This window comes from Hibiscus syriacus, unplaced genomic scaffold, assembly GCF_006381635.1.
Source record: "Hibiscus syriacus cultivar Baekdansim isolate YM2019G1 unplaced genomic scaffold, ASM638163v2 tig00110819_pilon, whole genome shotgun sequence".
NCBI classification, from domain to species: Eukaryota; Viridiplantae; Streptophyta; class Magnoliopsida; order Malvales; family Malvaceae; genus Hibiscus; species Hibiscus syriacus.
The window spans coordinates 550395-756224 of record NW_024062875.1 but is presented as its reverse complement, the minus strand read 5'-3'; the positions used below and the strand labels follow the sequence as shown (position 1 = coordinate 756224).

The 205830-nt window shown below is 34.0% G+C and overlaps 12 protein-coding genes, 2 long non-coding RNA genes and 6 pseudogenes across 23 annotated transcripts; 9 read left to right on the top strand and 11 right to left on the bottom strand.

Moving 5' to 3' along the window:
* The first annotated feature begins 17416 nt into the window (after window positions 1-17416).
* LOC120142057 (BEL1-like homeodomain protein 1) lies at window positions 17417-20626 on the top strand. The gene is made up of 4 exons (XM_039156816.1): window positions 17417-18392; window positions 18491-18867; window positions 18959-19019; window positions 19678-20626. Exons 1-4 carry the CDS (start codon window positions 17526-17528, stop codon window positions 20350-20352), a joined length of 1980 nt encoding a protein of 659 aa, XP_039012747.1. The 5' UTR covers window positions 17417-17525; the 3' UTR covers window positions 20353-20626.
* A 3390-nt stretch (window positions 20627-24016) lies between these two features.
* On the bottom strand, window positions 24017-24564 carry LOC120142062 (pathogenesis-related protein 1-like). The gene has a single exon (XM_039156819.1). The coding sequence runs from the start codon at window positions 24540-24542 to the stop codon at window positions 24060-24062; it is 483 nt and encodes a 160-aa protein (XP_039012750.1). The 5' UTR covers window positions 24543-24564; the 3' UTR covers window positions 24017-24059.
* A 3257-nt stretch (window positions 24565-27821) lies between these two features.
* Window positions 27822-28192, top strand: LOC120142063. Its single transcript, XR_005517817.1, has 2 exons — window positions 27822-27962; window positions 28077-28192. It is a non-coding gene; the product is annotated as an uncharacterized LOC120142063 (long non-coding RNA).
* Window positions 28193-29813: 1621 nt separating this feature from the next.
* On the bottom strand, window positions 29814-37198 carry LOC120142061 (annotated as a pseudogene).
* On the top strand, window positions 33378-43140 carry LOC120142058 (E3 ubiquitin-protein ligase PUB24-like). The gene is made up of 3 exons (XM_039156817.1): window positions 33378-33388; window positions 37021-37024; window positions 41901-43140. The coding sequence occupies exon 3, from the start codon at window positions 41911-41913 to the stop codon at window positions 43132-43134; it is 1224 nt and encodes a 407-aa protein (XP_039012748.1). The 5' UTR covers window positions 33378-33388; window positions 37021-37024; window positions 41901-41910; the 3' UTR covers window positions 43135-43140.
* Window positions 43141-47638: 4498 nt separating this feature from the next.
* LOC120142059 (E3 ubiquitin-protein ligase PUB22-like) lies at window positions 47639-48902 on the bottom strand. The gene has a single exon (XM_039156818.1). The coding sequence runs from the start codon at window positions 48891-48893 to the stop codon at window positions 47646-47648; it is 1248 nt and encodes a 415-aa protein (XP_039012749.1). The 5' UTR covers window positions 48894-48902; the 3' UTR covers window positions 47639-47645.
* Window positions 48903-63391: 14489 nt separating this feature from the next.
* On the top strand, window positions 63392-65282 carry LOC120142035 (protein FAF-like, chloroplastic). The gene is made up of 3 exons (XM_039156796.1): window positions 63392-63512; window positions 63646-65096; window positions 65127-65282. Exon 2 carries the CDS (start codon window positions 63677-63679, stop codon window positions 65090-65092), a length of 1416 nt encoding a protein of 471 aa, XP_039012727.1. The 5' UTR covers window positions 63392-63512; window positions 63646-63676; the 3' UTR covers window positions 65093-65096; window positions 65127-65282.
* A 1918-nt stretch (window positions 65283-67200) lies between these two features.
* LOC120142036 lies at window positions 67201-68214 on the top strand. Its single transcript, XR_005517814.1, has 4 exons — window positions 67201-67348; window positions 67589-67906; window positions 68013-68092; window positions 68200-68214. It is a non-coding gene; the product is annotated as an uncharacterized LOC120142036 (long non-coding RNA).
* Window positions 68215-74778: 6564 nt separating this feature from the next.
* Window positions 74779-84964, bottom strand: LOC120142034 (serine/threonine-protein phosphatase BSL3). 3 transcript variants are annotated; one of them, XR_005517813.1, is made up of 22 exons: window positions 84042-84929; window positions 82696-82756; window positions 82536-82614; window positions 82340-82419; window positions 82164-82258; window positions 81933-82032; window positions 81417-81486; window positions 80872-80973; window positions 80698-80779; window positions 79765-79944; window positions 78983-79256; window positions 78648-78888; window positions 78374-78544; window positions 77212-77450; window positions 76968-77052; window positions 76764-76862; window positions 76485-76684; window positions 76317-76392; window positions 75803-75938; window positions 75572-75711; window positions 75338-75475; window positions 74779-75221 (listed from the first exon to the last, which is right to left on the bottom strand). XR_005517813.1 is itself a non-coding variant. In XM_039156795.1 (21 exons), exons 1-21 carry the CDS (start codon window positions 84490-84492, stop codon window positions 75392-75394), a joined length of 3042 nt encoding a protein of 1013 aa, XP_039012726.1. In that variant the 5' UTR covers window positions 84493-84964; the 3' UTR covers window positions 74779-75391. The 3 variants fall into 3 exon arrangements, 2 of the variants coding, with proteins under 2 accessions (XP_039012726.1, XP_039012725.1); XM_039156795.1 differs by having other exon boundaries at window positions 74779-75475; window positions 78648-78885; window positions 84042-84964; XM_039156794.1 differs by having other exon boundaries at window positions 74779-75475; window positions 84042-84928.
* Window positions 84965-101124: 16160 nt separating this feature from the next.
* LOC120142242 (protein STRICTOSIDINE SYNTHASE-LIKE 3-like) lies at window positions 101125-130085 on the bottom strand. 2 transcript variants are annotated; one of them, XM_039156991.1, is made up of 7 exons: window positions 129682-130085; window positions 129116-129391; window positions 128390-128557; window positions 127627-128055; window positions 111271-111284; window positions 105671-105675; window positions 101125-101139 (listed from the first exon to the last, which is right to left on the bottom strand). In XM_039156991.1, exons 1-4 carry the CDS (start codon window positions 130008-130010, stop codon window positions 127653-127655), a joined length of 1176 nt encoding a protein of 391 aa, XP_039012922.1. In that variant the 5' UTR covers window positions 130011-130085; the 3' UTR covers window positions 101125-101139; window positions 105671-105675; window positions 111271-111284; window positions 127627-127652. The 2 variants fall into 2 exon arrangements, with proteins under 2 accessions (XP_039012922.1, XP_039012923.1); XM_039156992.1 differs by lacking the exons at window positions 101125-101139; window positions 105671-105675; window positions 111271-111284 and having other exon boundaries at window positions 127564-128055.
* On the bottom strand, window positions 104049-108416 carry LOC120142246 (annotated as a pseudogene).
* LOC120142247 (outer envelope protein 39, chloroplastic-like) lies at window positions 108806-112490 on the top strand. The gene is made up of 11 exons (XM_039156997.1): window positions 108806-108997; window positions 109129-109195; window positions 109284-109315; window positions 109631-109779; window positions 109952-110110; window positions 110211-110281; window positions 110356-110434; window positions 110530-110645; window positions 110814-110961; window positions 111420-111489; window positions 112144-112490. The coding sequence occupies exons 1-11, from the start codon at window positions 108964-108966 to the stop codon at window positions 112299-112301; spliced, it is 1083 nt and encodes a 360-aa protein (XP_039012928.1). The 5' UTR covers window positions 108806-108963; the 3' UTR covers window positions 112302-112490.
* LOC120142241 (protein IQ-DOMAIN 1-like) lies at window positions 112979-119795 on the bottom strand. 4 transcript variants are annotated; one of them, XM_039156988.1, is made up of 8 exons: window positions 119596-119795; window positions 119163-119285; window positions 118247-118367; window positions 117175-117417; window positions 116279-116506; window positions 115285-115398; window positions 113719-114199; window positions 112979-113347 (listed from the first exon to the last, which is right to left on the bottom strand). In XM_039156988.1, exons 3-8 carry the CDS (start codon window positions 118328-118330, stop codon window positions 113196-113198), a joined length of 1302 nt encoding a protein of 433 aa, XP_039012919.1. In that variant the 5' UTR covers window positions 118331-118367; window positions 119163-119285; window positions 119596-119795; the 3' UTR covers window positions 112979-113195. The 4 variants fall into 4 exon arrangements, with proteins under 4 accessions (XP_039012919.1, XP_039012917.1, XP_039012920.1 ...); XM_039156986.1 differs by having other exon boundaries at window positions 119163-119270; XM_039156989.1 differs by having other exon boundaries at window positions 119163-119260.
* On the top strand, window positions 123557-124637 carry LOC120142243 (annotated as a pseudogene).
* LOC120142102 lies at window positions 126318-126692 on the top strand. The gene has a single exon (XM_039156859.1). It carries the CDS (start codon window positions 126318-126320, stop codon window positions 126690-126692), a length of 375 nt encoding a protein of 124 aa, XP_039012790.1.
* Window positions 130086-132614: 2529 nt separating the features above from the next.
* LOC120142244 (putative axial regulator YABBY 2) lies at window positions 132615-163739 on the top strand. Of its 4 annotated transcripts, none has more exons than XM_039156994.1 (7): window positions 132615-132780; window positions 134365-134484; window positions 134785-134920; window positions 135532-135580; window positions 135674-135749; window positions 136092-136240; window positions 163695-163739. In XM_039156994.1, the coding sequence occupies exons 1-6, from the start codon at window positions 132712-132714 to the stop codon at window positions 136203-136205; spliced, it is 564 nt and encodes a 187-aa protein (XP_039012925.1). In that variant the 5' UTR covers window positions 132615-132711; the 3' UTR covers window positions 136206-136240; window positions 163695-163739. The 4 variants fall into 4 exon arrangements, with proteins under 4 accessions (XP_039012925.1, XP_039012924.1, XP_039012927.1 ...); XM_039156995.1 differs by lacking the exons at window positions 132615-132780; window positions 163695-163739 and adding exons at window positions 133943-133965; window positions 134074-134134 and having other exon boundaries at window positions 136092-136380; XM_039156993.1 differs by lacking the exon at window positions 163695-163739 and having other exon boundaries at window positions 136092-136380.
* LOC120142239 lies at window positions 148456-157862 on the bottom strand (annotated as a pseudogene).
* Window positions 158525-162428, bottom strand: LOC120142240 (annotated as a pseudogene).
* Window positions 163740-169898: 6159 nt separating the features above from the next.
* LOC120142101 (transcription factor DIVARICATA-like) lies at window positions 169899-179003 on the bottom strand. The gene is made up of 4 exons (XM_039156858.1): window positions 178612-179003; window positions 178240-178485; window positions 174199-174205; window positions 169899-170066 (listed from the first exon to the last, which is right to left on the bottom strand). Exons 1-4 carry the CDS (start codon window positions 178986-178988, stop codon window positions 169899-169901), a joined length of 798 nt encoding a protein of 265 aa, XP_039012789.1. The 5' UTR covers window positions 178989-179003.
* A 7065-nt stretch (window positions 179004-186068) lies between these two features.
* On the bottom strand, window positions 186069-191905 carry LOC120142190 (annotated as a pseudogene).
* Window positions 191906-205830: the final 13925 nt, after the last annotated feature.

The window sequence follows — 205830 nt, the reverse complement described above, 5'->3', positions numbered from 1 at the left end:
TCAAAACCTTCAGCTTCGAAAGCTGTTTGAATGATGTCCTCATTGTACATCCTTTTAAATTTACCGACTAAACAACTCGTTCTCCACTGTAATTCTTTCTTAGGAACCACGATACTCGCATTGGCAGCTTGACTATTCTGAAATAAGATTGGAGAGCAATCCCCCGAAATACTAGCATGAACAACAACACCTGAATCTAATGTCCTAATATGCTGATTCGCTCTGACCTTTTCTTGCGTCAATCCATCTTCTTCGTACCGGCTGCCCAAAACGTCCTTAAATGATCTGGAATCTCTAAAAGCAGGTCTCCACACCTTAATCACCGATTTTCCAGACTTTGTTCTCGAGCTTTTTGTTTCCGAAGCTTTATCATGAAAAACTCTTATTCTGAATATGTCCATCAACCTCCCATCTGCCCTCCGAACCGCTAAGTTGGCTTCATTCTTATTTCTGAACCTAACAAACGCGAACGTAGAACCATAAAAGAGTCTCCTTATACTTCTGAACACAATGAAAACATCCGTCACTGTACCATACTCCTGGAACGCTTCCTTAAGTGTTGACAGATGAATCATTTTACTCACATTGTTGACAAAAACTTTATGAACCATCGATGACTGAACAACTATCACCGCTTCGCCTCTCCTTCTAAACTCACACACCATTGTCAAAAACTTGACTAAAATTGGAATAACTTAGAAACCGTAGACTTGAACTAAGTGATAACTAAAAGACTGGTTAACTCAGGTTTTTTCACAAACAACTTGCATGCAGTAAAGACTACCACAGATTGCCTTCCAGAAACAACTAATTCATCAAGATAACCATCAGATGGGAGAAATGTATACTCCAAAATTTAAAACTAAGATCAAGATTCAACCAAAAATCAAGCACGAAACTCCAATCAAACAAAATCTAATTTTTTTTAATAGCACAGTAAGTAGAGGAATAAACGATCTCACCAAGCTAGAATAGAAACCGAATCAAACGAGCAGCAAAATTGGGGACGAAACGCCAACAAACATATCTTCTTCAAATTGCATCCCGTCGATATTTTATTTAAATTTTAAGGTTAAATGAGTAAGATATTTGAAATTTAATGATCAAGTTGTATCACGTCATCAAACTAACGAGAATTTACTTTTATACTTTACTAAAGGACAAAGATCAATCTCTATATTTGAGTAGAGTAGAGTGGCTAGAACTAAATTTTGACCTTTACAAAAAGGAATATGGACATAATTGAAAACGCAAGATAAACTAAGGGGGCGAATTATCATTTTCAACAAAAGATGGGAGTTTTTACAAAGTGTCGTGTCCACTACGTAAATTACGAGGTAGGAATAAGATGGAACCCCCAATCAGCGAAAACTTCACCGGTCGACACGTGTGAAAAAGAGACTGAGCCGACAAGGACCTCAGGCTATTTGACATAACTGACACCTTTTTTTTTTAATTTTCCGTTTCTGATACCGTTTGATTAATATTTTCAGAAGTAGCACCCTTTCTGTTGAGTTGGCAAAGGCGCGTCCCCGGAGACGCGCTTTACCCGTGTTTTCGCTGAGTTGGATGCCACGTGTGGAATGCGCATCCCCGGGGACGCGCCTTTGCCAACTCAGCAGACACGTGTGGAAAGCGCATCCCCGGGGACGCGCCTTCCATTAAATGTCATAAATGCCCCCATCCGTTTTTCCTAACTACCCCTCCTCCTCCCCTATATAAACCCCCTCAACCCTCCCTCATTCTTCACACCAAAATCATCTTCTCCTCTTTTATATAACTCAAATTCTCCAACTATTTGAGTTTTAAATTTGTTATTAGTTGTAAGAAATTTATTTTTATGTTAGTATTTTTTTAAATAGTTATTATTTTTTATATTATTATATTTATGTAAATATTATATTTTTATTAAAATAATATTTATATAATTATTATTTATTTAGAATTATTAATTTTTTTTGCTAATTATATTGTTTTGTCTACAGTTATAATGGAAAACGGAATGCTGTTGCGATTGGATATTGATCATATCTCCAGACATTTTAGCGATATGGTAATATTTTTTATAATTAATGTTAATATTTAAATTTATTTTTATTTTAAAGTTATTATGAATTTATATTAATTTTTATTTTTTATAATGTATATTATTTAGGATGTTGATCGTATTTTAGAGACTTTTATTAAAAATCCACGTATACCGACACCGGAACGTATTTTGCCATATTTGGCTTCTGCCGGGTTCGGGTATATTGCAACAATTATAGGCGGTTGCAAACTCGAACCTGTCCTAATTTCTGCACTGATTGAGAGATGGAGGACCGAGACACACACTTTTCACCTTCCATGTGGAGAGGCGACAATTACATTGGAGGATGTCTCTATGCATCTGGAGCTTCCCGTCGACGGAAATATGATGTGTGGTATGGCGGATGGTGATTGGCAATCAATGTGCATTGATTATCTTGGAGCTGCTCCGCCAGAGTTTAATGGAGGTAGAATAGTTTTATCTTGGTTGAAAGCTAATTTTGAGGTTTTAAATGAAAATGCTTCAGAGGATCAAGCAAAGGCATGTGCTCGGGCATATATTCTACGAATAATTGGAGGAATATGTATACCCGACAAATCTCGCAACCAGGTGCATTGTATGTGGTTGCGGCATCTGATCGATTTTGATGAAGCTGGAAGATATAGTTGGGGTGCTGCAGTTTTGGCATTTCTCTTTAGAGAAATGTGTCGGGCGACGAATTATAAGAAAACTGCTATCGGTGGATGTCTTCTGCTTCTACAATCATGGGCGTGGTTCCGCATGCCTTTCTTATGCCCGATCGTGAATGAACCATACGTATTCCCCTTATTGTTGAGGTAATTTTCGAACTAAATTTTGATTTAAATATCAATTAAATAGGGTGATATTTAGTTTATATTTCATAGGTGGTCGATGAAAAGAAATGACCATAAAAGTATACCTACTGGGTTAGAGGAAATTCGTTTACTTATTGATACGAAAGCTGGGTCTGAGGTATGTTTTTAAATTTGTTTAATTATTAATATTTTAATTTAAAATGTTATATATAATTAGAATATTTTATTTATTTGAATTGTATATTTATATTTCAGTTTCAGTGGATACCTTATGCGAGCGATGAAGTGAAAGCTTGCATCCCACCCCACCTTAGTGGGTCATTAGAGGTATGGATATCGGTTATACCTCTTATATGTTATGCTATTATTGAGTGGCATCCAGTTGATCGCGTGCTCCGTCAGTATGGTTGTACGCAATATATTCCTGGAGCTCCTAGGAATTTAGACGACGTGCATAACATAGATAGACGAGGGAAGAAAGATGTTAACTGGGTGGTGAGACACAGAGATTGGATTGCGCTTTGGGAGAACCGATATACACTGGTGGCCCATCGACAATATTACGCTGAAACTGGTCATATGGTTACGGATAACTATATGGACTGGTTTAATGAAAATGGGAAGCCGTTTCTACTTTCGGCGGAAGCACGAGGGGTTAACATTCCTAGGCGCCGAGAAAGACGTCAACCGTCTCAATATCATCGTCCCCCGACGCGTGGACGGAGAGAAGGCGCTACCGGTTCTGCATCAGTCCCACCACAACATCCTTATTCGTCGATGCCGCAGGGGTACATGCCCAGCCCTCCACTTCATATGCCAAGCCCACCAGTTTATATGCCATCTCCGCAGGGTTACATTCCGAGCCCGCAGGGTTACATTCTGAGCCTGCAGGGTTACATTCCTAGCCCGCCAGGTTACATGCCTAGCCCGCAGGGTTTTATACCATATGGAGGTGCATATACGACTATGTTTAATGATCCAGCATATGGTTCATATGCATCTTATTTGGCTGGTGGTGCTTCTCCGCAGACACCTCAATCTCCATCTGGATCACAGACATCGATGCCAATGTTTCCACAATTTTCACAGTTCCCGGAGAGCGGTGGGATTGTTACTAGCACTCCTCCAGGGTCGTTATTTTATACAGGCCCTTCAGCGTCATCTACACCAAATGAAGAAAATGTTGCTGATGATGATAGTGAAGATGATGAGACTGAAGAACAAGTTCCACGAAGAAATCCTCCACGAAATAAATAACCACCGCTATGTGGAACTCATTCGAGAAGACGACATCGGTGATCCAGTTATATTTAATGTTATTTAAATAATTATATTTCAGAATTTTATGTAATTTGGTTATGTTATTTAAATGTTTCATGGTTGTTACATACATATTTTTTAATGTTATTTTTTATTCACATTTAACATTAAATGTTTGATAAATGTTTTTAAAATACAAATTATATTATTCGAAATTTAAAATAAAAATAAAAATAATATTATTCAAATTTAAATTTAAAATATAAATTATAGTATTCGAAATTTAACATTAAATTTCAACTTAATATTCCAATTGTATTCGAAATTAAAAGTTATATTCCAATTATAGTTCACAATACTTAAATTGAAATTAAATTTATACATACATATGATTTTATCATTAACATATATATTAAAACGTATACATTAAAATCAACTTATGTTGAGTTCATCGATCGACGGAATCGGCCAAGAGGGGGGTGAATTGGCAATTTATTCAATGTCACATTTCAATGCTCATTCCATACAATTTCAATGTCACAATCAACTTATCACTTCACATTTATTCAATTTATCCATAACATTTTATCTAATTTATTCAAACTTCACATAACGTTTTAATTTAAGTTATTCTTAACTTGCTGAACTTTCAAAAGAAGTTAAATTTTGGTTATAATTTACCTGATTTACTGATATATCTAGTGTCCCCGAGGGACATAAGTGACATAATAGGGCAATGATAACATATTCTCTGACGAAATAATGGAAGGCGCGCCCCCGGGAATGCGCCTTCATGTGAATAGTGAAATAATAGGTACTGATATATCGGGTGTCCCTGAGGGACATGAGTGACATAATAGGGCAATGATAACATATTCTATGGCAAAATAATGGAAGGCGCGCCCCCGGGAACGCGCCTTCATGTCCCCTGAGAAATAATAGGTACTGATATATCTAGTGTCCCCGAGGGACATGAGTGACATAATAGGGCAATGATAACATATTCTCTGATGAAATAATGGAAGGCGCGCCCCCGGGAACGTGCCTTCATGTGAATAGTGAAATAATAGGTACTGATATATCGGGTGTCCCCGAGGGACATGAGTGACATAATAGGGCAATGATAACATATTCTATGGCAAAATAATGGAAGGCGTGCCCCTGGGAACGCGCCTTCATGTCCCTTGAGAAATAATAGGTACTGATATATCTAGTGTCCCCGAGGGACATGAGTGACATAATAGGGCAATGATAACATATTCTCTGATGAAATAATGGAAGGTGCGCCCCCGGGAACGCGCCTTCATGTGAATAGTGAAATAATAGGTATTGATATATATAGTGTCCCCGAGGGACATGAGTGACATAATAGGGCAATGATAACATATTCTCTGACGAAATAATGGAAGGCGCCCCCCGGGAACGCGCCTTCATGTGAATAATACTCCGATTATAGACACTATTATATGCAACGTATTATAAACTTTCAAAACAAACTTCAGTTCACAATCTTTCAAATTCTCAAATTCCCAAACTCTAAATTCTCAAATTCTCTGAAAATGAGTCGTCTTTCTGCTGTTGTTTTGTATGATGGAGAAATTAAGGAAGCTGAAGAGGGGGTTGTTTTTGAGTCAGATCATTATATCCCCTTAACCTTGAAGAGAAACATCACAATTGAGGAGTTAATCACAAAAATTTCGTTAAAGATTCGTGTAGCAGGCCAGAGAAGACTATCTTCACTTCAGTACAGATTTCCTACTGAACTTTTTCCGCTCACGTATACATCATTTCAGCTTTCAAACGATGATGATGTTTCTATGATGGTTGATGCTCATATGGGGAGTTCACAATCTCTTATTGAAATGTATGCCACTTTTATTGAGGTTCGTGCAACTCGTGGTCTCTCATATTCCTCTCACTTTGGCATTGCATATCAAAATGATCAAGTTGATAGCCCGACACAACTGATCTGTAATGATTTCACATCATTAATGGCGGATCCAACGCCATATACCATGCCATCAAGTTCAATAGAAATGCATTCATCTGCAACTGCTTATGATCTCAACCCACGTGGCTTCACCAATAATCCATATGGCAACATCTCTTCTACTTCAAGGGACAGACATTCATCTGCCAATGTTTTCGACTTACATATGGAAATGCCAACAAGACGACAGTCTATTCACATCCCACATGATACAATAGCCTCAAGTTCAAGGGGAGGACACGCAAGCGGGAACTTATTTGACCTCAACATTGGATTATCGGAGGAACCCTCATCTCCACCAGAAGAACCTCTTCGGGAGCCAGGTGCAGATGGTGCTGAAACGGGATTATTCGTTGAACCTGACTCACCACAGTTTAACGTACATTCTGATGATGACGAGGATGACGTTCCGATAAATACAACACCAGCTGAACTTCCTGCACATATGTATGAGGCTGATTATGATGCAATGTATGAGCCTGAATTTCCAGATCTTCCTGATGTTGGCAACTATGGACTTCAATCATCAGTCAATGACGGTAATTTACATATTGGAATGGAGTTCGCATCGAATGAGGAAGCAATGATGGCAATAAAGAGTTACAATATTCGTAACTCAGTTCAATCCCGAGTTGATCGATCTAACACGGAGAAATATGTCTGCTACTGCGTCCAACGTGACAACGGATGTCAATGGATGGTCCGTGTATCAAAGAGGAAGAGGAAGAACAACTTATGGGAACTAACCAGATACAACGGTCCTCATACATGTTGTGCAACAGGTATAAACCAGGATCATCCCAACTTAGACTCCAACATTATTTGTCAAGCAATCATGCCCATTGTGAAGCAAAGCTCTCATATAGCTGTTGCAGTGCTGATTTCTGCTATACAGTCACAATATGGGTACACTGTCTCATATAAAAAAGTGTGGTTGGCAAAACAGAATGTCATTTGCAAACTTCATGGCGAATGGGATTCCTCTTACAACGAGCTGCCCAGTTGGTTTCATGTTGTGCAAAGACTTAATCCCGGGACAATTGTTGAGTTCGAAACTCAACATCATTACGTGAATGATCGAATGGTTCACGATCGCTGTCAATTTTACCGAGTCTTTTGGACTTACCCTCAGTGTATTAATGCAGTCAAGTAATGCAGTCAAGTACTGTAAACCAATTGTCCAAATTGATGATACTTTCTTGTATGGGAAATACAAGCAAGTTTTATTATTGGCTGTGGTCCAAGATGGAAACCGCAATATTCTTCCTGTTGCGTTTGCCCTCGTTCAAGGAGAAGACACTGAGTCTTGGGCTTTTTTCCTTAAAAATTTACGTTTACATGTTGTCACCAGGGAACGAGTATGCATTATTTCAGACCGAGGAGCCGGGATAAAAGCAGCAATGGACTCTTTGGGTACAAGTATAGACCTCCACATGTTCAACATCGTTATTGTGTCCGTCATATTGCTGCAAACTATTACGGAAAATACAAGAAGAACGATGAACGTCAGTTAGTCGTGCGGATGGGTATGTTACTTTTTCCCAATTTTTCTATCAATTTCTTATTACTTATTTATACTTCATATTAACTATTACATATTCCTAATGGCTTAGGTTACGAACTCTTACCTCAAAGGTTTGAGTCGATGCTACAAGAGCTGTTTGGCAAAAATAAGAAGGGGTGCGAGTACATTATGGACATCAGCAAAGAAATGTGGACAAATGCATATGACGGGGGGTATCGCTATGGTCATATGACAACAAACTTGGCTGAAGCAATAAATTCAACCTTAAAGGGGGCGCGTCATTTACTAGTCACGGCGTTGGTTAAAATGACTTATTTTCGTTCGGGTCAACTCTTTGCAAAGCTCGGTGGACAAGCTCTTACTTGGATGCAAAACGGACATATTTATCACCCAAGACTAGTAGTTGATTTACAGAAAAAAGTGGCTGCATCAAATGGGATGTTAGTTACAAATTTTTCTCGCACCCGTTAATTGTTTCGTGTAACCGAAATGCCACGTCCCCTGCAAGGGATTGAAGCTAACTCTTTCAGAGTTAATCTGCAAGAGAGGTGGTGCGATTGTGGTTTATTTCAAGCACTCAAATATCCATGCTCTCATGTCATTGCTGCTTGCTCACATTCGCATTTGGACTACAAAAATTATGTTGATCCCGTATACCAACTTTCACAAGTATTCAAGGTATATGAATTTGAGTTTCCGCCCATAGGAAACGAAAGAGACCCAAATGAGATTCAAACTTGGCTTACAATTGTACCAGATCCATTGCTATTGAGGGACTCAGGTCGTCCAAAATCTACTAGAATACATTGTGATATGGATATTCGGGAGAAGTCAACAGAACAAAAACGATGTGGGCATTGTAGAAACATCGGGCACAATAGAAAAAAATGTTCAGCTCTGTTATCATCATATAACCGTTAACTCTATGTAATTAATATTGTATTTAAATGAATGTTTTTGTTTCTAATAATTTAATGCTATTGCATTTATATAATTTGTCAATGTATGTACACCTAAATAATTTTTTTAACTTTTAAATACATAAATATATTTAATATATTTATTTAATATAATAATTAATATTATTAGTTATAATTTTTTTTAAAATATAATAATAATTCCACCTTCTAAGTAGAGAAAAATATTAAATTAAACAAATTAAAAGTTATTAAAAAATTTATGTATACGATGACACATTTCATGTTCTGATTGGAGGATTAAATTTATTAAATTAAATTTTCAATAAGACTAATTTTATAAAATATGTAAGTCTTGAAGATTAAATATGTAATTATACTAATTTATTAACTTATACATCAATATTTTCGTTAAATATTGATATGAGATGACTAGATTGATAACATTTAAATAATTAACTGATAAAATTAATAGATCGATAATCAAAATCAAAAATAATAATATAACCATATGTGTAATATTATAATTTCATACATTTTTCCTATAATCGAAACATTTTATAATAATAATAAAATACGTGTCTGTTGATTCTTACATTTGATAATTATTATATTATAATCGAAACATTTTACATAATATATTATTAATTTATAATAATAATAAAAATAAACTATTTATTATTAAATAAAATACGTGTCTGCTGAGTTGGCAAAGGCGCGTCCCCGGGGATGCGCCTTCCACACGTGGCATCCAACTCAGCGAAAATACGGATAAAGCGCGTCCCCGAGGACGCGCCTTTACCAACTCAACAGAAAAAGTGCTACTTCTGAAAATATTAGTCAAACAATGTCAGAAAAAAAATTAAAAAAAAAAATATCAGTTATGTCAAATAACCTCATAATAATCCACAGTCCAAAGCCCCACAAGTTCCCGATTGGCTAATACATTGACCTTTCGAATTGTAGGGTCCGCTCATTGGAGGATGGAGGAGACCAGCTCTTTACCGTGGGCCCGCACTTACTCGAGCCTGATTTCTATCGGACGCGTGTTATGGACGACTTTTAAGCGTTATAAAAGGTTTGTCAGTCCCATCTATGCAGAAAATCCCACGGTGATGGGTTCCTTGTTTATTTTGGCTTTGATTTTATTACTTAATGCTTTTAATAGAGAGGGAAAATTATATTTTTTATCCCTCAACATTTTTGTCACTCTCATTTTGGTCAATAAAATTTTAATTTTTTATTTAATCATTTAACTGTGATATTACTTATGTTTTGATCACTTTACCATTAAAATATTTTGATATTATTTATTTTATTAATATTTCTGTCACATAAGCACAATTAAGAATTTATAATTGAAAGATAAAGAAAATTAAAATATATGAGATCACACCTCACCTTCACCACCAACAACCATTCAATTCTCTGTAAATAAATCTAAATTTCGATCACCGGATCGATCATTGTTCCGACCACCTCTGATCGCCATAGTCAACAGCCGGTTGCTATCAGACATGAATATATAAATAAAATAAAACAAAAAAAGGGGAAAAGCCATAAAATTTGTTTAACTATACTTTTGAAATAATTTCTAATTTCTTCAACAAAACATACAATCACAGAGGAAACAAATATTTTTCTTTCAAATTGATATTTTTGGAACTATACTTCTTTCTATAATCCCTGCTTATCCTTCAAGATTTACCAAAACTAGCAGCTGAACTAAATTTTTTTAGTCATTCTGCCAATTTGCACCCATCGACCATTGTTTATATTATTGCTAAATTTATTTTAAAAATTCCCCTTTGGTTTTGGGGCGTTGGTTTAACCTAAAAGAGAGAGTATACTGTGGAATAAATGAGAAACATAAAATGGGAAAATTAAGTCGTGCGAATTGTAGAAACCCTCACCTTGGGCTTAAGAAGCTTGGACAAATCTCCTCTTTTATCTTTAATTTTGGTGTATATTCGATGATCAAATTCTATATTCAAAGATTTTAACGGTGGGGAGGTCCTTCTTAGAGCAGAGAGTAATATATCTCGTTCGAGTTCCATCCAACAACAAACAATAAAGATTGATGAATAGGAAATCGACGTATTCAACACTAGATTCATATAGTTTGAGGTACTTTTTGGTTAAACGAAAACTAAATTCGTGTTCACAAGGATGAAATAATTTCAATGAAAAATTTTAATACTCATCGTTTGTTGTTGATAACATTCGGTATGATGAGAAGAAGAAAGGAAAATGAAGGGGAAAAAGAGAAAATGTGGAGTTTTATAGGCATACAAAACGATGATGTTTTAATGTGAATTTAGATTTTTCAAAATAAAGTCCTTTTAATGTCATTTGTCATATCATAATATAGTTAATTATTTAACAATTGAATTATTAAAATATAAGTAATTCAAGAATTAAATGATTGAATTTAAATTTTTTAAACTTCAATGACTAAAATAAAAATAAGAAAGAAAGTTGAATGATGAAAAGGTTTAATTTATCCTAACATTAAAAAGATATGGTTCAGGGGCAAACTCATAAATTTAAGGAGAGTCTACAAATATTATTTTTTTTAAAAACAATGAGTATGCAATTTTGATTTTGATTTTTTTTCTAACACATTAAATTAAATTAAACTATTTTTCTAAAATATTGAGAATGTACTTGCCCCGAGGAATAGGATACTCTAGGGGAAGAAAGTAAAATGTTCATCGTAGGTCTAAAACCCATAAACTAAAAGAACATGAGATAATAAAGATGAACAACTTGACTAACGAGTCAAATATACTTACTTAAATATATGATTAACATGTAGTTGTTAATTTTTATGATTTTGTTATGAATTTAATAAAATAATTTAATATATAAAACATTTAATTATAATTTTCGAAAAATATAGTATTTAAATATTTAAATTAAATATTACTTTCAATGGATATTATTGTTCCATTAATTTAAAAAAAATAAATAATATAAAATATAAAATTTAATATTATACTAAAAGGATGTTGCTAGCTTGCTACATAGAAAATATTCTATAATTGGAAAAGCAAAAACATAAATTGTAGTTAGAGAGGAGTAAAATTTGATTTAATTAAAAAAGATGAATTTTTTTACTTGATTTAATATTAAAAAAATTGACTTGATTTAACTTGTATTTCATAAATTTAACTCAAGTCGAAATTTTTTTAAATAAAATTTGAATTTTAAAATATGATTTGAATAACTTAAAATTTTCAGTAATTAGTGAAGTACTTCCTAAGTTTGAGATAATCTCAATTTTGGATGATATATATACATTACATATGAAGAAATACATATGTTTATCATATATATGCTTATAGAAAGTTGTTAAAATTAAAATCAATCATTATTATAACATTATAAATATCTAAAATTAAATTTGAGGATAAAGTACGCAAATGGTCCCCCGACTATTAATATTTTATTGAGTCTTCCGACTATTAAAAATTATAAAATAGTCCACTGACTATAGAACACTATTTTGTTAAGTCATTTACTATTTAAAGTCACATAATGGTCATTTAACTATTCAAATGTCTCAAACTCGTCCTTTTCGTTAAAAGTAAGTTGGATGTTAACATTGACTGAGATATGATAAAATATGATCAACAACCATTTAAATTGTATTTTGTTGATCAACTATCTTTTTATATTATGTCATCAAGTGCTTGAAATATTATGTCATTGAACCAATGTTTGAAACCAACGACAGTGACAATAGACATAAAATATAATTTGGTTTTATCATATTTTAGTCAGCGGATTAACGTCTAGCTCAGATGTCCGTTAGTTTTTTAACAGAAAATGACGAGTTTAGAACATATGAATAGTCAAATGATCAATTTATAATTTTAATAGTCGGAAAATTCAATAAAATAACATTCTATAGTCGGAAGATCATTTTGTAACTTTAAATAATCGGATGACTCAACAAAACAAAGCCCTATATCAAGGGACTATTTATATACTTTACCCTAAATTTAAACATAAACTCAATTAACTCGAATTAAAATAATTCCAAATAAAATTTAAATTATAAAATAATAACTTTAAATTCAATTATCTTGATTTTTTTAACTTTACTCTATCAAATAGTTATTCCTATCTACAGCAGCTGGTGCTACGCTTGCGTGTCGCCCGGGGCTTTCGGTGAGAAAATAACACGTACGAAGCCAGACCCTCAGACCCACATATCGTGCCTAATTGATGTTGCTTTGTTATTATGTATTCTTCGGTTCCATGGATTTATTTCATACAAGTATTACTGTATACAAAAAAATTAAATTTTACTAACATGATAAGTTTAGTAAGCCTGATATAGTTATTAAAAAGGTAAAGTACACAAATGATCTTTCGATTATAGAGTGATATTTTGTTAAGTTTATATATTATTAAAAATTATAAAAATAGTCCCTCGATTATAGGATGTTACTTTGTTGAATCATCCGACTATTCAAAGTTACAAAATGATCACTCGACTATTCATATATTTCAAGTTCGTCTTTTTCTGTTTAAAAATTGGTCATCGTCTGAGCTGCACATTAACTTGTTGATCGAGATATGATAAAACCTTATCCTAAAACCGTTTGAACTGTATTTTATGGATCAACTCTCCGTTTACATTATATTGTAGAGTCAGTGCTTGAAAGATTATGCCGTCGAGCCAGTGCTTAAAAACAACGACGATGCCAATAGGCATTACTAAAACATGATTTTATCATATTTTAGTTAACAAGTTAATGTCAAACTTAGATGACTGCTAATTTTTTAACGAAAAAGAATGAGTTTGAAATATATGAATAGTTAGGTAACCATTTTGTAACTTTTAATAGTAAGATGACTCAATAAAGCAACATCCTATAGTTGAAGGACCATTTTATAACTTTTAATAGTCGAGATACTCAACAAAGCATCACCCTATAGTCAGGAGATCATTTGTGTACTTTACCCTTTCTTTAAAAATATATTAGACTTCCAATAATGACATTGAAATGATTTGCTAAGCAAACATGAGAAAATCAATATTGGGGCAGTATTAAGATTTTACCAACAGACGAATAAAATTTGTTAGATGTTTATTCAGTAGTAACATTTTTTCTTGAAAAAGTTAATTAATTTAATAAGTTTATATATATTTAAACTTTTAAAATATATATTATTAAAACTCAGTTAATTTTTCATAATATATTAGTCTTATATTTTACATAATAATGAAATTTAAGAACACTTTCTTAAATGTATATTTTCAGAAAAGTTAGAATTTTGAAATGTGAACTATCTATATGATTTAAAGATTCAAAAGAATAAAAATGTTAGGATAGTGATATAAGAGAAATATAATCTTTCATTTAATAATTTTAAAAGATTATTTTTTCAATTAGGGTGGAATGAATTGTACATGAAAAGTTAATTGAATTTTTCAGTGATTTCAAGAAGTCGACCAGACTGTGAAGCGTCTTCTGCATTCTCCTTGTATGACTCTCGCGGCTCTACATAGTTTGAACATCCTGGCGTCATGTAAAAGATACCTTGCAGTTCGACCGGTTTCATGAAGTCACCAGATAGTCCAATTAACTTTCTCTTATACTGTTCAGTCCACCCTATTGAGAAAATAATCTTCCAAACACATTAAATTGGAAGGGTAAACTATACCTTATATCACTAAACTTTGATTTTCGTTTCGACTTTCTCTTATTCCGTTGAACTTTTAATTTTGTCGATTATAACACTAAATTTTGATTTTCGTTTTAATTATATTGTTGAGTCATTAAATCGTTAATAGTCAAACCAAAACGATATCGTTTTGGTGAGGTGTTTAAGTCAAAAGCCATTAGCCACATTGGCAACTATCATCCACGTCATCGTGCCTTTAATGATTTAAAGGTTTAATGGTATAATTGAAACGAAAATCAAAGTTCAATACTATAATTGGTAAAATTAAAACTTCAGTGATATAAACGATACAACACCTGAAGTTAGATAATATCTGATGTAGTTTACCTAAATTTAATATTGTTTTCACCATATGATTATCCTAGCACTTTTGTCGATATTATTTTTAATTTTAAAAATAATTAATTTAATTATTTAGTATAATGTTTTAATTACATTAAAAAGTAAAAAATAAAACTTTTTTTTTGAAAAAAAGGCTTTTCAATATTAGTGAGGGCTAGCTAAATTCGGTATTAAAATATTGGAGAATGATGGTAGGTTAGGTTAATTAATTTAAAGGACAAGGGTAAACATAAATTAAGAGGAATTTAATTGTGTGCCCATCTGAATTTGGTGTTCCATATTATGGCGGCAGTAGGGATAGATTCACTTTAATTAGTCAATTAAATAAGTCCATCTCTTCAACTATCATTACTTAATCCCTTTAATAATCATTATTAATTAATACCCAAACTTCACTTGTCTTATGTTTACAAGATTAACCCATTCAATTTAATTTTTTATAACTTTAAATCACTTTTTCTATTTCTATTTAGCGAGTAGAATTTTATGTTAGATGGATGAAATTTTTAAATTTTAAGAGAGAAAACATTTATAAAATTCAGTGGGCCGAAATAAATTTTTTAATAAAAAATTTAAAATATATAATAATTTTTAAAGGGAGTGCTTGTCCTTCCTGTATGTATTTTAATCTTTGTTTAACATTCTATTTTCTTTTCTCACTTTCCACATGTATTATTATTTATTTATTACTTTATTTTACCATCAATATTATTAAAAAAATATTACATGATATATACACTGCCACAGTAATGAAAAGAATAAAAACCATTATTACTTTTAAAAAATCCTTAAAAAATATAAAAAAATCCTTAAAAGTATAAAAAATCTCATATTTCCTTTTCAGAAACATATACTTTTTAGAATTTTTAATCTTTTTAATGATTTCATAAATTTTAAATTTTAAAATCAAATTAAACATAGTAATAATTTAAAAAATATATAAATTCAAAACATGAATTCTAGAAATAAAATATCTTTAAAGAATTCTTTTTATATTTATACTTTTATTTTGCATTTTTTGATTTTCTATTTTAGTTTTTTCTTTTAAATTTTTAATAACATGGTAGGTTCAAATTAAGACGAATAACTAAGGGGAGGCCATAATTCTTTAATTAATTTACTAAAATACCTTTAAGTGTTACAAATTGTCTAAATACTTTTGAGTGTTTATATAGTATACAAGATTATGAATCACTTTCAAAAAACGAAAAAGAAAATTATGAATACCTCACGATCTGAATGATATTTTTATAATTGCTTGATAATTTTTTTGAATTAATCACTGATTTAGATCTATTGACCGATTAATCCAAATCGGGTACTATAGAGACGAGGACTACCCTCCTAATCTAGTTTGTTCCATTCGCAAACGCAATATATGAACTCCTGACCTTGCTTAAGAGATCTAGTGCCTCATCTCTCTAGACTAATTGATAAAATTTATTAATAGCTATAAGCCCCTAAAAGTCTAATACTCACTTATGCTAATGCTCTAAGAAAGGATGTGTCATAATCAAGGATAATTTGTATAGTGACTGTATGAGTAAGCCTTGTCACTTGGGATTAATTCAGTGGTTAATATATGCCTACTAAATAAATCAAATCGAATAGTATAATATATTTTCAATGATGTTTCAAATGATTTTATATTTCATAAATTAAATTTTCTTAGATAATAATATACCATATGCAGCGAGTGTTCTCTTAAAATATTGCATCCTTAGCATTTTTTATTTCAAAAAACCTTAAATATTGATATATTTATTGAAAGCATATATATGATATGCTTGAAAAATTACCGGGTAATTCATGATTAGTAACATATTATCACTTTGTGTGACGTGAAATATGTAATGTCATCATTTTAATTTACGTAAAATTTGTCATATATCATTTTAAATAATATTTGACATGTTATGTCAGTATTTTAATGAAGTGACGTTTGTCACATCATAAATTAAATATATATAAAAATATTATATTAAAAATATGTGTGAATTATTAATTAACTAATAATTTAATAATGATTATTTTAACTAAAAATTAAAATATTTAGAGTTAAAATATTTTTTAAAAGTTTAAAAGATAAAATGACCAATTATGCAAAAACTAGACACTAATATATATTTTCATTATGCCATAGCCAAACAAGACCCAAAGCTTCATACATATATTCATTTCCTTGTTTTCCAGCTGCATGCCCCACTGCCATTTTTAACTTAACTTTGAAGATCTATTGCCCCTACCTGACACCATTGGTGAGATAGAATAATGAAAAAAACAAGAACTGTAAAATAAAGGCAAAACAATAGACTAAACAGTGAATTTTAATTATTTTCTTATTCAATTAGAATCTCCTCCAATAAAAAACCATTATTTTTGAAGGAAAACAACAACAACAAAATAAATAAAGAGAAAAGGAAGAAAAGAAAAGTGGGTATCATTTTCTTCTTTGCATTTCTCTCTTTTCCTTTTAGTTGTCATCAATTATTTATGAACTGTAAGGAAAGGAAAATAGCAAAGAAAATCTGGAGTCTGACAACATCTGTAAAAAACCACTACACTCAAACATAAAAAAGCCTAAAAAGGTATAATTTCTTTCCTTCCATCATAAACAGAACGTGTGCCGACTCTCTCACAGATATGCATCTTCTCTCGTGTGTTTGTAGCCATTATTGGATTGGAATATGGTACTTTGCCTGTCTCTGCAACGCCTTCCTTTCCTTCTTTAACAGAAATTGATCTCAGTTTTCACTTATGGGTGCTTTGGCTTTCACTTTGTTGTTTCCAGGTAATTATGAATTGATCATCAAATGGGCTGATTTGTTCACTTCAAGTCAGTTTATTGTCTTTCCAGTTAAAGTTCTGCAGTTCCGTACACAGGTACAAAAGGTGAGATTAATTTGGGAGTGTTTTGGTGATCGAGATGGCGACGTACTTTCATGGAAGCTCAGAATTCCAAGCTGCTGATGGGATGCAAACACTCTATCTCATGAACCCCAACTCCGTTCCCTACTCTGATACACACCAAGCAGCCGCCGCCACTAATATGTACTTCTTAAACCCCACATGCTTGCCCCATTCGCCACCGCCTAACAACTATCACCGCTTCCTCGGTCTTCCTCTCCAAACACAGCCATCGGCTTCCGTCAGACAGGTCGATGCCGATGATCCCCACCGTCCATCGCCTCTTCATGGTTTAGTCCCCGGTTTTCACTCTAACTTATGGGGCACTTCAAGTACTCTTGATCATCAGAATTCTCCGGGAAGTAGCCATCCTCAGGTTGTGTCGGCAGCAGCAGATAACTCGGGTGGGTCCCACGATGCACAGACGGGGTTTCTTCGGCCGGTGGTGTCGCCGAGGCAAGGCTTGTCCCTGAGTCTGTCATCCCAACAAGCAGCTTATAGGTCAGGCAACAATAACGTTGAGACAGACATACAAGGGCAACAACAACAACCTCAAGTTCCAACGATGTCACTGGCCGATGACGTGAGGATATCGGGGAACTCGTCGTCGTCGGTTTCCGTCGTTTCGAATGGGATTTCCGGTGCTCAGAGTGTGGTCTTTGGATCAAAGTACTTGAGAGCAGCACAGGAGCTTCTCGATGAAGTGGTTAATGTGAGAAAAGGGATAAAGACTGACGTGTTTGAGGGGACCAAAGAGAAGATAAAAGTGAACAAAGAATCGGTGGTCGCTGGTGAAAATGGAACTAAACGTGGAGCTGAGCTCACCACAGCACAGAGACAGGACCTGCAGATGAAGAAAGCAAAACTAATCACCATGCTTGATGAGGTTTAAGTTCATATTAACTTTATTGAATCCGACTCTTCTTCCCCGTTATCTATTAGTATTCCGCTAATACTATTGGCTCTTTGTTTATGAACTTGAAGGTGGAGCAAAGGTACAGACAGTACCGCCATCAAATGCAAATCGTGGTATCTTCGTTCGAGCAGGCGGAGGGATTCGGTGCAGCGAAATCCTACACCGCCCTTGCTTTGAAGACGATTTCGAAGCAATTTCGGTGTCTCAAAGACGCAATATCGGGACAAATCAAAGCCACGAGCAAGAGTTTGGGAGAAGAGGATTGGTTGGGTGCAAATGTGGTGGAGGGTTCGAGACTACTATACGTGGATCATCAGCTCCGACAACAGCGAGCGTTGCAGCAGCTGGGAATGGTCCAACACAATGCTTGGAGACCCCAAAGAGGATTGCCGGAGCGAGCTGTTTCCGTTCTTCGTGCTTGGCTTTTCGAGCATTTCCTTCACCCGTATGTAACTAGAAATTACAATTCCTCTAATTACATGATTATCATATACGTATTACCGCTCAATACGAAATCCATTCAACTTTGTCCCCAGATATCCTAAAGATTCTGACAAACATATGCTTGCCAAACAAACAGGGCTTACAAGAAGCCAGGTAAGTCTTATGTGCATGCTCTCACTTCAATCTCTATATATATTCTTCTTCTTTGATCATTGTTCTTTGGTCAAATTATGGTTTTGGTCCCTTTACTGTATTCAAATTTGAGTTTCACTCTTTATTTTGTATACACTATGTTTATAATATCATTAATTAATCTATATAGTTAACTAATTATTTTGATTAAGATATAATATATATAGTTATATAATAGTAAAAATATCAATGACAACGTTTTAATTGAAATAGTTAAATGACCAAGCTGATAACATTATAAATGTATATATTAAATTATGGTAAATCAAAATTTAGAGACTAAGCGTTTAATTATGCTTCAAATCCTTGCATTTTATCAAAATCGTTTTGATTGTATTGTATGAAGTTTTAGGTGTGGAGTTTGATACGTAGAAAGATATTGGGATATAGATGTCCTAGTAAGGGAAACTTTTTTTAGTTGGGAGTAGTTCTTGTATGGATTCCCTTGGGATTGTTTTTCATCCATTTTAAATGGATTTTATAATAAATAAAATTATGATGTGCGGAAAAAAAAAAGAGATTGAGACTGAATCTCAAATTTGATTATAATAATAGAGGGACCAAATCATAATTTGAGATTGTGTATTTTATTCGTCAAACAATTGAACTGGGTATGCAGGTGTCAAACTGGTTCATAAATGCTCGAGTTCGGCTATGGAAGCCAATGGTAGAAGAAATGTACATGGAGGAAGTCAAGGAGCAAGAAAAGAACGCAAACGAGACGGAGCAAAAGGAGTCAGGGTGTAGCTCCAATGCCCAGCAAGAGAGTGTCTCATTTATGATCGATCAAGTCAAAACACAATCCCAGACTGATCAGTTTTCCAACTCCACCATCTCCACATCTCCCATGGGAGCCTCCTTTCTGCCACGACCAGCCTTCAATCTCATCGGATCGACCGACCTCGATGGTGCAGCTCAAAGAAGCCCGAAAAAGCCAAGGGGTACTGTTAATGAGTTGCAGAGTTCCCCTAGTAGTATCCTTTCCATGGACATGGAGATGAAGCAAGGTGATGGATTTGCAACGTATGGTGCGATGGGAGATATGGGGAGGTTCGATCCGAACCAGATGACACCGATGTTTCATGGAAACAGTGTTTCGCTCACCCTCGGCCTTCCCCAGAACATTCAGGTAGGAAGAAGGTTAGAATTAGGGGCAGCCGAATCTGATTTCTGCGGGATCAACAACACCCAACAACCTTCTCATTCGACCACCTTCGACATGCAAGACAGGAAAAGATTTGCTGCGCAATTGTTGCAGGATTTTGACATGAAAGCGAAACCAAGCTTCACATGACATTCACTTGCAGTTCTATCGGCTGAGATCTACTTCTATTCTTCATAACACTTTGGGAAGTTAAACCATGACTCTGAGTGAATGAGCATGCACAGAAAAAAGCCCAAGAACAGGAAAATATATAATCTTTGTTTCTATTTATATATCATGTTTGCTCGTAAAGGAAAGATGAATGGTTTATATATAGTTGGTATACATTCTTACGCAGTTTAGGCTTGAACTAGTAAAGTTTGAGCATTATATATCATAATGATACAATTGAAGACTTTTGAAACATTTTTTTTGTATAAGTTGCAGTATATTATCCAAGAAAGCAGAAAGAATCTGCACAAAGTACATGAAAAGAAAAGGTTTCCTTTGCAAAAAATATGGAGATACCCCAAGTAATGCAAAGCCTTCTATTTACAAAGCTCATGGAACCTGTACAACGACCACTAGCTTTAATCCTTACCATTTCCCTTGTATCCTCCAAAATTACATAAGCCGAACAAGTGGTACCCAAAAATCCGACGGTTCCTTTCCCTCCACACACAATAGATATGAACTACCCAAACAATTCTAAAAACATAAGCTAGTATAGTCTTACCCGTCATCTGGGTGCAAGTCCAAGCCAATTCATGCTCCCAATCCGCAACTGCCCTGCCAATGTTGTACAACTGAAGAACCCTTTCCCAAATACAACAAGAAAAGGGACAAACAAAAAATAGATGTTCTCTAAACTCCACAGCAGAAGTACAGAACACACAGAAAGGATCAACAACAATATTCATGCCCAACAATCTATCTTTAGTATTGAGCCTACCAAGGATACCAAGGATAGTGTGTTTAGGAACATGCATAGGAAACCATATAAGTTTTTGCCAAGAAACATGAGGTATATAGCGCCTGATCTCGCCCCAAATCCAGATGACATTAATCTCTCTCCCATTGAAACCAGAAGAGAGGACTATGGCAGCTTTATCCCTCATTTTGAACATCTTTCGCAAGCACCACCTAGCATTGACCTTTCAATCCGAGAGCCAAAAATTGTTATGGGGTGTATACCATTGATATTTCAACTTAACTATGCTCTTATGGTTTTTCTCCTCATTTGAGAATTTGGATAGCTTAGGTTTCAAATCAGATACAAAAAGAAAATTATCTTCCTTTGTTAGTAAAAGTGCATAATCAAGTATGAGATCATGCATTTTAAATCTCCTCGCCCTTCCAAAATGATTTCTGCCAGTGACTTGAACCAAACTTCGAATATACAATAACAATACAATTACAACAATTAATTCATTCTTAAATTAATCAAACGATATAGGTAGTTAATGAATTGTTGTTATTCTTTAAGATATCGGGTTCGAACACCACGTATATACGGATGTATGAGCGTTTAATATCAAATTGTTGAGGGTCTTTAAACATATATTATGATTTAATTTGTAAGAAATATTTACCTCTAATATAATATTTATGACATATCATCCTTTTTAAAGGTGTATTTTCCATTAGTTTGTATAATTTTTCTTTAAGAAAATTCTATTATATTTCAAGTTAAAAAAATATTACATCTAGATTTTTTTAGAAAATCATATTTAAGTTTTTGTTATATAAAAAATAGTTAAACATTTTAACATGATTATTAAAATTATATTAATCTATACATGTATTCTTCGTACAATGTGCGAGAATGCAAACTCGTTTATGGAATAATGAAATGATGCCATCCGGTTGATTGAGCAAATTAAATATATTTTTTTGACATTTAAATTTTGTTTTAAGTTTTAATTTTTTAAATTTGATTTTTTATTTGGATTAATACATGAGTTTAAATCAAATTGAATAAACAATTATAAGAATCAATTTATACCGAAATGCCAAACTGATAAACCCATTTAAATCAAGATGCCAGTATCATATATATATATATATATAATCGAATAAAAAATTCAAGTAAATTTATCATTATTTTAGTATCCTATCTCAACTAACGAAAATCAACTTTATCCAAATCTAGTTGTTTTTTTTTATTTTTTTTAAATTATTATGTATTGTTATATTTTAACTCAAATTATAATTAATATTTAAGTTAGATTTTATTATAATTCTAGTGATTGAAAATTATTTGATAATTAAATTTATTTAATAAGTGAATACTTAATATAAACAAATATTTGACTATATAAATAGAGAAAATGTCTTAGCATTTAGAATTATGCGTGAGAGAATTATTTTGGAGAGATGTAATTTTTTTGGTATCTCTGTAAGTTTCGGGATTTATGTTGCAGAGATAATTTTGTGGGATATTATGAAAGTGATTTGGGATACTCCAGATTTTGATATAAATACCGAATTTTAGGATAAATGTGATCTCGTGTGTTTTTACTTTTCGTAATTTCTACATATGTAATGAGTTATTATTCTTTTCATCCGTGGAGGTTGACAAAGTTGAATCACATTAAATTTTATCTCTTGCGCATGCCTTATTTTATATTGATCTCACTTTATTTTTTTTAAAGTCCTAACATTTATTGTAAAAATTATTATGTATTGTAGGTGTATAACTCTATTTATAAATTAAATAAATTTAAGTTTTAATTTTCTATGGCCTATCATATTAAAAATATATAGAATTATATATTATTATTGCATCAAACATAAATCATTATTCAAAGATTTCAGTATCCTATTAATTACTATAAAAGTACAAAGCAAATCAAAATAACAAAACATCCATTCCTCCCTCATTCATTATCTGCCATGCAGCCGATTAGTACATGCATATAACTATATATATATATATAGCTTTTTTATTTTGAAGGTTTTTAATCAAAAGAAGCTTTTTTAGAACGGTTTTTCACCTATGTTGCACCATTGTTGCATGTCACCTTAGCACAACCGAGCCTAACCGAGTTGCGCCAAACCACTTGAGTGTAATGCCCACAAACCTGACCTACTGTTGGGGTTGTAAGGCTCAAATTTGTAATATTTATAAAATTCCATATTAATCTCTTTAATAAGAATTTTTGCATTCACCGCCTTAACTAAAATGAACGTATCTTGAATTTTCAACATAGGATTGACGCATTTCAAGCGCTCTTAGAAAATTAAGAGAACTGTTTTTTTCATTTTCAAGAAGACACGTCGATCAAATAATACCTTGATATCATTCAAAAAGTCTCCACAAGTCTACTTCTATTCTAGTCTTAATTGGATGATCCAATTGTGAATTTGTGGCCCACTTCCCTTTCGATGCATATGGAAATGTGTTGGGCTTTCTCCTTGTCAATCCATCACGATTATGAGTTTTGGTACATGTATCATCCACCCTTAAAATTTCTTTTAGATCCGTCGCCATTGGATGAAGTTAGACTACGTGGAGAAGGCTACGACTTATCGATAAGGTGTAGCTCGTGGCATGTTACGTGGGATGTATGTGATGTTGCTAATATGGATATGGGGAGGAGATGTGAAACTTGCATGCAATAAGTATCGTTTGTGGTGGTAAGGAAGACCCGACAATTGAAGTGTACATGAAACATAAATCTTAAAAAAAGAGAAGTTTATTTAAAGATTACTGTATCTTTTTCATTATGATAAAAGTACAAAGCAAATCAAAATGATCATAAAACATCCATTCCTTCCTTATATATATATATATATATATATATATATATATATAGCATTTTTATTTTGGAAGATTTTTAATGAAAATAAACTTTTTAGTACGGCTTTTCACCAATAACATTGCCTGCAGGATCGTAGTTGCAAGTAATGAAAGTTCCACCACTGTCGCATGTCACCTTAGCACAACCAAGACGAACCGAGTTGCGCCAAACTACTTGAGTGTAATGCCCACAAACCTTGCCTGAAGCACAACTGTTGGAGCCGTAATCGTAGTCGGCACCCTCATTAACCCACATTGTTACGGCGTCAGTGCCGGATAGGTCGCCGCTGCCCCAGGCAAGGTTCTCACCGTAAGGTCCACCAGAGTGCACAAGGTCACAATCACCAATGCGCTGATTAGCATAGCTCTGTGCATAGGCAGCCACGGTGTCGTCCCAAGTCATCGGTTCAACACCGACAGCCGTTCGAGCTGTGTTGTGAGCGTTAAGGTAGTCTTGAGGCGAGTTTTGGGCATGGGAGGGAAGGACCAAGGCTAAGGCCATGGCCATGAGACAAGTAAGAGCTAAGGAAAACTCCATTTGAGATTAGATTCAATTTAGGACATTGCAATGAGGAGAGTATGAAGTGTGAGATGAATTTTATGTGTTTTGATGGAGGTATTTATAGACAGTTATTATTTTGGCTGTTGAATGTTCAAATTAGGTTAGTCTTTCAAGATTTAATCTTTAATATTTAAGAACTTTCCATGAAATAAAAACCATTAGCGTTTCAAGCTGTTGTTGGCAATTTGGTTATATTATTTGCCTCTTCCTTTGCCGATTTGGTTATTTTAGAAAATAATGGGAAGATGGTTTATTTTTAATTGGAAATTGCATGTACATTAGGGTTCATGAAAGCCGCCTCGTTTGTAATACTCAAACACGTAATGTTATTTACTCTATGAAATAACAATCATACGTATGTGCTGCCTATATAATTATATTATTCTTTTGAACCACATTACAACTAGGTTGGACACTAGGCTTTTTCAAAATCGATATCATACACACTGGTGAAATGAATCACGTTTGAATTGAAATTAATTATAAAAGGGGTTGTAATTTGCTTTTCTTTTTCTTTGATGACTTTGTTAAAATTTATGTTTTCTTTTATTAAATCAAAAATATAATCCGAAATCATAAGTAAAAACAAAATTGTGAAAAAATCGTTTCATGTAAATAACAGAAGAAATCAGTAGGAATTTAAAGTGTAATTAGAAATTATAAGTTTAAACTAAAGCTAAATACAATGGTACATCAATAGCTTATTCAGAGTGGACATGTGTTCATATTGAAATCCGAATTTTTTTCGATTAGTTATGCATTTTACTGAAGGTATTCATCCTGAGATTTTATTTATGCCTACCCGTTTAAAAATTTTATGGTGTTAAAAATCAGTAGGAATTTAAAATATAATTAGAAAATTTTATGTTAATATACATGTGTCCACTCTAAAAAATACATCTAAATCTATCACCGCCTAACTATATATACTCATTTGAATCAAAATGTCAGAAATAGGTATGGTCCAAAAAAAATTAAACTATATTTACCATTCTTTTATTATTCTATTTCAACTATTAAAAATCAACTTTAGATGTATTTTTTAGAGTCATGTATATTAACATAAAAAAATTTAATAGTCTAGAGTGATTAAAAGATAGTATCTGTTTATATTTTTTTAATTATTAACAATGTACATATACTCTACAGACACATCAACTCGAACCTAAGATCTCAAGAAAGAACAACACTCTCTTTCACCATTAAGACCACTCAACGAGTTCACGAAGAAAATTTTTAAAATCATAAATATTGTTAAAAAGTCATAATTGTTGGAACATTATTATCATTATGATAGTTTTGATGATTTAGGGTTCTTTTTTATGAAGAAAATATTAGTTTGTGGAATTTGACACCAACCTTTGTTTAGAGTTAAGGATAGTTGTTGGTAGATCGGATTAATTTTTTTACTCACCCAAACCAAATCTTAAATTAAACCCCCTCCAATCATGTTTGACCCGACCCGAATTCAGGAAGATCTCACTTAATTCAAAATTGATCCGGTATTTTTAAGTTAAAACTTGAGCTGACATGTATATATGTAATTATTTTTTATTAGGTAAAATAATAACTTAAGTAAAAAAATACAAAGGGATTATTGTAATTATTTTTAAATATATAAGAGATAATTATAATTATATTTATAATATTATGTTAGTCGAGTAAGATTTTTGTCATCCTAAAACCGATCATAACCCGACCTTATCCTTAAAAAACCTGATTCAAACTCAAAATTTTAAAATAAAAAACTTACAGAATCGTGTCGAAACTCGTCATATTAAGGTGAAATAACCATCCCTGTAATTGGATCATTCAAAAAAAAAATTGCCACATAATTTTTAAAGACTTATAAAAAGTAAATGATAAGATCATTATCGACATTCAACACATCTTATGTTGTCATAACATCAATCGTTAACGTTGTTAATAAAAGTACTAAAACAATCGATAAAATTAAAGTTTAGATACAAATTTATTAGTAAAAGTTCTCTAAGTACCAACCAAAAGAAAGTTACAAGATTCAAGTTTCAAATGTATATTTAAATCTTAAAAATAATAAAAAAAGTTTACAAAGTTATTATGACTAATTACGAACATAACCAGTCCAATTACCACCTATTTGCCTCATAATTTAAGAATAATTGAGGCATTTAATTATAATTAATTAAAAACCCTTCAATAGTCTTAGTGGTTAAAGAGAGTGTTGTTTTCCTTAGAGGTCCTGTATTCGAACAGTTATGTTTGTTGGGTATGTACACATTGTCAATAATTAAAAAAAAATCTAAACAAATACTATATTATAATCACTCCATGCTATTAAAAAATATATTTAGTTAAGTGAGATCAATTAAATACAATGTTAATAGAAACATGTCATATTTGTGCAATCACTAAAAATTACATCTAAATTGAATTACTTGATATTTATTCACTACAGCAAAACATGTATATATCGGTGTTTGTAGTGGCGTTTTCAAAGAAAGCACCACTAAATTTGTACATATCGCGGCGTTTATATTCAAAACGCCACTAAATGGTAACATTAACGGTGTTTTACAACAAACACTGCTAAAACTCGTACTTTAGTGCGTTTATTTAACAAATACCGCAATAGGATACATATGTGGCATTTTTAGACAAACGCCGCTAAAACCTTGTACTTTAGTGGTGTTTTTGACAAACGCCGCTAAAACCTGGAACTTTAGTGACGTTTTAAGCAAAAACGCCGCAAATACTAGTAATTTAGCGGCGTTTTTATATAAACGCCGCTATAGACTCATACTTTAGTGGCGTTTTTAGACAAACGCCGTTAAATACTCGAACATTAGTGGCGTTTAAGTGATTCACTTGAAATAGAGTCTTGTGAGGCCATGTGTACTGGAAATGATGGCCCTTGCTTGTGTGATACTTGGGTTTTCTGTGGGAACAAGGAGGCTTATGGGTCGAGATTTGGAGAGGTGAGTTCTTCCTTAGCTTTCCCCTTTTTTTTATTGGGTTTCAAAGATTTCATTTTAGGTGAACCTGGAATGTTGAATTCTATTGGTAACTGTTTCATTTGATGTTTCTGGTAGTGGTTGTTTGAGTTGACCTGGTGAATAGATTACTCTTGGTTATGATTTGCTTTATCTTGTGTTTTTGGGTTGAAATTATAATGGAGAAATTCTCACAATTGCATGTAAAATGGGAGAGGAATCATATTGTATAAATTGCATCATTTCTCAAGTTATTGTTGCAATCCATTGGACCAGCCGTTGGACAACTGGGAAGACTTCCAAGGACAAAAATGTTTTGTGAAGTGGATCAGTATCCCATGGCCAGTAAAACTCCAGGATTATTGACACTTGGCATCAACTCTAGCTTACTTCGCTTTGCCAATGCCAATTTCCTCAAAGAAAGGTATGAATGCAACTGTAACTCACCGGTGAAAGAAACTATTAGTTTGCAAAATCAGTCCGAACCCTGTGTGGAAACCTTTCCCCTTCCACATAACATCGCATTTTGTTGTTTCAGAATAACAAGGTTAGTGACAGAAGATGAGAATGGAGCAGAAGAAACTGGAAAGGACAGACTTCAAATCTTAATCCTCGACATGACCAGTGAGTTTAAATAATCATCCTACAGTTTACAAAATAAAGGGGCAAAATGAGAGACAATTTTAGAGTATGTCTCTTTTGTGGCAGATGCGCTAAACATTGACACTTCTGGAATTCTGGCGCTCGAAGAACTGCACACCAATCTGGTTTCACGAGGCATAAAAGTAAGCTCAACGATCGAGATGGTAATCTTTATACCTATCCCTAGAACTACATAATTTTTAAGATATAATCTTTTTCCAAAGTTAGCAATTGTAAATTTGAGGTGGCAAGTGATCCACAAGCTAAAGCTATCGAAACTTGTGGAGAAAATTGGAGCCGATTGCATTTTCCTCACTGTTGCTGAAGCTGTGGACGCATGCTTGGCTTCTAAATTAGCAATCAACAACGCCAACTTCTTAATGGCTTCCTACCATCCAATACTAGTTCTTTTTTAATTGCTGTTTAATCAAGAACTTCAAGAAATTGAATACATGTTTGTCCACATACTCTTTAATATAGTCTCCTGTGCTCCTAATACAGTTACAGAACTCGAATATTTAGATTATTAACCATCGTATACTTTGAAGTGTTAATAAATATATTGTACACAATAACTTTGGATAATGTTAGATAAATCCTAACTTCAATTAACACATTCAAAGTTGGTTTATATACCTCGGATACTTGAATTTATATAATATCTACACGTAACCAATATAGAATAATACACATATACATATACACATCGTGTATCAAACAATCCAATTTCATTCACCTAATTAAAACTTTACAAAACACACCGTAAAATCGCGACGTTTGTAAAAAAAAGTCACTAAATACATAGTCAATACCGGCGTTTTTTGGAAAACACCACTATATACGTAGTCAATATCGGCGTTTTACATTCACAAATGCCACTATATGACATAACATTTAGCTGTGTTTTGGGAACAAACGCCACTATATGTCAGAACATTTAGCGGCGTTTTTGGGATAAAACACCATAAAAGAAAAGATAAATAGCGGCGTTTGTAAAAAACGCTGCTAAATATCATAACCTTTAATGGTGCTTGTAAATAAAACTCCGCTAAAAAACATATCCTTTAGCGGCGTTTTTCGTTCACAAACGGTGCTACCTTTTGTAGCGTTTGTTTCAGCGGCGCTTTTTGCAGCGTTTGTTTTTGCGCCACAAAGGTTTAACGACGCTTAAAAACGCCGCTATATAATTGAGAAAACACCGCTAAAAACCTGTTTTGCTGTAGTGATTGCACGGGAAGATATATGTGGTGGAGTAGGGAGTAATTACATACCTCTTATTTTTTTTTAAAAATTTATTAAATTTAGTTTAATGTAATAAAAAAGGGGGAAAAAGGAAATTTACATCTCATTCTTTTAAAAGAATTGAGTACAAAATTTTAGATTCTAATTTTTTATTTTTTTTATCCGTCCATGATTTATTAAACACAATCTTAATTTTTTATTTTGATTATGTTAAAGTGATTTACAAAATAATTTTACAAAATAATATCTATTCTAAATACTATATAATATTGTATAATGATATGGTTCACTAACATTATAAATACCCCTTTTATTTTTATGACTTTAAACATTTTCTATATTTTCTTAAAAAGTCTCTTGGGTGAGAGAAAAATAAAAATAAAAAAGCATATTCAAAATAGTTATATTTCATTATCTTTCATCATACTAAAATTATAATAGCAAATCGAAATACATTCATTCCTTATTATTATATGCCATGCATAGGCTAATCAGTACACACGTATACACAACATTTTTATTGTAGATAATTAAGTTGATTTTAAGCAAAAGGAGCATTTTAGTAAGGTCTTTGGCCGCGGATATTGCCTGGAGGAGCATAGTTGCAACCAATGAACGTTCCACCATTGTTGCACCTCACCTTAGCACATCCAAGACGAACCGAGTTACGCCAAACCACTTGTGTGTAATGCCCGCGAACCTTGCCTGATGCACAGCTGTTGGAATTGTAATCATAGTCGGCCCTCTCATTAACCTACAATCTCACGGCATCAGTGCCCGATAGATCACCGCTGTTGATAATGCTCAATCCCACATAGAGTTGGAAATACTAGTGGGAATGGTATTTAAGGTTCACATTCTCCATTCCCTTGTTGAGTGATAGAGAACAAGGCATGGTAATATGTGTCTTTGACACATCCTCGCGAATACTATCTTTTTTAAAAAAATTCATAAGGATTTTTTCTCCGAAAGATTAAATGAAAAATGTGAAAGATTCATCTGATATTTATAGGCTACTGAGACTGTTAAAGTTCGAATATTTCAGATGATAATAACTGATTATTAGTTGTCTGAAATTAAATAAATTAAATTGTTATTTTCCTAAATTAAATAAGAATTTAAGATGTATCTGGACTGATTTCAAGCTTTGTTCATGGGAGAGACAAACTGTTAATATCAGGAGTTACAGGAGTTATCTGATTTAATTTCAGGAGTTATAACTGTTTAATTTTTATGCAATGAACATGGACTCTTTTTTGAGCCAGATTCATCAAGAGGAGTTACAAAAGGGTATAAATTCATAATTAAAATCAAATTTAATTTGATTTTCTTGTTGGACGAATTTACCCTTACTTCTAGCCTATAAATAGAGAGCTGAATTGAGCTTCTCAACTTATACTCTCAACATTCACAATTCACTCTCAAAGTGTTTTCTGCAATAGTTAAAGTGTAATACCACCAGCAGTCCACTCCGGTTTCGGGTGTACGAAATTCGGAGCGACCGTGTTAACCTCGGGGGACGGTCCGCATACTGTAGCGATTACACACATCGGGGCGAATTCGTTTCTAAGACAGTGGTTCTACCACGAAACGGTTTACGAATCTATTCCTTTTACATTATTGTTTATCTTTCCTGTCAGTGCTAACAGTCTCGTTTTGCAGCAGTCTATTTTACCAACAATTTAGAAACGAATTCAAATATTGTTGCAAAACTCATTCGAGCAACTAATGAAGAAGTTGTTGAACTTGATTGAGAATACTGATGGTGTTCAGAAATATTCGTGAATTTCAAAATGGTTGAAAGCAAATGAGAAGTCTCATTGGCAGGCTGGAAAAATTCGTAAGTTACAAAGATGCTATTATTAAAGGTAATAATATTATATCCTTTAAAATTAAGTATTTGTTTCCTAGTTTCAATTTAATGTTATAATGTTCTTTAAAGCAATGGAAATAATTACTTACGTTTTTTGGTATTTGAATTGCAAATATGATTTAATAGGTTTCATGGGGCCATTAATTGGTGCAATGAAATAAATCTTTCTTATTAAATGGTTTTTTAAAGAAAGTTTTAAACCATTTTAAATGGTTAATTAAAGCCAGAATGTTTGGAATTACAATTTGGTGGTAAAGAATAAAAATTAGTATACGTTTATTGTTTCAATAAACGTTAAAATGGTGGTTATTATAATTATGAAATTATTTATTTTATAATTATTTATTTAGCTGTTATGATTTACGAGATTAGTGAAGAACCATGAATAATGAAACGTTTGATTAAAATCAAATGCATGAGGTTTGATTTTAAAAATAAATATAGTTGTAACTTATGGCATTAAATACATTTCATGGTTTCTTCGGTTGTTATGGTCTCAATGAAAATGCTTTGTAATGGTTGATGTGAAGAAACCGAAACCATATTTATTATTTTGGTGAAAGAAGCTATTTTATATTTTAATGCATAATAATGCATGAGATTAATGCATATTAATGGAATGAAAACAGTTGATATGGATTGTTTTGAAACTTATATGCTATAATCAAGGAGTGACATTATTATAATGTTATGAACATTGACATTTCGGTATGAGAGATAATGTATGTATGTTATTTGGTTCATGTGAAAATATGAAATCATTTATTCCCATGTGGGGGGTAATATTATACAGTTCCTGAAAACTGAGGTGAAATAATTGCAAATATTTGTTGCCATACTAATCATTTCCTTTGAGAAATATGTTAAGACATGGGACATGTGTAATTTTTGGAGAAGTATGGAGCTGGTGGAGCTGAAATGAGAAGATTCTCCAAAATCAAATAGTTGTTAAATTTGATTTGATTTCCACAATCTCTTGAAGATAAGATACCAAAATCCTAAAGATAAGGATCTTGTCACTAATAATAAATTATTTTAATTATTGTTAGTAAATTAATTTCGTGACTAACCATGTATATTCTTCATTTGACTTCAGAAGATACAAAAGAGATGTTGGTTCAGATGAAGTGATTGTCACGATGGATTTTGGGATCATGCTAATTAAAAATGATGATGCAAAGAATGAAGTTGTATGCATGGTGAACAAGTCTATTTGGAATTGTGATTCTACATGCGAGGTCAGATTATTTATACTTTTTGCATGTTAATTCATGCCTTTTAAATACATGAATTAGATTGTATGAGCCTTTAAGATAGTCTTTAAAACTCAGTGGATACTATGAAATGAGATAAAAACCACTATTAAGACTATGGTAGTACTATTAAGGCTAAGGTGGTAGTGTGAGCCCAAAAATATATATGCTTAATAAAATACTATTGTGAGTAAAAGTATCAAACATAATTCTTTAAAGAGATCTTATTTAAAGAAAGAGAAAATTCATAAATGATTTATTGGAAAGTAGTGTGATGAGTATGAAAGTGCATGTCTAGGATTGGTTCTATGAAGACTTGGTACTTAAGCGTGCCTAGTGCACCACCTCTCTTTCATAAAAACCTACCTGGTGCATTGTTCATTACTATGCTCACTATTCCAATACTATGACAAGATAAAAACTCTTAAACTTAGTGCATAAGTTAAAAGAGTGGAGATTAATTTGGTTGAGTGGAATACCAAATTTAGTCATAGTAAATAAAATATATGATGATCTCTTTAAGGCTAATACGTTGAATATCATGAATGAGAATATGCTAGACACTATTGCTACGAAAAGTGTGTTGTAGCTATTAAATCTCTTTAAGTGATTTTCCTAATTAGTGGAAAGAAAAGAGATTATCTATTTCATAATTTGTGCTAAAATCTCTTGTTTTAAACTTGAGATCATTTTTCCTGATGCTAGGAAAAAAATTGAAATTCATTTTGAATGAGGAAAAGTCATAAAGAATTTCATATTGGTTTATGCATTTTAATCTTAATGATTTGTAACTTCTCAAAACTTTGAGAATATATTTATGTGTAAACAAAACTTGAGTTTGTTAAAATATAGTTTTATGGCTAAAACTCATAACAAACTTTACTCTAGTATGATTGAGTATTTGTTTACACGTTTTACAAGACACTTATAGATATCCTAAAATGTTAGAAATGTGAGGGTGTCTTAAAATGTAGATTAAATGCATAAGCTTAAATAGAAAATATTCTATCAACTTCTTCTAGTATTCCTGCTAGGTCTTCTCAAGAAATTGATTTCGAGACTAGAAGAAGTAAAAGGCTATTTGGACCAAATTTTATCACTTCCTTTATTTCTGAGATAAATGATTTAGACTCTCTTTCTGATCATATAGCTTAAATATTATAAGAGGATCCTAAAAGGATATAAGATCTATCGATACTAGTTCTAGAAAAGCTCTATTAATGATGAACTAGAATCGATAATGTCTAATCATACTTGAGAATTAGTTTACTTGCCTAGAGGATTTAAACCAATCTGTAACAAATGAATCTTCCAGAAGAAAATAAGACCAGATGGTTTGATCCAATGGTATAAGGCAAGGCTAGTTGTCAAAGGGTTCACTCAAAAGTTTGTTTTAGACTACTTTGATCATTACTCTCCCGTTATGAACATCTCAATGATCCGTGCATTATTTGCACTTGTCTTCATTCATAAGTTGCGAGTACATCAAATAGATGTTAAGACTGCATTTTTGAAAGGAGATCTAGATGAGGAGATCTATATGAGAACAATGGTACAAGAAATTTCATAAAACTATACTTAGTTTTGGTTTTGTTGTGAATGGTTCGGATGCTTGCGTGTATTCGAGGATGTTTGATACTGATTACGTCATCGTAAGTTTTGTATGTTGATGACATGTTGATTTTCAGTTCTAACATTGATTCCATTAACAAAACATACGGTTTCTTGTCCACTAAATTTGAGATGATGGATCTAGGAGAAGTTGATGTAATCTTAGGAGTCAAAATTACTGGAAAGGGATTTTCTTTATGTCAAGCACACTATCTTGAGAAAGTGTTAAAGAAATTTGACAGTTTTGATGTCGTCCTTGTTCGAACTCTTATGACACTAGCATATATCTCTTTAAGAATAAAGGAAGTAGCGTTTCCCAAACAGAATATGCTAAATTAATCGGAATTTTAATGTTCTTAAAGAACTATACTCGGCCTGATATTGCTTATGCTGTGAGTAGACTAAGTAGATATACTCATAATCCGAGTGGTGAACATTGGATTGTTCTTAGACGCATACTGAAGTATCTTAAGTGTACTTTGGATTGGAAACTTGAGTTTGTTGGCTATCCTGCGGTACTAAAAGGATATTATGATGCCAACTGGGTTTCTGATAATGATGAGGTAAGCTCTACGAGTGGGTATGTTTTTACTTTAGATGGAGCATCAATCTTGTGAAAATCATCAAAGAAGACATGTATTGCTCGTTCTACCATGGAGTCAGAGTTTATAGCTCTTGACCTAGCTGAACAAGAAGCCGAGTGGCTTATAAGCTTGTTAGCAAATATTCCGTTGTAGGGAAGACCGACTCCTCCGATTTCATTATTGTGTGATTCACAAACTATGATATGTGTGGCTAAGAACCAAGCTTACAATGGTAAGAAAAGACACATTCGCATAAGACATGAATCAGTTAGACACTTAATAAAGAATGGAGTGCTCTCTTTAGAGTATGTGAAGTCGGAAATGAACCTAGCAGATCCTTGGTCCTAGATTCGTTGAGGGGGATGGGCCTAAAGCCCATTGGTTGAGGAATTCATGGTGGATACACAACATAGTTATCTAAGTTCCACGTGGTCAAACGAAATCATGGAAAGACTCATAGTGCACATTCCTACTGCCTATCCCTATGATGAATAATGTGCATGCCCAGGATGAGCTTAATTGCTCTTAATAAATTCATAGCCCATGCTTTGGGTGGTCTTAGTGAGAAAGACTTGATGAATTTACCGATTTTGGTTGAATATATATTCTTAATAAGTTCATAACCCAAAGTTGAGTGGGTAGTTCTAATCGCGAAGGACTAGATGAACTTACCGCTTGAGAGGATGAGTTTTATTAAACTCTTAATGAATTCAAACCCAAGAGTTTGGGAGTTCCTAGTGAGAATGACATATTGAATGGGAGTTCCTGGTGAGAAGGACATATTGAATTCACCAAACTATGAGGTTGAATATTTATTCTTAATGATTTCTTAGCCCAGAGTTTGGGTGGTTCATTAATAATGAACTTGAAGAAAGTCATCATACCCTTTGTGAGGTTGAGCTTTTATAAAAGCTCTTAATTATTTCATATCCCTATTAAGAGTGGTTTATATCGAGTTGATGAAATAACCTATGTAAGTGAGAAGGGTTAGTCGCCTTCTATGAAATATGTTGGGTCATTTTCTAGCACACTTACTAAAATCCTGAGGTAAGATAGCCAAATCTATACTTTTGTATATATATATCTTACACATCGATGACTCAGGTGGATGAAGGGGTCAGTTGTGTGTTATGAGTTTACCCCCATCTTAGAAAGTTCCAGACTAGTTTCACTTATCTAAGAGAAGGATTGCTCATCATCATTATATACTAGTTCCAGATACGTTCACTAGTGCTTAAGCAACTAATCTCGCTATTGCTCTTCTGGAAAGATTGTTTTCGAGTTTTAGAAGAATTCTTTCGCATTAGTGGGGGAATGTTGATAATGCTCAATCCCACATAGAGTTGGAAATACTAGTGGGAATGGTATTTAAGGTTCACATTCTCCATTCCCTTGTTGAGTGATAGAGAACAAGGCATGGTAATATGTGTCTTTGACACATCCTCGCGAATACTATCTTTTTAGAGAAAATTCATAAGGAATTTTTCTCCGAAAGATTAAATGAAAAATGTGAAAGATTCATCTGATATTTATAGGCTACTGAGACTGTTAAAGTTCGAATATTTCAGATGATAATAACTGATTATTAGTTGTCTGAAATTAAATAAATTAAACTGTTATTTTCCTAAATTAAATCAGAATTTAAGATGTATCTGGACTGATTTCAAGCTTTGTTCATGGGAGAGACAAACTGTTAATATCAGGAGTTACAGGAGTTATCTGATTTAATTTCAGGATTTATAACTGTTTAATTTTTATGCAATGAACATGGACTCTTTTTTGAGCCAGATTCATCAAGAGGAGTTATAAAAGGGTTTAAATTCATAATTAAAATCAAATTTAATTTGATTTTCTTGTTAGACGAATTTACCCTTACTTCTAGCCTATAAATAGAGAGCTGAATTGAGCTTCTCAACTTATACTCTCAACATTTACAATTCACTCTCAAAGTGTTTTATGCAATTGTTGAAGTGCAATACCACAAGCAGTCCACTCCGGTTTCGGGTGTACGAAATTCGGAGCGACCGTGTTAACCTCGGGGGACGGTCCGCCTACTGTAGCGATTACACACATCGGGGCGAATTCGTTTCTAAGGCAGTGGTTCTACCACGACACGGTTTACGAATCTGTTCCTTTTACATTATTGTTTATCTTTCCTGTCAGTGCTAACAGTCTCGTTTTGCAGTAGTCTATTTTACCAACCGCTGCTCCAGGCAAGGTTTTCACCTTAAGGTCCACCAGAGTGCACAAGGTTGCAGTCACGAATGCGTTGATTAGCATAGTTTCGTGCATAATTAGGCACGGTGTTGTCCCAAGTCATAGGGCCAATGCCGACGGCTGCTCGAGCTCTGTTGTGAGCGTTGAGGTAGTCTTGTGGTGAGTTTTGGGCGTGGGAAAAAGGAAGCACCAAGGCTAAGGCCACGAGACAAGTAAGAGCTAGAAATGGAAACTCCATTCGAGATTATTACAATGAAGATAAATTGAAGTGAATTTAATGTGTTTTGATGGATGTATTTATATAGACTGTATTTTGGCAGTTGAATGTTGAAACTAGCTTACATTTCAACAATTCTTCTTTTACGTTTTTAAGTTTTCCATGGAATAAAATCAATGACGTTTATAGTTGTTGGCTTCAAGTAATTCATTGTTTAAAGCAACTAATTAAATTATACTAAAATATACTCATCGGCTACACTTTACAAAACCAAATTAAATTATTAATTCATCCGACCTTATATGAAAGTGCTCCAGATCAAATTCAGAATCTTCTCAATCGGGACATTGAAGGACCTCCTTATCACAGGCTTAATCTTGTTTAACCTTTGGTTTTAAGTTCTCTTTACTTCTCAAAAAAAATTAATTCATCATATAGTATAGCATAATTAATATAATGATTCAATTATATTATATATATATATATCTTAATTTATTATTAATTCTCAATCCCTAACTAATTATACTCATATGAGGATAACATTATGTGTCTAAGTTGATTTATACTCATTCATAAATATTCTCAATTACTTAGCCTAGTTAAACTGTTATCATATGATGCCATCTTATTGATAGAACCAATTTTAATATTCTATTTTAACCTAACAAAAAATCAACTAATTTATCCAAACGTAATTGGTTTCTGAATTTAATTTTTAAATAAAATGAGATTATTATTATTATTTTCCTCCATCATTTTCACTGGAAAAACAACATTAATTTATTACCATTACGACCGGCCTTTTTTATAAAATATATGTAGCGTGAAACCTTATTTTCCAATAGTTGATAATGCAGATAAAATTAATTATATTTTATTATATATATATAACTAGCATAAATTATGAATTTATATCTTGATAATACAGGGTTTGATTTTATCTATTAAAAATCTAATTATCAAGCATTTATTTTAATCTTTATAAAAAAATTTGAAGGTAATTCTTGTGAATTTGTAGGGAAAAAAAACTAAAAGACATTGTCTCAGAGATGTCGCCATGCCAATTATAAAATTTTACTCTTTTCCGAACAAGAACACAACTTATTTTGCTAGAAAAAAAATTAATCGGTCCGGATGGAACTTGAATAATTATTTATTAGGTGTAATGTCAAAAATACTCTTAACGTTTAGTTGAATATCACTTTGATTTTTATATGCTAAAAACTTTGATCCAATGTTTTATTTTGAGGAGGTTAAGGAAGAACTTTTTGTGGGGTTTGTCTGAAGGGGGTAAAAAGGTTGGTAAGATGAAATGGAGGAGAATTTGCTTACCTAAAAAGAAAGGGGGCGCTGGAATTGTGAATCTAAAATTGGTGTAAGCGATATGCGTCAGAAAAAGATGCAGTATGGAGAAGGGTTATTCGAGCAAAATATAGAGATTGTATGCAAGAATGAAAATTAAAGCCTATGGAGTTGAAGGATGCCTCGCGATGGTTCTTTTAGATGGTGAGTGGGTAATGGATGTTCGGTTCTTTTTTGGGAAAACTCTTGGTGTGATTCGGCCCCTTTAAATGCGCTTCTATTCTAGGTTGTATCGAGTAGCAAATTTTAAAGGAAGGGTGCTAAATGAAGTAGCAATCAATAATAGTCTCAAAAGCGTTAATTGGCAGGATCTTTTCAGCGGGCCATTACTGGATAGGGAAAATGCGACCTTGAAGAAGTTAATTGTGAAAGATGCTGAAATGGGTTGAGGTAGGATGTGGAGGATCAAATTGTGTGGATCCACGACAAAGTAGGTGTGTTTTCTGTAAAGAAACTATCAAATTTGCTAGTCAATAGTACTATTGAGGAACCAGATTTTAAGTATATTATATATGAAAATTGAAAGTTCCACCTCTAGTTCAAAGCTTTCTTTGATTGCTGATTTTGAATCGTATACCGACAAAAGAATCTTTGTCAGCTATATGAATTGAAATGGAACCTACAACGTATAGTTGTCCATGATGTGGTGGGGGTCCGGGGAATTCAGACCATCTTTTTGTCGCTTGCAGGCGAGCACAATAAGTATGGTCTAAAGTTTTCCAGTGGCGGAGTGTAGTTTGCCGAATATAGCCATAGTCATGGAACTGTGGAAGTTTGCATAAATAATCTGTTATTGGGCTCGCAGAAATTTATGGTTCATTACAATAGCAACGGTGTTATGGATAATGTGGCTATCAAGAAATAAAACAATTTTTTTATGGAAAAACGTTATTCTAAGAAGATATGTTTCAGCTCGTTGAGTTACGATCAATGATTTTGAAGAAGAGGTAGAGTAGGAGAAACATTGGTGGCTTAACTCGAAGCAATGTCAACCGGCAACAAAATATTCAATGTAGTCGAAGGGTGAATGGTCACCACCAAAAGAAGTGTGGTTCGAGTTCAATGTTGACGTACTTTTAAAGAAAGTGTTGGCGGGTGTGGAGGAGTGTTGAGGGAACATAAGAGATTTGTGCTATGTTTTCCGGCCCGGTCATTGCAAATTGCTCAAATCATGCAAAGCTACTTGCAATAAAACTAGCAATGGAAATGGAGGTTGAATTGAAGAAAATCACTACTTTTAGAGTGGAGGTGGAGTTGGATTCGCAAGTTGTATTATCATGGGTGAATAATCCTAAGTTGAGGCCATGAATGTTCGGTAACTTTTTCAGAGATTTTGGCAATATAATAAATCGAATGGGAAAGGTTCAATTTAGTTTTGTGTGTCCTCGGTGCAACAATACAACGTATTTTCTAACAAAGGACGGAATAAGGAAAGTGACCATGCATTGAGCGTGACATTGATTTCTCGAGAGGTTTCATTAGTGGATGGTCATGTTCTATCGAGTTGGTTTTTTTGGAAAGGATTGAGTATGATCAGGCCGATGTTCGAACTCAGGTAAAATTCTGGAGAGACAATTGGATGAAAGAATTGGTATCTCCTTGAATTGTTTGGTATTTCTAGCTATCTTTGCACCATTTTTGCTTGAACCTTTAGACTGGGAAGTAACTGATGAAAAAAACTCAGCAAGCTAAATCCTATCCCCATTGAAACCTTGATTCTTCTTTTTCAAACTCTAGCAAAAACTGCAATTTTGCTTTTAGAGATGTCATCAATTTCTTTAGACAAGAACAAGGAAGCAAGATTCTTGACTTCAAGATTTGAACCGACAATGCAGTGTTCCAAATGTTGAAGAACAACTTGAGCAATGCGATCTCTATTTCCACCTGCATGTGGACCTCCCTTTCAGATGAATATTGCCCATCCGAAGGCTATACCACAACCGCTATTATCCCCATGGCCGGAATCCTTTTTCCAAAAGTTATTATTCTTCGCTATGAAATCTTCACTGAATCATGTATGTGTGATGCTTTCCCGTGAGATTATCTTGATAATCAACACCATTGTCACCCTTATTCATCCTTTCAAATTCAGCCTTTTTTACATGCCTTTTCTGAACTAATTGCTGAACCAAAACTTGCCAACTCCATGAAATCTAGCTGTCATTTTCTTCGCTCATTTTACATAATCTTTGAGAATATCAATTCAAAGTTTGACCTACAATAATTGAAAACACAAGAATAACATTACATGCCCAAGAAATTGGCAAGTATATTCACACTTGCTATTATTATATATGTGCGAGAAAAATCAACATCTCTTAATCTTTCATAATATTTACATATTCAATCAATAAAAAGAATATATACTTTGACCGGGAATCTTAATTATAAATTTTTATGTAAAACTTGAAAACCCAAATATTTTATTTTGAAATTTCAGGTTCAAATTTCAATAAATATAAATTTAACTTAGATTTATTTTAATAATTATTTTTTTATATATTACACTTTATTAAAAAAAATAAACATTAAAAATATCTAAATAACAGATCATCCAAAGTTCAAGTCATGATAAATCATAATTCTCAAATGACTTCCATAATCAATAAATTAATCATCATGTGAATGATAATTTTAGTACATTGAAGATTCAAGTACATAAACAAATAAATTAAATCAGATTAGGGTAAGAAAAGGTTTTACCCACAGCTAAACCTGTAGTAGGCAATTTACACGTTTGGGTAGACTATAACATTAAAGGGTGAAGGTGGCTCTGAAAAAAAGAGTTTGAATTCCACGCATCTTGCTTGCCAGTTGCCAGTATTATTATGGGTTCGGTTTGGTCTGCATTCTTTCCCCCAAATTCCATTCCAAGTCGGCAAGTCGTGCTCCCATTATCCTCTCTTTTGGCCAAATAATAAAATACCATCATCTAAGAAATTTTGCAATTTGCTAAAAAAAAAAGTTAACCCCAATCTCACAAAAGGAAGAAAATTACTTACCCACTCTTTTTAACCGAGTGGTTAAAGTAGTGAACCCTTTCGACCCACCATTGTCTTTGAACCACTAAATAACTTCCAAGTGGCGGTCCAATAGCAGTTGGAAGAAATCCCATACCACATGTGATTTGCATTGTTTCTCATGTGTTGACCATTCAAAAACCCTTATATAGAAACTACGACTGGTAAAAGTATAACAAGTAGTAGAAGAAGAAAAAGCATGGAAGACAACACTTTTTTGAATATACTTTGGAACTATTCCTTGTTATATATAAATATAAGCCACTTTCTCTTACCATTTTGGCTTTAAAACATTAGTTTTTTTTTTCAAGTCTCTTGCAAATTTAATCTTCGAATTTGAGCTTTATACCAATGGATGACATTGAAATTCCACAATATTTCATTTGCCCCATATCGCTACAAATCATGAAAGACCCTGTAACGGCAGTTACAGGCATTACCTACGACAGAGAGAGCATAGAGAAATGGCTGAAGACGTCCAAGGACATCACTTGCCCTGTAACAAAGCAGGTTTTGCCGTCCGGTTCCGATTTAACGCCAAACCACACGCTCCGGCGGTTGATTCAGGCTTGGTGTACGGCGAATGCGGGCGACGGTGGTGTCGATAAGGTTCTGACGCCGCCAAAATCTCCTCTCTGTAAGACTCATTTTCTTCAACTCGTTCGTGAATTCGAGGTTCCTGGGTTGTATGTAAATGCTTTGAACAAAATGGAAGTCTTGGCAAAGGACATTGAAAGGAACAACAAGTCTATGGAGGAAGCTGGAGTTGCCAAAGCTGTGATTCTGTTGTTGTTAAGATGCTACAAAGAGAGTAAAACCGTGGGTGTTGAACAAGCTCTGAGGATTTTTTGTCTTATTTGGACACCATCTAGTGAAATCAAGGATTTTTTGAATGAAAATCACCACTTCATCGACTGTTTAACATGGATTCTGGAGATTGAGATCGAGAATCACGTCGTTATCAAGACACTCGCAGTGCAGACATTGAAGCGGGTGATCGAGGCTGCCAACACGAGGTTGTTGGAAAAATTGAAGCCTGAATTCGTTAAACAAATGTTAAGGATACTAAAACTGCAAATCTCTCAACAAGCGACCAAATCCGCCTTGCAAATTTTGATCCAGATATGTATTTTGGGAAGAAACAAATCGAAGATTGTCGAGTCCAACACCATCTTCGAGGTCATCGAATTAGAACTCGATAAACCCGAAAAGAACATATCCGAACTGATCTTCAACCTTTTGGCACATCTATGTTCATGCGCCGAAGGTAGAGCCGAGTTTCTTCGACATGCAGGAAGCATAGCCATGGTGGCTAAAAGGATCCTAAGAGTTTCCCCGGCGACAGATGATCAAGCGGTTTGCATACTTTCATTCATCTCAAAAAATGCAGCAACCAAAGAAGTGCTTTTGGAGATGTTGAGGGTTGGGGCAGTGACAAAGCTTTGCATGGTAATTCAAGCAGATTGTCCTATATATCTGAAACAGAAAGCCAGAGGGGTACTTAGATTGCATTCTAATTTGTGGAGTGATTCTCCCTGTATCGCTGTTTATCTATTAACCAGGTACCAAAGGTAACCTTGGGGTCAAATGTATAAAAATTACTGCAGTTTATAGTAAAAAAAAATCAGTGATTGATGATTATAGTCATATCGATAAACATCAATATCAATTAACGACCCGTCTGAAAAGTTATCATGTAATTAGATTTTAATATGATTGAGTGTAATTATATAATTATAACATGTTTAGAGGTGAACAAAATCTGATTTGAAAAATTAACTTAATTCTACTCAAATTTTATACATTCAATCTGACTAAAAAAATTCAAATGAAGTTTGAACGATGAAATATGATTCGTCAATTCGACTAATTCGAACTTATTTATGTAGACTAACTTGAATATTCACTCCTAACTTCTCGTACCCCTAATTTTTCAGTCATTTTAAGTCCAAATTTCAGTCACGTCCTCTAATACTATAGAATATATATATATATATATATATATATATATATATATAACTTTAATTTCTATTTTTAACAATGAATGTATTATGTTTATAATTTAAGTATCTTAAGTTTGCATTTTAGTAAATTTATTTTTTACTATATATTTTTTTGAAAATTCTTTCTTTTCATCATTTTTCGATGCTTTCATACTTCCGTTGATACTTTCTCTCTCAAAATACATTCTTTAGAAAATAAAATTATAAATATATTTTATAATTTTAGACAACATTTGATTTATTGAATGGCATTGCAATATGGAAAAAATGAAGAAATGTATATATATGTATATCTTATATAGTTAGAAAAAGTCGTTAAATTAGATCAATTTATACTATAACATTATAAATAATATTATAAACATTTATAATTAAATTTGAACAGAAACTCAAAATTTTGATTTGACTAAACTTGAATTTCATAAGTTCAATTTGATATAAATTCGATTAGACAATTAATCTTTAAAAATGTTAAAAGAAGAGGGGGCATAACATTGCTTTTTATTTCCCTAATAAATATTCTATATGAGACTGCAACATATTCAAGAAATCTTCTTCTTCTTCAAACTTCTAAATCTTCTCTCTTGTATTTTCTTTTCGTCGAATGATTTGATTACAGATCTTGTGTCCACTAATATCATCAAATGAAAATTAATTGTGACAATGAAGAAAAATCCAAATCCAAATAAATCTCCTAAACCCAATCAAATTTGTTTTTGTGTCCGGTGGCTATTCTTAATTGACCGTCAATCAAATCTATTTTATAAACAATTTCGGTTGAATGATTCGTGTGTATAATAAAGATTTGATGCGATTGATAAGCATGTTCACTCAACTTTATCCTTTTTAATCCGATTACATTATAAAATACGAATGTAAACGCAATACCAATACAATATGAATATATAAATACTTATATAATATAACGATTGAATTTTAATTTTATTGGTATTATCGTTATTGTAATAATTTTAAAGTTATTAGTTTGAGTATTTTAATTTAATTCTAAATACGAGGAAGGCACAGTCTAACAACATATAAAATATATGAATATTATATAAATATATAAAAAATGATTAATTAATTGACAAAAGTTTTTTTAAAAATATTAATTGTTAATAATTAAAACAATTTAACATTGAAAATAAATCGAATTTCAAACCCATCAATGTCCAAGTGACTTGGCAAGTGATTTGCTTTTATTATTATTGGTCGTTGTTTTTCGTATTAATATTACTTCTGGAATTCGGAACTAAATTAATCAATTGTTGTTTGTTTACTTATTTTTTTAACGAATTTAATATTAATACAAAAAGAACCTAAAATATATTAATAATTATATTTTTAAGGAATTACAATAACAATTAATTTTTAAAAATAATTTAGTGTGATTACAATATAATATTTATTCCAAATATTTTTAAATTATTGATAATATATATACACTCTGTAGAAACAACTACATAAATTTGGGTCCACTAAGGATGACAAACATTCCTTTTTACCACTAAGATGATTCAATAACTTCAATTATAATTAATTATTAAAAATATAATTAAAATTATTATCGAATTAGAATTTCATCAGTAAAATAAAATAAAATAAAATAAATGATTAATTAACTATGATTGGGCCTTACAAATTTAGAAAGACTGAAATATTTGAATGTATGTATTGGGATTTGAGGATGAACAACCCCAAGCCCAATGCGTACACCAATGTCGCCTTAAACACCCTGAGCTTGGCCGATAGAACTTACAATAACTAAATTTGTTCATCTGTTATAAGTCTTATAATAATATTTAATATATTATATACTTTTATGGAATTTGATAATATTAATTTTTAGATTTATGTTTCATTTTATTGGGTATTGTATTTAATATTCTATTTTAATTATTTATTATTATTTCATTTTTTACTGGAAGCCGTTAGTTTTATTAAATAGAAGAAATATCCAGAATTACAATAAAGATTTACAATCATAATCATAAATTAAAACATAATTAGAACATTTTTCTATAAGCATTAACACAAGAAAACTAACAACTCAAGATCGTACAAGGACCATATAAGGAAAAAGATAAAAATCCAACCAAATAACTCGAACAAAAAATAGATACAAGCAGATCTGACTACATCGACAAACAAACCACAAAAGATGATCAAACTACTGAAAGATCACTAAAAAATCGTAAATCAAAGTCGAGAGACGTGAGAAAACTATCCACAAATGCAACCGCGTATCCAAATCCAATCCGAGAGTCTAAAACAGAGAATATCAATATGATAACAAATAAACGTCGTTTTGATCTGTAGAAATAATGTTGAATCTAATCCTGAAAAAGAGATAAACGAAAAAATGACCAAACGACTGACAAAAAGATAGAACGTACCAAACATCATAGGATAAAGTGTCACAAAAATAAATAAATAAAAAACATGCTATGAAAATAAAATTACTAGAAACTAAAAAAATAAACATGTAATATAATAAACTAAAGAAAAAAATAAATATCGATAACTAACACTAAAATTGATAGAGCCGCCGACCAAACCAAGATAAAAAGAAAGAGAAGTGAGCGACGTACGTGAGGATTATCATTTCGTTTTTATGTTTAAGAAGAATAATAGTATTGTATAGAATTAAGGTGAATACCGATTAACGACATATCAATATTTATTTCAGCATTTATTTTAACTCGCTATCCTGAACACATACAATAAGTTAGTTCAACAGTAATTTTATATAGTAAAATTTTAGATAAATTATCCTATTAATTATTAAATTATAATGTCGGTTCTATTCTAATTAGTGTGTTAAAAGTTACAATTAAACTATTAAAATTTTATTTTATTTCAATAAAATCATGTATCATTAAATTAGTAATGACAAAACTGATGTGGCGGTTTTAAATTTTCATATTAAAATATTTAGTTCATCATTTTTACACATTTAATCAATGTAGTCATAATTTAAAAATAATTCAATAAAGCTAACTTTTAATATACAAATCAATTCAATCTGATTCTTAGTTTAATTATAAATAATTTAATTAATTTAACTCTCCGATAATATGGTGACATGTATCATCATCTTGTTTATAAAAATTAAAAAAAAAGTATATAGATGAGTTTGGGGATTGAACTTGAGACTTGAAACAAGCAACACTTAATCACCTCGCCAAGTTAAATAATTGTTACATTGTAACAACCTAGTTTTAAAGTCAACGAATGAGAGTTAACTTGAGATAACTTTAGGCGGGAGTGAGAGTAATTTTGACCTCTGAGGTACATTGAACCTCGTTCGGGTGAGAATTAGACCTTGGGCCTAGAAAGAGTAAGAAAATTCGTGCCCGGACGAAAACCGGTTACGACAATGGGAAGGATGAAGGCTTTCTCCACTCACTTTTTTCTCCCTACATTCCCTTTGTCTCCTTCTCCCTTTCCTTTGAACCAAACTCTTATATAGGTAATTGTGGTTAGAATATCAGCTCAAAGAAGGAAAGAAAGCATTTCATTCATTCTATAGCTTCAAAATGAGTTTTATGTCACTCTTTTTGAAGGCGAGAGATCAAGGGAGATTTTACGTAGGGTTTAGGCTTCATGGCTAGGTTAGGAGAGTGTTAGAATATTTAAATGTTTCTAAATTAGTTCTTAGCATGTCTTATCTTTTAGATTGATTACATTTCTGTTTTAATGTTATTTGATTAACAAAAGAGCAATGAGAGCCCTCTAAACCTAAAGGTAAAAAAATTGGTGAAAATTGAGCAAGAATCCTCCTTTCATAATTTTGGGTAAAGATAATATATCTCTAATTCTTTATAGCATCATGGGTATCATAAAAATATGTCTCGTGATATAATGTGACACGAAAAAGAAACACGTACAACATTTTTTCTTTCCTATTTTCATAAAGAAAAATAATAAAAGTTATTTTCAAAGAACAATTAAAAATTCTCATGGTATTTCATGCCTATTAAAATTGTATAATTCCAACATTAATTGCATGGAGGGATCTGCTTTAATTTCACCCCATGCCTGTTTCAATCTATCTACAAAAATGAGAAAAGAGCATCAATCTCAAGAAGAAGATGGATAAGAAGACAACAAATGAGAAGGAATACAAGCATGGTTCCTCCAAACCCTAGCGTGCAATTTCAGTATCTCCCTTGCTTTCTCCTTGGTCTTATAAGTACTATCAAGTTGAAGCACCAAACAAAGTTTCGCCACCACACCAACCTGCAACATCTCCTGAAGTACCCTAGATGTTGCCGAAAACCTGCAAATCGATAATAGAATCCTCACTGCCCTCTCGCTCCCCGCATGTGAAACCCTAAATATTTTCTTTGACACCATTGCTAGCCCCGCCCCGTGGTTCAAGAACTCCGCCCTCCCTTCTGCGCAACCGCACAGTTGATCAAGGACTACCAATGCGAGCTCGGAAGTTCTCTTGTCGGAGCTTTGGAGGAGAAGCTCGACAATGACGAACACGGCTCCTCCTTCAACGGCCTTGATCCTGTTTCTTCCCCAGGGACAAAGCTCCACCAGGAGTTTCAATGCCGCCTTGGAGGCTTGTAGTGAGATCTGGTCTCGCAATGTGCGTACGATTTCCGCAAAGAATTCGGGTCTGAGGCTGATCAAATGGATTGGATCCGCCACTTCAAAAACTTCCTTCAACAGCATCGTGGCGTATGCACGAGATTGGTAGCTACCCTTTTTCAGAATTATCAGTAAAGACTCTACAAATCCATTATCACTGCTAACGATACTCTTTAGACAGCTTCCGGATACCTTGATATGATAAAGAATGCTCAACGCTTCGTCGCCAGCTTTTATAACTTCAGACCCTTCGTTGCTCTCGATTTCAAGTAACAACGAAGAATCGTAACTCTTGATGATGGATACCAGGAATTCAACAGCACCAGCGGCTTCCAAGCAGCTTCTATTTCTTTCGCTTTCAAGTGTGATTGATCTTAGAATTTTAAGGCATCGGACTTGCATCTCCGGGAACTTGTTCGCATCTTGAATGAGCTTGACGATCTGGGTCTTGTTGATCGGAGGTTTCGGTGTCGGGATTCTTTCGATTCCATGGGAAGCATTAAGAGTGCACCACGCTTGGATCAAGCGACGAAGAGTGTGGTTTGGGGTTAGATCTAACTCGTGTAAAACTTGTTTCGTTACGGGACATACCATGTTCTTGAATGAAAACAACCATTGCTCTATACTCTCTCTGTCGTACGTTATCCCAGTAGAGATGGTAACAGGATCTCTCATTAGTTGGAGCGAAATTGGACAAAGAAAATGAGAAGGGATCTCAATTTCATCCATAACTTTTGGTGTAATTACTAAATCTAAAGTGATTCTATAGGTAAAAACAAACAAAAACTAGCTTTTTCTGAAACTATATATGGAAATAAGGGAGGGGGAAATAGCTGGTGAGGAAGAAAGTAGAGAGAAACCTTTTATACATATAGACTTAAGAGGGAAGGGAAGGCAATGAACAAATGCAAGCTGTTCAAGGTCAACACACGCAAAATTAGAAAGGGGCCATTTCCAAGGCTTTGGAAGAAGAAAACACTACTTCCCGGGAATTTAAAAAATGGGAAAGACTTTCTTTTGTGAAATGCATTAAATGGGGGAAGCTTTGGGACAAGCGTCGGTGTTGCAATGGCCTTATTGCTGCTTTGACTTTCTCTATTAAACTAAGACTCTTTTTTTTCTTAAAGTTCTTTTGGTGTGGATGATGATTCATGAATGTTGCATGGACAACTCCTCATGTGGCTCGTGGATCTCTCCGGTCTCCACGCATATCGGCTGTTCCAACAACTCCATTAATTTGTACTTTTCAAGTTTATTTTGTTGTTTGATGCATCTTTTACTGAGGAGGATGAAGTCAATTGAAAATGATTGAGTGGCTACGTCCTTTTTACTTGCAAGTTTTAGTTTTCAGCTAAAAATTGGAATGCATGATGATAAATTATTAACTTCCACAAAGATTGTTATATTATTAAATTTTGTGTGTCTTTATTAGTAATATATTTTAGTCCCAAAATTTTTTGCCACCCTCCCAATCACCAGTTGACTCTATCCCTGCATATATTTATTTAAGATTTGAGTTTTATTTTTAAAAATTTATCAAAAGTCTACTCTTTACAATACGTAACATACGGAACTCCAAGATGTAGATATAGCTTTAAGTATAAAAAAAATCCAAAAATCTTATTCCTTTCATGAGAAGAAGTCTACGGTTGCTGGCATAATTAAGCAATACATGTATCTGAATATAAAGGATACATATAAGCATTGCAGTAAAGATGTAGATCTCAATATAGAAGCAAGGCTGTCATTTTCGTGGACTTTATCCAAAGTGCATGAATGACAGAAAGCAAGTGTCCAAGTTCAACGGTCGGAGGGTTTTGTACTCTGGTTTTGTAAGATAAATAAATTGTAAGGCTAAGATGTGAAACAAATATAACCCAAATCAAGCGCAATCCAACCGACTACAGTAATTAAATGTACAATAGTTCTTTTTATAAATATTAAACTTGAGCATATCGTCTACTCGACTGCTTAGGTACTCATTGTTAAATAATTAAATTTTTTTCAAATATATATTATTTTACAATCATTTCTGAAATAAATATATATATAACCCCATAACAATAAATTTGGAGAAGGACAGCACAAGTTGCGGATATTGGGTCGAGGGGTGTGGGGGCGTTGGGGGTAGGGAGATGAGGAAATCAAGGGAGGTGGTCAAGCAGCCTGAGCTGTATATCTCGGGATCCATGATTCCGACAATTGATTATCGGGCAGTGCCGGCACCAGACATGACAATGTCCACCAATCACTTACTATTATAATTATAAAGGGATGAATCCTCGTTAAGACCATATCCATCACTCATCTCTACCATACAGCATCTCTATTTCTACTCTAAAGATAAAACAATAATTCATCTTTATCACTATCTCTACATTACCATCAACTCTACTTTATTCACAATATTTAACTATTATAATATTGATTTACAAATATAAAATAAAACATATACATTTCTAATAAATATCAAGATAAAAAGTATAAATAAAATATTCATAAATAAAATTACGAAAATACAAATAAATAAGAAAATTACAATTCATAATAATAATGAGAAAAAACATAAGTTACATAATTATATATTTTAATTCTCCGAATTAGAATATTCATTCCACAAATGCTCAATTAGTACATTTCGTAGAGCAAAATGAGTTGCATCTTTGATTTGTCTAAATCGGGTAAGGAATTCTTGAAATTGAGATCTCGTTCGTCCTCGATTATCATATTATGCATTATTATGCAAGCAATCATAATATCTTTCAAATAATTTATGCTCCAAAAATGAGTTGGATTTGTCACAATTGCAAATCGACTTTGAAGAACTCCAAATGCACGTTCGACATCCTTTCGACATGCTTCTTGTTTTGTCGCAAAAAAAAATTTGGGACCAATTGGCTCATGGATAGTTTGCATAAGAGTCGCCCATTCTTGTTTTTGAAGAACTCCAAATGTTGTTTGAGTTTTATTAGTATTTTTTATGTTTTTATGTTTGTTGTAGTTTTAATGTTTCAAAAAATTAGTATGTTTATTTATCTAATTTTAATGTATTTTTATCTATCTTGCAATTTAATCTACTTGAATTTATTATATTATGTTTAATTTTTATTTTATTGTGTAGAAATTACAATAAAAAAACATAGAATAAGAGAAAATAATGTAACAAAGAAAAGGAAAAGGAAATAACAAAAGAAAGTAAAAAAAATAACAAAATCAAAAAATCAAAAAAATAACATATATATATATATATATATATATATATATATGTTGCACTGCTACAGTGCAACGCCAGTTATATCGTGCAACTGTAGCTGTCGTCACAATCCAGAATTAAAGTGACGATGGGTTGGAGTTGAAATTCATCTCTTAAGTGGAGATTGCAGCCACTCAAGCGATGTACTGAAGTTGGTCTAATCATGCAATTATTATATTGTTTAATTTTGATTGTAGTCATTCGATTATATTAATTGTTACTTACGAGTAGGGATTATTATCGAGCGAGTTGAGTCGATCACGAGTTGGGTAGTGCTCGACTCGTGCTCGTTAAAAAAATTTATTGCTCGACTCGACTCGTTGCTCATTAAGCTCGTTAAAATTTTTCTCGACTCGTTGCTCGTTAAGCTCGAAGCTCATTGCTCGCCTCATTATTTGTTAAGCTCATCGAAATTTTTATCTTATTTTCTTAACCATAGGTAAAATATATTAATACTATATAAAAACTTAATATAAACATAAATCAATAAATTTAACCAAAAAAATTATCAAAGTAATTTTAAAGTCTAAACTCCAAAGTAACAATCCATAAATACATTAAAAATAATAAATAAGATTTTATTTTTGAGTGTATGAAATAATTTTTTAAGATAACTACTAAAAAGTTATATAAAAAATAATGAGTTGCTCGTGAATTTATCGAGTCGAGTTGGACTCTGCTTGACACAACTCGTTAAGGTTTCGAGTCGAGCTCGAGTTCGAGTCGAATCAATCCTAGTCGAGTTTTTATCGAGCTTTGACCGAGCAGAGTTCGAGTTGCTCACGAGCTGCTTAACTCATGAAGCTCCCCTACTTACGAGTTTTATTACTTTTCTTTCTCTTTTTTAGCTTTTTTTGTAAGATAAACGTTCAGCAAATAATAACATATTAAATGTTAAAGTCCAAACTTAAATTCACTCTTCTAAATACTTCGAAATTCATGAGTATGTGTAATGAACCTATAATTTATCAACAAAATTTGATTTGGATCACAATTCAGTCTTTATATTAAAATTTGAATTTGTTTTTGTTAATTATTTATTTTATAAATAGTTTCCATCATAAAATTTTATTTGCACTAACTCATTTTACCTCATCAATATATGAAAGACTACAGTAAAAAAATATTTCTAAATATGTAACTAATTAGTGTAACGTTTGGGTAGGGCCACTAAGTAGGCCAAAACTCTGCTGATCTTGGTCCATCTAACATGCTAACTACTTGGATCTTCTTTTTCTTTTTTCAGATCAAGCTAATTGGATCATATCCGATCAGTATGAGCCATCACTTTCACGCATGTCCATCATTATCAAGTTTGTTTAGAAATATGAATTTTAAAATTGAATGTTGATTTGATTTGTTATGTAAATAATAAAAATGAAATACATATATTATAAAGAGACGGATATTGATACAAAATAAAATATTTTAATATAAGAAATAAGGTACGAAATAAATATAAAATTTGATATGAAAATTAAACCAAACTACTAATTAACCGCAATTATAAAAATTACGAGTTGATTAACTTCACCATAAAGACTAAAAAAGACACGGACAAGTAGTTTAAATCCTACAACTTAAAGACGACACGAGTAAACCTAAAAAGAAAATGGATTTGGTAGGGGTAGGAGTAGGAATATTCCTAGATTCTGCTGGCTGCCCACCATTCTATCTAGTGGTGGAAATTCTTTCCCATCACTTAAAAAAAAAAAAAGCAACCCTTACCGATAGTGAATTCATAAATATTTTTAGGGTGAGTATATATATATATATATATTAATAATATAAATTTTTTATATTATAGACAAATAAAATTTTAGATTGAATACTAATAGTAAATGGATAATTAATATAAAAATATTTAAATTTTAAGATAAACACGTATATACTTTGAACAAACCTTGCATCTGTCATTGACACTTGTCTATCGTTGCTCTCTAAGATCAAATAAGGCATAATAGCGGGCAAGGAAGAAATACGAGTGAGATAATTTTTTTCTAAAAAAATTAACTTTGATATATTTTAGATAATTTTTATATTTTATTTTAATAATTTATTTTTATTCTATAATATAAAATTTTACGTCGGTTTGTGATAATGGGCTAAACATGAATCGCTCATTAAAGTTGTCTAAAGGGTAATAAAAGAAAGTCTCTTGGTTCAAGCCGACCGCAAACCCCATATTTGTGTGTCTCCGTTAATATTTTGTATACGTGGCCTCTTCTAATTCGCAGAATTGGACAATCTCAATCGTATTGCGATAGCCAATAAGTGAAAAGCCATGCATGCAAAAAGCAAAGGCATAGATTCAGATAGATTGTGTTATCCGTAATTTTGTTCCCTATCCATATTTATTGCTGATATTTTCCCGTTGCTGATTGATTTTTTAATTAATTATTGATATCTGATCTATTAATTAATTAATTTAAATTAAATTTTGTAGATGTTCATTATGGGGTAATCCTCGTAACTAAATTTGTTCCATTTGTAAGAGTTCAAACTCTAATCTTGTTTAAAAAAAATTCTAGATAAATATATAAAAAGACCTCTATCGGATAATTAATCTATCTAAAATCAGTAGAGGGCTCTCCGAGACAAGAGTGCTTTGAACTTGTGTGCACAGGGACGAAGGATGGTAATTTAGATTGCAGATTTGGATGTTAAAGTAATATTCATTGCAGGTTTAGAACAGATATAAACAATTACCATCGGATTTAGATATTTAAATATGACTTTAGATTACAAAAGAGAGAATATGTTCTTGATCATCCATCTTTTAACAGATATGTTTAACATATGGATTAATTTGTTAAGAATTGATAAATCTAGTAGATAATAATATTTCATTCAAATTCTGAACGAAGCCAAAACGAACGAGGAATACAAAAGAAATAGTGGTTGTTAAAAAGAATAGTAGTTTTTGTTTGAGTACCACCAGATTGGATGGATGAATGTGAAAATGGGAAAGAAGATGTTTGATATAAAAAATGATTAGAGAGAGTGGAGGGGCAGCATTTTTATCATTCCACTTCATGTTGTAAAAAGCTTTCATCAATTTTGTAAAGCAATCACATTTGTTGGTCACGAATAACTCCCTTTTATTTCCCATTGCCTTTTTGATTATTCAGTCTCCTTACACCGTGATTTTTTGCAAAAGCTTTCATCATTTCATGTTATATATAAAGATTGTTGGAGGAATAGAAATAGAAGTTTGAGATTAACTTTATTTTTTTTATAATGAATATTTTTTCATTTTCTACCGTTAATTAATTTTAATATTCTATTCTCACTCAGTGATCATAAATTTATATAAAATTAAAATCCATTATATATATATATATATATATTTGTGTAAACACTTACTGTTCATACACTTTTCAATTAATGGAGGACTGCTCTTACTTTTTTTCTCCCTTTGACCGAACACTTTTCAATTAAGTTGTGATCTATGTATAATCTAGACCTTGCATTAATGGTTTCGACTTTACGACCAAATCTCATAAAACTTTTATCTCTGGTAGTGTACCAAAGATTTCAATGCATGGCCCATTGATTTTCACGAAACCACCTTGTAAATCATCCTATAATGACTAGGAATAGTTGAGTTGGATTTTACATATTGGGGTCCATAATTGAAAGGAAACTTAATCCTTAAGCTCCGTCGAGGAATATATATCTATATATATTAATGGACAGTGATATATTTTGACAAAAGTGTACAGGGTTTAATTTAAATATTAAAAAAAGTTTTGAGATTTTTAAAAAATTAATATAGAGTTTTTATATGTATTCACACACTTACATAGCATTCTTCAACATGACATACATTCTGTAATCGGAGATGGAAATGAATGCAATTGCATGCATGCATACTCTTGGGGTTTTATATATATACAAAGAGAATATATAGAGGGAGAGAATTATTGGGAAAATATTTTGAAACGATCAATGAAGTCAGCTAAGCTAACTTTCATTGAAGATGGACATGAAGGAATTGCGTCATTAATGTATGGATGAGATCATCATGATTAAACAAAACTCCACAAAATCATTTTTTTAAGTATTGGTTGCATAGCATTGGTCAATTTGATTTAGGGTACAAGGCTGAAAAAAGGAGGGGAACAAGCACTATGGAACATGGCCCCTCCTCTTTTCTTTATTATGTGCGCGCACGCACACATTTCGGAAAGCGAAGGCGCACTACTATTTAACTTCATTTATTCAGTTTTAGGAGAAGAACGAATAAGCAAATTAATGACCATGAATGCACCTTCTTCCTTATGTATGTATAATAGTGATAGATGCAATAAAATAGACATTAAAATTTTACATGAAAAATTATTTTGAGAAAAATCATCGATAAAAGAAAAGAATTTTTACTAATGTCAAAAATAGAAGAATATAGGATGAATCTCATTGAATAACTTTTTTTATATATTCATAATCCCTAGTATATATTATAGGGATAGTTTTTTCTTTTTGAAAGGGAGCTTTGTATGTATTAATAGGGGAATATATACAAAAACAACTATAAGTGTCTCATTAAAAACCTTCCTATACCTAGGTAGAAGAAAAAGAGTGTAACTTACCACTTACAGAAAGCCATCGAAGCCGAATAATGAGAAGCATTACAAACCTTACACAGCACAACACTAAGACAAGCCATGGAGCAACAGGGAACTCAAAACCTACCAGAGAATAAATCCAACCCCCCCCCCCCCAAAAAAAAAGCAGCATCGAATAAGTTTCTCCCCCACAGGAGCAAGGCCACAACCAACACCTCCCAGGCCACCTGCAAGCAGAAGAGAAACACGAGCAAAGGAACCAATCCCTGGATTCAGACACAACCACAACCCATGAAACGACTCACCAAACCAACAACAACCGTCTTAGCAGAATCAGCAATTCAGGACCCTTCCTAAACGATAAAAAACGACACCGGGCAATGCCATGGGCTCACCAAACACAATACCCTCTCTCAATTAACACAACCAACAGACCATCGATAAAACAATTAACACAACACCAAAACAAAGTACAACACTTAAACATTAAAACCGTATCCTCTACCCCTCTAGCAGAACATCCATCAAAAGAATCCACCTCACCAACTCCAACAATGCCAATACTTATTCACGCAAGGAGACAGAGAAGAGACAGCACAAAACACCCAATATCACTTCTACACTCTGTAGCTATCACCAGACTAAACCGCCCCAGAAACTTCAAGGGCACCACTCAACCAGCATCTGCAACATCCAGACCAACTGAAACTGACCTGCTAAACCCAAATTGGTTAGATCAGTCAAGCCAATTATGTTCCAACCCCATGTTTAACAAAAGAAATCTGAGTACTAGAAAGCCCGGAATAGTTAATTGATTATAAAGGAAACTTGCATGTGAGAAATCTACTCAAATCATGTTTCCTACTCTCAATCAACTTAAAATAGAATAGACTTCCTACTTTCAATCAAACTAGATTCCTACTTCCTCAATTAATTTGAGTCGGATTGAATTCAAGTCAAACTCTAACAATCTCTACCTTGACATGAATTCTAATAGCGCAAGGAGTTCGAGACAAAATTCTTAATTCGATAGAACACACAAACTCAACAAAAATGAATTCTTTGCATCAATGAACAAGTTCTCCACCTTGAAAACATATTCTCAACTTCTTACACGAAACCCCTTAAAGCGGTATTATTCGACAATAATTGCCAACATAATCTATATCTTTCCTAAACTTGATGTATGAGGTAACTTGATCTTTACAATGATAAAGTAATCATAAGTGCCAACTTTGCTCACAATTATATCTTCACGAGCAATATCATGCACAATATGGTCTGAACCATAAATGATAATTTTATCTTTTTCGTTGTTAATTCATGTGACAAATTGGACTCTCTTTTTCTTCTCAACTTCGTTATGCTCACAAAATTGAATTTTGTTCTGCTTTCCAAAACTGTTATACATTTGATTGTCTTGTTTAACATGAAATGCTCTTCTTTTTTATTCAATCAAGACATTTTCATCAGTAACATCGTCATCTGACACGAATGGAGAAACAACAAATGCATTGTCTTAAACTATCGAATCCTGCAGAACATAAAACTTGATAGTCTTTCTCTATCTTTTACTTGATTACAAAGAAAACTTATATAGCAATATATCTATTCATATCATGTTTTCTACCTTTGTTTTTTTTCCTAGTGAATATATTCTCATTTTCTACTGTTAATATCAGCCATCTATTTTCACTCATCTAATAGTCCTAAATATGTGCAACACTCTTTGAATTTTACTTTGTGTAACAAGATCTTATCCCAGTATATATATAATTCCATTTTTTTTAAAGAAATTAATAAAGCTTGAAAAGAAATAAGAGTTATAACCTACTTGGGAGACACGCTTAAGAGTTTTGCGTTCTATTTACTGTTTTTACATAGTGTTGAACTTTTACTTCGATTTTGTCATTTTTGAAATGCTATTTTAAATTTTTGTTCATATAGACGATAAAACTAAAGAAAGGGTACGATGAGCCTATGCCCTCCTAAAGTTTTAAGGTATAATAGTAATTTAGGTCCCCTTTATTTAAATACTAAATTAATTAGATATTTCCCCCCAAATTTTAAGTTTCAATTCTTAAAAGAAAATGCATTTTCAAAGTTTAATATTTTATCGCCTCTCGATATTCGATCCTGGTTTCGTCTCTACATACGAAAGACATGCATACATAAATTATTATGTCATTTCAAATGTAGCCACATGTTCTTATCACATAAGTTGTAGCAATTCATATAACAATTTTATCAAAATCATCACAGTTTAAATATGGAATAAAAATATCATTTAAATCTATATAAATTATAAATGTTAAGAACAAAATATATCATTATATCTACTTTTTATATAATTAATCTACCAATATTCTAAACTGTTAATTTAACTAGTGTTATCGCATTGAATATGTTCTCTATCTTAGCGACAATTATGACCTCAATTTTTAACACAAATTGAGGACTCGAATCATAAAACTAATAATGCGATGTGTGGGTGTAAGAGTTAATTTAAAATAAATTCATGTTATCATACTAAAATTTATCAAATTTAACTATCGACAATTAAATTAAGAATCTGACTATAAAAAGAATTGAACAAAATATTAATTAAAATAATTAAACATTAATGAAAATAAAGCGAACAATCGGGGAAAAGAACCTTTTAGGAAGAATATTTCCCAAAAAAGAAAGGCAAAACTTTTCACCGAAAAAATTATAATATTAAAAATAGTTAACCTACAATAAAAAATCATGCTTAACCAACTTTTCCATTTGACAATGACACGACATTCAAGAACATTTCAAGTTAAAGCAAAGCATGTGGAATTATACTCAAATTCTTTCTTATTTTGATAAAACGAATCAGAATTCTACAACTTTTGCCCCCCCCCCCTTTCTAGAAGTTGAAATCAGCAAGAAAACACACAGTGCAAATGTTATTCACACCCATAAAAATTATATATTAAACTACTTATGCTAATAAAATTAAAATATTTTATGTAAAAATATTTAATAAATTACTATAAGTGAAATAATAAGATTCTCTTATGAGAGTCTCTAGTACTTGATGTAGTTCAGCAAAAGGATATTTATATAAACCAAATATAATAAATACATTTATATTAAAGGGAAACAAAGAAAAAAAACATCCGTACCGTTAGAAATCATAAAATACAGTTTTGTTTAGCTTCTTCTTAATTTTTATTCCTTCTACAGAAAAAATAACCTTTTTTAATTTAAGGAGAGGTGCAGAATAATTTAATTAAAATTTTATTAAATACAAACCCATTTAAAAAGATTCTTGAAAATAACTAAGTGCATGGATGCACAATGATTGAATTATTTGTTCAAGTTTGAGAATTGGTTAAAAAATTAAAAGGATTTTGATTAAAATAAGTAAGGCTTAATGGGGGGGGGGGGAACACAAGCATCCCTCTATTTAAATACAAAGACAACTATACCTATACTATTATTTATTTGTATATTCTCTATTTTCTATTATTCTATTTTCAATTACAAGATAATGAAAATTAACTGTATTAAAAACAATAAGATTAGATTATAATTAAATTGGGCTTAACTCCAAGTTGAATTAATCATTTTATCAACAAAATTAACCATTTTAAACTTGCAGTTAATTCAATTGAATTAGTTAAATTTTCCATTTAAATTTTAAACTGTTTATATCCCAATTAAAATATCATGGTTTATTATTTTTTTCAGAACTTTTTAAACTTTGAATTTAAGTTGTATACACTGAATTCTGTTTATGTCTAAGTTAGTTTCCACAATAATTCATTTTTAATCCGAATGATTAAAAGATATTTTATGACTTATAAAAGTTGATTAATCGAACTTTAATTAAATCATTGTGTCGATACTAATTCGGATTTCCTTTGAGTTTAGACTTTCATTTGAATTTGAGTTTTTTAAATTTGGACTGTCCGTTATATATAATAATAATAATATATTTCATAAATATTTTAAAATACAAAATCTATTAGCACGTAACTCACTATAGTTTATCGGATAAGATTTTAAGCTAAACTTTCATACCAAATCATGACAAGTAATTATAAAGATATCAATTCCATAAAATTGTCAATATATTCATATATAATGAAACATCGAATTTTTATAACAAAATATATCAAATTTTACCTTAGTAAGCCTTATGTTATCTAATTGTTCGGTTTTAGATGAATCAAGCAATTATAAATAACCAATTAAAATTACACTCACTTGATATGAACTTACGATATTTCTCAGATTTGCGTATTATTTGATGATTTTGGAGGATTCAACCAATTTATTTGTTTATCAAAAATAAAAACACGTGCCATAAAAAAATTAAAATTAAAGATCATACTTAACGTGCATGTATAAACCTTAATCTTGAATTTAGGGTTTTACGATCCTTGCCAACCCTTGAGCCTTTGAATGAATAGTAATAAAATGACAGATAATTCCTTAGGGATTTTAGAACTAGTTTAGGGTTCCTCGATTAATTAATAAGTTTGGGTGAAATTAAGCTTTCCATGCTTGAATGAATGTTTGATATTCAACCATGGAGTCTAAAGAGAACTAAGTGTTTTCCGACCTAAAGTCCTATTTTTACTAATTTAAAATAATGTTATACAATATCAAATTCTTAATATTATGAAACAATGACACATAAATCTATAATCTTCATAATTTTTCATTGTATACATCATATGGTTTATTTCCCATGCAACACTTATCTTTTGTCTTCAATTTAATTTGATCCTTAAACTTTCAATTAACAATTTTGATTTTCAATTTGATCCTGAATCGAACTATCATTTAACTAACTAATCTCAATCGGATATGATATATTTTCTAATGATTTAAATTAACGTTATAATCCTTTAACTAACCGATTAAGGTTAATTTCATCATAAATCTCAAGGGGAAAATGGATATTTTTTAAAATATAAAAACTGGATTTTATACCTAACCTCGCGGGATAAATATCTTTTTTACCCTTTTAAGAATTATTTTTAATGTCAAATCTATTATTATTTGTATAAATTTAAATGGATTTTAATGAGTTTAAATAATATTTTTATATGTCAAATTAAATTAGATAAATATAACTTTCATTAATATGTGGTTTAATTTTGGATTAAATTGAATATCAAGAATGACAGCTTTTAAAAGAATCTTATTCCTTTTATAGGAAAAAGGGAAATTAATTTACAAGGAAAGTATTTTGAGGCTATTTATCCTAATAGTGATAGGATACTATATGTGTGTGTGTGTGTTTTGGTTGTGAGTGCAAGTGGGAATCCGAAAGAGAGTGATTGGTCCTTATTGATCAAAGATGAAATGTGAAAGGATCAAAATAAAAATAGTAATAAATTATTTAGAAAAAAGAAAGTTTAATAAAGCTTATGTTGGGTGGACAGAACCTAATGCTCATCTTTCCATAATGTCTGGTCTCCCTTTATATGACATTTTTTATTCACAAAAGTATTGCTGATGGCTAATGCCTAATGCCTACCCCCTCGTATAAACAGCTTTCCTACATTTTCATTTAAGAATTAGTTTAACCAACTTATCAAGCGATGTTAGTGATAAAATAGAACGTTATTCTCTTTAAAAATCTCAAAGAATAATATCATCTTTTACCGTTGAAACCACTTGGTATTCAATTAACTTAAAATCTTCTCTAAAATAGGGATTTTGATGTCAATTAGCAAACCCATTAATCACACCCTTAACGTCTTAATAAACTTAATCACAAAAGAGGGAATAATAAATTCCATAAAATAGGGATTTCTAAATATCTATATTTGCTGCAACTAAAAAAGAAAATGAACAAATACATATTCGTTATTACCAACTGTTGCTCGTAATGTTCTTTAAACCGTTGCAAGACTCTTTGTAACATGCTGCGACAGATTTGACTAAACAAAATCATTACAGCAAATATCCATTGCCTTTTTTTTATTTCATTATTTTTACACCCGCACAAAGGGAATTCGATGTGTGATTAAAGAATGTATAAATATAATTAGTATACATATAGGTTAAGGAAGAATCACAAGTCATAAACCATGATCAAATAATGTATAATTAATTAGGACAACGAATGCAAATAAGACACCCGAACGACCGCAAAGTTACTGAAAATAAAAAAGTTGGGTTTGGACTTTAGACATAGAAATTAATAAAATAATATTAAATCTTAATTAATCTGCATTTTGGAGGAATAATAATTAATTATAATAGGAATAGTAAATTCAGTACGTACTCCCAATTATTTTTATTTACAAACGTATAAAGCTGTGATTCCCCGCGTCATCATGATTTTTATATTTTGTTCAGTCAACTTGGAATTTGTTCATCCAGTTGGTACTAGTTGGCATCTGCTAATTTAATTTATGTTTTATTTTTAGGATAATTATTGGGTATATATCAGGTAAATAGTCCTCTTCTTTAATATATTTTATTTTTTCTATAAATTAGATAAAACTTTATGATTATCTACTGTCAATCATTATATCAGTTTAGAATCAAACTATTCTAATCTTCTGATTAAATGGAATCCTTTTACCGATTGAGTTTGATCGAATTGTTTTGTTCATCGAAAATTTAATTTTTATGACGGCTGCTAATTTTAAAAATTAAGGTTTATTGGAAGAAGACTTTAATATATCACGTCAGTATTTCTTAGCCGCAACCAACGTTATTGATTGTAATAAAATCGAATTAAAAGTTTAATGTATGCAATGCACATTTCAAAATTTTAGTAACTGAAATGAAAGCGTGTTCAATGTCCAGTGACTGTCATTGTAATGTACCCTTCATTTTATTATGAATTTCCTTTAATTGAGATTAATAACATAAAACAAACTTCAATGTCTAAGACAAATGTAACCAATAGTTCATTTTTAATTCCTATCGTAAATTTAATATATATTTTTTACCCAAAGAAAAAGAGGATGATTTGACTTAAATTTTAAAAAGAAAACGAAGGAGTTGTCTTCTGTGGTGATTAGACTCGGGCCGCTATAATCCGATCCGATGTCCGAACTACTTTGAGGAGACGTTAATAATTTAGATCTTTGGTTTAACAAAACTTGTCGGGTCGATCATGCTTAGACAACGTATTTTTTTTTATAACATTTAATCATCACTTAGTTCAATCATAAGTGATCACATAACGATATTTGTTTAATATTTTTAATCATTAATAATACAAACATAATTATTATATAGCATAACACTACTTTTAACACACTCTATATCCTTTATTTATGGAAAAAATGAAAAACAGTGGAGGAGGGGTGTGTTGATGGTGGGGTCCATTGGACATGATTCCAAAGCCTCCTACAAATACCCCCACCATTGCATTTCTCCATCATCAAACATCAATACTCAAATCGTCTTCGTCTTCGTCTTCTTCTTCTTCTTCATATTCAACTTCACTCACTAATTTACATCCACAGGTCTCTTTTGCAGACCTCTGTTGGATGCTACCTCTTTGCTCTTATAAAATAAAAGGTAAATAATCTCTAATTTATTTTCCCCTTATCTCTCTGTATAAGCAACATGCATGTATGTTTCTTAGTAACTTGTTATTTGTTGTTTACCTATACCTATTTCCTAAGCTGTTTTGTTTCGTCTCTTTCAACAGATAAATTTCTGTAATTACTTGGACTGGAGAGATGATGTCTGCTCCACTTTGCAAGAGCTTTCTATTATCTTCAGCTTTAAGCATCACTGAAGAGGCCGTGGATGCCAAGAAGCAGGGCATAGTATCCATTCTCGGATCGGATTCCGACAGGCCGACAACAGCTACTTCGCTTAGAAGGACGTTGTCGGCCGATATGTCGTCCCAGACATGGCTGACTCAACAAGGAACGATGTCTGCCCTGAAGAAGAGTCCATCATCCCAGGAATTCCCTGTTTCTTCATCGTTCCTGGAAGGGGAAGACGATGTCGAATCCCCGAGTCAATTCGACACCTGGGCTTTGATTGAACAGAAGAAGACGAAGGAAGTTGAAAATCAAGGCCGGTTTAATATATGGAGCTCAATTGTATCACAAAAGGCCGAGGAAGAGTCTGTGAAGTCCTCCCCACCTTATATTCACCCTCTTGTGAAGCGATCAGCTAGCTGTTTGAGCGAGAAAAGCCTCGAGATTTGTACCGAGAGCCTTGGTTCCGAGACCGGCTCCGATGGATTCTCGTCAGAAACTGGCGAGATGGAGGAAGATAAACAAGAGGATCAACAACTGCTACACCAAAAGAATGAAACAGTGACACCGCCGATTATGCCTTGTCTAGATGGTGAAAAGCCTAGAATTGTGAAATACGACTATGATGTTGGCAAGAAATCGCCGAACACATCATTTCCGCCGCCGATTCCTTCCCTTTCGGCGAAAGATGGAGGAGCATTGAGGCGCTTGAAGACTTATCGTGATAATGGTAGATTGATCATTGAAGCTGTTCCAATGCCTTCATTGAAAAACTTCCTTGCTCAACGCCATGATGGTCGCCTTGTCCTTACTTTTGCCAATACTAGTGCAATCAATGATACAGAAGAAGAAATGGAAATGGAAGAATTAGGAGAAGAGTTCGAAAGCTTTGGAGAAGAAGAAACTGAAGCAGACATTGATGATGAAGAAGAAGAAGAAGAAAAAGGTGGAGATAAGCGTTGTGAGATTGAGCAGGCTCCTAAACTGTCAAGTGGAGCAATCAACGTGCACAGATTAGCTGTTATGATGAACAAGCCGATATGGTTAGCAAACAGGAACCCAACATGGCTTAAACTAACAACCCCACCACCACCAGTAGCACAGTCATTGCCACCACGTCCAAGGGTCACTAGGATGATACCACCGCCAGCATCGAAGGCTGTAGCCGAAGCAGGCACAGCTACATCACTCAATGCTTATGAGTACTACTGGAGGAGGTCCGATCAGAGCATGTCAATGAACAAGAAGCAGCTGATTCCCTCAACAGGCAATAAAGATGAACAAGGGAAGATTAAAGGTAATTGCTTTGTTCCATTGTTAAAAGGCTGCAAAGAACCAAGGAGGACCCTTCTCTTCTGGGAGCCCCATTGCATTGCCACTTCCTGATGATAAAAAAATGTCCATCAAACTCCAAATTCTGCCTATAATTATTGTTGTTATTATTATTATTATTATTACCTTTTTTTTTTTTTTTGCTCTCCTAGCTAGTTTTTTTCCACATCCACTCTTTGAAGAGGGTGATTGTGTAGTCAAAAATCTAATAAAAAGTATCTGAGGGAGAGAAATTAATACTTTTTGGGAACTTTTAAAAGACTGGGATTTGGGAAATATATAGAAATACAATGCAATTTTGTATTTTGAGTCTCTTTCCCTATTTGTAGTCAAAAGAAATTCCTTATAATTAAAGACGTCACCTTTGGAACTATTTAGGGACGGCGACCGGATGAGACCAAACCGCCGCCTCAATTATAATTTTAAGAATTTTAATTCAATCATGATTTTAATATTCATATGATCTCAACTCCACCTAATAAAACTATAATCTAATTCTGAGTTGACACTAAAATTGTAATAAAACATTTGACTAAACCTAATCTGATCTAAAAAAAATAGTAAAAATATATAATATAATTATAATTATAAAATAAAAAAAATTAGTAAATATAATGTTCCATCAAAATCCAATTGTATTTTTTTATAAAAAAAACTCACCTTAATTATTTAATTTTAAAAAATAAGTATGAATTAAGTAATCTCAGTAGTAAAAAAATAGGGTAAACTACGCCAATGGTCACTGATATTTGGGTAAGTTTTCGTTTTCACCACTAATGTTTCAAAAATTACAAATCGGTCACTAACGTTATCGTTTGTGACAAAATGGTCACTGGCCGTTAGCAGCCGTTAAGAGGCATAACGAAAAATACAACTGGACTGTTATCTGTTGAGTTAGATCGTTGACCGCCACTTTGACTGACTCTTCTTCTTCTTCAACCCATTCCCCATCTTCTTTTTCTTCACTTTTCTTATTCTTTCTTTCTCTTCACTTTTCTTCACTTTTATTCTTTTCCTCTTCTCACACACGTTGCTACCAAGAGTGATAAAACCCTTCTGCATTCTTTAACATCTCATGAGTGATAAAACCCTTCTGTATCATACTCTGCTGCTGTATCTGTTAACATAATTTAGAGAGCAAGTCACTAATTTATGTTAAAGCTTTTGATCCCACCCCACTTTTGTGTTGCTCTTCTTGAATCCTATTCCTTTAGACGGTGTTTAGTGGTCTCACGTATGCTTATCTGGTGGAATAGTGGTTTGCAATTTTACTTGGGTTGCTTAAGACAATTCTGTGTTCTATTTTCTAGCATGATTCTAATCCACAGCAGCCAAAGTCTGAGCAGCTTGACAAGTTAAAACTATTCAAGACCATGTTGGAGCGCATTTTAGCTTTCTTATCTATTCCCAAAGCGAATATAACACCCCCTTTCAAGGAGAAGTTGAGTTCATATGAGAAGCAGATAATAAATTTTGTGAATTCCAATAGGCCAAGGAAGCCTACCTCTATGCTGCTGCAAGGACAGTTTCCTCCACCTCATATGCATTCCATGCAACAAGCACAAACACAAATTAATCAGACACAGTCTGATACAAGATATCCGATACAAGATATTAACCAAAAACCCACCGACCCTAACTTACACCAATAACCAACCCTTGTAACTGAAAGAAAATTGAAACAAAATAAGACCAAACCTGCCAACCATTTACTATTACTTCAGAAGCCTGGATCGAACTGCCTCTGTGTAGAACACAGGTAAGGGTGCACAAAGCGTTGCAGAATTTAGAAGTGCTATCACTACACTTAAGATGGAAGTTTTATACAAGAAGCTCAAGTGCCCATTTAGCCTTCGGTTAGAATGAGACAGAAATGTAATGAGACCCAAATAGTTAGGAACATCTACTGCCCTGTTCAAACCACAACTTTGGAGAACCCCTCATATCGCTTCCAGAAAACTATAACTGCCCACACATTTACATGCAGACAATGAACTCCTTTACACAAATTCCATAACCAAATAAATTACCAATATGACACCACCCGAGAATGCCCTGGAATTGTTTCTGTATATGTTTCACTCTCTTTTTTGTTGTGTTTCCTAGTGGTTTTTGCTCTAATTGGAACTTATATATTTGATTATGGTCTATCATTTTTCCTAACAATAAAGGTTATATACCTCTGATTTTTGTATATTTATTTATGAAATGCTTCGAAAAGGTGACCCGTGGTTGTGCAGCTGGAGTTGCTGCTGCTTTTAGAGCTCCAGTTGGAGGTGTATTATTTGCATTGGAGGAGGTTACATCTTGGTAAAGAATTTATGTTCTTAACTACTATTTAAAATATATGCATAAGCATGTTTAGGTTAGGACTAACTGTTCTAATTAATTTTCTTTTATTTCCATTTGTATCTTCAGTTAAACAATTATATTTTCCTTGCCATTCATGCGTAAGTATAGATATAGATATGTATGGTTATATGTTTTGTGCTTATGCATATATCTGTATTCAACTCTAACCTTCATAGTATCGGATCTTTTCCTTTGAAGGTGGAGGAGTCAACTAATGTGGCGTGTCTTTTTCACTTCTGCGATTGTGGCTGTTGTGGTGCGTGGTACTATGGGATGGTGCAAAAGTGGAAACTGTGGTCATTTTGGTTCTGGTGGCTTCATCATATGGGATATATCTGAGTTAGTATCTTCCTCAAGCTCTTGTACATTAACTCCACAGACATTTTGCTTAGCTTTAAGCTTACCACTTCAAAACATTTTATTCTCTTTCTTTCATCCTGTATAGTGCTCAAGAGGACTATTCTTTCGAGGAATTATTGCCAATGGCACTTATTGGGGACATTGGAGGTCTTCTAGGTTGATCTTTTGAATTGGGTTTCCCATCTATTCTTATTATCTTAATCTTAGTTTCTTATTTCTTTAAGTATCTTTTTATTAATATTTATCTTTCTATTGAGCCCAGGAGCTTTGTTTAACCAACTTACTATATATGTAACTTTCTGGAGACGTAATTATTTGCACGAGAAAGGGAATCGAGTTAAGGTGAGGAATTCCTGTAACTGTAGAAACTGCTTGGGGTTCTCAATTAGCATATCTAATGTCTTCAACTACAACATCCCAACTACTGGTGTCCAAAAAAATTATTGCAGATATATGAAGCATACCTCATCTCTGTTTTAATGTCAGTTATATCTTTTGGACTACCACTACTAAGAAACTGCAGTTCGTGCCCAGACTCTGATCCTGGCTCTGAAATTGAATGTCCAAGGGCTCCCGGAGTGGATGTGAATTATGTGAATGTAAGACTATGTTACAGAAGGTTTTATCACTCTTGAGATGTTAAAGAATGCAGAAGGGTTTTATAACTCTTGGTAGCAACGTGTATTATAAGAGGAAAAGGAGAAAAGTGAAAGAAAGAAAGAAAAAGAAAAGTGAAGAAAAAGAAGATGGGGAATGGGTTCAAGAATAAGAAGAAGAGCCAGTTAAAATGGCGGTCAACGATCCAACTCAGCAGATAACGGTCCAGTTGTATTTTTCATCACGCCTCTTAACGACGGTTAACTGTCAGTGACCATTTTGTCACAAACGATAACGTTACTGACCTATTTGTAACTTTTAAAACATTAGTGGTGAAAACGAAAACTTACCCAAATATCAGTTACCATTGGCGTAGTTTACCCAAAAAAATATTATTGTTCCTTGAGGTCATGAGTTTGAGCACGATGAATGTCAGGGTGTGAGTGTTCAATACCGGGTGATTAAGAGTTATCTTTAAATAGATATTGTAATATACTTACCCCAGATTAATAAAAAAATCAAACTTTAAATTTTAATTTAAAAATAAATTTTAGTATTTACGAATGAAATAAAATTAGAATAATCGTTCTTATAATAAACATCAACAAAATCTAATTTAAACTAAACTATCGATAGATTAAATACTGATTATACTAAAATTACTATCTAAAATGAAAAAGGAATACCAACCCCGAAGGTGTCCAGTCAGTTTTTATTTGTGTTTAGAAAATAATGAGCTTTTTTAATTGGGTTTGCAAAATTATTAGCCAGTGGGGTATCAGCATGAGTCCTGGTTGGCTTAACTGTTTTTAATTTTGGGGACAAGATTCCTTTTATGTCTAGATTCAGGATGTGAATGGCTGTCCCTTTTTTCCCATATGTATGGGGTAAGGGGGAGGTAAGATAGTAGGCTGCCCCCAACACCAGGTTGAGAGCAGCTTCCGTAGGAGACCTCCAAATTATGAAATGCAATGTGATTGATATTTCTACTTTTTTTAATAAAAAATCCTTTTAGAATAGAGGTAATATTTATAGATTAGTTAAATGATTTTTTTATTCTAGAAGTTGTACATCATTATTGTTTTAATATTTAAAAAAGTAATTTAATTTCATCTCCGATTATTTATTGTGATATATTATATTTTAATTTATTTTTTATTATAGAATAATTTAATCACCTTAAGAATGTGACATATGATATAATATATGTTATACTAAAAACTTTAAACAAAATTATAAAAAAATACTTTTAAAAATATATTTGGAAACTTTTTATGATATTTTAAAATTTTAAAAATATATTATATTTTTCAAATTTAAATATATTTTCTTAAAATCTTCTAACAACAACAACAACAAAACCCAATTCCCATATGCAATGGGGTAAGGGGGAGGTAGGGTAGTAGGCTGCCCCCAACGCCAGGTTGAGAGTAGCTTCCGTGGAAGACCTTCGGCAGTCAGAAAATTAAAAATATAGATAAAATGCAAAGCATGTATAAATAAATACATAAATACATAGTTGAACAATATTCATATGCAGTCATAAATATCATTAATATTATATGCGCGTTTGAAATGGGAAGTAATCCCTGCAAATAAATCTCTGCTAAAAACTCTTTGCATATAGACAGAAACGTAAGACCCGACTAAATTTAAAAGTGAAGAGAATATTACACAGAAGTCCACGATAGCAAGCCCAGTTCTAAGCCTTCATAAATACCAATAACAGAAACGTATAAAAAGTAGAATTCATGGAAATTACTACAAAGGCATTAAAAGAAGACAGAGATGATACACCCTAGAGATGTGACCCACTTCCGCTTTGGTCGTCCTCTCCTTCTGGCACCGTCGACTCTACCCTCCTGACCGCATCCGACTGTAGTCGCCTAAGGACATGCCCAAACCACCGTAGTCTCCCCTCCCTCAATTTTTCAGAAACAGGCACCACCCCCAAGGACATCCTAATAGTAGAGTTTGTTGTCATATCCCACAGAGTCCTACCGCATGTCCATCGAAGCATTCTCCTTTCTGCAGCCTCTATCCTCCTTACATGATCCTTCTTGGTTGCCCAACATTCTGATCCATACAACAACGCTGGTTTTATTGCCATTCTATAAAATTTTCCCTTAAGTTTTAGAGGCACCTTCTTGTCACACAAAACTCCAGTAGCAGCCCTCCACTTTAGCCATCTCGCCTTTATACGGTGTGTTACATCATCATCTACACCCCCATATTTATGTATCATAGACCCTAGGTACTTGAAACAATCCTTTGAGGGGAGAACGTGTCCTTCTATGCATATTTCTACATCTTCATCGTTTTGGTCCCCACTGAAGTTTGAACATAAATACTCTGTCTTTTCAATATTGATCCTTAGACCTTTTTATTCCAAAACAGTCTTCCAGGTAGTCAGTCTATTATTCAACTCAGATTTTGTTTCAGCAACTAGGACAATGTCGTCAGCGAAAAGCATACACCATGGTACACCGTCTGGTGTCGCACAATAGATGTCGTCCATAATCAAGGCGAAGATGTAAGGACTAAGAGCCGACCCCTGGTGGAGTCCCATTTCCACCGGGAATGCCTCGGTGTCGCCAACTGTAGTCCTGACGTGTGTAGTAGATCTACAATACATATCACGAATCGCCCGGATATAAGCAGTTGGGATCCGTCTCGTTTCCAAAGTCTTCCAAATCGTATCTCGGGGAACGATATCATAAGCATTCTCAAGGTCAATGAACGCCATGTGAAGATCTCTAGACTTTTCCCTATATTTCTCCATGAGTCGTCGAAGTAGATGAATCGCCTCTGTGGTAGACCTGCCTGGCATAAATCCAAATTGGTTTTTCGAAACACTAGTAACTTGTCTCAACCTAGCCTCTATCACCCTTTCCCATAGCTTCATGGTATGACTGAGTAGTTTAATACCTCTGTAGTTACCACAACGTTGGAGATCTCCTTTATTCTTATAGATTGGTATCACCGTGGACTCTCTCCACTCCTCTGGCATCTTGGCAGTTTCTAAAATAATATTAAAGATGTTGGTCAACCACTTAACTCCCTCTTCTCCTAGGGCCAACCACACAGTGATAGGAATTTGATCAGGACCGACAGCTTTGTCCCTTCCCATCTTTCTAAGAGTCATTTTGACTTCCTCAAACCCAATCTTACTTGTAGGGCAGTCATTGGCCGTAGTATGATGGTCGGCTGACCCATCAACGGTATCATCTCTACAGGGAGAGGCACTCTCATTAAATAAGCCAAAGAAGTAACTACCCAAACCCTCTTAATATCATGATCTTTCGCTAGCAGAACACCATTGTTGTCCTTAATAAACCTAATGCTACCTAGATCTTTTTTCCTATTCTCCCTAGATTTTGCAAGCCTAAAGATGCCGTTTTGTCCTTCCTTGGTGTCTAATCTCTTGTACATTTCCTCGTATGCCTTATCCTTTGCTTTAGCCACCGTTTTCTTGGCTTCCCGCTTTGCCTCCTTGTATCTTTGTTTAGCTCTCGACCTTTCTTTGTCATCATTGCATTGTAGAAACTCCTTGAAGCAAGTTTGCTTTGTCTTCACCTTAGTTTGGACTTCGTCGTTCCACCACCATGATTCTTTATGTTCATTGGCCTTCCCCGTAGACAACCCCAGGGTGTTTTTGCCCATCTCTCTGATGGAATTTGCCATATTTTTCCATAACAAATCTGCATTATTTGAGATTGTAGTTCCAAAACCTGTATTAGACAAAACCTTACTCTTAAAGTCATCAGCTGTCGCTCCATGTAACTTCTTCCAAAGGATCCTAGGTTTACCCAATTTAGCTTTCCTATGAGTGCTCCGCTCGTGCGGTACGCGGAACACCAAAACCAACAATTTGTGTAGTGATGCACATGCCTCTTCAGGGTACACCTTACAGTCAATGCAGGCCCATCGATCCCGATTTCGAGCCAGGATGTAGTCGATTTGGGTACAATGTCCCCCGCTATGAAACGTAATCAAGTTCGCATCTCTCTTATTAAATAAGGAGTTAGTGACCACTAAATTGTGTGCAGTAGCAAATTCAAGCAACGTACGTCCCTCATCGTTCCTGCTACCATAACCGAAACCCCCATGAACACCGTCAAACCCGTCGGTTACACTACCTATATGGCCATTGAAGTCTCCCCCTATGAAAACTCTTTGGTCCTCCGGAATGTTCCTAAGTACATCATCTAACTGATCCCAGAAGCAATGTTTCTCCCCCTCCCCTAGGCCAACGTGTGGGGTGTACACTGAAAGGACTTTCACCACATCCTCTTCTATAATAACCTTAATCATCATGATCCTATCCCGGTATCTACAAACCTCAACTACATTTTCCTTGAGCCTAGAGGATACCAAGATACCCACCCCATTTCTAGCTTTATCTATGCCTGAATACCACAACTTGTACCCATTACACTCTCTAGCGCGAGCCCCTTTCCACCTAATCTCCTGAATACATGCAAAATCTAATTTCCTATTATTAAGTACGTCGGTCAGCTCCAGTAGCCTAGCATTTAATGTGCCTACATTCAACGAGCAAACTCTAAGTCTAGTCTCCTTGTCACCACTATATTGAGCCCTCCCCCTATACGTCTCATGAGCTCTAAAAGAATGACATGACCTCAAGTAATCATCTATAGTCGAAACTATGATAAACTATGGAAAATGAATCCAAAGAAGACAGAAGATGCACTAGAAAACGCTAGAGAATTGAAGGGTACTAAAAAGCCTAGTTGGAAGCTATATCAGCCGTTTGATCTATAACTTTATTCCTACAGATATAGTACGGCCTAGCAATAAAACATAATAAAATTTCAAAATATTATGATTTTTTAAAATAAATAAATATTTCTCTCACGGCGAAAAAGAATCAGAACAAAAATAGTGAAACTATACGAAAAACGAAGTTCTTTTATAAGAAAAAAAACCTAACAGATTCGAACCAAAAGAAAAGAAAAAAATCAGACTATAAAAAATATGAGATTCAAAAGAGATTTAACTAACGGATCTTGAACAGATGCGCGAGAGTTGAAGAGATCCACAAATAGTGCACGCGGTATGGTGAGGGGTTGGCTTCTGAACTTGAGAAAATTTTGACACCGAGTTCAAAACCTGTCGAGGACCAACACTCTACAAATGAAAAACTTCTGCACAACAAAAATGGAATTAGAAATGCTAATCAAAGATTTAGAGAAACAAAGAAGTTAGATTTGGGCAGAAAGTTGTTGAAACGCCTGGATCTAGAGCTGGCATGACTGGCACCCTCTGTTGGAGACTGCAATTTGTAGTTTAAATTTCTAAATTTGAGCGTAAAAAGCAAAGTGCGAAATAGCGACCAAATTTTTCTGAGCCGGAAGTGAAACGTTGGATTTTGAAGCTTAAGTACAGTAGGAATTGAAATCTAATAAAAAATAGATCCCAAACTTAGATGTTGCGTTAAGATCTGCATAGTGACAAGGCGATCATCAATATGGAGTCGAAGACTCCGACCCACCAACTAGCAGCTCCAATAACACCGAAAGAACAAAAGAGGCCAACACCCACTAATTATTACTCCACAAGAAATCAATACAGCAGAAGGTTGACCGCTACAAGGAGAACTTCAAGAAAGAAAGGAAGTGAAGAGAGATCTGAGATCTGATAATGAAAATGTTTAAGATCTGATTTCCGTATCGGTTTTATTAAAAAATTTCAACTCCAAATGGGAGGAAAGCTTGGGGTGGGATTTAGGCAAAAGGAGGCCCGGATCTAGACAAAGGGTGAACAAAGGAGTTTTTTTTGTGTATCTGATTTCCCGTCGGCCACTGTGAAAGACGGCGGAAGCCACCGGCGAGTAATGACCGTTCTTCTCTGGCGAGGAAAGCTCAAAGAGAAGAATCCGATTTGCTTCAATGATGTTTGTATTGAAGAACAAACATTCTTAAAATCTTCTAAATTTAATATATAATGTATATCAGGTGATATATTATTACGAGATACAATATAAATTTTTTAAATAAAAAATAAATCAAAATAACATGTATCGTACTTTAAAGGTTCATAAATCAAATTTAGAATTTAGAATTAGAGTTAGACAATAATAATAATATATAAATTTTATCACAAAAAATTTAAATATCTTCAAATTCTTCTTTTAGAAAAAAACAATATTCTCTTTCCACAAAAATTTATATCTTCAAATTATTAAATTACATATTATTTAAATATTAATTTTAAATATTTAAATATAAACTCATTCAATCACACAAAATCCCCACATACTGCTACCACTACTCGACCAACTTATATCGTATAGCATTCAAAATCGCTGAGAGCTACCAACATATGAAAAATTCTTCTAATATCTATTTTTTATTCACAAAATCCGAAATCAAGATAATGAGCATATTGAATCCCAACTTGGAAATGCATTTATGACCAAAACTTGTAAAATTTTAAGGGTTGAACACAACAGTTTGTCATCTTCACACAAACATTACATCATTGTACAGAGCAGAAAAATAAAATTACACCAACACCTCTTGATGCAAGCAACGCCATCACATATAACCAACAGAAAGGGGGGGTAAAAAATATATTAGACATAAAACAAGGAATAAAAATAGAAAGAAAAAATAAATAAATGTGAAAAATACTCCAACACTACCAACCCATCTGAAGAAACCACCCATCTGACTGACTTCTGCTGGCGTTTTACGGAGGGAGAAACCCCAATTTTGAACGTTCAGCACATGCCAGAAAAGCAAACCGCCCACAATCTGCTTCTCTAACTTGAATCATCCGTACTACCATTGCAAGGTGCAATTTGGTTCCCGAACTTTGCATCTTTCATACTCTCAAGGCCAACCGTGTGCTGAAAACCGATGAAAACCCAAAGTCAAAGCCTTCAAACCTTGTTACGAGAGAGACTACCATGTTTGGAAATGCCTGTATTTGGCATCATTCTCTTATACAGAACAGTTGAATCACCATGCGGTAACATGAGCCTGAATGAGCATATAGAAACAATTGGAAGGATCTATTTTATATCCAAGCGAGAGAGCCCCGATCATTTGCCACTTGAGGACGACCTCTAGTAGGTGTTGGAGGTCTGTTAGCATTCAACTCCTGATCCCAAATATTAAAATAATATATATCAGTATAAAAAGCTATGCACGTAGTAAGTAAAAAGGATACAGAAATAACAGGGGAAAGAGGAATCACCTGCATCCATGTATCTTCTATATGACGTTCTGGTGATGCTTCTGGCGATGATATTGCTGGGGGTAAAGGATGAATGAGTTTAGGAACTACCACTAGATCTCTACCCAAAACTAAGATTGCACCAGCATTGTTCGCAGTGCCTGAAAAGTCGAGCATGAAAGAAAATTTAAAGGCTAAACTGTTTGAATCTGACAAATTGCATGTATGTTAAAACAAGGTTCAGGGACACACCACAATAATTGGTTGCGGAGAAAAGAGTTATTAGATGTCCCTGGGCAAAACGCTCAAAGCCATCCATAACACACTCGTGAGCACGAACAATCAACTGAAGATCATTGTTATTGCAGAATTCCATAACACGATCAGGCTGCAACAGTAAAAGCCATTCACAAAAGCATAAAAAGAAAAATCAACATTGAAGTAACCAGAAAAGACAGTTTTACTAGAAATGAACCTGCACAAGCAAGTGGGAAAGGGAATACAAGCAATTTAAACAAATATCATAAGTCAAAAACTTCTAACTTTCAAGGGTATGTTAAAGACAGCATCATCCCCTTAAAGCTGTTTGTTTGAGTGTGTTTGCGAGAGAGGGAGAGAGAGAAGCTGGGAGCAATAAGGAGATCAACCAGCAAGTCAAAATATGAAGGCAAATTGCCATGCAAGTACTTCATCAAATAAAAATTCAACTATTAAGGACTTAAAAGCTCGCAAGTTAAAAAAAAAAGTTTTGAAGTAGCAAACTTACCCCAAAAGTAACCAACCCCGGACCTCTAGCATTTGGCCGCAACCCTTCCACACTATCATTTTCTGTTGGATCAGACCTAGAATATAAAATGGCAGTAAAATGTGTCAGCAAATTAAAGCAACGAATACTATATTTCATGACTAATACAAAACTGTAATATGCTCTGACCATAACAAATCCATAAGAACAATCGAGCCTGCTTCCATTGTAATTGGACGCTGTAGATTCTCAATCTGTTCCACATGATTTATAGACCGACCAATGCCACCATGCATACAAATGATTTTCTTTTCAATTAGAGCTGCTAGAGGAAGCCAATTGAATAAACGGTTTATGCGATGCCATGCCCATATTCCATCTCTCTCACCCTGTCACAAGCCATCACAATGGTGACAAACATCATACAAATCACGACGAACATTTTTCAAACACAACGTGAAACAATACCATGCGCTCAATACACTCAATCCGGAAGCCAAAAAGTGCATTGATATCTGCAGCCTCATGATTCCCCCGAATTAAATGTACGTTATGGGGATACTCAACCTGCAGCATAACATAATCACATGAAAACTTGGTTCATTACAAACTTCAACAGGAAGAAAAAGTAAGCATGAGAAGACTATCAAAGCACTAAATTTCTAAATTTACCTTCAATGCAAGCAGAAGAGTAATGGTCTCCAAGCTGTGTTGGCCCCGGTCGACATAATCTCCTAAGAAGAGATAATCGATATATCTGATAGTAATTTAGACCAAACCAACATCAAGTAAATAAATGTCAAGCTTAAAAATGTGATGCAATATAGCACATGCAGGTTACACCCAAGAGAGAACAGTGTTTTCTAATATTAAAAAGGGTCAGTTGAAAACCTAGTCAATTTTTAACCAAACTTACGCAATGTCTCCAGCTGTTGAAGGTGCACCATATTCATCAAAAAGGCGCATAAGATCCCCAAATTGTCCATGTAGATCACCAAAAATCTTAATAGGAGCTTTCAGCTGTAAAACAGTTGGTTCGGCAGCAAATATTCGTTCGGCACTTTCACAGAGATCTGCTATTTCATTGCAATCTAAGAAAAAATGGCGACGAACTGGAGGTTTCCAACCACGAGGCTTCAAAAGATGTGCAATGACCTGGACAAAGTGACATGTAGACACTCCATTACAGTTTAGCAAATGAATCTTTTCTACGTTATAGAGGAAATCAGTAAGGAAAAAAAAAAGGAGTACAAATGTAAGACTAATTGAATACTTCAGAGAAAATCCTATCAGTGCTATCATTCATCAGTGTTTCAGTATCTCATAACTGAAACAAATCAGAGGTTCAACGTATGAGAATTATCAATCGTATTATTAAACTGCCATGTTCAAGAAAAAAGGATTTTTTCCAATTTGGACGAGAAATCTCAAGGAGGAATTTTCTACAAGCCACTTAGAGTACTAACAGAAGTAATGCTAAGATTTTATAATGCATTTAAAAGCATGGTAATGCAATCTAGCCTACAAATAATCACAAGCAAAACAGTTTGTAGCTTTTCAAACTTTTTTTTTCCCATTTCTTTTATATCAGAATTTAAGCTAAGTTGATTAAGAAGCCAACGAGATTTCTTTCACTGCTTTGAGATGTATAGTTCCTGCTGTAAATCAAGACATATCCAGGGAAATAATAACCTTAGGAACAATAAAGATAATGTGAACCCACAAGGATAGAATAACGTAGAACTCTGTTATCTTCAATTAAGAGTTAAAAAATAAATTACTCCCAGTCCCAAATTTATCAAGTGTCATAAATAGAAAAGATTCATATTAACTTGGATAAAATAAAATTAAAATCATTACAATGAAGTAAATGATTCAAGAATATCTTAATCCTTAAATTAAACCATTCAAATTGAAAGAAATCAATCTTAAGTGCTAGTGATTGGGGTTTAGGGAAACAGCCACAAAGATCCTGCTATTACTACTCAACTTCTTCTTTTCTTATTTGTAGACACATCAACAATGACCCTTAAAAAACAGGTGCTGCTTTATGATACAAAAAAAGAGGATATTAGTACCTTTTTCGGGACACTGTTGATTGACATCTGCCTATCTAATAGCTTCCTTGCTGCAGTTGCACTCTCAGGAGTCCCATAGCTAACCCGCCTGCCCTCGTTTTCAAATTGGTCAATAGAAAGCTGTCTGACCATCCCACCTAAAGCACCACCAGTTTCTGCAGCTACAACAACCTATTGACATAATGGAAACATTAGACACAAAGTCATAGATAACAAAAAATACCAATATTGACTTAAAAACAATAGCATGTCAATCAAATTTTCTGATACAGACAGCTCTATGGTGAAGACGAACTCCAGCTGGAGGAACATCATTTGACCCAGCAGAATCAGACATTTTAATCAAGGTAGACATCTGTTTTCCACTAGGTGTAGCCTCTGCCCCTCGATCCCTGTCGGGAAGTTCAACTTCTCCATTAACTTGCCGTGCCTTGGCAGCAGCCAGTGTGGCACTAATAGCCTCAGCTTCAGCAGCTGCTGCCTCAACCAAATACTTAACGCCTTTGCTCATTCTTCTACAAGATATAACACATTGTAGCAGCTCCTTGGATTAGATGAGGCTTGAGCATTTGATGACACATAAAAAAATAAATCACAGTCCTCTTTTACCTGGATCCTTGAAGCATGGCATTCTCAGTGCTTATGTCAGTATACATATCCCCATTTACAGGGGGGGCAACTGGAGTTCCCAGCACAACTGCTCCATCAGGAACTGCTTCAGGCATTGTTTGCTTTTCTCTTTCATCACCAAATCCATACCTTCCAGGTAACCGCCCTGCATGCACATTAGAAGCAGCAGCTGCAGCTGCGGCATGTGAAGCTGCTGTTGTTGTCTCGGCAGCAGCCAGGTCTTCAGCAACAAGCAAGTCATCAAGCAACACCCCTACAGCATAAATAATACATATAAAATTATCAAATACAGATTCTCTAATGAATAAACACTAAGAACTAATAAATAGCTGCAGCTCACAAAAACAAACTTAATGAAATAAACTTCTCTAATTCCCAACACACAAGATGGATTAAAATTCAAAACTTTTGTAGCCTCTCTTACAACTAAATGTAATATATGAGAAAAGAGGAGAATGTGCATTTTAAGTTGGGACAATGCACAAAGAACAAAAAAACAAAATTCATTTGTCAACAATGTTAAACATCCAGAATTTAATCTAACAAAATGGGTTAGAAGAAAAGCCTACAGTATTAACTAACAAGCCTTCAGGTTACCTCAGTCTAGAAAATAGATTTATCAGCAAATGTAGTTATGAAAAGAAACTGCAATTACGTATACAACATATAATGGCATATAACTCTAATTGGTATCTGATAACTACATGCTGAGGCTAGAGAAAGATTCTAAATACATGTTTTAGAACAAAAGGCTATCTTACCACCACGCAAACCACCATAAATAAATATCAAGTCACCAACAGCTGCAGCAGCATGTCTGCAACGCCTTGTCAACTCAACTGAGGCAACTCCACCAGCAGCATCTGCACTGTATCTGCCTGTCCTTGGACTAGTAACAACAGATTTTGTATCACACCACACTCCCGCAGCCGTATCCAACACTATAAGAAATGGGAATAAGTTAGAAACTAGTAGATTATATACAAATAGTGCTTGCTTGATAATATATGGCTGAAATGCTACAGATGTAATATCAATATCAGTTAATATATTCCTGTGACTGCTTTTTGCTATATATTTAACAAACTAACAGAAATTTATAGTGTGCCTGATTTCAGGTAATGAAGAGGCAAAATTATGTCTAGCAACTTTCTGATAAAAAATTATTTAGATATCAAACAGCAATGGCAATTTTGGTTTGTTAGTGAACTCAGATACAACTTCTCACAGAAATTGGAAGAGAGAGAACAGAAGGAACAGCTGGAAAACTCAAGTTACACAACTGAAGAAAACTGAGATCAGAGAAAGGGTAGACAGCTCTAAGAGCTAAGAAGGTGGTTCCCTACATTATTTACTATCTTGCATCTTTTTATTTCAGCATAAAGAGCAACCCACACTTGGGGAAGTTCATAACAGATTTGACCCCAAAAAAACTACTTTTAAACCCTATGATACTCAGACTTGGGTGTGAGTGTCAAATATGGGTATGTATTCTCCATGGGTATGGTTAGAATTTTCCAAGTTTCTCCATGGATTTGTAGGTCATATCCCCGTATTCATGTGCCCGATATGAGTTTTGGGCATGACTATTTCAGTAAAAACAAAAGATAATATTTCATGTATAGCAGTAAAGCCACTAGCATATTACATCATTAATAAATAAGTGTCGACACAGAAAAACCAAGACCAAGCACCTGCAACACTTGACGAGTCTTCAACCATGCGTCCACCGCCAAGGGCCCCACCAGAAACATGGAGCCTTGCATTGACAAAGACCTACAAACAAGCAAATGTATGTGAGACTATAAGATGTCATGGATTGAGCTAATTATTGAAAAATGAGAACAGAGAAGAAAAGAAAAACTCACAGCAGCATGTTGATATCTTGGTGATGGAGAGACACCTGGAGCAATTGCCCATTCCCATCGACCATCCCTATGTTTAGCAAGTCCATACGCACTTGCCAATGGCTGAGAAAAAAGAAAACATGAAGAGAGAACATGCTGAGAAAATCTACTCGTACAAAGATCTGTAAGCATATCAAACAAACAAATACAACAAAATGATGACCATTTATATGCATCTCAGATCAATCTTTAAAATGTCTACACTCTACATTGTTATTATTTTCAAATCCTTCAGAATTCATTAGAATGTATATTTCACCCAATCTACAGATAAAATATATATTTAAAAGCAATGCCAACATGTACACAGATGTATTGAAACTTTACCCCAAATGAACCAGGAAACCTACCCTAAATAAATAAAAAATGGCAGTTAAAACCACAATTATGAAATTGTATGTTGTATTGTTCAGAGAAACACACACACTGACACACACACACACATATATATTAGGCCATACATTTACTAAATCTAGACCCCACAAATTGCAGACTTCTCAACTCACCACACTGTTAGCATCCCTCCCTCCACAGAGCAGGAGGAGACCATCTGACCGTGCACTTGCAGTCGCATACCTATTTAAACAGAAATTGTCAACAAGGAATTAGTAGCAATCACTAGATAAATCATAAAAATAAAATAAAAAACTTTAAAACAACACACCAACAATAATCATATAGATGTGAGCTTGACACCATTGTTTCTGAAAGCAGAACCAAGACAGCTTTAACATACAATGTTATGGAAAAAAAAAATTATAAAATACCAAAATACCTAGGAAAGAAACAGAGATACAGGAAGTCATCATGTCCAACCACATCCATGATAAAAGACAGGCCTAGCAGTAAACATGGTATTGTTTTGGTTCAAGTCTTGCATGCTGCTTCTAAGAGACCCAAAAATATAAAAATAGAACAGACCATATAATCTAAGGTTGTATTTTGCACACTACCGCGTCAGTTTTGTGTATGCATGTATGCAGGTACATGTGAGTGTGTGTGAGGGGGGGGGGAGAGATTACATGCATGGAGGCGGACCTTCCCCTTCATGTTCCAATTTACGCCATTCATAAGGCTTGGCAGCAGTATCTAGGGCCCATACATCAGCCAAAGGCCGTTTTCCTACAAATGATGCACATCGTTCAAAAAATTCATTTGAAAATCTAAATACATGATAAATAAAAACAAAAGGAACTTCCATGATAATTTTAAGAAAATGCATGCAAGAAAAAACAGAATAACAGATTACTAACCATCATTTCCACCAATAGCCATGAGATACCTTTGCCCCACCAAAGCCATCACATGTCCATAACGAGGCCCTGGTCCAGGGCCTTGAACAACCACCCTGAAGCACAATGAGAGATCATATCAGTAACCAACCATAACAGTATAAATAAGGTCTAACATGCATCTTTGAAGGCCAAACCTATGCCACCGTGGTCGCTTCTGTGTGAGGTCAAGAACGTGAAGATCCTCGGCAGACAAGCCAGCCGGACCAATTCCACCCTAAATCAAAATAAAAGCTTCAAATGAGGAATTACTAACTGTAGAGGGATGAAACTCTACTATATAATAACAATTGTAAACAGAAAAAAAATAATGATAAATTACAGTGCTCTAACCTGAATAACGACCATGGTTCCCACAGCAGTTGCCACATGGGCTGCCCTTGGTGTAGGTGGCTCTCCAAAGGGAGAGATCCTGAGAGATTATTTATATAATGAGCCAGGTAGATATCAGGAACGAAAAATGGAAGTAATGAACCCTCAGTCCTGGGCTTACCTAGACCATTTATTAGTTAACACATCATAACAGTGCACATCTGCAGTGGCACCTGCCAGTCCTGAAATTTAATTCAAACAAAAAGAAATTTAGACCATGATTGTCAGCCAACACAAGAGAAATTTTCTTCAGAATTATTTGTTAAGAGAGGCAAAGGCGCAACAACAACTGTCCTTGACATGCCGTATGCTACAAAAAAATTTGTAGGGGGTTCTGATTTCATATCAAGCCAAACAAAGATCCTAATCATTTCATTATTACTTGAAAACCAATCAAAACATCATTGATTTTTATACATTCTATAATGTTTTGAACACTGATAACCCTAGGTGGATGCACTAGATCATATGATTATTCGAAAAGAATGAAAATATTATGTTTTCTTAGTTATAGGAGCATGAATTATAAAGAGAATCATGAATATTTCAAAAGAAAAAAAAATTGGAACATTTATTATAACAGCAGGAAAATATAGGCAAATAGTTTTTTTTGAATAAAGCAGATTTTATTTGCAATTTGAAGCAAAACAAGGATATTTAAAGCTGTAAGCTGACTCTGTTATGTTGCTAGTTTTTTACTTTGAAAAAAGATATCTAAAAACATCAGAGTCCAAATTAGTACCAGAAAACATCTTTAAAAGGTCTTGGGAGCTGGCATGGTGAGGAAAAAGGAGGTGGAGGAGCATACAAAATTGAATTCATGTTTCATAGAACCATAATAAATATTAAAACATTGATTCCATGCAAGATTCAAGAAGGGAATATATTTCACTTCTAGTCTTTTATCATTCCTTACAAAAAAATCATATGCATTTTGAATTGTATAAGACCCAAAGAATTTAAGGTTAATATGCCACCTCCACAATTCCAACTACATTCAGTTTAGAATTAATTTAACTTGGTATTGGCTAAGAAGAACCAAAAGAAAATTACACTATACATATTTCTTTTTCTGTAACAGAATCAGCCTTCTACTTGCAGTGGCACCCCCTTATCCCTTTAGAGTTTTCTTTAAAAAAAAAGAAACCTAACTGTTTAGAGTAGTTGCTTCCTTGTCAGTCCAATAAAAAGAGAAGACAGTAATTTAACAGCAAGTGGAAGCAATTTGATCTTACATTAAATGGCTTCTCACCAAATATGAGCTGCTTAAGCAATAATTGCGGGGTTTAAAGAATACGCATCTGAAACCCTCTTAAGGTTCTCGTACACGGTACATATATGGACACTGGACAGCTATAGGCTATAAGCAAATTTCTATTCATCTTAAATCACTTAAAACACAGTGATTTTTAAGGGTTTCTTACATAAACATCTAATCAAGAATGAAAAAAATTAAAAATAACTTACTGATGCCAGCACTTCCAGCCGACGATGGAGTCCCAGAAGCAGCAGAATTCCCTTCCAAGGCCGTGGCACCACCAAACAGAATCAACCTGGGCCCAATGTACCCAGGCGTCCCTTCTTCCCCCACAGCTGCCACTGCCGTTAAGGTATGCCCACACCTAGGGCCTGGCCCGTCATCTTTCTTCTCCATAATCGTATTAACCACCGAGTAAGTGGGCGCCCACCTTGGCCCGACCACCTGCGTTTGTGGCTGTCCTTGAGTAGCGGGTGGGATAGACGCAGTCTGTTGCGCCGAAGGAGGCGCATATCCGACGGGTGCCGGTGGCGAAGCCTGGTTCTCTAGTTTTTGGTTTTGTTGATGGCGTTCCCTCTCCATTGGCGCAGACAATTGAGAACCTCCGTCGTGATTCTGATCGTGGTCGGTCTCTGGCACCATCGACGAATCCACATTCATTTCCTAAACGTTTCCAAATTAAGCCCTAGGTTCAACAAATCGTAAATAAAGTAGGCACGTCTCTTTCCTTAACGATAGAGCTCTTTCATTGACAGCGTAAGCTTGTGCTTTGGAATTATACTGCTTACTTACTTACTGCGACTTAGTAGAAGAATGTCAATGAAGTAGTACGCGAAAGACATGCAATTGCAAGTCGACGAAGAGAAAGCCCCAGTTCCCGATGGATTTCACTCGCGAAACACTCACGCAAGCGAGAACTCCGCCGGCTCCCTCGTGAGATTTAAGGTTCTTCACCCAGAAGTGATTGATTAGTACTGGCAGATGGAGAAAAAAAGCTAAAACAAATTTCAAAACCCTCAATCGAGGCAAATCAAGATCGGCCACCTACAATCAAAGCAAATTCGAATTTCTGATCAACCCTAGTTCAGATCGTGAATGAACACCACCTCGTCATAAAATTCCACAATCACTCTGTGTTTCCAGGAAGGAGAGGGAAAACTGAAGGAAAAAAGTGGGGGGGAAAAATAAGGGTGATAATCTCAAATCCTTTTTAACAAAACCAAAAGGAGTGGAAAAATAATGATCTCATTTCCTCTCTCTTTACAGATGTGTTATTGTTATGTAAGCCTTCCCCTCTATGTGTTTCTTTTTTTCGTAACAATAAAGTTGTTTTTTATTTAATTGTTTTTTTTTCTTGCCATCGGAGCAGCCGGTAAAGGGACGAGTGAAAGGAGTGGAGTGAGAGCGCCGTCTTCGAGAGGAGAATGACGGCGGACATCGGGGAAGGGTGACCGGATTAACCCGGGAAGGGGTTTAAATATAAACGGTGATGACCGGTTCCTATTTGCAAGGAGGAATTCCAAAACCACGCGCAACATTACTCCCACGGGCAAAGGGAAGCCATGGAAGTACGATTTCCACACTGAAAGTAACGAATCTATACCAAATTTCTTCGTCACCAAAGCTCCACATACCTAATTCATCGCCCTCTAACATCTGCTTTGCTTAAGAGGATCTTTCATTTTCATCGAAACACTTGCATGCTCAACACCTTGCCTAATCCAAGGTCATATATATTTCTTGTACGAAAGATATGTATTGTATCATCAACAAAATAATTCAAGTAGTAAGTATTTTAACATCGTTTAAACATATTTTGAATTTGATTTCTTAAATATACAAAAGATTTTTATCGAACGATTTAATCACCAAAATCATATATATAACACAGATTGATCTGAATTAATCAAAAAAAATCTTAAAAAATCTGACAAAAATATCATATAATATATTTGTAATTTAATGATCATCGCAAAACTAAATATTACTAGGGTTGTAAAATCAGGTAATCGTTCAGATTTCAGTCGGATCCTGGCAGATCGGGAAAAATCGGATACAGGTCAAGTCAGGTAAATGTGACACCAGATCGGGTTCAGGTCAGGTCAAATCAGTTCGGGTTATTTTCAAGTTGATTTGACACCAGATCCAGATCGGGTTCAGATCAGGTCATTTTCAGTTCGGATCGTTGTCAGTTTAGGTCAAAACAGTTCAGGTCCGAAGCAGTTAAAAAGCAGGTTAATTCAGGTTCGGATAGACTTCAGGCGGATCTCGTTCAGATCGGGTACATCATTGGCAGATAAAATTCAGGTCGGATCTCTATCAGATACGGATTGAGTTCAAATCGAGTTAATTTTTATTTTTGTATTAATTATTTTCGTCTTTCGCGGACGTTGAATTGCAATTTGTAATTGTATATGATTTAGAGTAAATTACGAAGAATATAAATAATCATGGTTCAATTTTATGAAAAATACAAATTTAAGAATTAAATTGAACAAATATGAAATTGCAAATAAAAATTTAAATAAATTAAACAATGCACATTGATGAGGGATCAAATCAAAATAATTTTAAATTGTGATGTTGAAATTAATACAAAAAAATACTAAATTATACCCATTTAAAAAGTTATGGGTCAATTAAAAAAATTGTTGAAACATTTTAATATTTCGATATAACAAATTAAGTTAAATGAATTTTAAGATTTTCCAAATGATTTTCTAAGTATATTCGATATAACTATTCGAATATCAAAACATTACTCCAAATATTTCAAAAATCATTTTTGATCCTTACTTAAGTGTAAAATTAAGTTTTAATCATAAAACAATTTCAAAATATTTTACAAAGTATTTCGAACCAATTCAAAGCCAAAAATTCCAGAATACTCAGAGGGAACCGATTCCCCCCCATAGGAGGAATCGATTCCCCCCTGAATGGTTTGGCTCCGAGATTTCCAGAATGCTCGGAGGGAACCGATTCCCCCCAAGGGGGTACCGATTCTCCCTTGTTCAACGGTCGAAATATTTGAATTTTACACTTAGGGAACCGATTCCCTATGAGAGGGAACCGATTCCCCCCACTGTCCAAGCTGTTTTATTAAATGTTTTCACACTAAAACGGCTATAATATCTTCTCTAATTATCCCCAACGTTCAGAAGTGATCCAAGGTGTATTTAAGCAAGCTTAGAAGCCATTGATCAACAACAAGAAACATCAAGCAACTAGAATCAAGAGAGAATCAAAGAGAAAGCATCAAACCTCAAGTTTGAGCATTTCAAGCCCATTTTCATTCAATATTCATTTTGCTTTCAAGAACACTTTTTGTGCTCAGTTGTATTCATCTTTGAGTGTTCTTTTCTTTGTTCTAGAATTGTGCAAACATCTTATCTTGTGAGGTTTTCTTGTAAGTTTGCAAATTTGTAATCTTCTCTTTGAGAAAAGAGTGTTCTCAAGAGTTGGGGTATACTCTTGAGGGAATTGTAAGGTTATCTCTTTGGCCTCAAAAGAAAGAACAAATTAGTGAATTTGTTGGAAAATCCTTAGTGTGGATAGCTAAGGTAGTGGACGTAGACTTTGTTTGAGAAAGTCGAACCACTGTAAATCGCTGTGCAATTACTTTCAATTTTCTGCAAAAGCTTCCACAAAATTTTTATTGCCAATTCACCCCCCTCTTGGCCAATTTCGTCATTCGATTAACTCAACAATTGGTATCAGAGCCTAACTCATTTGAAGGTTTAATCGCCTCTTGAGTCGATCCGGGAAGAGTTACATCGATTACAAAGTCATCAATGGCCTCCACTTCAAACTTCGACTCCGGTCTCGATTCGATGCCCGTCAACAAGCCTCATTTCTTCAATGGAGCTAACTATGCCTATTGGAAGAATAGAATGATGTACTTCATTCAAGCAAGTGACATGGGAGCATGGAATGCTGTAGAAGAAGGATACATCAAACCTCTCACTCATCCAAGGTTGTGGAGTGAAGGAGAGACAAGAATGTTCCAGCTCAACTCCAAAGCCATCCATATTATTTTTTGTGCTCTTGGACCAGATGAATACGGAAGAGTTTCATCGTGTACAACCGCCAAAGAAATATGGGACAAACTTCAAGTCACACATGAAGGTACAGATGAGGTAAAGAAATCAAAAATTAGTATTCTAACGCATAGCTATGAAAATTTCAGGATGAAACCAAATGAAGACATCAAAGCTATGACGAATAGATTTTCAACGATTGTCAATGGTCTCAAATCATATGGAGAGATCATCTCAAATGAAAAGCTTATGAGGAAGTTAGTCTACTCCCTCCCAAAATCATGGCAATCAAAGAAGACGGCAATCATCGAGTCTAAGGACCTATCGTCCTTAACTCTTGAAGAACTTATCGGTTCACTCCTCACTCATGAGATGATGCTTGAAGATGAGGTGGACCTTGATAAAGTTGAAGAGACACCAAAGGAGAAGGAAAAGAAGAAAAACATTGGAGTTGCTCTCAAATCCACAAAAGATGAGAGTGATTCTAATGATGATGATGACGAGGAAATGGCATTGTTTGCCAAACGGTTCAGAAAAATGATGAGACCTTACCAAGGAAGAAAATTCAAACGAAACGAAGGCCTCAAAAATGAACCAAAAGAGAAGGACCCAATCATTTGCTATGAATGCAAAAAGCCGGGGCATGTCAAATATGATTGCCCACAATTGAAGAAAAAGGGTCAATCAAAGAATAAGCACAAGGCTCATGTGGCTACATGGAGCGATGAAGAAGGTTCCGATGAAGAGGAACAAGAAGTAGCAAACTTGTGCTTGATGGCATTCGGGGAAGATTCTAAGGTAACCTCTAACTCATCTGATTTTGATGATTTATCTTATGATGAGTTATTTGAGGAGTACAATGGGTTGGCTTCGGATTATGAGAAATTATTTTTAAAATATAAAAATGATGTTTCAAAATTGAAAAATGAAAACAAACTCATATCCAAAACCAACAACGATCTTGAAAGTAAAATCAAAAATTTGCAAATCAAACTAGAAGAGTTTGAAAAGAAAAATTTAAATTTGCAAAATTTACTTTCAAAGATCAATGATGATCATCAAAAGAAAATTGATGATCTTAAAACTTCTTTTGATAAAGTTAGAACAAAACATTTTGAAAAAGGTGAAAATTCAAAATCCAACTTTGTTAGAAAAAGTTTTAGAAACTACAATCATAGAGGTCCCCAAAGAACCTCTAATGGAAAAATCATTAGAAGTGTGTGGGTTCCTAAAGAACTCATTACTACTAAAGATAAAAATATCCTACACAAATGGATACCTAAAGGGACTAGGATTTTGGAAACTAATGAATATGGACCCAAAAGAATTTGGGTACCAAAAATCAAAAATTAATCTATGTTTGTAGGGAAAGGAGCATTGCTACAAGGCACGGGAAACAAATTCAAACTCATGGTACCTTGATAGTGGATGCTCAAGACATATGACCGGAGACAAAAGCCGGTTCATTGAGCTTAACGCCAAAAATGGAGGAGAAGTGACTTTTGGAGACAATTCAAAAGGTCACATTGAAGGTATTGGTACAATAGGTAATACCTCTTCCATACAAATTAAGAATGTTTTATATGTGAATGGATTAAAGCATAATCTATTGAGTATTAGTCAATTATGCGATAAAGGATTCAATGTCTTATTTGAAATTAATGGTTGTAAAGTCATTGACATTGCATCTAATCGGATTATGCTTGTTGGTCATAGAATAGGAAACATTTACATGGTGCATTTAGATTCTATTGATATGACTAATTTATGCCTAGTTGCTAAGGATGAGCATGATAGTTGGTTATGGCATAGGAGACTAGGTCATGCTAGTATGAGTGTTTTGCAACGGCTAATTCAAGGTGATTTAGTTCGAGGGTTGCCTAAGCTTAAATTTGATAATGATAAAATCTGTGATGCTTGTGCTAAAGGAAAACAAAAATGAGTTTCTTTTAAATCTATTAATGATGTATCAACTAGTAGAGTATTACAATTGATCCATTTAGATCTTTTTGGGCCAACTAGAACTACTAGCTTGGGAGGAAAACAATATGCATTTGTCTTGGTAGATGACTATTCTAGATACACTTGGGTTATATTCTTAAGTACTAAAGATGAAGCATTAGAAAATTTCATCACATTTTCAAAAATAATCCAAAATGAAAAAGGATACTCTATCACTAGTGTTAGAAGTGATCATGGAACTGAATTTGAAAATCTTGGATTTATTGAGTTTTGTAATTCTAATGGTATTAGCCACAATTTTTCAGCACCTAGAACCCCTCAACAAAATGGAGTTGTTGAGAGGAAAAATCGAACTTTAGAAGAAATGGCTAGAACCATGCTTTGTGAAAATAATTTGCCAAAATATTTTTGGGCGGAAGCCACAAATACCGCTTGTTATGTTATAAATCGAGTAATGATTAGGCCAATTTTAAAGAAAACTCCATATGAAATTCTCAAAAATAAAAAGCCTAACATTAGCTATTTTCATCCTTTTGGATGTAAATGTTTGTTTTAAACAACGGTAAAGAAAATCTTGGTAAATTTGATGCTAAAAGTGATGAAGGAATTTTTCTGGGTTATTCCTTAAACTCTAAAGCTTATCGTGTATTTAATAAAAGAACTTTAGTTGTAGAAGAGTCTATACATGTTGTTTTCGATGATAATCCCCTTCCGAGGAAGGATTCTTCTGTTAATGATGATGTAGGTATTGTACAAGCAAATGACGTTAGATATGACGTTGGAGAATCATCATCAAAGGAAGAAACAAAAGACGAGGAAACTCATGATCCCCTCGAGAATCCAACCATTGAAGAAAGGAAGTATCTTTTCCAAGAGAGTACAACTATGTCAAAGATGGTGAAATTATAGGTGATCCATCAAAAGGGGTAACTACTCGATCTTCTCTTAGAAATATCTGTAATTATGTTGCATTTATTTCATGCATAGAGCCTAAGAACATCAAAGAAGCATTAAAAGATGAACATTGGATTATGGCTATGCAAGAAGAATTAAATCAATTTGAGAGAAGTAAAGTATGGACATTAGTTGAAAGGCCTAGTGATAAATCTACTGTAGGTACTAGATGGGTTTTTAGAAATAAACTTGATGAAAGTGGTAATATAGTGAGGAACAAGGCTAGACTTGTTGCTCAAGGCTATACTCAAGAAGAAGGCATAGACTATGATGAAACATACGCTCCCGTAGCTAGGATGGAAGCAATTAGAATGTTATTAGCATTTGCATGTTTCAATGAATTTAAATTATATCAAATGGATGTTAAAAGTGCATTTTTAAATGGTTTTATAAAAGAAGAAGTGTACGTGGAACAACCTCCAGGTTTTGAAGATTCAAATTTTCCGGATCATGTTTTAAAATTGACAAAAGCTCTTTATGGTTTAAAACAAGCTCCTAGAGCTTGGTATGAAAGATTGTCAAATTTTTAATTGAAAAAGGTTTTTTAAAAGGAAAGGTTGACACTACATTGTTTTTAAAGAGAAAAGGTAAAGATTTATTAGTAGTTCAAATTTATGTTGATGATATAATATTTGGTTCTACTAATGATGTTCTTTGTCAAGAATTTTCTAAGCTAATGCAAAGTGAGTTTGAGATGAGCATGATGGGGGAGCTCTCATTTTTCTTGGGACTCCAAATCAAGCAAAGAAAAGATGGCATCTTCATTAATCAAGCTAAGTACGTCAAAGATATGCTCAAGAAGTTTGGACTGGAAAATGGGAAACCTCATAACACTCCAATGAGCTCTTCAACAAAGCTTGACTTAGATGAAGGAGGTAAATGTGTAGATGTTAAATTATATAGGTCAATGATTGGCTCTTTGCTTTATCTAACTGCAAGTAGACCGGACATTATGTTTAGTGTTTGCTTATGTGCTAGATTTCAATCATGTCCTAAGGAATCACATTTACTAGCTGTTAAGAGAATCTTTAGATACCTTAAGGACACTCCTAGTTTAGGACTTTGGTATCCTAGAGACTCTAGCTTTAGCTTGCATGCTTTTTCTGATGCGGATTATGGAGGATGCAAATTAGATAGGAAAAGCACCTCCGGTACTTGTCAATTCCTTGGAAATATGTTGATTTCTTGGTTTTCAAAGAAACAAAATTGTGTTGCATTATCTACCACTGAAGCAGAATACATTTCAGCCGGTAGTTGCTGTGCACAAGTTTTATGGATGAAACAACAACTTTTTGATTATGGAATTGAAGTAGGTACCATTCCTATCAAGTGTGACAATACTAGTGCTATTTGTCTCACTAAAAATCCCATCCAACACTCTAGAACTAAGCACATTGAAATAAGACATCACTTCATTAGAGACCATGTCACTAAGGAAGATGTAGTTCTAGAATTTGTTGATACTTTGCACCAATTAGCAGATATCTTTACAAAACCCTTAGACAAGGAAAGATTTTGGACACTTAGGAGAGAATTAGGTTTGACCAACCTATCTTCACTTAGTGTTTAAAATAATTTTAGCACTTTTAATAAAGCTTGAAAAATGCTTATAATAATAATATTTGATTGCATTCTTGCTATTAGTTAGGGGGAGTTTGTGATTCTTAATGAAAATTAATTTTATGTTCAAAAATCAATTAAAGATTAATTTAATTATTTGAACATAATTAATGTTTGATATATGAGTTGCCAATACCACTAGAAAAGATTAATTTAGCATTTTGTGCTTAAAAATTCGGATTTTAGCATTTTGGTGCAGAGGGAATCGATCCCCCCCATGAGGGAATCGATTCCCCCTTTGAAGGGGAACCGATTCCCCCCACAGGGGAATCGATACCCCCCTGGGGTTCTGCTAAAATCGGGCAGAATAACCCCAAACTCTCCAAAAACCCTCTTCCTCTCTCTCTTCGCCGTTCTCACCCTCTAAACCCCTCAAATCTCCATTTTTGCCTCAAATCAACCATATTAATCGGAATTTGCTTCATAAATCATCTTCCAAACCTGTTGGAATCATTAAAATCGTGCAAACAACATCTAAATCCCCTCAATCTTCATATTTCAAGGTAAATTTTTCTAAACTCTTTATTTCATTATTTTTGAACATAGGATTAGTTTCAATTAGTTCTAGGTTGAAATAGTGATCGGGCATTGATTATTTAGTGATTAGAAACTAGATGTTACAACTAATTTCATCAAAAACACAAGAATTTTTCAAATTTTTTTAAAAAAAAAATTCGAAATAATAAAAAAAAATTGTTATTTTTCAAATTATTGTGTTTTGATCAAAATTATATTGTTGTTATGAAAAACCATACATATATTGTTTCTCAAAACCATATTTTTCAAAAGTTTTTCAAAAACTTTGCCCATTAGGATTGATTTAGAGAATCTTGAAATATTGAGGACTCATTTGAGTTTTGGGATTAATTGAATTGCATACACTTGTTTTAAAATTGCAGGTTATCTATTCCGATTTCCTTCACCATGTCAAATCCTAAACGTCCTAGGTCTTCATCTAGTCGTTCCAGTCGTCAACCAAATCCACCTCCAAATCCTCATTCTATTCCAATTTCTAATCCCAATCCCACTGATCCTAACTTGACTATCCAAAATTCGTGTTTCAATCATCCTGGGTCTAGAAATCACCGATATTGGTATTATCAGTATTTCGATTCTTACAAAATCCGGGAAGAACGTATTCCTTCTCGTCAAGCTATGTTAGCTATCAATTTTAAATATCTTCCCATTTTACAAGAATGGAAATTTGATAAACTATTTGATCTTGAACCCATTGTTTACCATCAACTTGTTCGTATATTCTACTCTAATGCCGTATGTGTTAAAAACCAAGCTGAAACCGAAACCATAGGAATTCGTTCCTACCTTCTAGGACAATTCTTATATATTGACCCGGCATATATAGCCAATACTTTTGGATTAGATAATGATGGTATTTCGAATGAAAAACAAATCTTAGGTTCTCGTTATAAAAGAAGAGATAGTGCGAGTGTCTTAGACCTACATGAGCGTTTTCTTCATCTAATGATTTCTTGGTGGTTTCGACCATCCGGAGGTCGTTATTCTACTCTTAGAGCTTTGGATCTTTGGTGGTTACATTGTTTCGAAAACCGTATTAAAATTAACCTACCTCAGATTATTTTTGCTGAAATTGTTGAAACCGTAAATCTTGTTCCTAACAAGAAACACTGTTCATCTCTAGTTTACGGTTGCTTTTTGAGTAATCTGTTTTCCAAAGCTGGGCTTAGAGTCGGTCTAGATGCCGTTTTTCCTCTTAAGAAACAAATAAATCTTCTTTCCTTAACGAGAGCGGGATGGGTAAAGGACAAAGAAACCGGTGAATGGGTTCGTTCTTCTACTCCGGGAGCTAGCTCTTCACAAGCTCCACCCGAAGCTGACGAAGATCCCGAGTTTGACCAATTAATGAGGGATATTGATGAAGCTGAAGAAGAACCTGAACTACCCGAAGAGCATCCCGAGGAGCAAGTACAACAAACGCATCAAATGCCTCCATATTTTCAATCCTTTATGGAGACATTCGATTTCCGATACGCTACCATGGACTCGCGTTTTTCCTCTATAGAGTCTCATTTATCCACAATGGGAGCTCAACAATTAGAGATTCTTCGGGAGATGCGTGCAAACAATGAATCAACCAACGCTCGTATAAATGAACTCACACACGAGATGGCCGCTATGCGAGCCCGTTTTCCTCCTACCGATCTGGATGCTTGATTTTATGTTTAGCTTTAAAACTTTGAACAAAATGAATATTGTTTCAACATTTTGATTTGTTTGATTTAGTGGATTTTGGATATATGAATGGTGTGAACTTATATGTTTGGTGTGTTTTATACATTTCTGCATTATTTACATTATCATTAGCAATATGACCAATTTTGCCATATCACATTATTTATGAATATTGATTTATGAAACTAATGGCTAACCTCTCTTTTGATTGTGATCTTAGCAGCTTAAGCTTATAATTAATAAATCAATTGGCTAAATGATTTTCAAAACCTTGTTTTACAATGTCTTTTTGATTTAACAAAAAGGGGGAGAAGAATAAGTGTTTAATGTTTTACATGATAAATTGAAGAAGTGTTAAAGTAAGGGGGAGTAATTTCAAAACTTGATTTCAAAATCTTAAAATGTTTTGTTATATCAAAAAGGGGGAGATTGTTGAAACATTTTAATATTTCGATATAAAAAATTAAGTTAAATGAATTTTAAGATTTTCCAAATGATTTTCTAAGCATATTCGATATAACTATTCGAATATCAAAACATTACTCCAAATATTTCAAAAATCATTTTTGATCCTTACTTAAGTGTAAAATTAAGTTTTAATCATAAAACAATTTCAAAATATTTTACAAAGTATTTCGAACCAATTCAAAGCCAAAAATTCCAGAATACTCAGAGGGAACCGATTCCCCCCCATAGGAGGAACCGATTCCCCCTGAATGGTTTGGCTCCGAGATTTCCAGAATGCTCGGAGGGAACCGATTCCCCCCAAGGGGGTACCGATTCCCCCTTGTTCAACGGTCGAAATATTTGAATTTTACACTTAGGGAACCGATTCCCTATGAGAGGGAATCGATTCCCCCCACTGTCCAAGCTGTTTTATTAAATGTTTTCACACTAAAACGGCTATAATATCTTCTCTAATTATCCCCAACGTTCAGAAGTGATCCAAGGTGTATTTAAGCAAGCTTAGAAGCCATTGATCAACAACAAGAAACATCAAGCAACTAGAATCAAGAGAGAATCAAAGAGAAAGCATCAAACCTCAAGTTTGAGCATTTCAAGCCCATTTTCATTCAATATTCATTTTGCTTTCAAGAATACTTTTTGTGCTCAGTTGTATTCATCTTTGAGTGTTCTTTTCTTTGTTCTAGAATTGTGCAAACATCTTATCTTGTGAGGTTTTCTTGTAAGTTTGCAAATTTGTAATCTTCTCTTTGAGAAAAGAGTGTTCTCAAGAGTTGGGGTATACTCTTGAGGGAATTGTAAGGTTATCTCTTTGGCCTCAAAAGAAAGAACAAATTAGTGAATTTGTTGGAAAATCCTTAGTGTGGATAGCTAAGGTAGTGGACGTAGACTTTGTTTGAGAAAGTCGAACCACTGTAAATCGCTGTGCAATTACTTTCAATTTTCTGCAAAAGCTTCCACAAAATTTTTATTGCCAATTCACCCCCCTCTTGGCCAATTTCGTCATTCGATTAACTCAACAAAAATAGAATTAAGTGAAAAGTATGGATCAATTTCATATGCAAATAGAATTTAGAGGACTAAATTGAACAAATATGAAATTACAAATAAAAATTTAAATTAATTAAACAACACATATTGATGAGGGATCAAATCGAAATAATTTTAAATTGTGATGTTTAAATTAATACAAAAAAGTACTAAATTATACCCATTTAAAAAGTTATGGGCCAATTTAAAAATAGAAATAAGTAATAAGTATGGGTTAATTTCATATGCAAATAAAATTTGGAGGACTAAATTGAACAAATATAAAATTACAAATAAAAATTTAAATAAACTAAACAACGCAAAAGGGATCAAATCAAAATAATTTTAAATTGAGGTTGAAATTAATACAAAAGTGTACTAAATTATACTCATTTAAAAAGTTATGGGCCAATTAATAAATAGAAATAAGTAATAAGTATGAATCAATTTCTGATGCAAATAAAATGTGGAGGACTAAATTGAACAAATATGAAATTAAAAATAAAAAATTAAATAAATTAAACAACACAAAAGGGATCAAATATGAAAAATATTGTAAAATTGACTAAATTGCATTCATTTTAAAAGTTGAGAAAAAAATTAAAACAACTAATATATATATATATATATATATATATATATATATTATGTATAAATTATATATACCATGTATAAACTATAATACTATAAAGTTTATATATGGACTATTGAACTATATAGAACCTACATAGTTTATATATAAATTATATATAAACTATACAATTTATGTTTATATATTATGTGTAATTATAAATAATATATATTGTATAAATTATATAGTTTATTAATATAAACTATATAGTTTATATATAGTATATATGGTTTAGAGTTTATGGTTTAAGGTTTATAGTTTAGGGATTATGGATTTGAATTTGGGATTTAGGGTTTATATTTATATTTATATAAACTACATACTATAATTTATATTTATATTTATATACTATTTATATAAACTATAGTTTATATTTATATACTATATATATGAACTATAGTTTACATATGAACTATATATATATACTAAAGGTTGATATTTATATATGAACTATAGTTTACATATAAACTATATAGTTTATATACTAACTATAGTTTACATATAAACTATAGTTGATATTTACATATGAACTATATATATAAACTATATAGTTTACATATGACCTATATATATATACTATAGTTGATATTTATATACTATATAGTTTACATATGAACTATATATATACTAAAGTTGATAATTATATATGAACTATAGTTTACATATAAACTATATAGTTTATATACTAACTATAGTTTACATATAAACTATAGTTGATATTTACATATGAACCATAGTTTACATATGAACTATATATATAAACTATATAGTTTACATATGACCTATATATATATACTATAGTTGATATTTATATACTATATAGTTTACATATGACCTATATATATACTATAGTTTATATTTATATACTATATATTATATATATAAAGTATATATACTATATAGTATAATTTACATATGAACTATATATAAAAATCATATAAACTGTATACTATAGTTGATATTTATATACTATATAAAATAATTTATACTATAGTGCATATAAACTATATGGTATATATAAACTATACATTATATATATTTCATTAGTATATATAAACTATATATTATATAGTTCATTAGTATATATAAAATATAAACTATATAGTATATGTAAACTATATTAGTGTACTATATAGTTTATACTTTATAACCTATAGTATATAATTTGTAAACTATAGTTTATATTAATGTACTATATAGTTTATATTAATGTTAATTATCTTAACTATAATTTATATTAATATAGTATATAGTTTATAAACTATACTATATTAATATTAATTATATTAACTATAGTTTATAAACTATACTATATAATTTATAACATATAGTTTATATTAATATTAACTTTATAGACTATATTTTATATTAATATTAATTACAAATTACAAATTACAAATTATATTATATTAATATAAGTTAATATTAATATTAATTATATTAATATTAATTATAATATATACTTATTTTAATATTAATTATAAATAGTTTATTAATATAAATTTTATAGGATAAGATTGAAAACTGGCGCTAAAATTAACTATTTTCCCGGCCAAAACCTCCCTCCCTTATTTTCAGTCTTTCTTCTTCCCCGCTCAACATCCAAAACCTCTCCCTTTTATTTCGTTTTCCCTCTTTCTCGGTCATGGCTCCGGATTTGGCTTTGGCTTTGACTCCTACTACCGCGGCGCATGACGTGGTGGAGTATGCCGAGACTGTTTTCTATAGCAGAAGGAGCGCGACAGCTAAGGACGGGCTGTTTTCGGACTTCGAACAGGACGACGGTGGGGGAAGTCCAGAAAAGGTGGAGCCCGCGCTTGACGCTGACACCGGAAAAGCTTTTCCAGCTCCTATCCCTATATCAAGTAATCAAATTCTCATACCACGTACAACTTAGTAAGATAGCTAATTAAGGTAATCTAAATATGTTTTTGGGTTTTAGGAGTTGGATCTGATTAGAATGAAACAGAGGGCAAAGAGGCCAAAGTCGGTGATACCAAAATTGAGGTCAAAGTTACTTGTCATCATCCGTATCAGGCCCGGCCTTGAGGGTAGGCGAGAGGAGCGACCGCCTAGGGTCCACGTTTAGAAAGGGCCTATTCTTAAAAATATTTTTAAATTTAATAATTAAAAAATCAATTTTTTAGACTAAATCGCAAATCTCAAATTTTTTAGGGGCCTAAGTTTAATATAACACCATTTTTTTATTGAGCACTACTAAAACTACCCGATATTATTAAATCTACCAGATGTGGGGCTCCACTTGTCTTTATAATATAATACCGTTGGTTTATGTTACGTGGGTTTGGTAATATGTATGCATATTATATTATAAATACTTGGGCCCCTAAAAAAATACACTTTTTATAATATAATATCGTTTTTATCCCTAAAGTCATACATATTATAAATACTTGCCCCCACTTGTCTTTATAATACAATACCGTTGGTTTATGTAATGTGGGTTTAGTAATATGCATGCATGTTATAAAAAAAATGCCTAAATATATCAATAAATCTATTAAACACACTATTTTTTTATTTTTTTAATAAAGTTTTCTTTCTTTAATAGTTAGTGGGTTTTTATTTAATGGGTAGCGAATTTTTAGTGGATGATTATTTAATAGGTAATGAGTTTTTAGGTTAGGTAATAATTAATAAAGAAATATTAATATTAATATTAATAATAAAAATACTAATAATAATATTTAAAATATTTTTTTCGACCCGGACAAAATCGAGTGTCTACAATTGCCCCTTTTTACGCATTCTTGTGTTAACAAGGATAAGACAAAGAAGAAAAAGACAACCAATTTTTGTCCGATAAATGAAACATGTGACATAAATAAAAATATATCTGATAAAAAAAATATATCCGATAAATTTTACCTTTTAATAAATAAATTAGAATGAAAGTTATTTCGATAATTAATGTTTTTTGAATAAATTAGGTAAATAAAAGGGAATTAGTGTCGGGGTAGTGTTGAAGAAGATGACAAGAATATAAGTAAGGCCTGATTCTCTTTCCAATCATCGAAAATGGGGCCCACACATGATATGTTTAGTAATACTCCCCACACTTGGTATGTTTAGGCCATCTTCAGTCCTAATCTCTACTCTAGCGCATCTCAATCTCTACTCTAGACATGAAACAATAATTCATCTCCAGCGCTATCTCTACATTACCACTAACTCTACTTTATTCACAATATTTAACTATTATAATATTAATTTTACAAATATAAAAAAATAAAAAAAAATCCAAAAAATTACAAAAAAATTAATATGATTATTTATCTAATTTAAATATATTTTTATCTATCTTATAATTTAATATATTTTAACTAAAAAAAAATTTAACGCGAGCTACAGTACAGCGCTAGATGTGGCGCGGTATTGTAGCAAATCTGCACAGTGGCGATGGAACTGGCGCAGGGCTGGAGCACGCTACAGTGGAAATATCTCCCTGTAGCATAGCGTTGGAGATGTCCTTAGTAATATGCGGTAGCTTTAGTAGTGCCCATTATAAATACTTGAGCAGATATCCATGCTCCACTATACACTAGGGGCCTAAGTTATTTTTTTAGGGGTTCTTATCTTTTAGTTTGCCAAGGGCCCCTAAAATGTAAGGACCGGCCGTGATCCGTATACAAGGGTTGGTGACGTTTTGAATCTTGTTCTTCTTCAATATTTTTGCTTCCTAAATTTTCAGTCTGATTTTCCTCCTTTGTTGTAGCAAAAATGATATGCATCCAAAAACTAGGAACATCTTGTACAGGTTGAGATTGAGGAAAGTTTTTAGTGGTGTGTTTGTGAAGGCAACTGAGGGTGTGACGGAGATGCTGCAGAAGGTGGAGCCGTATGTCACATATGGTTATGGAGGCAACTTTTCTTTCTTTCAAGTTCCCCTTTTTCTTTTTCTCGGTAGATATCTAATTTTGTAAAAACTCATATAAATTTTAATGTGCTTCTCCATGCGTGTTGATGATTTTCTTCCTCTGGTATATTGCTTATTGTCTATTTATTAGTGTATACTTTAATTGCCTTCAACTTCTTATAAGGCATGTGTAACTGTTGCTTATGCTTGACGAATTTGTCAAATTATCCTCCGTGAAACTTTCACTTTGCAGCATTTGCAAACAGCTCGTGATGAATATGATGAAGTTGCAAATAGTTTGTTTATGTTTAGAGGTCTTGTTTTAATTTTCTAGGAACCATCTTCGGTATTGAATAATTTATACCATTGTCGAGAGAACGCATGAATGTCCTAAATCGTGAAATACGGCAGCAAGCTGATTCAGCACTTTCCGAGTTTCTCCAAGAGATTAAGAACTCTCCGGTAAGACATCCTCTGAGATTTTGTTCTTTAACTGTTGGATTGGCTCTATGGTTGCTTTTCTTAAAGTTCCTTGCCAAGATTGCCTTTTTACACATATATGGGAGTAACATGATTGATAACTTATTTAGTAACGAAATTTATGGCACATTGTGTATCATTTACCAAAGTTTCTCATAAATATCCTGAAAAGTTATTTTGGATTACTGTTGAATTCAAAGAAGAGATTATTCAGTATTCATCTTTTTGTTATGTTGACGTATTCATATTCTTATTTTCTATTGCATTTTTATTTGGTAAATTTGTCATTTTACCTTATTATTAGCTTGTTGGTTCATTAATTTTCCTGTGACAAGTAGAAAATAATGCTCTTTGTATGTTTTAGAACTAAACTTTATTCAAACAAAAATGGAGGGATTACTTTTTATTAGTTATTCTTTGGCTAAATATTCTCCATCCTTAATCTCGAGTATGTTTCTAGTTGCTTCTCAATATCCTATGTGGTTCTTATTTGTTGAATCTCAATGTAGGCTTTATGTTTGAATTGTAAGGGCTTGATAAAGTCGGAAATGTTTGGCATTGTTGGTCATTGAATTCCCTTTGGCTTTACCACTGATTGTATGTTTTCTTAATGCAGGATGCTTACTGAATCGATGTAATGATGCTTGTCGTTTGCTGCTGTCTATTACTCACTAATGCCTTGTAAATTATTGTTGTTGGGCTGACTTAAATCAATTTTTGAACCTTATAAATTCTTATCTAAATAGTTACTCATGTGAAATTATGTTGGTGGCATTTTGACTTTTAAAGTTAGAAAGTTGCCCATAATTAAACATGTTGGCATCATTTAGGTATAAAAGTTCGATGATGATATTTTTGGTAGTATAGTTAGGCTTTTAACCTTGTAAAACCTTAACTATAAGAACCTTACCTATAAGATCTGAGATAATTTATTCCAACATAAATTTATTTTATTTAGTTGATTTTATTATAATTTTAGTGTTTGCAAGTGTAATAAAAATTAACTTTATTTATAAATTTTTTGTTTTAGTATTTGTATTGTTATTCAAGTTTCAAATCTTTAATAAGTTAATAATTTCAACTAATATCTTTTTTATTTTAAAATTTCAAGTTAAGTTATACTTAAATTATTAATCAATTTTTACATTAAAAGTAAATTAGATTTATGAATATTTTTACTCAATATATATAATTTAATAAAATCATGTTCAATAAGATAATATTTAAATTTAATTTAGTGATTATAAATAAAATTTATAATATAAGAATTATAAATAATATAAATAATTTGAATTAATATAAAAATCAAATTTATAATATACAAATTATAATATAAGAATTATAAAAAATATAAAGAATTATAATTAATATAAAAACTAAATTTAATTATCATAAGTTTATTATAAATTTAAAATAACATAATTTATATTAATTGTAACTTATTACTTCTAAGTCAGGATAATATTATATCACTTTAATTTACAGGTTAAGTTAATTACAAGTCAGGTTCATAACAGGCCAGGTTGAAAACAGGTCGGATAATACCAATTATTTACCAGGTCAATCTCGGGTTCAGGTTCATATCAGTCGGATGCAGTTCGGGTTCATGTATCATATTTTCGGTTCAATTCGGGTTCAGATCGTTCTCAGGTAGGATGCAGGTCGGGTTCAGATCCACAATTTCCAAGTCCAACTCGGGTTCAGGTCAACACCAGTTCCGACTCAAATCGGTTTCGAATCGTCACAACGCAAATCAAAAACAATTTTAACTAAAGTCGATTTCAATCAATTTTATAGGTCAGGTCAATTTTTTACACTCCTAAATATTACCTCTGCTTAGGTGAACACCCCTCATATGACAAGCCGTAACAATTACTCCTTATTCACTCATCTTCTAATTTTTATTTTTTAAGGAGGAAAAAGATTATTATTAAGAGAATAATCTCTAATCGACGTCACTTGTCAAGGACAATAGTGTAATTTCCCATACATCAAGGTTTGACAAAAGGCGCATCCTCTCTGCCTGACAGATGCATATGGGGTTAGGCTGGCTTTCGCTGGATTTTTGTATTATTATTCTCACTGTTATTAATATTATATTGTTTTACTGATTATTAATTTAATGGTATAAACAAGAAAACCCTTCTTAATCAGTTTTGGGTCAACTCTTAACTATGTTATTATTGGATGAAAGTTTCCAAATTTTTATTCAAGATTTTGTCAAAAAAATGTCAACAGAACTGAGTTCTTATTGTATTGCATAATATAAAAGTTAAAATAAAATTTTAAAAAATAATGTGTTTTAAATAGATTATTATAGTTTCTTTTTCATTTTAGTGATTAATATGACAATTGATAGTGTCCAGATGAGGTGGATCCAAATTTCGTGACAAAGGCATGTGCTTAGATAATACTTGTTGGGAGATACATACATACATACCATTGCTAGTCTTTCATAAAATATAATTAATTCATAATCTATAATATATATAGAAATATAAATTGAGAAACACATTAAAATCAAACATGTTCATCATATTTTATAATTTTTAGGATAAACTATTAAAATGGTCACTTTTAATTCATAAATGTTTATTTTTTTTTTCAATGAATTTAAAAAATAATATTTTAATCACTTATGTTATCAGTTTATAATATTTTTGCAGTATTGAGTATGATTACAAGATAATATTTATTCATAATCTTTTTAAACCATTAACAACGCATACACCCTGCAACTGCAACTGTTCGAACTCAAAGGAGAACAACGCTCCCTTTAACTATTAAAGTCACTTAACGAATTCATATTTTATAACATTTTAGTTATTAGAACGTTAAATGTAATTAATTTGATTACGTGACACATAAGTAGAAGGAGATATACTACATCTTTAATAATCAAACATACCCATACCTTGCATTTCAAACATATTTCATATCAAATTCATATCTATACTCTTCATGTCAAAACACACTTTATAGCATCCATGGCAGAAGAAACATACAATTAAGAAACGGAAGGCACTGATTTATCCTAGTACTTCTTCAAACAATGCTGCTTCATTAACCATTAAGAGGACCGGAATTCACCAGATTCTGGAAGACTCGTACTACCGGCATTCCATCATCATCATCGTTCCCAACTCTCCATGACCGATCCTTCTTCCCCTTGGGCTTTTTGTGGTGCTTATGGGATGCATTTGGTTTATTAACTGTTTCCTTCTTGGAAGCAACTCCATTGGTCAGGTCAAATGAGCTAAGATCGTCTAGTACATGCTCTGACAAGCGTGTAGTTTCAGTTCCGTTTTCCAACGATTCTTCAACGTAAGATGCATCTGAATCATGAACTTCGGTCGAGCTCGGTTTCCCATCATCTTCCACCCCATCTTCATCAGACATACCGGGTGGTATTTCATAGTGAGGCAGCTTTCCATCAATGTAATCCTTCAAAATTTGGCGACCTGCCCTAGTTTCATCAGGCAATCCACTAGAGGCAACATACCCGCGTGAAGCACAATAAGCTCTTAAAAACTCCGAGGCCTGAGGCAACCGAGACTGTGATTCATATGGTTTGGGTTTTGTTAATTTAATCTTGTATACATCCTCGATAACATGCCTTTGGACTCTATTAGCAACAACTTGCACAGCCTCCCTGTGCTCCGTCATCCGGTCAATTGGCAACACCCCTGAAGCAATCATCTCATATCTTGAACTTGAGAAGGATGGAAAGACCAATCCATGACAATCACACAGAGTGAGTTCATCAGAAATTATCAATGTCTGGAAATGCTTCGTCTTCCCTGGAGTGGAGGTGACGCCTGTACGTTTCTGGCCAACCAAAGCATTTATGGTTGAACTTTTCCCAACATTAGGATACCCCACAAATCCCACTATCACACTTCTTGGTGCTAATGTTCCTTCAGCAATGTCTATAGGCGATTGAATATCGGACAACCTGGAGTTACCAGAGTCTGATTTCCTCATCTTGACTATTTCTTCTGCCTCGGACTGTAAACATGCCAAGAGGTCATCTCTACCATATATTTTTGTTTCATGATCATCACTCCTTTGCATGCTATTTTGCGTCTTCCACCGGTCATTAAGCAGTTTTCCTTCTAATTCAGCAGTAGCAGCTTTAGCAGACCAGAATACAAAGAGAATCTTATGAAAGCGGAAATATTTTGCCTATTTTTCCCTACATAGAACAAAAGCAATAAGCACCGTAAGCAGTCGAAAAACTGGAACCAACCCATAGCAGATGAGATAATAGTACAGTTGAAACTGACCTTAGAGAAACTGGCAGAAGATCTGCCTTGTTTACAAGAAGCAATGTTCTCGTATATTTGTCGATCTCTTTAGCATATTCTTATATTGAAACAAATTTGTCAGAAACTCATGTAGTCATCATCCAAGTAAATAGTAGAAAAATACATAAATGAAAAGAAGGAAAAGTATAAGGGAATACAGCATGTTCAACATTTTACATCTTCTTATGTATATATATAAATGATAACTTTCCTACATCTACTTTTCAATTATAGTTAAATTAAATCGGATATCATTTCAATTGACTCTTACTTTCTTTGCTTATCCGACATCGGAGAGATGCTAGCAAAACTTGGAATAATACTATTGAAGATGGACTTCCTAGAATTTGTTTAATAATATGCACTAGAAATAATGCTAGTTGCTCTTCAATACCGGAAACCTACTCTTGCACGTGCAGATCAACAACAGTCTTCACATCAAGCACAGACCTTAAACTTTTATCATTCAAAATTTCAAGAGTTGTCATTATAGCATCAAGAAGCAGCACACCATACTCTATGAATAAATTCCCTCCCACCTCTTCTTTAACAAATAACTAAGTTCATCTCGGAATGTTCATTAATTTATCAGGAGATCTAAAATTTGCAAAAGCTCCACCTACCACAAGTTGCTTTAGCATACATATTCTGCACAAGAAAACTGTTATCTTACCTCAAGATCAGGGCAGCAGTAAAAAAGTGGATACCTCGCATCAACAACCATCACAAGCTGAAAGAAAATATTGTGGTCAGAATGTCAGTAAGAGAAATATCATAGCTTGAAAAGGCAAAAGGATAAATAAGAAAGAAAGCCATGAGCAAATTAGGGAAAGAAAAGATGAGATATCACATCATGTTAATTCTATCTTTGCTTCAAACAAGAAAATTAAAACGGTAATTCCAGGAAGGCACACCAGCCCCCTCCTTCCTTCACTCCATGCTAGTCTTTCCCCCCTCCCTTTTGTGAAGGGTGTCTACACTATATATAAAGTCCATGATTGAGTTGGTTTCAAGCGTCAACGCGGCACCAACTTAGTAGGAAAAATACTAAAATGCCCTTCTTAGTTGGTTTAAGAACTAGGACCTGATGATTGATAATGCTTCTTAGTTTAGAAATTAGTGATTTGCTTCATTAAGTAAGGCCTTTTTTATTTTTTGCATCTATCACCTCCGCCCTGGTGTATTGATTCTGCTTCATGCCTTAGACAAGGCTTCTTTAAGAAAATCATCCCACTCTATGTTGCTCAGACTTGGGAGTTGATATCGTATATAGGTATGTACCCAAAATGGGTAAGGTTAGACTTTTCTACGATTTTCCATGTATTTGGAGGATCCTTGGAGTTCAAGTCAGTATGTCACTATATCCATGCATCAAACACGAGTGCCAGACACAAGTACTTCAAGAAAATGGAAGAGTTTGTGCAACATAGATCCTACTACAACTTCATATGTGTAATAACATGTATAATTATACATTACAAGAGACAAAAATCTTACCAGATCACTGCGCTCAAGAACCCGCCAAAGTTGCCTCCAGATATCCAAGTTCTTCTCAAATGGAGTGAGAACAAGCTTCTCATTCTCCTCAAGTCCGCAAGACCGCAACAAATACAAAGGCATGAGAACACAGTTAATCCAAGTCTCTATATGCTTATATCTGCAAATATATGTATAAAGCATGATGAATACATCCTATACTAAATGTTCTCTTCTGTGAACAGGCTTACTATTTACTTTGTTTGAGCTGGTTGAACACTGAATTTGGACCTACCCTAGTGTATCTTCTTGACAATATTAATCAACTTGTCCTTGTGCAATTAAATATTTATTTATGACAGTATTTATCACATACTTTTCAAGGACACCTTTTTAAACGATGGAAAAGATGATTATGTTCATATTACTCGTCACCTAACCTTGCTAAGCTCCGTCGCCAAACTAAGAAAGCTTGTTTCTCGTTCGCATCCAACTCTTCAACAGACATTGCTGCATTCCATGGTGGCCTATATGAACAGAACAACTCTTTAGATTCTAATCGCACAAACAAACTTTGGTTTTAAGTTTCGGTAAACAATAAGTCATGCCTGAGTAGAACTTGGAGACTGTTCGCATGCAGTGCCTCCTCTTTCTTCTGCTGTTGTGTTCTTTCTTCAGGTTTCATGTCGCTGATGCTCGAACTGGCATCCCTAGTAAACAAAAAAAAAAACGATGACAGATAAACCACTGGGTAGAAGTATCAAAAGCTTAAGGAAAAGGATCACGAATCACTCATTATAAACAAAATGCTCTTAAAGTAAAAGTAGTGAAACTAAACATACAAGGCGAAAACTAAGATTGACACGTCCAACTTAAACATGATTAAGATACTTACCTGCAACAATCTTCTGCTGTTCTGTTCTTTTATTCATTGACAATGCTTGACAATTTTAAACCATTTAACCATGAATCTCACTTAAAATATTATTACTATCAAAACCTGAACTTCAAAACCATAACCAACAAAAACAAATCATAGAAATGAGAAAAGTGTAAAAACAAACAAAGCCCAAAAACACAGCCAACCAATTACTACAAAAGAAAAAATATTTAAATAAAAAACCCAAACTTTCACTAACTAAAAAAAATCAAGTCTACTTTTTTTACAACTACATATTAAACCAACATAATAATAAACAAAAAAATACTCAGGAAAAGCTTACAAATTGATGAGGAGGTTAGGGGTGGGGTGGGGTGGTGGACAGAGAAGAGTTGGTCAGCTTCCTCGGCCTGCTCGATGACAGCATCAATGTTGCTAACTTCAGTTACAGATTCCAATACCTTCTTGTTCTGGCTCTTATAAAACCTCCCCTTCTCTTTGGTTTGTTGTATCATTGAACTGTGATGCTTCACCTGGGCTCTCCCTACACCTGACTTCTCATTCTCCCCATCTTTAGTCGGAGTTGAGAAGATGAAGTTGCAAGGGGAGGCTCTTAGAGTCGGCAGAGACTGGACCAGTACCATAAAAGGGTTGAGATTATTAGCCCGGTGGCCAATCCAACCCAACCTCAATATCCAGTTCAAATGGGCTCAATTAATAAACTCTTTGAAAGATTAAATCTTGAATATTTTTTTTACTTAAAAAACTATTTATTCTGTATTGATTTTGATGAAAAAATATTTTAATTCTAAAATAATTTTTTAAAAGCATTACAGAATAAAATTAAAATCTTGGATAAGTTTAAAAAAATATTTGAATTAGAAAAAAATGAAAAAATGGGATAAATAACAAAGAATCAAATGACTGAATGAGTAAAAATATTGTAAAGAATAGAGGACAAACCCCACGCGCAAGTAGGACAAAAGAAGAGGCAAAGCAGATAACAAACTTCAAGCTTTGGCATTTGGGTCGAGAAAATGAGAAAATACTCGAAGAAATACAAAAATAAGGCTTCTTTCTCCTTCACCAAAGAAAGAGAAAAAAACGTCACACGCGACTCTAGTTTTTCTTCTTATTTGTTGCGTCTTTGATATTTTCCATATCAATTTCCTTTCCTTAATGTTTTTTCCATCCCTAACTCTATGGGGGCTCAGAAGAGCATCCATGCAGGCAAAGGTCAGTTCTTTTTCCCTCCCTTCTTTGGGATTAAGGTGACAGTCACATTTATTGCTTCTTTTTCATTTTCATTGAAAACGAGGACTTTTGTTTTTAATGCTTTTATAAATCTTTTGTTTTTGTAATGACAGCCAAGATTGATGTTAATGTTGATTTCACCCACAAGCTATGTGCTTCTATGATGCTTCCTTCTTTAAGGTTCTTACTGCATGCTTCAATTTTTATGGGAGTTTAATTAATGGGTTTTCGGTGATTGATTAAATTGTTTCGATTTACTGTCTTGCAGGAACACCGGGAGTCCTCTTTCCCTAGTAATTGTTAGCTATTGATTTTCATTTTAGGTGATAATTTCATGCTTGTTTTTCTCTTGTTTCATGACTGTTAATAAAGATAACTTCTTTGGCTGGTGACAAAATGTGGATATAGAAGATATGACTAGAATGTGGATAACACCGGGAGTTTTTTTTTTCGTGGTGAATTTGATATTTGTTATCTCTATCTTTACCTTATCTGGGATAGCAAATTGGGGCACAAATTGTGTTTACAGAGACAGTTTTTTTGACTCATTGAGTTGGGTGGCTATTGAATTTAGATTCTGGGTATTAGTCAAATAACTGGTCCAATGTGTTTGTTGCAGTCTTTGCATCAAACACCCAAATTTATTTGGTGGAAACGAGAAGCTTGATGTATCCTGGGATAAGGGGTTATATGATTCAAATATTTTTGTAGCTTACCGCAGGCCTCGACCACAATGGGTTGCTCAACAATGTTTTGTCATGCAGGTATGTGGTTGATGTTGTTTTAGTTGTTTTTCTCATTGATTTTGTAGATAAGAAAGATACAAAGAGAAAAGTTTACATCATAATTAAGATTGCTGTTAATTTCTAATTAACAAAACCGAATAGTTGAGGTTGGAATTTGGATTTAGTTCTAATTTATAATTATTTGTCCCAGCACTCACTTTCACCTGAGATTGGGGTCCATGGTTTACCTGTGGATAATTTCTCTCGTTCAGGGAGTGGAGGCGTGAATTTGTCTCGATTGTCAGTTGGATTGGATATAAATGAACCTGCAAGTTCTAAATGGAGTAGCACGACAAGCATAAAATTTGAGGTTTTGGACAATACTTAGTACAGTCATACTCATTAGTAGCCTCAGAATCATCATTTTCCTCTCAAAGAAATGTAATTACATATGGATTTCCACCTTACAGAATTTTCGTCTGTTGAGTGATGATGGCTGCTCCATTACCAGAGATCTTGACGGCTTTCCCATCACTTGCAGGTAAAGATGACTACTTTTCCAATTCTCAACAATATGACGAACTGATTGTTGGCAATAATTTAATTCTTGCGCAGTGGCAAAGCTCACGACAGTATGATAGTCTTAAAGCAAGAATCTCAATATGCAAAGGCAAACGATCGCTGTTTTTCTCGTGTAATTTACTCATTTCTACTGTAACATCCTTACTGAGATATGCCTTTCATGTGTCTTGAATAAGGGCACTAACTGGACATTTCTGCTTATTTCAGTTTACTATGCAAATAGAGCAAGGGATTCCAGTTCTATCCAAGTGTTTAATCTTCAACCGTTTCAAATTTGTTGCATCAAAGGGCATCAAACTTGGACCAGCTTTTCTCTTGACAAGGCAAGTAATGTTGCAGTTGTCATTCCCCTCCTTTCCCCTCTCCTCCATCGGTGCAGAGAAAATTTATTGGAATTCCTGGCTTGACTTCGAATAGTTCATGAATCCAGCACTAGATTAGGTGTTACATAATTTTTTAATTCGCTCAATTCTTACATTTTCCCACGACAACTTGACGGGTGGTTCAATTGTAGGAGATATGGCTCCATATCAAGCATTTGCAATCGGCGGTCTAGGTATCGTGCGAGGGTATGGTGTAGGTGCTGTTGGATCAGGAAGATCATGTTTGGTTGCTAATACTGAAGTGACATTTCCTTTGGTATGTAATTGCTTTATAATTATATGGGGGCAATGCGTTCTAAGAATCTTTATTTGGTATTTCCCCATGTCAATTATCTTCCCCATGTCAATTATCTCGGATAGCTGTTTAACAAGTATGTTTAACAGCCATACTGCTGTACGTATCCATACTGCTGTACGTATTGCATGGGATTTCTTAACTTCCAAGATAGATGTTAGATTAAGAGAGCAATTAGAAACCAAACCAAACTGAAAACTGAATAAATGAATTATAGGGAGTCACCGGTAACACTGATTTTTATCCCTGGAAATTTAATTCCTATGTAACCTAATGTTTATTTTAAAATCTATAATGATGGAGTTGTGTATGCAAGTTATATTGAAGTACATTCTATTCTGAAATCTGTGAGTATAAAGTGTTGGTTATGTCATTGTCATGTCATTGCATGTGTATTGACTTATTTTTGCTGCATCCAGTGCAAGATGTTGGAAGGTTCTGTTTTCCTGGACCGCAGAACTGATTTGGGCTCGAGTCGGCTTGTACCTGGTGAGTCTCATTCATCCACTTGCTTACCATCTTAATGATAATCAAGTCTTATGCTTCTAGAATTTTTCTAAACATTGTTTCCGATCTTTTGTTAGTTAAATAGTTGCATTTTATATAACATGTTTAAAATAGCATGGTTTGTCTTTCTAAGCTCATGAAGCATCTGCTTCATTTTTTTTATTTATCATACGACTATGACCTCTTCATATTCTTCTCTTGAATAGTTCTTTTGATTATCAAAAGCATCCAAGTCTTTTATTTCTCTAATCTGTTTTGCTTGCACATCAAGGTTTGCATCATGAACAGTTATCATCTCGCATTGAATTGCTTCTTATATGCCTTAAGTCTCTGAACTTAGCTTATATCTTCTAATTGTTACTCTTTTTGACATTCTTGCAACTCTAGGAACAACTATACTGTTGCCCATTTTTATTTATGAGAAGAATCTATTGTAGATGGTCTCGAAAATGCCAAGCAATGGAAAATATCCAAGAACTGAATTGATTAGTTATTCTAGAAGATAAGAATGTGCGAGGAACGGAGCTTTTATCGTTTTTTGTAGTATTTCATTTTACAGAAGCTGCCATTATCACTAATTCACCAGTGAAGTAGAACTGCTACCTACTTATGGCCGGATTAATATACGAGTTTCAGGAAATCCAGCATTGAGACAAGGCAAACCAGGATCTGGAGTTGGACTCGGATACGGTCTTCGCTTCAAGTCTCCACTTGGTCATTTTCAGGTTGATTATGCCATCAATGCCTTTCAACAGAAGAGTCTATACTTTGGCATCACAAATCTTGCTTCTTGAATTGCTGAAAACCGCACAAGTTTCCAGATTCTTGCTCCTCTTTTCTCATTGTTGTGAGAAAAGATAATTTCAAGGGGAAAATGAGAAGAATGTGAAAGGGTTGGGTTGCGGACCGAGGATGGTGCTGGGGTGTGTCCGATGCCGTCGACTCTAGCATATTTTTCATCTTCGACCACGGACACAGTTTGCAATTTCATGGAGATACAACAATTAGAGCATAGTCCTTTCACTGTTTGCAAATATTGTACTTGCAAGACTATAGAGGAGAAGAACCGTGTCTTGCAAGTTCGTATGAAAAAAACTAATAAAACGCCATTGACTGTTAGAGGGTTTATAGGTAGGAACAAAGGAATTAAATGGTGTAGAGGTAGAAATTCTTTGCACAAATAGAAACTGATCAATTTATGTTAAAAAGAGCTCACTTTCTTGTTAATATATATCCTTAACTTATAATCGTTTATATATGTTTTATGGTTTAAATTCGAAATTCATGATCATCTTTGCCAACAATCAAATCTGAATTTTACAATATAACAGAACAGAGACCATGTCATCAATTCTTGTAAAAACTGTAAAATTTTCAAACCAGACTTAAAACATGGTTTTGGTTGATTCACACAAATAAGTTTTTGTTACATTTAATCACAGCTCATTACATCATCAACAAATCTCCCGACCTTAATGACTTATTCCCATGACAAACCAAACCAACCCAATCTCAACTCTGCCATGAAGATGGAGCAACTGCTCCCCGTCTCAGCGGAGCCACTCAATTTTATGACAGTAAAATAAAAAAATAAAACCATTGCATCTCAAGCTGTAATTCGATACGCATATACATACTAACACAAGACCTGGGTGGATGGCAACCCAATTGGTTTGTCTTCAAGATACTTAAATATCAAAAGTTTGTGCCATATTTTTTGCAGGATTCGAGTCCCCTTGTCCGTTCGACTTGGACCTGTCCTTTATTGGCTTGTGAGAGCCTGGTGTTGCTTTTGCAGCAGTTCTGCCAGGCCTGCTGGTTTCAGTTCCGTTACCTCCCCCTGCTCAGACCAAACCATTGAAACAATAAATTAGCAAAATGCACAATGAACGCAAGAGGGACACTATCATTGTGCATTATAGAACCTGGTCAAACCTAAAATTATCAGTAAACATAGAACCGCAAACAACAATGATAATCATTAGGCTTCATGGAATAGTGTTTCAGAGCAACATTCTTACATCATGCAATTCTTTTGACAACCACCGGCATAAACCAGAAAATTTAATGTTAAAAATCAGGCAGCAGGCGGTCGAAAATTATCATGCATTTACCATAGGCGACAAACTAGCATGACCAATTACCACTCCACTTTATTCTCCAGAAGAGGGTTACATCAAGGAGAATATACCTACGTCTTTTGGAACTTACCACTGTTAGGTAGAGACAATCTCTTCTTTGGCTGTTTATCTGACTTTATGGTCCTCTCTTTAGGATTGCTTCGAGATCTTGAAGTAATAGTAGGTCTTGTGCCAGCTTCTTCAACCAAATCTTCAAGGACTGGTTTGGATTTTGGCTTGGAAGATAATGCATTGACCGTTTCTAGCACATTTGCTGACTTTCCAGGTGAAGAATCACTCCCTCCAGAATACAATGGACCTGTCTTTAGATTAGCATGAAGATTTGATGCAGCTGGCTTCTTGATAGCAGGTTTTATCTGAGAATTGGCACCATTGTTTCCCTCTGAAGAACCATCCTTGCATATCATTACTCCATCTAGAAGATTAATGTCGAGAAAACGATTCTCCCATGGACGTACAGCCATCCACCTTTCCAGCCAGTTCCAACCCCAGCTGCTTTTATCTGGTTCAAACCCAGCAGGCATGGACTGCTGTCTTGATCCTGCTTGCCACTGCACAAACAGGTCTCAATTCTTTAACACTAGCTAAAATGAGATCAGCCATTGACATGATTATTAGAGATCAGTACAATCGGACAATCAAAGAATCAGGTGATTAGTAGGAATTAAACAGTTTTATACAAGATTTTGGCATCCAACATCAATTGTCAGAGGATGTTGATGCTAATAACAAATGCTTGAGAGATGAGAGATATTGACCGGGTAACAATATTAACCAAGATCAAAACTGAAATTTTAAACAGCAGACGTTCAACCCTCAAGAACATTAACAAAACAGAACATGAAAATGATGCAAATGTCATTATCAAGAAGAATCAAACAATAATGTTGATGAATATATATATAATATGGATTCCTTTTAATTGCCATTTGATTTTTCTAGTCATTTGTGCATATTGGATTAATTTATTATATGATTTTATTTTGTAGCAAATTATTAAGTTTCCATCAGTAAACAACAAAACAAAGTTGCAAAAGTAGCAAAAAATAAGACAGCCCAATTATCCACAACCTTCCTCTTTCTCTCTCTTTATATGTCTTCTCCTTTGATAAAAAAAAACAGTATTTACACTGAGCTCTCTCGTTATCATTCCAATGACACCTATTCTTACAGATGAGTTCTAGCATATATACACAATTGAAGAGAATCACATGCAATTATTGAATAAAAGACCATAGATATATCAAATATAGTGGTAATAGGAGACAACAAAGTTTTAGCGCAGAAATATACTGATCAAATTTTTAAAAAGTGGAGGTCAAATAAAAAAAAGTAGGGAAGACAGCCAAGAGAATTTTATCAGATAGTTTAAAGACTAATCAAAAGCTCCATGCTCCGAGTACAATAAGCATGCATGAGCATGTTATAACTACCCATTGTACCATTTCTAACTCAACTGATATGGTAAAATTCACTTCAATTTAATAGATGTATTGCAACATTGAAAACTCTTTTCTCCCTCATGCAATCTGAGCACTGCTTTGAGGGGTAAGCCACATTCATTCCCAAAATAATAAAAGTGTCCTTGGACTGCAAAATTTGCTGCTTAGTAACAGTATTGTTATCATATTTTTACCTGATGAGCCAGAGCATATGCCATGGCTCTCTCACGTTTAGCAGAAGCCTCCTGCCTCTTTAGTAACTTGGCTTGAATTTCTTCAACAGATCCTATACTATCACACCACCCTTCCTGCATTTAATCAGAAGTCATATGAAGCATTCAGCAAACTACCAACATTTATGCCTCGAATATATGAAAAGGATTGATAACCTCATTCAAAAGGGGCTTCTATTCTATGCTGAGTGCCGAGAAAGGATACAGGACAGGTTGATTATTGAAAGTGACAGCAAGATAGCAGTGGATTGGGTTAAGGGGGTTGAATTCTGTCCTGATGTTTATGCTTATTTGGTTAGAGACATTGTTCATTGGCTTAATATATTCGATGGGGTGGTTAGATGGGTAAGCAGGACAACCAACTTAGAGGCTGATGCCTTAGCTAAAGAAGGAATTGGCTGATTGAATGTTGATGTTTATAGGTCACAAGGTTGCCTCGTGTTGACCTGTCTGTCTTAATTTACTTCTAAGGATGTATCTTATGTATTTTATAGTTTCGTTCAATAAATCCTAAGGCACTCTTTTCCTCCTTCCGCTGGTTAAGGAGCTTATCTATAAGCACCTTCAACCAAGGAGGAGGTTTTTAGCGAGGCCTGAAATTCTTATCAAAAAAAAAAACTAGGTATGAAATAACATTGAAAATTTATCATCATTCTTGAGCCAATTTACAAGCTGCAAATTTTTGCCTGAAGTCCAGTTGCATTCTAAAGGAGATTTGACTCACACGAATAATGTAATTCATCGGCTTGACACAATAGAAGAATATGGGGGCTACATCGAGATTCGAGATCCTAAAACTTAATTCTTGAGAAAATGACTGAATACAGACACATGTACACAAACACAGAACAAGCCAGCCAGCATGCATTAATTCAACTCTATTTCATGTGTGCCTGTGAATAAATAGTTTTGATGTTTGAGATAAATAAATGGACTAACATTTAATGTTCCTCACCTCTACTTCTTTGACGCGAGCCTCATTTGCAAGTTGTTGCTGAAGTTTCTGTTGGGTAGTTTCACTTTCTAATGCCAATCGAACACGCCTTGCTCTTACACGAGCCTGAACTCTCACCAAAGCTTGCATGCAGCGAAGAGTCATTGCAGCTTGTTTTCTTACAGCATGACCCCTAACAAGGGCCTGCAGCCTCACTAATCCTTTTAAGGCTCGCAAAGCTCTTCTAGCCTGACATTTAAGTAGAATAAATTTCAATTTCATCAGTCAGAAGAATTAAAGTTAAATTACTTATTCAATTACAGTTCAGGTGAAAGGTAAATCATTACAAGCTGGGCCTTTCCTGTTAAGAAAAAACTCATATTCTACGCAGTTAGGAACAAATGCGATATATTTTATTAAAAAATAGCCTTCAAACCGCAAAAGAATTTATGATTTGATCAAAATGAAGAAATATGACACGAACAAAGTTAGACCATGCATCAGTGATTAGAATACTGTAGCACCTTATATATATATAAGAATAAACAAACCACATCCACATACACACATACAGGATACATAATACATGTGTAAAAATGAGTGCTTACTAAAATTCACTCACTATAGATCCAAAGAAAGGCAACACCATCCAACTCATTCTTTTAGTCTTTACTTCCATTTTTGAAAGTCCCAAGTTATCCATTACCCAAAATAAGAGATATTTTCAACATTTTAAGAACATTCATTTAACGTATAACCTAGAAATGGCACTTCCATTTTCAAAATAAAGGTCCAATAAAAATTACAACTATTGTCTTAAACTTTATGAAAGACAACCATCCCAAACAACTTCGGCATAAAGAGTATTTTAAATTCTCAATTGACATGGCTAAGAGATGAAAAAGTGAAACCAATACCAGAAACCCACGAAAGGCTGTTTGTATCCTTGTGGAAGCCCATTCTTCCCTAGAAAGTTCATTAACAGCTGCATCACACACTTGAAGAGAACCAGAAGGGGTGCCAGCAGAATCTGCAGTTGCATGAGTATTAGCATCTCTGGCTATTGGCACATCATTCTGATCCAACTCTTCTTGAAGTTTATCTGTATCAACCTCGACAGAATGCTTTCTTCGGTGACGGAATTTGCTAGTAGCTGCCCTCTGTAACAGCCAAAGACCATAAATATTAACTAAAAACATGCTTAAAATGGTATTATACTTCAGGTCAATCTCATTTAAGTGCTAACTTCTTTATGTGCTAAAATAATATATATGTATATGTATGTACACACAACACACAAAAGGCATGAAGATTATTCTAGAATGCACAAATTTGATGACTTCACCACCACAGACAAATCAGAATTGCCACTTTCATGAGACCAAAATCACAAATAGCAACATTTATTATGCAATGGCCCCGGAAATTTTTTCTAAGTTGTAGCTAAACATTGACAATGGATCTTTGATATTGAAATTATACAAGCAAAGAGAAACGAGCCCACACTTCTGTCCCTATCAATGAAACTATGATGCTTCATAGTAAGGTTTTAAGGATGAAGTCCTGCTATGGCGGGTATCAAATCATGTTTGCTTTCTACAAGCCACAATAAGACCAGATAAATGGGAATAAGCATAATCAAGTGTGAAATCATTCTGATAATGACATAGCATCATACACAAGGATGAATGAAGAGAACAAAAATCATATTTATTTTAGCTAACGAGGATAATCGTTGAATCTAAAATTACAACAAAACACCGTCTCCTTTACACCAGATTAGTCAACTGTGCCCAAGTCCAGAAAACAGGAATTAATCCACAGAATGAACTCTTACTTAATGCACACAGGATATGTAGATACTTGGAAAATATATCATCGCTTCATCATTTTAAATAGGTGCACATGAGATTACACATAAACATACCCAAATCTAAATTCCCAAAAGGATAAAAAATTTAAAAATGAAAAAAGAACATTCATTCTAACATTTTCTCCCTTCTTTGAAGATTGTGATTTTTCTGTTTTTTTCAAGCCAACCAATGCTTTGATCCATTTTCCTGAGACACCCATGGTATCAACTATGACAACTCAACTAGATAAGGCAGACCTGCAAGAAAAAATGCTTGAAAAATAAATCCTATAGTAGCAATCAATGAAATGATACTTCACAAACTCTAGAGGAAAATAAACCTTAAAGAATGCTAAGCAATAAGAAAAACAGTACTACTGATAGTAATTCCTATCTATCTGGTTCTATGTGTAAGCATCCAGCTGATATGATACATATCCAAGAATCAATGTAACAAGTGTCGAGATGTTACAAAAAAAGAATACCATTTCACAATATGATCAGTATGATCTATAAGATACTGACGGTGACAGACTGGTCAAAATTGGTATTATTTTCAAGGAAACTCCCTTAATACCACAAAAGAAAGGATATCACTGAACAAAATTAGACCATAACCAGCAGTAGAAGAAAGGGGCAGTCCCATGAGCTATTAAAACTGAAATTTCTACCTAATTGAAAGGACCAGCCTGTCATTAAACAACAAATTATGGAATAAATAAATCACAAAAGCATCAAAGACAACATGGCTAACCCAGTGTTCTCAGGGCGCTAGGTACAGTTGAATTGTCAATTTGATTTATGAGATAACTAAAACTCCAAAACGTATTTGGCCGATTTTTGTGCTGCCCATACACAAAACAAGCCTAAATTCCATGTTAACAGTCAATTTTAACCCTAATTTCGATAATCCTATAAATTAGAAGCATCAAACAAGTATAATATAGTTAAAATTGATCACAAAGGAGTAATTATAAGAACTGAAATTAAAAAAAAAAAAAGATACTGCCATTTTCAGTTCACTAAAAATATCAAAAGAATTTGTCAACCAACCTTCGAAGTTTCAATCTTGGGTTCAAAATTCAAAAGACAATGTCACTTTGTTAATGCCAAGTGAAGCAGCCACATATTCTCCATCAACCTTATCACTTCTCATACTCCCTTGCAAATCATCATCTAGTCATCAATAAGATGGCAATGAAAAAAAAATGAATTCATACTTTCCATATAAAAATTAAATAAAAAAGGGAAAACCCATAATTTATTTCCATTGTTGTTCATTTATGGATAACCTTTTCAGGTCCTTCCATTAATAAACTGCTCCGGATTAAAGTCTAATTATTGTAAATTACAATAATTACTACCCAATTAAGCCTAATTAAGTTGCAGATCTCGCAAATTTTCACCGCCGAGCTAGAAACTCAAAAGCTAATAAACTTTTTCAGCATTATTCCACACAAAAAGTTGAAAAAAGAAGTAACAGTACCTTTTCAAGGCGTTGGGTTGATGATGATCTACCGCTCAATCAATCAATCAGTCAACGGATTCAAACTCCTTTTTTTTTCCTTCTCTCTACCAAAAAAGAAATTCAATTTTAACGAAGGAATCAGCACATAGAAGAAATGGGATTTCTCAGATTCTTTTTGCGTTTCTCGATTGAATTTGTGAGGACTATAATCTGCTAAAACAGGCCGAGGAGTGAGTGAGGAACTGTGTGTGGGGTAAAACGTAAAAGAAATTAACTCTAAGAGGAACGGCGCCGTTTTCGAATATTTGCTTTTCGGTATAGTCGTTGTCAAGCGTGGACACGAGGAGAGGTAATCACGGGACATATGTCCCCAAGTCACCCTATAAATTCTCAACTTTGTAACGGTTGTACTACCAAACATCATTCCATTCAATATTCTTCTTACTCATCTTATAAAACATAATAAATAATATTTTTCAATTTTATAATCTAAATATCACGTTTTTTTTTAAAATTTAATGCCAAATTTAATGCTTATTTTATATTAATTTTTGAATTGATATCTTTTTATTACATAAAACAAAAACACCTCACATAAGATACAATTTTAAAAACGAGATAGAAAATGTTTGTTTAAATACGTGACGATAGTTTAAGTCGAAATGAAATAAATGGAAAAATATATATATGATTTTTATTAAAAAAATAAACATGTATTTTACATAGACATAGGTTGGATGATGATAATGATGCGCTTATATTAATTTTATCTTCAATCGCTTATTAATACATGTTTAAATGACTACATTTAAAAACTTAAAAAAAACATATCTAAACAATGAGAGATTTGAGAATCTTATAGTAAAAAATGTTGATTTTGAATTGTTAAAGACAAGTTCTGAATTTGAATATATTCATATCAATAAGACACCCAACACAATTTTGATACTATTATCAACGATGGCCAAAATAATTTCCTACCAAATTTGTTTTCTCTCGTAAATGCAAATTTGATGTATGTTTAATTGAAAAATACTTAAACTTTACGAATCAAGCATTGGTTTAGTTTATTGTTCTTTTATCTCTGTCATCCACCATTAGATGAAACTTAAATAAAAATATTATGTTTCTTGTCTTAAAAGAAACCTCTCGTATTTGAAATCTTTAAACCGAAGCTATAATCGTTAGAGATATATCAAAATCGAAGGTGAAAGAAAGGATTTATGATAATCTTATAGCATCTGATTGTGGGTATAATTTTTAGAATTTGATGTTCAATTGAAGAAGAAAAAGGGGGATAAGGGTTGATTTTTTTGGTAATAACAAGATACCTAAGTTATGGATTTAAATCCGATGAAATTGAGTTTTAAAATTTTATGATTTTTGAGGTTTAGAGTTTGGAAGAGGGAGGTAATGACCCTCATCAATGATAGTGTCGTGAAAGATGAATTGGACTTTAGAGAAGATGTAATGGTTCAAACAAGATTAAAAGCGTGTTCTATTAAGGTTTAATATAAAAAAACTAATGTTCAAATTATATATATTTTTTTCATTTAGGTTTATTTTGTCAATTTAAGTGTCCAATTTTTCTAATATTATCAATTAGGTATTTCGACCGTAATAGAGATTACAAAAATTTCGTCAACCATTTAGAATATGACACGTGATGCCTTTATAATTTTTATAAATTTATTTTTATATAAATGAAATAATTATTATTTTTCAAAAAAAATCCCCAAAATAATTATAAAATCTCAAAAAAAAATCTCAAAATCTTTAATGTCAAAACATCCACTCCACCTGTCCGATGTCCATTGTTGTTGCCACCCTCATTGACAGCCTGTCCACCGATCACGGTCAATCGTGGCTTCAAACCCCAAAATTCCTAATTCCAAACCTTAAATCCTTAAATTCCAACACACATCTATACCAATCGGTGGGTGGGTGACCGACAGGTGAGTCGATGATCGTCGACGGCAGTGGTGATTAACGTCAGAATTGAAAGTCTTGAGATATTTTATGAAAAATAGGGAAAGTTTGAGTTTTTAAAAAAATTATGAATTTTATTGTTTTAAAAATAAACCACGTGCCAAATATTGATTGATTGACTTATTTTTAACGATTTTTTAACAGTCGTTACGGTATAAACACTTAAATAATAACATTAAAAATATTATACACCTAAATTGATAACAAAAATAATTTAAATAACTAAATAAGAAAAAGTATATAATTTATATATTTATTTTTATATTAAACCTTCTATTAATGATTGATTTGGGATGATAGACGACAATGGTACAAGAAAAAGGATAATAGGTGAGGGGGAGTTTGACCGATGAAAAGTTTAATTCAATTAAAAAATATAAATATTAATACAATATTTATTGGTGCTTATGTGGTAACTCAAAATTTAATGAAAAATATCATATCACTGCAGAGTTAGAGAGATGAAGGTAGAATAATAATAAAATAATAATAATAATAATAATAATAATAATAATAATAATAATAAGGGTAAACTACTTTAAATACCATTTATCTTTAGGCTCAAGATTGTTTATGCCACCAACATTTTAATTTTATTAATTTTAACACTAACGTTTAAATTTAACTGCAATTATATCAATCTATCATTAATGGTTTAATGACACATGACATGACATTTATGTGCCGTGATGTTGCTAACGTGCTCCCTTACCAAAACGACGTCGTTTTGGTACGACTGTGGTTGGTGTAAAAAACCCAAAAACAACGTAGTTTTGTTTAAAAATTTTTAATAAATAATGCATTTGAACCCAATACCTTTTAAAATAAAAGTTAAAACTTAACCACTACATCAACTTAAATTTTTAATATAATTTTTACAAACACAATATACATATCGTGAGTTAATATTCCAAAAGTTACTTTCTAAAAACTCATGAAATTATTAAATTCCCCAAAAAAATACATTAAATTCTAGAAAATCTCAAAAACTCCTAAATTCCAAAAAAAACATAAACTCTTGTAATCCGTAAAAATCATAAGATTAATTTTATAGGGAGCTTATGATTTTTTAGTAATCCCTAAATTCATTATAAAAATTAAATCTTACGATTTTTATGATTTTTATGGGTGAAAGTTTATGATTTTTTTTGTAATCCCTAAATTTATTCTAAAAATGAATCTTATGGTTTTTATGATTTTCAGGAATTGTGATTTAGAGTTTATGATTTTTTGATTTTTTAGGAATTTAGGATTTTTTTCTTCTTCTGGAATTTAAGGTTTTTTTTAGAATTTTAATAATTTAACGGGTTTTTTATAAAGTAACTATTAGAATGTTGACTCATGTTATGTATATTGTGTTTATATAATTATATCAAAAAATTAAGTTGGTGTAGTAGTTAAGCCTTAACCTTTATTTCAAAAGGTTTTACTAAATTTTCTCAAACAAAATTACGTCGTTTTGGGTTTTTTAGCACCAAACATAGTCATACCAAAATGACATCATTTTAGTGAGGGAACCATGTCACGAGGCGAAGATGTCATGTCATCGTGCCTTTAATCCATTAACGACATAGTGACATAATTGCAGTTAAATTTAAACATTAGTATTAAAATTGGAAAAATTAAAACGTTTGTGTCATAAATGAGCCCGAGCCTAAAAGTGAGTGGTATTTGAAGTAGTTTATTCTAATAATAAATATTCGAAGTCAAGTGATAAATTGAGATTTTTAAAATTTAGTGAACGAAACAGGAGTTATACGAAAATTAAGTGGTGAAATTTGTAGTTTACTCTTATATCTTTGACAGTGACACGCGAACTTCAATACAATGTAGCAGCTAAAGGCATTTGTCGTACAAAACCTACTCACTTGAAACTACAGAAACAAAACGCCATTGGCTAAAAGCCAGCTCTTACCAGAAAGTAGCAGCCTCCATTTAACTTTTTCTTTGTTTCCACTTTCTCCTTCATTCCCTTATTTAACCTCTCAAGAACCCAGCTGAAAGAGCAGAGATATCTAAACATGGCTGCCATTGCTTCCATAACTACCCCTCCCTATGAAGTCGATGAATGCCGAGGAGTCCTTCGTGTTTACAGCGACGGCTCCATTTGGCGTTCTTCTAAGCCAAGCTTCAACATTCCCATCGACGATGATGGCAACGTCTTGTGGAAAGATGTCGTATTTGATCCTCAACACGACCTTCAGCTTAGGCTCTATAAGCCAGCCTCACCTTCATCTGCCAAGCTCCCGATCTTTTATTACATCCATGGCGGTGGTTTTTGCATTGGGTCACGTGCATGGCCTAACTGTCAAAACTACTGCTTCCGGCTTGCTTTGGAGCTTCAAGCTGTTGTGATTTCGCCGGATTATCGCTTGGCTCCGGAGAACCGAATCCCGGCAGCCATTGAGGATGGTTTTAAAGCAGTGAAATGGCTCCAAGCTCAAGCTCTGGTTGAGAATCCTGATCCGTGGTTAACTGATGTAGCGGATATTCATATCCGGCGACTCAGCCGGTGGAAATATTGCTCATAATTTAGCAGTCCAGCTAGGGGCTGATTCCCCTGATTTGGCCCCGGTTCTGGTCCGAGGCTACGTGCTTTTAGCACCTTTCTTCGGCGGGACAGTGCTAACCACGTCAGAAGCTGAGGGTCCCAAAGACGCCTTCCTTAATTTGGAGCTCATCGACAGGTTTTGGAGGTTATCTGTGCCGGTCGGAGAAACGACCGATCACCCGCTGATAAACCCTTTCGGGCCCGTCAGTCGCAATCTCGAACACTTGGCTCTGGACCCTATTCTTGTGGTGGTTGGCGGAAGCGATTTGTTGAAAGATCGAGGAAAGGATTATGCCGAGAGATTGAAGAAGATGAGGAAGAAGATAGAATATGCTGAATTTGAAGGACAACAACATGGCTTCTTTACTATTAATCCAAACTCCGAACCATCAAAAGCTTTGATGGAAGTTATCAAACGATTCATCGCCGGAAATTCAAGCTGATGTAAGAGGAAAATGCTTCTTGTTTTCTTATGTTAATAATTGTCCTTTGAGCTTAGTTAATGTTTGATTTCGGTAACATCAATGGAAATGAAGGAACTTTGAATAATTATCATATTTTGAATAAATTATATATGTTTAAAATTTAAATATTAAATAATATATCTCTAGAGTTTTCTTTCTTTTACCTTAAACATAGTAGGTTTCTCTCTTTATCTTTATCGATATCTTTAATTGATAGGCAATTCTATTAATTTTGATGTTGATTGCGCGTTCAATATTTTTTATTTTTCTTTTATTTTCTTACATTATATCTTTGATTTTTCTTTTATTTTTTTTCAAATTTTAATAATTCTAACTTTGTGGTACATTTTCAGTTGTTTATCCATTGTTTTTTGTTCTCCCCTCAAAGTTGGACTTGACATTTGTTAAGACTGATCAAGATGACACTTATTTGTTATCATGTTGATCTTTCCTGCTTTGGACATTTGATTGAATTTAGATACGTGATTTACGTACGTTGATTATTTTTCACATCATTCGACTCTGATTTGTAGTTTGTTGGTAATCCTTCAATAATTTCATCTATTTTTATGGTTCGTTTACGAATGCAATCAGATTTGTTCGTATCTATTTTTTGTTTGAGTTTTTAATTAGGTTTTTAACTTTTTCTTTGCATCGTCCTTGTGTGATTTTAAGTGACTAGTTTTTGTGTGGTTGTAGAAAATATCTTAATTATGTTTTAGTTTACGATTATAGTACAAAACTTTTATTGTAATTCTGAATTTTTATTTTTTAATGAAAATAGCGGATTCTATAAAAAAATTAAATAATATTAATTATTAGAAAAACAATAAGTAACTTTAAAATGAGAAGGGCGTTGGACTTCATGATTTTTGCTAGACTTTTTTGAATTTATATTTCTTTAATTGTGTGCAAGTTTTTATGAGATAATTATCAAATTTATAGTTGGTTTGCAATTAACTTCTCCATACATATCATTATTTATTTAAAAATTTTATTAGATATAATTAAAAATAATAAAAAAATAGTTTCTAAATGCTAACACAATTTGAATAATTCAACACAAAGAATAATTCTAATAATATGAAACGATATATTCTTAATAATTCAAATTTGAATAATATTAATCATCATCATATATATATCATAAGATTAAAAAAAGTTAAAAACGTAAATTCTAAAAATACTAAAAAGATCAATAATCTATAAAATAAATACTTCAAATTTTCGTCCTACTTTTTCATTACTAACAAAATTCATTTTTCATTTCTCTAGATAAAATTATTTTAAAAAAAATACTTAAAGAAAGTGTTGGTTACCAAGTCACCAACGTCTTCCATTTTCATAGCTGAGGTCAAAACAGTATCTTTATGTTTGTATTGTTAATATTCCAAATTAAGAAAACTAAGATACCAAATACCGCCATTGAATTTTCTTTCGATTTTCTCGGAAAATCAATCGCTCCGCCAAAGGAAATTTTCTTTTATTTCCTTTTCTTTTCCAATTTTGTCTTCCTCAGTTATCCCGATTTCCCTCATCCTTCCTTCATTTAAAACAAAACTTGTTCAAAATGAATCAGGAATCCCATTTCCCCATGTTTTCTTCATCTCAAAACTACCGTCTTCCTTCTCTTTAGTTTCTTTCCTGGGACAAGGGAAGGGAAGACTTCAGAGAGATATCAATCTTGTTTTCGGTTAAAGATGAATCTTAAAAATTCGTCACATTCACAGCCGAAGATGGCGAGGAAAGGGAGGAATTACGGGGGAATGGTCGGTGGCTCCGCGGCGGAGTGCACGGCGGTGGCTTGCTGCTTTCCGCTTGCGATGGTGGAGATGCTTTTCCTGGGCCTATACAAGGTTCCCGCCGGACTTTGCAAGAAGGCCCGCGGAAAGAAGAAACGAAACAGTCAGAACCTAGGCTTGCATCCTACAACGCCGATGGATGATTTGGACACCGATCTGGACCGGATGGTGAAAGGGAAGCTAAGTGGGGATAACGAGGCTGACGGGTCCGTCGATTCGGAGAAGTTGTTGGACGAGTTCCCAGGAACTGGGTTCTGGAGGGAACCTTCGGGAATCTCTGCGTTTGACGTACCCGCGGCAAAGAATTAAAATCCATAAAAAAAAAAACATTCAGAGATTTTACATTGGTTTTATCACACTTTTCTTTAGAAACTTCGATTACGTGTTTCCCGTCCGGTTCCCTTTCAGAATGAGACCAAACTTTGCTTCCAACGCCTCTTTGATTTTCCATTTATACAATAATACTTCGAAGTTTCTCAATTGTTTTTCATGCTTTAGCTTCCGTATTTAACGATGAAATCATGACTGTATTATTGCATATCCATAGTTGAATACGCAGCATGACAACAGAAAACAACATATTATTGTATATTAAGTTATGAATATTAAAAAAATTAGAAATGCAAATGAATCAAATTTAATAATAAGATAACGTCTACGTTTGTTTTGTTTAATTTTTAAATATTATCTTTATTTTTTTCTGTTTATTTTTTGAAAATATTCGTGTTTGTTTATTTTACATTTGTAAATATATTTCGTTTGATAAATATATTCGTTTAACATTTATGAATATTTTATAATATTCATTTAATATTCAGTAACCAAGTTCTTTTTATCATTTTATTTGCAAGCAAAAAAGGTGAAATTACACTACTAGTTTTTAAACTCATTTAACTTTACAACTTGAACTTTGGAGTTCATTTTGTATTCAATTTAGTCCTTACATACACCAATATTTAAAATGTAAAAAATAAAAAGGAAAGAAAAAACGAGTAAACGAACTTATAAACGAGTCGAGAGACAAACTTATTTGTTAACATAAATACGCCGAACATAATTTGTTTGTATCCATATTTAACTATGAAATCATGAATTTATTATTGCATGCCCATAATTAAATATGGGGCATGACAACAGAAAGGATTGTAAGATTTTATGTCGGGGAACTTTGACAAAAATATTGAGAACATAACGAAACCTTAATGATTTAGTTTGAGAAAAGAAAAAAACTTTGACAAGTTATTATTACCAAAGACTTTGCCTTTCAGCTCAAGCCAAGTTGTAAACTGCCACAAAGGGCATAAGAACACTACCTAGCCAGAGCTTGCCATCCCTCTCTTCAACTTCGCTAACTGCCTTCACGACCTTCCCTTCACTATCCTCCAAGACCTGCAACAGCTTTCCTTCCGGACTGTATTTCACAACAATTCCGTGCAGCCTACCGCCAATCTGAAGCAGGTATTGGATATACGCAGATATGGGGAGCTTGAGAATGAATTTCCTGAGGTTCGGATTTAATCCCATTATATGAGCGTACGTGAACCTGCGACAATGAATTGCTACCCAAAATTCACCTCCTTTGTTCGTTCGGACATTGTCCGGGAATCCTGGTAAGATGGCAAATATCTCGGAACTCCCTGCTTTCTCACCTTTCAACCAGTATTTGAGTAATCTGTAATCACATAGCAACAGTAAAAGAGTTATTGTGAACCAAATTTGAACAGTCTTGGAAGTTTTTAATATCTGCATCTCCTCTGAAATCCAGTCAATTAGTGAAAAAAAAGAAACTCATGGTAAACAAAAAAAAGTCATTTTTTATAAATAAAAAAACGATATTGTCAAAATTCTCGGAGCACAAGCATGAGTCGAAGTAAAATGGGTTCTAGCAGTGTTAAATGTCATCTTTGGATTTAAATCTAAATGAAAAGGCATTTTTAATGGCTATACCGCTATAGTACAGCAGATATCCGCCAACAAAATTCGAGTAAATGTAGAAGCAAGCTTACCTTCCCGGACATCCTTCACAAAGTACAAGGAAAGAACCATCTTTGCTTAAGGATACACCATTCGGAAATTGGAGATTTCTCTGAAGGACAGAGGTTTCCTTTGTGTGCAGGTTATACCTTAGCAGCCTCCCGCTCTTCTCCGAAGAAAAAACTAGCTGCATGAAGTTCCTGAATACTACTGTGTCAGTACTAATTACTAATAATCTGCAATCAGCATGTTGGAGGTCATTTGAGGAAGAAATCAATGTAACAAAAAGAAAATTTGCTTGGTTCCACATGCAGAAGTTGCAAATCGAGTTACAGTTGGAATCATTTACTTGAGAGTATATTACACAAACTGATAAGGGTGATATAAAATGCAAGAACAGTGCACAAAAAGTATCACATCCTGGGATGTAAGCACAAATGCAATGCAGGTAACTTGGGGCCATCAGACACATGCATGATTCTCGAATATCTCGAAGCATGTGAAGAACCCTTACACCCCCAAGGCCAAGGCATGCCCATACAGACACAATAATCAAAGAGTATATATGCACTGGGAATCAATGATTTCCACCCATATTAAGACATAGTATAAATAAAGGGGAAGTATCGGCAAAATTAAATAACTTCATTAGTGGAAATAGGTGGCATTTGAATGCCCTTGTGCTTCAGCAATGCAGAGGTTTTCTAAAGGCATTAAGAACTTCAACAATGTTATTTTCAACGTTATAGAAAACCTACCTTCGCTGGAATTTGCTGCTGCTATCAGTAAAATATATGTTTCCTTCATCATCAATGTCAAGGTCATTGGTAAACCTCAGGGGCACTCCATCTACCTCAGTTACAAGCGATGTCGCTAATCCGCCTTCTGGGCCTACCTTGAACAACCCCAAATATGCATCCGCAATGTACAAATCACCAGTGTTCTTATCAAACCGAAGGCCCAAAGGCCTACCGCAGATATGTTCATTCGGTAGGTAACTCAATGGTGATTGCTTCGGATTACATATTTCTGACCTGAAATCCCAAATTACACAATGGCTCAGTGTTTGAGAGATTTACATTTTCCAATAAATCCCAACAAGAAAAATAAAAAACAGATCATGTTTCTTTTCTTTTTGATTAACTGGAATTTCAGAACAGTTCCCTAAATCCATATTGAAAAAGCACCCAGTTCTGCAGTATGAATCAGTCAACTGGCTTTTATTTCAGTCAGTGCATACAAGTATGTAACATAATCTAACTCTGGAACCAAAACTATCGAAATGGATAAAAGAGAAACAAACTAGCAAGAACTTGAAACTGACCTATTGCTGGAAGTATAAGCAAAATCCTTCCAGTTTTGACCATCCCAGAAAAGAACCCGACCATCAGCAACACCGGTGTAAGGGCCACGACCAAGAGGGTCAAATGTCATGCTTTCAGGGCCCTGAACCTGGTTCAAGAACTTAATCTCCGATTTCTGAAGCAAATTATCCTTGTCCCTATCGGTGGGAACCAGTTCCCATGGAGGCAAATCCACCTTGTGAGCCTCGAAGTCAGGGAACTCAGAGATTGCACTTTTCTTAAAAGGGTCTATCCCACAGTACAAAGCAAGCAGCAAAAACAGTAAACCAAGAAACCCCATTGGAGTCATGGCTACAAAGTTGAGAAAATTCAAAAAAAGAAGCTTGGAACAGAAAATGAGTGAGTTCTTCAGCTAAAGTTTAAACCTTTAGCAGGTAAGCAATAAACCCATTGTTTGTATGTTTTGAAGGACAGGTAGATGGTTAGGTAGATCTCATTTATGCTGCCTCTAGATTTTGGTAATTGGTAGATACTGAAATGGGAAGGGTAGGTGCTTCTTCAAATCTTTGGTTTTAGGTTCAAAATGTGATTGAGCGATCTTTGGTTTTAGGTTCAAATTTTTGTCTGTATCTTTGGAAATGTGAAGGATTGGTGATTCTTCAATTGTTTGGTTTTAGTTTAAAAATGTGATTAAGATATCATAAAAATAAATATTTTAAATAATTTTTATTTAATTGAAATAGATATGTAAAGTATATCTTATATTTTATTTAGATAATTAAAATATCTTTTATTAAAACAGGTATTTAAAGTGCATCATCTTTTTTTATTTAAGTATCTTTTAAGTTTTATAAAAATGTTTAAGTAAGAATTTTATAATTTAAATATCTATTTTAATGAAAAATATATTTCAAACATTTAAATAAAAATAACGATAAATATTTTTGTTCAACCATGACAGTTTGATCCATTAACTAACTAATTCAGATATGGTGTTGTAGGAATCCATTATAATTGTACTTTCTTGATCAAGTTTACTCCATTCATAGTTCATGATTCAAAACTTTAATCTTGCTTAAAAAAACTAACACCTCGGTTTTATTAGTTATTTTATATATTTTAAAAATTAAAATTTTATTTATGTTATATATACAAGCAAAAGTAGGATATGTTATATTGATTAGAATGCCTTAATTTGGGCAACAATATATGATCCAGTAATAGTAATATAGATAGGATGGGCCTTGTCTATTATTATCTATACAGTACTATTTTTTAATATAGTTCAACAGGTCGCGTGGGCTTTTATGGTCCAATGGACTCTTACAAATTTGGTTTTGACAATATTAAGGCTCGCATATTAGATAATCAATCAAAAGTTATATGGTAAAATTATGATTTTGGTTCCTTTGCTATGTTGGATTTTGAAATTTAGTCTATATACTTTAATCTAATTCAATTTGATATTCTTACTTTTATAATATCATTAATTATATGGTAGCATTTGTTTAGAACTTTTTTTATTAATTGACAATGTGCATATATCTTGTAGACACATTTGTTCTAACTTAGAGTCTTTAAGAAAAATAACATTTTATTTTACCATTGACGTCACTCGGTGAATTATATTTAAACAATAATTAATGCGAGGATGAGTGTATTTGGAGCATTCAATCTTAAGGTTAAAGTAATTAGGTGTGGATCCATCATTTTCTACAATATATGGACCACTAGGAGGTCCAACAATCTCAAATGTGTTCAAACAATTTCACGTGCTGATATTTGACTTTATTATTGTTACTATAAATGATGTCGTGATTTAGGGATGTAAGAAGAAACTATGGATGCTGAAATTCAAATTTAAAAATTACTCAATATTATTATCAACTAATTGGTTTGAAATAGTGAGAATAATTTCATTATTGAAATTATATAATTAAAATTTCAAAATCACATATATTGGATTCTATTATACTTTTCAGAAAATTCAATTAGTTTTTGAAATTTTTTCATCTAATTAAGTTTGTAGACTCAAAATTTTACTAATTTATCATTTCACCAAACGATCTTAGTGGTTAAGAAACTTGTTGTTATCCCTTTAAGTCCCGAGTTTTAGCATCACAAATGTTAGGAGTATAAGCGTTTATTGTTTAAATGGTTGAGAGTATTTGAACATATATTGTCTTGTATTTACCACTGATTTATGAAAAAAAATAATTATTTTTAGTATATATACTTTAATATAATATAATTTGATATTTCTACTTTTAGAATGTCATTAATTATTTTTAAATAATATGAGTAATTACAAAATATAATATTTACTTTAAAAATATTAATTATTAACAATACATATATCATGTAAACACAATTGATCGAATTTAGATCATCTAGAGAAATTAACATTCATATTTATCATTGAAGTCACTTAATTGGTTCAATCATTATTTATCGATTCAATTAACCAATGGCGATAATAATATAGAATATTTATCAACTGTCAATTGACTGATTAATAGTATGCTTTCATTAAATTTTATATGTATGAGAACTCATTCATGGTACTATAGTGAAATGATTCATTGACTTAACTAATGAATATGTAATTAAATGATGAAAAGTCTCAATTTAATTTACATAATGTCTTAGTCCAAAACATATAAGTTCAATTGGTCCCTTCAATAGCTTAAACGATCTAACTAATAAATTGCTTAATTAAACTAAACTAAGAGAAAATATATAATTTTGAAATAAGTTGCGAAAAATTTCTAATGTAATTAATTAAAAAATTTCATGGATCGAAGAATTAAAATGATTTAAAAATTAATATCATTATTTTAAAAAATTATTTAATTGGTTTTAAATTAAAATATTAAATTATTATAAGTGTATAATATAAAGCCAACAAATTTCTGGTTCCTTGTCGACCTACTTTTTCTTCATCAAATCTTGCACCTTTGATCTCACAATTTTGCTCCTTTTATTGTAGTGGGATATAAAACTGTATTTACAAAGGAGAGAGAGAAGAAGAAGAAGAAGTTGGAACAAAAATGTCACTGGATTTGGCATCTGAACGTGTTTATTATGTTCACTGCAACTTCTGCAACACCATTTTAGCGGTACAACCCTCAATTCTCTCTTCTTCCTTTCATTTTATGCAAAAACAGAACTGAATTGGCCTTGTCCGCTTTTCTTTCAATGCCTATCCCTTCGCTTCTTTTCTTCAAGAACAAAGAGGGGATTCAAATGATCTTTTACCCCAATTTAAATATATATATATATATATATCTTCTTCTTCTTTGTATTTATGGGAAAAAAAAAAAAAACTTCACTTTATCCATCATGGATCATGAGATTTTCTTGATTTAACATGGAAAGTAGCTCAAAATTCTCATTCTTATCTCATATTTTATGAGGATTTTTAGCTTGGTTTTGTCTAAAACAAGCACAAGATCTAACTATCTATATATATATACATACATATAACTGGGAATTTTATGATTTAGAAACCCTTCAAAAGATTAATCCCTTATCAACAAGCAGAAGAAACTTGGCCAAGTGAGTTTCAGCAGTTTAAAAGAGAAACAAATACCCCCAATAGCTTTTATCCAGATATACCTATGACTAGGGCTACAGGTAAGCATTTTTAGGGTTCTTCCAGGTCAAGCTCCAGGTCAACCATGGCGGAGATTCTTTTTTTTTCCTTCCTTTCAAAGTCATATGGTCATGGTATTCCAAATGCAAGCCTACCACTTGCTTTAGTTTTTACCAGTAGGAATCTCCATTGTTACACGACCAGTAACCTGATCTTCTTCTTCTAGAGCTACTGCATCAAGAAACTCTCTTTAACAGCTTAATTCCTTCTTCTGAAATTAGAAATCATCGTTGTTTTTCAAGATGTTTTCTTTTCTGTGGAAAGTGGTGGCTAGGCATAACATTGCCTATTTGCCTTTTGTGATCGATATGTATTCGATGTAACATTCTCCTGAAACAAACAAAACCACATTTACAGTATCCTAAACACTGCACAAAGATCAGTAAATCAATCACCATTCATAAAAAAATTTATCTTTTTTTCTTTATTCAATGGCCATCTTTGATAGCTCATCACTTTTATGGTTTACGTTCCAGTCACGTCGTTTTCATCTCTCTCTTACTCTATTCCACCCTGGGTTTTCTTCCCTTTTTCTTTTCATCATCTAGCTTGAGGTGTCAGGCAGAAAAAGCCAGGCGCACCGAAAGAGAAAAGTAATAAGTCCTTTGTACTTATAGTTATTGCCCATGTGAGCTGAACAAATGACTGAGTTCTTGGAACCTAAATTTCTAGTCTTGTTAATATAATTTGGCGTCTGATGCTACCATTTCTTTATCTTCCCCATCTCAAAATAACCATGAAAGCAATGTTCACTTAGTTTTCCAGGCAATGGGTTACCTACTTCATCATGTTCATTGAGTTTGGATTTTCTTATTAGGGTTTGATATTATGAAATCTCAAAGGATATTAAGCTTGGGACTTCGATTTCTTCTCAGGGTTTGATAATAATGTACTACGAAATAAAACCATTCTCCAACATTTATCTACCCATTCCATATATATACATATGTATTGTTGCTTCTGATAAGTTCTTAGTCTGACCACATTTTTTAAGCATGCAGGGTTATAAAATGGTTTATTACATTCCCAAAATGGTAGCATTTTGCAGGTTAGTGTTCCATACAACAGTTTGTTCAAAATGGTGACTGTTCGATGTGGGCATTGTGCCAATCTGCTATCTGTGAACATGGGAACTTCCCTTCAAACGGTTCCCATTCAAGATGCTCAGGTATTCAAAGACAAAGAGTGATCAAAGATTCCAAACCATGCAATTGTTTTTATGGATACCTAACCCTTTTAGCTGATTATACTCTGATATTCTCAGAAATACTGTAATGAAACAATAATGTTGTTTCAGTTGATTTGACATCTTTCCTCTTCTCATTTCTCCCCATCTTTTTGTTTCTTTTAAGGGGTTCCTTTTTGTCAATACTCTTGTAGTTGTAAGAAGAAAAAAAGACTTTGTGGGAGAAATTAGAAAGAATTTGTTTGGATGATTTACTTGTCTTTTGCATTGTTTTGAGTGGAGTTCCAGAAACAGCAGACCATAAGCACTGATCAAGATCATCCAAGTAAGGACTGTGGGTCTTCTTCAAAATGCAACAAGCAGTTTTCTGCATTTGAATCTGCAGAACCAGAAGCACCAAGAATGCCTCCTATTCGCCGTCAGTCTCTCTTTCTCTCTCATGCATTCATACATACAGACATTCATATGCATATGCATAGCTGGCACCGAAAGGTTAAATGCAGCAGAACCAAAACCTAGTTATTTCTATGATTGATCTGGAAACTTTGAACAAATAATAAAATAAAAGTGTCCCCCTCACAAGTGGCAATAGTGAATAAATCAACACTTTAAGCAACTTATCTGATATCTCCTTTCCAATCATGGTCCCTACCAAGATGGTGACATTACATGTCAGGTTTTAACTCCTCATTAATTAGTAACAGCTTCCTACACCTCACCCTAAACCATATCAGTAGTTACCCCTACAGCATACGTATTGTATGCTTACATTTGCATGAAAATGGACCACTATTGAGCAGTGAGCACCCAGGGCTACTAGCCTATTCTGTCGAGTTTCACATGCCAGAAAATGCTGATATAATTACCTATGCCGGTACATAACTTTTATAAACAACCTCTAGACTTTGATCCAAGAACATGGAAGCATCGCATAGAGATGCGATGTGATGCCTTAAATCCAGATTTTTTGTTTAATGAAGCTTGCTTATAATCAGTTTTTTTGTTGATTTATTTGATGAGATAATGCAGCCCCAGAGAAGAGACAACGTGTTCCTTCTGCGTATAACAGGTTCATTAAGTAAGTTAAATAAACAAAACTTTCATGGTTACTTGATTATGGAATCCATCTTTCACACACATTTTCCTTTGTTGAATCATATGCTATATTTAGGGAAGAAATCCAAAGGATTAAGGCTAGTAATCCAGATATCAGCCACAGGGAAGCTTTCAGCACTGCAGCAAAAAATGTAAGTCATTTTCTTAGCTTCTGCAAATATACACATACAATATACTCTCTGTTTGTTTAACGCAATTAGACATCCATCGTGATAGGATTTCTTCACATTTTGTTCTATGTGAGTATTTATATATTCACAATTTTTTCTCAAAATTAATGATCATTGCTGTTTTTTTTTCCTTCACATTTTATATTGATTATTCATAAATGAGTTATTATATTGATAATACTTTTTTTATAAAAAAAAATTCGTATATTTAGAAGATTAAACCTATCCTCAACTTATGTAAACATGCATTGATCCTTTTCAAAGGCATAATGGTGTAATTGACAACAAGATTGAAATTTGCAGTGGGCACATTTTCCACACATTTACTTTGGGCTAAAAGTGGATGGAAACAAGCAAGCAAAACTGCACCAGTCATTTGCAGATCAGGCTGCTCAAAACTCTAACCGCTACTACTGAAACTCAATGTCAACTTATGAGCAGAAGCATGTCGTTACCGTCGCCCATCATCAATAATATATATGCATTATGTATTTTAATTACAAAAGGAAGTGAGGTTTTGATGAAACTCTCCTAAAATATACTACTAGGAAAGCCCTCCTGAAAATAATAAACAAAAGGCCTCACCTTGCTATTGTGTGTGCTTCGCATTTTCCATTCACCACTTCTGCGGTTTATAAAGCATTTTGTTGATGATAATTTAAAACGTCTAACAAACATTACGAGGAATAATTTGGTAAACGGCATTCGACTGTTGTACCGTATTGTGCCTACTGCAACTTGTTACAGTTTGGCAAAAAGCAAAAGAAGAAAGGCAAGAAGCGTGTGGGGGCGTAAACTAAAATGGGTCTGTGTGTCTGTACAGAATCTGTAAGGTCAAATCACCCTTCTTCAAAGTCTGTGTTGGGTTTTCTTTTTTATATTTTATGTTTTATACAGTTAACGTCGGCCGCATATGAAATCAATAAGCAACACCTTTCATTAATATCTCAAATATCAACTTCCTTTCCTCTCTCAACTTGTAGAGATATTTCTAAGCCACGTGACGTATTATATCTTCTTTGGACCTCTTCAATATATAATTCCTCTGATGATTAAAACTTCTGAAATAAAAAAAAGTTCTTTAAATAATTTTTTGTCGATCATATATTTCATAACATTCCTATTCTCCGGTCGATTATTTTACCTAGACAAGATCTTTTGGTTAACCCCACACGATCTAAAAGATAAATACATTGTTAAACCGTCATATTTAGACCTAATTAATACTAACAGTAAAGATCATTATGAAATCCTTTGACCAAGACATAGGAGTGCGTTGTCATGTCACATGAAAGTGAGAGCTGATCAGGCATGGGAATTAGGAACATATAAGTTCATTTATTGCTGCTTTCTGTGCAAAGCATGAAGGCAGAGAAAAAATCTTATGATTAGTCTGTCAGTGATAGGTGGTGATCGTGATCTGGGACGTAGGTTTATCGGAAGAATTAAAATAACTTTCGTGACCAAAAATGTCTTATAATATAAGATTTTGATCAACTTTTTTTTTGATTTGTCAAAATGACCAACAAAATCGTAATGCGATCTCTAAATCGCATCGCGATCTCCAGTATCGCAAATCAGTTTCCAGATTCGCAACGCGATTTTAACTATCGCAATGCGAATATGTAAATCGCAACGCGATTCTGACTATCGCAACACTGAATTTCAAATTCGCAACAGGTTTTAGTTTCGCAACACAAATATTTTGGGTATATAACTACGCAGCAGCAACAACTCATAACCTAAATCCCTAAATCGCAACTCATTCCATCTCCATCTATCACTCTCTCTGGCGACATCCGTTCCTATATCCAACGACATCCTATATCCAACGACATCCTTCCCCATCCGGCAACAAGTTTTAGTTTCGCAGCTCGTTTGTTTAGTAAATTAATTTACAATAATGAAATCATCTAATGCTGATCATGTTTGGATATATTTGTGTTTTGGAGGGTCATGTGAGAATGTTCATGGTGTTTTACAATATATGCCTTTACCCATGAATCTTCAACTAAAACTGTCATTACAAAAGTTAAATTATGAAACTCTAATGTTACGTGTTGCAAATAAATTGAATTTAGAGCCCCTAAGTGGATTTAGGCTATCTTATCAGAGAAAAATGTAAAGTTTATTTGTTAACCGACAATGAAGATGTTGAACGATTCATTGCTTACATTAGTGTTTCGCAAGATAATGTTACATTGTATATTGTTGAACCTAGAAGTAGTGAAGTTGGGTCAGTAGCGGGTAGTAATCAACTAAGTTTTTCAACCCCAGTTTATGGTGCTCAAAATTTAATGGTTCCACCACAATTTCATCACCAAGCAAATTTTGTTTCACCGCATTTCCAATACCAAACACAATCTCAAAACCCACAACCTTTCCCTAATCCAAATCCCAATCAACTTTCAGCACCAAATTTCGGTTTTCGTATTGACCAGTTAGACGATGATGAGCCAACAGAAAAAATTGTGAGTACTAGTCAGTATTCGAAATTTGATCTTGGTCAATACCCGGACTTTGATCTTGGTCAATACTCGGATTTTGATGATGTTTCAAAAAAAGAAACATACCATGCGTGTAATGATTTTGATATTGATCAATACCTGAATTTTGATGATGAAACAGCCGCTGCCGAAGAAGATGTTGTTGATGATAATGAGGAGGAAGTTACGACTGTGAATGAACATGTTGAACATCTATTTTGTAATTCATATAACCCTGAAGAAGAAAAAGAAGAAGAAGAAATCCCCGAAGAAAATACCACGGGAGTATAACTGGAATATGCCATAATTACTTCAGATACAAGAAGAAGAGTTGGTAAAGATAGTAGTTGATTGTTACACAAAAATTATTCGTATCAAGAAAGATGATTGTTTTGATACAAATGAAGACTTGAAGATAGCTTTGTATACGAAATGTGTGAAAGATGACTATCAACTAAAAGTTAACAAATCAAGCAAAGATCGTTTTAAAACAAGGTGTATGATTGACAAAAACTGTACGTGGCGTATGATTGCAAAGAGGATAAAAGATTGCGAAATGTTTCAAGTTAGGACTTTTATTGATAAACATACATGTTCAAGAACCCAAGTTTTTCCTCACCATAGATAGACAAACAAAAAGGTGTTGGGTGGTTTTCTGGCTGAGATAATGTTTTTGAATGGCAGGGTATATCGGGGACATGAAATTATGATTGACATGAATGCTCGGTTCAAGATTAGTATCTCATATTCTCAAGCTTGGAGAGCCAAATGTTATGCCTTGGAATTGTTGAGGGGGTCGCCAGAAGCATCGTTTGCCCAACTGCCGGCTTATTGTCACAATTTAAAGCTGAAAAATCCTGGGTCGGTAACTTATATCAAAACAGATAGAGATGGACGCTTTGAGTTGCTGTTTATTGCCATTGGTGCTGCGGTTAGTAAATCAATATAATTTTGTTGACTTATTTTTGTTAGTTACATGCATTTCACATTTAAATGATTATATTTCTTGTGTATATTATTTTGTAGATTCGTTCGTTTATTACTTGCATGCGCCCAGTTATTATAGTTGACATAGCACATTTGAAAGGTCGATACATTGGAGTAAACTTATTAGCAGTAGTCATGGATGCTAACAATGGGATATTGCCAATAGCTTACGGGGTTGGCAACTCTGAAACCTCTTATTCATGGACATGGTTTATGGGGCATCTTAGGGATTGCATGGGTCCTATTAGCAATCTGACAATCATATCCGATAGGGCAAACTCAATTGACAACGCTGTTAGAAGGTGTTTCCCAGACGCTTTTCATGGACTTTGTGGTGTTCATTTGTATAGAAATCTAAAATCAAGGTCTGCTGGTATAAAAAATCACATATGGATATACTGGAAGGTTGTAAAAGCTTATCGGGAAGTGGATTTTAATAAGTATATAAATTGTTTAAGACGTATTTTGCCTCAGTGTGCTCAAACACTAGAAGATATCGGGTTTGAAAGATGGTCAAGAGTACATCAACTTGGAGCAAGATATGGTTTTATGACGTCTAATAGTGCAGAATTAATCAACACTCTAAGTCGTCATTCCCGAAAATTACCCATTACTATGTTAATGGAGTTTTTTTGAGCCTATATTCAACAGTGGTACTACAAGAAAAGAAACCATGCAGGTATTATTTCTTTAAATTCGTAACTTATCATATATTTTACTAAGTATTATTTATTTAAATTTACAGGAACATTGGAACATCGTGTTACACCATGGACTGAAAAAAAGATAACGAAACGTGTTGTGAAGTCAACGTCATGGAGAGTTGAACCATGTTCAAACACTTTGTTTGAAGTACTGGATAATAACTTAAATGGGCTTGGCGATCTAAATGCAAAGACATGTAATTGTATGAAATGACAAACATCTGGTTATCCGTGTGGCCATGTTATAAAAGTTTCTCTTCATCTAAACCAAGATGATTCGAGCGCATACGCTATGGATTGCTACACTACAGAAGTATATCGAAAGACTTATGTCGAGATTATCTACCCTATTTCACATCCTTCTGAGTGGGACATATTAGATGACTTACAAACAGTTTTGCCACCAGCCATGGACAGAAGGCTACCTGGCCGACCAAAAAGTCACGATCGTATACTGTCTAAGGGTGAAGAGAAGAAGAGATCGACATGTAGTCGGTGCAAGGAAAGTGGTCATACAAGGTTGACATGTGGATCACCAGTGCCATCACAATCATCTTTTCCTCTACCAAAATATGGATCCTCATCAAAATCCAAAGCTCATATGGTGTCAAGCAAAAGACAATCAAAATCGCAATCAAAATCAAAATCCCAATCACAACCGGCTTCACCTTTTGGGACTATTAACCTAGGTGATTTTTAAATACAAACGTTGTATTATGTGTATTTTATGTGTAAACTTTTAACATTTTCAGTTAGGCATGTATTAGTAACTTGAGTTTGAATATTGCTATGATCTGTTCAGTTGTTATCACTTATTACACATTCATTTGAATATCGCAACGTGAATTTGACTATTGCAACGCGAATTTGACTATCGTAACGAGAATTTGACTATCGTAACGCGAATTTGATTATCGCAACGGGAATTTGACTATCGCAACGAGAAAATCGCAAAGCGTATTAGACTATCGCAACGCGAATTGACTTTCGCGTTACGATTTTGGCTTTCGCATTGCGATTTTGACTTTCGCATTGCGATTTTGAGTTTAGCGTTGCGAAAGTGTACCTTTAACAGGTCTTTTGCCTTAAATATGATGCAGATTGAAATCAACAAATCAACTTTTACATTTCAATCAATTAAACAAGCACAAATAAGAATTATTTACACATCAATTAAACAAATCAACTTTTACAAATCAATTAAACAAGCAAAAAATAATAATAATTCTTATTTTTCTCATAAATTAAACAAATCAACTTTTAAGAATCAATTAAACAATAAAAAAAAGTGTACCCCTGACAGTTATTTATGCACCCATACATCAATTTCACGCAGCTCACTTCAGAATTAACCTGCAGAAACCAAACATTGCTCAAACAACACTTTCTACACATCTAAAACCAACAAACAACAAATTATTGAATTCTAGGTACTTAAAAACACTTGCATTTGACTTACCAATTGTTTATGGACACTTTCATAACGTGGATGCATGTAGGCAGTGTCTCGCATATATCGCTCTAGCCATAAAATGCCGAAAACCATAAGCCTACTGCACCTCTATCTCTATCGGTGGGAGGTAGAAACTGTATACTTGCTATCGTCAAACGCTCCAAGCACATGCATACGAGAGGACCACAATCTCCTCTGGCTTCTTGCGTTTGTTGTGGCGTGATCTCGTCTCTGATAACTGTAACATTGAACTTCTTTGGCTTCTTGTTTCCAGAATAAGTCCAATAATTAATCGCATCCAATAATTTAGCCAAATGAGAGCTCCATCCCTTAATAATATCTCTCAAATCAGACAATGATATGTAATTTATCATGCTGTCATATACTATTATCTTCAGGGATGGTAGCTGAAGCTCGACGAGAAACCAATGATTATGTTCCAAAACAGGGATAAACACCTGCAATCATAAGTAATAATTCAATTGCACACTTATTTATGAACACCTTTAAAATATTTAAAAAATAAATACTAACCTTATCGACCTCCCACCATGCAGGATAAAGTTTAGCTTGTCCATTACCCAACACATATGATTCATCTCGTTGATTCTTCAAGTGAACTACGTGAAAAGACGTCGGCATAATTGTATATCGCGTATTTTTTTTATTTTTCCTTAGTTTCCTCATTATTAGAAGACGTGACACCCATGCATCAATATGTTGTTTTACAAAAAAAGACATATATTAGTGAATTACATAAATTTTTAAAAAATTAATCAAAATGAAATATAAGAAAAATATAAGACTTACCCCCATCGAAATAGCCATTGTCTTCAACCCCTAATAACACACCCCACCAAGACCGATCAAGCAACAAAATACATATCATCGTTGAGTTTGTATATGTCAGCGTAACACCCCTGGCTCCGCTCATGTAGATAAAAATCAACTGCGGTCTTAGCCCAAAGGGTATTATCCAGAATTGTTTCCGGTAGTTTTCTCCCATCCACTTCATATGTCGGAATGGTACTGGCCGGTAACTCATACGAAAGCCAACACTCATCCATCATGTCCGGCACATGAGAGGGTTTCTCAATAATTCGACATATTACACTATGTGAATCGGGCTCTTGAATGGTGGGAGGGACCTCTTCAAACGATGACAGTGGCCTCTTGAACGGTGGGAGGGGACTCTTGAGGGATGATAGGGGCCTCTTGAATGATAGGAGAGGCCTCTTGAACGATGACAAGTGAGTCAGGCTTCTTCTTACGGAGTCTTCGCACTATTGGGGTGAACGGAGACGTAATGGCATGTGCACGCCGTCTGATGCGTGAACCCCGTCGTGTAAGAAAAACCCGACGTAAAGCATCCACCTTATCGGGCCGCTAAAAATAAATTAATACATAAATCAGTAAATAAACATACATGATATTAAACAGTGAAAACAAAGACAAATATGTTTCAAACTTGCACGGTATTCACCCAAGTCATTATTCTATCATATTTCACAAAATGCATCAGATAACATTCCAGAAGTAAGCACTTATATAAACATTTAAAAGGATAACATATAGGTTTAGTGCATGTTCAAGGATAACATAAAGAGTAGTAGTTTATTCTTGAAACTTAAATTTGCAATACTGTGAAGTTAGTATTTGTCTTTGTCTTTTGGTTGAAGTGATGCAATCATTCAAGTTTCAATTTGCAGAAGAAGAATAGTTTCTGAAACTTAAAATCGCAACACGAAACTTAAAATCGCAACGCGAAAATGACTATCGCAACGCGAATTTGACTATCGCAACTGGACAATCGCAATGCGAAATAAAAATCGCAACGCGAAACTAAATTCGCGTTGCGATTTTCACGTTGCGATTTTTATTTTGCATTGCGATTATCCCGTTGCGATAGTCAAATTCGCGTTGCGATAGTCATTTTCACGTTGCGATTTTAAGTTTCATGTTGCGACTATTATTCTTCTGTAAATTGAAACTTGAATGGATTGCATTACTTCAACCAAAAGACAAAACAAAGACAAATACTAACTTCACATGGTTATTTTAGAACTGTTTAGCAGTATTGGCAGCAACCGAATGAATTTACTAAGCAATCTAAGTGAAATGGTTAATCTAAGTGAAATTACGAGTAAATCAAGTTAAATATGAAAAATCTTAAACTTACCTCGTTGCGTAGAGTATGAACCTCATTCTGCAATGATGCTACCATCTTACGTAGAGCGGATACCTCACCACGTAAAGTAGATACCTCATCACGCCATGTACCATTGTCATCGCGTAAAGTACCGACCTCCTCACGCAAGGCATTGACCTCATCACGTAACTCCCCTAACTCATCCCGTGGAGGTGGAGAACAGGGAGATAAATATCGTGGCATCTTTTCCGGTCGCCTATTATGAGGTAATGGTGGAGAAGAGGCTCGATGATGTGATGAAATAGGTGATGGCTCTCGTTGTAGAGGTGTATAGTGTGGTCGATCAGGTGATGGTCTGGGTGAGGTGATGACTCTCGAAGTGGAGGCTGCTCATCATCTGTGCCATCAAAAAAATGCTTACTAGCTTGCCACCAATCAGTGGCAAGCTCAGCCTCCGTGGGTGTCAGCCTCTGTAATAGAGTGTTGGCCTCCTAGTAATATAAAAGCTCAAACAAAGTTAAACGTGCACTAGTAATAACTTGTTTATATATGGTAGTATTTGTGTTAACTTACATCATTTATTGTCGTATATCGTAGTAACTCTTCCTAATCCAACAGCCGTCGTTTCCTTTTCCAGGAAATAACCCTAGGAATATCATTTGAAGTTTTTAATGCATATGTCTGCATGCCGGGAAAAGCCTCAAATATCCAAATCTACAAACAATATAATACACAAACATTAGTAATTGTTAAATAATTAATTATAATTTTGGAATCATTATATAGAAATTCTTACCTTAAAGGCCCAAATAAAGCTTGACAAAGTGTATTTGGAACCATCACCACACAAACTTTTTCGGTCATCAAAGGCAGACGACAACTTATTCCAGGTAGCTTTCCATAGATACGAACCCCACGAAAACAGGTTTCATGCATTTAGGTCCTCTACCAATAATATTAGGTCCTTAGGAATAGGTTGTCTGGTCTCTCTACCTAAAAAGCTGGCATGCAAAAGTACTAAAAGGCATACTCGGACAACATCGACGTCATCCATCAGAGTAAAACCATCTTTCTTATTAATTAATCTCGTCAAGTCGTCGACGTGTAAATTCGGCTTCTCCATTGACAGCTTAGGAAAAACCCGGGATAACCATGATGGGCGGGTAATATGATTAGTGTATCGACCTACATCATCGTGTCCGAAGTGTAGACCAGTGATTAAGCAAAACTCCTCCCGCCCAAAACACGTATACGCCGGTGGAAAATGAAACCATATCTCTTCATTACCACGTTTTATACTCTCGGGTAGATCGCTATTCATGGTCTGAAGCCACAAATGGGTCAACATAGCATCTCCACCCGGATGTTGTACTTTCAGCCATGTCCCGAAGCAAGTATCCTTAAACAATTTTCTTTGTACATGTGAAAGCTTCGACGCAATTATAGTGACTAGGCTTATTTTATTCATTAATGTCAATTGAGTCGAAAAAAAGTTCTACAAAAACAATAAACATACCAAGTTAGATATACCAAAAACTACACTGTGAAGATATACCAAAAACAATAATAAACATAAAGAGTAGTAGTAGTTTATTCTTCAAACTTAAATTTGCAACACTGTGAATTTCGTATTTGTCTTTGTTTTTTGGTTGAAGTAATGCAATTCATTCAAGTTTAAATTTGCAGAAGAAGAATAGTTTCTGAAACTTAAAATCGCAACACGAAAATGACTATCGCAACGCGAATTTGACTATCGCAACGCAAAATGAAAATCGCAACGCGAAACTAAAATCGCGTTGCGATTCTCGGTTTCAAATAGTCATTGTCTAAAATTGAAACTTGAATGAATTTCATTACTTCAACCAAAAGACAAAACAAAGACAAATACTAACTTCACAGGGTTAAAGACTAAACAGTTTAGCAGTATTGGAAGCAATCGAATGAATTTAATAACAATCTAAGTGAAATGGTTAATCTATTATTGAAATTACCAATAAACTTATCATCAATTTCAATATGAAAAACCTAATAATAATGCAAAAATTTCAAAATAAAAAAAATAAAAAAACTAACCTTCGGTGGTTGATTTGGTTGATTTTCCATTTCTGACCGTGAATGATTGTGAGGGTGGCTCTGAGAGATAGAGATAGACAGATTTCGCCGGAGATGAGGACGGATGTCGTCGTAGAGAGTGAGAGATGGAGATGAGACTGAGTTGTGATTTAGGGTTTTAGGTTATGAGTTGCGATTACGGGATATATTAATATTCGTGTTTGGAATTTGAAAATAAAAAACGCGTTGCGATACTAATGGCGCTTTGAAAATCGCATTGCGATTTTGTATTATTGCGTTGCGATAGTCAGAATCGCGTTACGATTTACATATTCGATTTTCTAAAATCGCAATGCGATAGTCAAAATCGCGTTGCGAATCTGGAAACTAATTTGCGATTTAGAGATTGCATTGCGATTTTGTTGGTCATTTTGGCAAATCAGAAAAAGCTTGTCAAAATCGTATATTATAAGACATTTTCGGTCACTGAGGTTATTTTCTCTTTATAAAATTATAAGAATTATATATATAAAAATTTTAAAGATAAAATTAGATTTTTAATAAAAATATAAAATAATATATAAAATACATAAAAATTTAAAATTTTAGAAAAAAACAATCATCTCTACCTATCCTTCTTGATCCATCCTTAACATTTATAGAAACCTTTTTTTTTTTTGTTGCATAAAGATTATTGATGCATTGTCTTCATATGAATATATCTTACTATCCACTTACATAATGTAATTTTTTTTTTAGTTTTATACAAATTTAGGATCATGAGATGAATGAAAATAGATAGCTGAGATTGACTTTTTTTCTTCAGTGAATATCTTTTTATTTCCTACCGTTAATCTCAGTTATCTATTTTCAATCACCAACGGTCCTAAATTTATGTAAAACTAAAAGAATTTTTCATTGTGTATATCTTTTATATATATATATATATATATATATGTGTGTGTGTGTTTATGTTTGATAATAATTGTTTGGGTATACGGAGTTTTAAGTTTGTTGTGTTGGAACTTGGAATAGACTTGTATATAACGTGGAAAAAAATACTATAAAATAAACATGTTTAGCAATGATAATGAAGCTAATAGTTTTTAAAATGATTTTATATTGAAAATAAATGTTTTTTTCGTAAGATTAATATAATTTCAAATTCATTTATTCAAACGAAAATATGAAATTCAAAAGAATTATTCTTTATGCGAAGAAGAGCCATCACAAAAGAGATAATAAAGAAGAAGAAACAAATTGCTAAACTGCAAAAGAGAGAAGAGAAGATGAAACAGATTGTTTTTTATGTGTAAAATATAAAGCTGAAGATTATCTTTTATAGGAAAAGAGAAGAGAAGAGACGCAAGAAAATAAACGGTTTATATCCTTATTATAAATTGATAAATTTTAAAATGTTCTATATCATTTCTCAAACTATCAATATTATTATATTTTGATCTTTTTGTTAACGTACCGTTAACTCTAATAATTAAAATTATATATTTTAGATTACATGTTCAATTATTTCTAAGATCTTTAAAAGCAAATTAAAATATTAAGATCTTTAAAAGCAAATAAAACATTTTTAACTAGTAGTGTTGACAATACGTTAACATGATGAAAAAATAGAATGACACTGATGGTTTAAAGATCCATATGGAATATTTGAAAATTTAATAATTAATTTAGAATTGATCATAATTTGATGATTGATGTAAAAAATTAAAAATTAATTTAAAATAAAAGTTGGAACATCATGTGCACTTATCTCATTATAAATTTGATTCATAAATTTACTGCGCTCGTTAAGTTTGATAATTTCAAGTTCAATTTGTGTAATCTCCTCTTTTTAAACCAAGGCCAATAGGGGAAAAAAAACTTAAAATGTCGATGGAAAATGGCAGTAGGACTAAAGTGGGTGAGAAAATGAGAACCAGAGGGGCAGGGACAGGGACCTGACCTCAGCCTCACCAAAATGTGAACCAAGGGATAGTGGTCCAGTACTTAACTGGGTTCATCCGGTGTCATGCATGGTACTACAACTATCAAGTGAGTCTAGTCACATCTTACACAAATATGGCAATGGTCCACCATTACAGGTAAACTCAAAGTTTAATCCGACTGGTTTATGTAAATATTGAAAGAATATAAAATATAATCGATTAATATAAGTTAAAAAAAAGATTATAATCGATTGTAACAAAAAAAAATAACCAAGTATGTAACTATTTAGAGTAAAAATGATAATATTTTAAGTTAAAAAAAATATTATGTAATTATTTATAACAAATCATGTAAATTGTATAACTATTCTGGTTGTAATTTAAAAAGTTATTGTCATGAAACTAATGTAACATTCTCGATTGCAACCAAAATTATTATCAATTATATAACCTTTAGGGTAGACAAGATAACATTTAGGTTAAAACCCGATGTAATGTAACATTATCGATTCTAACAACAATTATTACTAAATGTATAACTTTTTAGAATAGACAAAATAACATTTTTAGGTTAAAACCCATCACAAATTAATCTTAGGTTTTCCCACCGCACAGTAAAACTACCAGTAAATATCCTTAAGAGCAGCATCTAACGAATATAAGATTCGAATCTCAATATTAATTATTTTTTCAAATACCATCAAAATTCAAGGCTTTCCCTTGGCATTTAAGCTATCAAATCAACAGTTGTTATAGGCGTAAAAGAAGAAAAATATCCTCTTCTTCTTCAAGCACTCTCCCCTCTCATTTCTTTCTTCCTACTATGGTACAGTCATCAATGGCGTCAACTCTAAGATTATAATAATTCCCCTTCCTTTGTAGTACTAAAAGACTATCAACTTAGGAAGGCAGCATGAAGTTATTATATTCACCGGCAAATAATACCTCACTTGAAATGGTTTGATCGGTAAATGATGACCCGGATGTTCTTATTCTACAACCCTTCTGTAGAAAAGAAGATAAGCAGCAGATGTCTTTATCTTCTCCTGGCCGATGGGATAAACATGACTATCATCAAACTCATACCATTGTCCGCCCCCATGCTACATCAGAAAAAAATTAAACAGCAATCAGTTTCCAGTCTTTTAATGGAAAACAGAAAATTGTGGTTAGATCATTACTTACATGGACAAATGCGGTATAATGACCACCTCCCATGCTTCCATAGTGGTTACTGACAGCATAAAGCATGTAACGATTCGATAACTTGCTATTCCTAGAGCCGATATAATCTGACAGATCAAGATCGTCAATGGGGAAGTCAACAAATGTCTCCAGCTTGTTTTTCAAGAACCGGTTATACGAGAATCTTTTTAAATGAATAACCAGAATCTCAGGCAGTCTCCAAAGATCCAACTTTTTACTAGCTTGACGATGCTCTTTGCAGCCTGGGCAATACCTAAAATACCATTAAACAAGACCAGGCATTAGATGACAATGACAAGAAAAGTTCGATCACTGAAAAAAGGGTCTATTGCTTGAAGTTTATAGCCAATTTTCTCGTATACATATATCTACACGTGTGTTTGTGCTTGTATATAAAATAGGCTAGTTTTTCAAGTAATCGTATAAACAACATAATCAAGGATGTTTGGAGGGACTAGTAGCAAATTATAATCATCTCTCACACGCATTAAAAACAAAATGACAGATCATTTTTCTTTTAATCAGCAAGAAACGCAGTGACTTCTTAATAAACAGAATAGTAATGATGTGCTATTAGTTCATAAAGGGCATGGCATCTTCCAATAAGAAACATCTGCAAACATGGTTTTCTATCACAAGGTAGAGCAAAGTCAAGGAAACATTGCAAGTATTTTTTTTTTATAAAAGTTGGAGGTCTCATTAAAAACTCCCTTCGTATTCGTCCACATACTAAGAAGTATGTTAACGAACATAGGAAGGAAGAAAAGAGTACCTCATATTTCATTGAATAAAACGCCTCATTACATATGAAAACACAAAATACCCTCAAACGAGGATAAACACCATTACAAAAAACATAATCACCTAAAGCTCTCACCTTCTCGACCACAAAAATCAAAAGGCAATCACCCTATACCTAAGATAAACCTCCATCAATAGAAAAACAACCCAATATTTAATGACATAACATACATAAAAACAACACCTAAAACAATTAAACCAAAAACATCCGCCTTTGAAGGGAACTCCACAAAAATACCAACATGTATCAAAATCACCAAAAAAATCAGCTCGATAATTATCTTTAATGAACCAAAACCACATTTCCTTCCCTTCAATCAATGTTTCCTTGCCAATAAATTCAGAACTCTTTTCTTTGTCTTGCATTTCTTCGCCACACGATTAGTTCTTAATTTCGTAGGGATAGGGGGCACCACTGGGATATCTTCCTTTAATTGAAATGTGTCAGTAGATGAACCATGAGAAGTAATGAGACCCATCATAAGAGCATCTTCCGAGGCCCTGAGGCTAACACTATCAGAATGATCAACTGATTTATTAGCTAGATGCTCCAGATATTTAATTTTGAATGATCCACAGCCTCCATTGTGTGCAACCCCAATTTGTTACTCGGTTTCTCATCGCTTATGACACTCTTTATGAGTGAAACCTTTTCTAAGTGGGGATCTTCAATTGCAACATCTTCGACGGGGCAATTTAAACCTGGGGATGACATTGACGATCCTGACAGAGAATTCTCCAACGTTGCCCCGAGAAAACAATTCAGATATGGAGAATCATCGACTTCCTCAGGGATCTAAGAGTTTGGTTTGAAAGAAGGCTCAACTTCATGCACCATGATTTCAAAAGTATTAGAACCGACCTTCAAACTCAAGGACTCATCAATCCTTACTTTAGTCTCTGTGAGGATTTGAAGTTTTTCACGATCAAAAGATGAAGGAAACTGAGAGCTTTCATCAATTGATACTAATTTGCCCCACCTAGCCGCAATGTTCTTGAAAGTACCCCAATTCCACGCGTGAAAATGAATCCCTTCGCAAACTACCCATACTCGACGGCATTCTACCACTAGATTTTCCGACCAAACTTCAACTCTAGAAAACCACCCTGCAAGAGTCTCTGATTGCATTGCAAGTATCAAAGTAATCTGCAAAATAAGATTCAACTTGGTAAAAGTTAATCCTCCGAAATAATGAACATAATTTATAGCTACTTTTTAAGATTCAAAATATTTCTTAAGCAAAGTTATAAGAGAGAAAAATGTAAACACTGACCACATGTCTTCTGGTCCAAGTGGCTCCTCCATCAAGAATGCTTGAAGACATTTATATAGAGAAACAGATTCCTGAGGTTTCTTAGATAAAAAGCAGGACTTAAAGATCTGCGGTAAAGTGCTAAAGAGCTGTGTATCATACTTTTTAACATATTTTTTTGGCCAGGATGCGAGCACATGAAATCTCTGGGACACTCCAGCAGCCGGTATCGCTTCACCCATAAGTATCTGGGATTCCTTGACAATTCCCTTTTCGTCTGTTAAGTAAAATTGTAACTCAGCCTCTGAAGGCGCAGAATCCCCATTTGCATCAGGGGGATTTTCAAACCCATTTGGAACTGGAGATGATGCATGGTGACCTTTTGGAGAAATTTCTTCAACTGCAGTGCCCTCAGAGTTATCACGGACATCCAAGACTTCTTCAGTCTGTGTCTGAAAAGAATTTAGTAGTTTCAGATATAGACCATGGATGTCAGATCCAGTGACAACATCAGAAACCCTTGCTACAAGAGGAATTCCGAATGTCTTCCAACTTGAAGTCAGTTTCCCAAGGATGTACTGCCTGAAAAATATGAAATGTCCGAAGTTTATAGATACACCTAGCAAAACTAATGGATATTCACAAGACAAACCCTGAGTATTTGTCATACAGCTGTAGGTGAGTGGACAAACAAAGATAATTTTTTTGAGTCAAAAGAAAACAAACAAGAAGAAACAGGAAAATGGTAAAATACACAAGTATTTTACATCTTTAGAAGGTAAAAGACCATGTGACAGCCTTTAACAATCAAGTGAATCTACCGTCTTTCTTTCCTATGTAATGTTGAGAGGTAAACTAGAACTTGCAAAATATTTTATATCACAAACACACACATATCACTTTCTGCTATTAAGTTCACGTAAAGATTGCATTTGACCTTAACTGCCTTACTTATAGGACCCATAAAGTAATCTTGAAATGTGTGTCCTCATGAAGCAAGCAACAAGGTCTAGATTACATGGAATGAATCATTTCTATCAAGTCTACAACAAATGACCAGTAAATAACTTCAATGAACCCATTAAACAAGATACAACCATAAGTAGATGCAATAATTCCAAGTGCCCATTCAAAGATGCAACTATAGGATACTTGGCTGACACTTTCAATTAACATGCACCTTCACTAACAAGCACTTATAAATATAAAATATAGACTAGAAATAGCAGAATTTGGTAGTCATGTATACTCCAATTTTCTTATTTTCAATTTACAAGACCTCAAAGAATATTCTTTTAATAAGAAGTAAAACAAGAAATGCAAACATATGAAAATAAAATCTAAATCACAAAAAGGGTGGGAATGGGACGCTGAGAGCTGAAATAATCAAGGTATGAATTAAACAAACTTACTCTTCCAACTGCTGATGCGTAAACACAACTAAAGGAGCTTTCTCAATGTCTTTATTTAATCGATAAGCAACCAGTGTGTCATTGTCTCTAATCAAGGATAAAGAATCAGCAAGCTCTTCAAGATAACGTATAATTCGGTGGTTGTATATCTGCAATATAATTTAATGCTTACAGATTTATTGAACATTTATAAGCATAAAAACAACAGTACATATGATGTAAAGAATGCAATGAACCTCTTCCACCAGAAGGGTCTCATTAGCCCCCAAAGAACATTCAACACTTAGAGCCTGGATAAGGTCTTCAAATTTCCCACTCTTTGGGACAGTAATTGTTAAGGGAAATGGTGGAAGGGTTCCATCAGTACTGATGACAGTTACAGTCATTGTTCGCGACGTTGTTGATGGTAGAGGTAGTGACACGTACATGAATGGATCAAATGTTACAGAGACTTTTCTGCATTCTGGACAAACCAAAGTTGATTTAAATTGACCCTGCAATGAATTAATTGGAAATAAACTTGTCAGCAAATATAAGCAAACACCACATACTTTTATACTAAAATACAAAGTGTTACTTATGATTGTAAACCAATTAGATCCAGCTTTCCTGATGTATTTGATTAACTAAACAAAATCAACCATGCTATAAATCAATACTTGAATAATTCATTCAATCTACAAGTAATGTTACTATCATTCTATAAGAACACATTAAAACAAAAATGAATATTGAATCTTCCAAATGGGAGCTAAACTGTCCCTACCGTCATGTCACTCTTCCTTGAAAACAAAAGGAATTTTGATGCTATCCACTTCTTTCCGGTACAAATGCTATCTTCTACTATTATATGTCAGTTTTCAACTTAAATATTGCATTATTTTCCTCATAAACAATATCTTTAGGAGTTCAAAAGAACATAAATTAAATAAAGGCCAAGAGAAAGAAAGTGATTACCGTCTGAACCATACAAGTCAAACAAAACTTATGATAAGTACTCAGAACCAAATCATATCATAGGGTAAAAAGTTTACCTGGCACACATCAACAATGATAGAATCATTGCGAGCAAGGTGATTTTGCCAATATTCATCAGCTACTTCATCATCTGGTCGACCTTCACTATCCTTCACTTCAGCATAAGGCTTACTTTTAACACGATTGAGATCCTCATGAAGTCCATCCAACAAAAATGCAAGAAGTTCCTAAGATAAAAGACACATCAAATTAATAAAGAAAATCTTGGAATTTGATAATATTACATATAGCCACCAAAGGATAAACAAACTCAGCTATTGAGGTCAAGAAAATGTTCACTGACTTGAGAATCATGCTGATTGAAGCCACTAAACTGAGGAGCAAATCGAGCCAGTTTTGACTTAAATGTTCTTGGCGGCACAGTAGTTGCTCCAGGGGCCCATAACTTCCTCAATAGATCCCCAAAGGCTGAAGCAATCTCACCCTGAAAAATCCACATGCTTTAGTTCAAACATCATACTATTCTGAAACATATGAAAAAGTATAATCAAACATGTAGGGAAAGGAATTGAAGTAAATATAACTTACATTCATTCCCAAAGGATTGTCGGGATTTATTTCTCTAGTATAATCTCCAAGAAAATAGTTAACCACCTTGGGTGTATGAACCAGGCACTGAATGGCACTGTTCATGAAACAAGTGTTTCCAAGATTTTGTAATCCAGTCAATCCCAAAGAACCAGCTTCTCCGGATCTTCCAAAGAATATTGTAGCACTAGTACCAACAGAACTGGAGTTTGAATTGCCACAGGAACCATTTAACAAGACTGGAGCACCAGAAGAGCAATTTGTGGGAGGTTGTCCTAACATTTCATCTTTTCTCCCTTCTCTACATTTCATGGAATCTGACAACCCATAAACCTGCAACTCCAGGAGAATCTACAGAAACAAAAGTAGCAAAACATTATTGGCATGAATTAAAACTGCAAAAAAAAATTTGTAATAAAATTAATTTACATGATATTCCTATTAAGATCAAGAAGACGGCAGTAAGAGAGCAGTATACTAACATAAAGAGGAAAATTCAAGTTGCCCCTTGCTTCAAAATTAGTTCGCACTCTGCTAACAGTGCTTTCTAATCACAGCTGGCTTTATCTTAAGATTCATTCTACTGTCTTAAAATTTGAGTAAAAGTGTAAAGAATCAGTCACTGGGAAAACGGAAGCAGAACAAAGGGGAGAGCTAGAATATCCCTCATAGAGTAAAGGCCCACAGAACTCTCCTAAAGACTCGAAAAGCACAATCAATCTTATGTGATTAAATAATCCCAATAAAGGATTTTTACAAATATTTTTATTGAATATGTCTCATATGATAGAAACCAAATGGATCGGCTGAACATTGAAGCATAAAACTATAATGGAAATCAATGTTTGGAATTTGTTCTATTTGTAACAATTATTCGGGAAGAGAATTCCATAAAATATTATACTGAAGAATAGCTATAGGAAACATGAAGTTAGTGTATTCAGTCAAAGATTTTATATGCTTGAGTGGTTATTATATGCCAACTTATGGACGTATTTAAACAAGGCATGCAGAGAAGAACAATAGTTAAAAAGGTGGGTTTTAAAAAACTAAGGAGCACATCATGGAGGGAAAGTGAACAGAATCAAACAAATAAGTAGGCGTAAACGAGTATCAAATTTAAAACCCAGAAAATACCTCTTACCTCCTGATCTGATTGACGTTGAGAATCTTTGACAAATCCATTTCTCTCATTCATAAAGTACAGAGCTGTCAGCCCAGAGAAGTCCCAAATGCGTAACTGTGGAACAGAGAAACATATATAGACATCCCATTGAAAAAGTAAATAAAAGAGGGGAAAAAATACCCCGTAATGATAAGGAAAATTACCTGCTCAGAATCTATACTAAAGATTTTGCAGGCTCTTCTGAATAATTCCACTGCATTTTCCTGTAAAAAGTGAAACATAAAGTTGGTACGCAGAACCAAGGGCATCTGATAATATGGATGAGGGCTAATTATTCAGAACGTGTAAAATTTAACTAAATAAAAAAAATGCGAAATCCATCTTGTAGTGTAGGTGATAAAGCTATTAAACTATAGAATGATTCTAGCAATTCTTTACTTGTAAGAACGTCTAAAATCTCAAGATGCAATCAAAATCTTATGAATGGAGTCAATCTGTCTGTCAATAATAACATTTCAAACCAAGTCATTACATTACAACACAGACTCAAATCAGAAATGCATAGTCCTGTAACTAGAAAGATAATATAAATAACACAACTGGTTCTGTGGAACAAATTATTTCTAAACAATGCTATTTATAACAAACAGGAACAAATAAATTAAGCCCCTCTCCAGAGTGAAAAATCATCATAAACCTTTAATGATATGCTGTCATGCTCGATTGGCATTTTACAAATAACATATGGATTGGTGGAAACATTGAACCTAAAATTTAGATATTATAGAATCTTTGTATAGCCTAATGTGAAATATCTTCACAGATCAGAAGTGGAAAAATGGGTCAAATGAACTTACCTTTTTGCTAATTTTTACTCCCAGTGAATTTGTTTCCCATGGAATAGAAAATCTTAGCATCAACGGATATACATCTGACATGCCATCTTCAGCAGCTGAAAAGCTTTTTCCACCTTTTGCTGCAATCTTAGCATCACTATGCCCACGTGGAAAGCAGAGGGTATAATTTGAGAGATAATTGATTCTCCAAACACCAGAATAGAAAACTGGGTATCAGATTTTAGTAACTTAAACAAACATTGCTTTTCATTCTAAAGTTCATACAATTAGTGGGAACTACAAGGTGTACAAAAAGAAAAGTTGATACGTAAGAATAAGCCATGTAATATTACCAAACCAAAGGAATAAAAAAAAGAAAAGAAAAAAAGATATGATGCATAAAAGGTGATTATAAATGGTCAATCTTTTTGGATCACTAAAATTTTACGAACAAAATTGATTTTGCATTTGTTGCAAATGGATTAAGTAGATCATTCATAATAGAGGAGGTCATGCTCTTGTAAACTAAGATTAATAAATTTGATCTACCTAAAATGAAGGAGCCATCTTAGAACCTAAAAGATCAGGAATATGCACTGTTACAGTATTCAGATGAAATACACTTTTCATAAATATTTCATTCCATAACAATAGGCTCCCTAATTCATGTAATGTCTAGTGAACAAAAAAAATCCAGAAAGAAGATCGTAAGCTAAATTCATTTTAAAAGGTTACAAATAGTGCCATATAATTTACAGAAAGCACGAATTGTAGTAAAGTATATATCAGGGTTTGGTGCAAGGATCTCAAATTAGGATAAGCCCCCGTGTAGAGAATTGTCGGCCTAGTTTTTCACAGACCTATTCTGCTGTTATTTCCAGGAGGATTGAAGGCATCCCAATGATTCAACTAGGAAGCAAATAGTTCAATTAAAAGAAACTATACTTAACAAAGAAACTAAGGATCTTTTAAAAGGTAGGTTTGGATCAAAAACTATAATATACTAAAATGATCACTTTTCGGATTCCACTAATCCAAACAACTGGAGCAAAACCAGACTTCACTTGATTCACATTCACTTGTCTCATACAAGTTTGCTCTTCGCCTTTACTACTATCAATCCAATTAACACCCATTGCATAAACTCTTAAATGCAATGTACCCGCACCATGAAATCAAAAACACTGTAAGAACAGCCTATAAGTAAACTACCTATTCAAACTATTTAAAACTGATGGCAACAGTGTCTGATGAGATTATACAGAAAAACCAATCTTAACACACTCACCATTTAAGAGCTTGCAACCACATTTCACCGGGAACCAATGCATAGTCCCTTCCTGAAACACCAACCTCTGCATTTTCACCATTGTGCAAAGAATCCTCATCCTCCTTCCTTAAATTGAAAGCAAGATCTGAGTTGAATATGTTGTTGATTAACTTCATGGGACCCGCGTACGAGGTTCCCGGAGTTGCCGTATACAAATCCCCCTCTTCGAATCAGATTCAGAAGAAGTTGAATTCTGTGCATCTTTCCACCACCTTTAAGAGAAAAATAAAAGAATATGAATAAACTCTTCGAACCAAATCTTAAAAGACAAAACACTAGAAATTTCAAAAGTTGGACATCTCACTTAAAACAGTTCATAAAAAGAAATCCAAGCGAATGCTTATAAAATCCAACAAAAACCCAATTGAACCAAAACTATAAAAAGATTTGAAAACATGATATTTTTGGTTACTAAGAAAAGTAACCCATTTAATTAAGATTCCAAATCACATTACCAGAGATTGACTACTCCATTAATAAAAACCCAATACCCAATAAAAGGAAACCCCTTTTTCTTTGCGACTGGATAATTTTCTGAGTCGGGGTGGTTTTAGATTTAAAGAAATGTTTTGTTAGAAAGGAAACTGACCTGAAGGGCACAAAGTAAACTCGCTGTTCATCGTTACTGACGCTGTTGTTGTTGTTGTTGTCTGAGTCGACCCGGAAAGTGGAATAGGAGGAATCCTCGGAAGGAAGATCCAACATTTTCAAAAGATAAAGAAAGAAAGGGTTAAAAATGAGGAGAGAAAATGGTATTCATTATTATTATTGCTTTTCTCTGTATATTTTGAGAGAACAGAGCGGGGGAAATAACGCCGGATTTTGCAGAAAAGGTGAAAGAAGAAAACAAAACAAGTGGAGTTTCTTTTCTGGTGAAGATGATTCAAGGAGGGAAATTCATATATTTTTGGGTTTAATTTTCTTCCCGGTATTTATGACTTGATGTTGGAAAATACAAGTTTTGGGACAAATGAATTAAAAGAAAGAAGTTCATAGATGGATTCAGTTATTTAAAATTGATCTGATTGGGGATGGAATAAGTTGTTTATAAATTTTAGGCTTAACTCACTTTTTACCCTTACTATTTACTCACTTTTCCGATTTGGTATGCAAAGTTTTTTTCTTTTCTTTTCAGAAATGTATTTAATGTCTGTCGTCGTTATCCCAATTACCCTTGAGTCGTTATGATTCGTAAAAGAAATACCAACCAATATTATCGTCTTAATCAGATCAATATGTATTTAATTTGAATGAAAAGAAATATGATAGATTAAGTCTCTTAAATTTTATTTTTGTTAAATTTAATCATTAAACTTTTTATTCATATTAAATTAATTATTATTTAATTTTAAATTTTATAATTTAATTTAATGTTATTAAATGGAATAAGTAATGACGATATATGTTAATACGATTTTGAAACAATGGAAGAGGGAAAATAATGTAACAAGTTTATAGCATGAAGAAATGGAATATAAAGCAGCAAACACAAGCACTAAGGCCGTATTAGTTCTGCCTGGTAGGTTTAGTAGTCAAACCAAAGCCAAATGGAAATAGAGGGTCATAATGTGGATCACCAACGTTCATAGGGAGTGGTCCACCGTCTTGAACCATGTCCTCGCAAGCTTCCCAGTGAACCCGTAGTCGCCGAACAGAACATCAGCAACACCTTGGCCCTCGGTCCCTGGAAGCCAAGCCGCTACAAGTGCATCAATCGACGAGAGATATGGTTGCATAACAACCGGCCGGCCAGAGATGAGAACAACAACACATTTCACAGCCCCACAAACGTTGTAAATAGTGTCTGGACCTGGCTGGGATATCGTAAGGTTCAGGCTGTCGCCATTTGTTTCTGCATATGAGGGTTCTCCTACGACCACAATGGCATGAGATAATTTTCCGGATTTTACAAACTCTGCATCAGGGTTCTGACTGTAGACAACTTGAGTACTCGGATCAACCATATTTTTAACAGCCTGGAGGATTGTCGTACCTGTTCAAGCAAGATTGTATTCAGTTAAATCATTCTAAGATTGTATTCAGTTAAATCATTCTAAGTTAATAAACTGAGATCATACGGCATAAGTTAATAAGGGATTCAACAAAGGATTAAGCCAAAGCGGAAACGATAATCGATTTCGATTTTTAGCAAACCCCTTGAATTAAGAGTAATTAATGGTAATAGAAATTCGGACGCAATACCAAAACTAAAATGCTTTTCAGGTCATTTTATCAGTCAAAACCTTGTATTCTTTTATTTGTTTAAAGAGTTAAAATGTACCGGTTGTGAGATCATTGCCACTAAGACCCTGCCATGCAATGGTCCATCCGCCGCATTGATAGCCCAAGTTATCAGCATGAGTTCCGGCAACCAGTATCTTAGTTGCTTTCTTCGGAAGGGGTAACAATGGCTCATCGGCAGACTCGCCATTCTTCAGTAAGACAAGACTTTTCCTCACAGCTTCCCTAGCTAATTCCCGGTGTGCCTGTTCAAGCATGTCATCATTTAGTAAATCTGTTTTTATTAACCAATATGCATATCCGGACGTTACAGATATGAGGATAAGACTTTGACACTAACATCCGAGTCCAAGTAACACAGCCCACATTATAACAACAGGATTGATTCGATATACCTGACTCCTGAGTTGGTTGACCAGGGTGTTATCAGCCATTGGATTCTCAAAGAGACCCATCACAAATTTGACCCTCAAAATTCGCTTTACAGCATCATCAATCCGGCTCATGGGGATGATATTGTGCTTAACCTGATAGGTTAGGTCATCAATGAACTCTGTGAAGTTATAAGGAACCATGATCTGTACAACACCAGAGATTGCATTAGAAAACAAGAGATAAACAACTTGTCAAAGTAACATATGCTAAATAAAGATTAGTACACTGGTATACTCAATCGTTTGAATAATTGACGTAGATAGTGCTAACTGACCATATCAATCCCGGCACCAACTCCGGCTTCCACGGAATACGAGTAGTTAGCATGTGGAGGAGAGGTAATCCTATCAAGACCCTGCCAATCTGATATAACGAAACCCTGAAATACACCCAAAGAAATTAGTCAAGCCAACTGGTTTACGCTGAATTTAGTGAGTACAGACAAATTTTTAGTTAAAGTCATTTTTTTTACCCTGAACTTAAGCTTGTTTTTCAGGAATCCGGTCACAAGATCACGATTAGCATGCATCTTTACCCCATTCCAGCTGGAATAGGATACCATAACCGTTGCAACACCCTTACTAATAGAGTTTAGATATGCAGGCATATGGATGCTGAGTAGTCCATTAGCACTAATCACTGTATTGTTCTCATTTATGCCCCTTGTCGTACCTCCATCTCCCAAATAATGCTTAGCACAGGCGGCCACCTTGTTCCTAGAAAAAGGAATAAATTGATTGGGAAGTTCTTACTCTCCAATTCAAAATTCAAATTAATTACTTCATGCCTAATTCGGAAATTTACATTACGAGAACCTATAAATCAACATAACTATTTTAACAAGATACTTTTCTTCCCAACAGTGAACTTCAGCAGCTATCCATGTCTGTATTACCATCCATGGAGCCTCTAAACACATGAAAAACATAGAAATATCTGACCATACCAGTGTTAGACACAAACTCATATCCGACATTCTCATCCAAATCTGAGTGACATAGTAGCTAACAACTTTGCAAGCAGCAGAGCAGCTAATGGAACCTCATCTACCTAACAAGGTATGACATAGAACAGACTTTCTGGACCTAGTACTTTGCTTCATTATTCAAGTCATGTCTTATATTTAGAGGACTAAATGTCCCACAATGAAACCCTTCCACATGATTACACCTAAAGATGTCTACAAGATATACGACAAACTTCGGAAACTTGTACTTTTGGAAATTGGCATTATAAGTTGTATTAGGAACACTAGACTTATTAGGCGGTTAGTTTATAATAAAGAGGCTTACTTTCCAGCAACAAAGGGAACACCCTTTTTAGAATTGGCAGGGGGATCTCCTTGTAAACCAGGTATAATCTCAGTCATTAGTTGAACAATCTTATGATCCTCACTATAGCTTTCATAGCATCGACCCCACCTCGGATCCCTGCAAACCTGTAAAAGATTGACGGTAAAAAAACCAAGCAAGAAATTAGTACACACAGTCTACCCTTTTCACAATATTTCAGCATTCGAGCCATGTTAGTGTGTTTAATTACCGCAATGCATGGAGCAAAAACATATGGGATTCCTGTGGCTCTAACTTCAAGTGCAGTTGCATCTCCAATCTTCTTGATAAGTTGAGGATCCCTGCAGATTAAAAACGAAGTTTGCTAAATGATTCCGATAAACAATTATAATCTCACTTTATACTCCCATTGTTCTTCTCGCTGGAAATTCTCAGAATGTTGTCGATTTTCTTGATGTTCCAAAAAGCAGAGTAGTTTGGAATACCAAATTCATGGTTGAATTATTCAATTATTTAAATGACGATGCAAATCGAAATTACTCAAACTTTCACCCACAAATACAGGCCAAACTATTTAAATCTCTAATTCATATCTATGGGGAAATGAATATAAACTTGCCTGGTCACTCCAAGACCAACATTATGAGGAAAAATGGTGGCCTTATACACATTGTTATGGCCATGAACTGCATCAATCCCATATATCATCGGAATCCCAAGACGGGTGGATAAAGCTGCCTTCTGCATCATATTCACCATCTCGATCCAAGTTTCAGGAGTAGCTTTTGGAGCTGGTACACTCCCTCCACCACTCAAAACACTGCCTGCAACAAACCATGAAACCACCACCAATGATAACACAACTCATTTTTCATAATCAAAACACCATTAACATATCCACTGGAAATGAAACCAGCTAAACAATCACAGAGGAATTACCAATAAATATACAATCATGGAACAAAAACAAGTCATGTTAATGGCTTCCAATAAAGAAGAATTGGGTTTTATACCAACAAAGTAGTTCTTCATGACATCTGGGGTGGCTACAGTGCGCTCGATCTGAGTCATTTGGCCAATCTTTTCAGCCAAAGTCATCCTACTCATTAAGTCTTTGATTCTAGCACCCAATGGCTGCTTTGGGTCTTTGTATTTCGCATATGTTGCTTCTGTAACAGCTGCTAAGCAGCATAAAAGTAGAAATCCCAACTTGGGTATTGAAAATCTCCCCATTTTTTCCAGTTCAAAGATCAAGCTTTCTCTCTGAAAGACTGGAGATTTAAAGAAAGTAAGAATGGTATTAAGCTAAAAACTGAAACATTAAGTATGACTTCATACAGAAATAAACCAGTGGGCTGAATATAACAGTAAAGATTCAACCTTGAAAATGGCAGAAGAATGGATGCAAATGTTATATTGGTAGAATGTGTTTTGAAAAATAAAAGTTCGAACTTTGAACTTACCGGAAACAACTAGCTGGGAAACAAGACAGAAAAAAAAAAGAATAGAGAGGGAGATGATAAAGTTGTAGTCCCAAGGAGACTGTTGTTGAGTGAGGATGTGGAAATGGTGAGAGTGGTTACCATTTATAGAGAATAAATATCAGAACAATGGTCCCATTACTTCCATTTTACTTTCCCTCCTCTTCCGCTTGTCCAGTAGTCGTTTTTCTAACATCATATTTGTATTATTGTCTCGTTTATTTTCTTCCTGCGAAATTCAAACTTGGAAGCTAATTCAAATTATATATAATTGAAAATATTTATTTCGGTACTAAACTTTTTTTTTAATTTTACAATTAGATACTTAATTTTTTGGGATGTAGTTAGTTATCAACTTCTATTTTTTTAATTGTATATGTTATACGTTGATTCTTAGAATTTCAATATTTAACTTTTGAATATGTGTCGATAAGCTATAAAGTAAGTGGTTAAAAATTCTTAGTTGTCGCCTTCTCTCCTCATGAGTTGTGAGTTAAATTTATTTTGTAACTTTTAATAGTTAATGAAGTCAACCAATCAATTTAATATAGTTGGAGACTATTTTATAACTTTTAATAGTTGGATGACTCAATAAAGTAGAATCCTATAATCGGGGGACACAAATATTTTATCCAAAAAATTAAATATCACGTTATAAAATGAAGCAAATGGGTTGGGAAGTACATCCGTAAGACTCTGTAAATTTAATCTAGATTAATCGATCAATAGATCGAATATTAGTGGCTAAAAAATTTATATTATCTAAAATAAATTTTTTAAAAATAAAGGCTGATGATTATATTATAATTTGACTTTGTATGATTTTTTAAAATTTTATTATTAATGTATAAAATTATCCTCCATAATTTAAATCAAAATTAATTAAATTTGAATTTTGTATTTGATGGATTATATAAATTTATATATTCAAAATATTTTCTTAAAATATATATCCGTAATGTATCATTTGATGAGTAAATTATAAGTTTTATAAAAATAAAAACAGATAACTATTTAGTTATGGATTAATACAAAATGTTTCATATAAAATAACTCAAATATAAATGAAAATTGCTAATTAACTAATAAGTAACATCTTCAGAAGACGCGATAAAATATTTACATAATATTATACCACATCAATAATTAATGTCATATAATATATATATATATATATATATATATATATATTAATTTTTTTTATTATTAAAATATTTAGATTTGTTAAGATAATAACATATATATCAAGACACTTAAATTTGACCGCTTAAATCACAAATTATAATACATACACATATATAATATTATATAATGTTATAAATTATAATATATATATGTGTGTGGTTTATTTACGTTCTGAATTTCTTTTACAGATCTACTACACACGTGACCCAAGAGCCCCAAATCCCAGTAGAAACCAGTGGCCCAGCAGACCCAGAGGTGATCCGTGAACCGCTAGAGCCAGGTCCAAATCAAACGGTGAATTAGGGTTTGGAAACCCTAGTTCATTCTCACGCTGTTTCCAAGTTAAGCGTCGCAACCCCAGACTTCCAAGAGTCCCACGACCGAGTCCCTCGGTACTTCTCTCATACCACCAACCCCGATTTTCTCAGCGCCGTGAACTCCTCAATGTCAAACAACCACCAACAGGCGTAAGCACATGAAACAAACAAAGCAACGTGCATTAGTGGGACTTCAAACAACCACAACCAAACCAAGTTTTACTCGGATTCAATCTCTAAGAACAGTTTCTTTCTTAACTATTTGTAACTACGAATTGGATACAAATAAAAACAACAAATTCCAAGCAAACTTTAGAGTAATCCAAACGTTTTTTTTTTGCAAAGTTTCGAAAGAGAACAAAGGTAAAAAGGCTTACCATTCCTATTTCTTGGCTTGCATGTTAGTTTGCTTGCTCTTTTTCTTATTTTTGCGCTCGAACGAAAAGCCAATGATAGAGGAGGGGATTTTTTTTGAACCTTCGTTCTAAGATCTACTCTCCTAGAGGCTTGATCTCAAAAAATTGTTTTGATTTTTAGAAACTAGAGGAAGAAGACATTTGAAAAAATCAAATTTTTTATGATTCACCACTGATGAACGGTGGCCGGCGCCATTCAACTCAACATACACTACTTGGATTACTCTACTTGGATTTCAACTTCAACTTCACAGCGAAGGATATTCAACTTCACGGTTGAATATCCTGAAATATCTGGTATACGAACGAAACTTTGCAAAAAAAAAACGTTTGGATTTCTCTAAAGTTTGCTTAGAATTTGCTGTTTTATTTTGTATCCAATTCGCAGTTACAAATGGGTTCGATTACATGTATTTATAGTCTAAGAAAGAAATTGTTCTTAAAGATTAATCGAGTAAAACTCGGTTTGGTTGTGGTTGTTTGAAGTCCCACTAACGGACGTTGTTTTGCTTGTGTTTCATGTGCTTACGCCTGTTGGTGGTTGTTTGACATTGAGGAGTTCACGACGCTGAGAAAATCAGGGTTGATGGTGTGGGAGAAGCGTTATTGATCGAGGGACTCGGTCGTGGGACTCTTGGAAGTCTGGGGTTGCGACGCTCAGCTTGGAAATATCGTGAGAAGGAACTAGGGTTTCCAAACCCTTGTTCACCGGTTTGATTTGGACCCGACTCGAGCAGTTCAAGGGATCACCTCTGGGTCTTCTGGGCCACTGGTTTCTACTGGGATTTGGGGCTCTTGGGTCACGTGGGTAGTGGATCTATAAAAGAAATTCAGAACGTAAATAAACCATATATATATATATATATTATATTTATAACATTATATAATATTATATATGTATATGTATTATAATTTGTGATTTAAGCGGATGAATTTTAGTGTCTTCAGTTGCCCCTCTTTGCTCATTATCGTGTAACGAAAATAGAGCAAAGATTAAAATACACAAATTTCATCCCTATCGAACATCCTCTGTCGTATAGTTAAAATCCGATATGAAGACCGGTTTGTCAATTCGGGTTGAACCATGAAATAACTCCCTCGTCGTGAGGTTGAGTCGAAACCGGAAAATTCTAAGCATGAAATCCTTTGTCGTGAAGTTGAAATCGAACTCAGAGTATTAGAAAGTAGTTCCTGGACTCAACCATGTGGTTGATGCGGCCTCGAGCTGAATAGAATCGAACTCGTCAGTTTTGATAAATAGCCCTTCTTGGCTTGAGCTATGTTGTAAATTTGATTTGCCTCTGATTTGAATGACATGATTCAGATGATGCTTCAAGAGAAGTTATCTCAAAAGAGACAGAATTCGTTTCAAGGGAAACGATCTCAAAGATATTTGTTGTTTCATGAGAAACGGTCTCAAAGTAAACAAAATTTTGTTTTAAGGGAAATAAATTCAAAGATTTTGTGTTTCAAAAGAAACCGTCTCAAGGGAGACAAAATTTTTCAAGAGAAATTGTCTCGAGAGAGACGAAATTTGTTTAAAGGAAACATATTAAAAGATTTTGTTTCAAGGGAAACTGTCTCAAGAGAGACAAAATTTGTTTCAAAGGAAATATATTCAAAGATTTTTGTTTCAAGGGAAACTGTCTCAAGAGAGACAAAAAAATTTAAGAGAATATGTCTCAAAAGAGATATAATTTGTTTTAAAAGAAACTGTCTCAAGGGAGACAAAATTTGCTTCAAGGAAAACAAATTAAAAAATTTTGTTTCAAGGGAAACTGTCTCAAGAGAGACAAAAATTGTTTAAAGGGAAACCTTCTCAAGAGAGACAAAAATTGTTTCAAGTTGGGTCAATCTGTTTGTGAAGTTAGAATCGTATATGGCCCCTCCGTCGTGAAGTTGAGCCTTGGAATTGGATATCCTTCGTCGTGAAGTTGAAATCCAATGTAAGTTACGTTGTTTCGAGGCCAACATCCTTCACTGTGAAGTTGAAATTGACTTTGAAACTGGGAAGTTTGTTGACAGACACTCCTTCTTTGAGTTGGATATCCTTCGTCGTGAAGTTGAAATCCAATCTAGAGATGGATGACGCTTGTGTGCACGATTCCCTTCGTCGTGAAGTTAAAACCGTAGGTTGCCCCTTCGTCGTGAAGTTGAGCCTGGTAATTGGATATCCTTCGTCGTGAAGTTGAAATCCAAGTAAGTTGTATTGCTCCGAGTCCAATATCCTCCGCCCGTGAAGTTGAAATTGGTTCTGGAACTAGGAAATTGCTTGTTGACAGCCAACCGCCCCTTCGCTGTGAAGTTGAAATTGACTCTGAATGAAACTGAAAAATTGTTTGTTGACAATCAGCCGCCCATTCATTGTGAAGTTGAGCTTGTGCTGTCTTGAGTCCAATATCCTTCGTTGTGAAGTTAAAATTGGCTCTGAAATTGGGAAGCCCCTTCATCGTGAAGTTGAGCCTCAAATGGCACGATATCCTCCATCGTGGAGTTGAAATCGTGGATATGTGAGTACGATATCCTCCGTCGTGGAGTTAAAATCGTGGATGAGCCATTCGTCGTGAAGTTGAGACTTGACTTGAATATCCTTCGCCGTGAAGTTGAAATCCAAGTAGTGTATGTTGCGGGTGGACACAATTCCCTTCGCTGTGAAGTTGAAATCGTGGCTGACCCCCTTTATTATGAAGTTTGGTCTTCAAGCTAGATATCCTTCGTCGTGAAGTTGAAATCTACTCTCGAGCAAATTGTGTCATTTCGAGTCCAATCTCATTCGCTGCGAAGTTGAAATTGGCTCTAGATAAAACCTGCAAAGATATGCATATATGCGATGTTATGGATGCAATGCTCTTAGGTATGCCTAAAATGCATATGCAACATATGTTATTCTGGGGTTTAGATAGAAATCTCAATCCCTGGTTGTCAGTCTTGATGACTCGTGATGCTGGAATCTTGAATATGCTTAAAACATAATGTTTATCTGTGATGGGAATAATTGTGTGAGCAGTCTTCACTTTCTCAGTTCGTCTTCATTTCCACCAGGGTGTACTCTTGCAAACCTCAGCCTAAGACAATTTGTTTTCCTTTCCCTATCAAATTTTACCCCAAAAAATTTGGTTTATCCTGCCCCAGTTTCAATCTTGAGCTTCGGAGAGATATTCGTTGATTTCCAAGACATGCTTCCAGAGAACTCATCTTGTTTGAAAATGTTTTTTTCTTTGAATTTTCACAATTTTGAAAATATCAAAAGGAGTTTTGAAAAATATTACCTTCTTCTAGGTTTCACAATTGAAGCAAATCATAAAACAGGAGTTCATTGGATATCAAAAGAATCAAATGCTATTTTAATCTTTGATAGCTGCAAACCGTTGACAAATATCAAGATCGAAAAGTTGTTTAGAGGTGGGTATTAAGGTTTGTTTCATCGATTCGATCATCGTGAAGATCTTGGCATACACTTCTTTCTTGATTTGACATTTTGATTGGAGGCGAACAAAATGACATAACTAGCATAATCAATGGCTAAACCTTTCAGGACACTTCTGTTTCAATGCTCTGAAATCTTCCATTTGTTCAATTTTTGTAGGCTCTTCTAACAAAGGCAGTGCAGAAATATCGGTCTAAAAATAAAATTCCTGAGTGCTCGTGTGAAATTGACTATAACAGGTGTTCCTTAACTCTCTTAGTCCATTTTTATCGAAACTCCTTATTTAAATTTGCCATTAAATGGCTAGCTGGATCCATAAAGCTGGGGCGTTTTACCAATTGCTCTATAGGGACAACTCAATATATAAATACCTTTATCAGGTTAGCTGAATCTTATCCATAAAGTCGGGGCATTTAACCAATTGCTTTAGAGGGACAGCTAAAGCTTTATTGTATAGTATACTCACCTTTATCAGACTAGCTGAATATTATCCATAAAGCCGGGGCGTTTAATCAATTGCTCTAAAGGGACAACTCAAGTTTTATTGTATATAATTAATATTATAATGTGGGTATACGGGTCCAATTTCTTAAGTTTGTCAAGAAGAACCTGTTATAGTCTAGGTGTTTTTGAAGGTCAGAAAATCTCATCGTTAGAGTTCAATTCCCAATCAACTGACCTAAACTAGATTCACCTACTTGACCATTTCATCTGAGAAGATCATGATCATCATTGAACGTCTTAAACAAAAGTATAAACTAATTAGTTTTGCAATATCATGTGCTAGTTGCCCCATTCTGTTCGCTCCTAACACATACCTGAATACCAAACCTTTGATGGACTCTTCATGAGAAGAGAAAACTAGTTTGGTCCCTGTAAGAGAAGAACATGTAGTCTGGTGTATCTTTTAAATTAGGACCAAGGGGTCTTTATTTTGCAGGGTTCAATCTTGTCATTTGTCAAAGATTTACAACCTCAATTATTAAAAAGCTTTTAACTCAGGTGATATTCAAGGAATTTCAAGTTATAAATTTGGTTCAACATTCAACATAAATTCATTTAAATATCCAAAAAGAGTTCAAAAATAAGCTCTAAATACGAGAAAATTCAAAAAACAACTTCAAATAGGATGCCATGAAATGGAATAAGGCCTCATTTGGGTACCCCACTAGTTGGATTAGGGCTTTCATTTGTGTTGGATCTCCACTCCTCACTGGCTGGGGTTCTTTTTGATGTACCCTCAGACACATCAATTTCTACCTCCTCCGGGTCATTTTCCAGGGAAAATCCCACTTCTTTGTGATTTATCAGTATTTCTTTTCCTGGTTGCTGGAAATTGGGCCTAAATTTAGATCCAAAACTACTTTCCTCGGTGGTGATAGTTTTGGTTGGATCTCGAACGCATATCGCAGTTGTGATTGGCATAATATTCATCAAGCCTCCTAAGCTACCTAGAATCCCTCTTTCTTTTAGGAAATCTGATATAGGTGTTGAAGCTACGTCTGTTCAACTTATTCTTAAACCTACAGGCCAATCTCGGATTACATTCACGGAAGCCCTCATGTTCAGATGTTCTTCGCATGTATTCTCTATTGAATTGACAACTTCTGAGTCTTCTACCTTGGACTCCTGGATTACTTGTTCTAAAGGATCCTTAAAGTTTCTAAGAACCTTAGCTGAATAAGCTGGGGTTCCATTTTGGTTTACCCAAAGATCTCCTTGTAGGTCAATTTCTCATTTGGGGTCCAGTGTGGCTGGATATATCCCGGTCTAATCAATCTTGCTGAGAGCATTTCTGAACGTAATTTTTCAAGTGAAAATGGAAGGGAGAGAATGAAAACCCTACACTTTGTTTTTCTTCTCATTTAGTCCCCATGACGAGAGACTATCGAGTAATGGCTTCATAGATAAAACTTGAGTGTCCAGTCTTGATGATTGAAAAGGGGTAGAATCTCTAATTATGAGAGGTTGATCCTTCTTGGCTTTCTTGGTCAACATTCGGTCATATTCTATGACCATCTTCTTTGAGGAAACTTATCTCTCACAATGGAAAGCTCGTTTTCCATGGTTGGCCTAGGGGAACCTTCTATAACCACATTTGGTTTTTGGGGCGGACCTAAAATATCTGGCCCTTCAGCTTCAGCACCAGCATTCATAGGATCCACTATAGCTTCTCTCTATGGATCACAACATTTATCATATCCATCAACTTGGTCATATGTTATCTGAATTCATCATGAAATATTCTTGTTTGATCAATCATCTCTCGTTGGGTTTTCATGAGTTGCTCTTGAATTTTCTCGATCTTACTAACACACACTAGTATCTCATTCATCGTTGTGGATCTTCAAACACACTTCAGGTAATCTTCAATTTGCGTTCAAAGCTTGTTTGTTCCCTTTATGAGACATCTCATGTTAGAAATGAAAAAATGAGAAAGAAAATAAAAATAATGCATAATTTGCAATAATGCATGATGCATGAAATGTTCAAGGCATTGATCTAAAAATGTGCTTGTTATTATAAATAACCCTTATTGGGGACAAAAATGTTTTATCTTTTAAGAGACAAAAATATCCTGACAGCTTCTGACATATTGACTAGTCTTCTGCCTTCGTCTGTCACCGATTGAATAACTTGTCGAACTGCTCCGGCTTCTTTGGATGAACCATGTAAATGTTGAGTTGCTTTTTGTACTGACTCAAGAAGTCTCGAATGACTGCATCTCTGGCATTTATCTTTTGATGAGCATGTTCTCTAACAGTAACGCCATTGGAGCCCTCTATCGATAGGAGTTATCCGAAGTTTATTTGCATGTTTCTTGAATTCGTCAGCAATGACCTCTAATTTCAACTATCGCTTTCTCATTGTTGTCTTTGAAGGGACACCCAAGATCAGTAACCTTCATTTTACCCCTGTAACTTCTGCCAGTCAGTTCTTCAAAGATAGACTTTTATTGTGCTTGATGTAGACCCGATTCATTTCGAGTCCTTTATAATGTAATAGAGTGATATATTCTTCAATTGTGGGCACCACGTCTTCTGGATTGAATGTGACACATAATCTCCTTGTAGACTGTCCTCTGCATTTTTATCTCTTGTATTACAATCCCTTTGTCCATTAAAGCAAACTATTTATGTTTAACAAACATGTTTTTGTAGATCAACGCCTCTTGCGAATAATGTAAATGATGAAAATGAAAAAAAAAACAAAAATGAAGGGAAAAAGTTGGCGAGACAAGGATAATAAAAAAATGATGAAAATGAAAAGTCCTACCCCATATGATATCTACCCAACATGTTTATTATTCCTACCCGGACATGATCTCTATCCCGCATGCTAATTTCAAACAAATCCTAATTGCATATTTTTCTAGTTCGCATGCTTTGAATAGAAAGTAAAGCAAGAAATAATTCAGGCATCATAGGGTTTGAAATGAGGTTTTGGGGTGGGCTCTAACTCCCTGTACTCTCCCGGTTTAGATTCTAAAAACGGTACCCGAGTTCTCTTTGCTGGTGCCCCCTTGGGCTTGCCAGACCCTTAGTCCTAAGCCCATTACAAGCTTATGCTGACTAAGTTAAACTCGAGAGGATATATTCCCTTATGCCCATACGAAGAATAAATTCACACGAAGACTTAAGGTATATGAATCCCGAAGGTTACTTTCTAGGCCCATACGGAGAATAAATTCCCACGAAGGCGTCACTTTCACCCCCACTTAAAAGGATTCGGAGCTCAGGTATAAAGCTAGAGATGACAATTTTGAAAAATCTAAAATCATTAAAAAACGTCAGTACAACTATTTATTTGAAAAATAATCAAAGATAAATAATTGGAATCGAGTAAATAAATTAAAATTTAAACTTTTAATTTTCGCTAAAAAAAAGACAACCGAAAATTAATTTTGGCCTGACTCATTTACTTATCCCCAGTGGAGTCGCCAAGCTGTCGAAACCGCTCTTTCGGTTGGGCCTGGAATTGGGCTTCGACTTAGGAAAATAGATTAGGAGTCGCAATCGATCTTTTATTTTTTTAAAAATGGGTAGATCGAATACCTTATTTCTTACATGATCTGTGTCTTACCAATGATATGTCGGATTCGAAAGTCGGTTACAGTCAAGGAAGGGTTAGCACCCTTGAACTGCCCTTTCGGTACTACGTAATTTCCAGTTGTCTTTAATTAAGAAAGTTGAAATTTTAAATTGAAAGGTAAAATAACGATCTGAATTGCTTACCTTAGATTGATTGAAAATGTACCCTTTAAAAGTCGAAAGATGTGCTAGAGAAAAAGGAAAATGAATGATAAAGAAAGTAAAAAAGACAAATGAAATAAAGAAAATAAGAAATAAAGCAAATCAAAATAAGGCAAAAAATGAATGAGATAAATAAAATGAGAAAAATAATAATAGTAATATATACAATTAACACAAAAAAACAATAAATAAGTAAATGAAACATAAAGGGGTAAGAAAAAGAATAAAAAATTATATATATAGTAAATAAATAAAAAATATATCTATACCTATATATATAACAAATAACGATATAATATATATAATATAATAAAAAAAATAGAGGAATATAGTAGATAAAAAGAAAATATACTTAAAATATATATATATATATATATATATATATATAAACAATAATATTAATATTAACAAAATAAATAAAGGTAGGAAAATAAATATATACATGTATAAAATGATAAAATAAAAAAAACATATATATATATAGTAAAATATTTAAATAAAAGAAAAGGAAATATCAGGGGACCAAATCAAAATAAAATGAATTTGGGGGCTCAATTTAAGAGGATCAGGGGGTAAAATGAAAGTTGCAAAATGAAGGGGGACTGAAAACGAGATTTACCCTTTTCCCTCAAAAACACGCGGATCCCCTAGGGGATCCGCTCGGGTCATCGGGTCGGGTGTTGGGCTTACTATACAAGCCAATATTTTTTTTAAACTTCATTATTCTCTTCTTCACGAGCCAAAGACCCCCCTCTCACTCTGTTCTCTCGTTTGTTCATCCGAGAGATTAACACTGCCGTGGGGTTCGATGAACCCATAAAACAGCCGCCTTTTGCCGCCTTTCCGACCACCGTTCATCGGTGGCGAATCATAAAAAAATTTGATTTTTTCAAAGCTCTTCCTCCTCTAGTTTCTAAAAATCAAAACAATTTTTTAAGATCAAGCCTCTAGGAGAGTAGATCTATGAACGAAGGTTCAAAAAAAATCCCCTCCTCTATCATTGGCTTTTCGTTTGAGCGCAAAAATAAGAAAAACGAGACAAGCAAACTACCATGCAAGCCAAGAAATAGGAAGGGTAAGCCTTTTTACCTTTGTTCTCTTTCGAAACTTTGCAAAAAAAACGTTTGGATTACTCTAAAGTTTGTTTGGAATTTGTTGTTTTTATTTCGTATCCAATTCGTAGTTACAAATGGGTTCGATTACATGTATTTATAGTCTAAGAAAGAAACTATTATTAGAGATTGAATCCGAGTAAAACTCGGTTTGGTTGTGGTTGTTTGAAGTCCCACTAACGCACGTTGCTTTGCTTGTGTTTCATGTGCTTACGCATGTTGGTGGTTGTTTGACATTGAGGAGTTCACGGCGCCGAGAAAACCAGGGTTGGTGGCTTGGGATAAGCGTTGTTGACCGAGGGACTCGGTTGTGGGACTCTTGGAAGTATGGGGTTGCGACGCTCAGCTTGGAAATAGTGTGAGAAGAAACTAGGGTTTTCAAACCCTAGTTCACCGGTTTAATTTGGACACGGCTTGAGCGGTTCACGAGATCACCTCTGGGACTGCTGGGCCACTGGTTTCTACTGGGATTTGGGGCTCTTGGGTCACGTGGGTAGCGGATCTGTAAAAGAAATTCAGAACGTAAATAAACCACATATATATATATATATAATTTAAAACATTATATAATATTATATATGTGTATGTATTATAATTTGTTATTTAAGCGGACGAATTTAAGTGTCTTCAATATCATCATCTAAATTATATAAAAAAATATTTTAAATAAATAATATCATTCAAAGTTATTTCTAATAATATTATCTCTAAGATTTAAAGATGTTTATCTTCTTAAAAATGTAATGTACCTTACCATTTGAACAAATATTGTCTTATACTACATATATATTAAAAAAAATAGTCTTGCCTGTCTAGCTCAGTTGGTAGAGCACAAGGCTTTTAACCTTGTGGTCGTGAGATCGAGTCCCACTGAGGACAATTCATAACGGAGGTCTTTTACGGAAGTTGCTCTCAACTTGGCGTTGGGGGCAACCTACTATCCTACTTCCTCTTACCCCATTATATATGGAAATAGGGTCAGCTAATTTTTTTATATTAAAAAAAACCGATTATACATAATCAATTTCTATCTTCTTCTATTTAAATTCAACGGTTAATTTTTTTAAATTTAAAAACTCATCCAATGATTTTAAACTAACGTCCTTATATTAGCCTTGTTTTAGGGTTTCTTTTCCTTGGATTCACCCATCTATCATTTGATGGCTATCCCTTTCAAAAGAGATAAGGTTTCACATCTCATTTTGATTTTCTTTCAAAAATGTCGGTTTGAATAATTTTAATGCACACACCTTCCTTGTAGAATCCAATATCTTAGCACGCGGCATAAAGTTGGGGATATACTTCTTTTCTGTTGTTATAAATCATTCGAAGTCAAAGTGAGAAACAAAATTTCTCTGGAAATAATACTATATTAAAATAAAATAAATTTAAACTTTGCAAGTATAATTTTATAAATGTAGATATAATCAAAAATAATATATATTCAAAATAAATAAATAAATAATAAAATCAAATTTAGAGTAGGATATGAATAATGTAATATAAGATCCGAGACTTAAATTTAAATATTTAAGGACTCAATTTTTATTTTATATAAAAATAATTATAATTTTTTAAATAAAATATATTAAAGATTATTAAAATTATGTTAAAATAATATTTTCAATCAATAAATTTTTAAATGTTAATAAATTAAAAATGTTTGTACGAAAAAAATCAGTTGTTAGTATATAAAATTAAGTATAGAATAAATGAGAGAGAATATTGTAATATTTTTTAATATTAGACGTAAAAGGAAAGTCATATTGAACTTGAATTGAACGTTAATACATGTATTTAGAAGTTTCAACCATCGAACGTCCTAAAACCATGTTTTAAAATTATTATAAAAAATAATTCATATTAATATTATCAGTAGAAAGATAAAAGGATCATAAATATACACAAAAATCTTATCGAGATAAATTTTATATATAGTAATTTATATGTTGAAAGTACAATTATAAAATTTTAAAAAATAAAACTAGATCATTATGGAAATATAAAAACTGATTAAATTATATTAAAAAAATTTAAAATTTCAAGAAGAGTGTGGCGTTTACCTATTTCTTCAATCTACCCCTAAGAAGAGTTAATTAAAGCATAAAATATTTATTTATTTTAAAAAGGATAATACATAAAGTGAGTGAAAGGATAATGTGTGTTTAATGAGTGGAATAATTCGTGAGTTGTTGAATTCGATTCAGTTAAAGTTTGATCAATATTCGATTCGAGTTGATTTGTTTGAATTTGAACTCAACTTAAGATATTAATGAGTTGAGTTAAACAAAGTCTAATTCAACTTGATATGTTTGCGAGCAGTTCGTTAATTTTTAAAAATATTTTTTTAGTGGTTAACTTAAAATTTTATTTCATTAAAAAAAATCTAAATACTAATTACTAATTTACTAATAAATAAATAAAAATATGACAAATATCTAATTAACAATTACTACTGATTTATTAATCTATTAATTTACTAATTTATTAGTTTAGTGTATTTGTAGATTGTTATTTTAGAGTTTTAGATTTTGAAATTGTTTCATACACTCTTTTGCTAAATTTTTTTTGTTAAATTTCTCGATTTATGTTTATATTAAGCTCTATGTAGTATTAGTAGATTTTATTTATAACAAAAAATAAGATAAAAAATTTGGTAAACTTAACGAGTAACGAGTCGAGCAACAAATTTTTTTGACGAGCACGGATCAAATAAAATTTTAACGATATTAACGAGCAACGAACTAAATTAAGTAACAAAATATTTAATAAGCACGAATCGAATATTACTCAACTTACAATCAAGCCGCTCGATAAATACCCTGAAAAGGACGATATCGTGGGAAATAGACATTGCAGGAGGAATTAAATAGCCATTTAACTCCAGTAAAAGTCCAAGCGGGTCAAATAAGTCATTTGATGCTCCGATTTAAAATGAATTTTATCATTTCATATAATACTATACATATAATATTGGGTTAAGAAATTAAAAAATGAATTAAGATTTTTTTTATATAAAATAGAAGCAGTTAGTTTTTTTTTTGGATAAGTTAAAATTTATTATCCAAATGAGTAAAGTTTGCTACAACAAACATCCCAAAAGGGAGTATAAACAACTACATACAAAAAAAAATGGTTAGTCTATATCTCAATAATAGTAAAGATTAAAGTTAACATTATCATTTTTATTTATGTTTTACTAAAAAGTAGAAAATATCTAAAATTATAATAAAAATTTACAATTAAATATAAACTAAGTAACTCAATATCATACAAGGAAAATGTTAAAAAAATTATTCAAAAATTCAAACATACTATAGACACGAATATATCTGATTGCATCGACAAACGAATCACAATAGAAGATCAAACCATTGAAAGACCACCGACAATTGTAAATCAAGATAGAGTGTCGTGAGAAAACTATCTCCAAACGTAAACTGTGTATCCAAATATAATCTAATGGTCCACAAAAGTGAATATCGACCTTAAAATTAATAAGTGTTATATAGATCAATCGAGACAATGTCAAATCTAATATTGAGAAAATTAATTAGAGATAATGGCCAAAACGATCGATAAAAAGATTGAAACCGTCTCAAAAGATGAAAAACATATTATAAATGTAGAAAAAAACGTGTCTTAAAAATAAAATTATTAAAAATAAAAAAAATAAAATTAAAAATAAAAATACAATATAAAATATAAAATTAGATGAAAAATAATGAATACTGATAATTCACCATCAATACTAATTCTATATAGAAAAGGAGGCTAACAGCGCAAGGGAAAAAGAAAAGAGTAGGACTTAATAAATTTTCTCAAAAATTAATTACTTAAATTTAGTATCATTTAATTGTTGTGCTATCAATTTTTATTTATTATTTTTTAAATACTATTTAGATATTAGTGTTCGAGTCTTGCAGGCCTAGTTGCAAGCTTGTCGTCGTTGAATTCCTACGCAAAAATTACGATTGAACGAATAAAGGCGTTGACTTCTGCCCCTGCCTTTACTCGCTTAAGTGGCATGAATTTTAATGATTTATGATAAAAAAAATTATGTTATTCTTTGAAATTTTAAGTTTGAATATTAAAATTATCGGAAGCACACTCGTTTAATATTTAAAGAATAAAAATTATATTTAATTTTCATTAGGATGTAAAATCGTAACTAAACTAAAATCATCTTTGCCTTATCACTCGTAAATCTTAAGACTCACTTAATTCCTACTATATTAATCTCGTAACTTATTTCATATAATATATTAATAAATATCAATTAAATAAATATAAATTATTTTTTATAAAATTATAAAATATATATCCTCCGAATAACATATGCAATCGATCATTATTTTTTAAGAAAATAATAAAAAAAACAACCTTTTAATCAATAAATTAAAATATAACTCAAATATAATTTTTTTAAAATTAATAAAAAAAAATCTTATATAAGATATCATGAAACGGACAGAGATAAAATAAATAAAGTCGTACGTTTATTTCACCACCCATGAGGAATTTAATTATTATCCTCATTTTCGTCTCAATGCCATCTCTACTCAATTAAATACGAGTTGAAATAGATCCTCACGAAATCTGCTCACTGACCTTCCTATCAATAGACTAATCAACGGCGGGACAAGAAGAATAGTGAGATATTTCTCGATTCACCGACGATATTTCTCAATGTTTAAAGTTGACCCGGTGGACAAATTAATGGGCTTTCTGAATGGGACTGAACAAGAAGTGGTTGTGTAGTGATAACATCTCAAAATCTCATCCATATTGTAATCTTGGAACAAAACGAAGTTGGTAATCGACGAATTAAACTCGTACAGAATCAGTGTATGTGCAACAAAATATCTTTACAACATAAATCCATGGAGTGTAATGAATTCACTTATTTACATTGTTTTGGAGCTATGATCTTATCTGGGAATGGGATTCCCATGTTTTCTACCAAACGACCCGTAGGAGGCAACTGTCGAACATTGCCGATCGGAGCCGAAAGCATGTTCTGTTCGACGCGCAGATCCATCATATGGGTATCGACGGTGGTAATGTCGTGGATGCTCGATCTTTTCCTCTCTTTTTTCCCCGAATTCTGCCGCTGAAAATACTTCTGAGCGTGGCTAGCCACCTGAGTCGATGTCCGAGTCACCACCACATTTCTCGATATGCTCCGCCAATCTCCCTTTCCATATTTACTCAACCCAAGTAAAAATAACCTGTTAATGAATCATGGTGTTTTGTACTGTTTAGAACATCAGAACTTTCAAATTTCACAATCAATCATTCAAATTCTAACATTGTCAGTAATTTCAAATCAACTAATAAAGTACAAATTGACCTACCTGTGTTCCTCTTCTGTCCACGGAGTTCCCTTCTTCCTTTCACTGTCTCCTTGCTGCTTCGATCTCGAACCGAAATAGATTTGATTATTCGAATCCAACTCCGAATCCGACATCCCCGAATCGTCGGCGTAAGTCGGAACCTGAACTCGGCCGGCATCAATCTCATGAACATCGTGAACAAGCATATCGAAATGTTGTTTAATTTCTTCGACTGATCTTCCAGGAACCCTCGCGGCGATCGTCTGCCATCGATCAGGAGTTCCCTCCGGAAACGCAACCAAACACTGCTCAAATATCTTGTCCTCGTGAAACGTCCAGTTGGTCGTCCCCGACGACTCAATAAACAGCGGATTACTACAGTTGTGATGTTGGTACATGCCGATGTTCTTGGTATTAAATAAATTTTTCTTTTGAGGTTTTCTAGTTTGTGTCGGAGAAGGTGAATTCTTCAAATTGTTTGGATAAACATGAAGAAAAAAAAAGATAAATTTGTTGGTTACTGATATGTTTGAGTTTAAAATTAAGATTTTGAGTTCTTTTTGTCAGTATTTGCATCAGCTTAGACTTCTTATTCAACACGGTTTCTATGTAATTGGATTTCGATTTTAAATTTTCGAAGTTTATAAATACTATTTTTATATACATTTTAAATTTAATTTAAATATGATTTAAAGTTAGAGGGAATAAATTAACAAAAAGATTTTAGAGAAAAGAATGAAAATACTCTTAATAAATTTAAAATTTACGACTTAAATAAATATAAAAAACAAAGATGAGTAACTTAATCAATTGATCAAATAATTTATTCTAAAATTTATAAATATCTTTTAATAATATATAATATAATATAGAAGTCAAAAATATGTTTTTGATATAAATAAAAGGGTATATTTCAGACTAATATATCTTATATTAAGGATTATCAAATTAGTTCACTTGAAATATATTTATAGGGGGTTGTACGGTTGTATTTCTTAAATTTTGTATGCAAAACTTTATAATATTTATAAAAAAATGTCTTGGATATGATTTGAATTTATAATTTATACTTTCCATAATAATCAGTTTACAATGGACTTTTTTATATAGATGTTGGTTAAATAATATTTTCTGTATATATGTTATATATATACAAATCGATAACTAAATAGACAAATCATTAATTAGTACTATAACATAATATATCAGATAGATTGATAATAATATAAAACAATATAAAATATATCTAATAATATTTAAATTTATAATTTATAGTTTGTTTATTATATATAAATAATCTTAAAAAATTTAGATCTAAAATCACATCACATTATATACATTGTATGTATATAGACAGACAGATCGATAATTAAAATATATCAGACTTTATTAAAAAAAATATAGTAAGAAAATGGTGAAATTTAAACAAAATAGAATAAAAAGTGAAGTGACGCCACCAAAGCAGTGATTGGAAGTGGATTCTTACACGCGTTATCAGGTGTGAAAGAGAGGGCATTTTATCCAGAAAACAAATGGGCCCCACACAAGTATTAGTGAAGCTAACAGGTGGTGATGATGATGCAGCAAAAACACCTGGGCTGTCATCGATGTTGCAACCAACACATTGAACGTGGACAAAATCAGAGTAGCTCGGGAACAATGAACACCGACATGGATTCCACCTCCAACGCTTGTCTTTCCTCCAACCTACTTCCTCAACCATTTCTACATGTCTTATTTCTACTCAAATTTAATAACCGACATAATTTCTCAATGAAAGATGAAAACTTTATATTTAAAATGAATTTTATTACTATAAAATATTATTACATTTTTTTTGGAATAAAATTTATTTCATTGTGGATCATTTTGTTAATTTAAAAGTTACTTTCAAGAATCAAGGTTGATAAAATCTTCGTCGAAAGTAATATGATAATATGAGACCTCAGAAAAAAAAGATTATGATAATATGAGAAGATGTGAGAGTTGAAAGAAATAGAAAGACATCTTTTAAAAAAAGTCGATAAATCATTATATGGGGAAGGGAATGTTTTTTTTTATTTGTAATTAGTTTTACATTAATATATATGTGCTGGATAAATCAAATTGGATAGTAACCTTCACCAAATTAACAATGTCCTCCTCACTCCTTGCCATAAGTATGTCGATGAAGACGTACTTTTATTCACGTAACCTGGCTTTTATGAAGACATTTGTACTAGCTAAGCTAGAGGATTGGATTGCTCACTACCTTTTGTTTCTTTCTTTTCATTAGAAAAAAATCGATTTAAAACTAAAATGATCTTAGCTTAAAAAGTAAGTACGTGTTGGAGCATGATTACATGCTTATGTGCATGTGTGTGCAGTATGGTTTGGGGTGTGTGTGTGCAAGCAATTAGTGTGCAGTTGGTTAATTAGTTAGAGTGGTTAGAAGCAGTTATGAGGTTGTTAAGGCTGTGAACTTGTGTATAAATGTACTGAGTAGTCTTGGCTAATAACACATATCTTTGTATCTTCTTGATAATCTTCAAGTTCTTATGCATAAACTTCAACATGGTATCAGATGCTGGTGATCTTGTGGTGTAGGAAGAGCTGCATCAGGTTCTTGCTAAGTGCATGGTGGCTTTATGGCGCTTCCAGCCTCTCCTCTTTCCGACGGTGTTGTGAGCAGTTCTGAGCATTCGGTAACTGCCTCCAAAAGCTTTACCAATAAACGGTTGAGTGTTATGCTCGATGAGCGGAATTTCCTGCTTTGGAAGCAACAAGTTCTACTAACAGTCAGAAGTCATCGGCTGGAGAAGCTACTTTATGGGACGGCTATTTCGCCACCTACGACGGTTGTGCTGGAGGGTGGCACGGTTGCTGAAAATACAGATAATGAGGTCTTTGTAGCCCAAGACAGTGCCTTGGCCTCGTGGCTACTATCTACGATCAGCCTGTTCTTGTTGCCACATTTAGTGGGGGTTGAAACTGCTGCACAAGTCTGGAACACTGTGAATAAAATCTTCGCCTGTAAGTCTGCGACGGCGGTAATGAATCTGCATTACCAGCTTGAAGCAGTTCATCAAGGAGAACTAGGAATGCGGGGCTACATATCTCAAGTTAAAGAGATATGTGATGCCTTAGCATCGTGTGGAACTCCAGTCTCGGAGCTGGAGCATATTGCAACCATATTGAATGGACTATCAGTTGAATACAGGCCAGTGGTTACTGTTCTTTCAGCCAGTCGTGATGCCTTAACTCTGGAAGGGGTTGTGTCTGTTCTTGTTGATGCTGAGACTCAGCAAAAGAACTTTAGTAGATTTGACAACATTACAGCTGCAGCTAATGCTGCTCAAGTAAAAACATCCATGGATGAAAGAACCGCTCGATTTGCTAGGCAAGATCAGGCTGCGTCAGAAATACAGGTTACCTATAATGCTCAAGCCGGTCGTGGTCGAGGGCGTGTCAAGATGCAGTGCCAATTGTGTGGCAAGAATGGCCATCTTATGAATAGATGCTGGTACAGGTTCGATAAGTCGTTCTCGGGTGTCGATGAATCTGACCCAAGGAGTTCTGACTCAAGGAACTCGTTTAAAGAACGAGTACCCACAGCTAATATTTGTCATTACAATGCTAATAAGTGCTCGTGCGCAAGTAGACCGGATGGAGGTGCTGCTGGGCTCAATGATCAAGAACGGTTCAAGCCTAGTGCAAATGTAGCTGCTACAAGTGCAACCCTTGGTTCGTGGTTTGTTGATTCAGGGGCGACACACCATATTACGCCTGATGCCACAGAACTAGTAGATGGCTCAGATTATATAGGGGCTGGTAAGCTGACTGTAGGCAACGGTAGTGGTTTGTCTATTATTAAAATTGGTCAAGCGTCTATTTGTAATGCATCGCGTGCTTTAATATTAAGTGACTTATTGCATGTGCCTTCAATTACTAAGAAGTTAGTGTCGGTTTCCAAGCTTGCTAGGGATAATGGAGTATTCTTGGAGTTTCATGCTGGTTACTGTATGGTTCGGGATGAGAGAACTGGTGTTGTGTTGCTGCGAGGAAGAGAGGTTGATGGCTTGTACGAGTTCGGTGCTACGTTGTCTACTCGAGGTCGAGCTGCTGAAGCAAACATAGTGTCTAGCCCTAGTAATAACTATGTACTGTGGCATGATCATTTAGGTCATCCATCTTATAAGATCTTACTGCAAATTTGCAATCTGTGTAATGTTGCTTTGCCAAGCAATTTGAATAAAGATTTGCTTCCAGTATGTGTGTCATGTCATATGGGTAAAAGCCACAGGCTACCGTTTCATGCGTCTTAAACTCAATATAAACGACCGTTTTAGCTGGTTTTCTCTGATTTATAGGGTCTGGGACACGTTGAATCAAATGGCTTCAGGTACTATGTGTCATTTGTAGATGCCTTTTCGAGGCATTCTTGGGTGTATATGCTGAAGAACAAAGGGCAGGCAGTTCACGCCTTTCAACTGTTTCAGAAGCTAATTTGGACTCAATTTGGACATGAGATTAAGGCTGTACAGACTGATTGGGGAGGTGAGTACCGATCTCTGTCAGCTGTGCTTGCACAAGGTGGGATTCAGCACCGAGTGACATGCCCGCATACATCCCAACAGAATGGGGTTGTCGAGAGGAAACACAGGCATTTGTTCGAAATGGCGTTGACTCTGTTAGCTCGAGCTTCGTTACCTCTAAAATACTGGTCATTTGCAGTAGTTACGGCAGCTCACTTAATCAACAGGCTGCCAACTAAGGTTCTTCAAGGTTGTACTCCGTTTGAAAAATTGTTTGGACAGCCTCCTACGTATGATCATTTACGGGTATTTGGTTGTAGGTGTTTTCCTCATCTGCGGTTGTTTCAACCCTATAAGCTCGCATACAGGTCACAACCATGCGTGTTTTTGGGTTATAGCATGAATCATCGAGGGTACCAATGCTTAGCGACCAATGGACGTATGTATGTGTCTCGGCATGTCGTTTTCGATGAACGTGAGTTTCCGTTTGCTAAGTCTGGAGCTGTAACGAATGTAATTCCTGCAGAGAGTATGTGTAATGGCAATTCGTTGGTTGTGGTTCCTGGTGCACAAAGTGTTTGTGGTAATTCCCCACAAGCTGTTGTGCAAGAAGCTAGATCTGCTCCGATATGCACTGGAGAAGTACCAGAGGTTGCTGAGGTTGGAGCTTCTAGCAGCAGGGTGAATCAACATACTGAAAGTGTTAGTGTTGGTGAAAGTCAAACTGGTAACTTAGTCGGAGAGAATCAACATACTGGAAGTATTAGTGTTGGTGAGAGTCGTAATGACAGCTTAGTGGGAGTGATCCAAGATCAGGTGTTGGATAATGAGACAGGTTGTGTTGCGAATACTTCAGGTCATGTTGAGGCTGCCTCGCTATGTCCCTCGGTGCAAAATGCACATCCAATGGTCACTTGTAGTAAACGAGGAATCTTCAAACCAAAGGCGTTTGTTGCACAGAGTCGAGGCGATAATGGAGAGCCGTACTCGGTGGCTCAGGCACTTCAAGATCCGCAATGGAGGGAGGCAGTGCTAGCTGAGTACGATGCATTGGTCAGCAATGGTACTTGGACGCTAGAACCACTACCAAAAGGGCGAGCAGCGGTTGGCTGTAAGTGGTTATTCAAGGTCAAATTCAATGCAGATGGGTCTGTGTTGAAGCATAAGGCGCGTCTTGTGGCAAGAGGTTACTCACAGGTACCTGACCATGATTTCAGCGATACATTCAGCCCGGTCGTGAAGACAACAATAATAAATGTGGTATTATCTCTAGCAGTGGCTCGTGGCTGGAGTTTGAGGCAGGTGGACGTTAATAATGCATTCCTTAATGATGAGCTTGGAGAAGAAGTATACATGGTTCAACCACCAGGATTCGAACGAGTGGCTAGTGATGGTACTCGGCTGGCGTGTAGGCTAAAGAAGGCCTTGTATGGGATGCGTCAAGCACCACGTATGTGGTATGCTAAGCTGCGTAAGTTTTTGCTGGAGCTTGGGTTCTGTGGAACCACAGCTGATGCGTCGTTGTTTGTTCGTCGAATGGGTGGTGTTCGTGTGATGGTGCTTGTTTATGTCGATGACATTATCATCACTGGTGAGTCTAATGTTGCTATTAATGAGGTTGTGCGCTTGCTTGGTGACAAGTTTTCCTTGAAAGATTTAGGGGAGCTGGGGTATTTTCTTGGTGTTGAAGTCCATAGGACTTCTGAGCAGTTGGTACTGAGCCAGCGTAAGTTCGTTCGAGGGCTGCTGGAACAAACTGGTATGCTTGCTGTTAAGCCTGCACCTACGCCGATGGTGGTTTCGCCAAAATTGACTGTTGATGTTGGGAAGCCACTCTCAGACGCATGGTTATATCGAAGCATTGTTGGTTCTTTATTATACTTGAGTCATACGAGGCCCGATATCGCATTTAGCGTTAATCGTGTGGCTCAGTACATGCATCGGCCTTGTGATGGTCATTGGTTGGCTGTTAAGCGAATATTGCGTTACTTAAATGGAACGCTTGACTGTGGCTTGGTATTTAGACGTTCTTCTACGTCTGAAGTTTGCTGTGTAACTGCATTTGCGGATGCTGACTGGGCTAGTAATGTCGATGATCGGCGGTCGGTTTCTGGCTCTTGTGTATTTCTTGGCTGCAATTTGATCTCGTGGAGTGCAAAGAGGCAAAAGGTTGTGGCTCGTTCGACAACAGAAGCTGAATACCGTAGTATTGCGGATACCGTTGCTGAGGTGGTTTGGATTAAGTCATTGTTAGCAGACATGGGTGAAGCGGTTGATACAGCTCCAGTTGTGTGGAGTGATAATACGAGTGCTGTTGCCATGAGTGCGAATCTGGTATTTCATGCACGATCGAAGCATATAGAGTTGGATATTCACTTTGTACGTGAGAAAGTTGAGTGTGGGGCTGTTCGTGTGAATTACGTACCAGCTGAGCATCAAGTTGCGGATGGCATGACCAAACCGTTGGCTAAGTCAGCGCACATGCTGTTTCGTCAGAAAGTTCAGATAGCAGAAAAGCGAACAACTGAGAAGGACAGGGAGAATGTTGGAGCATGATTACATGCTTATGTGCGTGTGTGTGCAGTATGGTTTGGGGTGTGTGTGTGTGCAAGCAATTAGTGTGCAGTTGGTTAATTAGTTAGAGTGGTTAGAAGCAGTTATGAGGTTGTTAAGGCTGTGAACTTGTGTATAAATGTACTGAGTAGTCTTGGCTAATAACACATATCTTTGTATCTTCTTGATAATCTTCAAGTTCTTATGCATAAACTTCAACAGTACGAAAGACCCAAATAAATAATCTAAAATAACATAAGAACTCAAATCAATATAAATTTGAGTTAAATCAAACATGTTCAACTAAATCTAAACTTGTAATGAGTTAAATTTGAAATAATTCTCTAAGTAATCCAAAATTGGAAATCTAAATTGATTCAACTCAGACTATTCATAAAACCAGCGTAGGTATTCAACCTATGAAATGAAAAACAAAGCTTAATTTCTGGTCAGTTTTGCATACATCCACGACTCCGAAACGTACACAAACGGCGTTCCATATATAATAATATTATCTTTGCTTCAACGTGAAGAAATTTCTCACCAAGTATTTTACGCGTGAATACGTACGTCTGTATATATATATATATAAACACACATATTACATATACTAAAGGTTTTAGCCTCAGTTTTTGCCGACTGTCCACTGCAAGTACTTCTGAACACAGTCAAGCCCGCAAAGCTCCTTCACCACAGGCATTGTGGCAGGTACCTCCAATTGGACTAATGTTGAATCTGGCTTATTTTCGCCACCCCATGAACGAACTTGCCGTCTGGCTTCTCTTACGGCTGCTCTTGTAGCACAGTGAACCGAAACTGCTAATGTCAATGGCGGCTCACCAGAAGCTGCAAAGGAGAAAAAAAGCGGTACAAATTTTCAGTTTAGTATGATATCCAACAATTCAAATTGTACTCATATGTGCATTTTCAGTCACGTAATGGCAAAATAAGCTGCTGAGAAATAGTCAGCATGTAATTGAATGACATGCCTTTGGAAGAAAGAACACGGTCTTTATGATGTCCACTGTTAAGGATTTCGACGTTGAATTGCTTCGGAATGGTGTCCACTGTAGGGATCTTGTAAGTCCATGTGTTATCTGTAATCACCAATCCATCTGAATTTGTGAGGTATTCTTCAAGCATAAAAAACCCGATTCCTTGAACATAAGCTCCTTCAATCTGTCCCAAATCGACTGCGGGATTTAAACTTTGACCACAGTCGTATATGATATCTGTCCGAAGAATTGTCGTTTCACCTGTTATAAGGTTTATCTCCACCTGCAGAATCGATAGTCTGAAACTGGTAAACTATGAAAGCAATCCAATACTATGGTATGATCTATTATGATTACTACTATATAGTTACTGGCTCGAATCCGAATGTACTTCGGCAAGAGTTGCATTACTTGTAATACAAACATGAAACAGAAAACTATGAGATCAATCCAAGACTATGGTATGATTTCTTATGACTATTATATTGTGTTCATTGGCTTGAATTCGAATGTACTTTGACGAGAACTGCGTTACTTGTAATACAATCAGGAAACTGAAAGCAAAATAGGACATATTGAGAAAACTTACCTCGCTGACTGCCACACCATAGTTTATATATCGCATGCTGGATAAGTTCGGTGTGTATAGTGTATTAGCTGATAAGTTTACAGAGTTGCGATATGCCTGCATACCGGAGATGAAAAAGTGTGAACTTTGATTATCATCTGATCATGAAATGTCAAAGAAGTAGAAATGGCTACCTCAAGAATCAGTGTCTCCCATTCTACGGACCCGACTTGCTCCATCAACTTTTCCTTGAGAGGGGTAAGTCTTTCAACCAGGATGTTGCAGCAGAGTCGAACTGCTTCACAGCTTGCCTCCGAAGTAGTGCTTCCCGCAGTCAAACCACCTTGAATTACACTCAAAGTATCGGCTTCAATGACCCTTACTTTCTCCAATAGATCTTGTGTTCCACTACATTTAACCAAACCAAGACCATATGCAGTCATTTGTTTCACTTTTGTCCAAAGGCCCTGCCCCATCTCGATTCCTCCTACCTCAACAACGATCGATCCATCACGTAGTATGCTTACTTTCCCCGGGGTCGATCTCATCATCACTTCGTAGACAATAGGCACCCTTGAAATCCCTCTTTTCTTCCAATTATGACACCTATTGAATTCTTTAACCATTTCGGTCCTCTTGTAAAAGCTCGAAGTAGAGGCCAACCTATCCCATATTGAAGGTAACGTATATTCCAAAGGTTCTCCAACAGAACTCGGAAAGAAGAAGCCAAGGCTGTTTTGAGTATGGAGATTAATATTTCGAACAGAATCAACTTCCATCGAAAGGTATGACGCAACATGTTCAATTACAGCTTCACAAATGTATGAGGCCTGTGCATCTCCCGGGGCTCTCACTGCAGCTCGGCTTGGAAGGTTCGTTTTGCAGAGCTTTATATCAAAAGATAGAAACCCCAATCATACTTTCTAAGTGAACCTAGCATATGACTCGGCATTATCGGACTTACATCGACAAACATCCCTGAATCAAGCAATATATCAAGTTTCAAGGCTGTAATCTTCCCGTTGCTTTTGAATCCCACACTGTAAGTTATTTTCATCGGATGCCTTCCTCCCGACATTATCATATCAAACTTCCTATTGACATAAACTCGAACCGGACGGTGTAATCTGTAAGCAGCTACTGCACATGCTGATGCAACCTTTCAATATATGGAAAAACAAAATAATATATAAATTATAATGGAACCAAGACATATACAATTAGATTCATTCCATTGAACTTTAGTTTTAGCCTAATATGATGATTTCAATACAGATGATCAATAAATAAGTATAAAAGAAGAAGAAAAAGGAACATACTGCCATGGATTTGACAGCCTTTCCACCGAATCCTCCTCCGAGCCTTCTAGTTTTTACGCGAACGTTATGGTCAGGAACACCAAGGCATCCAGCTATCGTATTGTGAGCATACTCAGGGAATTGAATAGAACTGTATACCACCATGCAGTCGTCCTCGTCCGGGATGGCAAGAGCGGTTTGCGTCTCCATATAAAAGTAGTATTGCGACCCAAGTTTGATCTAGATGGAACATTTTAACCGAAACATCAACGTGTTTTCCATGATAAAAGTTTTACCATTAATTCCCTAGTAAGTAATGACACCATAGGAACTTAGGAAGTGTAGTCTGGTTAAATTTAAACAGAGAATACCAAATAAATAGAGATTTATGAGGTCATTATTCGAGGAGGAAACAAAAAATATACGAACTTGCCTGAGCATCGAGAATTCGGTGATCAGCTTCAGCCATTCCTTTTGATAAATCGCCGACCTGATTAGGATAAAGGGGAGGAGGAACCTTATAAAAGCTACATCTCTCAACTGCCTCTTCTACAGATAATATTGGTGGTTCTAGATTTTCCTTGTCATATTCAACCACTGCAAGAGTGGCCGCGATGTCTGCATTTTTCTGTGTATCTGCAACCTGAAACCGTAATTTCCATAATCAAGTTCTGAAAACTTGGGAGACATAGGCTTGAAAGAAATTTATACAGCATTGTATCCCACCAACATTAACAACAGCCATGGAATTACCACAAAGGCAATCCGCTGGCCAATGCCTTCAGTAAGCTCATCAGCATATAAAGGTTCGGTTCCAAAAAACGACATAGAACCAACATTCAAACCAGGAATGTCTTTGGAAGTAATAAGTGTAATAACTCCATCTGGTGATGTTCCGGGGTTGAGTTTTATGCCCTTCACCCTTGCCAGAGGCTCTGTGCTGTAAATAAATGCTCCATATAGGCAATCTTTTGGAGATGGAATATCATCAACATAAATAGCTTCACCTATAATTGAGTGGAATAAGCAACATAAGCAATTTGATCACATATATTCATTGTCGATAAATTACAAGTAAACAAGCAAGGTATAACAAACCAGAAGCTTGGAGGATAGCTCCGGTTTTTATCGTTGGCTCTCCGACTGGATAATTTTTTTTTTAACTGAATTTCATGTTTTGAGGATGATAACAAAGTTCGGAATTCAGTTTGAACGAATTGATCACGCTCCTGATTTGAATCTTTGAACAACGAAGCCCCATTATATTGATTAACCAGGCCATTAGAAATTTCGACAGGGTAGTCAATTAAGGGGCTTAGGAACTCAAAAAGGAACCCAACAGCCAAGCTTGATCGATAAGCTGGACTAGAGGTGCCATCTTCAGGTATTACCAAAGTTTCAAGTAACCTAATAGCCTCATACAGCACACTAATGCTTAGCAATTTCCCACAAAGAAACTCCTCAAACTCCTTCACCCTAATAGCGTGCTTGGTTCCGTAGGCGCCAAACACGAACCGACAGTTTTTTAGCATAAATCCAGTAGGACTCTTACGGAGAGACACCTGAGCCAAGAAAGCAGCATTCAAATACGGGAGTGCATTTCCAAGGGGGCGCGGTGCAGCTCGATATGTTTGGAACAGTAACTTATCGTGAGCATCATAAGAAACACTCCTGTTTGACTCCCAACATGGGATTTTAATACTTAACAGAACAGTTTCCGAATCCAGTGGGGGCCTTCCAAGAAACTCCTCTAGTGTAAGCTTTAAACGACTCTGACCTTTCATTATCTCCACAATTGTATCCACAGAAAGCAGTATTGTAGCAATATCAGATGGAAAATGTTTCCTCTGTGCCATCATCAAATTCCCACCTACACTACCTGAATTCCTGATGAACTTTGAAGCAATCTTCTCCATGTGGTCACCGATTTTTTGAACACCAGTTTAGCTTCTTTATTGAATTCACTTTCTTTTTCTTCCTTCAAAGTTTCGATAGCTTTAGAAATCATCACAGCTGCTCCAATTTCGATCCCTGTTGAATCTTTTCTAATGATCGAAAACTCGGGAATATATCTTAAATCAATGTAGCTGTCATAGTGCACAAGCTCCTTGTAATAACCCGTTCCAGTGTTACCAACAATAATCTTGGTTGAAACTACCTTATTAACTTCCATTTGCAATAAACTTTGTAGCTCTTCAAGACTAACAGGACTAAACCAACGGCATCTCTGAGAGTCCACATTGGCACCAACAGTCGTTTCGTTCTTTAGAAAATCGGGAAACACACGAATCGCGTTCTTGCGATCGTATGGAGGTAATCTACTCAGCTTCACTTCATTGCTTTCCCCTTTTCTCCAAAAGGAGTTAAACCCCAAATCCTCCATGTCAACATCAGTGGCAAAACTTTTACAGGCATCGACAATAGGTCGGTAGCCGGTGCATCGACAAAGGTTTCCCGCAATTGACTTTTCTGCTTCGGAAACCGTAAGCTTGGAGAATCCCTGGCAGGGCTCGGGTCGATTATCCGTCTTCTCGGCATTGACGAGAGCTGAATAGAGAGAAACACACATTCCAGGAGTGCAGAAGCCACATTGAGAAGCATGGAAACCGGAAAACCGTTCTTGAATCGGGTGGAACCCATCCTTGCTATTCCCAATACCCTCGGCCGTTGTGATCGAGCATCCATTTATACTGCCAAGCAGTGTGAGACATGAACTTACAGTGAAGTCCTCAACCTTGTCACTAGCAGAATCATATTTCGAAAGTAGGACAACGCAGGCACCACATCCCCCTGTTAGACATGTTAAAGAATATCTCATTAACATCTTAAAGGAGAATTATGACCATAACTGAACAAGCTAAAAATGGAGGATTTTCACCTTAACTTCACTTGCTTCCAAAAATAGTGAAAAGTTCATTAAAAAAGATGAAAACACATGATAACAAATAAGTTAATTAACAGGATTGTACGTTAAGAGGAGGAAAAACCAGTTACACAACAAAGAAAACCCATTTTATTCAAACACATATTCACATGCAGGCAAATACAAAGAAGATATAATAAAACGAGGGAGTAACAAAAGGAAAACCTTCACCGCAGCTGAGCTTGACACTTTTGAAAGGAGTTTGATATCGCAAAAACTCGAGCAAAGTCGTTGAAGGGTCAACGTTACACAGATCAAATCTCTGTCCATTAACAGCAAAAACCAAACTCTGGTTTGTTGTTGTTGTTGTATCCATGGCGTTGGTGTTCTTCACCATTTTATCAAAGCTGATAAAAGAACTGAATTCTGAAGTGAACTTCTCCAACACTAACTGATGATTACTTGATTAGAAAGCGAGAAGCTTTGATGTTTCCAACTTTTTGGTGTCAGTGTTGGGATGGGGTAGTTGGTCTCTTCCAATATCTTGTTTCTTTTATCAACTTTATGTAGAAATTATGAGTGGATAATAATTATCGACGTGTGTGCTGAAATTTCATCTCCTTTATTATTACTCGTGGTTTTCTTCTTCTTTTTATTTATTTTTATGATTAGTTGTCGTCTCAACGTTAAATGAGAGAAAAATGATGGAAAATTATTTAGCGATATGGTGTTTTTCAATATTAATTAGAGAAATAGAGTGATTTTCACTACAACTAGTAAAGTCATAGACAATTACATATGACTTAGATTTATTTTGGTAAATTTATGATCAGAACCGGTCCAATGAGTTTTAATACCCTGTGCGAGATAATAATTTTATGCCCCTATACTTGTACCGTATAATAGACAAAACATAAATAATCTTTTTAAAACAAAAATGTAATAGAAATTTTTTTGGATCAATTATGCAAGTTTTGGCTAATTTTTTTAGGCCATATATATATATATATACACACACTGTAAGCACTAGAAAATTGATGTCCCCTCAAACATGTTACCCTGGGCTAAGGCCCATCTGGCACATGTATTGGGTCGGACATGTTTATGAGTTTTAAATATTATAATTTTGTGTTTATGTGTTTGATCGAGGTGATTGTTGAAAGTCAAGCTTTCATTCTGTGTTTTAATGCATCGAATAGCATTAGTCAAAAAGGAGGACACCGAATGACATTAGTTAAAAAAAAGGGCACCGAATGGCATTAGTAAAAAAGGGGCAATTTTTGTTGAAATTTTGGTAAGGGAAAATTACCAAATTTAGTCTATGTACTTTAGGATATTTATAAGATTAGTCCTTCAGCTTCAACTATAAATATCCTAACCCATTTAGCTTTAAAACTATCCTAAACCATTCTAGCTCTCTCCCAATACTAGAGAAATTAGAAAGTTTTTTCTTGAGAGCAATTTTTAGGGTGTAATTGGATTGTGAGTTATGAGTGTTTTTTGTAAACACCTGTAATTTTTCTCCCTTTAATAAAAGATCTGCAGCAGTTTGGAGACATAGGCATAATTAGTTGAACTCCGTTATCAATTTCGGGTGTTATTATTTCGTTTTTATTTCACATTCTCACTAATATGGTTATAGAGAAATTACTCATTTAATTTCCCAACAACTGGTATCAAGAGCTTTTGATGATGAATTTTGTCAGTTTTTTCTGCGAGGTTACTACTCACGTGAATAGTAAAATTTGGTCAGCGATACGAGTTTGTCGACGGAGGTGTTCTAATACACAGTGGTTCGCACGAATTGTAGAAACGATCCAAAAGAAGTCAGATTCGAGTGGGAGCAATGTCTGCAGACAAAGGGAAGGTGAAAATTGAGAAGTACGATTGTGCGGACTTTGGTTTTTGGAAGATGCATATTGAATATTTTTTATATCAGAAAAATCTATATCAACCTCTCTCAAGAAAGCAACCAGAGGGCATGAATAATGAAGACTGAGCTATTCTCGACAGACAAGCCCTCGAAGTTATCCGACTGATGTTATCTCACAATGTTGCTTTCAACATAGCAAAGGAAAAGACCACGGCAGGTCTTATAGCGACTCTCTCCAGTATGTATGAGAAGTCATCGGCCTCAAACAAAGTTAACTTGATAAGACGATTATTCAATTTGCGAATGGCGGAAAGGGTATCAGTGGCTCAACACATAAATGAACTCAACACAATCACAACCCAGTTGAGTTCCGTGGAAATTGAATTCGATGATGAAGTTCGAGCTTTAATTCTCTTATCATTTCTACCAGACAGTTGGAATGCTATTGTTACAGCAGTCAGCAACTCGTCGGGAAACAATAAATTAAAATTTGACGATGTTTGGGATCTGGTATTGAGTGAAGAAATTCGACAGAGAGAATCGGGTGAAGCATCAAGTTCCTCAACCTTGCACATGGAGTCTAGAGGGAGAACTTCAAAAAGAAATCCAAATCGTGTCAGATTGAAATCTAGAAGGGGAAAATCAAAAACGGGAAAAATGATTTTAACTGTTATAATTGCGACAAGAAGAGTCACTTTTAAAGAGATTGCCGAGCACTGAAGAAAGATATCGGCGCACAGGAATCTGCCAACATGACAGAGGAAATAGGTGATGCCATGATTCTAAGCGTCAACAGTCCGATTGAATCATGGATCTTGGATTCATGGACATCTTTCCACGCTACCCCGTGCCAAGAAATCATTGAGAACTATGTCAGTGGTGATTTTGGGAAGGTTCATCTAGTTGATGATGAAACCTTGAAGATCGTTAGAAAAGGAGACATTCGATTAAAGTTGCCAAACCAGACCACCTGAAAGCTGAAATGAGTGAGACATATTCCTGGCCTCAAAAGAAATTTGATTTCTATTGGACAGCTTGATGGAGAAGGATATTGTACAACCTTTTCAGGCTGTTAATGGAAGATTACCAAAGGAGCGCTTGTCATTGCTCGTGGTAAGAAGACTGATACTCTCTATATAACCTTAAACTTGGAGAATATCATTGCAGTAGTAGATGCTGATGGAAAATCAAACCTATTGCACCAAAGGCTTGGCCATATGAGCGAGAAAGGGTTGAAGACACTTTTGCCAAAAGGGAAGTTGTCGGATCTAATAAGTATAGATGTCGGACTATGTAAGTGTAACATCCTCAATATCGGGTTAGTGATCAAATTGTAAAGTTTCAGAATTTGGTGACTAGAATAGAACCATAGATTAGTTCAATGATTTATTTGGAAATAAATCATAAAATTTGTTAGTAATTATTAGATGAATTGAAGGGAAAAATGGTCATTTGACAAGGAAGATTTTTTTATTTTCCTTATAAGATAAGAAAACCACGTGGGAAGAGAAAAAATGTTTCAGAGTTCTCTTCTCTTCTTCCTTCTTCATACATGAAGGCTTGACTCAAATGTGAGTTTCTTTCTTTGTTGATTAATTATTAATTTTAAGGTTAGGTTATGATCATTAGATGATAATTAAGCTTAAGGAAAGCTTAATTTGTTCTAAAGCAACAAGATGAAAGATATAGAAGAGATTAAAGAAAATGAGTTTTTAGATGAATTTCTGAAAAAGAGTTAATAAGTGAAATTTGAAAAGGAATTTGACTTGTCATCACTAAGAATAAGAGATATATGAAGTTAGAAAGGATTAATAACAAAGTTGAAAGTTTAGCAAGATTCTTAAATTTTAAGAATCATGATGAGATATGTAAGATAAAGATGGTTTATATGGATATAAGTTGGTTTAAGAAATGGTAATTGAGTTTAATGACATGATATGGGCTTAAAATGGAAGAATTAAGTGAAAAGTTGATGGTTTTCGGGCTTAAAATGCAAATTCTGGGCAAGGTGTATCGATGCACATTCAATGTGTATCGATGCACTGTTTAAAGAAGAAACATCAAATGTAATTAGTGCATCGATGCACCCCCTTAAAATGAAAACATCGAAGGTGATTGGTGTATCGATGCATGGGTAGTGCATCGATGCACATGTTAAAGAATGCATCGATGCATTGTAGAATGTATCGATGCTCTTCAAGGGGAAATTGAAATAGATATTTCTTTTGGTCTAAGAAATGATAGATTAGAATATATCAATTAGATACTGATATGTATCAATGTATGATTATATAGATATCGAGCACGAACAAGTTCCATAACGATTATCAAGTCAAGATTCGATCGAAAGAAAGGAAATCATAAAAGTGGATTGGAACTTAGTGAGGCTCAGGTGAGTGCATATTATTTAGTATATGATGTTTAATGGGAAATAAGACTTGCGACAAGTCTATTTCCAATAGTAAAATGCATGAATTCCTAAATAGAAGTATGTTTTGCTATGGTTCATATGTGTGTATGAGTCGATGTGGTGACATATTATTGTATATGTTGCATGATTATATGGGTTAACATGCTTTTGTATATAATGATATAAGAAGTATGTGCTATGTGATGTATATATATGAACATATGTGAAACTGAACTATGTGATTGCATGAGAAGGATATGAGCCATATGACATGATATATGTGAACATGGGAAAACAAATTATAAGATATGAACTATGTGATAATATGAAAAGAAACTATGTGACTACATGTATATGTGAAAGAAGCTATGAGCTTATATGACATGATATGAAAGTGTATATGTGGAATGATATAAGTGAAAATGCCCATGTTACATGATACGAGAGCTATAGGTATAGTTGGCATGCCAAGAGTCGAGGGTTCTACGTGGTCATTCTGGACATATATGTATCTTTTAGAATATTTACAGGGTCTTTTGAGACAGATTTGATCCAATGGAAAATGTATATAGTTCTTAATGAGTGGTCATTCGGGACAAATACAATACATAAGTCCTTCGGGGACAAAATTTCATAGCCCCTAGTAGGGCCCCTTACGAGCTGTGGTGACAACATAGTGCACAACCTCAATAAACTCACATATCTACAGTTCTCACATGTGTACATGGGCTAATAAGAGATAACATTGAATACAATGTATGTGATATATATATATATATATATTGTGATATGAATTATATGATATAATATATGTGTGTGTTAATGATTATTGTATGTGTTATAAGATATATGATATGAACATAATAGATCATATAAACAAGAGATTAGAAATATAAATGGTAATAATATGATAATGATAGGAAAGAAGATAATTATATGCATGTGTGGATTTGATATATGAATGGATATATGTTTGGGTATGATGTGATAGTAGTAATTGTTCATGCATGATTACAAGTTATAGTTTACATTATATATTTATTGCCTAACTAAGTCATAGACTTAGCGTGTAAGTGATTTACACGTAGGTTTCAATAATAGTGAAGAGCAATGTAGAACAAGACAAATCAGTTCTCCTTACTGAAAGTCAGATCAGAAGAGAGGTGAATATGTATTTTTATATATAAAGTTCTAGTTGGCATGTATTCAAAAGAATATATTGTATAGGCTCTGAATAGTTTTGTTTTGAATAAGTTATATGTTATAAAGTTTTAAATTACTCATTATTTTATACAAGTAAATGTTTTGAAAAGTCAAAGTGACACCTCAGACTCGTATTCGGTTTTTAATACGGGTTGGGGGTGTTACAGTAAAGATTGCATCTTTGGTAAACAAAAGAAAGTCAGTTTTGCAAAGATTGACAAGACATGTAACACCCCCAACCCGTACCCGACCTGGATACGAGTCTGAGGTGTCACATTAACTACTCAAAACATTTACTTTTACAAAATACTCAAGATTCAGTTTGATATTTCAAATAAAACCATTTATTTTCTATGATATAAAACATATGCTTTTACAAAACTGATCAGAGTGTATCTAATACAAATCTTTTAATTACATGACAACTAAATTCTATATATAAAAAAATACATGTTATTCATTTAGGTTATGATCTGACCTTCGGTAAGGAGAACTAACCTGTCTTGCTCTCTTAGCTTCTATTCCTGCTTTCCTTAACCTACGTGTGAAACACTCATACGCTAAGTCATAGACTTAGTGAGACATATAAATACATATGTAAATTATCAAATGCATGTACATATCATGTAATACAATGTCATACTAGTATACATACTTTTTCATGTAACAATTACATACACACATGCATGTCACCATTTATTTTCTCATACTCTTATATGATTATCCTTTCTATCTCTTATCTCTTGTTCATATGATCTCTTATTTTCATAATCTATATCTTATAACATGTTCTTACATCATCATATGAGTCCTTGATATTCATTCATATATATACCTTAACATATATTCATGTACATCCCATAACAAATGCCATAACCCATAACACACATTCTTTCCTGTAACATATACACACATTCACATATATCATCATATAAAACATGTAACACATTTCTCATTGCAACTCACATTTTATTGTTATCTTTTTGGTTAGCCTACGCACACTACTGAGAACTTAAAGTATGTGAGTAAATAGAGGTTGTGCACTATGCTGTCACCACAGCTCGTATAATTCCCACTAGGGGCGCGTAGAATTTGTCCCGAAGGACCACGTAGATGTCCCGAAGGACCACTTATAACACATATGTTCCGAAGGACCACTATGTCCCAAAGGACCGCTTAGACCCTCGACTCTTGGCATGCCAACTATACCTATAGCTCTCATAACACATGACATGGGCATTATCTTTTACCTCATTACACATTCACATATTCATATCACATAGTCACATAGTTTACTTTCACGTAGCATTTTTTCATGAAATTCACATTCACGTATCACATAACTTTCCACTTGTACTTGTATTCTTTTTTTTCACATAGCTCATGTATCATACATAGCATATCGTGTAACGTTCTCATAAAAACACATATGAGTCATATCACTTTCACATATATTTTATCATATATCTTATCTCTTATGATCATATAACATATTATCACACATACATGCATTCACAAGGTTCACATATAAAGATACATTCAACAATTAAACCTATGCATTTACTCATATACTTCTAGCACCATATTATTACAGGATCATGCTCAGGTACTCTTAAACATCATATCATACTATACTTATATTATTGTACTCATGTCATCTATTATCGGAATTAGACTCATCGCAAGTCTTAATTCCATAAACATCATGTACACTTAATATTATGTACTCACCTGGTCTCACTAGTCAATACCGATATATTATTTTTTCCTTGATCGATCTTATTTGCCAAGTACCGGAACTTGTTTAGGCTCTGAATCTACATAGTAATTCATTGATACTAATCAGTATATTAATTAATGTATTCTAAATTATCATCTCTTGGGCTAAAAGAAGAGTCATTTTCATCTTTTAATGAAGGTATGCATCGATGCACCACACCCTGCATCGATGCATAAATCCTATTCGATGTTTACATTTAAGGGGGTGCATCGATGTACTTCAGGTGCATCGATACACCTTGAACAATTTCTGGGATTTACCCTTGATGCATCGGTGCACATCGATGCACATAGCCCAGAATCCCAATTTATACATGAAAATCCACTCTTTTCAGCTTAATTACTTCATATAACATCCACTTTCTTATTCTTAACTTACATATACATGTTTAAACTCATTTATATTCATTTATCTCGTCTTTAACCTTAATATCCTCTCCTCTTCATTAATTTCAAGAATCATACCAGATTTTCAACATGTTTTAAAACTCATTCTATCACTTCACATATCTTAATTTAACCCTTGACAAGTCAAATTAAACTTCAAAATCTATTAACCCCTTCTATTTCAAAAATTCACTTAAAAACTCATTTTCTTTAATCTATTTTATATATTTCATCTTGTTGTTTTAGAACAAATTAAGCTTTCCTTAAGCTTAATTATCCTTTAATGATCATAACCCAACCTTAAAATCAATAATTAATCCACAAGCACAGAAACTCACCTTTGAGCTTGGAGATACGGGAGAAAGAAGAAGAAGACTGAAGAATGCTCTGGAGAAATTATCTCCTTCCCACATGCTTATTACCCTTTATAAAGGGAAATAAAAATCTTTCCTGAAAAATAACTATAATACCCTTGTTACTTCAAACTTTGTTATTTAAATCCAACATCAATACTTTTTATTTAAATCCCTAAACTTTCAATAACTTCTGAGATTGGTCACTAAATTACCAAAAATTCTATTTTGGTCATTGACCCGACTTTTGGGATGTTACAAATCTCCCATCCTTAAAAAAAATTTGTCCTCAAATTTTCACTGCATACCTTTATAATATCATGTCTTCTAATATTTTCATGTTGCTTCCTTTAATCTTTCCTGTTACCACTAGAAAACTTACTATTTTCCCATACTCAATTCTTAATATACGTTCACATCTGTATAAGTCCATATAATATCATTCATTATATGGACAACAACCCTAAATCCTTATTCCTCAATATTATGGATCAATTGATCTTTTCCATTATTCTCTATGTGCTTTGCACATAAATCAAGCTTTTGCTCATTTATTAATCCTTGTCTGTATTACTATACACACAATATTTTCTTATCCTTTTATTCTTTCTTTCCTTCAAAATCAAAATCTTCTTATACATATCATATCTTTTTCTTTAAAGTTCACATACTCTTTTCTTATCATTTATAGTCATCTCTGATTACCGATCTTCATCGTATCTTCGTAACTTTGATAATCCGCTTTACTTATAGAGAACTTCATTCTTTACCATCTCTTGTACTTGTATTTCCTTCCTTAAAGCCCCTTTTTAAAACATACAAATATTTATTTTCTTGCCTACATCATATCTATATGATCAGAATCACATCCAAATTCACATCATACTTAATTAATTTACCCTGATATTATCTTCTAATCCTTTAACTTCAATACACTTACCATCACATGATTCTGTTAGTCAGCACCAATTCTTCCAATCTAAAGCATAAACCTCTATCGAACCATTCATATGCATTCTTTCCTGTCGAAATTATCTCAATAATAGTTTACTTAACTTATCAATCCACATTTATTCTCATACACCATGGAATTTTCGTTGTTCCAACCCAATATTCTAACTTCTTTTATCTTATAAACTGATCACTGATGCACCCATTCTTAAACTATTCTTATCAATCCTTAGCTTTACTCAAACATATGAATCCTCACCTTCTTCACCATGTCACATTATTATGATCAAAATATACAACTGTATCCAGATCCACCTTATCTTTAGTTATCTTATCATGACAATATCTCAAAATCTTATAATTCCAATACATTTTCCATCACATAATCTGGTTAGCCAACGCTAATTCTTTCCATCTAGAATGCAAGCCCTTATTATATCTACACTCTTTCTTATACACGGTACTATATCTTTGTTTCAAATTCATATCTCTGATTCCATTTATCTTATAAAGTGATCACTAATTCACTTATTCTTGAACTTTTATACAAATTCTAATCACATCGTTAGACCTTTTAATTTTCTTATGGTGACACTTGTTCATCATATTCTATCTTATTCGTGTAATAACAAAACTATTCCATATCACTTTTTCGGTTCAAAACAATAAAGACCTTCTATCACTATTCAGATCTGATTTTAACTTTTTGAAATCAACCTTTGACCTTACAAGGCACTTCCTGAGGTGTCCGCTCTTCATCCTGCCTGGCCAGGGTAGGTGAATAGCTACAACAATAAGGAATTTCACCTTTCACTTTATTTCAGAATTATCATAATCATACTTCGATTATAACTTAGTAATCTAATTTTATAAGCAAGACAACGCACTCCTTACACTAGCAGATCAGAAATTTTTACTTTATGTTGGCATGTACACATTTTTAAAACTCATTTGACTTCAGTTTAAGCCTAGAATCGCCTAAACATTAGCTCTGATACCATTAAATGTAACACCCCTACCCGTATCTGACCCGAATATGAGTCTGATGAGTCACATTGACTACTCAAAACATTTACTTTTACAAAATACCCAAGATTCAGTTTGATATTTCTAATAAAACCATTTATTTTCTATGATATAAAACATATGCTTTTACAAAACTGATCAGAGCGTATCTAATACAAATCTTTTAATTACATGCCAACTAATTCTATATATAACAAAATACATGTTATTCATTTAGGTTCTGATCTGACATTCGGTAAGGAGAAACTGACCTTCTTGCTCCTCTTAGTTCTCTTCCTACTTTCTTGAACCTACGTGTGAAACACTCACATGCTAAGTCATACTCACTGACATATAATACATATGTAAATTATCAAATGCATGTACATATCATGTACTACAATGTCATACTGGTATACATACTTTTTCAGTAACAATTACATACACATGCATGTCACCATTTATATTTTCTCATACTCTTATATGATTATCCTTTCTATCTCTTATCTCTTGTTCATATCTCTATTTTTATATTCTATATCTTATAACATGTTCTTACATCATCATATGAGTCCTTGATATTCATTCATATATATATCTTTACATATATTCATTAGGGGCGCGTATAATTTGTCCCGAAGGACCACGTAGATGTCCCGAAGGACCACTTATAACACATATGCCCCGAATGACCACTATGTCCCAAAGGACCGCGTAGACCCTCGACTCTTGGCATGCCAACTATACCTATAGCTCTCATAACACATGACATGGGCATTATCTTTTGCCTCATTACACATTCACATAGTCACGTAGTTTACTTTCACGTAGCATTTTTCCATGAAATTCACATTCACGTTTCACATAACTTTCCACTTGTACTTGTATTCTTTTTTTTTCCACATAGCTCATATAACATACATATCATATCGTGTAACGTTCTCATAGAAACACATATGAGTCATATCACTTTCACATATATTTTATCATATATCTTATCTCTTATGATCATATAACCTATTATCACACATACATGCATTCACAAGGTTCACATATAAAGATACATTCGACAATTAAACCTATGCATTTACTTATATACTTCTAGCACCATATTATATAGATCATGCTCAGGAACTCTTAAACATCATATCATACTATACTTATATTATTGTACTCATGTCATCTATTATCGGAATTAGACTCATCACAAGTCTAATTCCATAAACATCATGTACACTTAATATCATGTACTCACCTGGTCTCACTAGTCAATACCGATCTGTATCTTTTCCTTGATCGATCTTATTTGCCAAGTTCCGGAACTTGTTTAGGCTCTGAATCTACATAATAATCATTGATACTAATCAATATATTAATTAATATTCTAAACTATCATTTCTTGGGCTAAAAGAAGCCATTTTCATATTTTAATGAAGGTATGCATCGATGCATAAATCCTATTCGATGTTTACATTTAAGGGGGTGCATCGATGCACTACTTGTGCATCGATGCACTGATGGCATTCGATGTTCGTATTTTAGAAGAGTGCATCGTGCATCGATACACCTTGAACAATTTCTGGGATTTACCCTTGATGCATCGGTGCACATTGAATGTGCATCGATGCACATAGCCCAGAATTCCAATTTATACCTGAAAATCCACTATTTTCAGCTTAATTACTTCATATAACATCCCCTTTCTTATTCTTAACTTACATATACATGTTTAAACTCATTTATATTCATTTATCTCGTCTTTAACCTTAATATCCTCTCCTCTTCATTAACTTCAAGAATCATACCAGATTTTCAACATGTTTTAAAACTCATTCTATCACTTCACATCTCTTAATTTAACCCTTGATAAGCCAAATTCAACTTCAAAATCTATTAACTCCTATTATTTCAAAAATTCACTTAAAAACTCATTTTCTTTAATCTCTCCTATATCTTTCATCTTGTTGTTTTAGAACAAATTAAGCTTTCCTTAAGCTTAATTATCATTTAATGATCATAACCCAACCTTAAAATCAATAATTAATCCACAAACAAAGAAACTCACCTTTGAGCTTGGAGATACGGGAGGAAGAAGAAGAAGACTGAAGAATGCTCTGGAGAAATTATCTCATTCCCACGTGCTTATTACCCTTTATAAAGGGAAATAAAAATCTTTCTTGAAAAATGACTATAATACCCTTATTACTTCAAACTTTTTTTATTTAAATCCAACATCAATACTTTTCATTTAAATCCCTAAACTTTCAATCTCTTCTGAGATTGGTCACTAAATTACCAAAAATTCTATTTTTGTCACTGACCCGACTTTTGGGATGTTACAATACACCCAAGGAAAAAAGTTAGAGTTGATTCATACTGATGCATGGGGACCATCTTCTGTTCTATTTCTTACAGGCTTACTATATTATGTCATTTTTATCAATGATTCTACAAGGAAGGTGTGAGTTTATTTTCTGAAGAAGAAATCAGAAGTCTTTGATACCTTCAAAAAATGGAAGGCCATGGTGGAAAATGAGACTGGTTTGAAAGTCAAGCGGTAGAGGTATGATAATAGAGGAGAGTACAAAAATAGTAGATTCAGAGAATTTTGTGCAAATAATGGGATCAAGATGGAGACAACAATTCCCATGACACCGCAGTAGAATGGCGTAGTAGAGCACATGAACATAACTCTGAATAAATGTGCCAGAAGCATTAGGATACATGTCGACTTGCCTAAATTGCTATGAGATCATGCTATCAACACTGCAACTTACCTGATCAACTGTGGGCCCTCAGTTCCCTTGGATGGTGTAATACCAGATGAAGTTTGGAGCAGAAAAGAAATAAACCTTTCACACTTAAGAGTGTTTGGTTGTATTTCTTATGTATACATGAATTTTGTTGAAAGAAGTAAACTTGAATGTGTCTTTGTTGGTTATGGTGGTAATGAGTTTGGTTACCGTTTTTGGGACTATGAAAATCGAAAGATCTTCAGAAATAGAGATGTCATTTTCAATGAGAATGTGATGTACAAAGACAAGTCAACCATAAAATCAAGTAGCTCCAATACCGAAGCTAAAACAAAGGAATTTGCTGAGTTTGAGGAGATTTCTAGAAATGATGTTCAGATCAGTCCTGAAGCAGTTCAAGAAGAACCAGTCACACCAGAACTAAGACACTCCTCCAAAATTCCTAAACCAACCCAGTGTTATTCGTATTCTTTAAACTACTTATTGCTGACTGACAATGGTGAACCAGAGTGCTATGATGAAGCAATGCATATGTAGGAGTCAGTCAAGTGGGAGTCTTCCATGAAAAATGAGATGAACTCACTTATGTCAAATAAGACATGAGAATTAGCTGAATTACCACCAGGCAAGAAAGCGCTATATAACAAGTGGGTTTACAGGATCAAAAAAGAGCACGATAGAAGCAAACGCTACAAAGCAATATTGGTTGTCAAAGGTTTTCAGCAAAAAGAATGTATTGACTATAATGAAATTTTCTCTCCAGTCATGAAGCTGTCTACAATCAGACTGTTGTTGAAAATTGTAGCTGCAGAGAATCTACATCTTGAGTAGTTAGATGTAAAGACAACTTTCCTTCATGATGATTTGGAGGAAGAAATCTATATGAGGCAGCCATAAGGCTTCATAGATGCAGACAAGAAAAACCTGGTATGCAAGTTGAAGAAGAGTTTGTATGGTTTAAAACAAGCTCCTAGACAGTGATACAAGAAATTCGATAGCTTCATGGGTAACAATGGCTTTACCAGATGCCAAGTAGATCATTGTTGCTACATCAAGAAGTTCAACAACAACTTCATTATTTTATTGTTGTACGTTGATGACATGTTCGTTGCAGGCTCAGACATGCAATAGATTATAAACTTGAAGAAAAAATATCGAAGCAGTTTGTAATGAAAGACCTGAGTGCTGCAAAGAAGATTCTTTGGATGAGGATTAAGAGAGACATAAAGTCGGGGACTTTGATGTTATCACAGGCTGAGTATATCAACAAAGTATTATCCAGGTTCAACTTGCAAGATGCTAAACCAGTAAGTACACCCTTAGGTGTTCATTTTAGACTTTCCAAAGAAAAGTCACCAAAGACGGAGGAAGAACGTGCACACATGGTGAAGGTGTCGTATGTCTTAGCAATTGAAAGTCCGATGTATATCATGGTTTGTACTAGACCAAATATTGCTCAAGCAGTGGGAGTTGTTAGCAGTTACATGAACAATCCGGGCAAGGTACACTAGGAAGCAATCAAATGAATCATCAGATATCTGCGGAGTACCACAAACAAAACACTTTGTTTCAAAGGTGGATATATGATACTGACAAGCTATGTAGATGCTGACTTAGCCGGAAATGTTGACATCAAAATAAGCACTACAAGGTATGTCTATAATCTAGGAGGTACTATAGTGAGTTGGGTTTCTCAACTACATAAGATAGTTGCTCTCTCTACAACTTAAGCAGA

Excerpts from the sequence above, each read along its gene's own strand:
- LOC120142057 (XM_039156816.1), top strand. The coding sequence starts at position 17,526 with ATGGCGACGTACTTTCATGGAAGCTCAGAATTCCAAGCTGCTGATGGG. Across the intron at positions 18,868-18,958 it reads TTCGAGCATTTCCTTCACCC|ATATCCTAAAGATTCTGACA; the intron begins GTATGTAACTAG and ends CTTTGTCCCCAG. Across the intron at positions 19,020-19,677 it reads CAGGGCTTACAAGAAGCCAG|GTGTCAAACTGGTTCATAAA; the intron begins GTAAGTCTTATG and ends CTGGGTATGCAG.
- LOC120142062 (XM_039156819.1), bottom strand. The coding sequence starts at position 24,542 with ATGGAGTTTTCCTTAGCTCTTACTTGTCTCATGGCCATGGCCTTAGCC.
- LOC120142058 (XM_039156817.1), top strand. The coding sequence starts at position 41,911 with ATGGATGACATTGAAATTCCACAATATTTCATTTGCCCCATATCGCTA.
- LOC120142059 (XM_039156818.1), bottom strand. The coding sequence starts at position 48,893 with ATGGATGAAATTGAGATCCCTTCTCATTTTCTTTGTCCAATTTCGCTC.
- LOC120142035 (XM_039156796.1), top strand. The coding sequence starts at position 63,677 with ATGATGTCTGCTCCACTTTGCAAGAGCTTTCTATTATCTTCAGCTTTA.
- LOC120142034 (XM_039156794.1), bottom strand. The coding sequence starts at position 84,492 with ATGAATGTGGATTCGTCGATGGTGCCAGAGACCGACCACGATCAGAAT. Across the intron at positions 77,053-77,211 it reads TCAACAGCTGGAGACATTGC|ATATATCGATTATCTCTTCT; the intron begins GTAAGTTTGGTT and ends AATTACTATCAG. Across the intron at positions 76,685-76,763 it reads TTGAGTGTATTGAGCGCATG|GGTGAGAGAGATGGAATATG; the intron begins GTATTGTTTCAC and ends GGCTTGTGACAG.
- LOC120142247 (XM_039156997.1), top strand. The coding sequence starts at position 108,964 with ATGGGGGCTCAGAAGAGCATCCATGCAGGCAAAG. Across the intron at positions 109,196-109,283 it reads ATGATGCTTCCTTCTTTAAG|GAACACCGGGAGTCCTCTTT; the intron begins GTTCTTACTGCA and ends ACTGTCTTGCAG. Across the intron at positions 109,316-109,630 it reads TCCTCTTTCCCTAGTAATTG|GCAGTCTTTGCATCAAACAC; the intron begins TTAGCTATTGAT and ends AATGTGTTTGTT.
- LOC120142241 (XM_039156988.1), bottom strand. The coding sequence starts at position 118,330 with ATGGGTGTCTCAGGAAAATGGATCAAAGCATTGGTTGGCTTGAAAAAA. Across the intron at positions 117,418-118,246 it reads CTTCAAAGAAGGGAGAAAAT|AGGGCAGCTACTAGCAAATT; the intron begins GTTAGAATGAAT and ends TGGCTGTTACAG. Across the intron at positions 114,200-115,284 it reads CATATGCTCTGGCTCATCAG|TGGCAAGCAGGATCAAGACA; the intron begins GTAAAAATATGA and ends CTGTTTGTGCAG.
- LOC120142102 (XM_039156859.1), top strand. The coding sequence starts at position 126,318 with ATGGCGAGGAAAGGGAGGAATTACGGGGGAATGGTCGGTGGCTCCGCG.
- LOC120142242 (XM_039156991.1), bottom strand. The coding sequence starts at position 130,010 with ATGACTCCAATGGGGTTTCTTGGTTTACTGTTTTTGCTGCTTGCTTTG. Across the intron at positions 128,558-129,115 it reads AGCAGCAAATTCCAGCGAAG|GAACTTCATGCAGCTAGTTT; the intron begins GTAGGTTTTCTA and ends AGTAGTATTCAG. Across the intron at positions 128,056-128,389 it reads TGTGAAGGATGTCCGGGAAG|ATTACTCAAATACTGGTTGA; the intron begins GTAAGCTTGCTT and ends ATGTGATTACAG.
- LOC120142244 (XM_039156994.1), top strand. The coding sequence starts at position 132,712 with ATGTCACTGGATTTGGCATCTGAACGTGTTTATTATGTTCACTGCAAC. Across the intron at positions 134,921-135,531 it reads AAGAATGCCTCCTATTCGCC|CCCCAGAGAAGAGACAACGT; the intron begins GTCAGTCTCTCT and ends GAGATAATGCAG. Across the intron at positions 135,581-135,673 it reads GCGTATAACAGGTTCATTAA|GGAAGAAATCCAAAGGATTA; the intron begins GTAAGTTAAATA and ends TGCTATATTTAG.
- LOC120142101 (XM_039156858.1), bottom strand. The coding sequence starts at position 178,988 with ATGTACCAACATCACAACTGTAGTAATCCGCTGTTTATTGAGTCGTCG. Across the intron at positions 178,486-178,611 it reads TGGACAGAAGAGGAACACAG|GTTATTTTTACTTGGGTTGA; the intron begins GTAGGTCAATTT and ends ATTCATTAACAG.